At 41.9% G+C, this 204,358-nt stretch overlaps 3 protein-coding genes and 1 long non-coding RNA gene across 4 annotated transcripts; 2 read left to right on the forward strand and 2 right to left on the reverse strand.

Moving 5' to 3' along the window:
- Positions 1 to 987: 987 nt before the first annotated feature.
- Positions 988 to 44,288, reverse strand: tfip11 (tuftelin interacting protein 11). Its single transcript, XM_063034269.1, has 13 exons — positions 44,138 to 44,288; positions 41,959 to 42,167; positions 37,791 to 37,947; positions 36,686 to 36,842; positions 28,509 to 28,636; positions 24,507 to 24,665; positions 17,819 to 18,322; positions 17,088 to 17,194; positions 15,055 to 15,223; positions 13,496 to 13,739; positions 10,517 to 10,659; positions 9,262 to 9,427; positions 988 to 6,570 (listed from the first exon to the last, which is right to left on the reverse strand). The coding sequence occupies exons 2-13, from the start codon at positions 42,159 to 42,161 to the stop codon at positions 6,215 to 6,217; spliced, it is 2,493 nt and encodes an 830-aa protein (XP_062890339.1). The 5' UTR covers positions 42,162 to 42,167; positions 44,138 to 44,288; the 3' UTR covers positions 988 to 6,214.
- A 45-nt stretch (positions 44,289 to 44,333) lies between these two features.
- srrd (SRR1 domain containing) lies at positions 44,334 to 59,652 on the forward strand. Its single transcript, XM_063034270.1, has 7 exons — positions 44,334 to 44,650; positions 45,661 to 45,701; positions 45,781 to 46,001; positions 52,184 to 52,282; positions 52,457 to 52,608; positions 53,343 to 53,388; positions 59,464 to 59,652. Exons 1-7 carry the CDS (start codon positions 44,499 to 44,501, stop codon positions 59,647 to 59,649), a joined length of 897 nt encoding a protein of 298 aa, XP_062890340.1. The 5' UTR covers positions 44,334 to 44,498; the 3' UTR covers positions 59,650 to 59,652.
- A 415-nt stretch (positions 59,653 to 60,067) lies between these two features.
- Positions 60,068 to 157,853, reverse strand: LOC134338450 (clustered mitochondria protein homolog). Its single transcript, XM_063034268.1, has 26 exons — positions 157,714 to 157,853; positions 149,514 to 149,686; positions 148,817 to 148,988; positions 147,679 to 147,822; positions 145,935 to 146,080; positions 145,262 to 145,416; positions 143,544 to 143,669; positions 128,334 to 128,481; positions 123,841 to 123,933; positions 122,265 to 122,959; positions 119,326 to 119,420; positions 112,771 to 112,875; positions 111,629 to 111,729; positions 111,113 to 111,265; positions 109,932 to 109,994; positions 105,832 to 106,070; positions 104,579 to 104,663; positions 101,683 to 101,836; positions 97,663 to 97,802; positions 91,667 to 91,747; positions 84,634 to 84,759; positions 82,165 to 82,286; positions 74,697 to 74,790; positions 74,064 to 74,198; positions 73,883 to 73,956; positions 60,068 to 64,890 (listed from the first exon to the last, which is right to left on the reverse strand). Exons 2-26 carry the CDS (start codon positions 149,640 to 149,642, stop codon positions 64,656 to 64,658), a joined length of 3,810 nt encoding a protein of 1,269 aa, XP_062890338.1. The 5' UTR covers positions 149,643 to 149,686; positions 157,714 to 157,853; the 3' UTR covers positions 60,068 to 64,655.
- LOC134338453 (uncharacterized) lies at positions 157,257 to 201,486 on the forward strand. Its single transcript, XR_010016229.1, has 4 exons — positions 157,257 to 157,434; positions 157,928 to 158,005; positions 166,310 to 166,439; positions 201,338 to 201,486. It is a non-coding gene; the product is annotated as an uncharacterized LOC134338453 (long non-coding RNA).
- Positions 201,487 to 204,358: the final 2,872 nt, after the last annotated feature.

The raw sequence follows: 204,358 nt of genomic DNA on the forward strand, positions 1-204,358 counted from the left end.
ACCCTGCTGCCACCCAGCACACATACAGTATACATTCCCACCCTTGAGCACATCTACACAGAGCACTGTCTCAGCAAAGCAGCATCCATTATCAAGGACCCTTATCATCCTGGTCACGCTCTCTTCACACTTTTGCCATCATGAAAAAGATACAGGAGCCTCAGGACCCACAGCGCCATGTTTGGGAACCATCAGGCTCTTGGACCAGAGCACACAACTTCACTCACCCCATCACTGAACTGTTCCCCCTGAATCGGACTCACTTTCAAGGACCCTTCACCTCCTGTTCTCAATCCTTATTGCCTATTTATTTAATATTATTATTTTTATTTTTTATTTTTCTTTCTTTTTCTTTGCATGGTTTTTTTTTTGTACCTTTTTTGTTGTCCACCCTGTTGATTCTCATTAATTTCATTGTTTCTTGTACTTTCTGTGATTGCTCACAAAAAAGGAATTTCAGGGTTATATATGATAACTTATATGTACTTTGATAATAAACTTACTGCAAACTATATTTAAAGTGAAAGCCGATAGGTTCTTGATTGGTAAGGGCATCAAAAGTTATGGGGAGAAGGCAGGAGAAGGGAATTGAGAGGGATAACAAATCAGGTATGGTGGAATGGTGAAGCAGTTTCAATGGGTCAAGTAGTCTAATTTGCTCTTATGTCTTATGTTACGTGGAGAAAGCAGGAGAATTCAAATCAAGGTTTCTCATCAATTGTGACAATTGGGTTTCTCTTACAACAACCAATCAACTGATAAGTATATACAAAGGCCAATTATTGCCTCCTCGTATGGTGCCAAAACATTTGCAAATGGATTGCCAAGATCAGAGAACATCTGCCAAGTAATATTAATATTTTTGAACAGGTTTTCTAAAATGGTCATTTATTTCAATCAGTCTCTGTTAGACTTTTATTCATAGTAAAATCATGAAACCATACAAATAAGCAACAGGACTCAACCATTTTACTTTAAAAATTCCTTTATTTATTGTTACTAATTCATGAATCTATAATTTCTGCACATGAGAGAATATTAGAACAATATCACCAATTTGGGCACACGTTCCCAAAAAGGTTCACCACCCTTGACCTAGAGACTGCTTAGGAGCATTTAAAAAAGATGCGTCAGTGAGGGAATGGGAAGGTTTTAAACAAATCCCAAAAAGGGCGAAGAAAACAGTCATACATTTAATAGAAAATAAAATACATTAATGGGAATTTTTTAATTCATTCAGTTTAAATTCTGGAATTCCCACCGCAAAAACAGGATTGTAGATTCAAGAAATTAATACATTTCCTCAAGTATCACGAAGTATTTTAGATCATAAATGACAGCCTTGCCAATAAGATCTCAGAAATCTTTGGGAACAAGATTTACAGACCTCAATTTCTGAAGAAACTTGGAATGAGATTTTTAAATTGGTTAATATTTCATCGTTATGAGCTCGTCATTCCCTTCTACAATTTAAAGTGGTTCATAGGGCTTATATGACCGAGGATAAATTATCTCATTTTTATAGGGATGTATCTCCCTACTGTGATAGGTGTAACAATGGAGAAGCTTCACTTATTCATATGTTTTGGACGTGCCCAAGTCTTGGAAAATATTGGAAGGAAGTATTCCAAACTTTTTCTGTACTCTTTAAAGTAAATTTTAAGCCTAATCCTTTGACTGCCCTATTTGGTATTGTTGGAAGGTACACCTTCTTGTTAATGCAAATACCTAATCAGTCAATGATGTGGCAGCAATGAAGACATGGCCAAGTGGTTCAATTATTCAGATCAAACATCAGTGTGGGGAAGGAATGTGCTCTCAGTGGATTTTATTGTTGGTGCCAGATGCGGTGGTTTGAGTACCTCAGAAACAGCTGATCTCCTGGGATTTTCATGCACAACAGTCTCAATAATTTACAGAGAATGGTGCAAAAAACAAAAATAAACATTCAGAGTGGGACACTTTTGTGGATGTAAATGCCTTGTTAATGAGAGTGGTCTGAGAATGGCCGTACTGTTTCAATCGAAGAGGAAGGCAATAGGAACTCTAATAACCACGTTACAACAGTGTGGTGGAAGGTGTACCGACTGGCTGCAATATGGCTTGGTGTGGGAACACCAATGCCTTTGAGCGGAAAATCCTACAAAAGCTAATGAATCTGCCCAGTACATCATGGGTAAAACCCTCCCAAACATCGAGCACATCTACTTGAAACGTTGCTGTAGAAGAGGTATCCATCATCAAAGATCCTCACCACCCAGGCCATGCTCTCTTCTTGCTGCTGCCATCAGGTAGAAGAAACAGGTGCGTGAGGACTTACACCACCAGGTTCATGAACAGTTACTACCCCTCAACCAACAGGATCTTGAACAAAAGCGGGTAGCTACACTCATTTATGGACACTGTTATATTGATGGATGGTATATTGTTATTTCATACACGTTTTTTATTGCTATTTATTTATTTATTTGCATTTGCAGTTTGCTGTCCATTGATCGTTTACAGTTACTGTTCTATAGATTTGCTAAGTATGTCTGTAAGAAAAAGAATCTCAGTGATTTATGTACATGTATGTACTCTGATAATAAATTTTATTTGAACAGTGGTGTGCAGCAGAGCATCTTTGAACGGAGAACATGTTGACATGTAGATGGGCTACAGCAGCAGATTACACCAGGTTCCACTCCTGTACCTGATAAACTGGCCACTGAATGTATATACAAATTAAAAACAGTAAAGTTTAGAATCTTTCTTTGAACAAGATAGTGACCCTAGGATCACTATCTCCTATTTAATCTTTCCTAGGACCCATGAACCTACTACAATATAGTCTGCCGAAAAGACAAACCCACTGTTACTTCAGACCAGTAGATTTTTCTGGAGGGTTTGCATGAACAACCGGAAAAATATTAAAACCTGCAACTTGCAACAATCCTTAACAATGCAAAGGCAGAGTACATTAAGTTTCAAAGTACTGCTAAATAAATATTTATGGGCAATGTGGATGTGTGAAGATAACTTTTATTTTTTATCCTTTGAAATTTAAAGGAGTTTGTTTTCTTTAGGCAAAAAGAAGAAGATTGATTTATTATTTGTGCTAAGTACTGTCCTAAATTGTAATCCATTCCATACACAAGTATTGTTTTAATAATCCAATGGAAAACTTGGAGATTATCATATTTTATGACACTAGTTTATATGGGGCTGAGGACTACAGAGTATACTCACCGAAGTATTTGGACTCCAAAGAAGAATTGTTCAAAATAATGTTGCATTTTCTGTAATTTTGAAGATTGAGGGCTTATTTGATCTAAGTTTTTTAAAAGATATTAGGCAAAAACTACCCGAGGATCAAGGACCAGGGAATACAGCCCCAAAACATAAAGCTAGGCCTTTCAAGTTGGAAAATACTTCAAAACAGAAACCGTGATTGAAATTCAAAATTCGCTTCTGAAGATAGTTTTTAAAATGAGATTGCCAGAGAGTGATTTCATTAAGGAATATGAGGGGAGGTCATGAATCATCCATTGCAGCACTGAACGAACTGGTTGAAATGACTCATTTAAATGAAGTGTTTAATCAAATGTTTCATAAGTCAAATAGCTGCATATTACCTTAAAATTTATTATGAACTAATTACAGTTGCTAATGAAAAGTTTTAAGTTGAACATCTTTGATTCCTTACTTAAAGTACTGCAGATACCATCATTACCAAGGCTAAAAAAATAGAACGTAGTGATACTTTTCTTTCCTCAGCCCATCAAATATTCAGACAGAATTAAGCCATTTGGCCCGTTCAGCTTTTTCCATAGACATGTGGGTGGGATTTGTTCCCATTTTGTTAATGAAAAATCTGTGACATTTAAGTACGAATGACACACAAGGTTTAAGAGGATTTCTTATACAGATCATGTATTCAAAAAAGGTATACTAATAATTATTCTGATAATATCAGAATTCAGGCATTGCTCATCTAACGAACCAAGTTGATAGAAGGGAAAGATATGCTTACAGGTATGACCTCAATTGACGGCAGCTTTCATCTCTTACATTAGTGGTACATTTCATTAACAATTGGTGTCTCTGAGAGTAAGGTTAGTTTTCTCTGCCTGCGACACTAAAACACAAGCAAAATCAGCAAGTGTTTAGTAATGCTGAAACTGACCCAGTGCAGCATGATCCATCCACCTAAGTTCACAGCAGTGGAGTTGCAGAGGATTCTTAGGCACACAATTTATTCACATTTGGAAAACTGTGGTTAGCATGGCTTTTTGCAGGGCAGGTAACATCTTACAAACTTGATTGTCGTTTTGGAGGTGACAAAGATAATCAAAGAAGATTGCCTACATATATTTAGTAAGATTTTGACAAAGTCCTTCATGGCAGGCTGATACAGAAGATTAGGATTCATGGGATCCATAGTCACTTGGTAGTTTGGAGTTTGAATTGTCCTGGCCATACAAGAGGGTCGTAGTGGTAGGGTGTCATTCTGACTAAAGGTCCATAGCCAGTGATGTTCTACTGAGATGAGTGATCAGTAGCTTTAAATTTTGGGCTATGTTCCCTGGTTGTTGGTCGGAGATCCCACTCTGTTGTTTGTGATATAGACATAAATGACTTGGACAAACTTGTAGGTGGACTACACACACAAAACGCTGGAGGAACTGCAGATGGCACAAAACACGGTGGAATTGTGGATAGTGAAGAAGGTCTTGAAAAGATATAGCAGAATATAGATCAGTTGCAGTTAAGGATGCAGAAATGGCAGGCAGAGTTTAATTCAGGCAAGTGAGACTTGTTGCACTCTGGCAGGTCAAATGTAAGGGGAATGTATAGTAAATGGCAGGACCCTTATGAGCATTGATGTACATAGGGATCTTGGGATCCAAGTCCATAGCTCTCTGAAAGTGGCAATACATGAAGACATGGTGTTAAAGAAAGACATATGGCATGCTTACCTTCAACAGTCAGAGCATTAAATATAAAAGTCAGGAAGTCATGTTGTTACTGTATAAAACTTTAATCAGGCTGCACTGAGACACAGCACAGAATAGGACCTTCCAGCCCTTCAAGCCACACTGCCCAGCACCCCCTCACCCTCCCGATTTAATCCTAGTCTAATCATGGGACTATTTACAATGATCTTTGTCTTTGGACTGTGGGAACACCTGGAGGAAACCCACACGGTCACAGTAAGAACGTACAAACTCCTTACAGACAGCGGTGGGAATTGAACCTGGGCCATTAGTCTTGTAAAGCAATTTGCTAACCACTACGCTACCACACTGCCCTGAGTACTGTCGTCTGGTCACCCTATTACAGGAACGTTGTGGTGGATTTGGAGAGCGTGCCGCCGATGACGTCCAGGATGCTGTCTCGATGAGGCAGCATTAGCTAGAAGGAGAGGTTCGGTGGACATGGATTGTTTTCCTGCAGTGCTGGAAGCTGAGGGCAGATCTGATAGAAGTTATGAGGCACAGACTGGGTAGATAGTCTCTTTCCTCGGGTAAAAGTGTCAGGGGCATAGCTTTAAAGTGAGAAGGGGTAAGTTTAAGGGAGATGTCTGGCTAGTTTTTTATTACATAACGAGTAGCTAATTTGGCATAATGGTCAGCACAGACAGTGTTGGCCAATGAATTTGCTCCTGCATTGTACTGTTCTATGTTCTGAACTTTGTTTTGTCACTAGTTTAAAGATCAGACAGAACAAATATGAAAAACCTATCCTGGAATATGTAAAGACAATAGTGTTGCAGTCAGCATGGTTCCTGATGTTAGGAGATGTGCCACACTATCAGTGAAATCGTTCAATCCATTGTTCCATCATGAACTGACTCGTTTAATGATCTTTGCAGCTCCCACTCTGAAAACTTTACTGAGGTTAAAATTTAGAAATCAATACCACTTTGACATCAGAATACTGAGCTTGTTGTTCATAAATAAAAAGATATTAAAACAAACATAGTATTTCACACTTGAAAAATGCTACAAGTAACAAAGAACCACTTATTGGAGTCTGTATTAATTTCTATGAGGAACAACCAAAGGATCATGTGGAGTGAAGATCTTTCCATACTGTGAGAGTCTCTTTTCCTATCACACCGTTCCCTAAATAAACTGCTGAAAATCTTGCAAAACTGCGGTCAGGGAGTAAGTGATCATTACAAAATAGAGTGAAAAAGAGAACAGCAGATCTTCCTCACCTCCTGTTTGTATTACTTAGCCATATCAATGAGGCTCTGAAGTGATGTTGGCACCCAAGTTTTCTCTCCTTGTACAAACACAACCCCTCTGTCAATGTAGATGACAATGCGCCCAAAGGTATAGAGCTGTTTTCCCTCATGACGTTTGCCCATCAAAGGCATAAAGACTATATTGTGCTCTTCAGCCTTGGCCTGGATCAGGTCCTTGAAGTTCATTGGTATGGAGGTAGATGTAACTCCAATGCCACGGTGTGCCATATTCTCAGCCTCACGGCGCTCCTGCATTGCCTCGTACTGGAAGTCCCTCCGCCGCTCTGTATGGGTGAGGTAGGCAATGTTTTCTCGAGCTCCTGGCTGCATGTAGCCACCTGTTTGAAAACAAAACAATGAAGAAAACTCTGAATTCTCCAGGCAAAACCTGACAACTGGATTAAACACACTTCACCATCAAACCCAAGTTACAAAGAAAAACTGTACAAGATCATAACATATAACTAGAAGCAACGGAAAATAGGGAGGATTATATAGGTAATCAAGTTTTGATAACTTTATTTCATAATAAAAATATATTCAAACATAAAATAATGGATTATAACATTAAAAAAATTAATCATGGCTATGTGTAACTGGCCATTAAATCTGCTGCTCCAGAGAACTCTGTGTTGAGAATACTGTGCAGATTTATGATTGTTTTCTCTGGAGTGCTGAAAGCTGAAGGGAGACCTGATAGAAGTTTGTTAAATTATGAGGCACAGATTGGGTAGAAAAGGGGAAGACTGCTATTTCCATCACATGCATTAGGAGGTTATCAGAGAGACTGCAGGATCTGGGTGCTTATAAGCTTACAAAATGGGTGGGTGTTGACAATCCCTGACAATAGCTGCATTGGGGCTTGCAAGGGCTACTGCCATATTCCCAGCAGACCAGTTCTAATAGAAGGGAAGGCAGAGCCAGGTACATAGCGGCTGGCATGAGGAGGTTGGTGCCAGGTTTCAAGCACAGCTGCACGCAGAGCTGGGATTTGCTCATGCATTAACACAAAATTTAAAGGACTAAAAATATCATTTTCGTTCTCCCATGTGGGAGTAGAGTTTCACTGCTTCACAGCCCCATAGTAACAACCATCTCTTCTCTTACTGCCCATTATCCCGCTGGTGTTTAGGGTAGTAATGAAGGTCATCTATCTCTGGCAGTGTTCAGGACTTCCTTCATCATGTCAGTAGTTTCCTGTCAGTTTTCACTACTGTCAGTCATGCATGTCCCGGTGGAGACTCAGGAATACCGTCGCACGCAGATGTAGAAGGATTTTTCATTGCTGTTTCCATAACAATTTTGTTTTACCAATCAGGGTTGTTAGCCCTGAGCTGATCCCCCAAACCAGGAGGGCCGGTGGACCACTCTTAGTCTGGCCTCTACCCTTTGACCTATTTGGCATGGGTGACCCTTCCCAGAGCCAAAGCATAAAGCCCTGACTCCAGCCAACATAGCTCTCTGGGTCAACAAGGCACACAAGCCTCCAAATCATGGCAAGGTTGTGTTCCTCTTGGAGGAGTAACAAGTATAACAATTCATGAACATGCTTCAACATTCAAGTGTTAAGTTAATACATCAGCTTTTAAAAAAACACCAGTCCTTCTTCAATCAGAAGTAATTTCCATCCAGTAATCTACAGGCATTCAGACCAACTTCTACACCCATATGAACATAGCTGCATCTAGCTAATGAAGCCCAGAATAAGATGGGACAGTTATGGTCTCTGTGACTCAGGAACTTATTGAATGAACCCCTCAGAAATAATATGATCAATATCTGCAAATGTTAAAAAAGTCATTCCAATGCACACTTCCTATCAACTTCCCCCATTATGAAGTATCTTTATTGTACTTCTGATAGATACTTACCATGTAACTCTACAAATGTTGTACAATGCTTTGACTAAACTCTCCCACCAGTGAAGATGCAAGGGATATAGTGTGCAGGAGATGTTGCATGGTACAAGTAGGTGACTATGACACTCTGTAGCAGTTCTGGGGAGTTGGTGGTGGTATTACAGAAATTATCCCAGGTTGTGCTAGCGTTGGAAAGGGTTACGCAAGTGACATCAGGGCTTGGAAGCACTCCGTCTGTGGTGACGTGTTATGGTTATACCAGCTTTGCAAGAAACCTTTCAATTAACACGTACAAAATGCTGGAGGAACTCAGCAGCTCAGGGAGCATCTACAGAAATCAATTAACAGTCAAAGTTTCAGACACTTCTTCAGGACTGGAAGTGAAGGGGGAAGAGAACAGAAGAAATTCAAAAGCTTCCCACAGGGAACCATATCCCCGCATGAAAAAATCTGTGTTCTCTGGCACTCTGGCAAGGGTGAACCTATTTTTGGTTGCTACAATGCTTGAAGAAGCTTCTAGAAAATCTTCTTAAAAGCAATGAAGTGATCTAATATTCATCTCTGATCTGCATCAGTTTTCAAGCTGTTTCTGGAGCCTCTGCAATCTTTGGCTGTAGTGGTTCCTGCTAAAACCACACTTTTAATTAATTCATGAACTCCCAAAGCACACTGGGATGTCCCAAGATCCAGACATGAGACATTCTGTATTCAAACGAGTTCAAAATCCTGTTTAAAAATGTCTTTTTTTCCTTTTTTCAACTCTTTGCTATATATGCCTTACTTGATATATTTCTTTTAATTTTATTTTCTTGAGATACAGTGCAGAACAGGCCCTTCCAGCCCTTCAAGCCACACCACCCAGCAACCCCCCAATTTAACCCTAGCCTAATCACAGGACAATTTACAATGACCAATTAACTTACAAACTGGTGTGCCTTTGTACTGTGGGAGGAAACCAGAGCACCCGGAGGAAACCCACGTGGTCACAGGGTGAATGTACAAACTCCTTATAGACAGTGGCGGGTATTGAACCTGGGTCGCTGTTACTGTAAAGCGTTGTGCTAACCACTACGCCACCTCTCTGTGATCATCATTTCTTTACCTTTCCAAAATTTACATTTCCCATGTTTCATAAAGTTCCCAAATGAAATAAAATGAAGAATCTCTTACCAACAGTGGAGGTGACAGCCCGGTTCATAATGTCCAGTGCTTCATTAAACTTCTCCTTGATCGTCGGGTGGGCCAACACTTGGTCAGAGAACATGGACTTCCAGCCCAGGTACCACTTAGTGATCTCTTCATAGTTAGGGCTATTACTGAGCCATGAACATAACACCTGTAAATTTAGAACATTCAGCAGAGAATTGTTTTACCAATTGCAATAACAAGTAAAAAATTCAGATGTGATTTAAGTATTGTAAAAACTATTTCCTACTTCACCTAATTGCATAAAATTTCACAGAAACAAACTTCATCCATTCACAACAATCATCAAAAAAGTCATATGATTTTGTTGCCAACACGTAGTCATAAAGATCAGAATCAGGTTTAATATCACTGGTATATGTCATGAAACTTGTTAACTTTGCGGCGCAGTACAATGCAATACATGATAAATATAGGGAAAAAACCTGAATTACAGTAGATATATTTATATATTAAATAGTAAAGTTAAAATAAGTATTGCAAAACCAGAACTAAATAAAAAAAAGTAGTGAGGTAGTGTTCATGGGTTCAATGTCCACGGATGGCAGAGGTGAAGAAGCTGTTCCTGAATCGTTGAGTGTGTGCCTTCAGGCTTCTGTACCTCCTTCCTGACAGTAACAATGATACAACTTTCTGCAACTTACTTCGATCCTGTGCTGTACTCCCTACCCCCATACTAGACAGCAATGCAGCCAGTCAGAATGCTCCCCACAACAAATACAAGAGGAATTTAATAGATATTAATTCTATTGTTACAAGTCTTATAGGAGGATGATAGAGTAGGATGACAACAGATATCATAGGATGGTTTCGTGGTTCTGCATTTATGGATTAGACGATTGCATTTATGGACTGGACTTTTTCAGACTTACTATTTTTATATTCTGTGTTTTTTAAATTGCCTGTTCCTTTTCCATTGTGTTGTGCGAGAGGAAGGTGTTTAGGGGGTTGGTGCTCTGTTCGTTTTTCTTTTGTGCTGGGGTTGGTTTTTTTTTGGGGGGCGGGGTCACTGTTCCCGTTCCATTTTGTGAGGGGTGAGGGGTGTTTAGGGGTTGATGGTTAGGATGCTATGGTGGGGCGGGGGGGGGTTGATGTTTCTCTCTGAATGACTTTCACGTTCTTTCTTTCTTTGATGGCTTTCTGGAGAAGACAATTTTCAGGGTTGTAGATGGATATGTGCTTTGATAATACATGAACCTTTGAAGTCTTGCAAACTCACCTGTAGCCACTTCCCAAAAAAATTCTTCTCAAGCAATCCAATGAGGCTGGATGGTGAGATCATGTCTTCCCAGTCCATTACCCAGTGGAAGGCGTCCATATGTTGCTGGTGAGGATTGATTACAAATTCATTCAAACACATTCCTGTCAGGGTTGAAAGATGAATACTGCATTAGATATTTCCTTTTCATGACTGACCAACAACCACCCACAGTGTTATTCTTTACTAACTTTATTTCTATTTTTAATTTTCTTTATCTTCACTGAATTCTTGTGGATGAGAGTACATCACTCTCACAGAAACCATTAGTGGCATTTCCCACAATTTCAGCTGTACAGTGTTGCTGTAATTATATTCTGAAAGATTCTCAAACCATTGTTTGCCAAACTGAATTCAGTTTTAGTTAAATATGGCAACAAAAATACTGATTTCATTGAAAATTATCATGAAGTTTATGTATTCTCATTAATGTACAACTGCACCACTCAAAGTACACAGTAAATATATTATCAAAGTACATACATGTCACAATATACAACCCTGAGATTCATTTTCTTGTGGGGAAACTCAATAAATCTATAGAACAATAACCATAACAGCATCAACGCCCAACTTGGGGGTTCAACCAGTGTGCAAAACACAACAAACTGTGCAAGTACAAAAAGAAGAAATAATAATAAATACATAAATAAATAAACAATAAATATTGAGAACATGGGATGAAGAGTCATTGAAAGCAAGTCTATTGGTTGTGGGAATATTTCAATGATGAGGCAGGTGAAGTTGAGTGAAGTCAACTCCTTTGGTTCAAGAGCCTGATGGTAAATATTCCTGATCCTGGTGGTTTGAGTCCTGAGGCTTCTATACTTTCTTCCTGATGGCAGCACTGAGAAGAGAGCATGACCTGGATGGTGGGGGTCCCTGATGATGGATGCTGCTTTCCTGTGACAGCCACCGATACCAAAACACAAGCAATCTGCCATCCAGGTGCATTTTGGCCTATAAATGCCATCACAAAAGAACAACAATATGGCTGACTCTTAAACACAAGGGATTCAGCAGATGCTTGAAATCCAAAGCAACATAAACAAGACACTGGAGCAACTCAGCAGGTCAGGCAGCATCCATGGAAATGTACAAACAGCTAACATTTGGAGGGAGATCCTTCTTCAGGACTGGACAGGAAGGGCGAAGATGCCAGAATAAAAAGGTGGGGAGAGGGGAAAGAGGATGAGCTGAAAGGTGGAAGTGAAGCCAGGTGGTGGGAAGGGAAGGGCTGGAGATGAAAGAGTCTGACAGGAACAAGAATAAATAGGGGAGGGGAAGACGGATAGCTCGAAGGTGACAGCCAGAATAAAAAGGTGGTGCTTTTGTAAAAAAGTTGCCTCTTAACTGCCTTTATCTTCAGTGATACCACACTACAAGATAGTCTACCACAATATTCTCAAGACAATAGTTCATTATCTTCCACAAGATCTAATGCTGCAGTTATAAAATTACCACACCAGAATTAAACAGTTTTGCTTACAGAGCTATTAAAAAAGTAGCATCCATCATCAAGGGCCCCCACCTTCTGGGCCGTGCACTCTTCTCACTGCGGCCATCAGGAAGGTGGTACAGACCGCCAGGTTCAGGAGGCTCACCTGGCTCCTGAACCAGTGTGGGTAACTTCACTCACCAACACATTGAACTGACTCACTTTCAAGGACTCTACAACTCATGCTTTCAGTGTTTTTTATTATTATTTTTGCATTTGCACAGTCTGTTTTCTTTTGCACATTGGTTGCTTGTCAGTCTTTGTGCATAGCTTTCATTAATTCTATTATCATTCTACTGTGTTCTACCATGAATGCCTGCAAGAAAAAAATCTCAGGATAGTTTATGGTGACATATATGTACTTTGATAATACATTTACATTGAACTTTGAATATTATCATGAAATGTGAACAACACAATCACAGTGATCTATTATCTATTCCCAACCTCTCTTGAGGTGGGCGAGTGACCTTCTTAAGCTACTCCCCAGTGTTATTAAGTGAGAACAGCTGAGATTTTGAACAAACAATACTCAACGACACTTGGGGAAAAATCAATTTGTTACAAGTAAATATAATAAGTACTGCGTGGATCTCCTCCGCTCCTATGTCTCATGGTCTCATAGCAGGGGGAAAAGAGATCAGCCATGATTGAGTGGCAGAGCAGACTCAATGGGCCAAATGACGTAACTCTGCTCCTATGTCTTATGGTCTTCTAGCAGTACAACGTAGGCAGATAGTTGTATGATGCAGCATTTATTCAGGATGGAAGATCCTCAAACTGCAGCATGAAACCAAAAACAGGGAGGTTGTCTCTAAAAACCAGCCAACTATGATAGGTAATAAACAAAGGAACCAGCAGGAAAATGGGGATTTTTTTTTCCATGCAGCAGATTGTTATATTCTATACTGTTTAACCTGGGAGCACATTATTTGGTACCTTTTAAAATAAAATTAGACAATAGCGACAATAAAATGACAAAGTATTTTGTGGGAGTGAGCATCAGATAAAGCATGACTCTAAGCCACATAACCGGACAGCAGATTAGATGGCCAGCAGATGAATCAAAGAGATAAATTTTAAAGTAGGGTGGCGGGGTGGCGCTGCATCTCTCCCAGAGGAGTGCAAGGCACTCCTTCCCTCCGTAGACTGCAGGTCACCCTCTGCAAAGGTGTAGCACCTGCTTTGCCCCTCGACCAGGAACACTGGAAGCCATGGGAGCAGGTAGTGGGATGGTCTTCTGAGCAGTTGGTGCATGTCACAAGTCCTGAATATGTGACTACTGACACCAGATAGACAACCTCTGACATGTCAGAACGTGAATGGGACGAAAGACACCAAAGGCAACTGGTATCTGCAAAGTATCTTGGGCCAATACCTTTAGAAAAGGGATTAAAAACAAAATAGCATTATTCCAGCTCTGACATAACTTGTGTTCTCACCCAATTTTGGAACAATATTTTTAACCATAAAAGCTTCCCAGGATCCTGGTGTAAACACATCTTTCCAAGGCAACAGGATCAGCTTTGCAGATGAGTCACTGGGATGCCACTTCTGTAATGCATTGGAAAGCTTATTGCGGATCGGCGAATACAGTGGTTCAAGGCGCATCTGCATTAGTGGCAGCCATGGGTGAATCCATGCATGGATGGGGACTGTGTCTGTTAATGGGTTCCAGTTTTCAACCTGAAAAGAATGCAAAGTGGTTTGTACTGATTACTGCAATAGGCTGTGTTTCATGATTCCCTTGTTTCTCCTTTCTCAAACTGCTGTTTAAAGGTTTTCAAGTAAGAAGACTGATTTTATGACAGTGTACCTCCCCCTCTTTACTACCACTGATGCACGATGGAGCCCTTGTTAGCAATATCATGCCCTGAAATCTGCTACTGAGGAGCCTCATTATGAACCCTTTCCTTTTGCAGTGCTTTGAGTTGAGTCGTTCTTCGACCTTGGCAACTTACTTGCAAACATTTCCTCACCACGTCTCCTCACAGGGTGGCGAAACATTTGCAAGTAAATTGCCAAGGTTGGAGAACAACTCAACCCAACCATCAATACCTGAACTGCATATTTTCCGAAATATTTCCAATTCCTTGGTTTTTTAAAAATCCCTTTTCTATCCCTTAAGATGGTTATCGATCTGGACTTTGCTAAACTCAATGAAAATTTATAAATTGGAGTTATTACACAAGGACACTTACTGGTATTAAAAAGATATCGATGAATGCAGAACATATCACATTGAATGACTTGTCACATCTGTAATACCAGGAGAGGGTGGTGGGGTGGCGATATGTCTCTATCAAAGGAGGTGTAAGGCGCTCCTTCCCTCCGCTAGCCTGCAGGTCACCTTTGGGCAGGGTGTAGCACCTGCTTAGCCTCCTAATCAGGGTCATGTGAAGCCACAGGAGCAGGTGGTGGATGGTCGTATGAGCATATCATAAGTCCTGGTTATGCAACCACTGACGCCAGGCAGACAGTCTCTGAAGACTGTGTGGATAGTCAAGAGGCCTTTTCCCAGGCTGACATGGTTGCCACAAGAGGACACAGGTTTAAGGTGCTGGGAAGCAGGGACAGAGGAGAGGTCAGAGGTAAGTTTTTTACTCAGAGAGTGGTGAGTTCGTGGAATGGGTTGCCGGCAATGGTGGTGGAGGCGGATACGACTGGGTCTTTTAAGAGACTTTCAGATAGGTACATGGAGCTTAGAAAAATAGAGGGCTATGGGTAAGCCTGGTAATTTCTAAGGTAGGGACATGTTTGGCACAACTTTGTGGGCCGAAGGGCCTGTATTGTGCTGTAGGTTTTCTATGTTTCTATGAAGAGTATCGATAATGGCTGGGGTCACCGTCTTGTAAAGACATTGCCCAGAAAAAGGCAATGGCAAACCATTTGTGAAGAAATATTTGCTTAGAACAATCATAGTCACTGGAAAGTCCATGATCGCCTACATCATACGACACGGCACATAACGAACAAACGAATACTAGGTTGTAACTCATACCTCACGCTGTAATTTAGGAAAAACAAACTGTTCAAGAATATTGTCCAAAATCCAAAGAGGGATCACAGGCATCCAGTTTTCCAGGAAATCAACCATGGGGGCACAGTTCCGGGGCAACCACTGGGATACAACGTTGCGTGCAGATGGCATCCACACTTCCCACATCAACCTGCAAATTTAAGCAGAGAAAGACAAGCGATAAATGAGAAATATTCATTCAGTGCCTTGTTTTCCTCCAAGAGGACAACAGACAATAGGTGCAAGAGTAGGCCATTTGGCCCTTCGAGCCAGCACTGCCATTAACCATAACTTTATCATGGTTTGGAGCCTTGTGTGCTTCACTGACCCAGGGAGCTATGCTGGCTGGAGTGAAGGCTTTATGCTTTGGCTCTTGGTAGGCTCACCTATGCCAAACAGGTCAAAGGGAAGCGGCCAGACTGACAGTGGTCCACTGGTCCTCCAGGTTTGGGGGTTCAGCTCAGGACTAACAACCCTGACCGGTAAAACAAAATCACTGCGGAATAAGCAATGAAGAATCCTTCTACATCTGAGTGTGATGGTATTCCTGAGTCTCCACCCAGGACTTGCATGACTGACAGTAATGAAAACCAAGAAGAAGTTACTGACATGATAAAGGAAGCCCTGAAAACCACCAGAGATGGAGGACCTTTATTGCTGCCCTAAATGCCAGCGGTGTAACAGGCAGTAAGTAAATTCAGTAGCTTGCTTTCCAACAAACTGGAAATTTATTCACATGGTCAGGTTCCCATTTTTAACATATTTTCTGCTCTTTCTTTCCTTCCCCTTTAGTTTACCTCCTCACTCATACAAGAAGCTGGTAATTCTACTGCTTTGTGTCAAATAGAGAGAAAATAACTATAAAACAACCTTCAGTGTGACAGAAGTTGAACTTACGTGACCACGTTTTAAAACAGAGTGAAGCACAGGTGTCCATTATTAGTTATTTGATCCGTACGTGGGCCAGAAGCCAGACGTTTGGTTCCAGTGACAAATGGTACGACAATCAAAACACCACCAGGTTTCAGTTCAATATGTGGTTTCAATTGCTGGCCAGTCCATGCACTTACAAGCTAACCCCTCACATTTTAAACAGCTCCAGCATCAAGGAAACTTTGATCCATAAAGGATTTGGGTTACATACTGTTTAAAATAATTGATCGGCTTGCAGGAACGGAACAAGATGTGATTGCAAAAACATAATTGTGATTGCAAAAACATAAGTTCACTCCTCACTATTCCTCAATTGATTTTCCGGTCACGGACCTCCTTTCGCATCAAGAAAATGTCACCAAGTCAACATGCTGGTCTTTTGGTGTCATTTAACTTTCTACTTCGCACTGTTACAGGCAGTTAAAAGTGTTTCACGGTGTTATGTTACATTAACCAGGCAAGGTGAGTTTAAGCTTACCTTAGTCAGGAACATTATGTAGGTAAGTAAACTATGAGATTCTTAATTTGTCCAGAGTTTTAAAGCATGTTGCAAACCACTCAATTAGATTTAAGTAAAATTTTAAAGTCAGATGCAAGCTATTTGAGATGGGGAAGTAGTAACTTGGTAACCCTACGCCACAGCAAATGGCAGAGTTTCTGTTTGTAAGACTGGGCCTGCTGATGGAAGCACCCCTTTGAAGTGAACATGTGCTATAAGTGTTGACAGAAACATCTGTTGCTATAGAATGGATTCTGCAGAACTCTTCACCATTTTGTATGAGTTAACCTGTCGTCAACAGAGGTAGGTACCACAGTGCTGCCTTACCCTGCTTAATTTTTTATTATGGCCACTATGAAAAGGCATTTTCTCCATAACCAGATTAAACACTGAGCGGGGAATCAAATCTTGGATGTTTTGATCTGCATTAATTTGGGGAACAACTCTCCTTGAAACACTGCCATTAATTAATTAAAGCCTCAAACAAGCTGAGGTGAGGTGCGTGAAATGTCTCTTTGAGACTCAAGATGCAAATTTGTACCAAAATATGACTGGTGCTGCCAATTCATTGATTTTGTCTTACCTGTGGTACGGGTCCATTGACAGCATATCACAACCTCCATGTTGCAGCTGGTCTCGTTCAAGAAGTTTCCTCCACTTAGACATGACCTCTAAACCATATTTGTTATCCTACATGAAAAGAAAAGCACAGAACTATTAACTCTTGTCTCTTCTATTTGGCACGGTAGCATAGCGATTAGTGCCATGCTTGACAGTGCTAGGGGCCTGGGTTAATTTCCTGCTGCTGTCTGAGAGTAGTTAGTACGTTCTCCCCGTGACCACATGGGTTTCCTCCCACATTCCAAAGATATACAGGTTAGTTAGGGTTATTAAGTTGTGGGCATGCTATTTTGGCATTGGAAGCATGATGACACTTGTGGGCACATCCGTGGACTGCGTTGGTTGTTAGTGCAGATAACCTATTTCATTGTATTGATCTTCAGCTGAACATTTGACAAATAAAGCTTTTTTTTTATTCTGCATTGTCCGCATTGACAATATCAAAAAACTAACAAATAGGGTGGTGCATAGCCCAATACTCCCCTGATGGAACTGGATCTAAATCTTTGAACCTTTAATTCATTACATTACCAAATCTACAAGGAAAGCAAAGGGAGTCAATGCAATTTACCCAACCAGCAGAGAGATGCCTAGATGCACGGAGAACAACTTTCCTGCAGTCAACTCTAGTCTGCATTATCCACTACCACAACAAGAAAGAGAATTGCTCATTTCTGTGATGTTAGTCTTTACCTGCAAGGGATTCCAGGACTTAAAGTATTCTCCCAGCAGTGGAAATACAATGGCAATGGAGAGTTCTGCCAGGTCAAACATCTTATATTCTTCGAAATATTTCTCCTGCAACAGTTCAAAAATTTTTGCACATTCTTCTAGCGTCAGTGGATTTTCGCAGTTGGGCTGCAATCTCTCCTCGCAATCCTCCACAATCTGCAAGATGTGGCTGAGCTTGTCTATGATCTTCCCCTCGTGCGCAAGGATTTCAGTGAGCTTCTCATTCTCATGGGAGATGTTGACCACCATGTCCCTCTCGTACTGCAGCTGACGGTCATTCTGGATGATTTCCTGCTCAGTCATTTCAATCAGCAGCTCCAGGTTGTGCTCCAGCTCCGGAAGTGAAAAGCCCTCTGTCTTGGCATCTTTGCCCGGAGACTGTGCATCATCAGGAATATCGTGCTTCTGATTTATTTGACTGTAACTGTAATAAACTTTCTGTTCTTTTCCCGTCATGTCTATAACCTATATTATGAATTAAAAAGTTATAAAGTTACGACAGTTCAATTTCCACAAAAACATCACCCAAATGATATACTGTCATTTGTGTGACAGCCCAATTCTTTGATCAACTCACACGGCTATTTTCATAACTAATTGTTAGAAGTTGCCGACGATATTTTAGTAATCTAAGTCTGGCAAAATGGTATTTTTAGACCCAGAACAGTAAATGAGAGTATTGATGCTTATTGACACAACAGTAGACATGCTTGATATTTACTGAATTGCCAACTCCAAGCTGAATTGAATTGAATTGACTTTATTACTTACATCCTTCATATACAAGGAGTAAAAATCTTTACATTACGCTGCCATCTAAATGTGCAATGTGCAGTTTATAGTAATTTGTAATAAATAGTATGTACAATAGTACAGTCAACATAACAAAGAAATACAATTGCATCAGCATGAATGAATCAGTCGGATGGCCTGGTGGAAGAAGCTGTCCCGGACCCCATTGGTCCTGGCTTTTATGCTGTGGTACCATTTCCCGAATGGCAGCAGCCTGAACAGTTTGTGGTTGAGGTAACTCAGGTCCCCAGTGAACCTTCGGACCAGCTGTTGGGCATATTTGAGTAATTTTATCTACCTTGATAATGGTTAACATTTCTTACTGCACAGTTTTAATTACCGTAAGCATGGGAAGACAAATGCAAGTTCTACTTCTAATAAGCAGTTCAGTTACTGGGAAGTTAAAATTCAGAAAACATTCATATCCCCAGCACATGGAAAGCATTGGAAAGAATCGTTAAAACAAGTTGATTTATGAACTATGACAGATCCAATAGGTAGTCTGGACCCCAGAGCAGAGTTTGTTATTTAGCATATGTGGGTCGATTACCTTGCTGTAACACCCCCACCCCTTAATCCCAGCCCATGTGCTCTAGCTCAGGGAGCGCTCTTGCATGGGAAAGTGGAAATATTATGTCTCCAGCACTTTTCAGAGACACACTCATTTTGAGCGGACAAGAGGAAAAACTCAGGAAACACCCTGCTACAACAGGTGGCAGCTTACCAATAATGAAGCAGAAGTGTGGCAATAATACCATCTGTATTATTTTCCATCTTTTACACTGCAGTGTATGGAATAAATTTTCAAAGGTCATTAATAAGATTCATTCAACAAATTTAACTTCTCTTTCCAGCAGGTACAAGGCCTCTTGGGCTTTTCGTCTACTTTATTACTGGTAGTAGTGGAACTCTCAATGCTTACACAAGGAACTCGACCAACAAAGCAATGCCAGGCCAGTATGACTTTGTCAACAACACCTAAAGCAATCCATCCATAACTGTGGACAACAGAAGTACAGGCAGTCCGCGAGTTACGAATGCCCGACTTATGAACAAGTCTTACCTACGAATGGCGGAAGGAGAACGCCGTCCACCATTTTAAGTCGTTGCCGTTAACACTGTGTTGAGTGTGTAACTTTGTATTTGGCTTAAATTTTTCTTAGCAAGATTCACCCCGACCCCCCCTTTTTCCTGCCAGCACCACCTCCACTTGTCCCATTTAACCTGTCTCAGTGCATGTGGGCTTTAGGACCCGGGGGAGCTCAGGACCCGCTGCCCGCGGCTGCTGCTGCTGAATCCGCAGTGTTTCTGTTCTGTTGACAGAAAACGATCATGATTGAAAATAAAGTGGAAATAATAAAGCGATTAGAAAGAGGCGAAACGCCATCGGTCATTGGAAAAGCATTAAGCTACAGTCGGTCAATGATCGGAACAATTTTAAAGGATAAAGGATAAAGTGAGAATAATGGAGCATGTGAAAGGCCCTGCCCCGACGAAAGCTACAATTATTACTAAGCAACGCACTGACTTAATTATTGATATACATACGTTTCTTAAGTGTTTTATATGCATAGAAAGGTAAAATATGTACCAAATACTAAGACAAACGTTTGATTAACTGACGCTAAATAATACCGGATGTACCTGTTCCAACTTACGTACAAATCCGACTTAAAGACGGACTCAGGAACGGAACTCGCTCGTAACCCCGGGACTGCCCGTATAACTTTCTGCCAGTTACCAAATGCACAGAGTAGATCACAGTATAAGCTGTCACATTGAAGGAGGTTCACAAAAATGATTCCGGGATTGAAAGGCTTGTCATGGGGAGCGTTTGATGGCTCTGGGCCTGTACTCACTGGACTTCAAGAAGAATGAGGGGTAACCTAATTTAAATCTATTGAATATTGAAAGGCCTCGATAGTGGAAATGGAGAGGATGTTTTCTGTGGTGAGGGAGTCTAAAACCAGAGGACACAGCCTCAGAAAAGAGGGCGTTCTTTTAGAATGGAGATGAGGAGGAATTTCTTCAGCCAGAGAGTAGTGAATTCCTTACCACTGGCAACTGTGGAGGCCACACCATTGGGTATATTTAAGGCAGAGGCTGATAGATTCTTGATTAGTCAGGGCATGAAGGGATAAGGGAGAAGACAGGAGATTGGGGCTGAGATGGAAAATTCGATCAGCCATGATGAAATGGCAGAGCAGACTCGATGGGCCAAATGGACTAACTCTGCTCTAATATTTATTTGTACTGGAAAACTGATCCTATTGCTCATGTCATTTAAGATCTGAAGTTTGCAAACATGAGGAAATCTGCAGATGCTGGAATTTCAAGCAACACACACACAAAAATGCTGGTGGAACCCAGCAGGCCGGGCAGCATAAATAGGAAGAGGTACAGTCGATGTTTCGGGCCAAGACCCTTCGTCAGGACTTCGCTGAACAGTGTCCTGACGAAGGGTCTTGGCCCGAAATGTCGACTGTACCTCTTCCTAGATGTGCTGCCTGGCCTGCTGCGTTCACCAGCATTTTTTGTGAGTGTTGTCTGAAGTACAGCTGTGGTGTTTGCTTCTTAAGCTGTTATGCCCCTAAAATATTCCACACAAACTGTAGGTAGAAGTATCATAAATAGGTTCTAATGACAATTAGTGTTTAATATGTTGTATGAAAATGTTTGTACACTCCTGAACAACTTTCTTTTTAAAAATTGCTCGAGGTTTTGTTTTATAACGTCTGACAGCTAATGGATGCAGATGTTATTTGTTATTTTGATAACAACTTCCTGTGGTACAGTTCTCATTGAACCAGACGTGGTGTAGTTGTAGAAGGAATGTCCAAGCAGGAAAGAATTCACACCTGCATTTGAACAACTTATAATGTTTAGAGATTCTTAAATGCATTATTTGCTTTACGAAAATCCAACAAAAATACTGTAGAGTGATCAATAAAATTTACAAATTTTGAAGAGTCCCTTTATTCTTTATCTCTGCGAAACTCAGTTCAAATGGGTTGGTCATGCTTTTTTTTTGACCTTACATGCAAAATATCTGGGATAGAAGATTGCAAATTAAGCAGCAGGTTCTTGTAGCACAGCAAAGTCAAAGTCAAATTTATTTATAAAGCACATTTAAAAACAACCCATGTTTTTTGATATTTTAAAGAACCCTCCTGACTCCAGGCATCTCGTTTCTAAGTTTGTATGTTTGTTTGATAATTGCACTGTAGCATCTACTATGAAGATTAGAGATGCCTGGAGAGAAGAGTTGGGCATTGAATTATCTGAAGCTGCCTAGGATAAGTGTTTGTCTATGATACAGGCTTGTTCTGAAACAGCAGGCACCAAGTGATCCAGTTTAAAGTTGTCCACCGTCTCCATTACTCTAAACTTAGATTGCACAGGATTTAACCTTCTGTCTCACCAATGTGTGATAGATGCCAAGGGACAGAGGCCGCGTTGTCACACACCTTTTGGTTTTGCCCATTACTGACTGGATTTTGGTCCAAAATATTCAACTGGTACTCAAAGGCCTATAAAAGATCCTTCCCCTTGGAAGCTGGTCTTGCTATATTTGGCTGCTCGCAATCTACTATTTGTTTCCCTGCAGCCATACAACAGTCTCTTATGCTGGGGATGATTGTTGCCAAAGAACTTATCTTGAGGGAATGGAAATCACCTTCTCCCCCTTCCTTTCGGAGATGGATGGCTGATATGATCTCAGTCATACAGATGGAGACACTTAGGTTCTTGAGAACCAATTCAATTAAAACATTTTTGGCTATCTGGGATCCATTTCTTGCCTACCTGGACGAGGCCGGGGGCAGATGAGCAATTTCCCCCCAGCTGATTTCTCACGGCCCTCATTTGAGATTTAATGTTTAATATTTTTGAGCACTTTGTACAATAGGCATCCCTCTAATGTTACGTCTTTTTTTTGCTTATTTCTTTTTTATACATGTCTGAGCTGGTATGTTTTTGTTGATCTCATTGTTTCTTTTTTGACAATCTTGAAAATAAAGTATTTAAAAAAAAAACAATCCATGTTGACCAAAGTGCTGTACAAACAAACACAGATATAAACAACAAGGCACACAGCTTATAGGCACAAAATAAACAACACATGAGCCTCGGAACAAGCCAAAAATCAGCCACATCAGGAAGATTAAATCGCTAGTGAATAAAGGTTAAGTTTTGAGCCTGGACTTAGAAGAGTCAGTGGAGGGGGCAGATCTGATAGGGAGGGGAATGCTGTTCCACAGTCTAGGGGCTACAAGCAAAAGCGTGGTCACCCCTGAACTTAATTTAGATCGCGGGACAGCCAGGAGTCCCAAGTCAGCCAACCTGAGGGACCTGGAAGTGGAATACAGGGTTAGAAGGTCTGCGATATAGGAGGGGGCCAGCTCATTTAGGGCTTTATAAACAAACAGGAGAACCTTAATATCAATTCTAAACCGTACTGGTAGCCAGCGGAGAGAGGCTAGGATAGAATTAATATGGTCCCTCTTCCGGGCACCTGTCAGGAGCCTGGCTGCTGCGTTCTGAACCAGTTGCAGACGGGTCAGGGATGACTGACTAATCCCAGTTGGAGTAGTCCAAGTGGGAGGATATAAGGGCGTGGCTGATGTTCTCGAGATCTTTGAAAAAGAGAAACGACTTTATTTTGGCAATAGTACGAAGCTGGAAAAAACTGGCTTTTACTACCGCATTAACTTGCTTGTCAAACTTAAGGGTGGAATCAGATATCACACCAAGGTTTTTGACATGGGATTTGACAAGGGTGGACAGGTTACCAAGACTGTTGGTAATCACTTTGATGGAGTCAGGAGGGCCAAATAGGGCAACTTCAGACTTGCCTTCATTCAGCTATAGGAAGTTTTGTGCCATCCAACACTCTATGTCCTCAAGGCAGCTCATGAGGCTGACTAGACTTGACTGGTCGTTTGGTTTCCAGGGGAGATAAAGCTGTGTGTCATCAGCACAACAATGGAAGGAAATGTCATGTTTTTGAATGATTTGGCCGAGGGGAAGCATGTATAGAGAAAAGAATGGGACCTAGGATGGAATCTTGTGGGACCCCGCAGGAGAAACTGGCTGGAGAAGAGGAAAATTTGCCTATGTTGACGGTGAAGCTTCTATTTCTGAGGTAGGATGTGAACCAGTTCAAGGCAGTGCCATCAACACCCACCCCGTACTGGAGACAGTCTATTAAAATGGCGTGATCCACAGTATCGAACGCTGCGCTGAGGACAAGAAGAATTAGGATGGCAAAGTCACCTGAGTTGGTAGAGAGGAGGAGATCATTGTACACTTTCAGCAGGGCAGACTCTGTGCTATGATAAGCCTCAAAACCTGACTGAAATCTTTTCAAGATGTTGTTTTGGTGTAGGTAGGGCAGCAATTGACTAAGAATAACCTTTTTGAGAACCTTAGACAGGAATGGAAGTTTAGAACTAGGTCTGTAGTTACTAGGTAAAGTAGGGTCCAAGTTGGGTTTTTTCAGGAAGGGCTGGACCACGGAAATAAAATACAGAGCACCGGTGAATTATAATCCTAAAAACATAAATTAATTTCTGCTCACTACACCTGAAGTCGACAATCACTTGGATTAAAACACACTGGATTATGATTGGTAAATCAGTCACAAGATCGATATTTTATTTTACAATTTGACATGTTAAGTGCAACACTCAAGAAGTTTATAAAGACCACGAGACAATGTTTTGGTGTGCATGCTGAAAACCCTACCTTCTTGGGTAAATGGAAGACAGCTGCTTTATAAGAAAGGGGTGAAGTATTTCAGAATTGCATGCTACAACTTCTAAGTGATTACAAATAAGGAAAACCCTTTCCCACGCACCTTAACCTGAGAGAGTTCAGTCTGTGGTGTAGCCATTTTCCTACCCAAGCTTGATGCTCCCTTTGCCTTTAACTCCTCCACAGTCTTGTAGTTGTACTTGGGTTTCTTCTTCCCACCGGTAGGATCTTTCCGCCATTGGCTCATTTCCTTCTGGAACTCCTTTAACCCAAATAGTTAATTAATCCAGAAGCAGTCACTGCAAGCAAACTGCCCTCATTTTTCAACTACGAGAAGTTCAAAATACCAGTTCAATAAAGTTGAGCATTCAGTGGGGGAGATGGCACTAAGCAATAGCTTGGTACTCCCAATGACAGACACTCCACTTCAAAAAAGAACATCAACCTTATGGTGAAAGAGCAGGCGACTAGCCAGTGCTCTCGGCAGAGCGACTGGATGGGCAAAAAAACAACCCACCTCGCCAAATTCATCATGGCAACTCGGGGACATGTAACCCTCACCGAAAGGGGAAACATGAACTTTGCAAATAATGTGAGAGAGTGAACTTGTGTTATATGCAGTACTTTTTATGGCTACGTTTTATTTATCAATGCATAATCCAAACTATGCATTTTGAAAGTAGATACAAACACTGTTCAGTCGCACACCACAATTACCTGATGGGTGGGGCATTTGCTGATAGGCAGAAAGCAAAGGGTGGGAATAAAGGGATCCTATTCTGATTGGTTGCCAGTTACTAGTGGTGTTCCGCAGGGGTCGGTGTTGGGGCCGCTTCTTCTTACAATGTATATCGATGATTTAGATTATGGATTAAATGGTTTTGTGGCTAAATTTGTGGATGACACCAAGATAGGTGGAGGAGCAGGAAGTGTTGAAGAAACGGAAAGGTTGCAGAGAGACTTGGCCGGTTTGGAGAGTGGGCAAAAAATGGCAGATGAGATACAATGTTGACAAATATACGGTTCTACATTTTGGAAGAAGAAATAATCGGGCAGATTATTATTTAGATGGGGAGAAAATTCAAAAATCAGAAGTGCAAAGGGACTTGGGGGGTCCTCGTGCAGGATACCCTAAAGGTTAACCACCAGGTTGGATCGGCAGTAAGGAAAGTGAATGCTATGTTGGCATTCACTTCAAGAGGAATAGTGTATAAGAGTAAGGAGGTGTTCATGAGGCTCTGTGGGGCACTGGTGAGACCTCATTTGGAATACTGTGTGCAGTTTTGGGCCCCTATCTTAGAAGGGATGTACTGATGTTGGAGAGAGTTCAGAGAAGATTTACGAGGATGATTCCTGGAATGCAGGGGCTAACATATAAGGAACGTTCGTCTGCTCTTAGACAGTATTCATTAGAGTATAGAAGAATGAGAGGGGATCTCATAGAAACATTTCGAATGTTGAAAGGGTTGGACAGAGTAGATGTGGAAAGGCTGTTTCCCTTGGTGAGTGAGTCCAGGACAAGAGGCCACAGTCTTAGAATTAGAGGGTTCCCATTTAAAACAGAGATGAGGAGAAATTTTTTTAGCCAGAGGGTCATGGATTTATGGAATTTGTTGCCACATACAGCTCTGAAGGCTCGATCATTGAGGGTGTTTAAGGAGGAAATTGATATGTATCTAGTTAGTCAGGGTATCAAGGGATATGGGGAAAAAGCCAGAAACTGGAACTAGATGGGAGAATAGATTAGCTCATGGTGGAGTGGTGGAGCACACTTGATGGGCTGAATGGCCTACTTCTGCTCCTTTGTCTTGTGATTTTGTGATCCTTGGTTCCATCGCCAATATTACTGTATTATCATTGCAACCTACTCATCAGTGTACACACACTTATTCAGCAGAGTACACATGTAGTTTGAGTGCTTCTAAGCCAAGATACAAAAGAACATTAAAGTTCTAGTTAGGGAGCTAAAAAGAAGTCATTCAGAGTTTCCTGCGCTAATTGCTGTCACCAACTCATCATCATTATTAGAGTGCAGAGCTTGTAGGTTCCTGTCAGGATTAAAGGCAAAGCAAATAGGAATAAGGAACCTTGGTTCTCAAGGGATATTGCAACTCTGATAAAGAAGGAGAGAGAGTTGTATGACATGTATGGGAAACAGAGAGTAAATAAGGTGCTTGAGGAGTATAAAAAGTGCAAGAAAATACTTAAGAAGGAAATCAGGAGGGCTAAAAGAAGCCATGAGGTTGCCTTGGCAGTCAAAGTCAAGGATAATCCAAAGAGCTTTTACAGGTATATTAACAGTAAAAGGATTGTAAGGGATAAAATTGGTCCTTTTGAAGATCAGAGTGGTCAGCTATGTGCGGAACCAAAAGAAATGGGGGAGATCTTAAATGGGTTTTTTGCGTCTGTATTTACTAAGGAAACTGGCATGAAGTCTATGGAATTAAGGGAAACAAGTAGTGAGATCATGGAAACTGTACAGATTGAAAAGGAGGAGGTGCTTGCTATCTTGAGGCAAATTAAAGTGGATAAATGCCCAGGACCTGACAGGGTATTCCCTCGGACCTTGAAGGAGACTAGTGTTGAAATTGCAGGGGCCCTGGCAGATATATTCTAAAATGTCGGTGTCTACGGGTGAGGTGCCGGAGGATTGGAGAATGGCTCATGTTGTTCCGTTGTTTAAAAAAGGATCGAAAAGTAATCCGGGAAATTATAGGCCGGTAAATTTGACGTCGGTAGTGGGTAAGTTATTGGAGGGAGTACTAAGAGACAGGATATACAAGCATTTGGATAGACAGGGACTTATTAGGGAGAGTCAACATGGCTTTGTGCATGGTAGGTCATGTTTGACCAATCTATTGAAGGTCTTCAAGGAGGTTACCAGGAAAGTGGATGAAGGGAAGGCAGTGGATGCTGTCTACATGGACTTCAGTAAGGCCTTTGACAAGGTCCCGCATGGGAGGTTAGTTAGGAAAATTCAGTCGCTAGGTATACATGGAGAGGTGGTAAATTGGATTAGACATTGGCTCAATGGAAGAAGCCAAAGAATGGTAGTAGAGAATTACTTCTCTGAGTGGAGGTCTGTGACTAGTGGTGTGCCACAGGGATCAGTGCTGGGTCCATTGTTATTTGTCATCTATATCAATGATCTAGATTATAATGTGGTAAATTGGATCAGCAAATTTGCTGATGATACAAAGATTGGAGGTGTAGTGGACAGTGAGGAAGGTTTTCAAAGCTTGCAGAGAGACTTGGACCAGCTTGAAAGATGGTCTGAAAAATGGCAGATGGAGTTTAATACAGACAAGTGTGAGGTATTGCACTTTGGAAGGACAAACCAAGGTAGAACATACAAGGCAAATGGTAAGGCACTGAGGAGTGCAGTAGAACAGAGGGATCTGGGAATACAGATACAAAATTCCCTAAAAGTGGCGTCACAGGTAGATAGGGTCATAAAGAGAGCTTTTGGTACATTGGCTTTTATTAATCGAAGTATTGAGTATAAGAGCTGGAATGTTATGATGAGGTTGTATAAGGCATTGGTGAGGCCGAATCTGGAGTATTGTGTTCAGTTTTGGTCACCAAATTACAGGAAGGATATTAATAAGGTTGAAAGAGTGCAGAGAAGGTTTACAAGGATGTTGCCAGGACTTGAGAAACTGAGTTACAGAGAAAGGTTGAGTAGGTTAGGACTTTATTCCCTGGAATGTAGAAGAATGAGGGGAGATTTGATAGAGGTATATAGAATTATGATGGGTATAGATAGAAAGGGAACATTAGCGGGGGCTTCTTCACACAGAGAGTGGCGGGAGTGTGGAATGAGCTGCCAGACGAGGGGGTAAATGCGGGTTCTTTTTTAACATTTAAGAATAAATTGGACAGATACATGGATGGGAAGTGTATGGAGGGATATGGTCCGTGTGCAGGTCAGTGGGACTAGGCAGAAAATGGTTCGGCACAGCCAAGAAGGGCCAAAAGGCCTGTTTCTGTGCTGTAGTTTTTCTATGGTTTCTATGGTTTTCTATTATGTGCTGTGTTGTTTGATGTGGGCAACCATGGTCTATTCAAATGCAAATCAAAGGTTAAGTCTTTTATCATTCCAAACCTCATCAGCGTCCTCATCCGAGTCGACAATAGGAAAGTCTTTCAGTGATTGTTCTGTTCGTTCAGATCCATAAGCACCAATTGCTCCTTTCCCCTTCCTCATCTTTGCCTCAATTGGCGCCACAATGCCTGCGTAATAATAAAAAACGATGTTACCACAGACATGACAGTCCTAAATTGAGGAAGATGAAAGAGGTTGATTCAGAAGTAATTAAATTTTTTTTCTGGCGTGTGCCTGCATGCGTGTGAGCTTGTGCGTCTGCGTGTCCGTGATGATGGATTTTTCATGGCTTTTTTACAAGGCGCGGAGCGAGAGAGAGACTGCGTGGCGCGCCACTCCTCACACAGATATTGTCACAGTATTTTCCGTTTGTTTTACGAGGTTGAGTTGTGATCTCCACACTCAACCTGGCACGGATGGAAAGCGTGCTCGGGGGCGGACCCCACTAGTTTCCAACTTGGGAACTTCTGCTCCTGGGTCTGGCGCCGATGCCGTTGCGCCACCAGCCGGCCCACAGAAGTATTTTGAACTAACGGTTTACATGTAACCTCACCACAATAATCAGATATTAATGTATCCAGAGGCCAAGAGAAATTGACAATCAATCACTTCTATTGATTCTTATGCAAGGAAACTTCATTAAACCTTTAATATTTTTAGCTTAAGTAACAAAATAAACTTCTGGCTACGAAAAACACCTTTATATTTGAAAATCCTGTGGGAAAATAATTTTGTTATTTTGAATCTGAAATCCTCCAGTCCAGGGACCCTCGGTTAATGGTAGGTGTCTATGGCAAAAAAAAAGTTTGGGAACCCCTGCTCTAGTCTCTGACTCTTTTCCCATTGACACAATTGTTTTTCTAACATGATTTGTCAAAGCATGAGGTTTCTTAGGAACACAACTATCATATGATAGCAGAACTACCTGCATACAATTACTACGTCAAGGGAGAAAACACACTGAAGATGATATTGGGTATGTAACACATTCATAAAGGAACACTGGTAAGTCCTGAAGAAGTGTCTCTGCCCGAAACATCAACCACCTATCTATTCATTTCCATAGATGCTGCCTGACCTGCTGAGTTCCTCCAGCAGTTTGTGTATGTTGCACTAGGAAGTTACTGCTAATTACTCCTGGCAGACATTGTTAACAAGTGATAGATAGTGTGGATACTGAAGCCAGGTAGATGATCACAAGAACCAGGTCATGGAGAAAACTGTAAATAGAATTCTGTTTTATTCCTTGTTGAAGCATATGATTTTGGTCTGCAGTGTTAACCTGGAAGACAGGAAACTATCTGTAAGCACCATTTCTATGAACATTTTGTTTCCCATAGTGTGGACTAGAAAAAGGCAAGAAATGGGTTTGCCATTGACTGGATGTTTCTGAGCTATTTTCTAGTTTATATGAGAGTAATAACACAGAATCTGCTTATAGGAGGCTTGCAATTTGTATTCAGAATTACTCATTTTTCCCTAACAAGGAATCAGCTTTAAAGTCCATTCATCTGAGTCATGAGAACAGAGAAACAGTTCTACAAGGTTGATCCATCATTTCATTTCACTGTTTACTTATTTTTTTTAATAGATCCTTCCTATATTCATCAGGTAAGGGATTTTTACCCTGAATGTTTAAACTGTTGTTCATCACATCTTGTCATCGAGCCTCAGAGAACAGCATTCACTTGTATTAATCACAATTCCGTAAAAACAATCGATGTATGTATGCAGATGTAGGTGGATAGAAACATTTGAACTTCATCTGCCAGTTTTATTGATAACTACAAATGATTTGTTTCAAAAGCAGGAACTGGCTAGCACTAGTGGTTTTATACATGGGTGGCATACTGTAAACTTTAAACATCAGGAAGTCTGCAAATACCGGAAATCCAAAGCTACACACACACAAAATGCTGGTGGAACTCAGCAGGCCAGGCAGCATCTATGGAAATGAATAATCAGTCAATGTTTCGGGCCGAGACCCTTCTTCAGGAAGAAGGATCTCAGCCCAAAGCGTCAGCATGTTATTCATTTCCATAGGTGCTGCCTGATATACCGAAAACTTTGCTGTGTTAAAGTTCAGTTCGTGCCAAAATCACAAACATTTAACCTAAGTGGAGTAATGGTGATTAATGTCTAATTAGATTATCTATCGGAGCTAAATGTTCCACTGTACAACAATTCACTACGTACTGGATTTCATTAGAAAAACAGCACTTTTGCACACAGGGACCCGAAGTCTAAGGAAGGAGTTACTGGTGAACTCAATGTTATTGTACGGTGCTCAGTAATATTAGATGGACTGTTACCTGTTAATTGCCTATTACAAAATGGTTTCTCTGAAGTGTTAAACTAAAATGGTTTCTCGTACTGTTAACTGCTGAGTAAGGGGTTCTCTGTGGCAGCATGTTTGGGTTATAGTTAGTGATAATGGAAATTGTATTCATTTGTGAGCCAATGGAAGTCATGTTATCCTATCTCGTATGTGTGTGCTGAGCTGAGGATTGCGGGCTTTCTCGGGAGGCGAGCGGAGAGGATGGACGTGCAGGAACGGACCACGGTTCCAGAGCGGCAGATACCGGATCTCAGGAGTTCGGATGGTGGCCAAAGTCTCGGAAGGGCATTGTGGATGGAATCGGAGGCGTGAGCTCCAACGTATTAAAATATTATGTGCACAAGACTGATAAATTTACTTATTTGGCACCTTTTCTTTTAGTTATTTCTACTAACCCATCATCACGAATTGCTATAAAGAATATTTCGTTACTCGCACTTTGTCTATTGTTTGATATTGGTGTCGCTGCTGATATTTGGGGGGGGGGTCTCACACCGTATCTGCACCAAGCGTTTACACTGTTTGGCGGGGGTTGACGGTTATTCACCCTAGACAATGGGAGTCAGGTGGGGTTAAAGACATTACATTGTGGGAGCTCGTCTGGGATCTGGATTCCGTAGGATACGGTGTAAGTCGCCAGTTTAAATTAGAAGAGATGGACTCAGATAAGATTGAACTTTGGTGTGAGATCGAGGAAGTACCGGTTAATCATGCCTGCATATTAAGTGGGGTGGATATGCATACCTCAGACAATGTGTTAGTTCGATGTTTGAGTACGGTCAGAGCTATCAGTAAGGTTGAAATTGCAAGCAGAAAGATTGGTAAAACGGGGAACTCAGCCTTTGTGCTGGTACAGACTGGTGCTGACGTCAAGGATTGGTGGGACCCCGATCCAGTGTGTTGATACGGATAGAGGGGGTAGATGCAAAAGCCATACTCGACACGGGGTCACAGGTCACGTTACTCTACCGGTCGTTCTACAATCAGCATCTGGCGCATTTTCAGTGCACTGGAAATTTGGGATATCAGTGATGGTGATTACCCACACAATGGCTATTTGTCTGTGAAACTGGAGTTCCTGGAAGCTGAGGTGGGGGTGTCTGAGGCTCATGAGGCTCTGGTACTGGTTTGCCCAGACCCCGGTGAGACTGGGGGTGTGTCAATTGTGGTGGGGACCAACACCCCTATTGTGTGGAGACTCCTGGGAGCCTGTAAGGAGAAGGCGGGTGAAGACTTTTTGGAGACCCTGTCAGTGCACTCAGTGTTCCGAGATGCTTTTGAGGAAGCATGGGGTTGCCCTGGGCTGGACGTGGCGTGAGAACGAGGCACTGTGTGGTGTGCCCAGTCAAAACCCAAGGTGGTACGGCCCGGTGAAGTAGTGAGAGTGATGGGGATCCCTAGATTCCCGGGAGTGCCTGAGGGTGAAGCTCTTTTAGTGGACACCCCGAAAGATCTCGAGGGGGAGTCAAGATTCCCTGCTGGGGTGCTGGTGAGACCCGAGTTGCAGAAGCCCTCGGTGGTACAGGCACACAGGCTAGTGATGATTGTCAGGAACACTACGGCAAGGGAGGTCACCTTTAAGTGAGGGATGCCTCTGGCGCATTTGTTCCCAGTGACGGTGATGCATAGCGCCCCCCATGAGGCTAGTCAGGGGAGAGCTGTCGGGAAAAAGGCCGAAGTTGACCGGTGAAGCTTTTAACTTTGGGGCATCACCTGTGCCGGAGGGTTGGAAGCGGAGGCTCGTGGAGGAGATGTTGACGATGACAGATATTTTTTCCCTTGACGAGTTTGATGTGGAATGTTCCAGGAGCACTCACCACACCATACGGGTGACAGAGGATAGTCCGTTTAGAGAACGATCATGGAAACTGGCCCCTGCAGGTGTGGAAGATGTGCAGCAGCATTTGTGTAAGTTGAAGGAGGCTGGGATCATCATGGAGTCCCGAAGCCCTTATGCGTCTCCTATCGTAGTGGCCCGGAAGAATGGGAAGGTTTGTATGTATGTGGACTATAGGACACTAAACAAGCGCATGGTCCCCCGGGTTGAAGATGCGCTGGCCTGTCTGAGTGGGGCGAAGTGGTTTAGCGTGTTGGATTTGAGGAGTAGGTATTACCAGATCCCAATGAGTGAGGCCGATAAGGAGAAGGCGGCCTTCATATGCCCTTTGGGATTTTACCAGTATGAAAGGATGCCCCAGGACATATCGGGGGCTCCTGCCACCATCCAGAGGGTCATGGAGAAGGCAGTGGGGAATATGAACCTGCTCGAAGTGCTAATATATTTGGATGACCTCATAGTATTTGGATCCACCTTGGAAGAACACGAAGCGAGACTAATGAAGGTGCTCAACTGGCTGAAGCAGGAAGGGTTAAAACGTTCCCTGGACAAGTGCCAGTTCTACCAGACGTCTGTTAGCTATGTTGGACACATCCTCTCGTGGAATGGAGTAGCTACAGACTCGCCTAAGATCGAGGCGGTGACCACCTGGCCGAGGCCCCAGACCATGAGCGCTCTGTGCTCGTTCCTGGGGTTCTGTGTATACTATCGGAGATTCGTGAAGGGCTATGCCAAGGTGAGTCATCCCTTGAACCAGCTTCTGCGTGGCTACCCTCCCCTGGGACAGAGGCAGAAAGGGAGGAAAGGACGGGAGGTTGGAGAATATTAGAACCGTCAGAGCCCTTCGGACAGAGATGGGATGACCAATGTGAAGTGGCTTTCCAGTCACTAAAGGAGATGCTGACTCAGGCGCCGGTACTGACTTTTGCGGACCCCCGATTGCCCCATGTGCTACACACTGACGCCAGCCATGAGGGGTTAGGGGCCGTTTTATATCAGGATCAGGGCACTGGGCTGAGGCCTATAGCATTTGTCAGCCAGAATTTGTTACCATCTGAGAGAAACTATCCCACTCACAAGTTGGAGTTCCTGGCATTGAAATGGGCAGTGGCGGATAAGCTGAGTGACTATCTCTACGGGGCCAAGTTTGAGGTAAGAACAGACAACAACCCACTCACCTACATCCTGACCTTGGCGAAACTGGATGCCACAGGCCATCGGTGGCCTGTATATGATTTCAACCTGAAGTACCGGCCCAGGAGCCGGAATGTCGACGCGGATGCCCTGTCCCGACGGGGGCATGAGGAGCTGGAGAAGGATGAGGAGTGGGAGAGTGTTCCTGCATCTGGGGTGAAGGCAATGTGTCAGTTTGCTATCACCGTGCAGGCTGAGGAGAAGGAGAGGCCAGATCGAGCAGTGGACTCACTGGGGGCGTCAGATGACGCTCTGCCCCTAGTTTACTGTGATCTGACTGCTCTGAAGACCACACAGCTGCCAGGGTTAAACCCTGGGGAAGTGGCCGCTGCTCAGCGAGATGACCCGGACATTGGCCCTGTCTGGCACGCCGTGGAAGAGGGGGATGTGACACGAGCAGAGAAGGCTAAGCACAGTTCAGTGTCCCTGTTACTGAGAGAATAGCGTCGGTTGAGGTTCAAGAACCAAATGTTACACCAGGTAACGTCACTGCCCGATCGACCTCAGTGTTGGCAGCTGATCCTGCTGGAGAAGTATCAGAAGGTTGTGTTGAAGTCCCTCCATGGTGACTCTGGACATTTGGGGGTGGAAAAGACCTAGGGATTGCTCAAGGATCAGTTTTACTGGCCCCGAATAAGGACGGAGGTTGAAGAGTACTGCAAGTCCTGCATTCGTTGCATACGACGGAAGACACTGCCCAGGCAGGCTGCCCCTTTATTCCACTTGCAGAGTGCGGGGCCTTTGGACCTGGTGTGTATAGATTTCCTGGCCATAGAACCCGATGCCAGCAACACGGCGAATGCCTTGGTCATCACGGACCACTACACCAGGTATGCTCAAGCTTTCCCTACCAAGGATCAGAGGGCAACTACAGTGGCGAAAGTGCTATGGGAGAAGTATTTTGTGCATTATGGCCTTCCTCGGCAGATACATAGTGACCAGACACGAGACTTTGAGAGTAAGCTCGCTCATCTATGAGTTACTGGGCATGCAGGGGGTTGAGAAATCGAGGACCACGCCCTATCATCCACAGGGCCGGAAAGGTTTAATCGGACACTACTAGACATACTGGGAACTCTGGAGATCAGCAAAAAGAATCGTTGGGGTCGACATAATGGGCATCTGGTTCACTGTTACAACTGTACACGCAATGAAGCTACTAGTTACTTGCCCTATTATCTTATGTTTGGGCGCAAGGCAAGGTTGCCCACTGACCTTTGTTTCGGGACTGATGCAGGTGAGGTGTTGCCGAAGCCTTACTTGAAGTATGTATCTGATATGAGGAAAGAGCTGAAAAGAGCTTACAAGTTGGTTGGGGAGGCAGCCGCCCGGTAGAATCGGGGAAATAAGAGGCGGTATGATCAGAAAGTGAAGTTCACCCAACTCCTGTCGGGAGACCGAGTCCTCATCAGGAATCTGGGATTACCGGGAAAACACAAATTGGTTGATCGCTGGGCAGCCACGCCCTATGTGGTGGAGAGTCAGATGCCAAACCTGCCGGTTTTCCGGGTGCGGCCCGAGGATGGAAAGGGGCCTGTCAAGATTCTCCATCGGAATCACCTGTTGTCCCTGGGGCAAGACGTACAGGTAGAGCAGGAGCTTGACGAGGTAGCTGCACCCAGTCCCAGGACTCTGCATCCCCGCAGGGTGGAGGACGTACCTACCCCGGGAGAGATGGGCCCAGGCCCAGCCCCTGTGAGGGATACTGACTCGGAGGATGATGACTGGGACGGTTGGTACCTTCTGCCGTTCGCTGATGCTCCCGTGATGGAGGAAGAGACTCCTGGTCTTTCCCCCACTGGGTTAGATGGGGTAAGAGGGGCTAGTGAGGGGCAGTCCATGGTACCGCAGGGCACTGAAGGAGAGGATAAAGGGCCTGAGCCAGAGATAGAGGGCTCCAAGGTGCAGAGGGGCTTGGGTGACCGCTCGGAGGAGAGATTGCCCCTGTAGTGTCTGAGGCGGAAAAGTTAGAAGCGGGGGTACGTAGGTCTCAAAGAAGTTGGAACCCCCCGGAGAGGTTGGCCTATGTAGCACCCGGAGAACAGGGTGTGATCTCTACTGTTTTGTCACTGCTTTCTGCACGTGGATTGGGCAGGAAGGGAACGTCATGACGGCATGACTTAATTCAGTGGGGGGAGAATGTAGGGTTCTCAGTAATATTAGATGGACTGTTACCCGTTAATTGCCTATTACAAGATGGCTTCTCTGAAGTGTTAAGCTAAAACGGTTTCTTGTATTGTTAACTGCTAGGTAAGGAGTTCTCTGTGCAGCATGTTTGGGTTATAATTAGTGATAACGAAATTGTATTCATTTGTTAGCCAATGGAAGTCATGTTATGCTATCTTGTATGTGTGTTGGGAGCTGAGGATTGCGGGCTTTTTTGGGAGGCAAGCAGAGGACGGATGAGCAGGAACAGATCGCGGTTCCAGGGCGGCAGATACTGGACCTCGGCGGTTCGGATGGTGGCCAAAGTCTTGGAAGGACGTTGTGGATGGAATCGGAGGCGTGAGCTCCAACGTATTAAAATATTATGTGCACAAGACTGATAAATTTACTTACTTGGCGCCTTTTCTTTTAGTTATTTCTACTAATCCATCATTACGAATTGCTATAAAGTATATTTCGTCACTCGCACTTTGTCTATTGTTTGATATTGGTGTCGCTGCTAATATTTGGGGGGGGGTCTCACACCAAGCGTTTACACTGTTTGGCGGGGGCCGACGGCTATTCACCCTAGACAATGGGAGTCAGGTGGGGTTAAAGAGGTTACATTATTAACAACATTACTAAACACTCTAACATCCATACCTTGAGCATTCTTTCCAAGACCTTTTCCAGGCACATAACCCATCTTCTGCAGCAGTTTCTGTCCAATCCCTCTAGTGTGTTTTTCCCAGGTGCCAATTTCCTGATTAGTTCGATGTCCTCCAGTGAATCCTTTTGAATGAGATTTGAAAAAACCACCCTAAGATAGAAAATGATTATTCAATATATGAAGGCAAAACACGGCTGATAGACATTTTCAAAAACCTTTTTGTAAGTCATAACACAAAGACATGTCTACAAATTAAAACCTCTGGTAGTAATGCGAATATCATGTTGGATTCAGAACTGGTGAGAAAGAAGTAAACAAAAGGAATCTTCAATGGAATCATTGACCTTTCACTGCTATTATTAATTATCTGAATGAGGGTGCTTAGGTCATGATCTGTAAATTCACAGAAGATACTGACATCTGTGCAAGTGCTCAAACAAGCTCGACTCCAACAGGTGGATCTTACATAATGAACTTAGCACGAGCAAATGTTGCTTAAATTGGAGATGTGGATTGCAAGTGGGCAGTGTGAAGGCTCAACACCTATACATCGTTCAAGGAAAAACGGTAGCGAAAGAGGTCATGGCAAGAGACAATCCAGAACAGACCTTTTGTACCAGAAAGAACATATATTGACCTTCAGCCACCCTTTACGCTCAGGCTATATTCATCCTTTTTTATTTCTCCCACTTTTCCATCAACTTTCCATAGATTCTACCACTCACCACCACACTAGGGACAACTTAAAGTGACCAGTTCACATCCCAGATGGCACATCTTTTTGGAAGGAAACTAAAGCACCTGAAGTATCCTTTAACCGGATGAATATGGACTCATCTTCCAGATAAAGGGTCTCAACTGGAAACGTCAACTTCCCATTTCCTTCCATAAATGCTGTCTGATCTACTGAGTTCTTCCAGCTACTTATTTTTTTTACTCAAAATCTACTTAACTGGGTGTAGGAAATGCTCTGGCGCATCCTGAGGCCATGAAAGGTGCTACATAAGTACAAGTTCTTTACAGAGTGGTAGTTCCTTAGTGTGGATCGCAGATCTTAACACGGACATCTTGACATCAGGCTCACAGCCAGATACTTACAGTTTTCAGTTTCTTTGGTGCAAACTCTTTTGGAAATTCTTCTCTCTTAACTTTCTCTTCATCAGATTCATCAGAGTCCTTCTCTTCATTTTCTTCAGCTGCTGTTCGACGGAGTCCAGCACTGATGAAGTTCACTGGAGCCGTGTAATCTTTGGATCTACAACAAGAGCACAAATGTCAAATCAAAGCTATTAAAAGCTAACTGCAGTTATCAAACTCAACAGATATTAGCTTTCAGGAGATGTAAGCACAAGGGAAAAAAAAAGAATATCAAACACACAGAGTTTCAAACAAAGGTTCTATGCAAGTTCTGCCTGTCTCCCAATAAAGAAATATCAAGATGTAATTGTATTCAATTTGTAGAACTGTTGAACAAATCTGCCCAGTAAAATTATTTGTTCTCTATCTAAGGGGTTTATTGAATTAGATGGTTTCCCAAATAGTATGCACGATTAAAGCTGCAGGTGACAAACACTGGCACAATTACAAATCCCAATAAAAACTGATGTCAATATGTTTTGGCACAAATGTGTCCTTGCAAGATTCTCCTATGGCAAGTTTTGATCTTTGTCTAAGGAAAAAGTGAGTCAAGATTTTAATTAACAAATATTAACCAGTAGCTATCAATTCGAAGGTCGAAGTAAAATAGAACATAGAAATCTACAGCATATATCAAGCCCCTCGGCCAACCCCAGTAACCTACTCTCGAAACTGCATAGAATTTCTCTACCGCATAGCCCTCTATCTTTCTAACCCACAAGTCTTATAAAAGACCATAGTGTATCAGCCTTTACCACTGTCGCTGACAGTGCATTCCAAACACCCACTACTTTCTGTGTGAAAACTTTTCCTCTGATATCCCCCTTGTACCTATTTCCAACCACCTTAAAACTATGCTCCCTTTTGTTAGCCATTTCAGCCCTGGGAAAAAGCCTCTGGCTATCCACACAATCAATGCCTCTCATCTGATAATGTATTATCAGAATACATACACGTCAGTGTATTCAACCCTGAGATTCTTTCTCTGCGGGCATACTTAGCAAATCTATAGAACAGTAACTGTAAACAGGATCTATAAACTGTAAACATCAGGAACTGTAAACAAGGGCCGGCTGGTGACGCAATGACATCGGCGCTGGACCCGGGAGCGGAGGTTCCCTGGTTCGAAACCAGTTGGGTCCGCTCTTAAGTACGCTTTCCATCCGTGCCGGGTTGAGTGTTGAGATCGCAACTCGACCTCGCAAAATAAAGGGAAAATACTGCGATAAAATGTCTGTGTGAGGGGTGGCGTGTCACACAGTCTCTCTCTCGCTCCGCGCCTTGTAAAAGCCATGAAAAAGACATCATCACGGACGCACGCAGACGCAGACGCGCACACACACAGACTCGCAGGCAGGCACGCGCCAAAAAAAAGGAACTGTAAACAAGCTGTGCAAATGCAGATGATAAATAAATAGCAATAAATAACAAGCATGAAATAATAAGACGAAAGAGTCCTTAAATGAGAGTAGTTAACCCCTTTTGTTCAAGAGCCTGATGGTTGTGGGGTAATAACTGTTCTTGAACCTGATGGTGCGAGTACTGAGGCTCTTGTACCTTCTACCCAAAGGCAGCAGCGAGAAAAGAGCATGGCCTGGGTGGTGAAGATCTTTGATGATGGATGCTGCTTTTCTACAGCAACATTTCATATAGATGTGCTCAATGACTGGGAGGGCTTTACCCGTGATGTACTGAGCTGAATCCACTACCCTTTGTAGGATTTTCCACTCAAAGGCATTGGTGTTCCCATACCAGTACGTAATGCAGCCAACCAGCACACTTTCCACCACACATCTATAGAAGTTTGCCGAGGTTCTTGATGGAATGCCAAATCTCCGCAGATTCGTGAAGAAGTAGATAGAGGCACTGTCGTGTTTTCTTTGCAATTATATTTATATGATGGACAACACATTTTTTTCGTGTTGCATCCTCAGAATTTTTTTTTGGTTTATGATAGACTGCTTGAAGCTTAATACAGATATAATTCCAGCCCACATGTATCACATAGGAATTTGGAGAAACAAAAAATTATCTTTTATTGAATGTAATGTGTTTAATTGCATGACGGTGCTAACACTTTGCAATAGTTCAACTGAGGTAAAACTATTTTGTTGATGAGTTCACTTATACTCAGTGTCTGAGAATTCTCACTTAAGTGTCCAAGTGAAACCTTTCATCATGCTCATCACTTTCAGTGCCAAGATTTGCAGGGAAGAAGTCTAAATGGGAATGCAGCAAATGAATCTTTAGTGGCATGTGGCACTTCACGGTTTTGTATGCTTGAAGCATGTTGACAATCACGTAGTTTGGTGCTCTGTAGGTGCCAAGAAAATTTTCAACAACAGCCTTGAATGTCTTCCATGCGATTTTTTTCCTGGTCCCACTAGAACAGGGGTCCCCAACCTTTTTTTGCACCGGGACCAGTTTAATATTGACAATATTCTTGCAGACCGGCCAACCGTGGGGGGGCGGGGCGGGGGGGGGAAAGAGGTGGGTGTTCAAGTAGGGTTAAACTCACCTCAACATGTCTTTTACAGTTAGGGTTGCCAACTTTCTCACTCCCAAATAAGGGACAAAAGTAGCAGTCAAATTCCAGGACACTTTACCCCAGGAAAAACTACCATGACCATGAAGCCTTGCGCGGGCACCTGTGTGCGCATGTGATGTGCGCATGCGCATACGTGCCGATTTTTTCCCCCGCAAATCCGTTTTGCCTTCATCTTCCCGACTATACTGTACATACATTATTTTGTACTTTATATAGGCTGTGTATTTATCATATCATTCCTGCTTTTACTGTATGCTAGTGTTATTTATTTTCAGTTTTATGTGTTATTTGGTATGATTTGTTAGGTTATTTTTTGGGTCTGGGAACGCTCAAAAATTTTTCCCATATAAATTAATGGGAATTACTTCTTCGCTTCACGCCATTTTGGCGCAAAAGGTTTCATAGGAACGCTCAACCTTAGCGGGAGAAATACAGGACAAACCAATTTAGCCCAATATACAGGATGTCCCGGCAAATACGGGACAGTTGGCAACCCTATGTTCAAGTTCAACAGTGCGTGACAGGGAATGAGGAAAGGTGCAGCTGACTCATATTGTTTCCTCACGGCCCGGTAGCACATGCCCTGCACTAGAAGTTCTTTGAATTGTCTGTCATTGATGACCTGTTTGATTTGCGGACCAACAAAAATGCCTTCCTTAATCTTGGCATCAGTTATTGTGACTTGAAGTACGAATTGAAATAACAAATATAGGGGATTTTTAAAAAAAATGATAGGGAAATTTCATGATGGTTTTCATGACCAGCAGTTCAAAATCAAAAAATACCATCCATAAGTATTCAGGAAGCAAAACCTTTGTTGTCCACAGTTATCAGCCAGTTACAACATGGCACAGATATCTGAAACAAATCACCTGCATAATCTTTTAAATAAACAGCATAGAAAATAACTAGCAGTATCCAAGTGGTTAGAAACTCACCAAACAAGTATAAAACTAAAAAATACATCTTCTGGAGTGTACAACTAAGTTTCTTGATAAAGCAGGGAGCTCCGAACTCTCCAAATATCTCATTTAATCAGGCAGTGAGCAGCTGAGATATAAACTCAGTAAGATCAAAGCTTTGATTTCCAAATGGTTAAATTTAATATAGTTTAATCTTAGGATGACAGATGCAAGAATCCTGCCAAAATACAGTCCCAAGGATTAGTCTTGGCTTTGTGGAGTAGCGCGTTAGTCATAATATGAGAAGCAAACTGAATCTATATTCCTGAGTTTAGAAAAACAGGGTAAATGCAGAGTTGAAGCTTCCACTGGCTGCGTCGTTTCAAAGGGGACATTCATGACTTTCTTCATACAGAGAGAAGAAACTTTGCAATCCCCTCCCCAAAAATCAAAGAATACGAGCTAGTGCAGGAATGTAAAGCCAAGGGAAAAGATTAGCCATGATATGACCTGAAATATGAATAAGGAGACTAATGCTTTAACCCTGCTCCAAGTCCCTGCTTCTTGTCCCCACTGGATTCATAAGACAACTTCCAGAAACATCTGGTATCTAGAGGAGCAAGAAAGTAGGAGAAGAAAAGCGAGCCAGATGCTGACAAGCAAGATCACAAAACATTACCGTTTCCCTCCAAAGCTTGGCCTTTCATCATCAGAGTCATTCTCAGCCCACATGCCGTAGATTGCATCCTCCTTTGTCTGTCGGTGGCGAACACGATCCGGATTGAATTCATTTTCCAAGTCCCAGTCTGAAATTTCAAACCGCTCCACCTCCACATCATCATCATCAATACCGTCTTTCCCATACAGATGTGACATCGACATCTTGCTCTGCATAATCACAAAACGTATAACTGAACACAGTAAACCAGTATGTCTTAAAATACATTCATCCACACAATACAATTGTGCCTATTCTACCCAAATTTCCCCTTTTTAACTACACAATTTGAAGACTAATTTGATCCAAAAGTATTCATGTATAAACACTCTGATAAAGGCAGGGAGGGAGTGATGCTCAGAGAGAGTGAGTGAGGAACTGGTAAAGCACAGTAGCGTAGTGGTTAGCACAACACCTTACAGCAACAGTGACCAGGTTCCATTCCTGCCGCAGTCCGTAAGGAGTTTGTACGTTCTACCCGTGACCATGTGGGCACCTCCAGGTGCTCCGGTGTTCCCCCACAGTCCAAAGACCTACTGGTTGATAGGTTAATTGGTCGTTGTAAATTGTCCCGTGATTAGGCTCGGGCTAAATCGGGATTGCTAGGTGGCACAGCTCGAGGATCCAGAGGCACCTACTCTGCGCTGTATCTCAATAAACAAGCGGAGGAAAGACGTTGTGGTGAGATGCCAATTTAGGGTAGGGGAATAGAGAGACAGGAAAGGAAGATAGGACTAAGAGAGGATAAGAGAGGATGGGAAAGATGGCAGAGACAGAAAGAAAGAAGGCCTACAGTGAAAAAAGAAATGGGGTGGATGGGTGTGGTGCCAGTGGAGGAGAGGAGAGGAGGTGAAATGCTGGGGATGAGGAGGAGTAGGGGAGGAAGATGATGACAGGGGCCAAAAGATAACGTTGGCTGGGGGAAGATGACGCTGCTGAGGTGGAGGAATGGGTTCAGATGCTGCTGTGGGTGAAAGATAATACTGATGGGGAGGAGAGGGAGTGAGTGAAGTGGAGGGGAGGAGAGGGAGTGAGTGAAGTGGAGGGGAAGAACTAGATGAGTGATGCTGGAGGTAGATGATGTTGGGGAAGCGGAGATGGGAGAGTTATGTTTGTGAGTGAGGAGATGATGCTGTGGGAGAGGGAGTGGGAGTGACTGAAGTCGGGAGGAACAGGGGCTGAGTGACGTGGGGGGGTGGGGTGGCAGAGGGGCTGAGTGCTACTGGGGTGACAGGGAGAGAGGGGCTAAGCGACGCTGGGGGGAGAGGGTGTAAGTTATGCTTGTGACTAGGGAGATGATGCTGGGGAAGAGAGAGTAACTGATGCTGGGGGGGAGAGGGCTGAGCAATGCTAGGGGAAGAGAGGAGCAGAGCAATGTTGAAGAGAGATAGGGCTGAGTGATAATGGGGGAGGGAAGGGCTGAGTGATAATGGGGGGGAGGAAAGGGCTGATTGATAACGGGGGGGGAGGGAGGGAAGGGCTGAGTGATGCCAGGGGCTGGGAAAGAGAGGGGGTGAACGATGCTGGGGATGGGGGGGGTGGTGAGCGATGCTGGGGGGGGGTGGTGAGCGATGCTGGGGACGGGGGGGGTGCGCGATACTGGGGACGGGGGGGGTGCGCGATGCTGGGGACGAGGGGGGTAATGAGCGATGCTGGGAACGGCGGGGTGGTGAGCGATGCTGGGGACGGGGGGGGGGGTGAGCGATGCTGGGGACGGGGGGGTGAGCGATGCTGGGGACGGGGGGGTGAGCGATGCTGGGGACGAGGGGGTGAACGATGCTGGGGACGGGGGGGTGAGCGATGCTGGGGACGGAGGGGTGAGCGATGCTGGGGACGGGGGGGTGAGCGATGCTGGGGACGGGGGGTGAGCGATGCTGGGGACGAGGGGGTGAGCGATGCTGGGGACGAGGGGGGTGAACGATGCTGGGGACGAGGGGGTGAGCGATGCTGGGGACGAGGGGGGTGAACGATGCTGGGGACGAGGGGATGAGCGATGCTGGGGACGGGGGGGTGAGCGATGCTGGGGACGGGGGGGTGTTCGATCGTGAGCGGACGGAGAGGGATCGCGGATGCAGGACATTCCGCGATACGTCAACAAATCGATATTAGCGAAAGCAGGGTGAGATTACCGGCCACTCACCGATCCTGGTGACAACTCCTTTACCGACCAGTCACCCAAGTTTCAATCGATTCCACTCCACCTGCTTCCTAAAGCACACCCGCCATCTTGTGAGAGCTCGGTCCCGTACGCGATTCCCTCCGGCGGATGAAAGACGAACACTCAAAGGTTCCTCATCCCGAGGCCGCTTCGAGCCAACGCGAGGACAGATAACCGTGTGACACCCGGGCACTCGGCCGCGGCCTTCCACTCAGTCAGGGTTTTTTTGTGGCTACAGGTTTAAAGTTAACGCGACTTCTGACAGAAAGCGCGTTTTATTTTGCAAATTCAGACCCCTACCGTGGAGTTTAGACAGTTTTCTTTTATCCCGAAGGCAGGAGGGATGTCTGCAGATGGGGAGTGGAAAACAGTCAGCAAGAAGAAGGGGATGAAGAAAAGGAGAGGGAACGTCAAGGAGCAAAACATCGCACAGGGGGTCGAGAATCTGAGTGTGTCTGATGGGGGGAGGATCCAGCTGAAGATAAAAGAAACAATGTAAGTTGGCTTGGGTTTGTTTGCATCTGTGGCACTTGACTCACTTGCTGTGGGTGGAATGGCTGGAGGAGACTGGAGAGTTTGTTACAAACACGAAAAAATCTGCAGATGCTGGAAATCCAAAGCAACGTACACAAAATGCTGGAGGAACTCAGCAGGTCAGGCAGCATCTATGAAAAAGTGTAAACAGTCGACGTATACCTTCATCAGGGGAGATGGTGAATGCTGATCATTTGCACCTCAGAAGGAAATATCGACAAACTCTCGTGAAAACAATAGGGAGACAGGGGGGCAAACACGAGGAATTCTGCAGATGCTGGAAATTCAAGCAACACACATCAAAGTTGTTGATGAACGCAGCATCTCTAGGAAGAGGTACAGTCGACGTTTCAGGCCGAAACCCTTCGTCCTGATGTGTGTTGCTGGGAGACGGGGGAATCACCGTGTGAGATTTGCGGGTGTAGATTAATAATTAATGACTGAGAGCATGAATTTCCAGTGATGCAACAGGGAACAGCAAAAGTAATAAAACTTCCACTTAAATGAGTCTCTGAAAAACTAATCAGGATTATGAACATATTCAACACTTGGAAGTAGAGCTGAATGAATCTTTGCTTTTAAAGCTCACCCTTTTTGGGTGTTGCATTCTGAGGGTCACTCACCAATTTTTTAATATTTTCCTTGACGGTTAAAAGACACAAAGGATTTCCAGACAGCTTTTTCTTACCAGTGTTTACCTGAATGCATTCCTTCTCCTGCCATACCCGGCATACATTTGTTTTCAATTGTAGTTTTGCTGTTTAGAATATTTTGCACGTTAATCAGTTAATTAATATTTTGCAGGGGACGCCAAATGCATAGAAGTTTTGTTTAGTTTTCAAAGTTCTTGTTTATTTTTAGCATTTACTAATAGAGACATGGAATCTTTCATCATTGGCTTTGCCTTTGAAAATGTTATGTCAATATAGCCAAATCTTCCTATGATTTGAAACTATTGAACTTTGTTTCAGAGAAGAGTTGCGGAGTTCAGAATTCTGGAGTGTTTGTCGTGGTGAGTTGTAAGATTAACTAATGATGTTTTTGAGAATTTCAGTCTGCTTCTATTTGGTCACTGTCACAATTTGTTTCAGAAACAGTTCAGAAAGTTACAAACAAATATCGCACAGTTCCCTCGGCAACATCATCAGGTCTGGATGTTGGAGTTGCTGAATTCGTCGAGTACAAACATGGTGATTTAGATCATTGTCAAGCCACACTGGAATTTGTATGTTATGGAATTGGGAGCTTTTCCAGTTCTGTTTCATCTCGCTATCAGTTGGCCCTGCTGTTCCTTCTGCTTGAAACCCTGAAGGTGAGAATGGTAAGGTGGCAAAATGTGGAATTAACAGGAGAAAATGGGATTAGTGGATACATTTATGGCTGGTCTGTCCAGAAATGTTTACATCTCTCTCTCTCTCCGGTGATGCTGTCAGGGGATTATACGGAAGTTTTGTGTCTGCGGTTTCTGGATTGAACTATAGTTTGATGGAGTCGTTCAGTCTTATGTTTCTATATTCTGTGCTTTTGCCCATTCTTGTTTTCATTTGTGCGATTTGGTTGCTTTTTACACATGGGGGGAGGGTTAATGTTCCTGTTGCTGTTTGCATGATTTGTAGTTTTTTGTGTGTGGGGGTTGATGTTTTTCGTTAAACTGCTTCCTTTTTTTTCTTAGTTTCGTGGCGTCTGGAGAAGACAAATCTCAGAGTTGTATACTGTGTACATGTTTTGATAATAAATGTACCTTGAACCATAGTTGCAGGATCAATGCTTAAAGCGGCCAAAACTATTGATTATTTTATATTTCATAACATAGGTTTTGATCTGATCTCTATTGATTGCAACAAAACATTGCTTTTTTTTTTTAGCTTATTCATTTCTCTAGTACAGCCAGCATTGTTGCCCCAGAACAATTAGAGTTAATAAAGTGCATGTGAGTCACTGTCTTGAACGGATGATTCTGATTAAGTTACATTTATTCATCACGTACATCAAATGTGAAATCCATAATTATTTTGAGTGCTGACATGACATCACAAATGAAAAATTCCATATAGTGCTAGGAAGGTTACCAGGCAATGCACAAGTCTGTGCACTGCAGGCAGTTCTGAGAAGTGACCTTACACATGCAATAAACAAAAGTTAAGGGAAGATAGAAAATCACTGCATAATGTGAAAAGTGAAGATCTTGACCATGAATTGGACGAGTGATACATTAGCCTCGTAGTGAACACATGCCACATAATGGTATGCTGATCATGCAATAAGCAAAGGTCTTTCATGATGGACTGAAAATTGAAGGTAATAGTGAATATTCAGCAGGCTGGTTGCAGAAATTTAAGAAGAGGTATAGCCTTACTTTTTTAAAGATTTGTGGTGGTGATAAAGTGTCTGATGAGTTTGCCAAGGTTGGCATTGATGAAAATCTAACACGCTGAATGGCTACATCAGTATGTACAGTTGCAAAAAAAAGTTTGTGAACCCTTTGTGATTACTTGGTTTTCTGCATTAATTACTCATAAAATGTGTTCTGATCTTCATCTAAGTCACAATAATAGACAAATACAATCTGCCTAAACTAATAACACACAAACAACTGTACTTTTCATGTCTTTATTGAACACTTTGTTTAATCATTCACAGGCCAGGCTGGAAAAAGTATGTGAACCCCTGTGTTTAATAACTGGTAGAACTTCCTTTAACAGGAATAATCACCACCAAACATTTCCTGTAGCCGCTGATTAGACTTGCACAATGGTGAGGAAGAATTTTAGACCATTCCTCCACTCAAAACTGTTTCAGTTCTTCAATATTTCTGGGATACCTTGCATGAACAGCCCTCTTCAGGTCATGCCACAGCATCTCAATTGGGTTAAGCTGTGGACTCTGACTTGGCCATTCCAAAACACAAATTTTCTTCCTATTAAACCATTCTGTTGTTGATTTACTCTTGTGTTTTGGATCATTGTCTTGTTGCATCATTAAACTTCTATTAAGCTTCAGGTGACAGACCACTATCCTGGCATTCTCCTGTAAAATATCTTGATAATTTTGAATTTATTGTTCCCTCAACAATTGCAAGCTGTCCAGGCCCTGAGGCAGCAAAGCAGTCCAAATCATGATGCTCCTTCCACCATGCTTCACAGTTGAGATGAGGTTTTAGTGTTGGTGTGCAGTGCCCTTTTCCCTCCAAACATAGCAATGTGCATTTCTGTCAGAAAGCTCAATGTTTGTCTCATCTGTCAACAGAACATTGTCCCAGAAGCATTGGAGAACATCTAGGTGGTCTTTTGCGAACTTGAGACGTGCAGCAATTTTTTTTGGAAAGCGGCGGTTTCCTCCATTGTGTCCTTCCACGAACACCATTCTTGTTCAGTGTTTTTCTTATAGTGGACACATGAAAAGGGACTTCAGCAAGTTCTAGGGAAAGGGAGAGGATGGCAGCAGTGATAGGGGACCCTACAGTTAGGGGGTCAGATAGGCGATTCTGTGGACACAGGAAAGAAACACGGATGGCAGTTTGCCTCCCAGGTGCCAGGGTCCGGGATGTTTCTGATCGCGTCCATGATACCTTGAAGTGGGAAGGAGAACAGCCAGAGGCCATGGTACGTAATGGTACCAATGACATAGGCAGGAATAAGGAGGAGGTCCTGAAAGCAGACTAGAGGGAGTTAGGAAGGAAGTTGAGAAGCAGGACCACAAAGATAGTCATCTCGGGATTACTGCCTGTGCCATGTGACAGTGCGTATAGGAATAGAATGAGGTGGAGGATAAATGCGTGGCTGAGGGATTGGAGCAGGGGGCAGGGATTCAGATTTCTGGATCATTGGGACCTCTTTAGGGGCAGGAGTGACCTATACAAAAAGAATGGGTTGCACTTGAATCCCAGGGGACCAATATCCTGGCGGGGAGGTTTGCTAAGGCTATTGGGGAGGGTTTAAACTAGGATTGATGGGGGTTGGGAACCAAACTGAAGAGACGGAGGAAGAGGCAGTTGGCTCACAAATAGAGAAAGCTTGTAGACAGTGCGAGAGGGAGAATAGTGATCACAATTCTATCTCCTTTACCATAGCAGTGGAGAGGGATAGGAACAGAGAAATTAGGAAAGCATTTAATTGGAGTAAGAGGAAATATCAGGCTATCAGGCAGGAACTTGTAATCATAAATTGGGAACAGATGTTCTCAGGGAAATGTACGGAAGAAATGTGGCAAATGTTCAGGGGATATTTGTGTGGAGTTCTGCATAGGTACGTTCCAATAAGACAGGGAAAGGATGGTAAGGTACAGGAACCGTGATGTACAAAGACTGTTGTAAATCTAGTCAAGAAGAAGAGTTCACGAAAGGTTCAAAAACTAGGTAATGATAGAGATCTAGAAGATTATAGAGCTAGCAGGAAGGAGCTTAAGAATGAAATTAGGAGAGCCAGAAGGGGCCATGAGAAGGCCTTGGCGGACAGAATTAAGGAAAACCCCAAAGCATTTTGCAGGTATGTTATGAGCAAGATGATAAGATGTGAAAGAATAGGACCAATCAGGTGTGACAGTGGAAAAGTGTGTATAGAGCCGGAGGAGATAACAGAGATACTTAATGAGTACTTTGCTTCAGTATTTACTATGGAAAAGGACCTTGGCGATTGTAGGGATGACTTAAAGCGGACTAAAAAGCTTGAACTTGTAGATATTAAGAAAGAAGATGTGCTAGAGCTTTTGGAAAGCATCAATTTGGGTAAGTCACTGGGACCGGACGGGATATACCCCAGGCTACTGTGGGAGGCAAGGGAGGAGATTGCTGAGCCTCTGGTGATTTGCATCATCAATGGGGACAGGAGCAGTTCCGGAGGATTGGAGGGTTGCGGATGTTGTTCCATTATCCAAGAAAGGGAGTAGAGATAGACCAGTGAGTCTTATTTCAGTGGTTGGTAAGTTGGTAGAGAAGATCCTGAGAGGTAGGATTTATGAATATTTGGAGGGGCATAATATGATTAGGAGTAGTCAGCATGGCTTTGTGAAAGGCAGGTCATGCCTTACGAGCCTGATTGAATTTTTTGAGGATGTGACTTGATGAAGGTAGAGCAGTCGATGTATTGTATATGGATGTCAGCAAGGCATTTGACAAGGTACCCCATGCAAAGCTTATTGAGAAAGTAAAGAGGCATGGGATCCAAGGGGACATTGCTTTGTGGATCCAGAACTGGCTTGCCTACAGAAGGTTGTGGATGGGTTATATTCTGCATGGAGGTTGGTCACCAGTGGTGTGCCTCAGGGGTCTGTTCTGGGACCCCTGCTCTTTGTGATTTTTATAAATGACCTGGATGAGGAAGTGGAGTAATGTAAAAAGTAAATTTGCTGATGACACGAAGGTTGGGGGTGTTGTGGATAGTGTGGAGGGCTGTCAGAGGTTACAGCGGGACATTGATAGGATGCAAAATTGGGCTGAGAAGTGGCAGATGGAGTTCAACCCTGATAAGTGTGAGGTGGTTCATTTTGGTAGGTCAAATATGATGGCAGAATATAGTATTAATGGTAAGACTCTTGGCAGTATGGAGGATCAGAGGGATCTTGGGGTCTGAGTCCATAGGACATTCAAAGCTGCTGCGCAGGTTAACACTGTGGTTAAGAAAGCATATGGTGCAATGGCCTTCATCAATCATGGGATTGAGCTTAGGAGCCAAGAGGTAATGTTGCAGCTATATAGGACCCTGGTCAGACCCTACTGTGTTCAGTTCTGGTCGCCTCACTACAGTGAGGATGTGAAAACCATAGAGAGGGCACAGAGGGGATTTACAAGGATGTTGCCTGGATTGGGGAGCATGCCTTATGAGAATAGGTTGAGTGAACTCGGCATTTTTTCCTTGGAGCAACGGAGGATGAGAGATGACCTGATCGAGGTGTATAAGATGGTGAGAGGCATTGATCGTGTGGGTAGTCAGAGGCTTTTTTCCAGGGCTCGAATGGCTAGCACAAGGGGGCACAGTTTTGAGGTGCTTGGAAGTAGGTACAGAGGAGATGTCAGGGGTAAGTTTTTTTACTCAGAGTGGTAGATGCATGGAATGGGCTGCCGGCAATAGTGTGGGGGCGGATATGATAGGGTCTTTTAAGAGACTCCTGGACAGGTACATGGAGCTTAGAAAAATAGAGGGCTTTGGGTAAGCCTAGGTAATTTCTAAGGTAAGGACATGTTCGGCACAGCTTTGTGGGCCGAAGGACCTGTATTGTGCTGTAGGTTTTCTATGTTTCTGCAGGTCTTCTGCTGTTGGGTTCTTTTTCACCTCCTTCAGCATTGCACGTTGTGCTCTTGGTGTGATCTTTGCAGGATGACTACTCCTGCAGAGAGGTAGCAACAGTACTGAATTTCCTCATTTGTAGTTTTTTTTCTTACTGTAGACTGATGAACACTCAGGTCTTTAGAATTGGTTTTGTAGCCTTTTCCAGCTTTATGCATCTTTAAATTCTTCTTCTGAGGTTCTCTGAAAGGATTGAGCCGTGGTGCACATACACAGATCTTTCCTGAGAAGAGCAGGCTCTGTCAGTAACCTGTCTTTGTGTGTCTTTTTTATAGTGTGAGACACTTCTACAGCCCACACCTCCAATTTCATCTTACTGATTGGAGCACCTGACTCCAAATAACTTTTGAAGAAGACATTGCCACAGAGGTTCACCTGATTTTTTTGAACCTAGACTGTGATTGTTTAAATGATGTACTCAGTATTGAAAAGAAGTACAATTCTTTAATTTAGACAGATTATGTTTGTCTATTATTGTGACCTAGATGAAGATCAGACCACAGTTTGAGTAATTAATGCCAAAAACCAGGTAACTGAAAAGGGTTCAGAAACTTTTTTCTTGCATCTGTACGTGTGATGATCAACTGTAAGACAAAGACTCCCTACCCGTACTACTTAAATTTAGAGTTGGTAATGTTAGCTATTTCAAGCTATCTCATTATATATTCTGAATTCAAAATTCCAAAACACTTCTGGCCCCAACCATTTCAGATAAGGCATACTCAACCTGCACTAAAGAATGTCTTTAACAACATCCAATGTTGTGCTAAAACTTGTAAGCATAGTTAGTGGGATAATGTACATATTAAATACTGTTCCCAGATCAGTTCCATATGAAGATATTGGAGGACGAGCTTGGGACATCTTATTTTGTTTAAAGGTCAGATATCGCTTTATTTTGAAATCCGGTTTCTAATCCTGAAGTATTGATGGGAATGGCAAATAAGCCTTTACAGACACCTGGGGTTATGCCTAAAACCTTTATCATTGGCATCTGGCGTATGAATACAGAGAGCCTTCCCCTCTGATCTTCACCTCAGTTACGTGACAGGCAGCAGTGGTCCACTTTGACTTTGTCTATCACAGCATGGATGGTGTCATAGAGAACTAAGGGAAGGTAGTCCAAAACTCTGATATCACTGCAGCAGCATATTAGAATTTGAATCTCACCAGTATTTTAAAATTTTAAAATTTATTTCCTTCTGTTCAACAGATCCCTCGACTTAGCTGCCTTCTGTTTGATCCATTATTTACAGAATGGGAGAAGAGGTTCCTGAAGGATTGTGGGCTAGTGGTGATTAAAGAAAATGAGGTGAGAGACACTGAAACATGTATATTTCAATTTCACACAGTGAAGCTGGACAAAAATGAAACAATTTGGATTTTTAAGTACAAAATACAATCCAGGGAACTAATTGCACTTCCTAATGTTATACAAAATGAGTAGTTTTGTTACTAGAAACTTATTGGGAATTTTCTTTTATAGGAAGGAAAGCGACGGGTTGACCGACCAACTCTCTTCTACATGATTCACTGTGGAAAAGCTCTCTATAACAACCTTCTGTGGAAAAACTGGTCACCACACCAACTTGGCCAAACTATTCTCATTGGAAACAGTTTCAAAGGGATAGAGGAGAGGTACGGAAACATTGCTCCTATTCAGCTTTCGTGCTGGGAAGATGTCAGACAGGTCAGACTTTAAAAGTGGGAATAAATAGAAATTCAGGGAAAAATTCTGCTTTAAATTCTCTGACATGGGTCATTGAAACAATGACAATACAGTAGGTGTTTTTGGGGATGAGGACTTTAAATTGTAGGAAATGGTCTTCTTTGCAAAGAGCATAAATGTTAAAGGGATGTGCTTGAAATACAAGTGAAAATATGGATTAGGAAAAGTTAAATAAAATTTTTCAACGGGGCGACATGGTGGCTTCGTGGTTAGCACAATGCTTTATGGTACAGGCAACCCAGGTTCAATTCCCGCCGCTGCCTGTAAGGTATTTGTATGTTCTCTCCTTGATTGCATGGTTTTCCTCTGGGTACTCCATTTTCTAAAGACATGCTGGTTGGTAGGTTAATTGGTCATTGTAAATTGTTCTGGGATTAGGCTTGGATTAAATCGGGGGATTGCTAGGAGTTGCAGCTTGAAGTGCCAGAAGGGCCTATTCTGCACTATATCTCAATAATAGTAATAATAATAATATTAATAATAACAGACTTGTGGACTAAGTGATCATAAATGACTACTGAAGTTCATTTTTAGTCTCAAAAAGATGTAAATGGATTTCTGGAGCAAAAATGTTAAAATAATGAAATGATTTGAGATCATCAAAAAAAAATGTTGAATTTAATTTTTGTTCAATATACTGCAGATTGCCAGCCCGAGTACTGAAGAGGGACTACATGTTCATCAACTACGTATCCTTCACTGATTTTATCATGATTCAAAGCAAATTAGTGCCATTAAAACTCAATTGACTTTCATGTATAACCAGGATTAGTAATGAGGCCAGTTTCTAAACTTCCCAAATGAGTTGTTCTGCCAGGGAGATGGACTTCAATCACTTAGCACAACTTTTACATTTCTAAATCAACATGTTAAAAATTTACACAGAATCCCTGGAATCAGTAATCGTTAGTCTCACCCTTGAATCCATAAATCTCTAGATAGATTAGGCTTCTAGTTGATAGAAGTAGTTCTCCTCCAGAAATGCAAAGAGGTTACAGCACAAGAGGTCAATAGTCAGCTCATTAAGTCTAAGCTCTTTCTAAGTAAGCACAATCCAACTATTCCAGCCTTGCATAGCTTACATTATTAATCTTTTCAGATACTTAATCGGTTTTCTTTTGAACACAATGACCGAAACTGCCCCCATTACCAATGTTACAACCTGACCAATGCCTTATAAAGCCTTAGCATTACATCGTTGTTCCTATAAGCTAGTTCTCTTGAAATGAATGTTAACATTGCATTTGCCTTCCTTGCCACCGACTTGACCGGCAAGACAACCTTCACAGAATCCTGCACAAGGGCACCTAAGTCCCTTTGTATCTCTGAATTTTGAATTTTCTCTCCATTTAGAAAAAAATCTATGACATTATTCCTTCTACCAAAGTGCATGACCATACACTTACCTACACTATATCCCATCTGCCACTTCTTTGCCCATTTTAATCTGCCTAAGTCCTTCTGCAGACCCCCTACCTTCTCAACACTACCTGCCTTCTACCTATCTTCATATTGTCCGCAAACTTGGCCATGAAGCCATTAATTCTGTCATTCAAATTATTGACATATAACTTGAAAAGAAGTGGTGCCAACATAAACCCCTGCAGAACACCTCTAGTCACTGACAGAAAAGGTCCCCTTTATTCCCACTCTTTGCCTCCTGCGAGCCAGCCGATCTTCCATCCATGCTAGTATCTTTCCTGTAACATGGGCTCTTGTAAGCATCCTCACATGTGGCATCTTGTCAAAGGCCTTCTGAAAATCCAAGTAAACAACATCCACTGACTCTGTTTTGTCTATCCTGCTATCTATTTTCTTAAACAGTTCCAGCAGATTTGTCAAGTAACATTTCTCATTAAGGAAACATTGCTGACTATTGCCTGTTTTATCATGTGCTTCCAAGTACCCAATACCTCCATAAGATCATAAGAGAAAGGAGCAGAATTAGGCCATTTGGCCCATCGAATCAGCTCCACCACTCAATCATGGCTGATCCATTTTTCCCCTCCTCAGCCCCACTCTCCTGCCTTCTCCTGTAACCTTTGATACCGTGTCCAATCATGAACCTAACTATCTCTGCCTTAAATACACCCAACAACCCGGCCTCCACAGCTGCCTGTGGTTATAATTTCCACAAATTCACCGCCCTCTGGCTAAAGAAATTTCTCTGCATCTCTGTTTTAAATGGACACCTCTCTATCCTGAGGCTGTGCCCTCTTGTCCTAGACTCCCCTACCATGGGAAACATCCTTTCCACATCTACTCTTTCTAGGCCTTTCAACATTCAAAAAGCTTCAATGAGATTCCCCCCCCTACCCCCATCCTTCTAATTTCCAGCGAGTACAGACCCAGGGCTATCAAATGTCCCTCATATGATTAACCCTTTTGTTCCTGGAATTATCCTTGTGAACCTCCTCTGAATCCTCTCCAATGCCAGCACATCTTTTCTTAGATGAGGAGCCCCAAATTTTTCACAATACTCAAAGTTGCCTTATAAAGCCTCAGCGTCACATCCCTGCTTTTGTATTCTAGACCTCTTTAAATGAATGCTAACATTGCATTTGCCTTCCTCACCACCGACTACCTGCTAGTTTGCCTTTAGGGTGTTCTGCACAAGGACTCTCAAGATCCTTTGCCTTTCAGATTTTTGGATTTTCTCCCCATTTAGAAGATAGTCTGCACTTCTATTTCTACTACCAAAGTGCATGATCATGCGTTTTCCAATGTTGTATTTCATTTGCCACTCTCTTGCTCATTCTCCTAATCTGTTCAAGTCCTTCTGCAGTCTACCTGTTTCCTCAACACTCCCTGCCTCTCTACCAACCTTTGTATCATCTGTAAAATTGGCAACAAAGCCATTCATTCCATAATCTAAATCATTGAAATACAGCATAAAAAGAAGCGGTGTCAACACCGGCCCCTGCTGAACACCACTAGTCACTGGCAGCCAACCAGAAAAGAATCCTTTTATTCCCACTCACTGCCTCCTACCAATCAGCCAATACTCTAACCATGCCAGCAGCTTTTCTGTAATGCCATGGGCACTTAACTTGGTAAGCAACCTTATATGTGACACCTTATCAAACGCCTTCTGAAAGTCCAAATGTACAACATCTACTGCATCCTCTTTATCTATCCTATGTGTAATCTCCTCAAAGATTTCCAACAGGTTTGTCAGGCAAGATTTTCCTTTAAGGAAACCATGCTGACTTTGTCCTGTGTCACCAAGTACTCCACAGCCTCATTCTTAACAATTGACTCCAACATTTTCCCAGTCACTGAGGTTAGGCTAACTGGTCTATAATTTCCATTCTGCTGCCTTCCTCCTTTCTTAAAGAGTGGAGAGACATTTGCAATTTTCCAGTCCTCGAGCACCATGCTAATGATTTTTGAAAGATCATTACTAATGCCTCCACAATCTCTACTGCTACCTCTTTCAGAACTCTAGGGTGCAGTTCATCTGGTCCGGGTGACTTGAGTACCCTTGCGTCTTTCAGCTTTTTGAGCACCTCCAGTCTTGTAATAGTAACTGCACTCACTTCTCTTCCCTGACATCCTTCAGCATCTGACACACTGCTAGTGTCTTCCACAGTGAAGACTGATGCAAAACCTCATTCTTAATAATGGACTCCCAACATCTTCCCAGCCCCTGGAGTCAGGCTAACTGGCCTATAATTTCCTTTCTTCTGCCTCCCTCCCTTCTTAGAGAGTGGAATGACATTTGTAATTTTCCAGTCTTCCTGAACCATTCCAGAATCAAGTGATTCTTGAAAGATTATTACTATTCCCTCCACAATCTCTTCAGCTACTTCCTTCAGAACCCTGGGGTGTAGTCCACCTGGTCTAGGTGACTTATGTAAGACCTTTCAGCTTCCCATGTACCTTCTCCTTAGTAGTTGTAACTACACTCACTCTGCCCTTTGACACTCTTGAATTTCTGGCATACCATTAGTGTTTTCCACAGTGAAAACTGACTCAGGATGCTAATTAAGTTTGTCTATTTCTTTGTTCCCCATTACTCTCTCTCCAGTGTCAATTTGCAAGAGTCCAATATCCACTCTTGCCTCTCTTTTACTTTTTTTACGTATGTCTGAAAAAAAAACATGTGGTATCCTCTTATAATATTGGCTAGCTTATCTTCATATTTCAGCTTCTCTCTCTGTATGCCTTTTTTAGTTGGCTTCTGTTAATTTTTAAATGCTTCCAAATTCTCAAACGAGCCCAAAGACTTCAGTCACTCCTCATATGAAAAGCCGTTCATTCTCGGAATCATTCTTGTGACCCTCCTCTGAGTCCTGTCTGATGTCAGCACATCCCTCCATAAATAAGTGGCCCAAAGCTACTCACAGTACTTCAAGTGAGGCCTCACAATTTACCTTAAGCATCCTAATCAAATCAGGTTCATTACACAACACCCAGTCTAGAAATATCTTTGCCCTGATAGGACCAATCACAAACCGCTCACCTTGTAGGTATTCTACAAATTTCTCTCTCTTGGGATCCAGCACCAATCTGATTTTCCCATTCTACCTGTATATTGAAATCCCTATGACTCTCAAAACTTTGCCCTTTTTACATGCATTTTCAACCTCCCATTGTAATTTGTATCCAACATCCTGGCTACTGTTCAGAGGGCTGAATATAACTCCCATCAGGGTCTTTTTACCCTTGCAGTTTATTAACTCTACCCTCAAGGATTCTTCTTCTGATCCTATGTCACCTCTTTCTAAATGTTGGATTTAATTCTCTTTACCAACCGAACCACCCCATCTTTCTGTCTACCTGCCTGTTCCTTCAATACATAAATACATAAGATAGTTTATATACATTGATTGTTTGTCCATAAAGTAACACTCGGCACAGGAGTGTCTGTATATAAGGTGACTCTGACAGGCAATGATAAAGTTGTGGTGTGGAGGGGTGGGTGAAGGTGCTGATCAGCCTTGCTCTTTGGGGAGAGTAACCGTTTTTGAGTCTGGTGGTCCTGGCATGGATGCTATGTAGCCTGCTCCCTGATGGGAGTGAAACAAACAACCCATGAATGGAGTCAGAATCAGGTTTAATATCACTGGCATATGTCATGGCTTTTGTTAACTTTATGGCAGCAGTACAATAAAATACATGATAAGTAAGTATGAGAGGAAAAAATGAGTTACATTAAGTTTATTTATGTATTAAATTGTTAAAATAAGTGGTGCAAAAAAACAAAAAAAAAATAGCTCATGGGTTCAATGTCCATTTAGATGGCAGAGGGGAAAAAGCTGTTCCTGAATCACTGAGTGTGTGCCTTCAGGCTCCTGTACCTCCTACCCAACGGTAACAGTGTGAAGAGGGCTTAATGATGGACGCCACCTTCCTAAGGATCCATTGTGATATTGCTGGCCTTTATCCACCACCTTTCTGGATACATGTCCTTGGTGGCGGGTAGGCTGGTGCGTGAAAACTGGTTTTGAAGCATCTTTTGACAGTGCTATTCTTATTTAATTGTTTTCACTACAACAAAGGTGGCTAATGTGAAGTCATATTTTGATGATTAAGATTAGTACAAAGATAAGTTGCCAGTAATGGGCATGCAGGTTCAGTTTGAAGAAATATTTACCAATTATGTAAAAGCAATGTTATGTTAAGTAACAACTGTACATTAATAGTCCTCCCATGGTACAGTGGATTCCAGTTCATTGGGACTTATTGGGATCGGTACATTTTGGCCTAATTAGCCAAAGATTCACAGAAATAAATGAAAAGGTAAATTAAAAAAAGGACAAATTATTTAACTGAGTAACAAATTATGCATTTAAATGAAAAAGAACAAAGCAGAACATTACCAATACTACTACAGTATTAATAAAGCTGTGTATTAATTCCTAATGTCTTTGACGGAAGAATTCATCCAGTGTACTCTGCTGTGTTCTTTTGATTGACTGTAGGTGAACAAAATCAGCACAGACACCTATTATATAAATGGATAATCTTCATTTTCATTGTAACATTCAAGATGATTGTTGATACCTTTATATTTTTCACAGTTCCTAACTCGAAGTAATGAAATTGTTTAATTTTCACTCCCAGCCGTTTCTGGCATCTCCAAGCCTGAATGCTTGAAACCCCGTTAAGCGAATCATTTCTGAATTGTCTTACTGCATGTTGAAAGACCCAAAGCACCCAATGACCCCAGTTTACATCACTGATGATGTGTTCCAGCACATCCTAGGATGTATCCCAGAATCCCAAGTAAGCAGCCACCCTGATTAACTAATGACATTTCATGTCCAATCAGAATGAATGATGTGGTAAGTATTTCAGAAAGTACTGTTGGAATAAGTTTCATTGTGGAGAAATAGCTGATAAAGTTTTCTCCCCCCAAATTTGCAGGTGAATTTAAAACTTTTAAATTATTTTTCAGAGACGGGGAGGTAGGAAGGCTACAAAACTGAAATTGCCACCAGTTATGGAATAGTTAAGAAATAAAGATGTGAATTATGACATCTTTATCTTGTTGTCTGCTTTAGTACTACGTGTATTTTATGGCATAATGAGATGAATTATTGAAGAACAAAGTTCCAGAGCATTTGGTTGGAGCAAGGCAGCAGAATAAACTCAGTGCTTTCAAAACACTCACTTTGGGACAGCTGGCTTCCGTTACTGCGGTGAACCTCAACAGTTCAGGGAAAATCTCATATATGGTTTGTATTTTCCTTTAAAAATGTGTCACTACTTTGAAATCTTGCCCTGCATTGTTTTTTACCCTTAACCTTTTATAACAGATATTGGCCGTAACTGAAGAGACAACCTTTCCCTATAGCGATAGATACATGGATATATTTAATGATACCGCTATTCATCAATTTCCTAGAAGAAAGCTGGATTCAAAGCCTAAAGCATTCTGGGAGGGTGCAGCTGAACCAACATACCAGCAGTGTGAAGACTTGGAAATAATCCTGAATGGCTGAGAATGGTTTTCCGTTTCAAATTTGGGAGATATAATACGAGCGAACTGCATTTCGTTGTCTGTATCAGTGGAATCATGGCCATGATTTGCAGCTTTAGGAACTTCTGCTCAGCTTTGCCTTTGCTCAGCAAGGGAGACTGAAAGAATGAATCTCATTTCTATGAGAAACGGAGATTAAAAACAAATTGAGTGGCTTAGATCCTGCTCTACTACATTGTCACCTGCAGAGAAATTGTTTGGCACAACCAAGTCAGAGACTGGCAATCTGTTCGAACAGGTTTGTGTTCTCTGGAAAGTAAGTCTTCCTCATCTTTATGGTGAAAGTACTGTTTCCCGGATTTCACTCAGTACTGTTACCCAGTCTTTTCCCAGCTGATTCAATCAACTTGGCTAACAATCTCCCGCAACTGCCTTCCACAATTGTCAGTAGGTAGTATTTCCTAGTATTCATTTGATGCCTCTTGCATATTGATAATGCAATGAAACACACTGTTAATGATGTCCATATTTTTTTAACTGAAATAATAAATTGCAGCTTGACAATATTCAAAAACAATTATTTTACAAAAAGAAGTCTTTGTTGCAATTTAACCACGAGTACATATGAATGAAAGTAAATATTTGCATGGTAAATTTATGTATAAAATCAGACATGAATCCAAGTAATAATGCAGCACAGAAGAAAACCATCACAAAAGAATTTAAAGTTTAAAAATCTACATTGGAACTATTCTATTTTTACCCCAGCCACCATAGAGTCAGAATACTACAGCAGAGAAATGGGTCCTTTGGCCCATCTAGTCCATACCAAACCCTAGCCCTCCATACCCCTCCCATCCATGTAACTATCTAAATTTCTCAAGTGTTGAACCCACATCTACCACTTCCACTGGCAGCTCATTCCCTCACCAACTCTCATGTACCCCTTAAACATTTTGCATTTCACCCTTAACACATGACCTCTAATTGTAGTCCCACTCTACCTCAGTGGAAAAAGCCTGCTTGTATTTACCCTATCTATACCCCACATAATTTTGTATACTTCTATCAAATCTCCCTTCAATCTTCTATGTTGTGGGGAATAAAGTTGTAACCTACTCAACTTTTCTATATAACTCACCTCAAGTTCCAGCAGCATCCTTGTAAATTTCCTCTGCACTCTTTGTCTTATTTACATCTTTCCTGAAGGTATGTGACTAAAACTGCACACAATACTCTAGATTAGGCCATACTAATGTCTTATACAATTTTAACATAACATCCCAGCTCCTGTACTCAATCCATTGATTTATGAAGGCCTACGTGCCAAAAGCTTTCTTTACAACCCTATTTACCTGTAACACCATTTTTAAGGAATTATGCATCTGTATTCCACGATCCCTCTGTCCCACTGCACTTCTTGGTGACATATCACTCACCATGCAAGACCTAAGCTGGTTGGTTCTCCCAAAGTGCAACACCTCACAGTTCCATCTGCAATTTTTCCAGCTACTCCTGATCCTGCTGCAAGCTCTGATAGTCTTCCTTGCTGCCCACTACACCCCCAATGTTGGTGTCATCGCAAATTTGTTGATCCAGTTTACCACATCATTTTCCAGATTGTTGATAAAGATGTCAAACAACAACAGACCCAGCACTAATCCCTGCAACTCACAACTAGTCACAGGCCTCCTGTCAGAGGCAACCACAAAGCCAACGTCTAATTCAATTTTACCACCCATCTTGAATGCCAAGTGACTGAACCTTCTTGACCAACCTCCCAAGTGGGACCTTGTCAAATGCCCTGGTAGACAATATTCACTGCCTTGCCTTTAGCAACTTTTCTGGAACTTTCCTTGAAAACCTATAAAATAGGTTAGACTTGACCCACCACGGACAAAGCCATATTGACTATCCCTCATCAGTCTTATCAAAATAAGGAGCCTTGCAGATAATTAAAGTTGAGAAGCGTATTTGGACTACCAGATCTCTCATTAGGAATTACCAAAAACCATCAGCGATATTGTGAAACTGGAAAGTTTTCATAATCTCAGTTCAGAATATTTGTCCAAAAACTAGAAAATGACTAGACTCTTAAGAATTGAAAGTTGAATTTGACCTATCAGATCTACAACTGCCTAATGATGGTATTTTTAGCAACAGTCTGATAATTAAATATCCAATTCCTACATATATTTAGTTTAATGTGTTGTGTTAGTACACTTATTTATTTATATCATATTAACACTATTTCTGATAATGAAATACTTGGCTGTATCAATATCATAGTGAAGAGTTTATTCAGAGAGCAAATATATTGGAAGAACTCAACTAATGCATGAGTGAAGAGAAATGGATAGTAGAGACCCTTTATCTGGACTGGAATGGGGAAGAAAATACCTGATAAAAACATGATGTCATGGTTGACAGTTGGAAATTAAAACTTCAAGGAACAAGCAGTGAACAAGATTGGGTTAGGCAGGAAGTGGTGGTATGGTGTGATTACCATCAGGGGAAAGGAATTTGAACTAGGTGCTGCTAGCTGGTGGAGTAGTGGGAACTGTCAGCATGACACTGGGGGCCCAGCCTGAAGATAGGCAAGCTTATGGTCTTTATGGATGTCAGGAACGAGAAGAAATGCTGATTGAAAGCATGAATCAGCATAGGACAAACTACAGGTCTACAAGAAGTTTGGGAGAGTGAAACCCTATTTTATGAAAAAGAAGATAATACCAACACGTAGCAGAGAGAGTAGAATTCATGACAGGGAAAAAAATCATTAGAAGTGCTGAACGTCTGAAAACTGAGCTGGAAAGCCTGCAGGACATGATGGTGGTAAAGACAAGTCAATGGGTGCAGTAATGAGTCTGGGTGAACCTGACTGAAGAAATTGGCAGTGAGACAGGGTCCCACAGGGAAGAGGGAATTTCTTTTTAAATGGACATACCTAAAATAGACTGCAGTAGAGTAATAAAATTAAACTACAAGAAATAAGCAATCCGCTGTAAGAATTCAGAGGGCCTGGCAGTACGTGTTGAGGGACATGGACAGTCGATGTTTTAGGCAACCCTTTATCTGGACTGCAACCCAGCCATTCAGAGTTATACAGCATGGAAACAAGTCCTTCAGCCTGACTCATCTTTACTAACCAAGATGTCTGTCTAAGCCAATCCTATTTGCCTACATTTGACCCAAACCTTTCTTATAAATGTACCTATCCACATATAGAAAACATAGAAAACCTACAGCACAATACAGGTCCTTCGGCCCACAAAGCTGTGCCAAACATATCCTTACCTTAGCAGTTACCTAGTGTTACCCATAGCCCTCTTTTTCTGAGCTGCATGTACCCATCCAGGAGTCTCTTAAAAGACCCTATTGTATCCACCTCCATCACCGTTGCCAGCAGCCCATATGTCTCAATGTTGTAATTCTGTCTGCCTCCAGCACCATCTTTGGCAGCTCAGTCTCCCACTATCTGGAAGAACTTGCCCCTAAAAACTCCCCAAAATCTTTCTCAGCTTAAACTAGTTTCACTCTAGTTTCAGACACCCTTATTCTTAAAAAAACTGATTACCTATACACCCCTCAATTTTATAAACCTCTACAAGGTCTGCCCTCAACCTACTCTACTCCAGGGAAAATAGTTCTAGCATATTTAAGCTCCTTTTAACTAAAACCCTATGATTTAAGCAACATTCCCACAAATCTGTTCTGCCTGCTCTCTCTTAATTATATCCTTTCTAAAGTGTGAAGACCGGACCTGTAGATGATATTCCAAGCTGCGGCCTAACCAATGATTTGCATCATTGTAACACAGGATACTAACTCCTATATGAAAGCTTCAGTCGATAAAGGAAGCAGACCTTACGTCTTCTTCAGGACTCAGTTCCATGCAAGTTGAGACATAGTAGACCGGGTAATTGTACCCCAAAGTCACTCTCCAGTGCCCTGTCATTCAACTGTGCATGTTCTGGCCTGGTTTAACTTTCCAAAATGCATCACTTCACATTGTCCAAGTTAAATTTCTTGTCCATCTTCTTGGTTGAATCTAATCATGTTGTAATCTTTCTTTTGATCACAAGACCCTGTTAATGTGGAATGCTGCAAGTCTGATTCACTGCTTTATTGGCAAATAGTGGGGGCACTGTGTGGCCTCTGGCGTAACGAGGACTAGACCCCTAACTGCAGTTTCACTCCGTTTACAGCTGCCCAGGAGAGGTGGCGGAGCTGGTGACCTCCATCGGAGGCTGTGCTACCCTCAATGCCCTACCCCACCCCTCACTGTTTGCTTGGCAGAAGACCAGCTGTATTGTGGTCAGCTACAATATTCATGGACTCAGGGACTTGGACCATTTGTTTTAAAAATGTGTGACTGTATTTTTCTGAGTATATGTGCTTCCTATCGTATACATGCCTGGGTGCTGTGTGTGACTGTTGGTGCAATGCTTTGCACCTTTGTCCCAGAGTAACACTGGCTGTATTCATATGCAGTTGAATGATAATTAAACTTAAATTTCAACCTTAGACAACCTTCTTCACCATCCATTAAATCAGATTTTTGTGTCATCTGAAATCTTACCCATGCTAACAAGATTTTCTTCCAAATCATTAATGTATATGATTAACTCAATACTACAGCATGAGTATTCTTTACTGTTGTTTCTTTTCCCCTCCAAAGTCTTGCTATTTCACAGCTATACAACACAATTTTATACATTAACCAGTAGTGTGAGGAAGACGTGGCCAATTGCATGGTTCAATCAAATGTTTGCAATTCATAACTAAATTCAATGTTCAGAAATAGCTGAAGTACAATCTGATTGTAACAATTATTTAAAGGGTGTTCTTTAAAGAAAAAATGTTTTAAATTATGGCACTTATTGATTCAATTTCCACTCTGTGATGGTCCTTCAACGGGGACCTATTTTTTATGATTACTCCCTCAGCTGTAATACAAAATAGCACTTGGGTCCACACGGATAATGAAAGTATCAATCCATCTTTGTATTGACAACCAAGAAACAGTTAGGCTGAAACCCCGGCTGCCACACAGCCAGTCTCTACTTTGCTTTTCGTCAGTGTTTTCTCAATTAGATTCTCTGCATCAGTTGCAATTTCACCCAGGGTCGCACTTCCATTGACCAGTATCTGATCATCTACACCAATATCAGAAAGAGTCTTGGTTAATCTCCGAGATACTTGGATTTCTTCCAAAATTAGGTTCCGCATTCGCTCAGTTGCTTTTTCCATGGCAGATTTTCTAAAAAAAAACAAGTCAGCCAGTTGAAGTAAATGTGTAACGGTCAATGCATCAATTGCCCTTAAATGATAAACACAGTGAAGGAGCCCTGAGTCAACATCTGGAGAAGTTCACATTTGGAATACACAGTGCAAACTTCCAAGCAAGCTAAGAATAGCACAAGGTGAATAGGGTGGTTAAATCCAAAATGGTAACATAAAATTTACCGTTCATAAAATATTGGATCACAGGGATAAAAAGCAAACTTTCAGCACCTTTTGAGTACATAAAGGTCAAAGATGCAGATACTGTTAGAACTACAGACACTTCCATAGCTAGGCTGCTTTAGCACAATGCCATCTGATGCAGAGATTATTAACAAATACTCCATATGCCTCCTTCCCACTCTCCCCCACCTTTTTACTCTGGCATCTTCCCCCTTCCTTCTCAAGTTCGAGATTAAAGTACATTTATGATCAAAGAATATAAACTATACAATCTTGAGATTAGCTTCCTCACAGGTAGTAACAAAGCTAGAAACCCAAAATAACCCAATTAAAGAAAAGAAAATAAAGGACCAGCTCTTGGTGCGCAAAAGAAAGAAAAAAATACAAATCATGCAAACAATTGAAGCGAACAACAGCATTCTGAACCAAAATTGAGTTTTCAGATCCGAACCCCAGGGCAGTCTGGAGTCTCTGTCCTGAAGAAGGGTCTTGGTCCAAAAAGTCAACTGTATATTAATTTCCATAAATGCTGCCTGACTTGCTGAGCTCCTCCAACATTTTGGGTGTGTTTCTTTGGATTTCCTGCATCTGCAGACTTGCTTGTGTTTTTAATTCAGACATTAACGGGTTTGGATTTTTTTCTTTTACGAATCACACCCACCCCAAAAAAAAATGGAAGCAGACAAGCTTGCATTTTAATTGCTCTTTTCACAATGTTTTTACAATGTAGTCTTGTATACAGCTACAATTAATTTTGAAGAGTAGACTCTTGTTGCTTAGTAATAAATTATGACAACCGATTCAGAAGCAGTAGTTTGCAAATTAATTACCACAACAAATAGAGCCCTTGTGCATTTTCTAGTTCTCTCTTGAATACAAAACAATTCTGTGAGTATAGTACTAAAAACTTAGGTCACATACCAGAGGCAACCATTGTGACCTCTTCATGTCTGTGGCAGATAATTCCCAGAAGCTGATTATTTGACCTCTGTGAGAACAATCTATCTCAACACCCATTCTTTTCCTATGCTGTTCTAATCATTTCCCTCCAAAATTTTATCTGGCTCCCTTTCAAATGCTACAATTTAATTTGTCTCTGTTACTTGTAAAAGAAATTTCTCTTTATGCCACTTGTGGTTTTTTTTTCTGGCAGTCCCCTTCATACCGTGTCCCCCATTCTTGATGCCTCAGCCAGTGGGAACATTTTCTATCCATTGTCTATGTTGTCTGTTTGTAATCTCTTCTGTTCCACAAAGTAACACTGTCTCTTGCGGCCTGGAATAAATTTGTAAAATCTCTCCAACTTCTCCAAAGCTTTCATATCCTTACTAATGTAGATCCCAAAAATGAATATTCAGGACATGGCCAAACAAGTGCTCATGGCTCATCACGTCTTCCTTGCACTTGTACGCTATTAAGCAAGTCTCTTAACCGGCGTGCTGCTTTCAACATACTATACACAGCTACTCCCAGAGCTCTTTGTTCTTGTACTCTTTATAAAATTGCGTATTGTTACTTCTTACCAAAATGTAAACTTACAATTCCTCCTCATTAAATTTCATCTGCCATCTACCTGCCAATTCCATTCTACAGTTGACTCTCTCAAAGTCTTATTGCTGTCCTGAAAATTTAAAGGACCTTCAAATGATGTGGTGTTAGAAATTCATATATATCTCTTCAATATCAACACTTCCCTCTTCAACCCACCGTGACTTTTTTTTTTAAACTCTCATATTACATTGACAATTTTAACAATTCATGCTGGCTTTAATTAAACCAATGTTACTAATGCTTACTAATGTTAGACAGATTGGTTTGTAGTTACTGAGATTAATCCTGCAGCCCTCTCTATTGAACAAGGGCAAAACATACACATTTTTCCAATTTACAATCTATAATTGTTTGGAAGGCAACAATCAGTCACAGGATCTTCCTCCCTTACTGCACTCAACAACTGAGGATCATTGCATCTGCACTTGTCTGGTATCTCCTTCATCAACATCAACCCATTCAGAATCTCAATTTCATCTGCCTTTGCTGAGATTCCAAAAGCATTACCTTCCTTGGTGAAGACCAATATACACCATCATTTTAGGTATCTCTGTCTTGTTGAGTAAATTTCCTTTGTAGTGTCTAACTGGCGCCAGGTTTCTTTGGAAATTCTTCTTCTGTTCATATTTTAGTAAAATATTTTTGGATTCCCTCTTAGACATTTGCTACTAGCTCTTTCTCAAGCTCTATCTTTGCAGCATATCCTTTCTTCCAATTCTCCACTTAATTTTCTTAATCAGCTTGGTTCTCACTTCAATTAACAACCCTACATATGTCATTGCTGTTTTTCTGTTCTATTGTACCTCTTTTTTGGTCACCCATGAAACTATGGCTTTAATTTTCTAAATATTTTCTATCAAAGCAATGCTCACAGACTGTGGTTGAAAAATAATCAAAAGCACTGATGAAGAATGTTTTCCCGAACACACCTAGAATATACTCGCCCTTTGCCCCTTGCATTACTTCTTTCCCAGTCTACATTATTACAATTCGGTGGCTATTTTCCAGCTCAACTTGGGTAGACAAAAGGAAGCTCTGGGTTACTTTAAACATGTTGGTAGGATAGTTGATAAGGAAAGAACTACTGTTAAGATCAAAAAATAGGTTTAATATCACTGGCACATGTTGTGAAATCTGTTATGATATGGCAGCAGTAGAGGAAAAGAAAAGTAGTGAGGTAGTGTTCATGAGTTCAATGCCCATTCAGAAATCTCATGGTAGAAGGGGAGAAGCTTTTCCTGAATTGTTCAGTGTGTCTTCAGGCTTCTGTACCTCCTCTCTGATGGTAGCATTGAGAAGAGGACATGTCTTGGGTGACTGCGGTCCTTAATGATGGATGCTGTCTTTTTGAGGCATCATTCATCGAAACATAGAAAACCTACAGCACAATACAGGCCCTTCACCCCACAAAGCTCTGCCAAACATGTCCTTATCTTAGAAATTACCTAGGGTTACCCATAGCCCTCTATTTTTCTGAGCTCCATGACCAGGAGTTTCTTAAAAGACCCTATCATATCCACCTCCACCACTGTCGCCGGCAGCCTATTCCACGCACTCACCACTGTGTAAAAAACATACCCCTGACATCTCGTCTGTACCTACTTCGAAGCACCTTAAAATTGTGCCCTCTTGTGCTAGCCACTCCTGGGAAAAAGCTTCTGACTATCCACACAATCAATGCCTCTCATCATCTTATACACCTCTATCAGGTCATCTCTCATCCTCCGTCACTCAAAGGAAAAAAGGCCAAGTTCACTCAACCTATTATCGTAAGGGATGCTCCCCTATCCAGGCAACATCCTTGTAAATCTCCTCTGCACTATTTCTATGGTTTCCACATCCTTCCTGTAGTGAGGCGACCGGAACTGAGCACAGTACTCCATGTGGGCTCTGACCAGGGTCTAATATAGCTGCAACATTACCTCTCGGCTCCTAAACTCAATCCCACGATTGATGAAGGCCAATGCACTGTATGCTTTCTTAACCACAGAGTCAACCTGCGTAGTAGCTTTGAGCGTCCTATGGACTCGGACCCCAAGATCCCTCTGATCCTCCACACTGCCATTAATACTATATTCTACCATCATATTTGAACTACCAAACAGAACCACCTCACACTTATCTGGGTTGAACTCTAAATATCAGCAACTTTTCAGCCCAGTTTTTTATACTATCAATGTCCCACTGTAACCTCTGACAGCCCTCCACGCTATCCACAACACCTCCAACCTTTCTGCCATCAGCAAATTTATTAACCCATCCCTCCACCTCCTCATCCAGATCATTTATAAAAATCACAAAGAGTAGGGGTCCCAGAACAGATCCCTGAGGCACACCACTGGTGACCGACCTCCATGCAAAATATGACCTGTCTATAATCACTCTTTGCCTTCTGTGGGCAAGCCAGTTCTAGATCCACAAAACAATGTCCCCTTGGATCCCATGCCACCTTACTTTCTCAATAAGCCTTGCATGGGGTACCTTGTCAAGTGCCCTGCTGAAATCCATATACACTACATCTACTACTCTACCTTCATCAATGTGTTTAGTCACATCCTCAAAAAATTCAATCAGCCTCGTAAGGCATGACCTGCCTTTCACAAACCCATTCTGACTATTCCTAATCATATTATGCCTCTCCAAATGTTCATAAGTCCTGCCCCTCAGGATCTTCTCCATCAACTTACCAACCACTGAAGTAAGACTCACTGGTCTATAATTTCCTGGGCTATCTCTACTCCCTTTCTTGAATAATGGAACAACTTCCACAACCCTCCAATCCTCCAAAACCTCTCCCGTCCCCATTGATGATGCAAAGATCACCAGAGGCTCAGTAATCTCCTCCCTCACCTCCCACAGTAGCCTGGGGTACATCTCATCCAGTCCCCGGTGACTTATCCGACTTGACGCTTTCCAAAAGCTCCAGCACATCCTCTTTCTTAATATCTACATGCTCAAGCTTTGCAGTTCACTGCAAGTCATCCCTACAATCGCCAAGATCCTTTTCCGTACTGAATACTGAAGCAAAGTATTCATTAAGTACCTCTGCTATCTCCTCCGGTTCCATTCACACATTTCCATTGTCACACTTGATTGGTCCTATTCACTCACGTCTTATCCTCCTGCTCTTCACATACTTGTAGAATGACTTGGGGTTTTCCTTAATCCTGTCTGCTAAGGCCTTCTCATGGCCCCTTCTGGCTCTCCTAATTTCTTCCTTAACCTCCTTCCTGCTAGCTTTATAATCTTCTAGATCTCTATCATTACCTAGTTTTTTTTTTAAACCTTTCATAAGCTCTTCTTTTCTTCTTGACTAGATTTACAACAGCCTTTGTACATCATGGTTCCTCTACCTTACCATCCTTTCCCCATCTCATTGGAACATACCAGTGCAGAACTCCATGCAAATATCCCCTGAACATTTGCCACATTTCTTCCATACATTTCCCTGAGAACATCTGTTCCTAATTTATGCTTTCAAGTTCTTGCCTGATAGCCTCACATTTCCCCTTACTCCAATTAAACGCTTTCCTAACTTGTCTGTTCCTATCCCTCTCCAATGCTGTGGTAAAGGAGATAGCATTGTGATCACTATCTCCAAAATGCTCTTCCACTGAGAGATCTGACACCTGATCAGGTTCATTTCCCAATACCAGATCAAGTGCTCTCCTCCTGTAGGCTTATCTACATATTGTGTCAAGAAACCTTCTTGAACACACCTAACAAACTCCACCCCATCTAAACCCCTTGCTCTAGGGACATGCCAATCGATATTTGGGAGATTAAAATCTCCCACCACAACAACCCTGTAATTATTACACCTTTCCAGGATCTGTCTCCCTATCTGCTCCTCGATTGCCCTGTTACTATTGGGTGGTCTATAAAAAACACCCAGTAGAGTTATTGACCCCTTCCTGTTCCTAACTTCTACCCACAGAGACTCAGTAGACAATCCCTCCATGTCTTCCTCCTTTTCTGCAGCCGTGACATTATCTCTGATCAACAGTGCCACGCCCCCACCTCTTTTACTCCCTCCCCGTCCTTTCTGAAACATCTAAAGACTGGCACTCGAAGTAACCATTCCTGTGCCTGAGCCATCCAAGTCTCTGTAATGGCCACAACATCATAGCTCCAAGTACTGATCCACGCTGTAAGCTCACCTGCTTTGTTCATGATACTTCTTGTATTAAAATAGACACATCTCAAACCATCAGTCTGAGCACCTCCCTTCTTTATCACCTACCTATCGCCCTGTCTCCAAGCTCTCTCTATTTGTGAGCCAATCTCCTCTTCCCCAGTCTCTTCAGTTCAGTTCCCATCCCCCCAACAATTCTAGTTTAAACTCTCCCAGTAGCCTTAGGAAACGTCCCCGCCAGGATATTGGTCCCCCTGGAATTCAAGTGTAACCCATCCTTTTTGTAGAGTTCACCCCTGCCCCAAAAGAGGTCTCAATGATCCAGAAATCTGAATCCCTGCCCCCTGCTCCAATCCCTCAGCCGCACATTTGTCCTCCACCTCACTCTATTCCTATACTCACTGTTACGTGGCACAGGCAGTAATCCCAAGATTACTATCTTTGTGGTCCTGCTTCTCAACTTTCTCCCTAACTCCCTGTAGTCTGTTTCAGGACCTCCTCCCTTTTCCTGCCTATGTCGCTGGTACCAATATGTACCACAACCTCTGGCTGTTCTCCTTCCCACTTCAGGATATCGTGGACACGATCAGAAACGCCCCAGACCTTGGCACCTGGGAGGCCGACTATCATCTGTGCTTCTTTCCTGCGTCCACAGAATCACCTGTCTAACCCCCTAATTATAGAGTCCCCTATCACTACTGCCATTCTCTTCCTTTCCCTACCCTTCTGAGCCACAGGGCCGGACTCTGTGCCAGAGGCACGGCCACTGTTTCTTCCCCCAGGTAGGCCATTCCCCCCCCCCCAACTGTACTCAAGCAGGAGTACTTATTGTTTAGAGGTACAGCCACTGGGGTGCTCTCTAGCCTCTGACTCCTGCCCTTCCCTCTCCTGACTTACCCACTTATGTCTCCCCAGGCCCCAGTGTGACTACCTACCTATAGTTCCTCTCTTATCACTTCCTCACTCTCCCTGACCAGACGAAGGTCATCGAGCTGTATCTCCAGTTCCGTAACACGGTCCCTAAGGAGCTGCAGCTCGACGCACCTGCTGCAGATGCAGCCATCTGGGAGGCTGGGAGACTCCAGGACTTCCCACATCTGACACCCAGTACAGAACACTGGCCTCACACACATTCTTCCTGTCTGTATTCTACACAGGCAACCTACCTCACCTCGACCCATTATCGCCGAAGCCCTGTTGAGCCAAAGCCTTTCTACTCTGTCTCCCTCTACTCCATCGCCCACTCTATAAGTTGTCTCCTTTTAAACTCTTCTCGCTGTTCTCACTGGCTGACTTCCACGCGCTTGTGCAGTCGTGTCCAGATCAAACCGCTGAAGAAAAAAAAGACGTTCTGGATGCTAGGGAGGCTAGTGCCCATGGTGGAGTTGAGTTTACAACTTTCTGTAGCTTATTTCGATCCTGTGCAGCACCCCCACCCATACTAGGCATTGGTGTAGCCAGTTAGAATGTTCTCCATGGTACATCCATTGAAATTTGCATGTGTCTCCTCAAACTCCTAATGAAATCTAGCCACCGCTGTTCCTTCTTTGTATGTTGGGTCCTCAGAGATGTTGACACCAAGGAATTTGAAATTGCTCACCCTTTCCACTTCTGATCCCTCAATGAGGACTGGTGTGTCACACTCAACTTTACACTTAGAGGCATCCAAAATAGTTACAGGAGTGTAACTGTGAGCAAAAGCAAGACATGACGTTCCTCCTCTTTGCTTAGAAATATCAGACCAATCACTTGCATCTTCATCAATGCACAGCATTGATGTAAATGTATTTAATGCACAGTTTATCTATATCCATTCTTTAACCTCTAACTTCATTTTTATTTAATTCTTTATTGAGAATTTTAGACTTTATAAAGCACCGGTGAGGCCCCACTTGGAGTATTGTGAGCAGTTTTGGTCCCCTTTCAGCATGTGCTGAAATTGGAGAGGGTTCAAGGGAGATTCATAAAAATGATTCCAGGATTGAATGGTTTGTCATATGAAGAGCATCTGATGGCTCTGGACCTGCATTCACTAGAATTTAGAAGAATGAGGGATGATCTCATTGGAACTTATTGAATGGTGAAAGGTGTTGATAAAAGCGGATGTGGAGAGGATGTTTCCTATGGTGGGAGAGACTAAGACCAGAGGACACAGTCTCTGAATAGAGAGGTGTCCTCTTAGAACGGAGATGAGGAGGAATTTCTAATTCATGTGGAGTCAATAACATGTTAAAACTTTTCAGATGGTGTGCATATGATACTGAGGAGGAATTTCTTTAGTCAGAGAGGTGTGAACCTGTGGAATTCTTGCCACAAGCAGTTGTGGAGGCCAAGTCTTTATTTAAGGCAGAGATTGATAGATTCTTGATTGGTCAGGGCATGAAGAGATACTGGGAGAAGGCAGGAGATGGAGACTGAGAAGAAAGTTGGATCAGCCACGATGAAATGGCAGAGCAGACTCAATGGGCCAAATGGCCTAATTCTGCTCCTATAAATCTTATGATTGTTGAATGGTGTTTTTTTTTTGACACTACAAAGAAATTTACTCAAGGCAAAGGCCATGGCAAAGATGCTAAAATGAGAATTTATATTGGTCTTGGTAGCAAATTCCTAATTCATGTAAATGCATATGGCAGATTAAGTTGATCCTTCAGAGATCAAATGGAGCACTGTACCTTGTCCCTACTTTGATCAACTTGCTAAGGATTCCAACTTGTTTAGAATAAGCCTTGAAGAGGAGTCTTGGCCCAAAACATCAACTGTTTACTCTTCTGCATAGATGTCACTGGGCCTGCAGAGGTCCTCTGGCATCTTGAGGGTGTTGCTAAGCATCCAGTTTAGCAGCATTCTTAACAGCAAATATTATCAGGGAGAAAAGTGATTTCACACCTGTCTCAACTTAGACACACAGTTCAAATTTCAGAGGAAGGGAAAAATTTGCATTTCTTAATGTATTATTTGCTTGTTTGCCAGTGCTGTTGATTAATAATGTTTGAATGCTCTTGGTACTGATTATTAGTTCCCAGACTTCATAATGATAGTAATTTAAGTTACACCAATTCCCTAAAGGAAAATATGAAATTGCAAAGAACAGGCTTACCTGCTTTCCAGGAAAACAATCCCATTGATTATATTTAGTTGTTCCAGTATCGTCTTTTTACTTGGTGGTGTTGTCTTTAAAAAAAAATGGAGCATCAAGTATTATGTAGTCAGATCCTTCTCCTACCAAAAAGATTTGTACTGAAATAAAAGGCAAGTTTTTGTTGATAAGAGATACTCACCTGTACTGGAGGAAGATTAGCATTTGATCCATTCTTGTAAATTTCATTCATAGTTCTCTGTAGGTTCACTGCTTGTTGAGTAAAATGCTTAAGATACTCAGAGCTTCCTTTTGTCTTTGGGTGAGTCTCCCCAAGCTATTTTTGAAAATAAAAATATAAATGAACTATTTTGAATTAGTCCTGTCATATTTTTAAAGAGTATTCTGCAATTTTTCCATGCGAGTCAAAGGGTGGTGCAGAATGCGTGTGGTCTGTCAAAGGAGATAGCTTTTTGGACCAATTGGCCTTTTCCATTAGATGTTGTGTGTTCTAGTGTGTGCCAAAATATGTTTCAAACTATTCCTACTAATTAAGATCATGTTTGCAATCCCAAGTCACAAAAATAGATGGATGGAACCAATTTAACATTTTACTTAAGAACTTAGTTGCTTATGTAATGGCTGTAGTTACATCTTTGTTTATTGCAGAATGCATTACTTTTTATTACAGAAAATCGAAGATCATTCAACAACATGTAGTGATACCTTATATTCAACTGAGTGTAATATGCCAGGGTAAATTTCAGAAGATTCAAATGCTTACTTGTGAGGTGCCAGACTACGATATTGAGAAAACATGCTTGGAACAACTAACCTGATCACTGTAGATGATGCAGGCTTGCTTCTCATGCTGCATAGCTGTTCGAAATTCTGCCTTGCTTGCATAGATTTGGGCCATGAGATGATAACTATATGGTTTTCAAAGAAAAAGTAATTAAAAGAAAAGTACAATTCAAATCAGTCTTACCTCATGGCCTCAGTTTCCAATTTCCGCAAAAATCAATAGATCTGCAATCTGAATCACCGCTTATACTTTCAGAACTTATTCTAGTCAAAAGAATGAATTATTGTGGCCATTTATAACCAGGGCATACTGAAACATCATCTTAAATTCTAAAATAGAAAATACAGTTGTTTTAAAACATATGGCTACATTTTCAAAGTTAGTTAAGAAGCTACCCTCCAACCTGATGGTATGAATATCAATTTCTCCTTCTGGTGAATAAAGTTCCGCCCCCCCACCCTCTATTCCCCACTCTAACCTTTTATTTCTTCTCACCTGCCTATTACTTCCCCCGGGTCCCCTTATCCTCTCTCCTCTCCTATCAGATTCTTTCTTCTCCAGCCCTTGATCTTTCCTGCCCACCTGGCTTCACCCATCACCTCCTGACCAGCCCCTTCCCCACCCCCACCATTTGATTTAGGCATTTTCCCCTTTCCCTCTCAGTCCTGATGAAGGGTCTCAGCCCAAAATGTTGACTGTTCTTTTTCATAGATGCTGTCTGACCTGCCGAGTTCCTCCAGCATTTTGTGCGTAGTGCTAAGAAGCTAGATTCTGTTTTACATTTTTAAAAAAGTGCTTAAAATTAAATTTCAACCAAATGAACAAAGTTCAGATTGGAAGGAAACAAGCAAATTCCTCACTGTGAACCTTAAAAGTCTGAGCATTGTTTGCAATAACAGCCAGAGCAAATCCGAGTGAAATCGCATTCCAAGACCTGCCCATGCCAGCAGGGCAATTAATTATAGCTTTAAACCTGGTTTGTATTTTGAGGTTTTCAAACACAAGGATGTTAATGGAGTAGAGTTAACAAGTCTTGTTAATAAAACTCCTACTTTAGGTTCCAGTTTAGAGGCAGAGTCATACAGCATGGAAGCAGGCCCTTTGGTCCATCTAGTCCACGCTAGGCAAGAAATTTCTACGAATTCTGTGGACTGACAATAGATAAAATACTGCCTTTGGTCCCATTTCTCAAAGGTGGATCCTTAAACTGGGATGGCAGATGAATTAGGGGGAGTTGATGTGAGGGGTGAAATTGGGATTGATGGATATACTCTGGTAGCTGGCATTTGTTTACTGGGTAAAACAGTCTCCACTTGTGTCATAAGGAAATGCAGTACTGTGCAGAAGTCTTAGGCAGATACATATAGCGAGGGTGTCTAAGACTTTTGCACAGTACTGTTGTAATTTCACGTACAGGTGTCCCCTGCTTTTTGAACGTTTGCTTTACGACACCTCGCTGTTACAAAAGACCTACATTAGGTTCAAAAGATTCAAAAAACTTCATTGTCATTCAAACATTCTTGGTAGTGTGGAGGAGAAGAGGGATCTTGGGGTACATGTCCACAGATAGGTTGGGTGAGTGGGCAAATTCATGGCAGATGCAATTTAATGTGGATAAATGTGAAGTTATCCACTTTGGTGGCAAAAATAGGAAAACAGATTATTATCTGAATGGTGGCCGATTAGGAAAAGGGGAGGTGCAACGAGACCTGGGTGTCATTATACACCAGTCATTGAAAGTGGGCATGCAGGTACAGCAGGCGGTGAAAAAGGCGAATGGTATGCTGGCATTTATAGCAAGAGGATTCGAGTACAGGAGCAGGGAGGTACTACTGCAGTTGTACAAGGGCTTGGTGAGACCACACCTGGAGTATTGTGTGCAGTTTTGGTCCCCTAATCTGAGGAAAGACATCTTTACCATAGAGGGAGTACAAAGAAGGTTCACCAGATTGATTCCTGGGATGGCAGGACTTTCATATGAAGAAAGACTGGATGAACTGGGCTTGTACTCGTTGGAATTTAGAAGATTGAGGGGGGATCTGATTGAAACGTATAAAATCCTAAAGGGATTGGACAGGCTAGATGCAGGAAGATTGTTCCCGATGTTGGAGAAGTCCAGAACGAGGGGTCACAGTTTGAGGATAAAGGGGAAGCCTTTTAGGACCGAGATTAGGAAAAACTTCTTCACACAGAGAGTGGTAAATCTGTGGAATTCTCTGCCACAGGAAACAGTTGAGGCCAGTTCATTGGCTATATTTAAGAGGGAGTTAGATATGGCCCTTGTGGCTATGGGGATCAGGGGGTATGGAGGGAAGGCTGGGGCAGGGTTCTGAGTTGGATGATCAGCCATGATCATAATAAATGGCAGTGCAGGCTCGAAGGGCCGAATGGCCTACTCCTGCACCTATTTTCTATGTTTCTATCCCTGAAAGTTGCCTCACAGGTGGATAGGGTAGTTAAGAAAGCTTATGGGGTGTTAGCTTTCATAAGTCGAGTGATAGAGTTTAAGAGTCGCGATGTAATGATGCAGCTCTATAAAACTCTGGTTAGGGCACACTTGGAGTACTGTGTCCAGTTCCGGTCGCCTCACTATAGGAAGGATGTGGAAGCATTGGAAAGGGTACAGAGGAGATTTACCAGGATGCTGCCTGGTTTAGAGAGTATGCATTATGATCAGAGATTAAGGGAGCTAGGGCTTTACTCTTTGGAGAGGAGGAGGATAAGAGGAGACATGATAGAGGTGTACAAGATAATAAGAGGAATAGATAGAGTAGATAGCCAGCGCCTCTTCCCCAGGGCACTACTGCTCAATACAAGAGGACATGGCTTTAAGGTAAGGTCTGGGAAGTTCAAGGTGGATATTAGAAGAAGGTTTTTTACTCAGAGAGTGGTTGGTGCGTGGAATGCACTGGCTGAGTCAGTGGTGGAGGCAGATACACTAGTGAAGATTAAGAGACTACTAGACAGGTATATGGAGAAATTTAAGGTGGGGTCTTATATGGGAGGCAGGGTTTGAGGGTCGGCACAACATTGTGGGCCAAAGGGCTTGTACCGTGCTGTACTACTCTATGTTCTATGTAACCATACATCAGCTCTGCAGGGCAGAATGAGACAGCGTTCCTCAGGGGCAGTGCAATCATAACATAACAAACGCAACACTAAATAATAAAAATAACAATAAATAGTAAAACACAATAGCCACATGTCAGTTAAATCAGTTATAAGTGTCCAGTGCAAGTTAAAAGTGTCCAAAGCTGAGTCAGGTGGAGCAGCTATTTAGCAGTCTGACTGCCTGTGGGAGGAAGCTGTTTAGTAGCCTTGTGGTTTTAGTTTTGATGCTCCTGTAATGTTTGCCTGATGGCAGAGGAACAACCAGTTCATGGAGAGGGTATGAGGGGTCTTTAATGATGTACCGTGTCTTCTGGAGGCATCAACTCTGAAAGAGGTCTTGGACAGAAGGTAGGGAGACCCCAATAACCTTCTCTGCTCCCCTAACCACCCTCTGCAAAGCTTTTTTGTCGACAGCACTGCAGCTGGAGTACCAGGTTGTGATGCAAAAGGTCAGCACACTCTCGACCATGCCTCTGTAGAATGTACCTGTTATGGCTAACAGAAGGTGTTTTCACTGTTATGAGAAAAGGCAGCGCACCCTGAGCAGCCAAGCTCCTCCCCCAGAACTGCATTCTAGCTGGCATTGCTTAAACACATGCCTGTGAGCATCCGTACTTTATCTGGCGTTGCTTAAACACATGCCTGTGAGCATCTGTACTTTATCTCGATTTATTCTGCGCATCCGTTAGCAAGATGAGTTCTAAAGCCTAAAAGAGCTCGTAAGGGTGTTAACTTAGCGTAAAACTAGACATAATTAAGCGATTCGATCGTGGTGAACGAAGTAAGGACAAAGTGAGTTTGGCTTGTGGAAGTTGACGAAGATGATGTTGAAGAGGTTTTGGCATCCCATGACCAAGAACTGACAGATGAAGAGCTGATGCAATTGGAAGAGGGAAGGATAACAATCGAAACCGAATGCAGTAGCGAATGGATCGAAAGTGAAGTCATCCAGGAACTGAACGTAAAGCAACTGCATGAGATTTTCATTTCAATCAACAACGCTGTAATGATTGCAGAAAAGTACGACTTTAATTTTGAAAGGGTACGTAGGTTTAGGGCATACTTGCAGGATGGTTTGAGTGCTTACAAAGAACTGTATGATAGAAAAAAGTGTGAGGCTAAGCAGTCAAGCATACTGTCGTTTTTCAAGCCTTCCACATCAGCCACAGCAGACGATGAACCTTGACCTTCGACATCGAGGCAGGCAGACATAGAAGATGACCTTCCTGCCCTGATGGAAGCAGACGACGATGAGATGACACCCCAGTGTCCGACGACTCAGCCTAACATACCATCATCAGTGTGCTCACTGTCTTCCCGATTCCAGTAAGTGATACTACACTATACTTACATTATTTCTACTTTATATAGGCTGTGTATTTTTATGTGTTATTTGGTATGATTTGGTAGCTTCATAGCCTAAAGGTTACTGGAGAGATTTTTTCTGCCGCGAGCGCTTGTGCCAACTGTTTCTGCCGAGAGCGCTTGTGTGAGATTTTCGCTGTGCTAGACAGCGCTTTAATGATTGCAGAAAAGTATTTCTACTTTATATAGGCTGTGTATTTTTCATATCATTCCTGCTTTTACTATATTTTACCTGTATTGCACTATACTGCTGCCACAAAAAAAATCATAAGTGAGAGATGATAAACCCGATTCTGATATGGGTCTCTGTTGTGGACTGAGAGTGGGAACGGGATAGGGAGAGGGAAATTATGGTTGGGGAAAGGGGAAGGGAGAGAGGAGGAAACGGGAAGCACCAGAGAGATTCTGTAATGATCAATAAACCAATTGTTTGGAATCAAATGACCTTGTCTGGTGTCTCAGGGCTGGATGCGTCTGCAGCCGCATCATACCCCGCCCCTGGCACTCCTCCTCTGCCATCTGTCCCACACCCTCCCACGGTGCTCCTCCCTCGCCATTCCCAACATCCTTTGCTCCCACCAGATTTACAAACTTCTTTGCTTGCATCTTTGGAAACAGCTCTATTTCCAGCTTTAATATCTCTATCTTTCCCTTTCAGGGTTCTTTTGAAGACCCTGACCTGGAGTTACATGCTGACTACGGTTCTTTGCTGCAGTGGGACCCGCTCTCGGGGTTTCATGACTGGCCGTTATTCAGCATGCCAGGAACACGACCTAAGAGCTTAGCTCGGCTTCAGAGGGCCGAGATCTTGTGGCTCTGGAGACAGGCGGATCAAAGGGCGGTCTCTGGACAGGAGATTGGTGTGTCGTGAGAGATGGAAGATCTAAAGTTGTGTGCCCAGAGACCCAAGATCTTTGGGCACAGAGCTCCAAAACAAGAGACCCAATGGACTTTTAACATCGTAAACCAGCAAGTTGTTTGTTATGTCTCCCCTTTTGCTGTGAAACAGAGACACCTCTTTCTGCCTTATTGGGGGGGGGGAGAGGAGAGCTGGGGGGAGAGGGGGCAGGGGGGGAGAGAGGGGGGCGGGGAGGGGGGGCAGGGGAGAGAGACACTGTGGTATGTTGAATACCAGGTGAACAATGTAGTCTTTAGAGTACTGCAAGTCTGTCTTTGCTGTTGCTTTGTTCTTGCTTGACTGCTCGGTGGTGGGTGCCGATACTCTTGCTTGCTTGACTGCTCGGTGGTGGGTGCCGATGCTTTTTTTTTGCCGGTGGGGGGAGGGGGGATCGTTGCTTGCTGCTGCTTACATGCAGGATGGAGGGGATCCGGGGGTGGGGGGGACTTTGGGGTTCTAGTGTTTAACTGTCATTCATTCTTTGGGGCCACTCCTGTTTTTTGTGGATGGTTGTGAAGAAAAAGCATTTCAGGATGTATATTGTATACACTTCTCTGACATTAAATGTACCTTTGAAACCTTTGAGATAATTTCCCAAAGAACCTTCATCAATGCACACCTGATAGCTACGAGAGGTAATGAGGATTGAACTGGTCAAGACAGATTGGAGAACATTACTTATGTGACTGACCATGAATCGGCAATGACAAACACAAGGAGAAACCGATGAATGACAACAAATGGTCATTTTTACTGGGAACACAAATAAAACAGAAAAGGTCGCTCAACTGTGGATAACGGGAAATCACGGATAATATTAGATCCAAGGAGGAGGTATAAATTGGCCTGAAATAGAAGCATACCCGAGGACTGACAACAGTTTAGAACTCGAAGAATGACCAAATAATTAATTATAAGATATCAGTGTAAAAGCAAGCTGAAAACTGGAAGAATCGATACAGTGAAGAACGAACAATTAGTGAAGACAGGAGTAGATTCTTTACAATCAGAATTTATAACAGGGAACAATGAAATGATGGTCTAATTGAACAAATATTTTAATGCCTTCATTAAGGAGGACACAAAAGCCTGCCGGAAACTTTAGGGCAGAGTGAAGGAGAAAGAAACTAATGGCCATTAGTATCTGTAAATAAAACTGCGTTGGGGAAATAGATAAAATTGAAAATATTGTCTCAAATGGGGAAGTAGGCAAGTACCCTAATCATTTAAGAAGCAACCAGACAAACATTTGAATCACCAAGGCTATGGAGGCAAGACTGCACCCAAAGAGTAATTAATCTGTGGACTTCTCTTCCACAGCAGGTAGTTGAGACCAAACGTTAAATAAGATCTAGTAGCAAAAGAGATCAAGGGATAAGGGGAAAAAGCAAAAACAGACTATAAATTTGAATCATTAGTCAGGATTACATTGAATGGTGTTGTGAGCTCAAAGGACTAATGACTTAACCCAATTTCAAGTTTCAAGTTGGCTTCAGTCATTAAGGTAATACATAAAAACAAGACAATCAGTTCCTCAATACTGCTCTAATAACCAATTTGTTTTGGGAAGCTTTGACTAAGAGCTAAACATTAGCCACAACACTTCAGACAACTTATCTGTAGTTCTTCGAAAGAGAACTAAGCAATCTTTACAGACAGCACCATTCTCCCTCAGGACTGGATGAAAGGTTTCATCTGGGTTTCTATGCTGAAGCCTCTGACTGAGTCTGAACATACAACCTTCTAATGTCAGTAGAAAAAGCTAATCAATCAAGTCCTGGCCTACAATTAAAATCTATGGGAAACTATGTCTGTGTTTCATATCACCAGAAACTAGATTATGACCTTTAACTAATTTTCTGAAGGATCTTTGCAAGCAAGGAAGTTTGATCTCATTCTGAATCTAGTTTGAACATGATACCCGAGAGGTGAAAAGTCTACACGTAAATTATTAAATACTTAACCAAAACTTGTAATTCTTTTCAAATAGGACCACTTACAAAACATTTCACAAAACAGAAATCTTTGCACAGCTGACAAGGAAATATAGATTGAACCCCATTAATTCCATAACATTACTGTTTTAAAATTATCAGCATTCTAACAATATTTTAAAACCATTACCTAAGTGCAGTCTGTAGAGCCTGGGCCCCATAATATTTAAGGTTTAATTCTAGACTTTTCTGCAAAAATCGAATTGCAAGGTCATAATCCAGTGCAGCTTGGAGCATTAGACTGATGTTACTCTGTAGACACACACAGGAAAAGAAACAAAGTGAATTTTTATACTGATCAGCTCAGAGTCCATTTCACTGGACACTGCATCGTATGGTCTTGAGGCTTCTGTATTACCAGATTCTTCTTTAAAACCATTAAATGTTATTATATTTTGTAACTGCAGAAACTAATCAAAAGAAATGCAAGGGAACCAGGATACATTCTGTGTACATAACCTTGCTTAAGCAAAGTGGCACAATGACATATGCCATTCACATACTTTTGCTTATAACCCATGATGAATTACGCTCAAACATATTTATAGTATTACTCAAATACTACTGAAATTTTAAATACACTGCAGCAATACCTCTACATTTGAGGACAATAAAATGATTGGTTGGAGTGCAGATTGTGAGGAAGATGCAGGGAAGCTTGACTGTGCATTGGACAGGTTAGGCAGATGGGTGAATGCAAGGTAGAAGCAGTATAATGTGGACTTACTCCACCTTCAATCCCCATTTCCAAAATGATGAATGAAGAGCAGGACCAAGCTCAGCATTCTACCCTAGAAAGGGAAGGGAGCATTGCAAATATTGTTCAAAAGATTATGTACATTGGTAGTTAGTGAAAATAAATGTAATAACTTCTATGTACTTTGTTCTGAAAGTTTCTAAATTGACAAACAAAAAACTTCTAGCGTGATCAAAAACATATACATCCGCTGCATGTGGCCCTTAGCAACATCGTAAGGAATGTCATCAGGGTTTTATTTGTATGGCATGCATTCAGTTGCATAATTAACTTAAACTGGCCTTGTTTACTTGCTCTTAAAAAAGACTTCCATAGGTTGTACCTGTACTTCTTGCATCGTTCTGAATCACTGGTCTTGAATGCTACAGATCTAGCCCTCAGCAGACTGCAAATCTCCTGGTTCATCCATGGCTTTTGGTTTGGGCATGTTCAATATGTTTTCAAAGGCACCACACTGATCCTTGCAGATCTTGACGAAGTCAGTGATAACTGTAGTATATTCATTCAGATTCGAAGACAAATCCCTGAATATTGCCCAGTCAACGCTTCTCCACTTCCCTTAACCTCACCATTGGTGCTCTCTCTGCCTGTACACTGGAAGTCTAAGTACAGCCAGGTAATTGGACTTTCCATAGTGCGGGCGTAGGATGGCCCGGTAGGCGTTCTTGATGGTGGTGTAACAGCAGGCAAGTGTGTTGGCTCTTCTGGTTCCACAGGCGATTTGTTGGCTATAGTTGCTTGGCAACTTCCTTAAGCTGGTCTGGTTGAAATCCCCTGCAATGATAGGGAAGGCAGCAGCATGTTCTGTTTCCTGACTGCTGATCATGATGCTCAGATTCTCCAGTGCCTGCTTGACACTACTGGTGTGGAATGTACACTGCCATCAGGATGATGGTGGAAGACTCCTTCAGCAGATAAAATGAACAACACTTAACTGCTGGATGTTCCAGGTCAGGTGAGCAGGACTGAGACAAAGCTGCCACATCTGTACACCACAATTAGGTAATAATGAAGCATATTCTGCCTCCTCTCCTTTTAAGAAACTCAGATGTTCTGGCGACGTAGTGGACAAAGAATCCCACAGACTGCAGTGCTGCATCCAAATGGTAGGGTTGAGCCATATTTCCGTGAAGCAATGTACACAGCAGTCTCTGATGTCCCTCCGGTACTGCAATCTTGCTCTGAGATCTCTATTTTCCAGAAATTGTACATTCTACAGTAGGATAATAGGGAGTAGGAGTCTAAAGACTGTGTCGCCAGCAGGATAGTAAGGAATGGGGGTCTAAGGACTCTGTGTTTCCATCTTACTTGCAGTCCAGCATGCTTCTGGTGTTTTGGTCCAGCATGCTTTATGCCAATAGCCTCATTCATGACTAAGTCTTCCAGCTGACATTCCATCTGCTACCATTGAGAAACTCAGTTTAGAAATTTAGGAAATTCATTTAATAACCATGCTTTTTCATACCTCTGTACCCTCATCCAATGGTACAGTATATAAATTCCTAGATGAATATGCAGATAGGTGAGTTAGTAAGTTTGTTAGACAATACAAAAATTGGGGGTGCTGTGGATAATGTAGAAAGCTGGCAAAGGGTACAGTGGGATATAGATCAGTTGCAGATATAGGCAGTGAAATGTTAGGTGGAGCTTAAGTCAACCAAATGTGAAGTGTTGCACTGTGGGCATTTTGATTACTAATTTAAATAGTTTGCCAAAACAATGTGGGCTGTTCCTGTGCTGCACAGTTCAACCTCCTTCCTGTCCACAAGAGTATATTCCAGAAATGCTTACATTAAAACCATTCCACCCAAAAGCAAAACAAAAACTTATGAAAACACTTACATCAAGGATAGCCATTTCCGGGTGGTCTTCTCCAAAGACAGTGAGCATCAGGTAGCGAGCGCGGTACAACAGCCTCAGTGCTGTTGAATTCTGATTGTTAGCAAAGCAGTAAAGGCCCAGTCTGGTCTGTGAACATAAAAACAATAGTGTTGAGCACAATGTAACAAATTACATGTTGGTTCATAGAATAATTTAGTATTGTGAATTACTCCTATTCTCCAGATGGGTGACTAGAGAGTCAGTAAGAAGCTGATAGACATGCGAGGGAGAATAGAGAGCAATGAAATGACTGGGTATTATGTTTTCTAATTTCAAAAATATACAACTAATGGAAAGAAAAACACAGAGCCTGGAGATGCAAGTGCTGAGCTTCGTTTTACTTTTAGTGAGGTGCACACTTATGACAGAGGCATAATGACATATGCCATTCACATACTCCTTATATATAACCCATAATAAATTATGTAAACAGTGCTTAAATCAAATACATTTACAATATTACTGAAATATTAAATAAACACTCCTCCCTGCCTAGCTTTGAACTTCAAACTCAATATAGAATGCATCTCAACTTAAATATGTAACATATTGCTCTCTAGTCATATATGCACAGTATACTATACAGACATCCTCAGCTTAGTAAGTTATAAATTGTCCCATTCAGGCCTAAAAATTTCATCACTGTGGTGGATTTTTTCCCTTATGGGATAATGTCTTTCCTGACCGGGGGGTCACTCTGCCGTGAAACAATCTCATGTTCTGGGGCTTCCTCCATAGTGGATGTAGGAGTTGACTCCAGCATTGCAGGAAGTGGCTGTGACAGCTCAGGACACCTTCTTCTCTAACAACTGACTCCGCTCTCCTCAACTGATTGATGTGTCATCTCCAGATGATATCTGACACAATTTCCACTGTGTAGGCGAGCAGCCCTGTTCAGTCCTTAATCTTTCCAAGTACCCACATTTGATCACCTCTGTAGTCCCCTGCCAGGACTGTTTGTCCAGGAGTGAAACACTGAACCTCCTTGCTTGAGGATCCCTCAATTTGTCTCAGCTGTTTGTCCTGCGAACTCTTTCCAAAATTGGGTCTGAGATCCAAGCGTTGAGTGCGAGGGGCAACCCAGGAACAACATAGCTGGTGAGTTGATGGTTGTGGAGTGGTAGCATTGCGATATGCAAGAGAAAATTGGCAAGATTCTAATTCAATATAGTGTGCTCTGCTGACATTGTTTGAAGTGCGTCCATTAGACTCTGGACAAACCTTTCCACCAGGCCCTTTGCAGTTGGGTGATACAGTACAGATGTAATATGTCTTATTCTGTTCATTTTCAGGAATGACTGAAACTATTCCACAACAAACTGTGGTCCATGGTCACTGACCAGGTGTTCTGGAACACCAGGCCTTAAGAAGGGGCTTCAACACAGTGTGTGAGCTTGTCGTGGGAGCACTTCAGCCACTTTGTAGCTGCATCCACTACTACCAAATGTGTGCCCATGAATGGCCTGTCAAAATCCACATGAATCCTCTACCGGTAACGCAGCACATTCCCAAAGATCGAGAGGCACTGCTCTTGGCATCCTCTGGACGTGTTGGCATCCTGAACAGTGCATGGTAAGCTGCTCGATCTGCTGATCTGTCCTGGGCCACCAGACAAAGCTTTGAGCCAAAGCTTTCATTTTGACCACCCCTAGAAAACCGGCATACAACTCCACCAACACTTTAGCTCTCAGCTTGGATGGTGCAACAATTCTCAATCCCCGCACAAGGTAACCACCGTTGAGAGCAAGCTCATCCTGACACTGGTAAAAATGAAGGAACTGGAGTTTCCGCTGCACACTACAGCTATTTTGGGTGGCCATGCAGACCTGAGACAATGTGGGACCTTTTCTGGTTTCCCTTTGGATCATATCTGCCATAAAAGAAAGACTTTTAAATTTATATTAGGGAGAAAACGTCAAAGAGAGGTGTCCTCGATTGTCAGTTTTTCAGTTATTTCCTTTTTTTAAGGGTAAACAGGACAATCCATCAGTATTTGCACAATTAGTTGTCCTCTTGAATTTGATTGTGTAATGGTGTCCTCCAAGAAACAGACCCAATCTCTATAGTCATGCTGCTGCTGTTAGTGGAACACCCTTCTGTGGATTGAAAATGGGCACTAGTGGTTAATGATTAGTAATGAGGGTAAGCTCTCTCCTATACAAGTACTGGTTGACTCAAGCCAGACTCAAGGCCTCTCTGTCAATCCATGCGTAATTTCTCTCTGCAGTGGTAAGGGAACCTAATGCAAAGGCTAATGGGGGCGTTCACTTCCATCACTCATAACATGTGACATGACTGCATCTATACCATACGATGAGGTGTCACAGGCAAGCTTCACTGGATGATGTGGATCATAATCTGTGAGTACAGTGTTTGACTTCACCATTTCCTTTGCCTTTTGGAAAACCACCTCATGCTGCTTTATCCATTGCCATTTCTTCCAGATCTGTAGCAATGAGTTCAAGGGATGGAGCACAGTGGCCAGGCTTGGCAGGAACTTATTATAGTAATGGACAAATCCTAAGAACAACCAGAACAGTGACATGCCCTTTAGCCTTGGAGCATCTACCACTGCTTGAATCTTCTCACCACACTTGTGTAAATCTTGTGCGTCAATGGTGTGACCACTGAGCCCATAATCATCTAATCTTTTTAACAGTGTCTTGAGATTTAGGAGATGTTCTTTGTCATTCTTACTGTTAACAATGATGTCAATCAGGAAATACCGAGTGCCTGGGCATGTGGTCCATAGCTTTCTGCCAGGATGCAGATGCAGATGCTACTCCAAAAATAAGCCTATTATAGCAATAAAGCCCTTTGTCAGTGTTTATGGTGAGGAATACTTTGGACACTTCTTCTATCTCTATCTGTAGGTAGGCCTCAGCTAAGTCCACTTTGCAGAAGTGTTTTCCTCCAAAGTTCAAAGTACATTTATTATTAAAGTATGTATACATTATACGACCTTAAGATTCAACTCCTACCAGGCATCCATCAAAGAAATCAAAAAGAACCATTGAAAAGACTGTCAAATGCCCAGTGTGCAGAGGGAAAAAAATACAAATCATGCAAACAATAACCACAAGCAAGTAATGTTCTGAACTGAAGTCCACAAAGAGAGGCTGTCTGTCCAAAGAGAGATGTTTAGTTCAGCGCAGAGCAGTGAGCTGAATTGGCCTGGCCCTTGCCTTGGGCTATGATACCCTGATCTCTTCAATCTGGTCTGGTGCCCAAATCATTGTCCAAACACCGGATTCAGTCACCTCAATATGCTCTGTGGCTTGCACCTTGCCACCTCCAGAAAGGTTTACAAATGTATCTTACATCCTGGGCAGAGGGTACTGATTTACTTTCAGTACTGGGTTGATAGTGACCTTAAAATTACCACACATTCTGGCAGACCCATTCTTCTTGGCAAATGAGACCACTGGTGTTGCCCATGACCTGCACACAAACTTGGAAAGAATTCAGCCTCCATGCGATCTAACTCACTGATTACTTTATCACAGATGGTATAAGAAACCCAATGGGCTTTGTAAAACTTGGGTGTGGCATTTTCATTTCATACTATTTTACCCTTGATATGTTTGAATGTTCCAATGCCGTCCTTGCACACTACTGTGGCATCATCCAGTAACTTTCTTAATTTGCTTTCAGTTGACTCCGTTGCAGGGAATGTGGCCATGCAACTGGTGGATGGATCTCCAATCAACTTGTAGTTGTCTCAGCCAATCATGACATCACAATGCTGGCCCTCCTGTTTTCACCACGTACAAGCTCATGTGGCTTCTTTGTTGTTGTTTTTCACTGTTACGAATATCATTCCCACAGAAGTAATTTTTTTTCCCCACTGTAAGTTTTTAGTTGAATATCTGCAGGCCATTCAAACTCATTTTGTGGAATGACTGAAACAGCTGCACCAATGTCCAATTCTGTTTTAATTAATTTGCCTTTCACTTCCGCGTGTCTCCTGTTAGTTTTCACATTGTAAATCTCAAAGCTATCCAGTCATATGTCACGCTCATCGTTATCAGACTTTTCACTAAACCAACAGCATGCACATTAGTGTTCTTTTTGTAACTGCAACTTGGCTTTTTATCTTTTTCTCTTTCCTGTGCAGTCCATTTATTTCTGTCCGCCCGACATACTCCTTTGTATGTGTCCTATTTTGTTGCATTTTCTGCAAGTTTCTCCTTTAAATCTGTATTGGTCTGGTGTATGTGAACCCCTGCCACCACAGTAACACGAATTTGTTTGGCCAGGCAGGTTACTGTTTAGATGCTCCAATTTTGTTCATGCTCACTTTCATTTCTGAATGCAGCGCAATTGTGTCCCTGGCTGTTATGCCCACTGATAGTGATTTCAACTGCTCTCTTAAATGCAAGTTGTGTGGCAGTAAGGAGCCATTTTTGAATGCTTTCTTGTAAGATTCCACAAACTAAAAGATATCTCAAGGGCACCATTAAGCCCATCACTGAACTGGCCATGCTCAGACAATTTCTTCAGCTCAGGCACATAGGCTGAAATGCATTCCCCTTTCTTTCGATTCTGCTTATGAAACCTAAAGTGTTCTGCAATCAACAATGGTTTTGTTTCTAAATGTTCGTGCATTATTTTCATGATATCAGCAAAGCTCATTTTGGCTGGTTTGGTTGGAGCAGTTAAACTTTTAAGCAAATTGTATGCTCTTCCACTGAATGCACTCAGCAAAATTGGCACTCACTTCTCATTGGCTATTTCATTTGCTTCAAATTACTGCTCAATTTGTTCTGTATATGGCAGTGCAATCAAACTCTCCGATCTTTCTGATGTAGCCAGCAATTTCTGCTTTTTAATTATTTATTTTTATCATCACCCAGTACTCACTGTTCATGAACCCATAAATTTCATCCATCTTCTGCCTTTTTATTTTAAACTCGACCGTCTCTGTCTCCTCCCAAAGAAGCATACGCTGCTCTTTTTAAACAAAAAAAACTCGAACATCTCACTGCACTTCTACAGGTAGGTAGTCATTTCGGTTTCATTTGAAACTTCCTTGTCGCCACTGTTAAGTTTTGCAAATCCAAAACATTGAAACTAATTGAAAGAAAAACATGGAGCCAGGACATGAATGTCCTTAGTTTCATTTTAGTTCTAGTTTAGTGAGGTGCATACATATGACGTAATGGCATAATGATGTTTGCCGTTTACGTACTCTTTACCTAACCCATAATGAACTATGTAACAACAAAGAATACTTAATCAAACAATATATTTACAATATTACTCACTAGGGAAATGAAATTGATCAGATATTGATCAATATAGGCTCAATGGGCTGACTAGTGTATTTTTGTCTTGAGTGAAAGCATATCATTCCCTTAAGGAGAGAGTCAGCTCCCCGTTTCAAATTGTAAGCAACCAGCTATACTGTAATGCTAATACAAAGTAATTTTAAGCTGGCTGATGGTGTAGTGGCATCAGCACCAGACTTCGAGGCAAGTGGTCCTGGGTTCAAACCCGGCTGGCTTCTTGCACACTTTCTATCCATGCTGGGTAGAGTTTCCATCTAGCAACTTGGCCTCATAAAACAGACAAAATCGTTCAAAAGCGCTTGGCCGTTCCAAATAAATATCGATATGTGTAACTAGGGGTGCCGTGCACAATCCGGATTTGATGGGGACAGCCGTGAGAAAGCGCAGAGGAACATCTGGTGAAACTTCTGAAATGCCTGCTTCACCGCTGCTGCTACTGTGCGATCGAGAATCTCCGGAGATGAAGGCCACAAATCCTCAGCTTTGCGTATCGCCCGTTGCCGGGGCCGGGGTCGAAGCGCTCGGCAGAGATGGTGCTCGGTGCTGAATAGGTGGTCGGAGGCTCGGAGTTTTTCGGACGGACTCGGAGTCGGACTGTGGTCGGATGCTTCCGGGATGCTGCAACGGCAAGTTGGCGGCGCTGGAGGTTTACCGTCTGCGTGAGATGATGGGACTTTCAAGTGACTCTGAGACTTTTACTGAGCCATGGTCTGTTCTTATCAAATTACAGTATTGCTTTGCACTGTTGTAACTATATGTTATAATTATGTGGTTTTGGTTAGTTTTTAAGTCAGTTTGTCATGTGTTTTCATGATATCATTCTGGAAAAAACATTTTTATCATTTCTTAATGCATGCATTACTAAATGACAATAAAAGGGGACTGCGTGTCCTCATAATCATAATCCAAAGAAATGGCAAGGTTGCCACCTGATGTGCCACAAGGCATGGAGAGGAATAATAACAATGCTAACTTGAACACTAGTTACTCTTATTTCACTAATTTTAGTTTCGTTAGTTTTTTTTTTAAACTGCTGTAAGATGGTTTGTCTTTGTTGGTTTCGTAATAAAGGGTCGAATGTACTTTTTCAACTCAGAACTTAGTTATTTGGAAGCACGTCATACAGTGTCGATTCCCATACTCAGTCACTCAGAGGTTTTGATTTGCTGTTAAGTAGCCACTACAATCTTAATTGGCTCTTTTCTGTGCATTCCTAAGGGAGCTTACTGGCAAATGTTAAATGCGTCAATCTTTGGCCATTTTAATAACAATACTATTACTATTTCATTATTGAAGATAATAGAAACACCATCAACATGCCTCCATTTCTATTAATTTCACAAGAAACGAGAAACCTGGATAATAATGAACCTAATCACATTCCACAATAAAGCCCTCAGGTTCCATTCCTGTTCTCCACTGAGTTAACCAATTTCAGCAGTGTGTGCAAGGCATTCCAATTGGCTCTGCTTCCCTAGTTTAAAGGGGAAAAAAGCACTCATTGTTTCTCTTCAGTATCAAGTGAAATGCATATATGTATATACAGTACACACTTGCTAGGTTTAGTTTTCACTGTGAAAGTGTTGTGCTGAAATTACGTGTCAATTACAATTGAATGGGATCTATATGTGCAAACACATTCCAATGTGTTGGTCCTAGAAAATGAACTAGAAGAGTGAATGAGGAATAAAATGATAACTCACATATTCACGAATTGTGTTGGGATGATCAAAGCCGAGGATCCGCTCGCTGATTATTACAGCTTCTTGCTGGTTCTTTATAGACTGTATGAAAGAGGAAGTACATTAGTGATCATAAGACAGATGTAATGGCATTTGAGAAAAATCACTTCAGCCTGTGAATAGTCCTCACACCACAAATGTGACACAGGTAACCATCACTCGTACTTCTCAACTTGTCTGTAGTCTTTGACAAAGCTGGCATTCCCAAAGTCTCTCTACCATCATTCAACAGGACAGACTGCAGTAATAGCCCATCTTCCTGCATCTGCTTCAATACATCTGGTTCTCCCCAATGATTACGCTCCAGCTCTCCACTAATCATCCACCCGCTGCACTTTAATAATCCCATCAATGGTTCCATTTAATATCAGAGAATGTATACAATACACAACCTGAAATTCTTACTCTTCACAGACATCCATGAAACAGAAGAAGCCCAAAGAATGAATGAAAGAAAAACACTAGAACCCCAAAGCCCATTTGTAAATATCTGATTATCCACGTGTATCTTGAAAGCACGACAGCTTTATTTCACTGTAATTCCCCTCAGCTGTGTCTAGATGTGTTGGATTACTTGATGATATTGTGCACAGGACAGAAATAAGAAAGGTATCTTCTCCTACTAAATACTGAAAAGACTAAAGCCATTCCCTTCAGTGCCCATTATGTCCTATAATCCAGCCTGTGGCTTATTTTCTCTTTTTGGCAACTACCCAAAATTGAACCAGACTGCATGCACTGGTGTCTTGTTTGATCTTGCACTGAGTTTTGAATCTCTTATTCTTGGCACCTGTAAGCCACAACTTTAAAAACCACTCCCGCCCCACATTGTATCATTTCTTAATGCATGCATTGCTAAATAAGTGAGGACTGCGTGTCTTCATAATCTAATCTAATCAGTCAACAGGTGGTGGAACCCCTATCCATATCTTTCGTCTCAAGATTTAACTACTCCAGCACATTCCAAATTGATCTCCCTCACCACGCTCTCCATAAACTTGAGGTCATCCAGCTATGTTGTCCATGTTCCATTCAGTCACCTTTGCTTGTTGAGCTATTTTGGTCAAGCAGTGCTTTGATTGTAAAACTTGAAATCCTCTTTTCAAATTCTCCATGTCTCCTGTGCCTCTGCACTTTCTCCAGGCCTTGAAACCCGTAAAACATCAGCATTCCAATGCTAAATTCCCCAATTTAAAATTGTTCCAAAATTGACTCTCAGTCCCAAGCTCTAGAGTTTATTCTCAAAAACTCTCATCCATTTATGAAACGTACCACTTTCCCTGGGCCTTTCCTCATGCACTCTGGTATCTCCTTCTGGGATTTGATTTTTTTTTTTGTATACAATACTGATATGAAGCATCTTTTTTATCTTGCTACTTTTTATATATTTTTTCTGTTGTTACACTGTATTTAATCTATTCCATATACTTTATTTTTCCCCTTTCTATATTATCATGTACTGCATTTAACAACTGCTGCTGAGTTAACAAATTTCATGACACATGCTAGTGAATGATACTATCGACATACACAGAGGTGATAGTAAACCTGATTCTGATTAGAAGATGGTAGCTGCTGTTGATCACAACGTGCTGTCCATAAAGACCATAAGGCAAAGGAGCAGAAGTCAGCCATTCAGCCCATCGAATCTGCTCCACCATTTTATCATGAGCTGATCCATTCTCCCATTTAGTCCCACTCCCCCGCCTTCTCACCATAACCTTTGATGCCCTGGCTACTCAGATGCCTATCAATCTCTGCCTTAAATACACCCAATGACTTGGCCTCCACTGCTGCCCCTGGCAACAAATTTCATAGATTCACCACCCTCTGACTAAAAAAATTTCTTCGCATTTCTGTTCTGAATGGACACCCTTCAATCCTTAAGTCATGCCCTCTCGTACTAGACTCCCCCATCATGGGGAACGACTTTGCCACATCCACTCTGTCCATGCCTTTCAACATTCAAAATGTTTCTATGAGGTCTCCCCTCACTCTTCTAAACTCCAAGGAATACAGTCCAAGAGCAGACAAACGTTCCTCATATGTTAACCCTCTCATTCCTGGAATCATTCTAGTGAATCTTCTCTGTACCCTCTCCAACGTCAGCACATCCTTTCTTAAATAAGGAGACCAAAACTGCCCACAGTACTCCAAGTGAGGTCTCACCAGCACCTTATAAAGCCTCAACATCACATCCCTTCTCCTATACTCTATTCTTCTAGAAATGAATGCCAACATTGCATTTGCTTTCTTCACCACTGACTCAACCTGGAGGTTAACCTTAAGGGTATCCTGTACGAGGACTCCCAAGTCCCGTTGCATCTCAGAACTTTGAATTCTTTCCCCATTTAAATAATAGTCTGCCCATTTATTTCTTCTGCCAAAGTGCATAACCATACACTTTCCAACATTATATTTCATTTGCAACTTCTTTGCCCATTCTTCCAATCTATCCAAGTCTCTCTGCAGACTTTCAGTTTCCTCAGCACTACCGGCGCCTCCACCTATCTTCATATCGTCAGCAATCTTAGCCACAAAGCCACCTATCCCATAATCCAAATCATTGATGTACAATGTAAAAAGAAGCAGCCCCAACACGGACCCTTGTGGAACACCACTGGTAACTGGCAGCCAACCAGAATAGGATCCCTTTATTCCCACTCTCTGTTTCCTGCCAATCAGCCAACGCTCTATCCATCTATGTAACTTCCCCGTAATTCTATGGGCTCTTATCTTGTTAAGTAGCCTCATGTGTGGCACCTTGTCAAAGGCCTTCTGAAAATCCAAATATACAACATCGACTGCATCTCCCTTGTCTAGCCTACTTGTAATTTCCTCAAAAAATTGTAATAGGTTTGTCAGACAGGATTTTTCCTTTAAGGAATCCATGCATGCTGAGTTCTGCCTATCTTGTCATATGCCTCCAGGTACTCTGTAACCTCATCCTTGACAATCGACTCCAACAACTTCCCAACCACCGATGTCAAGCTAATAGGTCTATAATTTCCTTTTTGCTTCCTTGCCCCCTTCTTAAATAGCGGAGTGACATTTGCAATCTTCCAGTCCTCCGGAACCATGCCAGAATCTATCAACTTTTGAAAGATCATCGCTAATGCCTCCGCAATCTCCACAGCTACTTCCTTCAGAACACAAGGCTGCATTCCATCTGGTCTGGGAGATTTATCTACCTTTAGTCTATTCAGCTTCCTGAGTACTTTCTCTGTCGTAATTGTGACTGTGCACACTTCTCTTCCCTGCCACCCTTGAGTGTCCTGTATACTGCTGTCTTCCTCAGTGAAGACTGATGCAAAATACTCGTTCAGTTCCTCTGCCATCTCCTTATCTCCCATTACAATTTCTCCAGCATCATTTTCTATCGGTCCTATATCTACTCTCACCTGTCTTTTACTCTTTATATACTTGAAAAAGCTTTTAGTATCCTCATTGATATTATTTGCTAGCTTCCTTTCATAGTTAATCTTTTCCCTCTTAATGACCCTTTTAGTTTCCTTTTATAAGCTTTTAAAAACTTCCCAATCCTCTGTCTTCCCAATAGTTTTTACTTCCTTGTATGTCCTCTCCTTTGCTTTAACTTTGGCTTTGACTTCTCTTGTCAACCACGGTTGCATCCTTTTTTCATTCGAAAATTTTTTTTTTTGGAATATACCTGTCTTGCACCTTCCTCACTTCTCGCATAAACTCCAGCCACTGCTGCTCTGCCATCTTTCCCGCCAGTGTCCCTTTCCAGTCAACTTTGGCCAGTTCCTCTCCCATGCCACTGTAATTTCCTTTACTCCACTGAAATAACAACACATCAGATTTTGGCTTCTCTTTTTCAAATTTCACAGTGAACTCAATCATGTTATGACCACTGCCTCCTAAGGGTTCCTTCACCTCAATCTCTCTAATCACCTCCGGTTCATTACACAATACCCAATCCAGTACAGCTGATCCCCTACTGGGCTCAGCAACAAGCTGTTCTAAAAAGCCATCTCGCAGACATTCTACAAATTCTCTCTCGAGATCCAGTGCTGACCTGATTTTCCCAATCCACTCGCATGTTAAAATCCCCCACAATTATCATAACACTGCCCTTCTGGCAAGCCTTTTCTATTTCCTGTTGTAATTTGTAGTCCACATCACTGCAGCTGTTTGGAGGCCTATAAATAACTGCCATCGGGGTCCTTTTACCCCTGCGATTTCTTAGCTCAACCCATAAAGATTCTGCACCTTCCGATCCTATATCATCTCTTTCTAATGATTTAATATCATTTCTTACCAATAAATGATATTAAAGGCAAGTCCACAGCCACACTAACATCACTGTGATTGAACTGTCTGGAGCAGGGGTTTCCAACCCTTTTTATGCCATGGACCCCTCACATTAACCAAGGTGTCTGTGGACCCGAGATTGGGACCCCTGATCTAGAGATAGTGAGCTCTGCAAATCAAGAACGAGGATGTTTCTTCTGTCATCACCAGGCAAAAGATCTTACTTACAGTATATTAAATACAATAAATCCTTTAAAAATCTCTTCTATTACTGAAACAACAGGAATTCTGCAGATGCTGGAAATTCAAGCAACATACATCAAAGTTGCTGGTGAACGCAGCAGGCCAGGCAGCATCTATAGGAAGAGGCGCAGTCGACGTTTCAGGCCGAGACCTTTCGTCAGGACTAACTGAAGGAAGAGTGAGTAAGGGATTTGAAAGCTGGAGGGGGAGATGCAAAATGATAGGAGAAGACAGGAGGGGGAGGGATGGAGCCGAGAGCTGGACAGGTGATAGGCAGAAGGGGATACGAGAGGATCATGGGACAGGAGGTCCGGGAAGAAAGACGGGGGGGGGTGACCCAGAGGATGGGCAAGAGGTATATTCAGAGGGACAGAGGGAGAAAAAGGAGAGTGAGAGAAAGAATGTGTGCATTAAAAAGAGTAACAGATGGGGTACGAGGGGGAGGTGGGGCCTAGCGGAAGTTAGAGAAGTCAATGTTCATGCCATCAGGTTGGAGGCTACCCAGACGGAATATAAGGTGTTGTTATATTCCGTCTGGGTAGCCTCCAACCTGATGGCATGAACATTGACTTCTCTAACTTCCGCTAGGCCCCACCTCCCCCTCGTACCCCATCTGTTACTCTTTTTAATGCACACATTCTTTCTCTCACTCTCCTTTTTCTCCCTCTGTCCCTCTGAATATACCTCTTGCCCATCCTCTGGGTCACCCCCCCCCCGTCTTTCTTCCCGGACCTCCTGTCCCATGATCCTCTCGTATCCCCTTCTGCCTATCACCTGTCCAGCTCTCGGCTCCATCCCTCCCCCTCCTGTCTTCTCCTATCATTTTGCATCTCCCCCTCCCCCTCCAGCTTTCAAATCCCTTACTCACTCTTCCTTCAGTTAGTCCTGACGAAGGGTCTCGGCCTGAAACGTCGACTGCGCCTCTTCCTATAGATGCTGCCTGGCCTGCTGCGTTCACCAGCAACTTTGATGTATGTTTCTTCTATTACTGATTCTATTTTTTGGTATGTCTCCATCATTACACTTCCACTTCATAAATGTTCCTGTGAATACCAGTGAAGAGTGGTTTTAAAAAAATTGGGAAATTAACTGCAGGTCTTTCAATTGCCTGTCTGTTGATTTATTCAAGAGATCAGTGTTGATGGCAATGAGACGGCAATTGGTATGGTCACAGATATGCCTAGATTGTAAATGAATAGTATTGAACGCTGCACATCTCCAGATTAAAACAGCAGATAGAGACCATTTGAAGCATCCATTTCACGTGCAGCTTAATGTGAAGAATTATTTGACAATCAGATCCTCCTTTCCACTTGAAAAACTCTGCTACATGAAACGTACCATCAGGATCGAACAATGCAGGTAAACAATAGGCAATTATTGAATACTTTTAGTCTGGGCATAAAACTTCCAGCACACAGTTCGAAGTATTTACTCACCTCAGGTATATCATCCATGACATAATTCAACTGTGCAAGCAGGTGCAAACAACCACAGACGTCCGAGTGCAATGGTCCATACACATTTTTGAACAAGCTTAAAGATTCTTTAATTAATTCAAAACCTTCCTTAATATTTCCTAGAAATAAAAACAATAAGAGGACGGTTTAAACTAGTTTGGCAGGGGCAATGGGAACCAGGCACCGGGTTAGGAGGAGGAGGGATGGAGAGGAAGGTAGTTATCAAGGCCAGTAAAAGCAGGCAGGAACAGGGCGATAGATATGATGGGACAGATAGTTTGGAAGTGTTTATCTTTTAACACTATAAGTATTATGGCTAATAATGTTGAACCCAGAGCATGGATCAGTATATGGAATGATGATAATGTGGCCATGACAGACAGAGAGAGAGAGAGAGAGAGAGAGAGAGACAGAGAGACAGAGAGACAGAGAGAGAGAGAGACAGAGAGAGAGAGAGAGAGAGAGAGAGAGAGAGAGAGAGGAGACAGATAGAGATGGGGCAGGCGCGGGCAGAACACGCACACTGCACGACTCATCAGGGACAAAACCACAGCTGCACTTAGATGGCATAAGGCTCATCCACTGAGTCTATATGGTTAGAACTCAGAAGTAGGTAGAGTGCCACAAGGACATTGAGGAACAGATACGCAGACAGATTATGGAAAGGTGTAAAAACAATAGGGCTGTTGTCATGGGGGATTTCAACTTCCCAAGTATAAACTGGGATCTTCTGAGTACAAGCAGTTTAAGAAGTGCAAGAGCAGAGACTGGAAATCTGGTCAGGGTTGATGGGAAGATGAATGCTGCTAAATACAGAGAGATCCTGGATAAAAACCTGCTAGCCTCTGCCAGAAAGCTTAAACTGGGGAGTAAGTTCATCTTCCAGCAGGACTGCCAGAGCAACCATGGAGTGGCTTCAATGAAGAAAACTGATGTCCTTGAGTGGCCCAATCAGAGCGTTCAAGATTGTTGTTCACCACCACTCCCTCTAACATGGCACAGGAGGAATGGGCAAATCTTGATCCATCACATTGTGCGAAGCTAATGGAGACTTTATCCAAAAAGACTACTGGCCGCAATAGCCGTGAGAGGTGGCTCAACTAAGTACCAAGCAAAGGGGAACAAATACTTTTGAACTGCTGCCTTCTCTGTTTTTGAATTTTTTGTTTTTCATGTTTTACACTTCTCCGTTTTTGGGGGGGCCTGTGAGAAATGGGGCATGTGATTTACAAATAAAAATTCTCAGTTAAATTGATCAAAATAATAATTATTGACTCCAAATGGGAAATACTCTCATCACAGCATTTAGTACATTAGTGTGCAAAATTAACTAATAACATACAGAATAATATACACAATGTACCAATTTGCAATAATGCATTTAATAATAAAACACAGACTATTGTACTATGATGTATGTTCTCCTGCCACACAGAGATGAACTGTTGTATATGCTTATTGCATTTAGTAGGAAAGATTTTCTGAAACGATACTTTTGACAGCAGAGCTGAATGAGTCTGTCTTAACGGGTGCTCTGCTGCTTATTCAGTAGCTCATGGAGAGGAGGTGCCGGATTGTCCATAATGGGTAACAGTTTGTTTAGTCACCTCCGCTCCAACACCAACTCAGAAGAGTCCGGATTGTAGCCAAGGACGGAACAAGCTCTGGTTAGGCCACACTTGGAGTACTGCGTCTAGTTCTGGTCACCTCACTATAGGAAGGATGTGGAAGCATCGGAAAGGGTACAGAGGAGATTTACCAGGATGCTGCCTGATTTAGAGAGTATGCATTGTGATCAGAGATTAAGGGAGCTAGGGCTTTACTCTTTGGAGAGAAGGAGGATGAGAGAAGACATGGTAGAGGTGTACAAGATAATAAGAGGAATAGATAGAGTGGATAGCCAGTGCCTCTTCCCCAGGGCACCACTGCTCAATACAAGAGGACATGGTTTTAAGGTAAGGTGTGGGAAGTTCAAGCGGGATATTAGAGGAAGGTTTTTTACTCAAAGAGTGGTTGGTGCGTGGAATGCACTGCCTGAGTCAGTGGTGGAGGCAGATACAGTAGTGAAGTTTAAGAGACTACTAGACAGGTATATGGAGGAATTTAAAGTGGGGGGTTATATGGGAGGCAGGGTTTGAGGGTCGGCATAACATTGTGGGCCAAAGGGCCTGTACTGTGTTGTACTATTCTATGTTCTACGTAAGCCTTTTTGATGAGTTTAGTCTTTTTGCACCCCCAGCACAAAGCAGCAAAGACAATTGCACTCGCTGTAGCACACTGGTAAAAGATCAACATTCTGCTGCACACATTGAAGGATCTCAGCTTCCTTAGAAAATAGAGTCCGCTCATCCCCTGGTTGTAATGCTCATTTACATGAACAGAGGGTTGGGGGTTAAATACTTTTTCAGGCACTATAGATCATTTGCAGAGACAAGCAGAGAAATGGCAGATGGAGTTTAACCCGGCTAAATGTGAAGTGTTACACCATGCTAGGTCAAATGTAAGTAACAAGTCAGTACACTGTTGAGGTGAAGATCTTTAGCAGCGTTGATGAGCAGAAGGATTTTGGGGTCCAAGTTCATAGCTTCCTGATACAGGTTGATAAAGTGGTTAAGAAGGCATATGGCATGCTTACCTTTATTAGTTGAGGCACTGAGTTTCAGCTTTATAAAACTCTACTTGGGCCATATCTGGATTATTGCATTTTGAAGGATGTTGAGACTTGGGAGAGGGTGCAGAAGAGGTTTACCAGCATGCTGGCTGAATTAAAGTGCACATGCTACAATGAGAGTCTGGATAAACGTGGGTTGATTTCTTTGGAGCGGCAGAGGCCAAGGGGATACATGATATAGGTTTATAAGATTATGAGAGGCATAGACAGACAATATCTTTTTCCAAGGCTTGAAATCTCCAATACCAGAGGGCATGCATTTAAGGTGAGAAGGGGTCATTTCAAAGGAGATGTGAAGGGCAAGTTCTTCCCCCCCACCCCACCCCAAGAGAGTGGTGGGTGCCTGGAATGCACTGTCTGGGGTGGTGGTAGAGGCAGAAGGGTTAGGAACTTCTAAGAGACATTTAGATAGGTACATGAATATGAGGAAGATGGAAGGATGTGGACATTGTGTAGGCAGAAGAGATTAATTTAGTTTCCCATTTGATTACTGATTTGATTGGTTTGGCAGAACATTGTGGGCTGAAGGACCTTTTCCTTTGCTGTACTTTTCTATGTTCTATGTTCTCTAATAAGAATTGAAGTTAGCAATACAGAAGGAAATAAACTTTCTGATCACTATCGATACTGCACTTTGAAAGGATTGTACTTGGACTGAGGTAGCAAAAATCCAAAATTCACCAAGAATTTGATACTTTTAAGAAAACAGTGAAATTAAAATAGAATGATCAACAAGTAGTCAGCAAGTCAAGCAGCATTTGCACAGAAAGGGAGGGGAAGGAGGGAAGGAGGAAGTTGAAGTTTCCGGTCAATTAGAACGGTATTCAATTAAATGCCATTGAACCAAAATGCTTACTCCATTTGCTCTCCACAGACCCTGACTATTTTCCAGCACGTGTACTTGTTCGCTGTTTGGTATTAAAAGTTGGAGGGGCATTATCAAACTTTGTTACACACCACCATCAGCACATTTGCATTTCATGCAATGTTGTAACATTTAGTGGCACACAATAATCAGTCTGTCTCCAAGCCCACTTCTTTTTTTTTGTTTTTTAAAAATTTTTTTCAAGCACACAGTGTAGTCTTTCACAACGTGGAGCAGTTCTGGCTCTGAACTCTTGCTCTGTAACAGGGCTCCATGGACCACTTGCTTACTGGTATTGGTCCATGGCATAAGAAAGGTTGGGAACCCCTACTCTATAAGGTCTTTTTCAGATCTAATTTTATTCTCAGCCTTAATAACATCTAAAGGAAATATTGAACTCTCTCTACTTGAGCCCTGTTCTACCCAAGTACATTGGGATTTTCCCTTCAATGTGATTGCGTACCTTTCTGAATTTTAGCTTTGGCTTTCTGATAAACCTTCTCAGCATCTGTTGCTTTCACAATAATGTGCTTGAACACAGGGAATGTGTTAAGAATGTCGTCCTCTGTGAAAGTGGGTTTGTGACGATTGTCAAAGTTGTAATCCCGCAGCAGAACCTAAGAGAAAATATTTAAGGACATTATAAGCAACTCAATAAATCAAAAAAATGCTTATGACTTGAAACGACTCTGAAAGTACATGTGTCCCCCTCAAAAGATGAAATAATCCAAAACACAAGAGGTTTTGCAGATGCTGAAATCCAGAGCAACACACACAAAATGCTGCAGGAACTCAGCGGGTCAGGCAGCATCTGTGGAAATGAACAAACAGTCCACATTTTGGACTGAGACTCTTCTTCAGTACCGCTATCTCATTGGCAATAAAGTTGAAAAGACCCAGAGCAGGCAGAGAACCAGGGCGGGGTGTCCAAGAAGAGAAGGAGGGTTGGAGGTGGGAAGAGGGTCATCAGTGTGAGATGGGGAATTCTTGCCAAAGAAGTGGGCTTGGAGACAAACTTGGTGTCGTGGCAAGCACCAAACTCACAGAGGTGTGGGCGAAGGGGGCAAAAGCAAGGCCCTTGCTGGGGACAGAATATTCCACCTCAGAGAGGGGAAGGTCGGAGGGAATGGTGAAGGCACAGCAGGGATTAGAGCTGAGATCAGAGAGGTGACGGCATCAGTGGAAGGGGGGGTGGGAAGGGTTGGGGTTGGGGTGTTCAGGATGGAAGGAAGGAGGAAGCTCTGAGGACCCAAGAGGTGTCAGGGGAGCCTGAGAGGCTCAGAGTTGAAGACTGGTGATGGGGGAAGTGGAACCCGAGGGTCCAGCGGCAGCGAGGAAGGTCTCAGATTAGAGGTGATGGCAGCTGAGGTCCGGGCTGGAGCCAGAGCTAAAGGTCAAGTAATTTGCGGTCTGAAGTTGTCCAAATATGATAAGCTATACAACATTGGGTAATATGTAGCTGAACTGCCACCAAGACTCAAATGCTCATGAGATGGAGTTGCAGAGGGACAAAACAAACCTTTGTAATCACCTTCTCCCTCTGATCAATGCTGAAAGGTACACAAAATTGAACATCTAATTCATCAAGGTCCAGATTATCCATGAATTTTCAACACCAAAATAGTTTATGAATGCCAACACCAAAATAGTTTATGAATGCCAAGTGATATTTAGCATATGGTTGTCTTTGGGAAAGAGGAGTTCTCAGATGAACCAAAAGATGATAAACTTCAGTAGAGCTTCTTCAGGACTTATTGAAGGAAACTCAAGATTCAACCAAGGGTGGGGAGGAGGAGTTATTTTTCTTTCATCCCCAATAAATGTAAAGTTGTTTTTTTTTGTTGGCAATCACTTGCTAAACTATTTGATCTAAAAAGACCAAATGGAACAACCGTAATCTCTTCCTGTGTAAATGTGAGTTTTCTCAACGAAGACTCTGGGACATTAAAACCAATTAGATTTTGTTTCTCCATAATATCCACCCAATGATTTAGCAATTTTCCCAACCCCATGTCTGCCATCAAACACTTGAGATCAGTTGCCTTCCGGTCTCTGCTTTAACAACATCTAACAATGATTTTCAATCTTCCCTTAACAGTAGATGGCCTCCTGACTTAATTTAATACAAACTGGTTCGATTCAGTGACTGGCTCCAAACCTACTCTCTAAAATTTTGATTAAAACATGATGGGATTAATTACTGAATGCATCAGTGCCGACTTGGATTCATTTGATTAGAAAAGATGTGGTGACTGCAGAAGCCAAAACATAGGGCACTAATGGTAGCATAGAAGTTAGCACAATGCTGCTGCAGTTCCTGGTGTTGGAAACTGAGTTCAATCCTGGCACCCTCTGTAAGGAGTCTCTGTACATCCTCCCCGCAGAATGTGGGGGCTTTCTCCGGGTGCTCCACTTTCCTCCCACAGTCCAAAGACATACTGAGTAGGTTAATTGGTCATTGCAAATTGTCCAGTGATTAGGCTAGAGTTAAAATCAGAGTTGTTCAGGGTTGCTGGGCAGTGTGGTTTGAAGAGCTGGAAAGCTCTATTCTGTGCTGTATTCTAAATAAATAAATTTCATTATGTTCCTATGAAGCGCATTCAACCTCTTTAAAAGTGTGATTTAAATGAAAATTGTGGTAAACAAAAATCAACAAGAATTCTCCCTGTTGACTTCTAAAACAATTTGATTTATGGTGCAATTTAAAATTCTCAAAATTAATCCTACCAGCTACTAAGCAATTTTAGATTGTGTGTGCATATCAGTTAACTGACATCTACCCAACCATAACTTATGATGAAAAGTTCTTTAATCTTTCCTCCCATTCTTCAATTACTTCTAAGAATATAAGAGAGCAATATATTAAACAATGAGGGCCTCACTGTGGGCAAAACACAGTAGAAGGAAGAATTGGGAATTCTGCAATACTTATGGGACAAAACCGCGCCAACTTACACAAAGTGTTGCTGCCTTCCACACCCAATGCAATAAATTCACCCAGACACATTGCACATTATTTTTCTTAGTTGATTTTTTACCAACCTGAAACTTGAACCATGCTGTTCTCTCAGTGATGTTGCCTGAACCTGCTGAGTATTGCTACCATTTTGTATTATTTCATTTTTCTACATATGCTTCTTGCAAAAAAGCACTATAAGCACAATCAATTTTCCATTAATAGACATGCTTTGTTCAGTACACTGCATCCTTCTAAAATTACTGAGCAATGTACTGGAATGCCCATCTGATGAGCCAAGCAGGACAATAGTACGGCTGTTGCTTGCAGCATGCTGAAAGACTACCACAGTAATGCAGATTGTGCGTATGACACGTAGTTATAATTAAAGATTCAGCAATACCTGAATTCCAGCCTTTAAGCAGAACTCACGCAAAAGAGACACCTTCTGTAGGCCAAACTGCTCCACTGCCTGATCAATCCCAGCACTGGAACACACCAATCAAAAACATAATTTTATAGTCAAACAGAGACGATAAACTAAATAGATGACAATGCCATTTTCTCATTTCCACCACCCTGTAGCATTTTCAGATGTATCACCATCCTGCTAAAAAGTATTACAAGTTTGGCTATTTTAGTTGCAAAGTTATCAAACTCTGGTCAGGCCACATCTGGAGTATTGCACATGGTTCTGGTAGGAAGGATGTTGAGACTCGGGAGAGGGGCCAGAAGAGGTTCGCCAGGATGCTGCCTGGTTTAGAGGGCATGTGCCATCACAAGAGGCTGGAGAAACTTGGGTTGGCGTGTCGGAGGCTGAGGGGGGATCTGATAGAGGTTTATAAAATTATGAGAGGCACAGATAGAGTGGACAGAGAGCATCTGTTTCCCAGAGTTGAGATGTCTAATACCAGACAGCATGTATTGACGGTGAAGGGGGAGGTTCAAAGGGGATGAGAGGGGCAAGTTTTTTTACTCAGAGAAGTGGATGCCTGGAACACGCTGCCTGGTAGGGCGGTAGAGGCAAATACATTAGAGGCTTTTAAAAGACATTTAGATAGGCTCCTGGATGCAACGGAGGTGGAGGGATATGGACATTATGTATGTAGGAGGAATTCGAATTTGGGTGTTTTTGGTTTGCTTCTTAGCTGTTCGGCACAACATTATGTGCAGAAGGGCCTGGTCCTGTGTTGTATTATTCTATGTTCTATGCAAGTTCTACCTACTGGTGGATTTTGTTCCCAGCCTTTACTGTTGTATATGGAGATGACTGGTCTAAGTAGACAGGGATCCTTTAACTCAGAAATTTTACTAGCTGGCTTGCGGGAAAGATGATCAAACATGGTAATATTATGCTTGTATTCATGAACAAGTTCAAACTTCTGCAATACTCATCTACACTTCCAAACAGGGATCAACATCTCTCCAAAACCAGGGTTAATTAGGAAAATGTCCAGGGTCTTGAAGATTGACTCTCTTCCCTTCTTTAGCTAGTCCATCCCCCTGAATCACACAGTTGTGGTGGAAGTTCAAGATGCTCAGCAAAGTTGTCCCACCCCATACATCAATAAACCAAGCCTTAGCAAAAATTGCTTCTCCTATAACAATGGCTGATGGAGAAGGCAGCCAAAGGCAACTATTGATGCCATTACATACCAAGTCAAGGCGTAGTCAAAGCTTTCAACAGCTTCAGTGTTAATCTGTTTCCACAGCTCTGTAGGAGTCAGGCTAGCCCATGCCACATCGCTCCCAGCAATCCGCATCTTGCGCTTGTTTTTTTTCTTGCGTGATGCAAGCTCGCCCGGAAGCAGGTGTGTAACACCATTGGAGTAGGAGCTCAAAAAACAATTAAGGAAGTGACTAATGGCAGATGAAAGAGCTGATAACTCCACGCTCTGTAAGAAAAGTAAAAGTAAACACAATTAGGTGAACTTCCATTGACTGAAAAGAATAAATCAGAATCAACATAGGTTTTTGTAGATCAATCCAGGTAAACCCCCTTCTCTTACCCTAAGCCTGGAACCCTGCAGATACTTTACTTTTAAGTATCAATACAGTTGATTCCTTTTCAAAAAGCCACAACTTCCAGTGAATCCCTGATACAATGAGATGCAAAAAGATTCAACCTCATGTCACCCTTCATCTTACATGTTAAATCTATATCCTGCAAATGGTGACCTCTCATTTAATGAGAATAGATTCTCTGGCCTTTCTGAACTCTGAATCTCTCTCACAACTTTCTCTTCTCCAAGACCAATCAGCCCAGCTTTTTACCATATCCTTTGTCCTGGTCATCTTCAATCTCTCACTGCTGCAGTTGGAGGTTTCCACCTGCTTCAAAAGGGCGACAATCATACCAGTGCCCAAGAAGAGGAAGGTGAGCTGCCTCGATGACCGCCTCCCAATGGCACTCGCGTCTACGTTGACGAAGTGCTTGAGAGGTTGGTCACAGCTACAATCAACTCCTGCAGAAGCAAGGACCTGGGGGCACTGCGATTTGCCTATTGTCACAATCGGTCTACAGCAGATGCAACCTCACTGGCTCTCCAATCGGCCTTGGATCACCTGGACAATAGTAATACTTACGTGAGGCTGCTGTTTATCAACTATAGCTCAGCATTCAAAGAGAAACTAATACCCTCAATTCTAATCAATGAACTTAAATACTTGAGCCTCTGTACCTCCCTCTGCAACAGGATCCTCAACTTTGTCACCAGGAAACCTCAATCTGTGCGGATCGGAAATAACATCTCTTCTTCACGACAAGCAACACTCGCCCACCTCAAGAGTGTGTGCTTAATCCACTACTCCACTCTCTGTACACCCACAAGTATGTGGCTAAGCACAGTTCAAATGCCATCTATAAACTTGCCAACAACACTGCTACTGTTGGCAGAATTTCGGATGGTGACGAGGTAACATACCGGAGCATGATAGATCAGCTGGTTGAGTGGTGCCACAACAACCACTTTGCACCCAACATCAGTAAGACCAGGGAACTGACTGTGGACTTCAGGAAGGGAAAGTCGAGGGAACACACACCAGTCCTCATCGAGGGATCAGCAGTGGGAAGGGTGAGCAGATTCGAGTGCCTGGGTGTCAACATCTCTGAAAATCTACCCTGGGCCCAACATATCGATGCAGTTACAAAGAAGGCACGATAGCAGTTACATTTCATTAGCAGTTTGAGGAGCCTTGGTGTGTCACCAAAGACACTCACAAGTTGTAAGCTCAGCCAGCTCCATTGTGGACACGGCCCTCCCCGGCACCGAGGACACCTTCAAATGGCAATGCCATCATGGAAGGCGGCACCCATCATTAAAGACCACCTTCACCCAGGACATGCTTTCTTCTCATTGCTAGCATCAGGGATGAAGTACGGGAGCTTGAAGCCACACTCAACACTTCAGGAGCAGTTTCTACCTCTCCACCATCAGATTCCTGAATGGACATTGAATCCATGAACACTACCTCATTTATTTTTTCTCCTCTCTTTTTGCACTACTTATATAATTTAATCTTTATATGTACGTTTACTTATTGTAGTTCATAGTTTTTTTCAGTCATGTATTGCAATGTACTGCTGGTACAGAACAACACATTCTTGACAAAAGCCAGTGATATTAAATCTGATTCTGAATGAAAACCCTCAACCTTGGAGCCTTCTTGGATTTCACATCCTAAAGTCTGGCCACCAGAATTGATTGCAACACATCTTCAGTAACAATGCAGTTTTAATTACTGGGTCAACAGCAAGAAGCCTCTACCATTAAGGGCAAGTTCAAATCCCACTATGGCAGCGAGGAATTTAAAATCAAGATCTAGTCTTGGTCTCTGTGAATCTGCTGAATTGTAGCAACAAACTGTGGTTCACTAATGTCCTTCAGGGGAAGAATAATCTGCAGTAGTTACCAAGTATAGCTAAATGCATCTCTGGACTCAATTGTGTCCAATTCTTAACTGGAGCAATCAATAAAAAAGTGGGTTAACCAGTGCTTTGTAAAAGGTTATAAAGGTTCAATATTACTCAGTACGCCCAGGATCGTATGCTTTCTGAATTGGCATGCCAGAATCACATGCATACATAGGTTTCCGAAACTCCTCTGAATTTGTAAGATTTTCCCATATTCCTACCAAATGAAATATACCATCCCACACTTCCCTGCATGAAATTTCATCTGCCACGTGTTTGACAGATAATTGAACCATAATGCCAACGAGTGATGCACTGCAATTAATTCTGGTGCCAGACTTCAGGATGTGAAAATCCAAGATGTGTTTTCTTAAAATTACCAAGACAATGTCTTAAATGAATGGATTTCCTATGACAAAACATCAGATAAACTAGTCTTACGTTACTGGAAGTTAGAGGTGTTAAATTAAACATAACATCCTGAGGGGTGATGTGGAGAGGATATTTCCTCTTGTGGGAGAGTCTAGAACTAGGAGTTACTGTTTAAAAAAAATAAGGTGTTATTCTTTTAAGCCCTCAAGGCACTTTCTTTCTCTCAGTGGGTCACGGGTCTTTAGAATTCGCCTCAAAGAAGTTTGGAAGCAGAGTTGTTGAAATTATTTTATTGCAGAGGTCGAAAGATACCCGATTAGCAAGAGGTTGAAAGGTTATTGTGTACTGATGGGAATGGGGCAGAGGCTAAAAATAAATCACCCATATCCTAAGGTGCAGTGCAGGCTCAAGGGATTGAATACCCTCCCCCCGCTTTAATTTGTTATGTTTGTCAGAAGAACAGATGTTGAGTTATGATTCAGTCCACAACTTACTCAACAAACTGATGCAGCATTTTCAACACAGCCAATGCATTTCACAGAAGCGTCATCAAAAAGAAAGCAACATAATCCAAACAAACTGTTTAAACATAAATTAACCAGAATAAAATGCCTGGGATAAAGCACCTTGCCTTGTCCATTTTTCTGCTGTACGAGGAGATTGTCCTGTGCAATTGCTTCACCCTTTTGAAGCTTCCCAATATCGAGTTAAAATTTCATAAATATTAGTTTTAATTACAAACACAAGAAAGTCTGTGGATCCTGGCACACTTTGGCAGAGGGGCAAGAAATTCAATCTTATTTATGCCTGTTCCATGAGATTTTCATCCATCTCATTTCCCAACAATGCATCTTGCTGGACACATGCCTGATACAATTGAAACTAAAGCAACAAACACAAAATACTGGAGGAACTCAGCAGGTCAGGCAGCATCAATGGAAATGAATAAACAGTCAACGTTTTGGGCCAAAATTCTTCTTCAATCTCAGCCCAAAACTTCGACCACTTACCCTTTTCCATAGATGCTTCCTGACCTGCTGAGTTCCTCAACATTTTGAGAGTGTTGCTTTAGTTTCAATTGTATCAGATGTGTATCCAACAAGATGCATTGTTGGGAATTGAGATAGATGAAAATCTCATGGAACAGGCATAAATAAGATTGAATTTCTTGCCCCTCTGCCAAAGTATGCTAGATCATCTTCAGTTTAACAAAGGGTAATAATTTGTAGCAGATCTCCCTCACAAACTTTACAATATATAAATAATGGGACAGTACTGAAGGAATTGAGAAAGGCCAAGTTGAAACCCATGGGGTCATCACCACTGAAACTGACTAAAAGTAGCTAATTCTGCACAGAACATCAATGAAATGTGGGACATTCCCATTGTGTTGTTCAAGTGCATGAATTGTAAAATGCATTAGTTATGGTTACTGAAGCCAATGAGTGTACTCAATGATCAGAGCTGTTACCTGCAGGTAGAGGACTACAATATGCTTTGCCGCTCGGGTGATGATTTCACTGATCAGCAGTCTCTGCAGAAATGCAAAACAATTTTAAACAAAGACCACCTACTCAAAGTCTATCAATTATACTACTAAATTTTGAATATGGAAATCTAGAGATAGCTATGTGTTTCATTACCAATCACCTTCTTCCCAACATAAAATAATGGATAGCTGTGAAACATCCACATGTTTTCATGTACATTTTGAGTAAATATCGGCACATTTTATTACAACTCCTTATTTGTTACCATCCACTTATGATCATAAATGTTTATTATTTTTAAAGATGTTTTTGGATACTGCCTGAGTGTCTTCTCATTATGTGTACGTGTAGCACAACCAGACCTAACATGGTCCACAAGTGTGTACATCTAGGAATACCGTGGTCAATTTCAGGGCTTCAGCAAAACTATTGAATGTAAGGACATTAGAAATAGGAGCAGGAGTAGGTTGGCTGGTAAGCCTGTGCCGCCATTCAATACGAGGGGTGATTGATAAGTTCGTGGCCTAAGGTAGAGGGAGATGAGTTATACAGCTCTCATTACATGCACGCGCAGTTCAACTCTGAGTGATTATGCAGAAAGTTGTAAGTTAATAACTCATCGCCGTCTACCTTAGGCCACGAACTTATCAATCACCCCTGCTGTGGACCACTTTCTGAAGGTCCAAGACGTCGACTTCTACAAAGAAGGGATCCGTATGCTCCACGACCGCTGGACTAAGTGTGTAAATGTAGGAGGGGACTATGTTGAAAAATAAATGTGCTAGGTTTTCTAAAATTGACTCCTTCTACCTTAGGCCACGAACTTATCAATCACCCCTCGTTAGATCATGGCTGATCTGGCCATAGACTTATCCCCACCTACCTCTAGCAATGAAGGCCAACATCCCATTTGCCTTCTTGATAGCCTGCTGCACCTGCAAACCAACCTTTTGTGATTCATGCACACAAACACTCCCAAGTCCCTCTGCACAGCGGCGTGCTGCTATTTTTTAACCATTTAAATAATACTGAGCATCAACCAACTGGAATTCTTTGCAATGCATGACTGAGTGCCTTAGGGAGAACCTTTAATTAATATAATCATTTACTGGTTCTGTAATCAGACCCCTCCCTTGAAACAATCTCTTACTTGAATACCTACCGAGATATGTTCTAAATACTGCTTGTTTTTTGACTGGCTTATCTGCTGTGTTATTTTACCAATGTATCGAATATTAATTCCATATTTGTGCAGAGCATCAGTCATTGTGGCACTGTCTGCAGGTACAACGACATGACTCTCACAGTCTTTGATCTGGAAATCAAAAGGAGGGAGATGAAGCAAGTCTGTGCAGTAGACATCATCCAACATCCACAGCTCTAATATCTGCTCTGAACCCATGGTGATAAGTATGATGAATCCAAAGAACTATGTTAAACATGTCCCTCAACCCTTCCTTGACATTTCTCATGCTAACAAGTAGCTACTCTTGGTTATTCATTCACAACCAATGATCTAAATATCAACACTCAACACTGAATTTCCCTTCACCTCTGATAAATTAGCTTTAACTATTTCTATGTGGCACAGATGTTGATATTTTCTCATCACAGAATTCATCCTTACAAATCTACATAATACTTTAAATCCCTGAACTTTTTCCATATAGTCACTTACAAAATTGGGAATCTGTACAGACACAATGAAGGCTGCAATATCCCTCATCAATCGCTTCTGAAGCTGCAGAGCTTCCTGTTCAGACTCATGAAATCTTATATCTGCAACAAAAAAAAAAATTCAATTCTAATTTAAATGCCATCAAAGCAAGTCACCTAAAAAACTCACCAACTGCTACATGATGCACAAGCAACTTAAAACGCTTTCAACAGTTCCATCATGCTCAAAAGCCATTACTTTCATTTCAGATAAATAGCATTTGTGAAAGCAATGCCCACTTGGCAAATCAAATCTATTTTATGATCAATGTGCAATGGAGACTGGTATAATGCAAATTGTCGAATCAATGGAAAGTTAGAGCCTCAGTATCAGTAACAAGAGGAAGAAAAAAAAAGTAACATCATGAAAGATCCCACCCACCCTGCTATCCATCATGGACTGTTTGCCCCATTCGCTTCAGGGAGGAGACTGCATAGCGTCTATGCCAGGACCACCAGACTCAAAGGCAGTTACTTCCCCAAGCAGCAAGGCTGATCATCAACTTCTCCCACTAGCCTGCCCCTCATCACTCTGCTTTATCATTTCCTGTTGGCCACCTTATGCACAGGCACTCCTGTGCCTAGTGTTATTTTATGGACTTACAATCAATGTATACAAGCTAGTTATGTACTTACTGTATATTTACTGTTTTTTTTGTATTTTTGTATTGGAGTAACAATTATTTCATTAGTCTTTACACTTGTTTACTGGAAATGGCATTAAACAATCTTAAACTTAAGTGCAGTTGTTCTTATCCCTTTTTGAGCTTTGTGGTGCGTCAGACAGCATTTCTTGCCGTTCCTTTAGCATTTGCCTGTTTTCTTTTTCTGAAGCCGAGTTGCTAGTTCGACACTCAACCCAGCACAGATGGAAAGTGTGCGAGCAGCCAGCCGGATTCGAACCCAGGACCACTCGCCTCAAAGTCTAGTGTGGATGCCACTCCACCACCAGCCGGTTAAAACTTAACTGCAAGTAACTTCCATATTGCAGTCCTTTATGTAACAGAAATTCACTCTTACAGAATTTACAAACAATACCCAAAATTTAAATAAATAAACATGATTTTAGTAATAAATTATTTTAGCTCAAATACTGCTCATTACCTGGGCAATACACATTGAGATTGAACCGAATGTCAAAGACACTTTCACTGATGGAGCCCACCTCTTGACATATGGCCTTCATCTCTTCAGCATCTCTTATATAGTCTATGGGGAAAGGAAAAGAAAGTAACCTAACTGTTGTACAAGTTAGAAGGAGGGCATCGGGTACTAGGATACCCAATACATCTCCAAAAAAATTCCAAACAAAATTGAAATACAAATTGAGCGTAGATCAGAAAAGCTCAAGTACTGGGCACACTGGCAAATGTCTTCTCTACTTTCCCTCTGCTCATTTATCAATGTGACGGTTTAATTAAAAGATTGCAAAGAAAACATTATATTAAAAAATGCCCTGTAATATTGATTTCAAAGCAGGATCAGATTGCAAGTGACAGATTTTCCCCCCAATTAATTAGTGCACAAGTCCAATGCCAATGCCTCAGGTACAGACAGCTGAATAACTGAATGCTGAAACACGTATATATGGGCTTGCCAATTCTGGCAGAATGCATTCTTCAATCATTTCCCGTTTCCAACTATCCCATCTCATTCAACCATGTCTGCTCTCTAGATGAAATTATTTTTTTTTTTAATCAACAATAAGAAATTTTCAACAAAAAAAATCAGTTATTTTGAAATCCTCCAAAAGACTTTTCTCTTCGATTATTCATAGCACCCTCCAGAAAAAGTCTCTTTTATTCCCAAGATTTCAGAGGAAGATTGGCAACTGCCCGCTCAATTTTTTATATGCCTGTGTGTATATATATGTATATATTAGTTGTAGCAATTAGGAAGGTGCCGATGATATTGACAGCTGATGTCCTTTGTATATACAGTATGATTAAGTTAAATGTGGCTGGAAATTAAACTGAATAAATTCAAGTTAAGGTTTCACCTACAATACTAACATTCCCTCTCAGAATAGGCCAATTTTAACCCCGAGTAGCAGCACATATGCTGCAGGAAGCCTCAAAATGGCAATATTAGTGTTTATTTTGTGCAAGTTTCATTTATTTTCTGCAATTCTATCCGTACATTCTATTTTATTTGCCCGGCTGTGTGATGAACTGAGGCTGTGGCCCTGCTCCAGCTGCTCTGGGCTTCATGTCTATGGACCTCAATTTCATTCTACATGCTGTTGCTTGGTTTTACTGTTTGCACAATTTGTTTTCGCTCTCTCTGCGCATTGGGTGTTGGTCTTTTTAAAAAAATTTGGGTCCTTTCGCTATTCTTGTTCTGTCGCTGCCTGTAAGCAGACGAATCTCCAGGTTGTATAATTTCCCCTCAGTCTCACAGATTTTTGTTCTGAACTACCCATACTTCAAAGTAGTTGCTTCAGAACCAGGGACACAGATCCATTTGTCATTTCCGAATGTACAACATAAATATCGGAGTTAAGTATAATCTTTTCTGTTATGATGATTAACAGAGCATACTGAACTAAATTGGGCCAGCTAATATGAACCTCCAGAGTAGTCCACTCTGACGCATGGCACGCAAACCCAAAGTCCAAGCTGACTTGTAGGTCATTTCATTGTGTACTCTACCATTGCACTCGTCATTGGGGAGCAATAACTCTCTAACAAAAGGATCCAAAAGCTCTTTGCATCCAACCTTCAACTCTGTGCAAGGACTGGTGTAGGAACTGCAGCTCACATTTATTAGAATGAGGCTGCTGGCAATAAAAGTTCTTCAATCTTTTAAATTCCTTGTCGAATGTTGAAAGGCCTCGATAGAGTGGATGCTTCCTATAGTGGGAGAGTCTAAGACCAGAGGACACAGCCTCAGAATAAAGGGACATGAGAGGGGGAAGAATTTCTTTAGCCAGAGAGTGGTGAATCTGTGGAATTCATTGCCACAGGCAACTGTGGAGGACAAGCCTTTATGCATATTTAAGGCGGAGGTTGATAGATTCTTGATTAATCAGGGCATGAAGGGATACGGGGAGAAGGCAGGAAATTGAAGCCGAGAGAACAAAATTGGATCAGCCATGATGAATTGGAAGAGCAGCCTGGATAGGCCAAATGGCCTAATTCTGCTCCTATATCTTACGGACTTGTTAGTGTTTTATTTTATTAAGTTATTTTTTGATTTTTTTACAAGTATGTTTTAATAGTTTTTAAATATCTATCAGTGACATTTAAAACCCTCCAAGTCTTTGACAATTGGAACTGAGCCCTTGGATAATTGCCTGATGTCAATCAGGACCTTGCTGAATGCTATTGCACACACAGGGTCAGTTCCCCCATTGTTCTGCATCCAGAGAAGTAGATGTAGGCAGATAGGGAATACAGACAGAGAGCACAGTTCAGAGTTTTGGTGCTTTATCCATCAAATTACATCAGTGCGTTTTTCACTTTCCATTTGCAAAGTTTGCCAAGACGCATTGGCTAAATGAAACATAGCCAAGCATGATATTATTGAAAATACATAGTGCCCTTCATATCTGTACCACCTCCTCATTCAAAAGAAAAGACTTGTATTCAATTAATGGTGATTTCAAATTTATTTATTTACTGAGATACAGTGTGAAGTAGACCCTTCTATCCCTTTGAGTCATGCACCCACCAATTTAACGCTAGCCCAATCATGGGACAATTTACAATGACCAATTAACCTACCAAGTGGTAGGTCTTTGGACTGTGGGAAGAAACCGGAGCACCTGGAGGAAACCCACACAGCCACAGGGAGAGCGTGCAAACTCCTTACAGGCAGTGTTGGGAATTGAACCCAGGTTGCCTAGACCGTAAAGCGCTGTGCTAACCACTATGCTACCGTGTCGCAATGCGTCCACAAGTAATATCATGGCCATTCGCCTAAAAAGGAACGGTTCATTTCATAACAAGTACTCTGAACTGGCAACTGAGGCTGCCCAGAACGGCTGGAAGACCAAGATTTTCCCTGTAGAAGTGGGATGCAGGGGATTCGTTGTTACATCTATGACCAGTCTATTGAAGGGGGGGGGTGAGGGGTCACTCCCTCCAACAAGCAATCAAGTCCTTGTCCAATGCAGCAGAAGAAAGCAGCAACTGGATTACAACTGGGCTGCAAGATGAAGACAGGAGGGTATGGAACTGAGGGGAGTATATCTGGGACGCCAGGTAGCACCGTTGAGCCCTCTGGAGACGTTGTGGGCTCATCAACGAAACGTCAAAGAAGGAGGGTGCCCACCTGATGACCCCGATGACGAACCTACCCTCCTTGTCACCAATCCAAGCCCACTGCCAACACACAGAGTGCCGGCTTACAATAGGGATTGAAACATTAAGTCCTAGTACCTCTACTGATAGCCTCTGCTTTCAAGTTGACGATTACATTGATAACCACCAGGGAAAACAGAATTATCCACAACAGCCCCAGCTACAGATTTCATTGAGAGAAAGCTCCCAGTGCAGTAAACTGTTGTGGTTAGTTATTGACTAGTGATCCAGAGACCATGACTAATAAGCCAGACAGACGAGTTTAAATTCCATCATAGCATCTGTGAAATTTCAGTTAATAGTATGGGATTTAAGAGGAGAAATGTCCTAGCACACAAATATTAAAACTTGTAAGTTTCACAGGTATCCATTAGAGGTGGAAATTTCTCATTTCTATCTTGGTGGTTTAGCAAGAACATTTGGTTCAAAAGTAATTAGAGTTGGGCGATAAAGACCGAGCTTTCTAGTGTCAACCTCATCCTGAAATAAATAAAAACCCTGCTCCCTTAGCTTCAACTTGTTATTCTTCAACTTCAAGCTTCAGTTAGAATCTGAAACATGAATAAAAGCTTGGATACAACGGGATAAGTATACACAGTAGGCACTTTCAACTATGCATAATGGTTATGACCACCATTTGAAAGTTACATTCCATAGAATGTAGCAGCTTTTAGTTTGTGTTCTTACCATTCATGAGTGACTGCAAGAGTATGTAATTAAACTAAAAGCTGCTAAAATTAAACTAGAAGATCCTTTGGTTGGCAGGATGGAGATACATCTCTACCAAAGGAGGTGTAGGGTGCTCCTTCCCTCCACTAGCCTGAAGGTCACCCTTGGGTAAGGTGTAGCACCGGCTCAGCCCCCTGATCAGGGTCACGTGAAGCCATGGGAGCAGGTGGTGGATGGCCTTATGAGCAGCTGGTGCATATCACAAGTCCTGGTTATGCAACCATGGACGCCAGGCAGACAATCTCTGCAGAGTATTGATAATGGCTGGGGTCACCCATCTTGTAAATACACTGCCCAGAAGGCGGCAATGGCAAACCACATCTGCAGAAAAATTGGCTAAGAACAATCATGGTCATGGAAAGACCATGATTGGCCATGTCATACGACATGGCACATAATGAATGAGCGAAGTGAAAAAGGGAACAGTAACATTATGCCATCATGGCGAACAGACTCAGTGGGCCAAATGGCCTGATTTTGCTCCTATATCTTATCAGCTTATAATGGCATTGATGAGGACACATTGCATCATGACTGAAAAATACACTGATAATACCTTTAGAGTTCCCTTAAAGGGTTAGTTTAAAAAAAAGTGTGCTTGCCTTCACAGGTTTTGGCACTGAATATAAAACCTGGAAAGTGATGCTGTAGCTCTATGAAAGTTTGGCAAGGGCACATTTGGAGTACAGTGCACTGTTCCTTGGCCACACTATACAAGGGATACTTTGGAGAAGGTGCAGAAGAGTTTAATCAGGGCATTGTTGTGATTGGAGTGTATAAGATTGGACAGGTTTGGATTGTTTTGGTTTAGACTGCTGGAGATTGAGGAATGACCGGATGAAGAGTTTTAAAAAAAGTTGTGACAGGCATAGATAGTGTACCTTTTCCCAAAGCAAATGGGTTAAACATTAGACAGCATAGCTGAGAGAAGGGAAGTTTAAAGATTTCAAGCCAAGTGCATAACACAGAGGGCAGTAGGTGCCTAGAACTCACTGCCAGAGTAAGTGGTAGAAACAGATATGATAGCAATGTTTAAGTGGTGCTCGGACAGAAATATAACCATGCAGGGAACTAGATCTTGTTCAAGGGATCAGGCAGATTGGATTTGTTTAGACTGGTACCAAGGTGGGACAAACAGCCTGTTCCATTGCTATGCTACGTACCAGTCTGGTTTCCTTCTGTGAACCTTGAAATTAAAAAAAGACATGTTCTGTTATTAATTAGATCAACAGTGGATGAGTTTAACCCAAAATCTGACTATTACTGCAAGCTGGAGAAATCAATGCTCATGCCGTCAGGTTTGAGCCTACCCGGACGGAATTTGAGGTGTTGCTCCTCCAAATTGAGAGTGGCGTCATCATGGCAGTAGAGACGGTCTTGGACCAAACTATGCCACAGTGGCAGAGTGGTTGGCACGATGCTATTACCGCTCGAGGTGTCGGAGTTCAGAGTCCTCCCTGTGGAATGCCAGGGTTTCCTCTGGGTGCTCTGGTTTCCTCCCAGAGTCCAAAGACGTCCCGGGTAGGTTAATAGGTCATTGTAAATTGTTCCGTGATTAGGTTAGGATTAAACTGGGGTTGCTGGGCAGCACGGCTCAGAAGGGCTGGAAAGGCCTACTCTATCCTAGATCTCCAAGTCAATCAATATTTCGGAATGGGAATGGGCAGTGGAATTAAAATGGTTGGCCACTGGTAAAGTTACAAAGGTGCTATGACTTTGCACCTTTTATCTACTTGCACTTTCTCTGTAACAGGATCACTTTATTGTGCACTGTAAAGCTTGTTTTACCTCACACCGTTGCAATGATTTGATCTGCATAGATGATATACAAGTTTGCACTGTCTTGCATGCCAACTAGGCAGGTTGTTTTAAACAACCTCAAAATTGCCATAGCTGTTATTCCACAGTGCAACAGAGATAGATAATTATTTTTCTATTATAAAAGTAAAATAAGAGCTTTCATTCTTTGTATTGCATTCACAATTTTTTTAAAAAAGTAAAATTAGCTGCTAATTTGTGCAGGGCAAGCTCCTGTACAAAGCAGGATAAATTATATTAATCCTTTCGAAGAGATAGGCATATTGACTAAGGCTGGACATTTTTTGTTCCCGTTTTGAATGGTTCCAAGCATCCGCTAAAGAGAGCAACAAAGCTTCAAGAAGTGAAACATTATTTATAGAGTAATATGTTGGCTCAAATTATGTTTTCTAGTGCTGGAATGGGACTTGAAATCATAACTTCGTCTCCAAGGAAAAAGTGCTATAATGCACTTTTGAGATCATGAGATCCGAGCCAATTATTCATCTGTGTATTCATATCTGACCAAATTATAAGAACTGCCATAAGTGCAGTGAATGAAAGTCATTCTGTGCCAGAATCTTCTGTCGCTATTCAATTTTTAATAATAAAAATTGGCCTTATCCAGGTGTTCTTTGTTGTACAAAATTGAATTTCAGTGCAGTATGCCAGAACCGTGACTTATGATCCTAAGACTCAGAACACTCTGGGATTCAGATTTCACTTGTATTTTCTCCTATTTTACATGTTGTCTGCTATCCACTCCACAATTCTCTCTACTACAGCCGAGGATACCTCATCCTTAACTATCTTTTGCAAGCACTCTTACCATAAGTCCTTATTGCGCTGTCGCCATCCTCCATTACACTCTTTCTGTCACTTCTGTACATTTTCTCCTTCAAGAGCTTTGAGAACTGCATGTGCCTAAAGTACGAAAGACAGTCAGACAAATGCACAAGCACATGCTGGTTAGCAATATCAGAGGCTTCTAAGTGCATCTTCAAGAAATAAAAATTCTCTGCTGGGATATACAATTTCAGCTCTTAAATAAACGTGCTGCAGAGGTATTGCAAGGGATAAGTTGCGCAATAATAAGTTTTAGGAACATATTTGCATGTGTCAAATCCACGTTTGTACTTCCACCAGCAAGAAATGCCAATTGGAAGACAAATGGTTTGTGCCAGCTGATAGAAGTGGAACCGAAGTCCACTTCTCCTTGTCTGTACCCAGCATCTCATTGCTTTGGCAGGCCATGGAAATATGATTACTCAGTAACTGACAGGCGGACAAGGGACCTGTAAGTTTTTCCTCACGTGACGCAATAAAATCATGTTCTAAATTCATCTCTCCCCAATTTTTGAATACATAGTAGTAAACTAAACGTAGCAGGAACTAAAATGCCAGTTTTCAAAGAGATTCATAAATTCTAAACTATATCTTCAAGGCTTCTGATCACAGTCAATATGAAACAGCCTGCTTACACTTAACCCAATTCCGCCAGAAATATCTCCCTTTATAACCAGCCAGGACTTGCTCTGAGGCTCTTGGTTTAAATTTTGCCTAACAATGCAAATCTTTTTTGCTTGCAGCCAGATTGTACATGCATGTTATGCTTCCAAATGAACTTGGGTTACCACACTCAGATTGTGGTTCACCACCACGGGGAAAGGAAAATGCTTGGAAAAGAAGAGGGTTAAGGAAAAAGAAAAAAAGGACTTTTCATAACCATGTGTGCTTGCATTCCCCCCACCCCCAGCTGTCAATTATTCAGCATTATAGACCACGTGGAGAAAAAGGCAAAACAAAACGTTATATGCAGTGCAAATCTGAAGATGGTGTAACATTTTAAACTGGCTTTGAAATCAGTGATCAGTGCTACAAGTATATTTCCTTGTGACAAAGCTAAGTTTAACAACAGACTCTATTCCAGCTCTTAAAACAATCTCATCAACCCCATTTCCTCAAGATCTCTAACAGGTCCATTAACTCCTCCCTGGTTCTCCTACAACCAATTTATGCTGGATAATTTATTACAGCCCATTTACCTACCAACTAGTGCACAGCTGGACTGTGGGTTGAAAGCAGGGCACCCTCAGGAATCCTTGCAGAACATGTAAGTGCCACACAAGTAACAGTTAAGTTCAGAAACAAACCTAGATCCTTGCAATTCTGTAATGCAAAGTCTTAAGATGAGCTGGCCAGTAATTAGCTTTGTCTTTATAGAAACTGCAGACTTGACACATCCAGCCTTGAATTCTACCCCACAACACATATGACCACTCAACAGGTGCATACACAGGTAGAATTGAAACTTGGGGCCATTTATCCAAAGTTACCTTTGCCAGATAGAGCAAGATGATGCAGATAAGAAGGTCCCAAATATTTGAAGAATAAATCAGAAATAAGAGAAAAAGAAGTGGAACCTATGTAATCTACATGTATTCTTTGAAATGAAGTATTAAAGAAAGCAGAAAAGAAACTCCCTCCAAAAAACAAAGCACAAGCAGTTGAGTTATCTGAAAATTTAAATATTGAAATGTGTTGATTTTTGGTTAGGCAAGATTATGAAAGTAGATAGAGATAAGATGTAATGGTTTGTTAAATTCATTCAAATCTGTAATGCATACATATTTGTATATATCTAAATCTAACTAGTAATAAGCAGTAGTTTCTAGTTGATCTGTTGGCTTTCAGACTGATGAAGTCCTCTCAGATCCAAAGCCGTTTTACCTCTGATGCAGGACCCAAAATGCTATCAATTTCAAAGGGATTCTAAATCGGCTCCAAGGGAAAAGAACATGCATTTCTTTCAACTATTGGCTGTAGATTAATATTATAATTATTTCTGATTATTCCCATTTTAGTTGCAGTGTTTCTAAAAAGTTATCTTTTTGAATGTCTGAATGAATAGACAATTGTAGAAACTGGAAGGCTCAACAACAATTCTGGCAGAAGGCAAAACTCGGTAGGACCTCTGCATCAGTTGGCTGTTCAGAGACCACTTCTTGTCTGCAGGGTGCAGAGAGCCAGTAAGCTGGACCCTTCACATCCAGTCCATGTGAGGGCAGGTAGCAACTAAACGTTAGTCCAACATTTTCCTTCCCGTAATAACTTGGACTCAGATTTATACACACACCATAACTTGTGTATTAAAGTCTGCTAACTGCCAAGAAACTGGGATGTGAATTGTGAATTGCAGATACATCTGCATATTAGACTAACAATTAGTGCATGCGAGCTCGATTTCAACATTTAAGAAAAGTTTGGATAGATACTTGGACGGTAGGCTTATGGAAGGCAGGTCGGAGCAGGCAGTTTAAATAGTTTCAGCATGGACTAGATGAGCCAAAGGGCCTGTTTCTGTGCTTGCACTTTTCTATGATGCCATGAAAAATGAAGTTCATCATGGAAAAATAAATAGATTTTATAAGAAACAATATCTAGGAAATACCTTAAAGGATAAGGTACAAGCCAAAAAAATGATTGCAAGAAACTTCATACACAGGCTGTTAAAAATAGTACTGCTGGAAGGAAAGGATGTAACATTAAAAATGCAGAATATAACACCGAGAGTTAAATAATTGCTTTATAAATATTTTTAAAGGATATTAGGAGATAAATAGTAAAGTGGCAGGAGAAAGAGGCTTATTGTTTTTTTCTGAAACAACGCAAAAGTACAGATTATACTGGCCAAAAGATTCAGTTCTCTGCTGGATAATACAGTGATCCCCCTACGCATTACTTTTAATTATATAGTATTTTCATTACTTGTGCTGGATGAAAGTCTCCACCAGTTCTGGCCGTAGACAGCAAAGCTTGTGTCGATACTCTTTTGGGAAACCCAAGCTTCGACATTCTTCATGCAACTCTTCCCCATCTATTGGCAGATAGTTCAGGTCCAGGGGGAATGTCCGGAATAAATCAAGAAGATAGCGTCTCCCGTCATTCCCCACGACTCCTTTGCAATCCACAGACGAGCACAGCATGATGGGCTGTTCCATTTCATTTAGAATCAGGTGTTTCTGGATCCGAAGGGGCTTGGAGGTCTTTAGCAAAAGGCCAACATACTCATGATCAGAAGTGACAGCTTTTCCAAAGTCAATTGATCCGTAAACCACATTCTGTTCTTGCTCCTGGTCCAGAATTCCAGGAATAATTGACTGCGCTATTACTCGGTAACCCCGGTAATCCACTATTACTGTCCCCAGTAGGTGCAAACTGTCCACGTTTAAATCACTATAAGCTTGTATCCCTTTCAAGTCATTGCTCGATGCAGCATAAGCAGCATAGTCCCCCCCGGACTCTCTGAAGTTGTCCCGGATGTCAAATCCAAAGCTGAAGAAAATGTTATTCCAGACGAACATCTGCATTTTGATGTAGTCTCCTGGATTGATGGCCACGATGCTCCCATCAACAACTGCCATTGCACCAGAGATAGCAGCTGCAACAAAATTACTGTTAACCTGGTCAGGAACAAAAAGGAACATCTGAATCAATTTCCACTTGGAGGAGAGCAAGGCTGAGGCACAGTATATAACACAAATTGAGCTTGCTGAGAGCCAGACACATAATGCACACAACTCACCTGCACATTCAGACACAAGCCTAAGCACTGCAGAAATGCAAAATGCACAATATGACTTACCAAAGTGAATATCATTTTAGTCAACCCTAAGTTTTGGTCGAAAAAGTTGAAAAGCAAGTTTTAGTTCAGTGGTATTTCTATAATTGCACACTTCAAAGTTGATTAGTCCTGACGTTGTATATCATAGCATACTTTACAAAGAGTGGATTGGAAGGTAGAAAGAAATAAGAGGTCAAGAAGTAGTTTCCACTTGGAGGACTACAACTTCTCCGCACAATTCAACTGGACATAGGTCATGCCAGAAATTACTTCCCATCACTCCAACCCAACGATCTCATCGATTTCCATCCCAAATCCAGAAATAGCACTTGTCATCGTTTGGTTAATTTCTGATAATACATTCATAGAACATACAGTGACAAGCCAAAGCATCCTGCTAGCCAGTAGCTCAACCCCACCTTTCAATGAGCATCAGGAATACTTAATCCTGTCGCACAGGATCTATGGAGGAATGTGTGCATTTTGTTCCTCAATTCCTGTTTGGATAAAGTTTACCCTACACTTCTCACACAAAAGAGAGACCATGCATATAATTGGAAATTAAATCTTAAACATAAATCTTCAATCAGGAAAGAAAGATGGAAAAAAGTAAAGATTTGAGTCACACAAAATGAGAGTAGGATTTTCCTGCACGTGCTTGCAGTGAAGTCCAGCAGAGATTTCTTATGAATTATTTGATCAGGTGTTTCTCTTGCTGACCTTGAAGATGGTTTGTTCCTTCAACAGTCGCTGCATTAGGTCCTGACTTGGCATTTCCCGTGATACCTGGAGCTCCTCATTCCAATCTCGAACCTTCAGAAAATATCAAGTCGTTCAATAAACCAACTGGACGCCAGGCAAACACAAGATTACCAACATTAAAATTTTTATATGTACAGAATATAATAATTTTACCATTATTGATGCCATCCAATCATGCCAGTCTAAAAATGTCAAGAATTCGCAGCCCGAATGCTGTGCTAAGAGAAATGAGCATAACAGTAACTCAATTCTCAGCTTTAATCTGCATTTCTGATTATTTCAAGTAATTTTGATATAATGACAGACATCAGGACTATGGAAAAGGTAGGAGAAATCAGATCAAAACAGTATCAATTTAGTGCCTTGGTCATGAAAGCAGATTTCTCGACACCTTAGTCCTAAAGATCTGACTCTGGCATTAGAAACTGTGCTGAAATCAAATTTGGCAAATACCCCAAAACAGGAATGGGAAAAGCCTGTAGAATACATGCAGCATATCATCGTCTTCTTTTTAAATTTACTTCTTAGCTTGTTCAGCACAACATTGTGGGCCAAAGAGCCTGTTCCTGTATTGTTCTAATGTTCTATGACTAAGATTGCGCCAATTCTGGGTCCAGTCACGGGATCATTCTTTATCCGATTTCAATTATTTGCCTGCTCTCCATACCATTAGTTACCAGGCTACATCAGGAGGAGCCCAATATCAAAAACAGCAAGCTTCATTTAAAAAAAAAACCTGTACTTTAATCATCATTACACGCCATATCGTACGACATGTTTGATCATGGTCTCACGACCCTGATTGCTCTGGGCAAATTTTCCTACAGAACTGGTTTGCCATTGCCTTCTTCTGGGTAGTGTCTTTACAAGATGGGTGACCCCAGCCATTATCAATACTCTGCAGAGATTGTCTGCCTGGCATCAGTGGTCGCATAACCAGGACTTGGTGATGTGCACCAGCTGCTCATACGATCATCCACCACCTCCTCCCCTGGCTTAAGGTGACAGATCGGTGGGGGTTGTGGACTAAACAGGTGCTACACCTTGCCCAAGGGTGATCTGCAGGCTAGTGGAGGGAAGGAGTGCCTTGCACCTCCTTTAGTAGAGATTTATGTCTACCATACCTCCCAACTTTAAAGAGAGGCATATTTTAATTGCAGCATATTGTACTAATTGTGGGCACGTGGTCAAGTGGTTAAGGCATTTGACTAGCGACCTGAAGGTCGTGAGTTCAAACCCTAGCCAAGGCAGCAAGTTGTGTCCTTGAGCAAGGCACTTAACCACACAGTGCCCTGCGACGACAGCGGTGCCAAGCTGTATCGGCCCTTGCCCTTCCCTTGGACAACATTGGTGTCATGGAGAGGGGAGACTTGCAGCATGGGCAACTGCCGGTCTTCCATACAACCTTGCCCAGGCCTGCGCCCTGGAGAGTGAAGACTTTCCAGGCACAGATCCATGGTCTCGCAAGACTAACGGATGCCTTTATATTATACTAGTTGATCTCTAAATGAATTTGAATTGGGCAAGTCTCAAGAACATTGCAATATCTGAGAGAAAGAGCTCCTTATGTTTTTTTTAAAATATAAAATTATTGAAGCTGATGGAAAATAGAAGAGTTGTACCCTAGCCACTTTAAGGAAGAATCTCCAGATTTATAGAAAATAAGAGTAGTAGGCTATGTAGCCCTTCGAGACTGCTCCTCTAATCAATATAGCCATGGCTAATCATCGAAATTTAGTATCCTCTTCCAGCTTTAATTGCTTTCTGTGGAAGGCAATTCCATTAATTTGCCACTCTATCGAAAAAGAGTGGTGAACTACCGGAAATGTTATTTGCATGTCCACCTTGTCTGAATTTCAAAAATGGACCACCTTTGACATTAAGACAACATTTGAAAATGTATGGCATCTAATTATGTTCCTAAGCACCACAACCTTCTCATTCAACTGCTTTATCAGTGTCTTCATTATCAAGGCCAGAGGTAGGGAAGCACACTGGCGATTACGGAATATTCAATTGCAAAATACATTCTGACAGGACTTTCATATGATGAAAGACTGGATCGACTAGGCTTATACTCTCTGGAATTTAGAAGATTGAGGGGGGATCTGATTGAAACGTATAACACTCTAAAGGGATTGGACAGGCTAGATGCAGGAAGATTACTCCCGATGTTGGGGAAGTCCAGAACGAGAGGTCACAGTTTGAGGATAAAGGGGAAGCCTTTTAGGACCAAGATGAGGAAAAACTTCTTCACACAGAGAGTGGTGAATCTGTGGAATTCTCTGCCACAGGAAACAGTTGAGGCCAGTTCATTGGCTATACTTAAGAGAGAGTTAGATATGACCTCTGTGGCTAAAGGAATTGATCGGGGGTATGGAGAAAAGGCAGGTACAGGGTTCTAAGTTGGATGATCAGCCATGATCGTACCGAATGGCGGTGCAGGCTCGAAGGGCCAAATGGCCTACTCCTGCACCTATTTTCTATGTTTCTATGTTTCAGGTAAGGAATGAGCCCACACCTGCACAGAACAAGAATGGGGCCAGAATTCAAAGGCTGACATAGAGCAGTACAGGAGCAGAGTCTTTAGCCCACTATGTTGTGCTGAACCAGCTAAAAAAAAAAACGAATCCCTCCTACCTACACAATGTTCATATTCCTCCAGCTTCCTTGCATCCATGTGCTTAGCCAAGTGTCTCTTAAAAGCCTCTAATGCACTTGTCTCGACCATCATACCAGGCAGTGCATTCCAGGGCATCCACGATTCTCAGAGGAAAGAACGTACCCCTCACATCCTCTTTGAAGCTCCCACCTGTCACCTTCAATGCATGCCCTCTGGTATTAGACATTTCCTCGTCCACTCTATCTATGCACCACACACACATACCAAATCATCTCCAGCAATGCGGACTCTAATTACCACTCCTCAAGTTGATTGGCATTGCCAGATCAAGCCCCCCCAAGTCCTTAGCATTCTGGGGGTTGACCAACAACAGATGATCCAGTATACCAATATTATGCCAGAACAATTTAGCAACTGGGGTATCCTTCTTCTCTTCCAATAACTTTTTTTGCTTTGTATATATTTTTTTAAAACAAGGATTCCAAGGTGAGTCCCTACCATTAGACTTGTGTCTGGGAGCATTTAGCTTGCAACGTAACAAAGAAAGAAAATGTTGCAATGTCAACATCTGCAGGTATTCTTGGTTCAATTAATGTTTTACACAGAATCACTGAAGTCATTAGAAAGTTATTAAACACCTGCCATTGCTTTTCATGACCATAACAACAAAAAAAATACCCAACTCACACAGCATCTGTGAGTAATAGATGACCTCATTTAATCAAAACTGGCAGTTCTGGCATTCACTCAGATTATGTCAGATCTGACAGTTAAATATTTATTGAGCAAATGCTGATACCCTCACCAGAGCTGACATCAGACACATTTCATCCCAGAAAATTAAAAAAAAAATCATGACGACTACTTTAGAGCTTGAAAAGGCAGTTGCAGCACCCAAAAAGCAGAAATTGCTATGTTGTCCTTGGCAAGACACCAAGGCATCATTTGAAGTGGATAACTAATTTCAGTTATGACGCATTAGAACCCAACACCCTATCTTGGAACTTCAGGAAGTGAGTAAGAAATTTCCTGTTTATCACAAATCAGTTGCTTTTCTCTGCTGGATCTTTTGCCTATCTCAGGGCATACACTGTAGCCTTCCTCGCCCTTCACAGCATTCCCTATTGTGTCTATTTAGCCGATTTCTTCCAGGATCCCAGTTCCCCTGAAGAAGGGGAAAAAGAAAAAGCTACAAAAAAAAATCCACCAACACTCAGATGAATAACGTTGTCTATTAATTTGCAGCAATTATCACTTGTGCACTAGAGCAGATTCAGGCACATTGGTATCACAAGTAGTTAAAGGCTAGGGAATGGAGGACAGATGATGTCCAAGTATACTCAAATCAGCAAGAGTTTGGGGGAGGGGGGAATTAAATAAATAAATTTATTATGTGAAACCAGCTTCTGGAATAGAATTCAAACTTTGTTTTTTTTTCTTCCCCCAGTAATTTCTTTCAGACATGAGAAGTTTTTCCACTGAGGTTAGGTGGGACTCCAGCCAGGGGTCATGGGTTAAGGGTGAAAGGTGAAAGGTTTAAGGGGAGCATGAGGGCAAACTTCTTGACTCAGAGGGCTGTGAGAGTGTGGAACAAGCTGCCAGCACAAGTGGTGCATGCAAGCTCGATTTCAATGTTTAAGCAAAGCTTGAATAGGTGTATGGAGGGCTACGGTCCCGGTGCAGGTTGATGGGAGTAGGCGGTTTAAATGGTTTTGACATCGATTAGATGGGCCAAATGGCTTGTTTCTGTGCTGTACTTTTCTATGACCTCCCATACAAAGCTGAAGAAAGTTCTCTACAATTTATGAAATATTTGCAGGCCTTGTACCTGTCCAGTGATATGCTCTTCAATGCAAAGATGAGAGGCGTATCTGTCCTCTGGCCTCATAAAGTTGATGGTGTGCTGCCTGTGTGGGATGATCCAATTATAGGTCTGGAATGGTGTGGCAAGCCTTGTGGATGGATGGCAGCTTGTCCTGAAAATAAAATGACAAAAAGACAATGCAGCTTCATATCATCATTTAAAAAAAAATCTTTTTAAGAGAAACCAAAACCATATATTCTTGCTAAAAAATACTCCGAGCACCACATCCACTCTTCCTGACAACAGTCATAAAGTAAAAATTATATCTGTCAAATTTAGTGTCATTGTACCCAAGACACGTTTTTGTAATATGAAGATAATCTGCATAATTTCCAGACACTGGCCAACCCTGCTCATGTTTCAGGCTAATCTAGTAGTGAAACCATTTTCTCTTCCTCAGACTTCCTAACTCTTCCTCTTGTAGACTCAAGTTATCTAAAGTCAGTTGGTCATCTCATAACTCGCCCCGTCTGAGGATCCAGGTTAAAAATGCATTTTTAAATTCACATCTACGTGTCTTCCTTTTCCTGTCACTGAAGTTCCTCAGTAGTTCTGGCTTTCTGATAACCCCAAATTTTAATTCCAAGTTTGGATTCCCTCCCAAAAGCCTTGAATTTATTGTATCCTGATTTAACTAAGGGGATTATGAAACCAGATGTGACTGGTCTCACAGTAGGTTTCATAATAGCTTTAGCAGAATGCTCAATAAATCTGAGGGAATAAAGTGAGTAGCTGAAAGATTAGAAATTTTCTTTCAGCCAGGGAATGGCTGTGACCAGGAAACCAATCTCAAATTTTAAAAAGGCACTGGGTAAAACTCTCCTTACATTTAAGTTTCTTTTTGATCTGCATATGAAATTATGCAAGGTCTACAAGGTTATAGACTACGAGATGGGAAGTGTAATCAGGTTGGTTAGCTTTTCTTCAGAGAGCATACACTTGGTGGCTTTCTTCTGCACCATACATTCCCATAATTCTAATACTTCTTTGCTTCCTCAAAGTTTAAAAAGTGCTATTTAAAGCCAAGTAATAACTAAAGTTCAATATTATATCTTGAAGCAGCACATTTCTCCCCATATTCGGGGTTTAAAGAATATTCTGTTGGCACACACAGGAAAGTAGCAGACTTCCAAGATAAAAAAACAGTACAACGACCAGCAGTTTCTTACATTTTGGACAACCTCTGAGGATTAAAATTGTTTAAAGACATAAGACATGGGAGCAGAATTAGGCCACTTGGTCTATCAAGTCTGCTCCACCATCACTTTATTCTTCAACTCCAGTGGATACAAGCTCCAGAGGTGTTAAATGCTCCTCATACATTAACCCTTTCACTCCTGGGATCATGCTCCTGAACCTCCTCTGGAGCCTCTCCCAATGCCAACACATCCTTTCTTAGATAAGGGGCACAGAACTGCTCACAATACTGCAAGAGTGGCCTGACCAGAGCCTTACTAAGCCTCAGCAGTATATTCTTTCTTTTATGTTCTACTCCTCTCAAAATGAATGCCAACTTCATTTTGGAGTATTACACAAGTTCCTGCAAGTCAATATCTCTGAGGATCTATCCTGTGCCCAATATTTTGATGCGTCTACAAGAAAGACATGACGGCAGCTATATTTCATTAGGAGTTTAAGAAAAGATATCTCACCAAAGACACGCACAAAGTTCTACAGATGTACCATGGAGAGCTGGCTGCATCACTGTCTGGTATGGGGGGGGGGGGGGTGGAGTTAGTGGCTTCTGCACACAAGCTGCAGAGTTGTAAACTTAGTCAACTCCATCATGGGCACCAGCCACCATAGTATCCAGGGCACCTTTAAAGAGAGATCTTTCAAAAAGGAGGTGTCCATCATTAAAGACCCCCATCACCCAAGAAATGCCCTCTTCTCATTGTTACCGTCAGGAAGCAAGTACAGAAGCCTGAAGGCACACACTCAGCAATACAGGGAAAGTTTCTTCCCCTCTGCATCCGATTCATGAATGGACACAGAATCCAAAAACTCTACGTCACTACCGTGCTTTTTAAAAATACATATTCTAATTCTGATCTCAGTGTACAACAGACCTACACTGAGAGCTAGCAGATTCAAACTTAAATGGTCAAGAATTTGCTGGTAATCACACTCCATAACACCACCAGATCCTCTATGACAAAGTAAAATGTTTCACCAAAAAATTAAACCATAGTAGACAACCTTGGGAAGGGATAAAATACTAAAGAGGTAACTTTGGGATAAGTAAATGATTGCCATTTAATGCTGTTAATACCATTTGAATGATCCTTTAAGACAAAACCTTTCTGAGTTATTTTTTCAGTAAATCAAAGACTAATGTTCTGATCAGACAGAGGAAATCAGTATAATTCTTGCTGAAAACAAAGACATTCAAATAAGAGTTGGCTAAAATTGGACATGGCAGGGTTTAAACTAAATTCCACCCTCACTGGCAGCTTGATGCTATTGTTCCCACACTATGAGGAGGGCTAGTCATGTTATTGGGCCAGATTGAAAAGATCAGGGTGTCAGACCAGAGGTGGGGGATGGGCCAGTGTTCAGCTTGCCGCTCTGCGAGGATTACTCGTCTCTGTGCAGAACCAAGACCATGGCCTGGAGGCTCCTGGATCAGCTGCAGAGACGGCTGGCTTCAGGCCCGTGGACTCACTTTTGTGAACTTCAGTTCTGAATGTTATTTGCTTACTTTTATTGTTTGCAAGATTCCGTTTTTTGTCTGCTCATTGGGGGGGCTTTACTGTCTTCATTTTTTTTTTAAATGCATTCTATTGGATTTCTTTGTTTTGTGGCTGCCTGTAAGGGGACGAATTTCAAGGTTGTATATAGTATACATACTTTGACAATAAATGCACTTTGAACTTTTGACTTACTGAGCGGCAGGGGACAAAAATATTGAGTTTTAACTTTTAGAAATACTCTCATAGATCTCGTTACGATTTCATAACGTACCAGCAGCAAGGAATGACAAATTGAGTCGGGTTTTAATACAAAAACCACTATATTTATTTACATCTACTCAAAAACATAAAAAGTTTAATAAACTACTTCCTTAAACAGAAGTTAACAGTGTTATATGTCTATAGCTCCCTTACCGTCAAACTTAGAACCTGTTCTTAATAAACCTTACTCAAGCACAGTCTTAAAAAGTGGCAGTTCAGAGAGTCCCAGTAATTCACATAATAGGTGAGAGTTTGGCAAAGGAATAAATCAAGGCAGGTAGTGCACCTGTGGCTGACAAGGGAAATTAGGGATAGTATCAATTCCAAAGAAGAAGCATACAAATTAGCCAGAAAAAGTGGCTCACCTGAGGACTGGGAGAAATTCAGAGTCCAGCAGAGGAGGACAAAGGGCTTAATTAGGAAGAGGAAAAACAGATTATGAGAGAAAACTGGCAGGGAACATAAAAACTGACTGTAAAAGCTTTTATAGATATGTGAAAAGAAAAAGATTGGTTAAGACAAATGTAGGTCCCGTACAGACAGAAACAGGTGAATTGATTATGGGAAGCAAGGACATGGCAGACCAATTGAATAACTACTTTAGTTCTGTCTTCACTAAGAAGGACATAAATAATCTTCCGGAAATAGTAGGGGACAGAGGGTCCAGTGAGATGGAGGAACTGAGGGAAATACATGTTAGCAGGGAAGTGGTGTTAGGTAAATTGAAGGGATTAAAGGCAGATAAATCCCTAGGGACAGATGGTCTGCATCCCAGAGTGCTTAAGGAAGTAGCCCAAGAAATAGTGGATGCATTAGTGATAATTTTTCAAAACTCGTTAGATTCTGGACTAGTTCCTGAGGATTGGAGGGTGGCTAATGTAACCCCACTTTTTAAAAAAGGAGGGAGAGAGAAACCGGGGAATTATAGACCGGTTAGCCTAACGTTGGTGGTGGGGGAAAATGCTAGAGTCAGTTATCAAAGATGTGATAACAGCACATTTGGAAAGCGGTGAAATCATCGGACAAAGTCAGCATGGATTTGTGAAAGGAAAATCATGTCTGACGAATCTCAGAATTTTTTGAGGATGTAACTAGTAGAGTGGATAGGGGAGAACCAGTGGATGTGGTATATTTGGATTTTCAAAAGGCTTTTGACAAGGTCCCACACAGGAGATTAGTATGCAAACTTAAAGCACACGGTATGGATGTGGATAGAGAATTGGTTGGCAGACAGGAAGCAAAGAGTGGGAATAAACAGGACCTTTTCAGAATGGCAGGTAGTGACTAGTGGGGTACCGCAAGGCTCAGTGCTGGGACCCCAGTTGTTCACAATATATATTAATGACTTAGATGAGGGAATTAAATGCAGCATCTCCAAGTTTGCAGATGACACGAAGCTGGGCAGCAGTGTTTGTTGTGAGGAGGATGCTAAGAGGATGCAGGGTGACTTGGATAGGTTAGGTGAGTGGGTAAATTCATGGCAGATGCAATTTAATGTGGATAAATGTGAGGTTATCCTCTCTGGTGGCAAAAACAGGAAAACAGATTATTATCTGAATGGTGGCCGATTAGGAAAAGGGGAGGTGCAACGAGACCTGGGTGTCATTATACACCAGTCATTGAAAGTGGGCATGCAGGTACAGCAGGCGGTGAAAAAGGCGAATGGTATGCTGGCATTCATAGCAAGAGGATTCGAGTACAGGAGCAGGGAGGTACAACTGCGGTTGTACAAGGCCTTGGTGAGACCACACCTGGAGTACTGTGTGCAGTTTTGGTCCCCTAATCTGAGGAAAGACATCCTTGCCATAGAGGGAGTACAAAGAAGGTTCACCAGATTGATTCCTGGGATGGCAGGACTTTCATATGATGAAAGATTGGATCGACTAGGCTTATACTCATTGGAATTTAGAAGATTGAGGGGGGATCTTATTGAAACATATAAAATCCTAAAGGGATTGGACAGGCTAGATGCAGGAAGATTGCTCCCGATGTTGGGGAAGTCCAGAACGAGGGGTCACAGTTTGAGGATAAAGGGGAAGCCTTTTAGGACCAAGATGAGGAAAAACTTCTTCACACAGAGAGTAGTGAATCTGTGGAATTCTCTGCCACAGGAAACAGTTGAGGCCAGTTCATTGGCTATATTTAAGAGGGAGTTAGATATGGCCCTTGTGGCTAAAGGGATCGGGGGGTATGGAGAGAAGGCAGGTACAGGGTTCTGAGTTGGATGATCAGCCATGATCCTACTGAATGGCGGTGCAGGCTCAAAGGGCTGAATGGCCTACTCCTGCACCTATTTTCTATGTTTCTATGTTTCTATGAGAGACTTGTGGATTCACAGTGCAGTGACGAGGCGATCACGGCGAATTCCAAAGATTCCACGGCTAGCGAAACGGTTCCTGAAGATCCCAGCCGAGGAATACTGTACCGAAGTCCACAATGAGCGATTTTACGAAGTGACTGTCATGAAATCCACACCCATGGATCATATGATGGACAGACACGTCTCCACAATGCACAGTGTGCCACTGATTAACCCAAGCCTTTGGGTTTGGGTAAGCATTAGACTTTACCCTTCTCGATCGTGAGCTGTTCCCAGATAGCTCGAAGTGCAGTCTTCTCTCTCTCGACTCCCTTCTCAGCAAAATGTCCACATTTCTTTTATACCGTCGGCATACGTCATAAGGTAACGCTCACAAAAACGAAACTGTGGACTCATAGTAGAACAAATCTGGGGACACATGACGCCCACAGTAAACGAAACTATGGACTCCCAGGAGAACGGAAGTGTGGACACATGACACTCTCAAATACAAAGTTAATACCGTCTGCCCCAGTACCTTTTTCATTCCCTCTAAGACTCTGGAAGGAAGCCAGTAAAACTATTTTATCAGTAAAATAAATGTACAGTGAGAGAACAGCATTTTCACTCTGTGCCAACACCATTCTGTCGGGCAGGATCTCCAGCAAGATCATGAGCAGCAGGAGATAATTTATCTAAAACGTGCATCTTTGATCACCCCTGGTGAATTTATGGAATTTGTTACCTCAGGCAGCTGTGGAAGCCAGGTCGATGGATGTATTTAAAGCAGAGATTGATAGCTTCTTGATTGGACACAGGATCAAAGGAGAAGGCTGGGGAGTGGGGGCTGAGAAGAGGAAAAAGGATCACCCATGATTGAAGGCAGAGCAGACCCGTTGGGTCAAAGGCCTAATTCTGCTCCTACATCTTATGGTGTTATGGTCTAATCCCCATTTTCTCTACGGAGGCAGCCAATCAAATACCAATACGAGTGGTGAACACACTTGATCATGTGATTCCTTCGCAGGCTTCTGAGCATTTGTTTTTGACTCCGTAGATTAGTTTACCTTAGGAGTCCATTACAAACACCACAGGGAAGCATGGAAAGACTCAGTCTCAAGTTTTGTCTCTGTTCCTGCCGTCCAAGTTATCACATTGTCTCACCTCGTCTGACATCTCCTTAGTAAACTATATCATTAGCTGGGAGATCAGAATGTCTCACCTCAGTGACGACCTCAAACTCAATATTTTTGGCATCTCACATCCTTAAGATGGCTCAACTGAGCATGTTAGCTCTAGGGACATCTTTCCTGGACAATATCAAATCATTACATCGCATTCTGCCTCCTTTTCAGTGTTCTCGAGAGGTCTAACAGTAATGACTGAATGTCATTTGATCACTGTAGACATGCAAAGTGTGCACCATTCAGATCAATGATTCAATTTAATATCAGAGAACATATACAACCCGAAATTCTTACTCTTCACAGCCATCCACAAAACAGGAAAAACCCCCAAGGAGTGACAGAAAATGTTAGAACCCCAAAAGAACCCCCTCCCTCTCACAAAGAATATTAAATCACACCCCCCCACCACCCACCATGGAAGCAATAGCATATCCTCCAGAGAGAACACCATGACCTAAAATCCATCAACTACTACTGTCCATTCCAACACTTCAACATCTTAGACAGGCTCTCTCTCGCTCACTAGCGAGGGATGCGGATAAAACTTCTCTAATCAAAAGATCATGGCGAGGAGCTGCTTCTTAATATGTGCACCACACATCTCTGCTGCAGTCAGAGCTCTGTTTGTTTATATCACGTGCTGATACTCCCACAGGATCATTGTTCCTTTTCTAAGGCAGCCATCTATGGTGTCAACAACTTTCAGTCCTGCTGCAAGGGGCTCCTTAATTTGTTTGATTGTCAACTCAAATGCACAACTCCATATTCTTCAAAGCCAATTGTCTGAGTGGCTCACACATCTTACTTGAAAGCCCGTTTCTCCTTCGGTACTTTTGACTGACTTCAGACAATTCCTGGTGATCCATTTTCCAAGAGCAATTAAATGATGTCTCAGCCTGCAAATCCCACATCCCTTGAATTAGTTAAAACAAAAGATTTTACTCATTCGGGCTTGTTCTTCAGCGCTCTCAGTGATTGGTAACAATGGTGCTCTGCTTCTTCCATACTTACTGCACCAAACTTTACTAAAGTTCCTCTGGTGAATGAATTTATTCAAATCTTACACTCATCCCACAGCAGTCTTTGCGTTATGACTCTGTTGCAATGTACAGACACATGAATTTATAAGTCTAATGGCTTGTAGAAAGCCTGTTTGCCCTAGCTTTAATGCTGCAGTACTGTTTGCCAGATGGACGCAGGTGAAACAGTGTATGGTTGGGGTGACTGGTGTCCCCAATGATCTTCCAGGCTTTCTTTACTCACCTGCTGCTATAGATGTCGTCAATGGAGGGAAGTTCACATCCACAGATGCGCTGGGCTGTCCGTACCACTCTCTGCAGTGCCCAGTGATCAGGGTTGGTGCACTTTGTGTACCAGTCGGTGATATAGCCAGTCAGGATGCTCTCAATGGTGCCCCTGTAGAAGGTCTTGAGGATTTGGGGGGGGGGGGGCTTCATGCTGGACTTCTTCAGTTGCCTGAGGTGGAAGAGACGCTGTTGTGCTTTTTTTTGCCACACAGCCAGTGGGTACGGTCCAGGTGAGATTTTCAGTGATGTGTATGCTGAAACTACTCACCCTCTCAACTACAGCCCCATCGATGTTGATCGGGCTGACCCATCTCTGTTCCTCCTGTAGTCCACAATCAGCTCTTTTGTTTCTTGGACATTGAGAGAGAGGTTGTTATCCTGGCACCACTGTGTCAGGGCGTCAACCTCTCCTCTGCAGGCTGTCACAACACTGCAATGTCCAATCAACGTTGTGTCATCTGCAAATGTGCTTGTATTGGTGCTGCACTGGCTTGATGTGGCACGTTTCTCCAGTGGCACTTATCAAATAGTACATTGCAACAGGTTGAGAGAGAGAAACCTCTGCATTCTAGATCACATTCACTGCATCCAATACCGAAAATATTTTGATTGACTCAGGCCAAGTAATATGGCTACCACCTAGCATCTCCCAGGGTTGTGGCTCCTCTTCACTAAAGTCACTTAGGTACAGGTACATTTTCAGCTCACTCCCCAGCTTCCAAACATATCCAAACTGGATACCCAGAGGATAAGCAGCTCTACTAAGGTTACATTTGCTGGCTCCAATGGTCTCTAACTCGATTAAGTTTGTCCCCTATGCTTGGATTGCTAGCTCATGCACAATGTTCTCATTATCCTCGCCTTTGCAATGAAAGCAGTGGCTGGAATTTCAGGAAACAATTTGGAAGGAACAGGATATACAGTATACATCCCAGAGGGGACAAAGTATTCTAAAAGGAAAGATGACACAACTGTGACTAACAAGTCAAAGCCAACTGAAAAGCCGAAGAGACGGGATATAATAGAGGAAAAGTTACTGGGAAGCTAGAGGATTGGGACACTTTTAAAAACCAATAGAAGGCAAATAAAAAAGTTATTAAGGTAAAGATGGATATAAAAGTAAGCCAGCCAATAATATTAAAGATGATACAAAAAGTTTTTTTTCAGATATACAAAGTGTGTAAAAGAGAGGCGACAGTGGATATCAAACTGCTGGAAAACTATGTTGGAGAGGTAGTAATTGGGGGGTGGGGGGGGAGACACAATGAAATGGCGGATGAACTGAATAAGTATTTTGCATCAACCTTCACAGTGGAAGAAGCTAGCAAAAAGGTGGAAGCTCCTTCCAGATGTCACGGCTCATGAAGTGTGTGAAGTTACCATTATCAGAGAGAAGGTTCTTAAGAAACCAGAAGACCTGAAGGTAAGTAAGTCACCTGAACCAGATGGTATAAACCCTAGGGTTTTGAAAGATGTGACTGAAGAGATTGTGGAGGCATTAGTAGTGATCCTTCAAGAGTCATTAGATTCTGGAATGGTTCTGGAAGACTAGAAAACTGCAAATGTCACTCCACTCTTCAAGAAGGGAGAGAAGCAGAAGAAAGGCCAGTTAGCCTGACTTCAGCGAATGGCAAGATGTTGGAGTTGATTATTAAGGATGAGGTTTCAGGGTACTTGGAGGCACATGATAAAATAGGCCATAGTCAGCATGGTTTCCGCAAGGGAAAATTCTTGCCTGACAAATCTGTTGTAATTCTTTGAAGAAATAACAAGCAGGATAGACAAAGGAGAATCAGCTGATGTTGTGTACTTAGATGTTCAGAAGGCCTTTGACAAAGTGCCACACATGAGGCTCCTTAACAAGTTGCAAACCAATTGTATTACAGGAAAAATTCTGGCATGGATAAAGCATTGGCAGGAGGCAAAGAGGGGGAATAAATGATGACTTCTCTGGTTGGCTGCTGGTGACTAGTGGTGTTCCATAGGAGGTCTGCGTTGGGACCAATTTTTTTTTACATTACACGTCAGTGATTCGGATGATGGAATGGATGGCTTTGTTGCAAGGTTTGCAGACAATATGAAGATAGGTGAAGGGCAGGTAACTTTGAGGAAGTAGAGAGGCTACAGAAGAATGAACAAAGAAATAGCAGATGGAATACAATCTCCGGAAGTGTATGGCCATGCTCTTTTGGTAGAAGAAATGAAAGGGTTGACAATTTTCTAAATGGAGATAAAATACAAAAAAAAATGGTGCAAACGGACTTGGGGTCTTTGTGCTGGATTCCTTAAAGGCTAATTTGCGGGTTGAGACTTTGGTGAGGAAGGCAAATGCAATGTTAGCATTCATTTCAAGAGAACTAGAATACAAAAGCAAGGATGTGAGACTGTATAAAAGCACTAATGAGGCCTCACTTGGAGTATTGTGAGCAGTTTTGGGCTCCTTATCTTAGGGATGTTGTGCTGAAACTGGAGAAGGGTCAAAGGAAGTTCACAAAAATGATTCCAGCATTGAATGGCTTGTCACATGAAGAGCTTTTGATGGCTGTGGGCTTGTGCTCACTGCAATTCAGAAGAGGGGGGTGGGGGTGACCTCACTGAAACCTATTGAATGGTGAAAGGCCTTGATGGACTGGTTGGAGAGGATGTTTTCTATGGTGGGAGAGTCTAAGACCAGAGGACACCACCTCAGAATATAGGACTGGCATTTTAGAACAGAGATGAGGAATTTCTTTAGCCAGAGAGTGGCGAATCTGTGGAATTCTTTGCCACAGACAGCTGTGGAGGCCAAGTCTTTAAGGCAGAGGTTGATAGATTCTTGATTGTTCAGGGCATGAAAAGATATGGGAAGAAGGCAGGAGATTGGGGCCGAGAGGAAATTGGATTAGCCGTGATGAAATGGCAGAGCCAAATCAATGGGCCAAATGGCCTTATTCTGCTCCTGTATCTTTTTTTGTAATTTATTTTTTATTGAGTTTCATCAATAATATGTCACAAATCTCCACATAATATTTATCTGAGATATATACTTATAGAAAGAAGAGGAAAGGAAGAATAATCGAAAGAAGAAAACTATGTACAGAGTAGAGAGTGATTTTTTTTAAACAACATTCATTGATTGTGAGAATAAAATCAGGCCTATGAGGTGTTATGTAGTTAAACCATTTTTCCAGTATGAATAAAATTGTTCCAACTTATGACTAACAGATGTTGTTATCTTCTCCATTTTGTAAATGTCCATTGTAATTTCCATCCATACATTCAAAGCTGGGCTCTTCTGAGATAACCATTTCCTCGTAAGGGTCTTTTTACCAGCCACCAGCAGTACATTCATTAAATATTTATATTTATCTCTTTTCAACCATTCTTGAGGTATATACCCAAAATATATGGTCTTACTCTCTAAGTGTATTTATCTGTTAGGATATCATTGAAATTTGCAGAATATAACTTAATTGATCTACTCCCTGAACAAATAAGAACCAAGAAAAGTGAATTAAAAAAAGGTAACGAAGGTGTGGTTCCAAGGCTGGGGTCTCTAGATTACCCTGGGTTGGGCTAGAAGAAAAGTCTAGTTGTGGGGGATAGCCCCTCCTACCTGTGGGTTGAGGGCCCCCGCTGCAGTACCTATAAAAGTAAGTGAAAAAAACTATGTCCATTACACAGAGATGATTTCCCTGTGTATTCCTCCCATGTATATATTCTCATTTAGGTGGGGAAAAAGGAATGAATAAATGATTTTTTTTTAAATTGAGTACTATAAAATCCATGTTATAACACTTATTTCTCAAGATAGGTATATCACCGTCTATTTTTGCTTCCATTTGTTTATCAGCACTTTTAAAGTTAGCCAAACCTCACGGCTCTTCTGGAGGAGGTGAGGGCTGCCCTTAGAGAACTGACAGACTCTTCCTAAAATCCTTCTCTCGTCCTGTTCCCGTCCCCGCCTTCTAGGTTATTTTACCATTTCCCAAGCAGCTCGAGACAACTGCTCAGCCAGAGTTTCCCTTGTTTTGACCACGCTAATGGACAGTCCTCTGTTGTTCATGTCTGTAGTCGCCTCCTCCACTGTCTGGTACAGTTGCATCCCTCCTTGGTAAAATACCCTCAGTTTAGCAGGGTACGGGGTTTGGAATTTAATCTTTTCTTGCTTTAATATTCGTTTTGCTTCAGAATATTCCTTCCGTTTCTGTAGGACCGCCGGGGAGCAATCATGATCAAAGTATATCAACTTCCTGTTCCAAAAGACCCTCTTCTTACCCCAGGCCCCTCGTAGAATCTCTGCCTTGCTCTTGAATCAAAGGAATTTAAGTACTATGGAGCACGGTTTACCTTCTCTGTCTGCGGGAGGCCTCGGGACGAGCGCACGATGCGACCTCTTAATTTCAATCTCCATAGTCGGGGGAATCTCCAGCGCTTCCCGCAGCAGCTTGTCTACGACGTCCATCATCGACACTCCCTCCGCTCCTTCGAGAACATTATAAATCCTGATATTTTTCTGTCGCGATCTTCCCTCCTGGTCAAGCAACTTACTTTCCTGTTGATTTAATATTTTTATCATCTTACTTAGTATCTGTTCCACATTTTGCACGCAATCTTCCGTCTTCTCGAGTCTCTGCCGCCGCTATTTTCTGATTGATATTGGCGAGCTTTGACTTTATATCGTTGAGTTGCTGCTTTATATCTTTTTGGACTTCCCTTATCTCTTCCAGAATCCTTATCATATATTCCGCTTCACCTGCACGAGGCCCGTCGTCAGCTTCGCTGCTGCGTGCACGTGTAGGAGAGCCACGTACTGTTCCCCTCTCTTCCGTAGGCTCCGCAGTGGTGCTTTTTTTTTTTAAATCTCCATTCTTGCCCCCCTTTATCAGTTCAGATATTTTCAAAAGATCTTGCATTTGATGGACTAATGGGGCAAAATATGCCTTTTTCCGGAGGAGCTGTTGATTTAAGCGGCCATTCTGAGCGATGACATCACCGGAACCCCCCTGCTCCTATATCTTATGGTCTTCATATTCAAGTGTGAGCTGTACTCCTGAAGTGATTGCTTACAATCTTCAGGATCCTGTTTTGGTATACCTTTATCAATCTCATCTGTTGTACTGTAATACTTACAGATATAGCACTTCTATCTCTTTGTTCCACTACAGAGTTCACATCCCAGTTGTCTTAATTATTTTTGACCCTGGATTTTCAGAAATAGAGGCTTCTTTTAGCCTTATTATTCACATTGGCAACATGGCTTCAACTGCACGAACACAAGATCAGTTTTTGGATGGTGGGGGAAGGGTCTTGCATTTTGCTCCCATCCTGATCAAGGATTTCGATCAGGGAAGTGTTGCTTCCACAGATTTCACTAAATATATCCATTCCTCCACTTATGAGAGGAATGTGTTCCAGAAAAAAAAGTTTCATTCTGAAACTAACTATCTCCCATAGTAGCTATTTATTCAGTCTGGTCTCCCAGATTTCACAAATAATCTATTCCCCAATGAGCAAATCCCTCAAGTCTCCAAAACTGCAAATGTCGGTTAATAATCTGAGCTCTTTTTAAGAAAATATTAAAGAGCTTGTGTACAACCCTGGACCAACTCAACACTTTCATTTCTACTCAGGTCACAACATGTTATTAGTATATTTAAATATTTTTCCAGAGCTTCATTTCAGGATTAAGATCTGGTAAAATTCTCCATTCTTGTGGTCAGTCAGATAGGTCAACATCTTCACTTTAAACCTACTGTGATTTATCTGACTCACCCAGCTCAATTGAGAACATGAACTCTATCCTTGTAATTGGTGCAATCTTTATACAAATTAGTTGTCTGGAAATCCTGTGGTTCAGGTGTCTTTATCTGTACCACGTGACCATTATAATTGACTCACATAGTTGTATGTTCATAATTTTTATTTAGGAAGGCTCATGTTGAATTTATGATATTACAATTCAAAAACAGAGTCCAAATTTCTTAATTTCATCAACAACTTCATTTCCCTAAGACACTCTAAACCAGCAGTTCCAAGCATTTTTCCTGCCATGGACCAATATCATTAAGCAAGGGGTTCATGGACCCCAGGTTGGGAACCCCTGCTCTAAACCAATAAATAATTCATTCACAAAGTAAGAGAGGGAGAAAATCAAGACAACACTTCTTCTCAGTACTTTGTCTAGGATCAAAGCTTCAAAATACATTATCAAAGCACATATGCACTATACATCCCTCAACTTCGTCTTCCCCACAGTCACGAAACAAAGAACCATTGTGACGCCAAACAAAGCTATCGAACGATTGATGCTAATGAGAGAGATAAGAGAGACAATGGAGAGAGGTACAAAATGCTAATAAGAGAGGAGAGAGGGATTAACGGAAAAGAAACACAATTCAGAATATTGACAGACCGGTTGCTTTGAACCTGAACTGCTTCAAGTTTGATGGACAGGCGATACCCCAGCAGGGGGATAAAAAGAACAGGTTCGCTAAGGCACGACACACCATGAGACCACGAGATAACGAGACCCTGGAAAGAGCAGTGTGCCCCCACAAGTAGGTGGCAGTTTGGAGGTCCGGTTTGCAGGAACCGACCATAGGCTCACAGGGTGTAAAAGTACGATCGGTGGGAACCTGGTGTGTGTGTGTCCGCCCTTGCCTGGGTACCGGGTTCGCCGCAGAAGAACGATCGTATCCAGAACGGAGGGGTCACAGTCGGTGACCACAGCGGAATAGAAGACATCAAAAAGGGTCTGCCCGAAACCAACTGTGAAGACATCAAAGGTCTGACTGAACCAAATTGCATCTCCCCCCCCCCCCCCCGTTCTCTCCCCAATGGCACAACAGTGATTACTAAGCTGAACTGAACTCTGTGTCACTTAAGACTGATCATTTTACCCCTAGGCTGCAATAGAGCTTGGTTGATCCCTATTACCCTAGTTCTGTGTACATGTGTGTATTATCATTGCTAACCTGTTGCATTTATATCCTTACAATTAGAGTACTATGTTACTCATTTCTTTAATAAAACTTTATTAGTTCCTAGTAATCCAGACTCCGAGTGGTCCATTTCTGCTGGTTTGGCAACCCAGTTACGCGGTACGTAATACCATGGAAACAACTTATTCAAAGAAAAACATCAAACCCCACTCCCCCCACACAAGAAAATTGCATAAATGGCAAAAAAGTGAAAACACAGAATATAACACACAATATCATAAGGCATATTTCAGTTCAGTTCAGGCCAGACAGATTTTTGAGAAGTTCCATATTAAATAATGAAGCAAAAGGCAGAACAGTAGTCACCTTGTACAAATCTTAGAGGTACTAGCCAACATCATAAATCAGGGATTCCCAATAATTTTTTAACGTAACGGACCAAGATCATTAAGCGAGGTTGGGAACCCCTGTATCAGACCCTGCTTGATAAGATACCATACATACCTCTTCTTTTGCAGTGCTGCGAAGTTCTTCTTGAATATTGGGCTAATTTGATTCAGAAGATCCACCAGTGAATGGCACAGTAGATTGGGATTGTCAGATTTTGGGTTAAACTCATCCACTGTTGATCTAATTATAACAGAACACAAGTTTTTTTTTTAATTTCAAGGTTTATAGAAGGAAACAGGACTGGTACAGGCCCCTTGGCACCAGTCCAAACAAATCTCATCTGCTTGCTCCCTTGAACAACATCCAGCTCCCTGCATGGTTAGGTTTCTGGCTAAACGCCACTTAAAAGTTATATCATATCTGTTTCTACCACTTACTCTGGCAGTGAGGTCTAGGCAACTACTGCTCACTGTGCCTTGAAATCACCTTTAAACTTTCCTTCTCTCAGCTAAAACCTACACTCTCCAATGCTTGACCCATCCACTTTGGGGGGGAAAAAAAGACGCCAACTATCTACACCATCTTGACTGTTTTTTAAAAAACTCTTTCATCAAGTCATCCAGCAGTCTAAAAAAAACAATCCAAGTCTGTCCAATAACTCCAAAACACTCCAAATCGAGACAACATCCTGGTAAACTCTTTTTCACCCTCTCTAAAGCCTCTCCTGTAGAGTGTGGCATCGAGAAACAGCAGACTATACCCCAAATGCGCACTTACCAAACTTCTATGCAGCTGCGACATAACTTTCCAGCTTTTATATTCAATACCACAACCTGTAAAAGCAAGCACTTCGTATGCCTTCTTTATAACTCTATAAAGGTACTATCAGTGAATTTGGCAGCCGTGATACAATGCTGCAGCAACTGTTCCCTCATTGATGCCATTATAAAACCAAAAGATATTGGAGTAAAATTAGGCCATTTGGTCCATCGAGCCTGCTCCACCATGACAGTATTATGTTACTGTCCCTTTTTCATCTCATTCATTCATTGTGTCATGTCTTATGGCATGGGTGATTAGGACCACGATTGTTCTTGGCAAATTTTTTCTACAGAAGTGGTTTGCTATTGACTTCTTCCAGGTGGTGTCTTTACAAGACGGGTGACCCCAGCCATTATCAATACTCTCAGAGATTGTCTGCCTGGTGTCAGAGGCCACATAACCAGGACTTGTGACATGCACCAGCTGCTCACGCGACCATCCACCACCTGCTCCCATGGCATTGTGTGACCCTGATTAGAGGAATAAGCAGGTGATACACCTTACAGAAGGGTGACCTGCAGGCTAGTAGAGGGAAGGAGTGCCTTACATTTCCTTTGGTTAAGACCTATCTCCACCCCACCCACCTAATTTTCACCTCATTTCTTTAAAATACCTCATTTGCAGTCAAGCCTCATGTTCCTTATCACCTGATCTGCCTTAACCAATCTCCATTTTTTTTTCCTGTCTTAAGATTCACTCCTCCCACCAGCACCATTTTGTGGCAGCACCCCAAAACTCTTTAACTATTTTTGCCACAGACGCTGCCTTCCCTGGCTGACTTCCTGTTTATACTCCAGATTCCAGAATCAACCGTTTGAATTGTTTCCCATTGCTTTTATATAAATCTGCTACTTAGCACTAATACCAATTCATGTACCTATTCCATAATTTTCACATTGTATTCAAATGTACTTTCTATATTTAATAGAACACTGACAATTAAATCATCCAAAGTCCCATTGGCTCAAGATTCTTGCTGAAGAAACACATTCATTAAAGTTTAAACTCACTGATTGATATAGAATCCTCGCGTGGACGCGGTGACGCTGACATGACGATCCTCCATGGTAACGATGTTAAGATACATAAGGTCTCCACGCATTTTACGGTTACCAGGTGGAGGGTTCCAACCGCTCATCATGAGAGACTTCAGGCACTGCAGATGCTACAGAGAGGATTTCCATTAGCCACTTCCACATTGAACCCAGAGGCAGAAAAAAGCCCGTAAAAATAGGAAAATAATTAGAATCAAAAATAAAGAGAAAATGCAGAAAATACTCAGGAAGTCAGGCAGCATCTGAGGATAAAGAAAGTAGCATCTGAAACATTTTCAGTATTTTGTTTTTACTTCGGCTTTCTGGTAACTATTGTGTATTGATATTGCAAGCAGAATTGGTGTGTCTGCTAACTAAAATAGTCTCAAAAATAAAGACATTTATTACCAATATACAGTAAGACAGAAGCAAGTCAAAATTTAAGGGAACTCTCAGAGGAAATTGTTGCGCAAACACTTACTTGTGGCAGCCGTGTTCCCAAAACATCACAACCTGCCAGACCACAACTTTGCCCAACCAGAGATTTCACAATGCAAGTTTCTTCAAAATCAAGAGGGAAAATAACATGCCAACACAATGATTGCATTCATCACTCTATTGCAGATGAAATAATTTCCTTACTATGTACCTTGTTGTCTGTGGTTATTGGTTGGAGAAGCGATAGGGGTCGATCTTTGGATCCTGGCAAAATATATTCTGGAGGGGAGCATTCAACGGTGTCAAGTGGTTGATCAGAACCAGAGCGCCTTTTCCTCTTTCCAGGTGCAGCTGTTTCTAGAGAACAAAAATGATTTTTTTCTTTCTAACCTCCTCCTCAGGAGCCATTACCTTGTCATATTTCTTTAAAAAGAATAAAAACCTGAAATTGGGGCACAGAACACAAATGAAATTCATCCTATTTAATTTATGTTTAGTTCTGCAGAATATCAGTAGAACTTATCATTCGTCTCACAAGTTTCCAACTTCATCACAATTTACTAATAAGGCTAATGTGTTTGTCACCTCTCCGATACCTCACTTTCAGTATAAAAGGATAACTATACCACACACCCTTGCCATAGTGTTTAGAGGCTTGTGTGCCTCAGTGACCCGGAGAGCTATGTTGACTGGGGTCAGGGCTTTATGCTTTGGTTCTTGGTAGGACCACCCATTCCAAACAGGTCAAAGAGTACAGGCCAGATTAAGAATGGCCTACTGGTCCTCCAGGTTTGGGTGGAGGGGTGGGGGGGGGGGGGGGAGTTCAACTCAGGGCTAACAACCCTGACTGGTCAAAAAGAAATTGCTATGGAAACAGCAATGAAGAACCCTTCTGTGCAGCGTGGGCACTATGGACAGACAGAGAAGGACGACCATCACTGCTGCCCTAAACACTAGCAGCATAAACGGGCAGACTATTATTTAAATGGGGAGAGAATTCAAAGTTCTGAGATGCAACGGGACTTGGGAGTCCTCGTACAGGATACTCTTAAGGTTAACCTCCTGGTTGAGTCGGCGGTGAAGGTGGCGTATGCAATGTTGGCATTCATTTCTAGAGGAATAAAGTATAGGAGCAGGGATGTGATGTTGAGGCTCTATAAGGCGCTGGTGAGACCTCATGGAGTACTGTGGGCAGTTTTGGTCTCCTTATTTAAGAAAGGACATGCTGACGTTGGAGAGGGTACAGAGAAGATTCACTAGAATGATTCCGGGAACGTATGAGGAACGTTTGTCCACTCTTGGACTGTATTCCTTGGAGCTTAGAAGAATGGGGGGAGACCTCATAGAAACATTTTGAATGTTGAAAGGCATGGACAGAGTGGATGTGGCAAAGTTGTTTCCCATGATGGGGGAGTCTAGTACAAGAGGGCATGACTTAAGGATTGAAGGGCGCCCATTCAGAACAGAAATGCGAAGAAATTTTTTTAGCCAGAGGGTGGTGAATCTATGGAATTTGTTGCCACGGGCAGCAGTGGAGGCCAAGTCACTGGGTGTATTTAAGGCAGAGATTGATAGGTATCTGAGTAGCCAGGGCATCAAAGGTTATGGTGAGAAGGTGGGGGAGTGGGACTAAATGGGAGAATGGATCAGCTCATGATAAAATGGTGGAGCAGACTCGACGGGCCGAATGGCCAGCTTCTGCTCCTTTGTCTTATGGTCTTATGACAGGCAGCAAGTAATACCACACAAACAAAACACAACTTTAACAAATCAAGCAATACTGTAATTTAGTTTCCAACCTAATGCTGAGGCCCTACGCACCTACCAAAAGCTGCCTGAAGTCACAAAATCAAGGTATACGTGGCCCTTAATTTCAATGACTTTCAATCTACAAATCAAACTGAAGCTTCGCTTCCCCGCTTTTTTCCCCCCAATAATATTTGTGCAAATCATACCTCCAGCATCCCCTTCATAGACATTACTCAAGAAGGAGAGCGAGTTACACTCAATGCCATTATAGGCATCGCCAGAGTCCAAACTCTTCAACAGATCCTGAATGTGACGGATGTGAAGTCGAGCTTCTCGGATAGTGTATGGTTCTGAAAAAAAAATTGAGAAAAATAGTAACTTCAACCACATACCCAAAGGACACCTACAGGGGTAAAATTCAAAACAGAAAATATATATAAAGTAATAAAGAGAAAGATTATTGAAAATCCAGCGTGCTGTTTCACCAAAACTGCTAAGGTTCTATTACAAAAGAAGAGGACCTGGGAGAAGCAAGTTGGGCACAGATGTTTGTAAAGTGACAGCTGACAAGTGGGCGTATTTTAAAAGAAAGTTTGTGAGAGTTCAAAGCCAACGTCTACTGGTAAGAATGACAGACAATGATTCAGGAACTAAAAGCAAACACAAGGCAGATGTAGGCAACCAGGGGTCTCTTAAGAAGTGTAGAGTGTATAGAAGAGAACTTAAGAATGAAAGTACAAGGGCAAAAGGGGGTCAAGAAATATTTTTGGCAAGCAAGGCTAAGAAAAATCCTAGAACAATCTATGAGCATATCAGGAACAAGAGGGAGGGAGCAGAAGAGTGGGTGTCCTTTGGGACCAAAGGGGTAATTTATGTGTGGAACCAGAGAACACCTCCTATACCTCCTACCTGTATCGACCAAAGAGAAAGACCTAAGATCATGAGTTGAAGGAGTAGTAAATGTATGGTCTGAAGCAGGTCAGCATTAAGGAGGAAGAGACCTTGATAACGTTCATAATGTCATTAGGGTTCATAAACCCCAGGGTTTGGAAAGAGATCTACCCCTGGGTGCTTTGAGAAGCAACAGAGGAGCCAGCTGTGGCCCCTTTGGAGATCTTATGTTTCTGTTGACCACAGGATGAGAAGATAGCTAATCCCAACTTCTGTACTCAGTACTTTGATTTGTGAGGGCCGATGAGCCAAAGGCTCTCTTTACAACCTTCTCTACCTTTGACACCACTTTCAAGGAATTATGGATTTGTAACCCCAGCATACAAGTATCAAACAAGACATTGAAAAATCTTGCTGCTTTGTTTAGATTTTCAACAAAGTGCCACCGTTTACCTTCAACCACTCGAACGATAGATCCATTCTTCAGTCCTTCAATACTTCTCAATTCTACAAAGTTATCCAAAATGTTGCCATCATACTGAAGTGAGAAGCAGGTTCGATGGCATGTGTCCTCACGGTCCGTCAGAACCCGGATAATCTCCTGGACCATTTCCTGAGAAGATAACTACAGAAAGAACAAAATTTATACTGCATTACACTGGGTGAAACCAACTCCTACATCAAACTATCTCTAAGCAAATAGCTTAAAATAATTGGGCATTCATGCAAATTTTAATAATTATAGTTACAAAGTAAATCCACAATTTTTGATAGGACTTCTCCAGTGGCCAGATTAAGTGAGACTTACTCTGATTTGGATGGATTTAGATTTTCCAAAATGCTCATCTGTGGTTGAAACATTTATCCACTTCTAGACCATATTTTTTAGTGTTCCTCTCCCAATACATCCTTTCATTCAAAGTTTTGCTGCCTATATCCTATTGAGCACACATCCAATATCTGGCTGCTGATATCTTAATGCTTCAAATATAAAATATTACAACTAATCTTTTGCTGACTGCTTCAAATATCTTTATTTCCTTTTTACTGGTTACAACTCTGAAGTACACTGGGACCTTTTTTATTTTCTAGTTAAAAGGCTGCCAAAACAAAAACACACTGAATTTCCATCGAGAAGAAAGTAACTTACCTGAAGGTCAACAATGTCACTCCCGGGCACTTGGATCTTAATATTGAGTGTGTCCCGAGAAGTGACAGCATCGCCGTTTGCTTGCATATCATTAGCAGCTACGGTTGCACAAGACTTTGGTAGTGCCATTTCAGAGTCTGTATCATTAAGAAGAGTAACTCTTCACTCAGAATCTATATTGAAAGAAAGAATAATAATCAGAACTTAGTTACAAGTATTACGTCAAAATGTAATGACTATATTTGAATAGAAAACAAAGCACAAATATATCATTCAGGAATTACAGAATTGACCTACATCAAAGCCAAAAGTACCAGCTCAAAATGCCAATCCATCCCTCCAAGTCTATCTCTGGAGACAAACTGCCTACTGATACCTTTTATAATCCTACTGATTCCCATGGCTATCTTGACTGTACCTCTTCCAAGTCTGTCTCCTGCAGAGTTATTCCCTATTCTCGGTTCCTTCATCTCCACCACATCCACTTCCAGGACAAGGCCTTCCTTTCTAGAACATCAGAGATGTACTCCTTCTAAGAACGAGGTTTCCCTTCCTCCACTATTGCTCTCGCCCCTACCTCCACCATTTTCTAGACATCTGCCCTTTCCCCATCTTCCTGCCGCCTTAACAGGGATAAAGTTTCTCTTGTCATCCCCTACCACCACATGAGCGCCCACATCATTCTCTACAATAGGATCCTATCACCAAACACATCTTTACCATCCCCACCATCCCTCTCCATTTTCTGCCAGGCTTGCTCCCTCCACCATTCCCTTGTCCATTCATCCCTAATCCCACTAATCTCCCTCCCTGAAAGTGTCAGAAATGCTACACCTGCCCATTCACCTCCACCCTGACCTCCATTCAGGGCCCCAAATAGTCCTTCCAGGGGAGGCAACACTTCACCTGAAGATCTGTTGGGGTTGTTTATTGTACCTGGTGCTCCAGATATAGCCTCCCCTACACTGCAGAGACCAGAGGTAAACTGGGGGACTGCTTTGTCCAGCACCCCAGTTCCATCCGCCAAAAGCGGAATTTCCTGGTAGCCAACCATTTTAATTCCCATCACCATTCCCGTCCCAACATGTCAATCCATGGCCTCCTCTTTTGCCACAGTGAGGCCACTCTCAGGGTGGAGAAGCAACATCCCATATTTCTGGATAAGTAGCCTCCAATCTGATGGCATGAACATCAATTTCTCCTTCATGAAAATTTCTTCTCCCCATCCCCTTCCCTCTTCTTCTGTTCCCCACTCTAGCCTCTTACCTCTTCTCCTCACCTGCCTATCTCCTCCATCTGCTGCCCCTCCTTCCCTTATGGTCCACTCTCCTCTCCTATCAGATTCTTTCTTCTCCAGCCCTTTACCTTTCCTATGCCCTGACTTCACTATCACTTTCCGGCTAGTCCTCCTTCCCCTCTCCCCACCTTTTTATTCTGGCACCTTCCCACTTCCTTTCCAGTGCTGGTGAAGGGTCTCGGCCCAAAACATCAATTGCTTATTCATTTCCATAGATGCTGCCTGACCTGCTGAGTTCCTCCAGCATTCTGTGGGTTGCACAACATAGCATTAGCTTTACAGTGTTGACAATTATTAAATTTAAAATAAATTGAGATGTTTCTACTCCATGAGTAAAGCATACGTTTACAGAAAACAGTGCTCTAAAAATTTTCAGGTTTTAACCTAGAGATTTCTGGTGTCTTCCAATGCTTCAAATACATGCCTACCCTGCTCAGCCCCAGCCAAGGCACTGGAACAAACTCAGATGCTTTCGTACTTTCTGTTCCAGCTCAGCAGATTGAATGCTGCAATTTAGGGGAAGTCATCAAGACTCCATCATAAACTGCCATTGGCTTCATGCCAGCAAGGTCTGGGTTCAGGCTAAAGTCTTAAAGTAATATTTGAATTTGGACCCTCACCCTTTGTAAAGACACATTATGTTGCTTTCTGAGTGCTTGGGACTCTCTCCACGAATAGTTCAAAAAAATCCGGTTCTGAAACCACCGATAAGCTAAAGATGCAAGCTCTTCTGTAGTTTAACAAGGGTCAGTCCATTTAAAAAAAAATTTCAATACTAAGTGTTCCACAAACACAAACGGAAACTCACGCGCACAAAATCTGAAATAGAATAGAAATACAAGAAATGCTCAGCTGATCTGGCAGCATCTTACTTTGGAGACTGCATAGTTCACCTAGCCAGTGTGTCTCTCAGTCCCAGAGTAGAGCTTCGCTTTGAGTGTTTTAAATGTGTTAAATACATGGTATCCTATTTCAGAGCAGCAAACCAATTAAACCTGCCTGTTTCGGTGTGGTCTGGGTGGATCTGCCACACCCAGACTGCAGCAACCTCAAACAAAGCTTTACAATTCAGGTTACAACTCATTTCACGCATCTAAAGTGAAATGCTTTCAACAAGGACATGGAATTAACACTTAATATTATTTTTTCCTTTTTCTTAACCCTTCAGTCACCAAGTAAGCTGAGAAAACAGGGAGAAGGCATCACAAAGCCTGTTTTGATTTCATTTACTAGACAAATGAGCGATCTTCAACCAGGTTTTTCCCTTTCCCAGTACTTGCCACGAAAAGTTAAACTTGTTTCTCTTTCCTCAAATGCTGTCTCACCTGCCAAAATGTTTCCAGCATTTTTTTTTTGTTTTCGGTCACTAGCATTGTAGTTTTATTTTAATTTTTAATTACTGGTTAAATGAACCCCTTCAATACAAAATTATGCACACTCAAAATTCCTTAAGGCAGCTGAAGCAAGCATGGGACACTTTCATGCCAGAGGTATGGTGACCCCAGCACATGATCCTGGACACTTAACTTGGCTGAGCTTATACTACTGTATTCTCTCATGGTCATTATGCTAAACCTCCAAGAAAACCACAACCTTGTCATTGGGTTTGGAGGCTTGCAATAGCTCAATGACCCAGAGAGTTGCGTTGGCTGGAGTGAGGGCTTTATGCTTTGGCGCTTGGTAGGGTCACCCTTGCCACACAGGTCAAAGGGTAGAGGCCAAACTAAGAGTCATCTACTGGTCCTCCAGGTTTGGGGGTTTAGCTCAGGGTCAACAACCCCGACTAGTCAAAAAATAATTGTTATCAAAACAGCAAGGAAGAATATTTCCGCATCTGGGTGCAATGATATTCCTGAGTCTCTAGCTGGGACTTGCAATACTGACAGTAATGAAAACCAAAAGGAAGCTACTGACATGATGAAGGAAGCACTGAAAACCACCAGATATGGAGGACCTTCATTGCTGCCCTAAACACCAGCAATGTAAAGGGCAGTGAGTAACTATGCTGCCACCTCACTCCTGTCCCACCACTTTTCACCAGATCTTTAGGAGAACTGCTTGGTCTATAAATTATTTACTGAAAGATGATTAATGTTTTCATGTTGTTTCAATTTATTTCAATCTATTCTCATTGTACTCCCATTCTTAACAAGCGAGTCCATTAGCAATCCCAAAGTATAATTACTCAGGCCCTTGTACCATAAAAAAACAAATGCAAAAGCATATCCAATTGTTTTAGCTGTTGTTAGGTTATCGTCACTTCCATACTAACCTGAGTCTTCAGTAGCATTGGCACATATCAGGAAGGTCTACGACTTGAACAGAAACTCTAATACAATCATTGCAGAGTAAAAGAAAGATTTCCTCCTATGCTAAAACCAAAATACCAGTACATATTTCTCAGCTCAAACTACCAGTATAATGTCTAATAAACAACAATTCCATTTTCACTCAATGTACCCAAATTTCAACAATATGTTAACAAAAACCAATTCAATGGTTCAAACTCACCAGAAATAGTGTACTATGGATACACACATTTACAAATGCATTTGTAAGCTTACAGAAAGTTCTCTATTCTACTATCTTTTTCTTCATATGAACACTTTGCTGTATTGCAGAATGGCCTCTGTATCACCCTAATACTTGGTTGTGCTATTTCTAATTTGTTAACGCACTTATACAGGACTTCTCAGTTGCTCTGCATTCTTGTGAGCAAGTAACCAGGTTGGAAGCATCTGGCTTTCTCAGTACAGGGAACAATGTATACTGCTAACCGTGCAATGAATTCTGCAAGCGTCTAGGATTGGACTCAGTGAGTATTGACTCATTACTATACAGCTGGAGGTGGATCAGGTCAGTCTGCTCACACCAAGACAAGGTATTCAACCGTGAAGTATTCAGATAAGCATTGAGATTAGCTGAGATTAGAAGGAAAGGGTGGATAATCTATGGAGTTTTCAATCATTGGTCCTTCCTCAAAAGCCACAACCTACATCGTCTTCTGCAAACTACCACACCAGTTCGAACCTTTCTTCCCTCTCCAAGGTCCTCTATAATGTGGCACCCTCCTATAATTGATGTGCATCTTAACTAGAATTCCATACCTTACCTGGAAATTTCTGTAACCTGGCAAAATACAGAAACTATGACCAAAATTACTAATGACATTCAGTGTTAAAAGTAATTCACATTCCTTAGCCATCCTTACCTGCTTGAAGCCTTAGATACAGCTGACTACACCATCCTCCTCCAATGTCTCCATACTTGTCCATTTCCATTCTTATCAAGTCAACCATCATCACAAAACCCAACCTGCAATGGTTCCTTCCAGCTTTTACATCTTTACTCCAAGTGACATCCAGACCAATTACTGGCACTTCTTTTTATCATTTATGCTCAGATTGTTAGCAAAAATAGAAGAATGAAAGTTCAGTCCAAGCTTCTATATGAAGCCTGAAGGCAACCAACTACCTCGCAAGAACACGGGAAAATAGGAGAGGAGGAGACTATCAAGGCCCATATCTTTGACCCACTTTCCAATATGATCATGGCTGATCGATGCTGGACTCATTTTGTGCCATCAATTCTTGAATCAGTCAAACATTTATCTGTCTCCATCCTAAATATTTCTAATGATCTAGCCTCACCACCTTCTGTGGCACAAAATTCCAGCAATTCATTATCTTCTGTGAGAATAAATTATTGTATACTTTTTTTTTAAATGACTAACCTCTTATTTTGTAACTCTATCAGCTTGGTACAGTCCCCCAATGTGCTTAGCTGTTCCACCCTCTCTAACTTGTCCAACATCAGTAATGGAGAGTATATCCTTGATTTCACATTTGACCTCCAAATCAGTTTAAGAAAAAAATCTGCAACATCATAAGAGGATCCAAGTAGAGGGAATTTCCAAAGTCTTATTCAACAAATAAATTGAAAAATAGAACTGGCATCTCAAGAAGAATTCACAAAATTTTCTATATTGTTTTCCCATTTCCTTGGTGGTTCAAATTTGTCTTTTTTTTTTGAGGTAATCCTTCTGTGCTGAACCTGATTTGCTTTCTCTGAGGTGAATCACTATACTTTATCAGAGATGGGCCAGGCATGTAGGCAGATAGCTTGGGAAATTGTGCACTCCTCCTGATGTCTGCACATTCTCCTGGCATCAAGACTAAAGATCTCCATGCCTTCCTGGACACTCCACCACTCTGAGCAATCACACTCCATGAATCAGTGAGAGTATTTCAATTTCTTCCCTCCCCATCCACAATTCTCTACCCTCTCAATGTGTTTTGAGAATGCCCTTAAAGCATTCTCTATGTCATCTTAGAAATCACATCCTCTGATAGAGATGTTGAGCGTTTGGTATACGGGTTATATAGTCTACAAGTAAGTCATAGCTGACCAAATGTGATCAGATCCTTGTTGCTGGAGATGTTAGCCTGAAAGGATGCTAACTGAGGTTCTCCTTTGTTGTCAATTCATTTGCAAGACATTTCTCCAGTGATTTATAGTGTCACTGTGGGTTGTTCACAACCATGAAACACAGGCGGGTAGGATAGAAAAAGGGAGGGGTGACATCATTTACGAGGAAAAGAAGGTGGGAGTAAGGTTTGTAATTGCCCAAATATTGATATTTAGGAAACGAGAATTGATATGTATGAGCTTCCAGTGTTGCAGGCTAGGAAAGCATGCTAGAACCATGTGTAAGTCACTGCAAACAGCATATTAAGAAGCTGCAGTACTACTTCCATTACTCCAAGTTTCACTGCACACCTCACTCCTATGACATGAGATTGGTGCAGAACTCTGGCAAGCAAGCAAGGCTGATATGCTAAATAGCAAACATTCAAGATCTTCATTATACGTATTAGTGCAGTCAAAAAGAATGTATGTGTGTGCATCTTTTAAAAAAGGTGAGGTCAGTTGCATAAACGTTTATCACTATCAATGCAAAAATAATTTCACTGGGTGTGCCAGTTTTCCAGCAACTGTTGCAAAAGTGCACTCTTCTACCAGTATATCTTTAAAACTAGCACAGACAGCAAGTATACACCCTCCATCTTCTGATTTTTTTTTTAAAAAACAGAGCAGCCCATCATATCAATATTTTTCCCCAAGAGACTCTGCCACATTCAACTAAAAGCATGGGATAACTTTTACTACTACCTATTATAATTCAGACTGATTAGCTAACTTCTAATACAAAACTCAGTTCCTTAAGAAAGAGGTGGCTGTGAGAGATGGCAACTAATTCATCCCTTGACTCATCTCTAGTGAGCAAGTGATAGGCAACAGTCAAAAGGGATACTGATACACAGATGGAAGAAATCAGCAAGAACGTCAACGATTTACAGAATTCATCTGAGCTTATATTGCCTATCTCAATATAGCAATATAAGCTCTGAATTCTGTGAATTCAATTCAAGACAGGGAAAAAAAGCAGACAGCTTGCTTCTTGAATGTGAACTGATAAATTTTTTAAAGGGTTCCAAACTGTCACTACCATAAATACAAGATTCTTTCAAAGTTTAAATACAGGTTGAAATAAATACAATTAAGGATATTACAACACAAATTTATGGAACTTGTTTGAATCAGCATCAATTCTTCTTCAACTTTTTAAGCACTTATTTTCCTTCAGCAATTCAAACTTCAGTAACACTGTATACTCCAAGATTTTTACACTAAAATTTCATTTCTGCAAAGCAATGGTTCCACTTAATATCAGAGAATGCCTACAGGATACAACTTAAAATACTTACTCTTCACAGACATCCACAAAACAGAAGAAAACCCCCGAAGAGTGAATGACAGCAAAACATTAAACCCTCAAAGCACATCAATGTCTTCCACTGTACCTTCAGGCGGCAAGATGGATGGCAACAAGATATATTTTACCAGTGCAGTTTGTAAAACTCAATCAATGCAGCTAAACTTTAATTGTCCAAGCACATTCAAAACTACATCGAGGCTGGAAGGTTTACCAGATTATAGAATAGTATTTCTATTAGTACCCCAATACTTCTAACTCACCACTTGTTTTTCCGGTTAACCAGCTAAATTTCAAGGGAGCGAAACAACTGGAACTCAGGAAAGCAAAGAGTGAGAACGGCAACCATGGCTTGCTAAGCCAAACACCAAAACCATTGGCATTTCCAAATAGTTGGATAGTTGTTCAGAGTTTTGTTGTATGTTGCCAATCAAACCAGCAAACCACATTATGTGCGTTTTAGATAGAAAATTGTGTCAATTATATAATCTAAAGACAAGCGAAAAGAATGTAGTCTGTCATGTGAATAAAAAATTGGTGAAGCCAGTTTGCTTTAATGTGCTATAAATACAACCCCGGGCGAAGATGCACAGCCAACCCCAAATCTGATATCTTGACACACCCATACCTCAGCATGAGTCACTAAATACCGATCAAGAGAAGCGAACAGGGCTCACTGCCCCTCCCTTACCTTGCAAGACATGTTGAAGAAATCGTTGTACTGGCGCTGTTTCGTAGTAAAAAGCTAATCTTTAAGACGGGCTATTAAACCCCAGCCTCTTTGATCTGCATTCGTTCGCAACATTACGAAAAATCTGCATGCACTGTGCTTTACTAAAGAACTGATGGTGGGTGTAGTATCTTAACTCTCTTGTCACAGGTCCAAGGGATTGTTCAGAGTCCTTTAAGCAAAGTTCCTAATTAAGTTGCTCATTGAATCATCAACATTTTCTTTTTATCATCTCTATCCCACTCCCTCCTCTCCCTCACCGGAATCTTCACCACCCAGTTTATGATTATTTTCTCGCATGTTTTTCACTCGAATTTTCTGTAACACGGGTGTTTTGGGCCTTTTACTCACAGCTTTTCACAGCTCTCTGCATATTGTATCGGATCTGTGCTCTCACCTGTGCAGATTTCTGAAGTCTCCTTCTCGGGGCGTCAGCTGGTTTCTCGCCCAGCTTCAATCTCCGCACCTTTGATCACCATGCTAACTCCTTCATTTAAAGAGAATTCCCCTTCACTGCGTTCAAGTAACTCGCGTCGCTCTTTGATTGGGCTTTTACGTTAGTGAGGTGGCTAACGCCCGGTTCTCAAATATGGTCATTTTCCTTTTGAAAGTAGGCGTACCGGTCGGGGCGTTTACCACCGTGTGATAAAGTTTAACTACTGAAGCTCCAAGGAGAAACCCAAGAAAAGGTACTACTGGATTGATTCTAAAGAAAGCAATGTCTGTATATTTATTGTATAAAGCTTAAACGAACCGAAGGCAGAAAAGATTGAGGGATGAAAATACAATAGTTTCCCAAATCCCCACTTCCACATTTCTGCCTTGTGCCCAAAATCGTTGTTCTAATTCAAACTCAGGTTGGAGGGGCAGCACCTCTTATTCTGTCTGATGTAGCCTCCAGCCAGATGGCATAAATATCTGTTTCTCCAACTTCTCAGCCCTCCCACCCTTTCCCTTTTCTTTTCCATTTGTCGTTTTGCTTCCCTTCCCACCCCTTCTCGTTTGTCCATCACCTACTGCAGGTTCCCCTGCTCTTTCCTTTCCTTCCACAGTCCAGTGTCCTCTCCCTTTAGATTCCTTCTTCTTCAGCCCTTTATCTCTTCCACCCCTCCCTTCCCAGCTTCTTTCTTCCCTCCCTCCCCCACTTACCTTCCCCCACCCCCACCTGGTCTCATCTATTAGGCGATGAAGGGTCTTAGCCTGAAATATTGACTGTTTACTCTTTTCTATGAATGCTGAGCTCATTCAGTATTTTGTGTGTCCTGCTCACCTATAACCTGCCAGCTTGTACAACTTCCCCTCACTCCACCTTTTTATTCTGGCTTCTGACCCCTTTCTCTCCAGTCCTGATGAAGGGTCTCCGTCCAAAACGTTGACTGTTTATTCACTTCCATAGATACTCCCTGACTTGCTGAGTTCTTGTAGCATTTTGTGTGTGTTGCTCTGGATTTCCAGCATCTACAGAATCTCTTGTGCCTACAATTTAATTGCTTGTTATAAATTTCACGGTAGGATGGGAATGAAGTAGCTACAGGGAGAAGAGAAGAACAAACTGCTAATTTTTCAAAGTGATGTTGACATTTAGTTGGCTGTATCTGAACAAAGATGGATGCCAGAATTGAGGTCTTGGAACTTAATCACCCATCAGTCAAGATGGGTTTATTACAGTATATGCAAGAAAGGCACAGAGACAGGGTGCCAAGATGACTTAAAATCAAGTCACCGATTATTAAACTCCAGTTATAGTTGCATGTGACCTGTATAATCCACTTCTGAAGTTACACATGAGCATTTTCTTGACCAATCTACATTTAACTTTCACTTCTTAATTAACCTGAGATGAGACCTCTGCCCCAGTTGGTGTCTGATCATAACAAATCATCTCTTTGATGCAAAATTGCATTCCATCTAAGATCATTTGTAATAAACAGTCTTGTTTTTATGAATAGCTATATTTCCTTGTGTGACCATATGGTTTTTCAAAGCTTCATTCCTGCTGAGGTTAATTGCTTTCGAAACAACCCCATGTTTTTATATCCTACAACTATTTCATTGCCTGCTTATTTGGAGCCAGCTTAAGCCTTTCTAATGAATTTCATTTTCTTTGTTCTTATTTGTACTCCCAAGCCAGCAGGCCCATTCACAGAAACCAGGCCTGACCTGAGTAGGACAAGGACACTTGTTATTTTACCAGCTGCATCAGTGCCCAAAGTCCTATAAAAATATAATCTTACAGCTGTAAGTACTAAATACAGCTGGGGTACAAGCCAGTGTAGCAGTTTGTCACATTCACAATTTTCCGGAAAAGTACAGAACATGATTTTACAAGGTCAATGAGCTGGCTGCTACATAAAACACAATTTAGCAACGTTAACACCATGATGCCAGGAATGAAAGCAACTTAAACTTCTTACTGGCATGGTGGTTTTGCGAGCACTGTCAAAACAATCTATTTATACTGCTTGTCCAAGACGCAAGGGATCCTGCAGATATCCAGAGCAACACGCACAAAATGCTGGAGAAACTCAGCAGGTCGGGCAGCAGTTGATGGAAATGAATAAACAGTTGCCATTTCAGGCCAAGACACTTTATCAGGACCGGAAAGGCAGGAGGAAGAAGCCAGAATAAGTAGGTATGGGGTGGGGGAATGAGAAAAAGCTAGAAAAGATGAAAAAATCTGCAGATGCTGGAAATCCAAGCCCCCCCCACACACAAAATGCTGGAGGAACTCAGCAGGCCAGGCAGCATTTATGGAAAAGAATAAATGGTCTTGGCCCAATACGTTGACTGTTTACTCATATCCATAGATGTTGCCTGCCCTGCTGAGTTCCTCCAGCATTTTGTGTGTGTGTGCCTTGGATTTCCAGTATCTGCAGATTTTTTTCTTGTAGATGATAGGTGAAGTCAGGTGGGTGGGGGGGGGAATGAAGTAAGAAGCTGGGAGGTGATAGGTGAAAAAGGTAAAGGACTCAAGAAGAAGGAATCTGATGGGAGAGGAGAGTAAACCATGGGAGGAAGGGAAGGAGGGAGAGGTGATAGGCTGGTAAGTGGCAGAGAAGAGGTAAGGAGGGGGAAGATTGTGGAACTGAAGAAGAGGGAAGGGGAAAAGTTACTAAAAGTTGGAGATATCAATGTTCATGCCATCAGGTTGGAGGCTACCCAAATGGAATATGAGGTGTTGCTCCTCCACCTCAGAGTGGCCTCATTGTGGTAGTAGAGGAGGTCATGTTAGAATGAGAATGTGGATTGGAACGAAAATTCTTGGCCACCAGGAAATCCTGCTTGTTGTGGACGGAGTAAAGGTTCTTGACAAACTAGTCCCCAAGTCTGCATCAGGTTTCACTAATGTAGAGGATGCTGCACTGGGAACGCCAGACACCGACAGATTGGCAGGTGAAGTTCAGCCTCACCTGGAAGGACTGTTTGGGGCCCCGAATGGTTGTGAGGGAGGAAGTGAATAGGCAGGTGTAGCATTTCTGTCGCTTGCAGGGATAAGTGCCAGGAGGGAGATTAGTGGGGAGAGACGACTTATCAAGAGAATCATGGAAGGAGCAATCCCTGTGGAAAGTGAAGGGTGGGGGGGCGGTGGTAAAGACGTATTTGGTGGTAGGGTCCCATTGATGATGATGTAAGGTGCAGAGGCTCATGGGATGGTAGGTGTAACAAGAGGAACTCTATCCCTGTTAAGGTGGTGGGAAGGGGTGAGGGCCGATGTCCAGGAAATGGAAGAGGTACGGGTGAGGGCAGCATTAATAGTGGAGGAAGAGAAACCCCATTCTTTGAAGAAGGAGGACATCTCTGTTATCCTAGAAAGGAAAGCCTCATTCTGGGAACAGATGCAGTGAAGCCAGGGGTGCTGGCCAATGGGTGAATGAGGAAGGTTAAAGAGAAAGAAAATAAATGAGGGATTGTGCTAAAAGAAGTAAAATGTAGGTCAGAACTGTTCCCGAGACATGAAATCAAGAGGAGAATGCTGGGGACGCCCAAAATATTGTCCACTACTCAGAAATATGTAAAATTGAATGATAAATTGTTCAATTTTACATGAGGTTAGCCAGGCAAGTAAGTGAGTTGGTGGAGAGGAACCAGCTGGGCCTTTGGTCAAGGAACAGTTGAAGGACCCTCATACTTAGCTGGAAACTGTCGAAGTTGCATATGGAATGGTGTTACAAACATAAATGGGAAGGGATCGGACAGGGGGAGAAAGGATAGGGTCAAGGTAGGAAGAAATGCTGAATGGGGCAAAGGCATATTGAAACGATGGGTGTACATACACAGTCCTCACAGATCCTGTGAATCTTGGACAGGAGCTGAAGGTGGGCTATGTGGGATAGAATGACCATAAAACTGGAGACTATGAAGGAAATGAAGCCAGTGAGCTTTTAGTTAACAATGATCTGACACTTAGTGGTGGGGGCATAGTCCAGAGGGAGGTATCTGTGAAATAGAGACCAGCTCACCAAACCACAACAGCACCGCCCTTATTGTCAGGTTTGATGATGTTACCGAGGTTAGTCCTCAGTGGACAACATGTTGCAGATTCAGAAAGGACAGGTCAGAGTGAGTAAGTGCTGTGGTAAAGCTGAGATGGGCAATGTCATTTAGGCACTTAGTGACAAATAACAACCAGAAATGTTGAGGCTAAAGGGAGATATCCAGGTGGATTGTGAATTATGGAGGCCGGGATAAAGGTCCAGTCTTGCATGAAGAGTTTTTCTGATTGTTCATAATTCATTCCTTTCAGAGTTCTTGTCTGTATTATTGATCTTACCTGATCCATCAATGAGATTCCATTCACATATCCATTCTTTCAACCTGCCCATCTGTTTCCACCTCTGCAATTCACCATGTGTGTGCTACTGCCTCTGTACATCTACCATAATCTTCAAACTGGTTTCACTGTCTTCTGGACAAAGGTGCTCCATTGTTGATTGTTTATAAGACCATAAGACATAGGAGCAGAAGTAGGCCATTCAGCCCATTGAATCTGCAGCGCCATTTCATCACGGCTGATCCCACATCCCATTCTACCCCATACACCTGCCCTCTCACCATATCTCTTGATGCCCCAACCAATCAGGAATTCATCAACTTCCACCTTGAATATACACATGGACTTGGCCTCCACCACAGTCTGTGGCAGAATATTCCACAGATTCACCACTCTCTGGCTAAAAGAATTCCTCCTTAATTCTGTTCTAAGAGGTTGCCTCTCAGTTTTGAGGTTGTGCCCTCTAGTTCTGGATACCCCCACCATAAGAAACATCCTCTCCATGTCCACCTTATCTAGTCCTTTCAACATTCGGTCAGTTTCAATGGGATCCCCACACATTCCTCTAAATTCCAGTGAGTACAGGCCCAAAGCTGCCAAAGTATCCTTGCATGTTAACCCCTTCATTCCTGGGATCATCCTCATGAACCTCCTCTGGACTCTCTCCAATGACAATGCATCTTTTCAGGAAAAATTGTTGACAATATTCCAAGTGCATCCTGACTAGTGTTTATAAAGCTTCAGAATTATCTCCTTGTTTTTATATTTTATTCCCCTTGAAATAAATGCCAATATTGCATTTGCCTTCTGTACCACAGATTCAACCTGTGAATTAACCTTCTGGGAGTCTTGCACGAGGACTCCTAAGTCCCTTTGCACCTCTGACATTTGAATTTTTTTCCCATTTAGGTAATAATCTGCACTATTGTTCCTTTTACCAAAATACGTTCTCATACATTTCCCAACACTATATCCCATCTGCCACTTTTTTGCCCATTCTTCCAATTTGTCTAAGTCCTGCTGGGATTCCACAGCACTACCTGCCCCTCCACCTATCTTTACATCAATTGCAAACTGTGCTACAAAGCCATCAGTTCCACTATCTAAGTCATTGACAAACAATGTGAAAAGTAGCAGTCCCAAAACTGACCCCTGAAGAACAGCACAAGTCACTGGCAGCCAACCACAAAAGGCCCCCTTTATTCTCACTTGCTGCATCCTGCCTGTCACCCATTCCTTTATCCATGTCGGTGACTTTCTTGTAACGCCATAGGATTTTATCTTGTTAAGCAACCTCATGTGTGGCACCTTATCAAATGCCTTCTGAAAATCCAAGTAAATGACATCCACTGCCTCTCCTTTGTCCACCCTGCTTGCTACTTCATCGAAGAATTCTAACTGATTTGTCAGGCACAATTCCCCTTTACAGAAACCACTCTGACTTTGACTTATTTTATCATTCGTCTCCAAGTACCATGAAATATCCTCCTTAATAATGGACTTCAACACTTTCCCAACTACTGAGGTTAGACTAACTGGCCTATAATTTCCTTTCCTTCGGCTTCCTCCCTTCTTAAAGAGTGGAGTGACATTTGCAATCTTCCAGTCCTCTGGGACCATGCCAGAATCAAGTGATCCTTGAAAGATCATGACCAATGCATCTGTTATCTCTTCAGCAATCTCTCTCGGGACTCTGGGATGTAGTCCATCTGGTCCAGGTGACTCATCCAGCTTATCACCTTTTAGTTTGCCTAGCACTTTTTTTGTTTGTTATAGCAACGGCACTCAGTCCTGCTCCCTGGTACTCATGGACCACTGGCATACAGCTAGTGTCTTCCACAGTAATGACTGAACCAAAGAACGTATTAAGTTCATCTGCCATTTCTTTGTCCCCCATTACTACCTCACCAGCATCATTTTCCAGTGGTTCAATATCAACTCTCACCTCCCTTTTATTCTTTATATAACTGAAAAAAATGTTAGTATCCTGATTTATATAATTGGCTAGTTTGCCCTCATATTTCACCTCTTCACTTCTTACAGCGTTTTTAGTTGCGTTTTTTTGCATTTTAAAGGCTTCCCAATCATCCAACTTCCCACTCACTTTTGCTACCTTATATACCCTTTCCTTGGCTTTTATGCAGTCCTTAACTGCCCTTGTCAGCCGCTGTTGCCTAGCCCTGCCAATTGAGAACAACAACTTTTGTGGGATATATCTATTCTGAGTCCTGTGACCTATTCCCAGAAACTTCAGCCACCTCTGTTCTGCCGTCACCCTGGCCAGTATCCCCCTCCAAGCCACGTGGGTAAACTCCTCTCTCATGCCTCCTTAATTCCCTTTATTCCATGGCGATACTGAGTAGCGGACCGCACGACCCAATTTACATCGGTGGTGCGCAAGTGGAACAGGTCAAAAGCTTTAAGTTCCTCGGGGTCAATATCACAAATGACCTGACTTGGTCCAACCAAGCAGAGCTCACTGCCAAGAAGGCCCACCAGCGCCTTTGCTTCCTGAGAAAACTAAAGAAATTTGGCCTGTCCCCTAAAACCCTCACTAATTTTTATAGATGCACCATAGAAAGCATTCTTCTAGGGTGCATCACAACCTGGTATGGAAGTTGTCCTGTCCAAGACCGAAAGAAGCTGCAGAAGATCGTGAACACAGCACATCATACAGACCAATCTTCCAGCCTTGGACTCACTTTACAGCGCACACTTTCAGAGCAGTGCTGCCAGGATAATCAAGAACACGACCCACCCAGCCAACACACTTTTCGTCCCTCTTCCCTCCGGGAGAAGGCTCAGGAGCTTGAAGACTCATACGACCAGATTTGGGAACAGCTTCTTTCCAACTGTGATAAGACTGCTGAACGGATCCTGACCCGGATCTGGGCTGTACCCTCCAAATATCCGGACCTGCCTCTCGTTTTTTTTTGCACTACCTTACTTTCCGTTTTTCTATTTTCTATTTATGATTTATAATTCAAATTTTTAATATTTACTAATTTTTTTACTATTTTTTTAATATTTAATATTTGTAATCCAGAGAGTGGGAAGCACAGAATCAAATATCGCTGTGATGATTGTACATTCTAGTATCAATTGTTTGGCAACAATAAAGTATAAGTACATGTGACTTATGTATGCTTCTCCCTCTCAAATTGCAGTGTGAATTCAATCAGAGTTCCTTTACATTAAGCTGACTAATAAAATCAGGGTTATTACACAACACCCAATCTAAGATGACCTTTCTTCTAGTGGGCTTGAGCACAAACTGCTCAAAAAGCCATCTCATAAGTATTCAACAAATTCTCTCTTGTGATCAGACACCGACCTGGTTTGCCCAAGACCCTTGCATCTTCCCCCTTCATAAACTTGATCTCAACCATGATTCTGCTGTGTGTTATCTTAATCTGCATCATGATCTGTTCATCCATCGCTCTGGAAGTTGGTGATTACATTGGTTTCCAGTCCATACATAAAGCAAAATGCAATTTTAACATTTTCATTCTGCTCTGCAAATCCATACATGGTGACCTCAACAGTCCTGATGATGGGTCATGGCCTGAAATGTCGACTGTTTACTCTTTTCCATAGATGCTGCCTGACCTGCTGAGTTCCTGCAGAATTTTGTGTGTTAATCAATATTTCTTTACATCCTTCTCCATTCCCATAATCTTCTGAATTTTTTTGTACTTCTCCAAATTGTGCTTCTTGCGCATCATAGTTTTAAATGCTCACCCATGCCTTAAACTATCTTGCCCCAAAGACCTGGAATTTCATCCTTATCTGCTCACTGTCTTCTTCTCTATCATCCACAGAGAAACTCCTTTAAATCTAGCTGTTTAGGTAGATTTTATTGATTGATTGATTGACATACAACATGGAAGAGGCCACACCACCCAACAATCCCCCAATTTAATCTTAAACCTGATCACAGGACAACTTACAATGATCAGCTTACTTACTAACCAGTACGTCTTTGGACTGTGGGAGGAAACCAGAGCACCCGGTCACGGGGAAAACGTACAAACTCCTTACAGGCGGTGGTGGCAACTGAACCTCAATCGCCAGTGCTGTAAAGCGGTGTGCTAACCACTACGCTGTCGTCCGCTTTCATATATCCTGGTATGCATCAGGGTCAATCTTGGTCTCATAACATTTCTGTGAATTGCTCTCAAACATTTTACAAGGTCCTTATTATCACAAGTTATCTTTGCAGATTTTGGTGTCAAAAAGCTATTGCTAGATGTTTGCTGATCGAATGGAAATCATTGGATCTTCATCATGGCTGTTGAATCCAGCATTCTTCAACCATCAGATGTATCAACATAAAACATGGGATTAACAAGGTGATTACTGTCGGCTGGAAATGCCAGTTACTGTTGTGCTGTAAGTTGCATCTGCAACACCTGATAAAATAATACTGTTTACCAAACACACAATGAATAGGCTCTTCAGCCCAAGATGTTGTGCTAATCTTTTAACCTCTTTCAAACATAGAAACATAGAAAATAGGTGGATAGGCCATTCGGCCCTTCAAGCCTGCACCGCCATTCAGTACGATCATGGCTGATCATCCAACTCAGAACCCTGTACCTGCCTTCTCTCCATACCCCCTGATCCCTTTAACCACAAGGGATCCCTCTTAAGTACAGCCAATGAACTGGCCTCAACTGTTTCCTGTGGCAGAGAATTCCACAGATTCACCACTCTCTGTGTGAAGAAGTTTTTCCTCATCTCAGTCCTAAAAGGCTTCCCCTTTATCCTCAAACTGTGACCTCTCGTTCTGGACTTCCCCAACACCAGGAACAATCTTCCTGCATCTAGCCTGTCCAATTCCTTTAGAATTTTATACGTCTCAATCAGATCGCCTCTCAATCTTCTAAATTCCGGAGAGTATAAGCCTAGTCGATCCAATCTTTCATCATATGAAAGTCCTGCCATCCCAGGAATCAATCAGGTGAACCTTCTTTGTACTCCCTCTATGGCAAGGATGTCTTTCCTCAGATTAGGGGACCAAAACTGCACACAATACTCCAGGTGTGGTCTCACCAAGGCCTTCAAGATCAATCTAACCCTTGCCTCCTGTACAGCCCTCTATTTTCCTTTTATCCATGTGGCTATCTTAGATTCTCTTAAATTTCTCTGTTGTATCTGCCCCTACCACCACCTCTGGCAGTGTGCTTCAGCACTCACCACTAATGCTTGATAAGTAATTTTATTGACTGCAACTGGAACAGCATTAGATGATCCAATATGATCTAATTCTGTCGGTTTCAGAGAACTCTTGTTCCAGTTGCAAAGTTCTTACAAACAAAATTTATCTCCGCAGAATTCAAATGAAGAATTAGCCCCCACAATGACCAAGCAAATATAAAAGGGTTCAGAACAAGACATCACACACAATGCTGAAGGAAATCAGCGGGCCAGGCCAAAACCCTTCGGCATGACAGAGTTTCGGCCCGAAATGTCAACTGTACTTTTTTCCATAGATGCTGCCTGGCCTGTTGAGTTCCTCCAGCATTTCGTGTGTGTTGCTCAGATTTCCAGCATCTGCAGGTTTTCTTGTTTGTCAGACCAAGGCATGATTGAAGCAGGGGCCAGGCATTTATTAGAGTGGAATTAGGTGGGTACTTGAAGAACTAAAGATGGTTATTTACAGATTAGGAACTTTTTAATTACTGTTTCCCCTAATTTCCCACATCCATATCCAACGGATATTTTGGAAAAAATTTTAGATTTAAATCTCTCTCAGAAAAGTGTTGTAGCAATCATATATGATATAATTTTGAATTTATGTCCTGATGCTTCGAATAAAATTAAAGCTGACTGGGAAAGAGAACTTGAGATTAATATACCGACTGAAAAATGGGAAAAAATTCTTCAGTTCGTGAATTCATCCTCTGTATGTGCTAAACATAGGTTGATACAGTTTAAAGTAGTGCACAGGGCCCATATGTCCAAAGATAAACTATCTCGTTATTACTCTTATATTAATCCAACATGTGACAGATGTCATTCCGAGATAGCTTCTCTAACCCACATGTTCTGGTCATGTCCCCTGTTGCAGAAATATTGGAAAGATATTTTTGATATATTTCAACGGTTTTAAATATAGACTTACAACCGCATCCAATTACTGCTATTTTTGGGCTACCAATGATAGATTTAAATAATTTAACCTCTTCATCACGAAGGATGATTGCATTTCTTACTTTAATGGCCAGAAGGTCTATTTTATTGAATTGGAAAGAGATTAACCCTCCTAAGGTATTTCATTGGTTTTCACAAACTATGCTGTGTTTGAATTTGGAGAAAATTAGAAGTGCAGTTTATGACCCTTCCATCAAGTTTGAAAAAACTTGGAGGCCATTCATTCAGCATTTTCACTTAATGTAATACCTTTATTTCCAAACCTATTCTATTTCTCTGTATTGTTGTTGGAGGGGAGTGGAGTCGTCGGCACTAAGGTTTTCTTCTTTTTCATTTTTAAGTTTTTAGATTTGCCCAAGTCTTTTAGTTTAGTTGATTAATTTTGTCTTTCTTTTGGGTCGGGGTTTTTTTTTTGGTTTTGGTTTTTTTTTCTTTTTCAGGTTTTTTTTTAAAGTTTTTTTTTGATCTGTATTATCCGTTGTTAGTTTTATATGGTTGGGAGTTTTGTCAAATTTCAATATTGGACTTTACAATTACTGTTTGAAGGGTAACAATTTATCTCCTATTATTTGTATCAAAAAAGAAAAAAAAAAGAAAAGAAGAACTAAAGATGGAAGAATATCATTTAATCAGGTAACATATGCAATAAGCGAAAAAGGCCTGTACTTTAGCCAGCATTGCAATAAATGCAATTATTTGTCTGTTGTTCTCCAGTAGAATATCTTCAACTCTTCTCTTCTACTGGGGTTTATTTCATGAGACCTTGTGCAAATTATGGTCATCTGTATTTACAGTGGTAAGGAGGGTGTGAGGACACCCAGCAGGACTGAAAAAAAACAAAACCTGACAAAGGGTGGATGAGCTCCTTGTGGGCCAACGGCCATCTTCCGTGGAAGAGATTAAAGCCTCACCATGTATCTATGAATCGTATGCTATGCACTCAGTTAGAACAGATATGATGAGCTTGGGCGCTGCACAGTGTGCCTGGACCTGCCCAAGGCCTCCGACTAAGGAAGGGCCGAGCTCGAAGCTGCGGCTGGAGGCCGACGCGGCCTCGGGCTCAAATTTGGCAGGGCGGCGGCGGGCGGTGCCAAGGCGGCCAGCAAGAACAAACTGGAGGAGAGGCTGCATTCGGTGCTGTCGCAAGATCGAAGAAGATGGAGGTGCATAGCTGCCAACCCTGGATTTGGGACGGCACCCATTGACTGACTGACTGACTTACAGTGGGAAAGAAATCGATCTATCAATAGAAAGACACAAAATAGCAGTGGAAGTCTGTGAGGAGATTACATTTTGCACCTGTTGCTTGCTGGAGATACAGGAACGAAAAGAACCTTGGCTTTGACTTGAAACAGTCAACAGAATGGTTATATTTATAACTATTATGCCCTTCAAAACACCTACATTAAATTCATCAGCTTTGTGGAATTTACCTCCACGGTGGCCAGTAACATCTGGAAAGTACAGACAGTTTATCCAAGTAGTTTAATTAAAACCCCAGGCTGTTGTTACATGTAGGTCAGGTCAGGGCCTGTTGTCAATGACTGTATCCAAAAATAGCCAATGAACCCTCTTTGGTGATGATAGGGTAATTTTTGAAATATCTCTCATCTCAGCAAGTCAACAATAAATCTATATTGTCTTCATTAACTCAATTACAATATTTCTCTAAATAAAAATATTAATGGCAAGTTGTAGTACATCACACTAAAGTTCAAACATGTTAATCTTTTAAAACGATAAGACCATAAGACATAGGAGTAGAAATAGGCCATTCAGCCCATCAAGTCTGCTCCACCATTCCATCCTGGGTGATCCCAGATCCCACTCAACCCTATACACCTACCTTCTTGCCATATCCTTTGATGCCTTGACCGATCAGGAAACTATCAACTTCTAAATTCAATATACCCATGGACTTGGCCTGCACTGCAGTCAGTGGCAGAGCATTCCACAGGTTCACCACTTCCTGGCTTAAAAAAAGAATTCTTCTTACCTCAGTTCTAAAAGGTTGCCCCTCAATTTTGAGGCCCTGCCCTCTAGTTCTGGATACCCCCACCATAGGGAACATCCTCTCCACATCCACCCTATTTAGTCCTTTCAATATTCGGTAGATTTCAATGAGATCCCCACGCATTCTTCGAAGTTCCAGTGACTACAGGCTCAAAGCTGCCTGATGCTCCTCATATGCTCTTCATTCCCAGAATCATCCTTGTGAACCTCCTCTGGACTATACCCAATGACAACGCATCCTTTCTGAGTATATGGTCCAAAACTGTTGACAGTACTCTAAGTGCAGCCTGACTAGTACCTTATAAAGCCTCAGCGTTATCTGCTTGCTCTTATATTCTATGCCCCTTGAAATAAATGATAATATTGCATTTGCCTTCTTTCACCACAGACTCAACCTGGAAATTAACCTTCTGGGAGTCTTGCACAAGGACTCCCAAGTCCCTCTGCACCTCTGATGTTTGAACTCTCTCCCTATTTGGATAATAGTCCACATTATAGTTCGTTTTACCAAAATGCATTATATATATTTCCCAACATTGTATTCTATCTGCCACTTTTTGCTGTTCTTCCAATATGTTTAAGTCCTGCTGCAATCGCATTGCTTCCTCAGCACCATCTACCCCACCACCTATCTTTGTATCATCCGCAGACTTTGCCACAAAGCCATCAATTCCATTATCAAAACCATTGACAAACAATGTGAAAAGTAGTGGTACCAATATTGACCCTTAATGAACACCACTAGTCACTGGCGGCCAATCAGAAAAGGCCCCCTTTATTTCCACTTCCTGCCTCCTGCCTGGCAGCCATTCCTCCATCCATGCCAGTACCTTTCCTGTAACGCCATAGGATTATCTTGTTAAGGAGCCTCATGTGTGGCACCTTATCAAATGCCTTCTGAAAATCCAAGTAAATAACATCCACTGCCTCTCCTTTGTGCATCCTGCTTGTACTTCCTCAAAGAACTCTTAACAGATTTGTCAGGCAAGATTTCCCTTTACAGAAACCATGCTGACTTTGACTTATTTTATCATTAGTCTCCACATACCATGAAATCTCCTCCTCAATAATGGACTTTAGCACTTTCCCAACCACTGAGATTAGGCTGACTGGCCTATAATTTTCTTTCTTTTGCCTTCCTCCCTTCTTAAAGGGTGGAGTAATCTTTAATTTGTAATCTTCCTGTCCTGCGAGCCCATGCCAGGATCAAGTGATTCTTGAAAGATCCCGACCAATGCATCTGTTATCTCTTCAGTAACCTCTCTCAGGACTCTGGGATACAGTCCATCTGGTCCAGGTGACTTATCCACCCTAAGAGCTTTCAGTTTGCCTCGCAGTTTTTGCTTTGTTATAGCAATAGCACTCACTCCTGCTCCCTGACACTCACGGATCTCTGGCACACTGCTACTGTCTTCCACAGTGAAGAATGATGCAAAGTCCTCATTCAGTTCATCTGCCATTTCTTTGTCCCTCCATTACTACTGCACCAGCATCATTTTCCAGTGATCCAATATCAACCCTCACTTCCCTTTTACTCTTTATGTAACTGACAAAACTTTTGGTATTCTGCTTTATATTATTAGCTAGTCTGCCCTCATATGTCATCTTTTCCCTTCTTATAGCTTTTTTTAACTTGCCTTTTGTGGGGTTTTAAAAGCTTCCCATTCATCCAACTTTCCACTCACTTTTGCTACCTTATATGCCCTTCCCTTGGCTTTTATGCAGTCCTTAACTTTCCTTGACAGCCACAGTTGCCTACCCATGTCATTTGAGAACAACTTCTTCTGTGGGACATATCTATACTGCACCTTGGGAACTATTTTCAGAAACTTCAGCCACCCCTGCTCTGCTGTCAAGCCTGCCAGAATCCTCCTGCAATCCACCTGTGCGAGCTCCTCCCTCATATCTCCGTGATTCATGTGACTTGCACTCCACCCTCTCAAATTGCAGTATGAATTCAGTCATATCGTCAGTGCTTCCTGAGGGTTCCTATCCTCCTCATGGACTGCTGCCTTGTCGTGGTGAGGGGGGGCTTGTGCATCTCAGAGATGCTACGAGCTATACCATGTAGAACTGCTGAAGATGGACCGGTCATGGCAGAGAGGTCAGGTTAAATATGGTCCACCAGAGAAGGAAATGGCAACCCGCTCCAGTAATCTGCCAAGAAAACCTTATGGATAAAAGTAACCGGAGATATATGAGAAAGACACTGGAAGATAAGCCCTGCAGGTCTGAAGGTGCCCAAAGTCATTGGAGAGGCTGAATCTGGAGTATTGTGTTCAGTTTTGGTCAGCAAATTACAGGAAGGATATTAATAAGGTTGAAAGAGTGCAGAGAAGGTTTACAAGGATGTTGCCAGGACTTGAGAAACTCAGTTACAGAGAAAGGTTGAATAGGTTAGGACTTTATTCCCTGGAGCGTAGAAGAATGAGGGGAGATTTGATAGAGGTATATAAAATTATGATGGGTATAGATAGAGTGAATGCAATCCGGCTTTTTCCACCGAGGCAAGGGGAGAAAAAAACCAGAGGACATCGGTTAAGGGTGAGGGGGGAAAAGTTTAAAGGGAACATTAGTGGGGGGCTTCTTCACACAGAGAGTGGTGGGAGTATGGAATGAGCTGCCAGACGAGGTGGTAAATGCGGGTTGTTTTTTTTAGCATTTAAGAATAAATTGGACAGATAATGGATGGGAAGTGTATGGAAGGATATGGTCCATGTGCAGGTCAGTGGGACTAGGCAGAAAATGGTTTGGCACAGCCAAGAAGGGCCAAAGGGCCTGTTTCTGTGCTGTAGTTTTTCTATGGTTTCTACATGCTACTGCGGAAGAATGGAGGACAAGTATGAGTAGTACCAGAGCTAATGACATGGTTGGATTAAAGCTGAAAGGACGTCCAACTGTTAATATACCTGGAAATGAAAAGATGTGGTAAAGATCGATACACCATTAGAACCTGGAATAGAAGATCCATGTGGTCAAAAACAAGGTGGCAAGTCTAAGCATTGGTATATTGGGAATTAACGAACTAAAGTGGACTGAAATGGGTCATTTTTCATCAGACAATTACCAGATCTTCTACTGTGGGCAGGAAACCTGCAGAAAGAATGGAGTGGTTTTAATTGTCAAAAGAATATTAGAATCGATGATCAGATACAACCCCAAAAAATGATAGAACGATCGCAATACGACTTCAAGGCAAGCCTTTCAACACACAGTGATCCAAGTTTATGCTCCAACCACAGATGCCAAAGAGGATGAAATTATCCAGTTTTATGAAGAACTGTAGCACCTCCTGGATAGGACACCAAAAAAGGATGTTACATTTATCATTGGAGACTGGAATGCCAAAATTGGAAATCACAGAACACCTGGAGTAACGGGCAACTTTGGCCTTGGAGTACTGAATGAAGCAGGACATTGGTAGAAGTTTGCCAAATTAACTCTCTGGTCAAATACCCTCTTCCAACAGCCTAAGAGGCAGTTCTATACATGGATACCGTCAGACGGTCAATAGCGAAACTAGATTGACTATATACCTTGCAATCAGAGATGGAAGAGCTCTATACAGTCAGCTAAAACATGATCAGGAGCAGATTGTGGCTCAGACTATGAGCTGCTTGTCGCAATATTCAGAATGAAACTGAAGAGCATCAGGAAAACCAATGTACCAGCAAAGTTTGATATCGATAGGATCCCTCAAGAATACGCCATGGAGGTGCAGAACAGATTCGATGGATTAAAACTGGTAGAGAGAAAGCCAGGAGAACTATGATAGAAGGAAGGAGCATTATACAAGAGGTGGCAACAAAAGAATATTGCAAACAAAAAGACCAGGAAAGGAAAATGGATTTCTGCTGAGGCTCCACAAGTGGCTGAGCAGCAAAGAGAAGTGAAGGCCGATGGAGATTGGAACAAATACCTCCAGCTGAATGGAAAGTTCAAGCAGATAGCAAGGAAAGTTAAGGAAACTTACTTAAAGGAGCAATGCAAAGAAGCTGAAGAAGCCAACAGAATTGGAAAATCAAGAGATCTATTCAAAAAGATTAGAGAAATCAACTGAACATTTCATGCAAAAATGAGTATAGTAAAAGACAAAGAAGGGAAGGACCATACAGGAGCAGAAGACATCAAAAAGAGATGGCAGGAATAGACAGAAGAATTGCACAGGAAAGATCCCAACAGTGAAAACACCTGTAATTACTACCTCATCAATCTAGAGCTGGACATTCTGGAAAGTGAAGTCAAATGGGTGATAGAAAACATTGCCAATAATAAGGCTGCAGGATGTGACAGGATTCCAGTTGAATTGTTTAAAGCTTTTAAAGGTGTTTCATGCAATTTGCCAGCAGATCTGGAAAACCCTACAATGGCCTTTAGACTGGAAAAGATCAGTTGATATCCCAATTCCCAAGAAGGGAAATGTAAAGGAATGTTCAAATTACCAAACAATTTCACTAATTTCACATGCTAACAAGGTAATGCTGAAGATCATGCAACAGGACTCCAGCAATATATGGAACGAGAACTGCCAAATGTACAAACTGGTTTTAGAAGAGTTAGAGGCACCAGAGACCAAATTGCTAACCTATGCTGGATAAAGGAGAAATCCAGGGAATACCAGGAAAGTATTTATCTGTGTCTTATTGACTACTCTAAAGCCTTCAACAGTGTGGACCATAATAAGCTATGGCAAATCCTTAAAGAAATGGGGATACCTGGACATCTGATCTGCCTTATTAGAAACTTGTACGAAGATCAAGAAGCAATAGTTAGAACTGAACACGGTACAACTAACTGGTTCAAGATTGGGAAAGGAGTACGACATACTGTCACCCTACTTATTTAATCTATATGTTGAACATATCAAGAGGAATGCTGGTCTACGGAATTCAAATGTTGGACTCAAAACTGCCGGATGAAATATTAACCACCTCATAAATGCAGACGGTACTACTGTAATGGCTGAAAGTGAGGAGGATCTGAGGAAGCTTCTAATCAAAGTGAAAGAAGAAAGTGCAAAAGCTGGCTTGTTGCTCAATATTAAGAAAACCAAGATTATGTAGACCAGCCTTACTAAGCCCACGGTAATAAATGTAAAGGCAGTGGAAGATGTATTTTGTCTTCCTCGGTTGAAAGATTTCCAAAGGTGGTAACTGCCACCACAAAATTAAACGGCATTTACTTCTGGGGAGAGCAGCAATGGCAAATTTAGATAAAATACTGAAGAGCAGAGACATAATATTGCCTACGAAGATCCGTATAGTCAAATCTATGGTATTTCCAATTGTGATGAATGGCTGTGAGAGCTGGACTGTTAGTAAGGCTGAATACCAAAGAATTGACACCTTTAAACTTGGATGCTGGAGGAAAGTGTTAAGAGTTCGTTGGACAGCATGAAGATCCAACAAGTCAATACTTGAAGAAATACAGCCAGACTGCTCACTAAGAGGCTTAATTATGAGACAAAAGCTCAAATATTTTGGCCACATCATGAGAAGATGGGATTCCTTGGAGAAGACTCTCATGTTAGTTAAACGGAAGGTAAAAGGAGGAGAGGACGACAGACACTACTATGGATAGATAATATTACTCGGACAATGTGTATGACCTTGGGGAATCTTAGCGAGGCAGTTTCCAACAAGAAGCACACATCAAAGTTGCTGGTGAACGCAGCAGGCCAAGCAGCATCTATAGGAAGAGGCGCAGTCGACGTTTCAGGCCGAGACCCTTCGTCAGGACTTGTTTACGTTCCAACAAGAAGGCTTGGTTTGCAGGAGTCCATGAGGTCACAAAGAGTCAGTCTCCACGTAACAACTGAACAACAAGGGTTTCTTTACATTAAACTCCCTAATAACGTCTGGGTTATTATGCAACACTCAATCTAAGACAGCCTTTCCCCGAGTAGGCTCAAGCACAAGCTGCTCTAAGAAGCCATCTCATAAGCATTCAATAAATTCCCTCTCTTGGAATCTGACATCTGCCTGATTTTCTCAATCCCCTTGCATACTGAAGTCGCCCATTACAATTGTGTCATTACCCTTATTACATGCCTTTTCCAGTTTCCTTTGCAATCTCAACCCCACATCTTGGCTACTGTTTGGAGGCCTATATATTATTCCCATAATGGCTTTTTTACCTTTGCAGTTTCTTAACTCCACCCACAAAGATTCAACATTCTCTGACTTGATGTCACCTCTTTCTAAAGATGTAATTCCATCTCTTACCAACAGAGCCAAAGCACTGCCTATGCCTTCCTGACTGTCCTCTCAATACAAAGTATAGCTTTTGATGTGAAGCTCCCAACTATGGCCGCCATTCAGCCATGACTCTGTAATGCACACAATGTCATACCAATCTCTAATTGCGCCATGAGTTTTGTCAACCGTATTCCAAATGCTACACACATTTAAATACAGCTCCTTCAGTCCTGCACCCTTCACCCTTTTGAATTTTGATTCTGTGGTACAATTTAACTCTTTGCTCTGTCTGCATTTGTAGGCCTTGGTGAGACCACACCTGGAGTATTGTGTGCAGTTTTGGTCCCCTAATCTGAGGAAAGACATCTTTGCCATAGAGGGAGTACAAAGAAGGTTCACCAGATTGATTCCTGGGATGGCAGGTCTTTCATATGAAGAAAGACTGGATGAACTGGGCTTGTACTCGTTGGAATTTAGAAGATTGAGGGGGGATCTGATTGAAACGTATAAGATCCTAAAGGGATTGGACAGGCTAGATGCGGGAAGATTGTTCCCGATGTTGGGGAGGTCTAGAACGAGGGGTCACAGTTTGAGGATAGAGGGGAAGCCTTATAGGACCGAGGTTAGGAAAAACTTCTTCACACAGAGAGTGGTGAATCTGTGGAATTCTCTGCCACAGCAAACTGTTGAGGCCAGTTCATTAGCTATGTTTAAAAGGAAGTTAGATATGGCCCTTGTGGCTACAGGGGTCAGGGGGTATGGAGGGAAGGCTGGGTTCTGAGTTGGATGATCAGCCATGATCATAATAAATGGCGGTGCAGGCTCGAAGGGTCGAATGGCCTACTCCTGCACCTATTTTCTATGTTTCTATGTTTCTATGTTTCATTCATGTTACACCTATCATCTACTTGTAAACCTGCTGGCTCATCCTCAACTCTGTCATACTGGTTCCCATCCCCCTGCCATATTAGTTTAAACCACTCCCAACGGCTCTAGTAAACCTGCCCGCAAGATTCAAACCTCAGATTCAAGTGCAACCAGTCACACTTGCCCCAGAAGAGGACCCTATTATCCAGAAATCTGAATCCCTGCCTCCGCTCCAATTCTTCAGCCACGCATTTATTTGCCGCCTCATTCTATTCTCATCCTCGCGGTTGCGTGGCGCAGGCAGCAATACTGAGATTACCACCCATGAGGCCCTGCTCCTCAGCTTCCTTCCGAATTCCCTGTATTCTTTGTTTTCTTTTTTCAGGACCTCTTTCCTTTTTCTGCCTATGTTGTTGGTACCAATATGTACCACGGCTTCTGGCTGCTCACTCTCCCCTTTCAGGATATTGTGGACGCGTTCAGAAACACTGCAGACCCTGGCACCTGGGAGGTAAACTACCATCAGTGTTTCTATAACATGTCCACAGAATTGCTTCTCTGTCCCCCAACTACGGAGTCCCCTACTACTGCTGCCTTCCTGTTCAGTCCCCTACCCCTCTGAGCCACTGGGCGAGACAGTGCCAGAGGCATGGCTGCTGTTGCTTCCTCCAGGAATGTCCCCCCCCCCCCCACCCCCACAATTGTACCCAAAATGGAGTACTCTTGTGCAGGTGCAGACAAGTTAATAAGTCCAACCAGTTCAATGCAGTTTTGCAGTTGAGGACCCAAGAAAATGTTGCAACATTTCTTTACCTTCTTAATACTTTTGAGTTACTGTCCTCATGTGCTTTATACTTTATTGTCGCCAAACAATTGATACTAGAGCATACAATCGTCACAGCGATATTTGATTCTGCTCTTCGTGCTCCCTGCAGTACAAATCGATAGTAAATATTAACAATGTAAATTATAAATCAGAAATAGAAAATAGAAAAGGGAAAGTAAGGTAGTGCAAAAAAACCGAGAGGCAGGTCCAGATATTTGAAGGGTATGGCCCAGATCGGGGTCAGGATCCGTTCAGCAGTCTTATCACAGTTGGGGAAAAAAGCTGTTCCTAAATCTGGCCGTACAAGTCTTCAAGCTCTTGAGCCTTCTCCCGGAGGGAAGAGGGACAAAAAGTGATGATGATCACAGTCTCCAAATACCTTCCTAATGTCAGAAAGAATGTTTAAGGCACCTGGTTAAAGTCCGCGGCTGTAATGAGCAAAGCCTCCGGATACCTGGTGTCAAGTTCACTGATGTTGGCATACAGTATGTTCAGAGCACACTCCACGTCCGCCTGGAGGGGAATGTAGACTGCTGTCAGTATGACCGAGGTGAATTCCCGTGGCAGATAGTAGGTATGACACTTCCCCAACAGGTGTTCCAGGTCTGGGCTGCAGGAGTTTGTCAGCGCCACTATGTCCCAGGCTGTAAAAATATGGACAAGTTCTCCTCTACAATCACTCTAAGCACCAGTGCCCCACAAGGCTGTGTACTCAGCCCCCTGCTGTACTCACTGTACACCCATGATTGTGTAGCCAAGTTTCCATCAAACTCAACATATAAGTTTGCCGATGACACAACAATTGTAGGCCATACCTCACATAATGATGAGTTTGAGTACAGAGAGGAAATTAAGAACCTGGTGGCATGGTGCAAAGACAATAACCTATCCCTCAACGTCAGCAAGATGAAGGAATTGGTTGTTGACTTCAGAAGGAGTAGCGGACCGCATGACCCAATTTACATCTGTGGTACACAAGTGGAACAGGTCAAAAGCTTTTAAGTTCCTCGGGATCAATATCACAAATGACCTGACTTGGCCCAACCAAGCAGAGTTCACTGCCAAGAAGGCCCACTAGCGCCTTTACTTCCTGAGAAAACTAAAGAAATTTGGCCTGTCCCCTAAAACCCTCACTAATTTTTATAGATGCACCGTAGAAAGCATTCTTCTAGGGTGCATCACAACCTGGTATGGAAGTTGTCCTGTCCAAGACCGGAAGAAGCCACAGAAGATCGTGAACACGGCGCAGCACATCACACAAACCAATCTTCCATCTTTGGACTCACTTTACACTGCACGCTGTCGGAGCAGTGCTGCCAGGATAATCAAGGACATGACCCACCCAGCCAACACACTTTTCGTCCTTCTTCCCTCCGGGAGAAGGCTCAGGAGATTGAAGACTCGTATGGCCAGATTTGGGAACAGCTTCTTTCCAACTGTGATAAGACCGCTGAACGGATCCTGACCCGGATCTGGGCCGTACCCTCCAAATATCCGGACCTGCCTCTCTTTTTTTTTTTGCACTACCTTACTTTCCATTTTTCTATTTTCTATTTATGATTTATAATTTTTTTAATATTTACTAATTTTTACTATTTTTAATATTTAATTTTTGTAATCCAGGGAGAGGGAAGCGCAGAATCAAATATCGCTGTGATGATTGTATGTTCTAGTATCAATTGTCTGGCAACAATAAAGTATTTTGGGCAGCATTCGGGAATGCTAGAGAATGATAGGAGGGATCAAGTCAGGGTCATGTGTGATGAGGAGACAGGCTTGCAAGTGGTGGTGTTGCTCTACTGGAAATCCCAATCCTGTCTTGCTGATTGGCTATTCCAACAAAATGTTCCCTCTTTCCCTTTTAATAGTTTTCTTGCAATTAGAGCCATGGATTTATAAGGCATAGAAATAGGCACTTAGACATAATCTGACCATGCTGATATCAAATACCAATCAATACAAATGCCATTTATTAGTACTTGTTCTATAGCCTTCAATGCCTTGTCAATGAAGATAGGAAATCAAACCACTAACTCCTTGCTGTTATAGTTCAATAAGTTTGTGAATTGTAATTTTACAGTGAAACTTTAAATGGCTTTTATTTAATCTCTCGACTGCCCTCATAAGATGAATGTTACAAGTGCGTGAATTCACAATTTAGTCTTCCATTGTAAAGTATATGCAATTATATATACTGTCATGTGATTTCTGCATCATAAATTCAAGATTTTATTGACACAAAAAGATGATTTGGCCCTTGTTGATATGAAAAAATCAATAACACTGTTTGATTTCAATAAAATCCTTGCCACAGATAGCACAGATGCATTCAAGAGGAGCCTTTATGAAGGAAGACGGAAACAGGAATATAGATTAGCTGATTCAGGTTGAAGATATTATTGTAGGGACACAAATAATCGTACAGCCCAAAAGAACAGCAAATACTCAGCAGGTCAAGCAACATCAGGGCAGGGTGAAACAGAGCTGATGTTTCAAATTAAGAACCCCTTACCAGAATGGAAAAGCGAGGAAAAATAAACATGCTTTTTCTTCTAAAATGTTCACACGTTTTTAGTTTTAATAATGGGCTGTTGACCTGGAACATTAATGCTGTTTCTCTTCCCAGTGTTGCTGTGTGATCTCCTGAGTGCCTCCAGCATTTATTGATGTTTTGGATTTCCAATATCTGAAGCTTTCTGCTTTGGTGGGCACAATCCAGTTGTGTCAAATACTAGGGCTGCATGTTAAATGTATCATTAAAAGTGGAGCTCTCTAAGCTCTCAATTTTGTAGCAAAATCTTTACAAACAAAGTGAATTTAGAATATGGAAGTAAAAGAAATTTTCTAAGGAAATTTGGAATAAGAAGACTTTGACAAACAGAATCTGAAAATGTACATATAAAGCAACTTCCGGCAAAATGAATTGCACACAATATTCTACTTTAATCGCTTGTTACTGCCCCAATATATTGGAAGTTACATCCCTGTACGATTCAGTGCCTATATTACTTGAATTGTAGTTTTGGCAAGCAGGCAGTTATCTCAGGAATCAGCCTAAATTAACAGATCTTTAATTCCTTTGGTTGAGGTACACAATTTGAGGTCACACATTTCAGAAACCTTCTCAGTGCTTTCCTCTGATTTGGATCTGAATTTTGCAGTTCTCTGTTTAGTGATTCAATATCCACAGACTTAAGGAATGAAGCAAGGCCTTCATAGACATTCCCATAGTACTCTTGATAAGTGGTTGGGTTTTTCCTGGTCTCCTGAGTTTTAATGTGAGGATACGTCACAGTTGGAACTATTCCTTTTGGTGGAATATCTCTTGTAGCATTGCTACCATAACGGGAAGTATCAACCATGAAGTCCTTGTTTAAGAAAGGTGATCGATATTGATCACGGAATTCTGTGATGAGTGGATGAGAGATTTTTTCCTCTGGTTTAACTCGTCTAGGAAGAGTAGGTTTTGGTACTTGCTTTTTATTCCCTGCTGAAAATTTGCACTGATACTCAGTGCTGAAATCCCCTCCGAGTATTTCACATATTTCTTTTTCAGTTAGGTGTCTGTCCCAGTACATTATAGGGTCAGGCATCTTTTTGATCTCTTTTCGATTTATATGATACAACATGAATGTTTCTTCAGGGTGGGGTATATTCCTTCTCTGTTCATACCAAGCTCCCCTGCGGAAAGATTCTAATTTCACACGGTTTGGAAAACCATAATCCTGACGATAGATTGATTCAAATGGATTAAAAGGGGCCGTGACTACTGGACAATCTGGTTTCTCCTTCAGCCCAATCCTTCTTTGGCTTCCTCTATTATTCTTCTTGATGTGTTGCATTGTCTTTATCAGAATGGTACAGAGCCTCCCTTTCTAACATTCTGTATCGATTCCAGAAGGCATCTTATGGTTTATTATAACTTTACTTCTCAGATCGCTTCTTGTAGATCTGGAGAAGCTTCCCAGTAATGATTGTTGCCTTTTAAGGCACTGTTTTAAATTTCTGAGTTGTGCAGTGAATGAAGTGATTGTGACATCACAACAATGGAGTTATGTCACACCCATGGTATCTACTGATTACTGGACCATATGTTCTGAAAAACATTTAAGAGCTCAAATTGCTTTCTTTTGATAAAATTATTGAACAATAGTTGTAATTTTACCCATGTGAGACTACTATCCCTAACATTAAAAAGAGATTCATGTTATAAATCAACAGCCAATCTGCAAAATATATTTTATACTCAGAGCTGCACTTTAAATAAAATCAGCAAAAATATGATTTCTGGCTTTGATTATTTGGAACCAAAAAAATAGAAATTCTTTTATTATGTTATTCATTTCTTGACAATAATTGTGCCAAAATCAAACTGTATTTAACACGCTTATATCCTTTGAAATTGGATCAATTCACACCCTTTTCATTCACATTAGATTGCACCAGAAATCATTTCCAGGCCAGTTAACAATCGTTATGAAAATGGCCCAGATGCTCTTTGCCTCAGATCAGGGGTCCATGGGCCCCTTGTTTAATGGTATTGGTTCATGACATAAACAAGGATGGACACCCTTGGCCTAGATGCTTTTTTCATGTCAGCTGTGCACCTTTGCCAAGTAATGAACCTGATCTCCATTTCCACACATAGCAGCATAAATTGGAATTTCTGGGTGAAATCTACGATCATCCTGATTCCATCTTCTTTGCAATTGGATCTTTGCAAACAGTCATAGCTGATTCTCTAATGTCTCACATTTTGCTGCTTGCAAATGCATCACACTGGTATGTGGCACCTCGGGCAGTGATATTGGCCATGTTACTGGCTTCTCACAAAAACACATAAAGACTTTCCTGAACAATTCTGATGGTGAATATTATGGTTCTTAGGGGGAAAAAATCATAATTGGATTGCAGAAATACCACATATTCTCCATGATCCAAGTACAGTCAGAAGGATCCAAGGGGAGAAGCAGTACAATCTACATCACTGTCTTTCACACAACTGCTACAATTTGAGCCACAGAAACAATCAAATAGCTGTAGAAAATGAAATTTGGACCCAAGAAGATGAGATACCAATATCTGTTTCAGTCTGAAGCACTCTACAGTATGCTCCAATCAGAAAATTAATTTCATAACTGTATTCTAAGTTGCACATTCTAGCCATCCACAAATAGCAGCAGGTGCTACAAGAAAATCAAGTAGTCTTGATAACTTCCAAGGAGCCTTATAACTTTTGAGAAAGCTTCTTGTTTTTTGGTTCGGCCTTATAAAATTCTTGTTTACTCTCTCATGTGAATGTAAAGGATCACAGCAGAATTTCAGTAAGCATAGATGTTAATCCTGGTTCCCACCATTTATCTCTCAACCATCATGAAAACAGATTATCATTACTTGTGGAAGCTGATTGTGAGAGTTTGATGTGCATAAATTGGCTGGCCTAGTTCCTACATTATCAAATATACAGAACACATCATTTGTTGTGAAGTTCTTGAAAAGGATCTGGAGGGTTTTGTACAGATGCAACTCTTTACTCATAAACCAACTTCTGGCAAGAGCTTCCCAGGCTGTCTACATTTTGTGCTTTATTGAAAAAATAAGTTCACAATTAGCCTGATGAGCTTTTCTTGGCTTGATTATATCTCCTTGAAATCAGGATATCTTGTTTTCACTCTGATTTTGTAGATTCTTAAGTAACAGATAAGGTCAATCTTAGAACTGCAGACTCTTGCACAAATGGGGCAAGCAGTGCCTGATGTGATGGACGGGTTGGTGTTTTGTGAAATGTGTTTCTTCTACCGTTTGCGCATATCTTCTGCATGTTTCTGATGGATGGACTCAAAGTTGTCAATACCATTCTAAATATTCTTCATCTCCATTTTGAACAGACATGGACCAGGAACTCCTAAGAATCAGTGGGGACATTGTCCTTGCTTTATTATTTAGTATTAAAATAATATGTGTGACTGAATGCTAAATATCCGAAATCTACTTTGTTCATATACATAATGTGTATGACTGCCTCATAATGTTATCAAAAACCACTGTGGCATCATTACAATTATTATGATATCATAATTCAGAGAAGGAAGTCTGAGAATTGGAGCGGGAGTGCGATGGAAGCCATTTTGAATTTTTCAGTTTTTCATCGGAGTTAAGAGAGGCGGGACTGCGCAGGCGTGTGACGTCGGGCAGTGAAGAGCGTAAGATTTAAAAGGAACAGAGCCTTATACAGTGGGCAGCGAAGTGAGCCGGGAGCAGAGTGAAGGCCTAAGGGCTTTGGCTCAACGGGCTTAGACGGGAACGGGCGAGGTGAAGAAGGTTTGGTTTTCAATTTTTCCTGTTAGTTGAGGAAAGGGGGTAAGTATGAGTGTGAGGGTAGCTTGTTGTTCTCGGTGTCGGATGTGGGAGGCCCTGGAGTCTCCCAGCCTCCCGGACGTCCACATCTGTGCCAGGTGCGCTGAGCTGCAGCTCCTAAAGAACCGTGTTAGGGAACTGGAGCTGCAGCTCGAACACCTTCGTCTGGTCAGGGAGAGTGAGGAGTTGATAGAGAGGAGTTACAGGCAGGTGGTCACACCGGGGCCAGGGGAGGCAGACAAGTGGGTCACGGTTAGGAAGGGGAAGGGGAAGGTCAGGTACTAGAGAGTACCCCACTGGCTGTACCCCTTGACAATAAGTACTCATGTTTGAGTACTGTTGGGGGGGACAGCTTACCCGGGGGAAGCGACAGTGGCCGTGCCTCCGGCACAGAGTCTGGCCCTGTAGCTCAGAAGGGTAGGGAAAGGAAGAGGAGGGCAGTAGTAATAGGGGACTTGATAGTTAGGGGGTCAGATAGATGATTCTGTGGATGCAGTCAGGAGACCCGGATGGTAGTTTGCCTCCCTGGTGCCAGGGTCCGGGATGTTTCTGATTGCATCCAAGATATCCTGAAGTGGGAGGGTGAGGAGCAAGAGGTCATGGTACATATAGGTACCAATGACATAGGTAGGAAAAGGGAAGAGGTCCTGAAAGGAGAATATAGGGAGTTAGGAAGGGAGTTGAGAAGAAGCACCGCAAAGGTAGTGATCTCAGGATTACTGCCTGTGCCACGCGACAGTGAGAGTAGGAGTGGAATGACGTGGAGGATAAATGCGTGGTTGAGGGATTGGAGCACGGGGCAGGAATTCCAGTTTCTGGATCATTGGGACCTCTTTTGGCGCAGGTGTGACCTGTAAAAAAAGGATGGGTTGCACTTGAATCCTAGGGGGACCAATATCCTGGCAGGGAGATTTGAAAAGGCTACTAGGGAGACTTTAAACTGGAATGGTTGGGGGGTGGGAATCAAATTGAAGAGACTAGGAGAGAGGAGGTTAGTTCACAAATAGAGAAAGCTAGTAGACAGTGTGTGAGGGAGGAAAGGCAGAGGACAGAGAATGGGAGCACTCAGACTGAAGATGTAGGGGAGAAGGAAGAAAAAGATAACAAAGTTGTTTGCACCATTAGGGATAAACAGAGAGTAAAAGGTGGAGAGTTTCTTAAATGCATCTATTTTAATGCTAGGAGCATTGTAAGAAAGATGGATGAGCTTAGAGCATGGATTGATACCTGGAAATATGATGTTGTAGCTATTAGTGAAACATGGTTGCAGGAGGCGTGTGATTGGCAACTAAATATTCCTGGATTTCGTTGCTTCAGGTGTGATAGAATCGGAGGGGCAAGAGGGGGAGGTGTTGTATTGTTTGTCAGAGAAAATATAACAGCGGTGCTTTGGCAGGATAGATTAGAGGACTCGTCTAGGGAGGCTATTTGGGTGGAATTGAGGAATGGGAAAGGTGTAGTGACGCTTATAGGGGTGTATTATAGACCACCTAATGGGGAGCAAGAATTGGAGGAACAAATTTGTAAGGAGATAGCAGATGTTTGTAATAAGCACAAGGTTGTGATTGTGGGAGATTTTAATTTCCCATACATTGACTGGGAAGCCCATTCTGTAAAAGGGCTGGATGGTTTGGAGTTTGTGAAATATGTGCAAGATAGTTTTTGGCAGCAATACATAGAGGTACCAACTAGAGAAGGGGCAGTGTTGGATCTCCTGTTAGGGAATGAGATAGGGCAGGTGACGGAAGTATGTGTTGCGGAGCATTTTGGGTCCAGTGATCACAGTACCATTAGTTTCAATATAATTATGGAGAAGGATAGGACTGGACTCAGGGTTGAGATTAGCTTGGAGAAAGGCTAACTTTGAGGAGATGTGAAAGAATTTAGAAAGAGTGGATTGGGACAATTTGTTTTATGGGAAGGATGTAATAGAGAAATGAAGGTCATTTAAAGGTGAAATTTTGAGGGTACAGGATCTTTATGTTCCTGTTAGGTTGAAAGAAAAGGTTAAAAGTTTGAGAGAGCCATGGTTTTCAAGGGATATTGGAAACTTGGTTCAGAAAAAGAGAGGGATCTACAATAAATATAGACAGCTTGGAGTAAATGAGGTGCTCGAGGAATATAAAAAATGTAAAAAGAATCTTAAGAAAGAAATTAGAAAAGCTAAAAGAAGTTATGAGACTGCTTTGGCAAGTAAGGTGAAAATAAATTCAAAGGGTTTCTACAGTTATATTAATAGTAAAATGATAGTGAGTGATAAAATTGGTCCCTTAGAGAATCAGAGTGGACAGCTATATGCGGAGCCAAAAGAGATGGAGAAGATTTTGAACAATTTCTTTTCTTCGGTATTCACTAAGGAGAAGGATATTGAATTGTGTAGGGTAAGGGAAACAAGAGGGGTAGTTATGGCAAGTATGTTGATTAAAGAAGAGGAAGTACTGGCGCTTTAAAGGAATATAAAAGTGGATAAGTCTCCGGGTCCAGACAGGATATTCCCTAGGACCCTGAGGGAAGTTAATGTGGAAATAGCAGGGGCTCTGACAGAAATATTTCAAATGTCATTAGAAATGGGGATGGTGCCAGAGGATTGGCGTATTGCTCATGTTGTTCCATTTTTTAAAAAGAGTTCTAAGTGTAAACCTGGCAATTATCGGCCTGTGAGTTTGACATCAGTGGTGGGTAAATTGATGGAAAGTATTCTTAGAGATGGTATATATAATTATCTGGATAGACAGGGTCTGATTAGGAACAGTCAACATGGATTTGTGCGTGGAAGGTCGTGTTTGAGAAATCTTATTGAATTTTTTGATGAGGTTACTAGGAAAGTTGACGAGGGTAAAGCGGTGGATGTTGTCTATATGGACTTCAGTAAGGCCTTTGACAAGGTTCCACACGGAAGGTTAGTTAGGAAGGTTCAATTGTTAGGTATTAATATCGAAGTAGTAAAATGGATTTAGCAGTGGCTGGATGGGAGACGCCAGAGAGTAATGGTGGATAACTGTGTGTCAGTTTGGAGGACGGTGTCTAGTGGTGTGCCTCAGGGATCTGTACTGGGTCCAATATTGTTTGTCATATATATTAATGATCTAGATCATGGGGTGGTAAATTGGATTAGTAAGTATGCATATGATATTAAGATAGGTGGAGTTGTGGATAATGAAGTAGGTTTTCAAAGCTTGCAGAGAGAGTTAGACCACTTAGAAGAGTGGGCTGAAAGATGGCAGATGGAGTTTAATGCTGATAAATGTGAGGTGCTACATTTTGGTAGGACTAATCAAAATAGGACATACATGGTAAATGGTAGGGCATTGAAGAATGCAGGAGAACACAGGGATCTAGGAATAACAGTGCATAGTTCCCTGAAGGTGGAATCTCATGTGGATAGGGTGGAGAAGAAACCTTTTGGTATGCTGGCCTTTATAAATCAGAGCATTGAGTATAGGAGTTGGGATGTAATGTTGAAATTGTATAAGGCATTGGTAAGGCCAAATTTAGAGTATTGTGTACAGTTCTGGTCACCGAATTATAGGAAAGATGTCAATAAAATTGAGAGAGTACAGAGGAGATTTACTAGAATGTTGCCTGGGTTTCATCTCCTAACTTACAGAGAAAGGTTGAATAAGTTGGGTCTTTATTCTTTGGAGCGTAGAAGGTTGAGGGGGACTTGATAGAGGTATTTAAAATTATGAGGGGGATAGATAGAGTTGATGTGGATAGGCTTTTTCCATTGAGAGTGGGGGAGATTCAAACAAGAGGACATAAGTTGAGAGTTAAAGGGCAAAAGTTTAGGGGTAACATGAGGCGGATCTTCTTTACTCAGAGAGTGGTAGCTGTGTGGAACGAGCTTCCGGCAGAAGTGGTTGAGGCAGGTTCGATGTTGTCATTTAAAGTTAAATTGGATAGATATGTGGACAGGAAAGGAATGGAAGGTTATGGGCTGAGTGCAGGTCAGTGGGACTAGGTGAGAGTAAGAGTTTGGCATGGACTAGAAGGGCCGAGATGGCCTGTTTCCATGCTGTAATTGTTATATGGTTATAATTGGAGATCACCAAGCGCTGGCAGTGACCTCATGGAGCAGGATTAATAGTTATTTTATTTTTCGAGTGATTTCTGTTGAAAAGTGAGCCAATCTGCCTGTGAGGAGAAATTCAGATTTTCTGAAATTTCCCATACTTAATAGCAACATTATACTGAAGACCAGGTTCATTTCTGACCTTGGATACTCTGCACAAAGTTTGCACATCTTCCCTGTAAGCACTTGGGTTTCTTCCAGTACTCTCTGCACTATGGTTTCCAGTATATCAGCAACTTTATTGGTGTACATCCTGCACTTCATATGGAACTCGAAATTTCATCAGTTTTGCTAGAAATTTCTACCCTGCTCTCACCTCAAAATGTCCCATCTCTAAGTCTTCCCTTTCTGCATCCCTGTCTCCACCTCAGGGACAGGCTAGTCATTAACATCCACTACAAATGGTAGCTGTGTGGAACGAGCTTCCAGTATAAGTGGAAGCTTATATGGTTAGAAGCTTATAAGGTTAAGGTAGGTTCGATGTTGTCATTTAAGGTTAAGTTGGATAGCTATATGGACAGGAAATAAATGGAGGGTTCTGGGCTGGGTGCAGGTCGATGGGACTTGGTGAGAGTAAGCGTTCGGTATGGACTAGAAGGGCCAAGATAGCCTGTTTCCGTGCTGTAATTGTTATATGGTTAAACCCACAACCATACGATCATAACTCCTCCCACCCTGCATCCTATAAGGCTTTCTTTCCATTTTCCCAGTTCTTCTATCACTGTAAAAAAAAATGACTGATTGATTAGACTTTCTACAGGAGCTTCAGAAATGAATGCTGTGTTCTTGAACCATGGCTTTCCCTCCACCCCATGGCCAGAATTTTTGACTGCACTTCATCTCTCTTCTACGTCTCTATTCTCAACCCCTCTCTTCCTCAACAGAGCAAGAATAGAGTGCCCTAATCTTTATTGCCCAATAATAATGTTCACATTTTTGTTGTAGCTTCCACCCTATCTGCCTCTGCAATCGTTAATAATCCTTTGCAATTTCTATCAGCTCCAACAAGATCCTATCACCTACTCTAATCCCTCTGCACCCGTGGCCACGTGCTAGGCAGAGCTCTAATACCATCTACAAATTCACAGACGAAACCACTGTGGGTGGTTATGTGTCAGCATAACACATGAGGCCGAACATGTGATTTGAGTGGTGCTGCAATAGCAACCTCATGTTTGAGATTCCCACCTGCTGCAGGCAGGCTTCAATTATACCCATGACTAAGAAGAACATGGTAACCTGCCTCAGTGACTATCATCTAGTAGCACTTACATCCGCTGTGATGAAGAGTTTAGAGAGGTTAGTGGTGAAACATATCAACTCCTGCCTGAGAAACAACTTGGATCCACTCCAATTTGCTACCAGCACAATGGGTTCACAGCAGATGCTATTTCATTGACTCTTCACTCAACCCTGGAACATCTGGACAGCAAAGATGCATATATCAGGATGCTCATTATTGACTACAGCTCAGCAAACAATACTATGATCCCCTCAAAACTAATCAATAAGCTTCAAGACCTTGGCCTCAGTATCTCCTTGTGCAATTGGATCAATTTCCTTACTTGCAGACCCCACTCAGCTCAGATTGGCAACATCTCCTCCACAATCTCCATCAGCACAGGTGCACCACAAGGCTGTGTGCTTAGCTTCCTGCTCTATTCTATACTTATGACCGTACAGATCCAATGCCATATTTAAGTTTGCTGACAATACCACTGTCACTGGCTGAATCAAAGGTGGTGACTAATCAGCATATTGGAGGGAGATTGAAAATCTGGCTGAGTGGTGCTACAACAACCTCTCACTCAATGTCAGCAAGACCAAACAGCCGGTTATTGACTTCAAGAGGAGGAAATTACTCATCAGGTGATCAGAGGTGGTGAAGGTCAGCAACTTTAAACTCCTTGCTGTTATCATTTTAGATTGGATTATGAGGACACTCAGTCCTCGTTTATTGTCATTTAGAAATGCATGCATTAAAAAATGATACAATGTTCCTCCAGGAAGATATCACAGAAACACAGGACAAACCAAGACTAAAACTGACAAAACCACATAATTATAACATACAGTTATAAAGCAAAGCAATACCGTAATTTGATAAAGAGCAGACCATGGGCACGGTAAAAAAAAAAGAGGAACTGTCCTGTGCCCAGTACGTATGTACAATGAAAGCACTGCTCTCTTCTCACTGCTGCCATCAGAGATGCACACCACCAGGTTCAGGAAAAGTTATTTTCTCTCTACCATCAGCCTCTTGAACCAGTGAGGATAACTACACTCAACTTCACTCACCTCATCACTGAACTGTTCCCACAACTTATGGACTCACTTTCAAGAACTCTTCATTTCATGTTCTTGAAATTGCTTGCTTGCTTGTTTGTTTATTTATTTATTCATTCATTCATTTATTCATTCATTCATTCATTTTTTTTTAGTATTTGGCAGTTCGTTTTTTTTGCACATTGGTTGTTTGTCTGTCCTGTTTGGTGTGGTCTTTCACTGATTCTATTGTGTTTCTTGGATTTACAGAATATGCCCATAAGAAAATGAATCTCAGTATTGTATATGGTGACATATATGTATAATAAATTAATTTAAAACTTCGAATATCAATAAAACCAAGGAACTAATGTTGATGTCAGAAATGAGAACCTGGGAGATCACGTTACATTCTCATTGGTGGTTCAGAGGCAGTCAGGGTAAACAGCTACAAATTCTGATGACCTTTCCTGAGCCCACCACATCATGAAGGTATGCTAGCACCTCTTCTTTCTTAGAGGTTTAAGGAAATTTGCCATTCACCAAATACACTAACAAACTTCTACAGATGGACTGTTTAAAGTATCCTGGTTAGTGCTTCACGTCGACACAAGAGACAGAAGTATCCTGGCTGGTTGGTTGCATCATAGTCTGGTGTGACAATTCCAATGCACAGGAAAGCAAGAGGTGGCAGAGAGTTGTGGACAGAGCCCGGTCAATCATGACACAGACCTCTCCACAACTGAGGTGCTGTCTCAAGGCCGCATCTGTTATCAAGAATGCCCACATCTGAGTCATGCTCTTATCTCACTAGTACTGCCAGGCAGGAGGTACAGAGGCCACACCACTAGGTTTAAGAACAGATGCTTTCTTATAACCATCCGGCCTTTGAATCAATCTGCACAACCCAAATGGTACCATGGCCATGGAACATTAGGGATCACCTGTTACAGTTCACAGACCTGTCTCTGATTGTGTCCTTTTATTCCTAATGCCTTGTTTTGGCAGCCCTATTTTCTCTCTCTCTCTTCATCATCTTGTATAATTTATTTTCTGTGTGTTGTCTGTACCGACCTGCCTATGGTGCTGCTGCAAGCAAGTTTTCATTGTACCTGTACCTCACCACACTTGTGCTCATAACCAACAGACTCAACTAGAGGACTTGGGGATTTATTTATTCTGGTAATTTATCAATATTTCTGGCCTTGCACTGTATTGATGCATCAAAACAACAATCTCATGTTTTTAGTGATAAAAATCTAGTTCTCATTCTGGTTTGAGCCATATTTCTCTTGCCATTCAACATTTTGAAGGATTTCTTCATTTGTGACTCCCTGGTCTACCCTTTCATTCCATCTAGCCACTGTCTGTAGTACAGCACTTTCCTATACAGCCACAAGGAATGCAATATTTGTCCTTTAACCTCTTCCCTTCCCACCATTTAGGGACCCAGCACTTCTTCCAGGTGAAGCAATGATTCACTTGCTCTACTTCCAATTGAGTGAAATAGTGTTCATAAAATGGTTGTCTTTACAATGGAGAAACCAGGGGTAGATTGGGTAATGGCTTTATGAATTACCTGTATTCTGTCCACAGGGATAGCCCTGGCTTCCTACTCCTTGCCACTTTGATTCACCATCCTACTTTCCCTCTGACCTATCTGTTTCCTCCTACACTGTTTGAGGAACCACACCTATTCTTCCATCTGGACACGTTGCAGCCTCCAAAGTTCAAAACAGAACTCTCTAATTTTATGTACCTTGCCCTTTCTTTCTGTCTTTATCAGAACCAGCTCTTTCCGTCAGTTGCTCATCTGCAATTTCTTTTTGGTTCAGATTTTTTTTTGCCCCACTATACATAATACAGACAAAGTAGTGTAATGTACTTCTGCTATATTGGATTTGGCTCACCCTCTTCAAGAGAAACCATGTTCTACCAATTACTCCCCACCTTCTCTGCTACTGAAAACTAATTTGCTTTTGTTTTCTCTATGCCAGTATTGACCTAAGGTCTCAAATCTGAAATATTTACATTGTCCACAGTTGCTGCCTGACCTGCTGAATATTTTCTGTTTTTATCACATTTTCTTTTAAAATTCCTATTGCTGCTTTTGAGAGTCTGATATACCCCAAATTGTTTCCTATTACACAATAATAACATTAAAAATGTACTCTACTGATTGTAATGTATTTAGCGACTGGCTGCTGCTTAGTTGTAAATCTTCTTTTATAAATAATTCGTGTGCACTACAATTAAATACCAAATTGCTGACTTTTGTGACAAAATGATTGATGTAGTAAGGAGAGTTTTCTTCCTTTGTTCTGATCATTATTGAATTTCACTTCTTATGTGTACAGCAATTTGCTGACTCTTCATTGCCATCATGATCAAACTTTATCCTGTTTTTAATCAAAGTTGTAGTTGTTTACCTTTACCAGAATTCCCAGCTCTATTCTGTTGCACCTAATGTAAACACTTCCAGTGCTCCTCTGATTTACACTGAAAAAATTACACTTAAATATGACTTTAATCTTAATTTTGTGACAAATTAAACACTACTAGTCTTGTTTTCTCTATTAACTTCTCATCTTTATTGTTCGGCTCCTTGTCCTTAATTACATATTAGAATACCATGATTCCTACCAATGCACTGCCTTTTGATCATTTTTGTCATTGCATATAGCACCTTAAAGCAGAAAATTGTTTTCTATGTATTGCCTTGAGGGTCTTCTAAGTTTCCACCTATAACATCAGAAAAGCCTTCTTGAATCATCTTCGGTGACTCCGTGAAGGAATCTATCGATTTCTTCCACTTTCATGGGTTTTACAATGATGCAAGGGTTGAAATTGCTCTCACTGTCCTGACATATGGCCAATAGTTTGTCAGTTTTGTTTTCTCTGTGGATATTTTTCACTGTGTGATCTTTACGATATGGACATCCACAGACTGAAGAACTCTCACCAAATTCTTCTTTGAACTTTGGTATGCGGCATGTATCTTGGTACTGACTAAGAGGTAGAGTAAATTCAGGAAGGATTGGTTTTTTGTTGTAATATTTTGTTCTTTCCCGATTTTCTTTCTGGATTGTGCCCTGAAACAATGTTTTAATCATTTTTGACACCAATTTGTCACAGTATGGATTTGCCCAGGAAATATGGAAATTGCAGGTATTTTCAGTTTCTTCATCAGACTGATCATTTGTATCCGGTTTCCAGAATGATTGGTATCTATTACAGTTAATTGGCATCAGGTTTGAATATGGTTCCCAGCACATCAATGTGGACCTGCATGGATATGCACAGTCTTTCCTAAGCCTCGGATGGTCCTTCTTGTGAAAACTGTAACTTGGTCCAATAGCTTCAGCGCGCCCTCCATTCCTGAGCATCTCAGAAAATTCTTCCATTGTTCTTTCAAAAAGTGATCAGGCAAACTTAGGGTGTCCTTTATCTTACTCACCCCTTCCAAATGTTATTTGAGTTTCTCAACTGCCTTCATACATTTTAGTTGCTGTTCTTCTAACACTTGCATTTTATAATGGATTGGATAAGAAACATGAAATTTTAATAAGTTCACAGTGCAACTTAAACTATAATAATTTTTCCAAGTTTGTACAGTCTTTATATTATGTCACCTAGCTGTGTAAGTGTATTATACCTTGTGACATCACATCGATTTTACACATCACAACACTTAGCTTTCTGCCTTATTGGTAGGACTGAGACCAAATTTACATTTTGTTTTGGATTGAACACACATAGAAAACCCTCATTTTTGTTTTGTTCTAAGTTTCAGATGACAATGATAAAGGCCACGGAACAATTAATACATATACATGACAGATAAATAGATAACAGAAAAGGGTATAAATAATTTACTTTTTACAATAATATACAACTGGGTGTGAGATACCACCACTTCCTGTTAAATAGCCAGACTGAATATTTGAAAATATTTTTTTGTGAATTTTAAATCACAAGGAACATTTAGAAATAGAAATAAATGTTGATGGAGCAATGTATAAAACAAGAAGAGGAAGAAACTGTGGAACTAAAACAAGAAATTAAACAAGGAGGTATGAAAAAGTGGCACAAATATACCAATTAACACTAATCTCACTAGTTTTGATTTGATAACTATCAGCTATAACTCGATCACCTTTTGGATAATTTAAGGAATTCAGAACAAAAATGCAAAAGCACTCATTGCTAGTGGAATTGTTTGTGTGGGCCTGCAGGGAGATGCACAATCTTTACATGGTCCTTCTTGCTAAGGTTATAGCATAATCCAGTTGCTTCACCACTTCCCCGATTCTTGTGTATCTCAGAAATCTGATTCTCCATTGCTTTTTCAAGAAGTGACCAGGTAACCTTAACGTTTCCCAGCTCATATTGGGGTTATCACTAGATTCATAGAAAAGTACTGCATAGAAACAAGCCCTTCAGAATAAAGTCCTAACTGATTCAATCTTTCCATATAACTCAGGTCCTCCAGACCTGGCAATAACCCTTATAAATTTTCTCTGTACTCTTTCAACCTTAAACTCTTCTCTGGCTTCCAGCCGGGTAAAGGTACAGTACTGATTTTAACCAACATCTCGATGACAAACTCTGCCATCTTCATCAGGGATGATGTCTGGACATGTCTAATCCAGTGGTATATATACCCTGTTGTCCAGCCCTCCTGACTGGTTAGTTTTCATCCAATCAGGTTTTCACTGTCCCATCTTGTTTACGATCGAATTTCAGTTCTTACTTAGAGCAAGGCCTTCTTCTTTGTTAAAATTCTTTTCTTCTAGTTTTATTTCAATGGCTTCTTTCACCAGATGGTTCCAAAAGCCATTGGCATGGCACAATAGTTTTGTGCCACTGAAGTCAATCCCATAGCCATTGCGAATGCGATATTCTGCTACCACCGATCTCTCTGGGTAACCCAAATGGATACACCTCTTGAGCTTCTTGATGCAGGTTTCCACTGTGAATCCCTTCTGGCCATATACACTGCTCCACTTTCACAGGGACTCCTGTAAACACCAGCAGTCCTAAGACCCGGTAGAAAGAACCACTCTACATTGAGACGCGTGATGGTTTCTGAAAGGATTGCCAGGATCTTGAAGAAATACTGGATTAATACCATCCACAAACCCATAAAGAAGTTGGCCCAGATCCCGCTGCAAGCCATGATAGTCTTCTTCGTTGTCCACTACACCTCCAATCTTGGTGTCACCCACAAATCTGTTAATCTATTTAACCACATTATCATCCAGATCATTGATATAGATGACAAACAACAATGGACCCAGCGGTGATCCCTGCAGCACTCCATTTGTCACAGGCCTCCAGTCAGAGAAACAACCACCTATTACCGCTTTCTGGTTTCTCCCACAAAGCCAGTGTCTAATCCAAATTATTACCTCATCTTGAATGCTGAGTGGTTGAACCTTCTTGACCAACCCCCCCATGCCAGACTCCCTCTAAAAACCCCATAAGATTGGCAACCTACCACGCACAACGCCATGCTGACTTATCCTTAATCAGTCCCTGTCTATCCAAACACTTAACTTTCCCACTACTGCTGTCAGATTCACTGGCCTATAATTTCCAGGTTTATTTTTAGAGCCTTTCTCAAACAGCAGAACAACATTGGCTATCTTTCAATCCTCTGGTACCCCATTTGTTGCTAAGGATAATTTAATTATCCTTGCTAGGTTCCACAGCAATTTCTGCACTTGCATCCCGTGGGGTCTGAGGAAACATTTTGTCAAACCCTAGAGATTTATCCACCTTAATTTGCCTTAAGCCTGCAAACACTCCTCCTCTGTAATCTGTATGGAGTGCATGAAATCGATGCCGTTTTGCCTTACTTCTTCAGACTACGTCCATCTCCTGAGTAAATACCGATGCAAAAAAATGCATTTAAGTTCTCCCCCATCTCAAGCGCACATAATTAGATAAATTTGTAATTTGACTTCTTAACAGTTTCTGTTGCAGATAATCTTGTTGTTCTTCTTTCATTCTTTTCCATTTTCGCTCTTCTCTCCTACTCTTCATCTAATTTCCTCTTGCCAAGAAGTATCTACCGCTCTCTGAAGAAAATAAAATTGCCTACATATCCTTTAAACTTCCCCCCTCTCGCCTTAAAGCTATGCCCTTTAGTATTCATTATTTCCAGCCTGAGGGGAAAAAAATCTAACTATCCTACCTATGTCTCTCATAATTTTATAAGCTTTTATCAGGTTGTCTCTCAGCCTCTTACACTCTAGAGAAAACAATCCAAGTTTTTTCAACCACTGCTTATCACTGATACTCTAATCCAGGCAGCATCCTGGTGAAACTACTCTGTATCCTCTCAAAAGCAACCACTGCACCCCCTCCCATCCTTCCTGTAAAGTGGCAATCAGAACTGGTTGCCGTGCACAAGATGTGGCCTAACCAAAGTTTTATACTGATGCAACATAACTTCCTGACTCATTTACTCAGTACCATGATTGATCAAGGAAAGCATGCCATATGCTTTCATTCCCAACCGATTTCCTTGTGTTTCAGGAAGCTATGGACTTCGATGCCTTATTCCCTACTTATATCAATGCTGCTAAGATCCTACAACATACTGTGCTCTTTCTACTTACGTTTGACCTTCCCAAGAGCAGTAACTCACTCTTGTCCTTATTAAGCTCCATCTGCCATTACTCTGGCCACACTTACAACTGATCTATAAACTGCTACAGTTGAAGTCAGAAGTTTACATACACCTTAGCCAAATACATTTAAACTCAGTTTTTCACGATTCCTGATATTTAATCCTAGAAAACATTCCCTGTCTTAGGTCAGTTAGGATCACTACTTTATTTTAAGAATGTGAAATGTCAGAATAATAGTAGAGAGAATGACTTATTTCAGCTTTTATTTCTTTCATCACTTTCCCAGTCGGTCAGAAGTTTACTTTATTAGTATTTGGTAGCATTGCCTTTAAATTGTTTAACTTGGGTCAAACATTTTGGGTAGCCTTCCACAAGCTTCTCACAGTAAGTTGCTGGAATTTTTTTCCATTCCTCCAGACAGAACTAGTGTGACTGAGTCAGGTTTGTAGGCCTCCTTGCTCGCACATGCTATTTCAGTTCTGCCCACAAATTTTCTATCGGATTGAGGTCAGAAAATGATGTCAAGTCTGGTTCATCCTTCGGAGCAATTTCCAAACGCTTGAAGGCACCACATTCATCTGTACAAATAGTACGCAAGTATAAATACCATGGGACCACACAGCCGTTATACCACTCAGGAAGGAGATGCATTCTGTCTCCTAGTGATGAACGCACTTTAGCGCGAAAAGTGCAAATCATCCCAGAACAAGAGCAAAGGACCTTGTGAAGATGCTGGAGAAAGCAGATAGACAAGTATCTATATCCACAGTAAAACGAGTCCTATATCAACATAACCTGAAAGGCTGCTCAGCAAGGAAGAAGCCACTGCTCCAAAACTGCCATAAAAAAGCCAGACTACAGTTTGCAAGTGCACATGGGGACAAAGATCTTACTTTTTGGAGAAGTGTCCTCTGGTCTGATGAAACAAAAATTTTGAACTGTTTGGTCATAATGACCATCGTTATGTTTGGAGGAAGAAGGGTGAGGCTTGCAAGCCGAAGAACACCATCCCAACCGTGAAGCATGGGGGTGACAGCATCATGCCGTGGGGGTGCTTTGCTACAGGAGGGACTGGTGCACTTCACAAAATAGAGGGCATCATGAGGAAGGAAAATTATGTGGATATATTGAAGCAACATCTCAAGGCATCAGCCAGGAAGTTAAAGCTTGGTTTCAAATGGGTCTTCCAAATGACAATGACCCCAAGCATACCTCCAAAGATTGGCAAAATTGCTTAAGGACAACAAAGTCAAGGTATTGGAGTGGTCATCACAAAGCCCTGACCTCAATCCGATAGAAAACTTGCTGGCAGAACTGAAAAAGCGTGTGCGAGCAAGGAGGCCTACAAACCTGACTCAGTTACACCAGTTCTGTCTGGAGAAACGGAACAAAATTCCAGCAACTTACTGTGAGAAGCTTGTGGAAAGCTACCCAAAACATTTGACCCAAGTTAAACAAATTAAAGGCAATGCTACCAAATACTAACGAAGTGTCTGTAAACTTCCGACCGACTGGGAAAGTGATGAAAGAAATAAAAGCTGAAATAAATCATCCCCTCTACTATTATTCTGACATTTCACATTCTTAAAATAAAGTAGTGATCCTAACAGACCTAAGACAGGGAATCCACATCAAAGTTGCTGGTGAACACAGCAGGCCAGGCAGCATCTCTAGGAAGAGATACAGTCGACGTTTCAGGCTGAGACCCTTCGTCAGGACTAACTGAAGGAAGAGTTAGTAAGAGATTTGAAAGTGGGAGGGGGAGGGGGAGATCCAAAATGATAGGAGAAGACAAGAGGGGGAGGGATGGAGCCAAGAGCTTGACAGGTGATTGGCAAAGGGGATTTGAGGGGATCATAGGACAGGAGGTCCGGGGAGAAAGACAAGGGGGGGGGAACCAGAGGATGGGCAAGGGGTATAGTCAGAGGGACAGAGGGAGAAAAAGGAGAGAGAGAGAGAAAGAATGTGTGTATATAAATAAATAACGGATGAAGTACGAGGGGGAGGTGGGACATTAGCGGAAGTTAGAAAAGTCAATGTTCATGCCATCAGGTTGGAGGCTACCCAGACGGAATATAAGGTGTTGTTCCTCCAACCTGAGTGTGGCTTCATCTTTACAGTAGAGGAAGACAGGGAATGTTTTCTAAGGTTAAATGTCAGGAATTGTGAAAAACGGAGTTTAAATGTATTTGGCCCAGGTGTATGTAAACTTCTGACTTCAACTGTATATCTTTTGGCAACCTTCCTTACTATTCACAACTCCACCAATTTTTGTGTTGATCACAAACTTATTAATCCATATTCTCATCCAAATGATTTAGATCCATCAGAAACAAGAGGCCCTAGCATTGGTCTCCATGGAGCACATCACTGGTTACAGAGAAACACCCCTCCGCCACTACCCTCTGTCTTCTATGTCCAAATCAATTTCGACTCCAATTTACTAAGTCTCTGTAGATCACAAGTGTCCTAATCTTCTTGGTTAGCCTGCCACGAGGGAACTTCTCAAATGTGTTACTAAAATCCGCTGTCCTACACTTCTGTTACCGACTCAAAAAAGTTAATCAAATTTTTAAAGACATGACCTCCCATACACGCTGACATCTTTGTCCTACATACGCCCAAATTTTTCCAAATTAAAGTAAATCCTAACCCTATGAATCCACACCAATAGCTTCCCTACTACTGATGTAAGGAACAGTGGCTTCTGTGCTGATCACTGGGACCTCACCTGTGGCTAAAGTGGATACAATGATTGCTGTCAAGGCCTCAGGAATCTCCTCTCTTACCTCTCTCAATAACCTGAGGTAGGTCCCATCAAATTCTAGGGATTTATTCAGCTTAATGTTCCTCAAATAACCAAACACTACCACCTCTCTGATATGAACACGTCCTGGAATATTAGCATACCCCTCTATGATGTCACTATATTGCAAGTTCTTCTCCCTGGTGAATACCAACACAAATTACTCCTTTTTGTACCTCACCCACTTCTGATAACTACAGGCATATACTTTCCTTTCTTTGTCCTTGTGTAGTCCTACCTACTTTCGTTTTTAATGTATACATAAAATGCACATTCCTCCAATCCATTTTACTTAAGGAGTTAGATTAGATTATGAAACACGTAGTCCTATTTTACTGTCATTTAGTAATGCATGCATTAAGAAATGATACAATATTACCAAAATGTAATAGTTAAAGAAGAAATTATATCAAAATAAGCAAACATATCTCAGGGTTTTCATTCTTCTGATGATTTTTTAAAATCTTTCTTACAAATTTTAGCAATTTTAATTATCCAAGAACTATTTTCATGCTGCCCGCTGGAGGGAACAGGGCAGGAATGGTGGTTAAAATTACTGCATGACTAATAATTATGTATTTCCACCATTCTAACTGCCACTAAAGGAGTAAGGAAAACATATTAAAATGGGAACCTGATACATAAATGGAACCTCAATACCATTTTAACATGCTGTGACAAAACTCCTACTTGATACTGAAATTATCAGTTAATTCATATGGGATAGGTCTATCAAAGCTATTGAAGCAATATTGGACAAGATCATTAAGCTTATCTGTAATCTACATATGGGAAGATAATCATGTAAATGTTTAGAACATTGCCAATGAATGTGTAACACCCTGGGAAAGGTTTCACTGCTAATGGAATGGTCTTTCTGTAGAAGCACTGCTAATGTAATGGTCTTTCTGTAGCAGCAGTGTTTGGGTTATGGTTAGAGATAACGGTGCTTTGGAATGTGAGCATCTTGCTGCAAAAGTACATTTGTCAATGAGGGGAGTGCATTTTCGTGTTGTGTGCCTGACACTGAGGTTATCTGGGTTTTTTGTTCAGCGAGAGATGGAGAGAGAAGACTCCAGAAAGGAGAGGCCGTAGACACCAGAAAGGAGTGGACTCGGAGTCGATGAAGCCCAGAGAAATCGATGGAGGAGCAGTGGAAGAGAAACCCTGAGCTCCAACTTGTGCACAGTAGACTGTTTCATTAAAATGGGCCCTTTTCTTTTTGTTTTTCTTTACTAACCCTTTAGTCAAATTAAGAATTATAAAGCTAAATTGTTTAATTGCATATTTTGTACTGTCTGTTATTTTGTGGTACTGATTTGTCACAGGGGAACAAATCACACAGCATCCACACAAACATAAGGTTTTGCACCTCAAATTTCACACATTTGGTGGGGCCAGAGATTGTCTTCCCTAGACTTACACTGCCGACCCAACCTGAGGATTACAAATGTTTAACCAAATTCTGCTCTGAGATTTGACTTCCAATCAGAAAAATGCCATATGCTTTATCAAAGAACACTAAAAATAAACTTCCCAGGAAACACACATTCCTAATGAAACAGAAATCTGTAATATCCTCAGCCTCATATGCTTCAGTTTCTTTGAGATTTTTCTGACTTTCTATCTATCTCTCTCACATCTGTTCACATAACTCTTAGTCATAGTCATAGTCATACTTTATTGATCCCGGGGGAAATTGGTTTTTGTTGCAGTTGCACCATAAATAATTAAATAGTAATAAAACCACAAATAATTAAATAGTAATATGTAAATTATGCCAGGAAATACGTCCAGGACCAGCCTATTGTCTCAGGGTGTCTGCCCCTCCAAGGGAGGAGTTGTAAAGTTTGATGGCCACAGGCAGGAATGACTTCCTATGACGCTCTGTGTTGCATCTCGGTGGAATGAGTCTCTGGCTGAATGTACTCCTGTGCCCAGTACATTATGTAGTGGATAGGAGACATTGTCCAAGATGGCATGCAACTTGGACAGCATCCTCTTTTCAGACACCACTGTCAGAGAGTCCAGTTCCATCCCCAGAACATCACTGGCCTTATGAATGAGTTTGTTGATTCTGTTGGTGTCGTAGAAATTACAAATTGCTAAAATCCATTTTAAAGTTATGCATCTTGATGGAACACAGCAAGAATGATGGTTAAAAACATACTGTGGGCTCATTGCAAGAAACAGAGCACACCATGGGTTGCTATTGATTGAATCCAAATCAAGCAAAAGTACATTTGTCAAATTTATTGTAGCACTCATGATACTACTTAATTAACTTTGCAAGCTTCAGGCTGCCTCTTTGGTTCAATACTCCATTTGACACACCACCCAGCTCCTCCTCTGGGTAACGAACAGATGGTGGTGGAACTTGAGGATCAGAAACCTTGTAAATATCAATGATGGTTCAGAGCTTCAAGGTGCTAGGTGGGTGTCAACATCACCAATAGCTTGTCCTGGTCCAACCACGTAGGCACTGTGGCCAACAAAACATACCGACACTTCTACTTCCTGAGAAGGCTAAGAAAACTTGGCATATCCCCATTGATCCTCATGTATTTTTTTTAGTGCATCATATGAAGCATCTTTTCTGGATGCATCACAGCTTACATGGCAACTGCTCTGCCTGAGACCACAAGAAATTGCAGAGTTGTGGACTTTGGGAAGTCAATCACAAAAACCAGTCTCATCTCTATGGACTCCATCTACACATCTTGCTGCCTGAGAACAGCTGCCAACATAATTAACGAAACCTCTCACCTTAGATATTTTCTCTTCTCCCCCTTTTCATTGAGCAAATGATGCAAAAGCTTGCTAACATGCGCCACCAAACTCCAGTCAAAATTCTTGAATCAGAATACCTCTCATATTCCAAGGGTGATGGCAAATAAATATCATAGATGGTATCACCAAGCTCCAGCTCATACTGATATTACAAAAAAAGACTAGATTAAAGGCCCAAGTTTCAAGTGGAAAGAACTTGACATTTGCAGATTTCACTAGTTTAAGGACAGAGACTGAAACTAGAAATGTTACATTAGAGTGGATGAGGACTACAAAAGGGGAGCATATAATACAAGGGCCATTGATGATTTGTGCCTTAAATAGCCTCTCTGAAATCCTGTGAGATGCCAAGCTGCAAGATAGAGTACTTTATGTGAGGCAAGCGCACACTCTTTACAATTAAAAAACATTCACCTTAGAAGCAGCTGATGTTGACACTAGCACAGGGCTGCAACTCATTGAAATGGTTTCTGTTTTAGATGAACCAGAGACAAAGGGTCACCCCAAGTATTCATTCCTCAGTAATTTGCTAGGCCACTCTAATCAGTGCTCTGCCTGTTGGCACCCAGGATCAAACTTCTACTTTTCAAAAACAGAGATAAGAACTGGAGCAAGCTAGATCCATTATCAAGAGGAGAAAATCTGCAGATGCTGGAAACCCAAGCAACACACACAAAATGCCAGAGGAACTCAGCAGGCTAGGCAACATCTATGGAAAAGAGTACAGTCAATGTTTCAGGCAGAGACCCTTCATCAGGATCAATTATCGAGCTTTCAGCTGCCATTAAAAAATTGATTGTTAATGTTATTGCAACATTTCAATTGTCAGCAATTTCAATTGTACAATCCAGGCCAAGCAAGATAATTAAATGTCCAGGCCCACAAGAGTGCCAGTGGGAATATGTGGAAACACACAAATCTTCATCAGAACCAGATGCAATAAATCACACTAAAAGAATCAGTCTTCCACCGGCTGGGCTGCTGACACAGGTGGTAATTGGTACAGTGAGACATTGTACACCCAGAACAATTAGCACAACTGTATAATTAATAACAATTAATATCATTGTGTAAATAAATCTCCTTTAATATTGATATTCTGCAATTTAAACTAAAATCCTTTCTTCAAAATCATTTCAGCCTATTTCAATTAAATAGCAAGAACAAAAAGGAAAGCTTTGGAAAAACAGGGTGCTGCAAGGTGTAAGTTTCTTTGCATCAATATCTTTTATTTATTGTAGATGTTCAAGAACAAACACATCATAGAGATAATGTTTGTTTATT

The sequence above is a fragment of the Mobula hypostoma genome, chromosome 27 (genome assembly GCF_963921235.1).
Source record: "Mobula hypostoma chromosome 27, sMobHyp1.1, whole genome shotgun sequence".
NCBI lineage: Eukaryota > Metazoa > Chordata > Chondrichthyes > Myliobatiformes > Myliobatidae > Mobula > Mobula hypostoma.

Bases quoted from the DNA above. Each gene is read 5' to 3' on its own strand.
- srrd (XM_063034270.1), top strand. From the start codon at position 44,499: ATGTCTGCAGATGGGGAGTGGAAAACAGTCAGCAAGAAGAAGGGGATG. The intron at 52,609-53,342 runs GTACGGAAACAT...AATATACTGCAG, and splicing joins TTCAAAGGGATAGAGGAGAG to ATTGCCAGCCCGAGTACTGA. The intron at 53,389-59,463 runs GTATCCTTCACT...CTTTTATAACAG, and splicing joins ACTACATGTTCATCAACTAC to ATATTGGCCGTAACTGAAGA.
- tfip11 (XM_063034269.1), bottom strand. From the start codon at position 42,161: ATGTCGATGTCACATCTGTATGGGAAAGACGGTATTGATGATGATGAT. The intron at 18,323-24,506 runs GTGCGTGGGAAA...TTCATAATATAG, and splicing joins CTGAACTCTCTCAGGTTAAG to GTTATAGACATGACGGGAAA. The intron at 17,195-17,818 runs GTAAAGACTAAC...CTTTTCATGTAG, and splicing joins AGTCCTGGAATCCCTTGCAG to GATAACAAATATGGTTTAGA.
- LOC134338450 (XM_063034268.1), bottom strand. From the start codon at position 149,642: ATGGCACTACCAAAGTCTTGTGCAACCGTAGCTGCTAATGATATGCAA. The intron at 128,482-143,543 runs GTATGTATGGTA...TTTTATTTTCAG, and splicing joins GCAGCACTGCAAAAGAAGAG to GACAAGCTGCCATCCATCCA. The intron at 97,803-101,682 runs GTACGCAATCAC...TTTTATTTCTAG, and splicing joins CAAAGCTAAAATTCAGAAAG to GAAATATTAAGGAAGGTTTT.